The sequence below is a fragment of the Pieris brassicae genome, chromosome 5, assembly GCF_905147105.1.
Source record: "Pieris brassicae chromosome 5, ilPieBrab1.1, whole genome shotgun sequence".
Lineage (NCBI taxonomy): Eukaryota > Metazoa > Arthropoda > Insecta > Lepidoptera > Pieridae > Pieris > Pieris brassicae.
This window is the reverse complement of record NC_059669.1, coordinates 1,288,328-1,554,419: the sequence shown is the minus strand read 5'-3', so window position 1 is coordinate 1,554,419 and position 266,092 is coordinate 1,288,328. Positions and strand designations below refer to the sequence as shown.

General features: G+C 34.6%; 5 protein-coding genes across 8 annotated transcripts; 3 read left to right on the top strand and 2 right to left on the bottom strand.

Moving 5' to 3' along the window:
• Positions 1-53,728: 53,728 nt before the first annotated feature.
• On the top strand, positions 53,729-65,947 carry LOC123709914 (myc proto-oncogene protein). Of its 2 annotated transcripts, none has more exons than XM_045661520.1 (3): positions 53,729-53,999; positions 55,322-55,961; positions 62,695-65,947. In XM_045661520.1, the coding sequence occupies exons 2-3, from the start codon at positions 55,433-55,435 to the stop codon at positions 63,228-63,230; spliced, it is 1,065 nt and encodes a 354-aa protein (XP_045517476.1). In that variant the 5' UTR covers positions 53,729-53,999; positions 55,322-55,432; the 3' UTR covers positions 63,231-65,947. The 2 variants fall into 2 exon arrangements, with proteins under 2 accessions (XP_045517476.1, XP_045517477.1); XM_045661521.1 differs by lacking the exon at positions 53,729-53,999 and adding an exon at positions 55,138-55,237.
• A 1,952-nt stretch (positions 65,948-67,899) lies between these two features.
• LOC123710373 (tRNA dimethylallyltransferase) lies at positions 67,900-241,461 on the top strand. Of its 2 annotated transcripts, none has more exons than XM_045662213.1 (7): positions 67,900-68,057; positions 138,705-138,842; positions 139,976-140,358; positions 211,761-211,884; positions 237,109-237,224; positions 240,460-240,634; positions 241,027-241,461. In XM_045662213.1, exons 1-7 carry the CDS (start codon positions 67,920-67,922, stop codon positions 241,333-241,335), a joined length of 1,383 nt encoding a protein of 460 aa, XP_045518169.1. In that variant the 5' UTR covers positions 67,900-67,919; the 3' UTR covers positions 241,336-241,461. The 2 variants fall into 2 exon arrangements, with proteins under 2 accessions (XP_045518169.1, XP_045518168.1); XM_045662212.1 differs by having other exon boundaries at positions 240,460-240,670.
• Positions 241,462-241,502: 41 nt separating this feature from the next.
• LOC123710314 (dimethyladenosine transferase 1, mitochondrial) lies at positions 241,503-242,584 on the bottom strand. Its single transcript, XM_045662131.1, has one exon. It carries the CDS (start codon positions 242,582-242,584, stop codon positions 241,553-241,555), a length of 1,032 nt encoding a protein of 343 aa, XP_045518087.1. The 3' UTR covers positions 241,503-241,552.
• On the bottom strand, positions 242,584-242,938 carry LOC123710315 (cytochrome c oxidase assembly factor 3, mitochondrial). The gene has a single exon (XM_045662132.1). It carries the CDS (start codon positions 242,845-242,847, stop codon positions 242,584-242,586), a length of 264 nt encoding a protein of 87 aa, XP_045518088.1. The 5' UTR covers positions 242,848-242,938.
• A 521-nt stretch (positions 242,939-243,459) lies between these two features.
• Positions 243,460-264,104, top strand: LOC123710170 (F-box only protein 32). Of its 2 annotated transcripts, XM_045661919.1 has the most exons (9): positions 243,460-243,676; positions 243,840-243,890; positions 257,787-257,874; positions 258,210-258,399; positions 259,198-259,379; positions 260,012-260,104; positions 261,031-261,188; positions 261,396-261,504; positions 261,746-264,104. In XM_045661919.1, the coding sequence occupies exons 1-9, from the start codon at positions 243,576-243,578 to the stop codon at positions 261,839-261,841; spliced, it is 1,068 nt and encodes a 355-aa protein (XP_045517875.1). In that variant the 5' UTR covers positions 243,460-243,575; the 3' UTR covers positions 261,842-264,104. The 2 variants fall into 2 exon arrangements, with proteins under 2 accessions (XP_045517875.1, XP_045517876.1); XM_045661920.1 differs by lacking the exon at positions 243,840-243,890.
• The last annotated feature ends 1,988 nt before the right edge of the window (positions 264,105-266,092 follow it).

The window sequence follows — 266,092 nt, the reverse complement described above, 5'->3', positions numbered from 1 at the left end:
GGCAATGCTTTTCTGCATACTCCCGTTGAGTGTTTTCTCTCCTAGTCCAATTCACACGCAACTGGTCACAGGTCACGCAATCTATCATTAGTCCGAATCGTTGTTTTTGTTTTTTTTGTCCTACAAAGAAATTAGAGCCACTCATGGCCATGTGTTATACCTTTTCAGAATGCCTATTAAATGCTCCAGTATTTTTTTTCACAGTGGAGTCCGATGTAAACAAAAAGTTATGATTTGAGAAATTTTTACATCGTATAACTTAATATTAACTTCAATACACCCAATAAACAACCATAAATAGTATGTCTAACGCAAAGATACAGGTGTAGATTTTTTCCAATATTAATAAGAATTATAAAAAAAGTCAATTTTCTTATGAAAACACAAAATAAATTATAACTCTGCAGGGGTTGAGCTGAAGGACCTCCCGTAGAACAATTTTTGCAGCTGATAACCCTATCTAACCCCTAGTTGAGTTTGATCCATGACTTTTTGACCACCCCGTATAGTAAAAAGTATTTATATAAAGCACAATAGCCATTTCTAGTAACAATTTAAGTACTTGATAAATAAACGCAGACAGGTGGAAAAGTAGCGTGTGGGGGAGCCCTAACATCATGCAGCATGCTGGGGTTAATAGCGGGAAGGCTGGATTGCCCTTACATGGATTATTTGCAATGCCGTTTTTAATTGTATGAATTATATTATACTTTAAACCTATTTACGAAAATACTGTAACTTTAATAATAACTTAATACTGTCGTTGAGTAAATAAATAATTATTATGATTATTATCTTTGGGATTTATTTGTTTCAGTTTCTTGTCAGTTCTTGTTGTCTGCTCTAAAGCCCGTCCCATCTTTTCAATAATATAGACATAAACTTCATGAATAACCTTTAAAAGTATTGTTGTAATCGCACAACAATTATAATTAAAAATGGCATATGTAATTAGTTAGTACTCGTTAAGAAATACTTTTGATTGCGCAATAAATCATTCAACTTAAACCTTCTTAGGGACCCACATATAAATATCAAAAACCTGACAAAGATATATATATATATCTTTCTATTCTCTATAGTTTGGTCACAGTTTTGCGCAAAGTGGTGCGCAGTAAAACTGTGCAACTTCATTTTTCCATAATTATTATATAGCAATAAGATATATGCTTTTAATTATTAATTACATGTGGTGTATTGTGGTGTCCTTTTGAGAAACTAAGTGAAACAGACACATTTTTGCATCTGTTCATTATTTATTGGCAAATTTAGTTTTTTCACGTTATTATCCTTCATTATATGACCAAGTTCAAACGCGTTGACAATCAGATGTTCTACCAGCAGTGTTAAAAGCTTACAAAACTTTCCTACACACTTAGGCTTCACAAAGCGTCCTCACTGCTCCGACATGGGCCATTTTCTTTATCACTAGTCTTGTCAAAACAAACACTTTTATGTGTAACAAAATCGTATTGTATCAGAGTACCGAACCCTATATACGTATATGAAACAATCACACTTTACTACACGTTTTTATTTAAGCATCGCCAACAGAGCATAGTGGTATAATTCTCTCTTCTATATGTCCTTAGATCATTTAATTAATGCACTTTATTTCGTGAAACGGTGTAGAAATCGTGAGCTTCCAAAAACTGATGAAAACAATTCTGTTCTAAAAAGTTTAATTCTACATTTTATCATGATGTTAATCAATGCAAAAGTGCAGTTTTATTTATATTAGGACTTTATATTCATTTGCCTTTAGATTAGACTAAATAGTGGGTTGGGAAAAAGTTTCTTCGCATTTTTAAGAAAATTCACAACATTTTTTAATATAGTTTATTTACTTTTAACTAAAGCATGTAGGTACCATTTTGTTCGATAACTTTTTACCGTTTTGTAGGGGACATAATCCCATTGCTATAGAAATTTTTTGGGCTTCTGATCAAAATATGGCGAGAATTGGTTTTGGCAGTCCTCTCGTGATGTTAACCTGACACTGCTGAAATGCTGACATCGTTAAAAGTTCACGGCCACAGGGACAAAACTTTTAAAATTTGTTCTAGTTTTACTTCTATTATCTATTAAATAAAGAAAATTGTAATTTTTTTATATTTGATTGTTATGACTACTGAAATACATATATTTTTGTTCGCAAATATCACACATACAAAGAGGACAATCAGATACTTACGAATACATGTTATAGAAAAATTAAAATAGTTGTATGCCAAAAACAATGGACCATGTCTACAGTTATCTCTTTAATCGGCAGTTCATGTCTGAGCGTCGTGGTTTCAGTCCAGCGCCTCTCTTATGTGGGCCTTTGAGGATGATGAGTCAAGTGAAAGATTGTTCCATCTGGTGGGTGAACGGCCACTTGCCTTCTGTGTCACCAACCACGATCAGTTTCTCATCACCTCATCGCCTCATTATATGGCCAAAATAAGATAGGATTCGCTGTAGGCATATGGTAGACAGGGGAGTCCGTATGCGGAGTTGGGTCAGGATCTAAAACATGAATAAAATAACATTAAAATACATCTTAAGGTCTTTAGGTACAACACCTATTAGAAAAAGCAGTCTGTCAACTGAAAAAACGGTCCTAATATGGCCTGTATATGATGACACACACAACCAGCACAAATCAGTGACATCGCGAGATTTTAAGCTAACTAAGATCGGCCCGGCGCTTCAGAACTTCTGGAAGGATTTAGGTTAATAGCTGGTCTAGAATAGACACGCGTAAAATTATAATATAATTTAAAAAATGTCGTAACACAGAATTGTATTTTTCCAAATAAAATGCAACGTCGTTGACCCAGGCTAGTGACGGGTCTTATCATTGACAAGAAAATGGATTTTCCTTAATGAGTCTCGGGTGTACAATTTTTGATAAGATTAGTCTTGACATTTAGGGCATCTTACCGATAAATAAACATCAATTAAACAGTCAAATCTAAGGTTTTCGTTTGCAGCTGCATGTATACTTCTTATAAAAGCTAGACAAACTTCTGGAACACAACTCTCCAGGTACCCTTTACATTACAAGGAAAAAACATAAAGATTAGTTACCTCCAAGAAATTAGACACTCCAAGAGACGCAGAGAGAGTTGTATAAAAAATATTCATTAGCCGGGGAATAATTGAAACTGCATTATACATTCCATCTCTATATTACTGTATTGTAAATATATATAACTGTATTATAAATGTTCTACAAAACATAACTACAGTACGTTTAATGGAACTTTTATTCTAATAGATAAGTGATTTAAATATATACAATATCCCATAAAACTTCTTATTGACGGAAGGAAATCTATATTTGTTTATGGTAAATAAGCGCGTGCGTCTAGAACGCAACAAAAACGCGTTACTTTTTTCCACCTCGCTTGGTTTGATTTAAATAACTTCTCAATTAAGAAAACACTTTTTAAACGGATTGAAGCTATGTATTATTATTATAAACTTATAATTATTTTACGTAATTTTAAATTTAAATTTTTCCGACGTTTCGCGTGCTTCAACTTCTCAATTTTTAATCTACAAAACTGCTTTTATCATAAACCTAACTTAGGGAGCATTCATATTACATAACGAATTTCGGGAGGAGGTCCTCTTGTAAAACGTTTAAACCACTTTCCAGTACTTTACACCACATAATGGTAAGTTTTAGGTATAAAGAGTCACTGGGGGTGGTCACGAAACGTTTTACTATTGGATACAGAAAACGGCGGCGTTTCACGGGGGGGGGGGGGGGGGGGTCAATAATCTCCAAAAACTTATTGCGATACTTGAACGATCCCTTATGTACAAATGTGTTTTTATTACTTCCTTTCACTCTAATCAAGAGACTACCAACAGGGTTTTATAATATCAATAAGTAATATCAAATTGTTTTGAACAAGTTGACTGATTTTTTTTTAATCAGCAATTGGAATGTTGGATACATTTCGTATCTATATTTTTATCATGTAGCAGGTACATAGCAGCGAGTGTCATAATGCAGACAGGCAAGGCAGGATTGGAGGAGGCCTTTGCCTAAGGAGGACCTTAACATAATTAGTTAGAAATATAAACGTGTAAAAGAAATGTTGGCTTAGTCGCTACGGCGTGTTACTGTCATCGCTAAGGTCGTAGGTGCTATCCCCGACTGTGCATCAATGGACTTTCACTCGAATGGAAGAAGGAAAATTATCGTGAGGAACCGGCTTGCCTTTGCCTGCCGGACACAAAAAGACGGTGTATGTCAGGCACAGGAGGCTGATCAGGAGAAATCTAAGGCCCAGACCTAAAAAGGTTGTAGCCCAACTGATGTATTTAAGTGTAAAAGTATCTGAAATATAAATATAATATCTATTATTATTATATTATAAATAAACAATATTTTTACATAATTGCTATCTGAACGTAACAGTGCTAAAAGTGGTAGCTTGCTCGTATAATTGTGAAAACTTAGTGTCCGCAGTTAGACGGCCATTTGGTCTGTTGTGCTAACTCCTCGTGTTAATCCAGCTTGATCGTTAGATCAGTTTTTATTTATTTACATTACACATACATACATCAATATTAAGAGTGGTCAATCACTGACCGATGTCTATTCAAATACGTACAATTTATCATTACCTAGAACTGAGGCAAAAAATGTTAACCACCTTTCAGTGTGGGTGTAGTTCTTTGAACTTATCATATTCGCGATTTTTGTGATTAACTAATTTGTACTCTATGTCCGTGACATACGGTAGCTACTTGAACAGTTTATATGCTACGCAACTGTGAGAAGTTTGGCTTCCAAATTTTATATTTTCTACTGGCCGGTGGCCGATCTTATCGTTAATGATTTAGAGTAAAACAAACGAACTTTAAATAACAGGTGAACTTGCAAATAAAATCAAAACTATAATAAACTTGATTCAAAGACCGATAATTTTTTTTCTTGTGTAAGGATGACAAAATACTTGATGTTTAGTAACTTACTAGATACTACAACTCTTTTTACAACAAAGTCCTCAGATCTATTTGTTTCATAATCTAAAAAAAATCGACAAGATCACCAACATCCTGTGCATGACACACGCCATCGACATTTTGGATCTAAGGCAAGACGGTTTCCTCACGATGTTTTCCTCCACCGTTCGAGTGAATGTTAAATGCATAGACAGAAATTCCATTAAAGTCGCACGCCGATGGCAACACTTTTCATTGATTCACTGTTAGTGACTTAAGCTAAAAAAGTCCATTGACACTGAAAAAACTGTAAATAAATATTTAATTGTATAATTATTTTAGTTTAATCTAACCAGTCAACGTGTCATATTGTGAAGGTTCGGATCAGCTTCATGATTCTTTGTCTGAAACTATTTCTCCTAATCATAGACTTGATCCTAAAAACTTAATCGTAATAGTATTATGAAATGGGCAGGCCATACCGCTCGCTTGAATAATGGCAGATGGACAAAGAGGGTATCAAGGTTGAAAGGGCCACCAGGGAATAGAAATTCAGGTCGCCCTCTTACACGGTGAAAATACTAAATGTATCTAATTATTTCTGTATGAAATGTCAAGTGTATGTATATTTTGTAAGAGTGGATGAATGTTTCAAGGAATAAATGAAGTTCAATTATTATTTAAATGAAACTTTTTTTCGGCGTTAAAAAAAAATACCGTTAAATTTTTCGGTTACGCGCCATCTTTTTCTTGTCCTAACCTTGATTCGAAGATATCCGAAGCCATTAATAATGAAAATATATATATATATATAATAATGATAGTAATAATTCTATTACAATAAATAAAATTCTGTAATAATCTTAGTAGTAATAAGGTAAAATGAAATAATTGTATTATTGTATTCATGTCTATGATAATAATAGCCCTTTGTTAAACATTATCTAATTTAACTTTATTTAACCAATTTCAGTAAAGTTGCATATAGTTAGATCACATTTGTTTATTATTCTCAAATATATAAGAGTTAGCATTTCTTAAAATAAATTATAAGTTTGAAACCTTAACCAGTAACCAGAATGCACAAGACGCTTTTGTATGTCACAATGGCCCTTAAAACCAAGGATTATAATAATGGTACATTCCATACTCATATATGTATTTACAGCTAATTACAAAAATCGCTTTTAGTCGGAAAACAGAAATTATTCAAATTTCAAATTATAGTATTTTATAGCGTTCACGAAAAGAAGGTACTTAGTTATATGTTTTTTTAGATTACCCACTTTTAAAATAAATTCTTATAAAATTTTAAAATGCTTGTAGGGTTTTTCGTACCATTCAAATTGGTTTCATATTAATAACTAATACACGCTAATACAGTGGCACAGGTAAGTCGATATTTTCTATAGACCATACATAAGAGCTTATAGATTAGTACTTCCTAGATTGAAGACAAATCCAAACACAATCACGAGTAGCCCAAACTTTTAAAGACCTTAACGACGACTAATGTTTGTTACCATGGTAACCATATTTACAAGGATATAAAGTGTAATGGCTATATTTAGTTTTCGAATTATAGGCCGCTTGTGTGTGTTATGTTCTCGAAGGAAAAAATATCATACCCAGTACTTAAGAGTAATACTCGAGGTGCTGTTGAATAATTCCGTGTATTATAAAAACTGGGAAACATTTTTAATTATCACTCCAGTGACTTTTCACATTAATTATTAGTTAATAAGCTTCACGAAGAATGAAGACCGAATTGTATCGAGCCTCATTAAAATTTGCGGAGTACCTTTTAGGGTAAATGAAAATCTCGTCCATTCTTGGTACTGCCACTGAGACCGTTTCGCATTCAACCAATATCAGTGCAGCTTTTGTTACTTTAATTGCCCGTTTAAAAAGGGTTAGTAACATATATATACCCAGTCCTTATGCTGTTATAATACATTAAAACTTGGTACGATACAAAAACTAATATTATTATAGTTGCGGAAGAAAAACAAAAGAGAAGACAGTCTTCCTGTTTTTATTTTCGGGACGCTCAGCGCGCACAGGCTGCCCTTTGTATTCTGGGGGGTTAAACTATGCGCTATATTACTACCAACTTTGAATATCAGTCAGTTATGTATCGACTTAGGATCAAGAAACCCGTACAAATTCTTAAAAGTACACAAACTTGTGTGCCCAAAATTGTGAGTGGTGGTATCACTTATCATCAGATGGGCCTCCTGCCCGTCCACCCATGGAAAGTCATAATAGCAGAGGGCTCGCAACCGGAGAATTAAGTCCGCTCTTTTATTGACCTTAAGACGTTTCGTGATTCACAATAATTGAAACGTTGAGTTATGTAAATGTGTTTCGCGTTTGTATTCGTTTTATTGTGTAGCACTGTTCCTAAGCGAACGTATCGTATGACACCTACATAAGAGTTGCCGAAAAATGCGGCCCGGTTATCGACCCCAGAAACTTGTTCCCGATCACCAACGTGATTGATCTCAAAGTTTTTGCCAAACACCGCGCCAATGGGAAACTCATGCAAATTAATGCACTGCGTTTTTTTGTCTTATTTGTTTAACAGGTAATAAAGTTTACCGATTTTTGGAAAATTCCACCCATCTTTATCAGCTTAGGTATTTATAAACCGTAATTGGTGGACAGAACCTCCAAACCGTTCCACCGCAATCTGCCATCTATCAAAAATTATACATTGGCAAAACTCACTTCAACTAGCTCTCTTCCTCATGTCCTTATCATATTCTTATCAGTCGACAAATTGTTGCGCTGGATGAACTGGACTCAAGTTTCCTAGATACTTTTAGTTCTAATACTAAAAAAGCGGCCATCGCCTCGGTCAGAAAAATAACAAAAGATTGGTAGAGCATTTGGACGGTTATATAAGTCATGAAGAATAAGAGAACGATGATAATAAAAAGAAAATAAATAAACTTAGTGAAAATGGTAAACACAATAAAATTTTAAAAAAATCTGTGAAAATAAACACATGGATAGAGAAACATAAATATGGAACAATACACAAAATAGAAAGAAGATTAGAAGGTTAGACCCGATTAAGGATACAGCATGAGTTACATGGCAGAGAGTAGCGCAGTGTCAAAATGGCAGGATTTGGAGCACACCTAGGAATGATTGAGGTTAGACAAATATAAATGTATTTAAACGTAGAGTATCTGAAATAAAAGGCTTTTATTATAATTATCCGTGATTCACTAGTAACCGTAAATAGTTAAATGACACGTTCTCTTTAAATACAAATTTGTAACTGAAAATACTTTTTTAATCACGTGAATGACGAGAGAAACTATAAAGTTTTTAGTGTAGTTTCTGCCAGAAGGCCACCCACGAACGGGTGAAGGAACTCTGTGATTATTTCTGGTTTGACTGAAACTAGAAAAAGGAAATTTATCAATGGAACAATTGCATGAAACACAATTTGCGTTCAATGCGATCCCATACATGTTTCGTGTCTCGAATATTTTTCTATTCTCTATAACTTTTAATCGGGAACTATTCTACTTTACCAAAATTAAAAAAAAACAGACCTACTAAGTATTCTTTAGATTCTAAGGCATTGATAATTTTTAGAAGTATATAATCACACACTACACTAAAGAATTTTTCCGGGATTTGAAGACATTATACAACCTAGCTACTACTGTCTATATTGAAAATACCAAGCAATATTCTAGGTCAAGCTAAGAATTATTATACCACGAGTAGTAAATAAAATAAAACAAATAATTGTAGAGTGAGAAGCGCGTATATATTATAATTTAAAATATGTAGGACGAATTATATTTCCATTCGATTTGCGTAAATCAATTTGCGGTTGCTATGTAACATTTAATAACAAGACGTTTTGTTCGTATATGTTAAATTTTAAATACTATTTAAATAAATATTTATTTTTTATTTACAACATTGGCCTCCCTCTGGATTGAGTACCTGGACCTGTTGGGAAGGCGTTAGACGCAAAGCGCGGGGGAAAGGCCTAGAACTTTGGGGGAGAGGCCTACGTCCAGCAGTGGATGTCAACAGGCTGAAATGATGTTGTACTAGTGAAACAATAATTGATTCAGGAAGTATAATATTGACACAGCACGACAGTTGTCCCATTCCCTATTACATTATATTATATAAAAACAAATAAATCAGCGGCGCTACAACCCTTTTAGGTCTGGTCCTCAGATTTCTGTATCTGCTTCATGATCATTTGTCTATCTAATAGTAGGTGACCAGCCTTCTGTGCCTCACACCGTCGACTTTTTGGGTCTGACGCAAGTCTGTTTCCTAACGAAGTTTTCCTTCACCGATCGAGCGTTTATTAAATGCGCACATAGAAGTTGGTGCACAGCCGGAGATCGCACTTACGACCTCAGGGATGAGAGTACCATGCTGAAGCCACTAGGCCAACTCTGCTCACACAACACAGCACACATTGCAGCATTATATTATGTACTATGAAATTTATTATGAACGATATGTTTATAAAACGTATATGTTTTTCAGAATCGCTACACAGAATCGAAAAAAATAAATGAATTTAAACCTTCCAAAACATTTCATTCATAAAATTGTTTGTTTTATACAATTAACCTGCATTCCGAACAAAAATTATGCAACAGTTCACTGTTCGACAATTTGCTTGAAATAATATTATATATATATTTTACACGGCATAAGTGTGTATTAATTAAACACTTCAAATATTTTTATTCGTATTAGACCCACTAATTACATGAAAAACAACCTTATCTTGTATTCCCGCCAAATATGATGGATGAGGTTCAAATATTTAATCTCTCTCACTCTAACGCGCAGAGACGGAAAGAGACAAATTCAAGTCCGTGGGGTCTTTGAATCCTAAATAAGTACAGGTGAAATGCATTCAAGTATGTCGTTTGAGGTATTACCGCACTGATGCGTGAGAATTATAGTTTTATTTTGGGGATAAATATCTGTGTATAAAGCATGTTTTGTTGTTTGGAAAAGGATTGCATTTAAGGTTTTAACCGCACTATTACTGTGACTAATAATATTTATAAAGAACAGTGTGTGTAGTGGTTGATTGTGAGCCTTTCATTGCTGAGGTCGTAGGTTTGATTTCCGGCTGTGCAGCAATGGACTTTAACACTCGCTCGTACGGTGAAGGAAAACATCGTGAAACACTGATTTATATATTTTAATAATTGTTATTATAACTATTTAAGAAAATACTATCCGGGTTTAAATCATAAACTGTAGACTATTAAGTAAACTTTCTATCCTATTTTCAAAATTCGCCGAAATTGGAAGTGGTGACTGGTCGGACTTGAATTCGTGTATGCGGTGATGTTAGTTATTTTTGACTATGTATTTGCCTGCTGTTCCCACGAGAATGTGTGAAGAGCATGCTCCTTCATCATGCCTCCTGCTGATGTCATGTGGAACATGGTGTGATGGTTGCAGCTCCTTACAAACGTTGTGTAATACAAAAAAAAACATGGCGATTATTAAAAGTGGCGGAGAGTTTATTGCCAGTTTTTCTCTTCTACCCTACGCCCTTGATTTGAGAACTGGCAGTAAATGTAAAATTATAAGCATGTAATATGTACTTCTCTTATGACGTACATTAGTGTACATTGTGTTACCTATATAATTAAATGATTTTTGCCTCTGACTTTGAGTGGGATACATACGCTCAAGAAGGATTCAAATGACAATGCCAAGTAAACGCTTGACTGTAATCCACAAGCAACGCGGCTGGCCAAAATAGACCTAGCATCATCAGAGTAAGCCTCAATGCAGAAGGAAGGAAGCTTGAATGACGTGAAGTGATATTAAGTGCTGCCCAAGACCGATCAGGTTGGTTTTCTAAGACGAAGTAAATCAATTATCAATGATTTTTTAACATTCTTACAGGCATGCCTAACATCTGTGTGATGATGTGTGTGATATTGAGCAAGCAGTGCGCAAACACCTGAGATGTTATCAGCACTTGGGCCAATTATTTGTACTGAAGCAGTTGCCATGGCAACCGTTGTAACGAGTAATTGGCGGGTTTCGGACTCCTTATTAAGGGCCACGACATGTGACATGCTCTGTTTTAGTTTTTTTTTTAAATTAAATGTAATAACAGTTGACGGCGATTGCTTTCTTTTTGCGCTTATGCCTTAACTCCGCTTTAATTCCAAAAAGTCGACTCAAGCGCGGTTGTTTGTGTGCGTTTGACAGTTCTTTGTATTAATTTTGTTTTAACTTTTATAAAACAAGAGTTCAAAAGAGTTTCTATTGTACAAGACTGGCAAGATTTAGTGTACGCTCGCCTAATATAATATAATAAGAGCAGTGAGCAATATAAATATTGTTTATATATAAACTAAAGTTTATGTGTTAATAAATATCTGTCTTTCAGCGGTAATCTAATAGGTGTTGCTATCAACGTCTTCAACCTCGTAATTGCTTATACGTAAGGAAACTTAAGATCCTATTCAGAAGCGAGACTCTTGGTTGACGGTTGAAAATCATGCACCGACGTCGCGGCATGCAAATCCATACTCTTCATCTCCACGACTTACGTTCCACTCTTACAGATATACATAATCATGCATCAATGACAAGTGTGCACAACATTTAATGGGAAACATTTCAATGTTAAAAGAGTTTCGGGTTAAATAATCAGCCTAGTGTAAAAAACGCACATTAACCGGGGAAGGCCTGGATCTTTACTTCGTACTGCGCTCATTCTAGTGAACTCGTCTTGCCCTTCAGGGGATTAATGACCACGACGGCCCATACCCAGGTCCGACTCTAGTAGGAGACGCCCTTGCACTAGCCGCGGGAATACGCCCCGCCCCAGCCACGCCAACACCGTGCTAAGCTGTAAATTAAAAAAAGTATTCTTAGTTTTAAAGTATTTTAAGCAATGACTCGCCATTAATATGAAACATATTGATGTTAGTTTTAAAGTATCGTGCGTGTCCCGTTTAATAACTTTTCACTGACAAATTTCCGTGAGGACCTGATTCACAACTCTCTATATTAAATTGTGCAAACTACATTTTATCAATTGATCGTGTACGTTACGTCATACATTCATTTGTTTGTAGGAAATGAAGAATGCTTCATTTGTTTTTCAATAAAATTGGCCCTAGACTAATGTTATTAGGCACGCGTCGGACCAATAGAATTTCTAAATGGTCACGTGACATGCGAGAGGTTCGCGATCTCCGGCAGAATTTGTATCTTCCGAACAATTTTGCTTTTAGCTTTTTAGGTTTTCAATGCAAGATCTAATCTCTATACAATTCAACAAGCTATTAAGTTTTCTATGAGATTCTAAGAAGTTCAATTCATCGCAGCGAATCGTTTAACAATTTATCCTCAAATGTAATTGACATAACCGTTATGTACTTAATGTTATAGTCAAATGGACTTTCCTTTGAAAATTCGTAGCAAAATTCAAGTATAGATTTCTAAAGCTGTTTCCTTATCATTATTTCATTCGCAATGGATTTTTTGGTATGACCGTTTCCTGTGTTTGTTTTGCTAGCATTGACAAGATTGATCACATAGAAAATCCATTGATGCACAGCCCTGATTCGAAATCATCACCACAGCGTTGAGAGTCATTCGTATTTCGTTGTAAGATTGTAATTACCAAAAGTGCTATTTTACAATTAACCCAACAACTTCTGAAAAATAGCCAACGAGTTTTTGCTTTTAAAAATAATAAGCTTAAAATTCTTCGAGGTACTTTTCCTTATCAATGATAAACAGACTTCTGACGATCTTCTTAAGCAAGATACATGAAAATTTCTAAATAATAGTTATTAATATTAAAGGTGACTGGAGAGGTTCCACAGTCGGCTTCACTAGGCATTTCCTTCTACGAAATAACGAGTTGTGGAATCGGCTACCAGAAAAAGTTTCCCATGGAGATACTATACGCTTTGAAAAGACGAGCGTAGTCCTCACTCAAAAGCCAGCTTCTCAACAACTAGTATGGGTGGGTGTCTATTATAATAATGTCTCATTTATTAACCGGAGTCATATGCTTGTCCCAAGTTCAAGAACCTCCCAAGTGTATCAAAACATATCCTGCTTGTAGAGCCTACCGATTAACGGTGTAACTATATATACCTTATCAAAAATAATGGCTATTATAATCTGAACCCCGTTTATTAATCAAAAACTCCCAATCGGAGTTCATTCTAAAATGGTTCATTATTTCGAGCCGCGATATCTTTCATATAAAAATAGGATTTGAGTTCTGGTTCATAAGGCTTTAAGTAGATTGACAAATAAAACGTCTATGAATCAGAAGTAAGATAATCTGTCAACGTCACATGTACTGTTGACATTTGGCAAAAAAATTATGACATCAAAGAGATACAATGATGTCAATCTAGATTAAGGTTTGGTACTGGTTTTGCGTTTTCTATGACACACCTAGTGAGTCAATTAATCCCATACCATAGAATAAAATCTTGGAAAGTCTGTCGTACATATCAATAAAGTTGCCTTAGTAACTTTCATAAGCCCTAAGTGTATTTAAATAAAACGTTTGAAACAGATATAAACATATTCTGACAACTTTCTGACAACCTGCTCGTGTAAAGGCAAACTGTCTAAAGTGTTTAACCTCGATAATTCTTTATTACTTGGAGTATAAACTTTTACGAGGTTTTTATAACGAATTTTATACGAAATTCTACCATTATCACCTAGACATTCGATGTTTCACAACCACTATGTGGACCTGCTGCCCACTGAAGTATTTCCGAACCAATTTGTCTTAGGGTTCTTGAAGAACAGAGAGTACCAATTCCTAAAAGCCCGACAATGCACTCGAGAGTGTCCATAAGCGGTATCACTTAACATCAAGTGAGCCTCTTGTCCGTTTGCCTTTTGTAACATTAAAAAATGTAAATATAGTAAAAGTATGTTGATTTATGTAACTATGAAATGAGACTAATATGCTGATGTCCCCGATAAAAGGAATGTGTTATAACAATAATATTTAAAAATATTTGCTGAATACCTATTACTAGAAATATAGACTACTGTATAGAATTTCGTTTACTTTATTACTCTTGGAACAAAGTTCATGTTTACTTTAATTTGGTTTCAAATATACAAACGCAAACATATTATATTATATTATTATCCGACAATTGCGTGAAAACTATTACTACATATCTCAAATATAATTAACTTTTATGAAGAATTTTCAAATTGCGTCGTGAAAGAATTCTTATAAACAAATTCATACATTTTATGCAGTTTCTAAGCTCACTCAGGTCGTGGGTGAATATGTGTATTTTTTTATAAATATAATAAGATATTTAACATCATGACCAACCTGATTTAAATTGCATTCACTACATCACGTACATAATACACCAAACTGTTTAATGTAATAATATGGTAACATAATGAGCGTGCTCCGAAAATAGCGATAAAATCGATCCAAGACGAAGCTACTCATTATGAAGACAACGTAAACTGTACGAAACTTGGCAAAACGCAACTCAATTAAATAGTATAATGCGTCAGATTTTGAGAGAAAATATCTGGATATGACCTTTAATATAGACGAATATTATATATTAAAAACTAATAATTACAAAACAAACTTTAGATTTTATACATTATTTTTTTTGATATTCTATATCCTAGCAACCTTCAGTACCGGAACCAATTCACAGGTAAGCTCCTCCAGCTTTTTTCAACTGACTTTGTCCATGGCTTTCTTTTTCCTAGCGCTTCCAGCTACCGCTCCTATTTCTTCCATCCATCTTTTGTCGGCCTGTCAGGGTTGCTTCCATTTGATATAGATATTTCTCTTTTTTATTATAAGTTTCGCATTCTTGCACTTATAAAACGCATTTCATTACTTTATTTGAGTTGTCTGGAAAAAATGTTTAATTGTTGCCCGATGCACTCTGCAATTCATTTTTATCTTCTTAACTGTATTATGTATTAATAAATAATTATGGTTGATTTCTCCGCAGTAGAACAATCAGCACGCCAGCTAAATAATTTGGATATCAGACCTCGTTGTAATAAGCCTCTAAAACATCTATTGTCTTATGTCTGTGTTCAAACGGTTATCGGACCTCCGCGATGGGCGAAAGCACTTAAAAAAATGACAGCGCTCCAGATCAAACGGCTCACCAATCAGATACAAGCGTGAATGCTCCAAAAATAATGAAGAATTTCTCGCAACCTCCTCGGGCCAAATTCGTGTTAGGGTTGGCAATTGTTATTGTTTTAGAGGAAGAGCTTTTTGGATAAAATATATTTAGTTTGTACGAGGTTCGAAACCTTTGTGATTAAAAATACGTCCTTCATACCAAGAACATAGTGATATGCTCATTGCTACTCCAAATCGAGTGGTCTAAACCCATGAATACCTTTGCTAGTTTCAACGATACTTTGGCAATAGTACAAGAACCTACAGGAATAGGTTGCCATAACGACGAGACGGTGTGAATCTGACGGTTATGTCAACCTGTCATTTGTGTTATACAAATCCACGATTATTTTCGTTTAAATATTTATTTCACTCAAAATCTAAGAGTTTGTATTGTGGCTTCAGCGTGCGACATCGTTGTGGTCGTAAGGTTCGATCCCCGGCTGTGCACCAATAGACTTTTTGTCTATTTAACATTCGCTCGAACAGTGAAGAAACCAGCCAGCCTTAGACCCTAAGTGTCGACGGCGTGTATCAGACACATGATTACATACTTGCCTATTAGATTAACTTGTGATCATGAAATGGTTTTTTTTTAATAACTAAAGTAAATAGAAAGTAAAAGAAGGGAATATTCGATATTGGTAGTAATAGATATTCCTTACTTATTCTAAAGAGATGGTCCAGGTCGTTGACAAATATGTGCGCCGTCAATTACACTTCACTCGGCGTATCAGAGAAATCTCTGCAAAATTACTCCCGCTCTTGCAAAGGGCTGTTTCTCCAAATATCTGGCGAACCTGTTCGTCGGTCGTCGACCCAGCGCCCGCGCAGGTATTTGCGCTGATTTCGGTACAAAAATCGCACTCCGTAACTTTGTTTTTATGCACCGCCATTATTATTATTAATTGGATCACTGAGTTGACCGAACGCGATCGTTAAAATGTTGCCAAGCACGATAGTGTATGATTCCTTGGTTCTGTATAGTTATTAGGATTTTGTAAGATTTCATTTAAAATACTATTACTTCTCATTACGACTCAAACACACAACTAAATGTCTACTATGCAAAAATGTGCACATCTTATAGTAGGTACTTTGATCTGTCAGATATATTTTAAACATCGTTCAACAGTTCAACTGAGTTTCTTGGTGTACAGGGCTCGTTCCCTACCAGTCTTTGTCAAAAGTGACGGTTATAGATGAAAGAATGATTTAAAATTGTACTTTGACCCCATCGGTTAATTAACCTGTGTTCACCGTTTGCAAAAATCCGCACCGTACACCAATATCGATTCTCATTTTATAACCCATATAAATCAGAAAGCTCTCACGATAAGAATTGGGCTGCATTTTGTGTGTCCAACTTGATTTAGTAGTGTAAACATGTCAATTTGTGCACTGCAGAGTTACGAGGTACGTCTTGGCGCAGTGCTAGTATACTTTATGAGGTGAATTCGATTTTGTCGGGTTATAAATTTCAAATCGACTCCACCTTTCCGCAAATGACACAGTCTATAGAAATCAGTCACGCTAAAATAATCAAATTTATCTCTATTTATGTTACTGCTCCAAATACGGGGGTAGATAACTTGATACCATGCATAGCTCAGCATAAATTCCTTTAATTTCTTGCTTTTATTTTAGTAATTTTTAGAAATTAAAATTTGTCATTTGGTTTCATAAAGTTATAGATTTTTCCTTGCCTTCAAAAATTTGTATTTCACAGCTGTAGTATATATTATTTGGTCTGTTTTAAGAATGTGGTTTTAAGTTTTAAAATATATGTAGGTGATACGAAATTAACCGGTCAAATTAAACAATCATTTAAGCAATCAATCAAAATCAAATGAAATAAATTTATAAAGAACATCCTACATAAATAAAACTTTCGCTTTTAGCGAAATTTCTTACTGCATTTGCTACTCTGCGCGCTTTCAATTCTCGGAAAGTCTTTGGCATTCGGCCGGCGTTCGTTTATATTAACTTAATGAGTGCAAGGGACTTCACAAAAAGAGCATTTTACCAAAAACTATACAAAATTGTATCATTGCTTTATATGGCCACGCTGGGCTTATAACGAGGTAATTGTTATTTGGCGATTAAGAAATATATAAATGAACTAAATAAAGAAATTTCTATCCTTTGGAATACGGTTAGTTAATGAGTGAAGTATTAAGTATATATATTTTTCCACAGCTTTTGGCTGTAAAAAAGACGTAAATATATCTAACGTTGGCTTTCTTTCTTCATTCGCTTCCTGCTAACGCCTCTACATCTTGTATCCACCTCTCTTCTCCTTTCCCTTGGTCCTTTCCATATAGCCGTCTTTAAAGTCCAACCAAAAGCTGTGAAAAAGACGTTCAGATAAAAGTTTCTATTTAGGTATGGTGTATACTATATAAAATAGGAAGAAAAGATTAAGTTAAGAGTGAAAAAATAAGACTAAAATCCAAATTTTTGATGCCTTACACTACGTCCTGATACAGAAGTGATCACAGATCAAGTACAGATAAAATGTGGGCTTTAAAGACAGCTACATAGAAAGAAGGAGAAGAGATGTGGATAGAAGATGTAGACACTTTAGCAGGAGGCGAATGAAGAAAAAAAGCCAACGTGGGAGATATTTAGATGTATAAAAGCTGAAGGAAGCTTTTACCCGACCGAATCTGAAGTTAGTTAGGTTATTGACAAAATATAGAAGACAATAAATAATATGACAAATATAATTCCTATATTTAACATTTGTATGGGTTGGAAATAAACGGGCTTTATTATTATTATATACACATTCGAGTTATCTTATTAAATCTATATAGACAGTTTTTGGTGTAAAATTCAAATATAATATATATATTAATTAAATATGGTCACGGTGAAACAATTATTGTTCCAGAAACATACATTGAAGGTTATCTCTGTCCTTTAAAAACACTATACATTTATTAAGAAATATTTAAGAATCTTGGCCACATCTCTGGACGTTAATCTATAAAAAAAATATCGCATCACATAAAGTATTTTATTGACCCATATTAATCGACGATTCTTCTTCATGGCGAGACATTTTGGTCCTTCCTCTCAACCTTCGGGTTCAGAGTCATGTCACTTGAAAACAAATATATTTTTAAAATTAACGCTGACCACAAGAAAACCGCTCCATCATTGATATTTGCAAATTAATTATCAATACTTGTTTCTTATGAAATGAGACTTACTGGAAAGTTTTTTATTAAATATTTATTTATAACGGCCACTGAGAAGTGGTTTTCATCGGCAAACTTGCCAAACTTCAGTTTTTATTTATATAAAATGCAGCTACACCCTTTTAGGAAGTCGTAGTTGGAGGTCGTATCTTCTAGGATGATTTCAACACACTTATAACCTGTCCCTTTATATGTTAATGAATTGGATAAAATAAAATATTTAGGTTTCCAAACCCCTGCACTAAATTCCGTGAGTATATGTAGATGATTCTTCTAGATCAGTGGTGTGTAAACTTTTTTACAGGCGGGCGACAAAGTTTAAAAAATTCTAGAGGAAGGCCACAATTATAAAAAAAAAATACATTTTTGTTAAAGCTTTTACTTATAATATTATAAAAACAATACAAATAGAATCTACATTTTATTCTCGACTGTCTAAACGGAATTAAAACGGGCCACGTACTATCGATGCTGATGGACCCTCTTCGGGCCGTACTTTGCCCATCACTGTTCTAGATGAATCTTTACAATAGTTTCTGATGCATGGGATACTTCTTTTTCATTCAACAGTACTGGTACATTTTGATATTTTAAATTACTTTTGTATGTCATTCATAGATTGTGAGAACGTAAGACAAATTAATTCACATATCTGTGATTGGATGAATTTTAGCCACACAGAAAAACGAAACATGGCTTTCACTTTTTGGGTTTAGTCTATGGTAAAATATTTTTTAATGTTTCAACTCTTGATTGAAAACTTGAAAATGAATCTCCCCGGGATTTACAATTTTGTAACAGCGCGGCATTAGAATTGTACATTGTGTTGCATTCGTATTTTTTGCCTACGATAAAAAAGTGTTGATATCGCGTGCGAGCTTTGGAAAATTTTAAATTTGAAATCGTTCTTGTGTGAATTTCGCGTTTCCTACAAATGTTAATATATTATTTACGTCTAAAAACTCCTGCCGATAGCATTACATGGGTGATCGGCGAATTACTGATACGGCAGTGGGCATGCCATACCACACAAATATCACTTTATCATGTCTAGGTATACAAAGAATGAGTATAAAGTTTTGTTTACGTTTACGGCTTTTATTAAAATTTAATTAGCATTTTTTCCCTTTTTCTGAATTTTTAGTATGTTTGGTTGGGTTTGGTTAGAATTGCGTTTTTACTTTGTTTTTGTTTTGTTTAATTCTATACAGGAAATGCCAAGGTATCAAAGTGCATTTAACAGCCGCTTGGCCTATTGAAATATACGTATATTATGTACATTTGCCATTAGTTGGAATTATTACTATCTATAATTTTGGATATTATGAAAAATGTATCATTTATTACAATTTTTAAATCACCAATGCGGTTAAAAACATCCAAGACTTCCATTTTTGGATTATTCCAATTAATTAAACCGTCAATTTATAAACATGAAATACTCTATAACATAATTTAATTAATTTAAAAAGCGTCTTGATCCTTGACATATTGTTCGGCGAAAGTTGTGGAATTTTGTGAAAGGACATTTTTTATAAGGTTGTCCAGTTGTCTGTTATTTATTGACAACTTAAATAACGTTCACTCAAATAATACCGTTTATCGTTTACAGGTTTCGTAGACTAAAAAACGACCTGGTTTTGTGAATTTACCATATAGAAACTTCGAAAAGATATAAAAGAAACCTTTTACTAATAATCTTCCTTCGTCAGTCGCACTCTTCATTTCTTAAGGTCGTGTTAGTGGCGCTGCACAACTTCCTCCACTCTTCCCTGTCTTCGGCAACCTCTGTGCCTCGGTGATGGTAGGACCCGTAATGGCTTTTACTTGATCGGTCCAGCGAGTGGGGACGGCTTTGATATCTGGTGCCCTCCACTCTGCAAGTCACGATGAGTCTCTCTGGATCTCTGGAACATGTGGTTTTTTTGACAAGATTTTGCTTGATTTATCTCTCCCCTATCGTTTGATTACACGTGCTATCGATCGTACGATCCTATTAGTATTTTATCTACAAGTGAAAATTATTAAAATAAAATAAAGTAACTTTATTGTAAACACAGCCTAACACAAACAGGACCGATAACTTTTCTATTGTACGGCGCTTATTACTTGAAAAAGGGTGCTTAATATGGAATTAATAAATATGGTAATCGTATGAAAAAGTGCATGCGCAGCGATCATTACTGGATTACAGTAATTATTCAACCAGAAATTTAAAACGGCAACGTGTTTAAATTGTTTTTTATACGTCTGGACGTCATCGAACAGGAAATGTATCGACGTAGCTTATAGGTTACGATAGCAATCGTTAATAAAGGCCGACAACGCACTCGCTGGCTTTGAGTATCCATGGTAAGTGGAGAGTGGTAAAAACATCAGGTGAGCCTCCTGCCCGTTTGCCCCCTGTTCTATAAAGAAAAAGATAATACAATTAACGGCATGCTATGTCTTACAATCTAAGCCGATAGATTAATTAATAAAATGTGGATTGAGAATTTCCATGGCGGTATCACTTAACATCATGTGGGCCTGTTTGTAACTGTTCTTGCCCTGTCTGAGTCAGTTGGAAAAAGCTGGAGGAGGGCTTTACCCCCGAAGGGGTTCCGATCGACGGTACTGACTTATAGTATAGGATAACAAGATGAATAAAATAATGTAAAAAAATCTAAGCTGTATATTATCATTTTTGTCATGATTGGATAATAAACGGGCTTTATTACTATTATTATTTGATTCTTAATTAACAAATAATTCATTTTTAAGTATTAGTGGTTTTGTAATTAGTAATTACTTCATAAATAAAAATTATGTTTCAATCGCATCCATATTTTATTTTACATCCCAACATAATGTTCATTGGGACATATATGCATGTGTCACTACAATTAATAAAGCAATATGTCATAGTTATGATGAACACAAGACCGAGTGAATGGCGAACGGCGATCGACGCGAACCATTCATTACTTGAAGACGTTCTTTATTTTGTGTGCTCAATGAGAAGCGAAATAACATCCTGCCCGAGTACAGTCAGAAAAATAAAATAATTTTTTAATAAATAGCTGGCTAAATAGTTTTGGGCTGAATAGAATGCCATTAACTTTGCCTGACGTTTAAATTTTGTAATCTAATTATTGTTTTTCTATCAAAATTGGTATTAACTAATGAGAAGCACGACATATAAAGAAAAAACTGGCAATTTTTTCTACATAAAAAAGGCAAACGGGCAAGACGCTCACCTGATGTTAAGTAATACCGCCACCCATGGACAATCTCAATACCAGAGGGCTTGCGAGAGTGGATGTTGCGTGCAGATGTTGAAATAGAAGATAGGGTGTTTGACTTTTTTCTTTGCAAGTAGTTAAATTCCTAGTTTAGAAGTAAATTTTTTACATCGAAGTTTTCATTGTTGTTCAACAATGAAAACTTCGAAACGTTGTGAAAATGCAGAATTCAGTAACCTGAATTCTGCATTTTCAGTTTTTTGTCATTCGATATAAATTTATCTAATATGATAAATTCGTTGCTGACGCTTCCCATTGCTTGTGGGAAACTGCGCGGGCGTCACCGCTAATTTAGTGCAAACATGCATGTGCAAATGCTTTTTTTATTACAAGTGCAGGCCATATTTGATGGATTTTGTTTTCCTGCAACTTCCGAATATAGGCAAAATCATTTTGTTTTTATCGACTGCGTAGGATTGTAATATGAATCACGTCTGCCACAATCCATCCCATCCCACATCCATCACACCACAAAGTTTAAACGATGGAACCCAAGCCTAGAGACTCCTAGTAAAAAGTTGCTATTGAACTTTTTAAAATGAAAATAAAAAAGGAAGCCACCGAGAAGATGGACGGAACGCAGTACTAGCTAAGGCGTTTTGTTGATGGCCAAGATTCGTGTTTAAAATACGATTACTGTTTTCTCTTGCTTTTTTTATTCATTCATTCTTCATTACTGGAGGTTGACCGTCAATCTCGTAAAGCTTGTCCTGTGCCAGATGCAGCAACACTTCTGCAGTCTGCGAGTCTACTCCCTAAACTTAGGAAAGCATGTATTTTCCATCTACCAACACGCTATTTATCCTGTATTTTACCCATTATTAGTTTAGGTACGCATCCTTGTTTGATTTTCTGCATACGTTTTTTCGTATATGTAAATATCAGTAAACATTCACGTGATATCCAAATGTAACGATAACATTCAACTTATTTTAGTTTATTGCCCATAATGTAATATAAACAGACACAGTGCATATGCAAGAACGTGTGATAAAGTACTGTCACAAACATTGGTGTTTAATATTATACCAAAAAATTTCATAATTCTTCACTAATACGGATAGAGCATACGAACAATCGTTCAGGCATTTGATTAGGATTCAAATTTTTCGATTTAAAATATAAAATTGATGGCCATATTTTTTTTGTTGATAACGTAGTTGGAATGCCCAATACCATCTGGCACGTATACATAGATAGGCAAGTTATCGTGTAGTGTTTTGGTTAGCTGACCGTAAGCGTAAAATCTCTAACTACAGAAGCTTAAGTAAATGGGCACTTAGACTACTGAGTGAGAAAAAAAATTAGTAATTAATTGAAAAACAAGATTAACTGGGTTGCAGGTAAAATATAGATAAAAATTAAGTGGAAATGAGTGTCGCACATGGCAAGAGGAACAGAAAAGTGGAACTAGAAAGTATTCAACTGGTGCCCAAGGTACAATAAACGTAACAGAGGAGAACGAAAACAATTTAGAAGATGATTAGTCCAGATTAAGGAAACATTAGATAGAGTGGCACACAGAGCGACAGGAATGGCGGGATTTGGAGGAGACCTTTCCTAAAAAAGGGTACACATATATTTAAAAAGAATACGATAGAAATATAGATGTATCTGAAGTAAAAAGATTTTATTATTCTTATTGATTATGGCCTTTCGTTAAACTTACATCGTTATACATATAATCTATCATTCATGATTATTCAAGAAAAGAGCATACCAATTCTTAAACGGCCAGCAACGCACTTGCAAGCCTTCTGGGAGTTTGAATGTCCAGTTATCATACCCCTATTACATTATAAAAAATTATCTTAACACAGGACACTACTTGCTGCCCGCCTGTAGTGACTGCATACAAATGTTTTATATTATTGACTGTATTAAATGTACTTTTGTCACTATATATCCAAATACTAATTCGATGGTGACTTAAAATGTCAAATGCAATAATAAACTAATAAATTCTAAGCTATAAACAATATATCGACGTGAAAAAATGTTATTCGTTCATTGTTTATAGTATAAAATTATTTATTGCCAAAATTTCCTTTAAGAGGTGATCGTTAAAGCAACATGGCGTGTCTGGACCACCCCGCGTTATAAATTACATTGGATAAAGGATATTTTTTATGAAAAATCCTGATTGATTATGTGCTATGACCATTATTATCTTATTCAAATTATTACGACTTCTCACAGGCAAGTGTGACTGAAAATTTAAACTTTAACTTAAACGTCTTTATATTGGTGAAGCCGCATTCAATTCCGTATTTTCCGTTTGAGTTTATCGCGGGTAGGACTTGTTTTTATTTATAATATAAGAGTAATTGTGTATTTTAAAAGTTAGACATATTATTAAAATGTTTATATGCAAACTAAAACTATTCTCTTGATCACAATGATATAACTCCAATCGTTAGGGCAACGTAAGAAACTTCAACTAACTGTTCAAATCCGACTAACAGGACTGTGCACTATAAAGCCTATGATAGTCATAATTATCGTGGGTAGTGTAAAAATTAAAATAGAATAGAAATCCGTTCAGTAGATCCAGAGATTAAACCCAGATTATTGTCCCCTGACAATGCTTTTACCAACATACCACACTTTAGTATAAATATACCTAGAGCAAGGGTAAAGTGGTAGAAGAAAGAAATCATAGCTGCTAAATGGACAGGAGCTGCTATGAACTGATCAGGACTAGCTGAGTCTAGGGCTTGACGAAAATTTACTTTATTTCCAGGTTATATTTACAATAAAATTGGAACTTGAAACTGTCTAAATTGTTAACCAAGTGGCTGGCAATAATTACTCTGGAATTCTATAGAAAAAACACCTTTTGTATGGCAGACAAGGACGATAATAATTTACCAAAAACAAAGATCTTTGAGTTAGAGATCGTCTTTTGGATCATTTGTATTAATGATCATTTGCGTGAAATATTATAATTAATATTAGTTTGATAACAGAAAAATATATTTTTAAAATGTTATATTTGATCACTACAAATAATATAAGAATTGACTTTAATGATATGCCTCATAATGTATGTATCTTCTAAGTAAAATTCTTTTTAAGACAAATAAATATGCACGTGTGTGCGTGTGGCAAATAAGCGAACTTTAGATTGTACCACCATAACATTTTTGGACTATATTCTTGCAAATAAATTATTATTATTTATAGTTACTACTAGTAGTAGCAAGTTAGTAGAAAGAGTAAAGTCTGTTTGTGTTTCTTAAAATATTTTTGGCTTTATAACATCCTTAACGACCAATATCATCTAATATATAAAATGCAACAGGCTCTGGTTGGGACATAAGCACCGAATGGCGGCCAACAGAACCCCAATGTCCTTACTGAACTCATGACAAGAGAAAACCCGGTAGACTGAGGCTGCGTTGGTGGGATGGAGTTGTCAACGATTTCGAAACAAAAGATGTACGAAGTTGGACGCATGAAGGTCTAAATAGATTGCGATGGGGAAAAATGCTTATGGAGGATTCAAGGCCCTGTATAGCCATTGATTGTGATGACGATAATTGGATTATGTTCTATACGTGTCTGATTTTAATGTTTTATTATTATTTATGTAAAAATAATAAGTAACTTCAGACAACCAGATGTTTTATAATATTTCTCGTGGTAAGCCACCAATATTTACACACTTCGGCGAAAGACCGAGGGGCTATTTTAACTATTTCAAATAACTCTATCGGTGAGTAACATGTGCAATTTATTACCAATCTAGTTGCGTCTTATGCAGCGGGACAAAATTTAGCACAGATGTTGATTTAATTTTTATTTTTATCACGCTTAATTTACACTTACAAAATAGTACATAAGAACAGAGTGTCCCCTAAATAGACATTGTAAGCAGTGGATCTTATGTTAAATATCCATTTTAGTAAATTAGGTTAGACTTAAATACTATTAGTCTAAAGCTACATCGTAACGTTAAACGTTACCGTCTATGTATGTGAATAAAGACAAAAAAAAAACATCTTAATTTAACTGAAATATGCAGCAACTTGAACTCTCAAAGTTGGTAGTCAATTTGGTCCAATAAATATAAATTACGAATAAAAAAATAAATTATTATAAATTGTTTATGACTATTAAAGTGATGCTCAAATAACACTTGTCAGGTATTTTAACATACTTTAAATACATTAAAACACAAGAAACACATGATTTAGTGTTCATTGGTAGATAACAATAGCTAAATTAAATATTCATTGAAGATTGGCGGATTTCCTTCGCTCCACGAACTTGGCTGATTCGTGATCGTTATTATAATATGTAATTGTATGTACTTGTGGCTGTATCTGTCTTCAGAGATTTATTCTACTAGTGATTTAGAAAATACTTTCTCCTCTCTCTTATAGGGAGGAGCAGTTTCACATGATGTTCAGTGATATCCTAAAGATACTTACACTACCAGAAGGCGTTGCGTTGCCGGCCTTTTAGGAGTTGGTAGTTACCTTGTAAAGTTATCTGTATATTAATAAGTATGAAAACCCAATATCCATTACGATGTACGACGAGGTGAGGCTTCTAGGTAATGTTATGGAAGTCGAATACTCCAAGAGTTGATCCTCTGAACCATGAACTCACTTGTGACATTTATTGAGTCGATAAATAAACCACAACTATAAGAATTTCCAACGCATCGATTTCTAAGTAAATACATTATAGTCGACCCTTATCAATTGCACTATTTATCGTTTAAAGATAACGTGTTAATATTTATTTCCTACTTTGTGTAATCGTATATTATATAACATTTACGTATTTATCAATTGTCGGAACCGCAAGCGGACCGCAAGCTTGAGGTGATACGTATAAAAAATCAATAATTGTATGGAAACGGTAACTCTCAAATATAATACCAGTATAGGAAGGGGCAAAGAGCGCAGCTGTTAGCTTTTCTTAACTAGCTTTTCTATAGGTCCTAGTTCCATCAAATATAATAATATAGTACAGTTATATCTAAAATAATATCAAAAACTACTAAATTACACAAATGCTTTTACAATTACAATGCTAAAATATCACTTCTTAACATTTATTTTGAAAATATCTTCTAGAATATGGGTATTCTTATGATAGGGTCACGCTTGTGATTAATTTTGTTTGTAAAAATATTTTAGAAATTTTCGGGGCAAAGCCATTGACATGTTTCTTACATATGTATATTAAACGTAAGCGCACTTTCTTGACGTTGATAATGCGGTATCAGTTAATCGAGGCGCCCGCGCAGGCGCCGCCCTGATAACAAAAGAATTCCTGTAATCTTTAATCTAAACACGCGATTTCTAATAATAACGTTACTATGTATCTTATCATATATTTGTAATTTTCTACGAAAGGGTTTAATAAACTTTATAAGTAATTAATTTAGAACTTATAAGTAATAAGCTAATAACTTGTAAGATGTACAGTATACGTACGTAATATAACCGACTCAAAAGAGTTAGAACGAGTTATTCGATGATCTTCAAATCTTCCAATTTAATAGGTTCCACTGAGTTTAACATCTGTAGGTCACGAGACAAGTATTTAACTTTCCTATTTACCTTCGTTATCTTCAAGGCTAAAATCTGGTAAGGTGTCTAAACAGATGCTGCCCACCCAAGACTGATAACTCTTATTAGCTTTGGTTCTCGACTTTGAGTGGAACAAAACAGGATTTAAATAATAAAATAAACCTATTAATTATTAAAAATCTTTAGAAAATGATTAAACCGTGTTTACGTATACAGTTACAAATCTCACCGGTTCATTAAATAGTAATAAAATTATATTTATAGAAATATATATAATATCCCTACAGAATTAAGCCAATGCGATAATGTTGAAATTAAGAATAAATATATAATATAAAAAAAATATAAATTATATAATAAATACATGACATACACAATATTGATAAATTTTATAGTTATGCTCTTTTTCTGTAAACAGGTAATGCTGAAGGGATCTGCAACACAAAAAAAACACCCAAATCTCATAAAAAAATACCTTCCAGATACAGGATGCTATAGATCCATTATATATGCGAGTCTTCTGAGACCCTGGAGGACTCCAAAAGCAACCGGAAATATTTTTCCAATGTGTTGGATGTATCCTAGGTGATTTAAGTGAACCAACGCTCTAAGTTTTAGTATTCTATTCAAAATATAATGTAGGTAACGTAATGTACCTGAACGTCACTAAAAAAGTAATGTAGTTCAAAACCAGTTCTCATATCAAGGGCGTACAGACGAGAGGAATAATCTTTCCTACACTTCTTTAAATATCGTATAGAATCCTTTATGATATAAAAAAGAAAACTATTAATAGCGAAATTACTCAAATGTCCTCGAGACTATGTATAATATTATAATCCTGTTTAAACAAACCTTCTGTGTACCTAAACGCCAATGACAATAATATAATTTCATATAATTGCGCAATCGGGGCCGATACAACAGGAAACATAGAAGAAAGTTGACACAGCACACAGTTTTGACTGATTCCAGCACAAATAAACATTTCAAAACAAATGTTTTATATACACACTTGAAAATGGGTTAATCACGCAGCGATAAGATAGCGATAACAAATAGTGTGCCACGCTCACTTGAGACATGGATATTGTATGGGAAAATACATAACTTTACCTATGATTATTACATAAACGTACCACTAAGACAATTGTTATACAGCCACAGCACACGTACTAAATGTCTATTGAGATTTGCTGTTGTTTCATCATCACCAAATAACTGTAATTACGGTTAAAAACGCTAATTGTTGCATAATAAAAATTAATTTTTTTTTGTAACTAATTCTCTTACAATTCCCTGTGTCATGTGCAGCTAGTTTCTTCCATATTAAGATACATTACAGATTTAAGATACATGACTTAATTCCACATAACACTTACAGTTGTATAATTGAATTACTGTTGCACAAGAATAATGCATTCCAATTCAGAATAGGACAGGCTAAGAAGATGGTGTTTAAGATTGTTAGTGAATGTTGAATTAAATAGATCAATACTGATTATTGCATAAGAGTGAACTGTTGGCAATGCACTCGCAAGCCTTTCTAGGGTGATGGGCAGACGTATCACTTTTAGCTAAGCATTATGTTCTATTACAATAAATAAAAAGTGTATTCGTTTTTATTGCTTCCTTCGATTTAGTTATTTTGTAGACCATAAGTAAACAGAACATATTTCAAGTTTTTAGCTCAAATGTGTCACATAATAAACGCAACTCCAAATTAAATTAAGAAACCAAAACTATGGTCAACCTACCATCGCGACATTCCGTCAGTGCATTGTGGAAAATGCGTTTCCCTGTAACTGCAGTGGACTGTACCTACTGTTATTAGTGAGATATGATAACCAGAGCTTCCACGATTATGTATCACGTGAGAATTGGATGTACTACACATATGATCAGAATGTCCTTTAGCTTATTTGATACAAGATTCAGCACCTACAGTAATATTAAAGAGTAAAGATGTCATTGTTTACATTGAAGAGCCTCCAAAACTACTGGACCGATTTGAAACCTTATTCAACCATAATCCTACATAATCTTTTATACGTTTATTGAAGAAGTCTATTAAGTATGAGGGTGTGCAATTATTTCGTCAATAACCGTCTAAAATTTGTAATATTAGCGCCTTTAACCAGTTCAAAAGGTCATTTAAGATACATAGTAGACTGAAGTTGTGACGGTTGACGTGTATCTCGTTCGTATATACTTATTCAGTTTCTCATCTAAATAAAATACTATTTTTGTAACGAGAAATAAAATTCTTTAAACATTATATATGCAAAATGTTAGGGATCCTTATAAAAGCGTATGGATAATCCAACCCAAAAAATATACCAATAAAATCCTCACATCGCGTACGCAACGGAAACTATTACACAATAGAGACATAGAGTTCTATAGAGGACACCAGAATGTACAAAAATGGTCCTGATATTATGTCTTATTTTCTGGGAAAAGGGAAACTTTTCTTTAATGAAATCCCAGAGGCTCTTTTATTTCCGTCTTTTAATATATTTAAGAAATGTATTAATGAGCTGTGTAAAAAGGCTTACTATAAAGTTAACGATTATCTAGTTGATAGAAGGGTCTGAAACTAATGCTAGACAGGCTAGGAAAAGAGTACCAAGAGCTATTAACGCTGACCTCTGACTCTCAGCTTACACCCTCAATCTTCTTTGCCGATGAGTAGGGATGTCTACCGATTCAAATTTAATGACGTGGAGTAATACCTGTATCTTAAATTCCATAATAAACATATTTTAACTACAACATAATCAAAAAAATACCCAACCCTGTAAACAGGAGAATTGTTTTAGCAATGACTAGGCCAATCAATTGTACACAATAGTTAGTAATAACACATCGATCATTACACGGAAGTTAAAGTAATCTTCATCAAGGTTATGTACGCGAAAATTAAATAAAGACCCATTTAATCAGCTTTATTTACTTTTATAGTAATTAATTTGCGCATACGTCATATGTCCTTAATCCGAGTTTTATTATCATAACGAATAATGATATCGTGGACTTTGAAATTTCACTGTAAATCTACGGTGTGACTAAGCAGAATCAAATTATATTTTATAATTTTCATATATACCCATTCTTTATTTGCATTTTACACATTAATATTTTATTATATATACATTTAACAAAAAACTATACAAAGCATATAACAAACGATGGATACATTACATACATTGATTAAATACGTAATTCGGCTGTGCTGTGTGATGTTGTGAAAGTGAGGTATGTACGTGATATGTGAATCTCATGATGCAGGTGATTTAGCGCTATGGATATTCTTAATACAACTAATAAATTTTTAAGCATATTCTGCAATAGCTTAAATCTAATAATGCAATTATCTTTTTTGTAATTAGTAAGTTCAATATTTATGGATACTTAGAACTCCATTGAACATAGATTTGACAGTCGATCAAATTGTGATTTTAGGCTCTTGTATGCAACAATGATGCAGTTAAATAGATAGCTAGTTATTTCACCTTGCGCGGTTTCCCACGGCTTTTATGTTATAGAAATGTATATGAAATTACAAATACTCTTTGTCGAGTCTATCATGTGTCAGATTTCTTGAGTTCACACCTGCGTCGATTGGTACAGTCGCTGAAAGAAGTGAAACTTACGTCAAATGTTATGTTGTCCGTGATTAATATTTCATTTTTAATAATTCTATTGTTATGACGTTTTTTTTAATATTTAGGCTAGTTTCAGTATATATGTCTACTGTACTTTTTCCTCGTTTGCTGTATTCATTTTTTTATTTTTCCATACTGGAAGAAATCGCTTGTTAGCGATTAGAAGGACCATCGCCTTATAACTTATGTAATACGTTTTTATATGTAAGTTAAGGTAGGGAAGTGTTGACAAATAAATAATCTAATAGTAATTAATCGTTTTTGACTCCGATTTTAGTAATTATTCGTTGCCGCACACATCCTCGATTTTTAGGTCTGAGATATACCGAGTTCCTCATGATGTTCTCGTCTCTGTACAAGGAAAAATCAAAGGTGCACGCTTTAAGCGTACACTAAACTAAAAGAAGGAATGAGACTATTTAAAACCATATGAAATATACAAATACCAATTGTCTTCCATAAATATTATATTATAGAGGAATGTTTTAACTTAATTTCCGTGTGAATGTACAAAAAGCTCATTCCACACAAGGTGTAATTGAACCCCAGTACCTGGTTACAAATAACAAAGGAGTTTAGCCGTTTCCGAAATTGATACTTGTATGAGTACATCAAATTATTTATTAAATAAGTATATTTCAGTAAATAAGTATATAACGAAATTGTAATATCGATTAGGACATAGGTCATAGACAATTTAGTTTTTCTTACTAATTTTATTTTTTCGTATTCGCTTACGACCTTCGCGGTATAGGTGAATACACTAAAATATTGAATTTTATTACAAGTAAAACATAGTTTCAAGTCGGCAAAATGGCAGTATGGCGTACATGGACACTCAAGCGAATATTAACAATTACTTCATTTGAATACTTGCCATCGTTGCCAGGGCCCTGTATTTTACACTTAACTGACCTATGACGCATGAGCAACCCCATATTTAGACCACACATAAGCACCCTTACATAAACCTAGGTCAGTACAAAGAGTACTAAGCCCCATTTATTTCAGTTCATAGTTTACTAATCCTTGTGTGAATGAGTTAACGCTCAGTTTTACAGTTTGCTTGCCTGTGATATATATAATTATTATGAGTTAATAAAAAAAATTACAAATGCTAAAACTTCACTTGCAATTGAGCTTAATAATTGTACCTTTCTTTTAGTTTGAATTAATTATAATTGTCGACATGCATACATTTAAAGTATAGTTCAGTTTTTGAGGGAAGGCTTTAGGCTCTTCATCATCACGCTACAATTGCAGTCCCCCGAAAAAACGCGTGTGTTTAGTGCACACACAGTGCACCTACAACTAGTGAAACAGGTAAAGTTATAAGTGAAAGGTTTCAAACTCAGCCGTCTAAGCCTTTCACGTCTTTGTCCGTCATGTGTTTGAAAATGTGTATAAAGCACACCAAGTGGTATCTACATGGATTTACAAAAATCAATGAAACAGAAGGAATAAGACCAAGGCCAGGTTGGAACGTCATTAAAGTTTGAGTTGGTTTATGGGACATGAAGTAAACGAGACAGGGGTCTGATCTATCCACCGCCCATGGACAGCTGCAATACCAGGCTTGTGAGTATGTTGGCGGCCTATAAGTCCTAACGGTTCACATACCAGGAATGGCAGCTGGTTTCACAAAGTGGTGGTACGCGGGAAGAAGTGTCTTATAAAGCACTAAAAATACATACACAAGAGCAGTGTTGGCCTACATGCTTTAGCGTGCGACTCTCATGTATGGGAGTCATTTCACATTCGCTCGAACGATGAAGAAAAACATCGCGAGGAAGCCGGCTTGCCTTATACCCAAAAAGTTGACGGCGTACTGGATGGTCACCAACTTGCCTATTAGATTGACAACTGATCATGAAACAAATACAGAAATCTGAGGTACAGACCTAACCTAACCTAAAAGGTTGTAGTGCCTCTGATTTTTTTTTACTTTAAAGGGAAAATACATATTGTAGATGTTGTCCAAGTTTCAATTCGAGGCTAAAAAAGGCGACAATTTCTAAATACTTTATACTTAGAAGTACACAGGGCACGTAGTGAGAACATTGTTACATTCGTTATATGAATTTCGTGATGAAACTTGTCAAATCCCTAACAGGAAGTATACTTGATCCTTTGCCCGCCCGTGACCTTGAGCCTATCGTGCGATTACGTCACCCGAACCCAACTGCGCAACTCATTTGTTATCTGTCATTTTTCCGCCCAAAATTGTGTCTTTGGTAAGCTTCCGGTGATATACTGGGTCGTATTTGTACTAAATTCGATTAAGGGTTAACCCTAAATAAAGATATTTATTGATTTATAATAATATGAGTTTATACTGAAGGTTCTTTTTACATATTCAAACAACAAGAATTAGGCCATTCAAAATAGATTCGGTCTGTGCCTCAGATTTATGTACTGTTTCATGATGAGTCGTCAATCTAATAGGCAAGTAGGTGATCGGCCACGAGACACACCGTCGACTTTTTAGGTCAAAGGTAAGTATGTTTCATGTTAAATTACATAGAAAGATAGTCCATTGGTGCCAGGACTCGAACCTACGACCTCAGTAATGATAGTCGCACTCTGAAGTCAATAGGCCTGAACACTTCTTAATTAGGATATTATTGAATAATTTTCTGAATGATTCCTGATGATGATGATGATCGTTTTCTGGGCTGTCGTAAACAGAATACATTTTTAAATATATTCAATTAAATTGCACGCTTCGAAGAGAAATGCCTTACGGTGAACGTATGTTTAGATTTAAACCGTACACGGAAATAATAAAAACACTGTTCTCTCTCTTCTTAGTGTATTACGATAGTTTTTTTTAATAAAACAGAACATAGAACGAGAAGGGGCTTCACCTGATGTTGAGTGATACATGGACATGCCCATAGACACTCTCAATTCCTGAGAGCGGCCCAATGTGATACTAGTCTTGAAATTTTCCAACCCATCGAATTCCGTTTGAAAAACATACATAAGAATAAACGAGGTTCAGCCGCTAAGTGATAACGTAGACACACTGTGAGAAGACTGACATAAAGCTATTCCCCAAGGCCCCTTTGGGGTATTAGGCTTTTCTGCTCTTAATACGGCGCAATACTCTTTTACAATACTTAGAGAGCGTAAAATCAAGCAATTACCGTCGCTGAAGTTAAGTAAACTGTAAAATGAAAACTTAATCGATTTTCGTTTTCATTTATAATCTGTAATCACAGAACTATTTTATTTTAAGTCCTCCAACGCGTTTTTCTTTTACTTTTTATTCGTTTACCAACCGGGGTTAGGTTCCGCGTGCCAGTAGCGCGTATAAGCTATTGCTAGTATAAGTATAAATCCTATAAAAATCTAAAAAATTTCATAAGAGATAAGTTATTTGAAGAGGCCGGAAATGGAAGGAGTGGTCTATTGATTCTTTTAGATTACTTGCGCAAACGCTACTTTATTGATAAGGAGTTCATTCATACGAAAGGACGGTTTTGTACCCAATTAAGATTGTTAGGTTAACAGAAATACAGACAATATCCTAATACCTCTAACTAAATAAAATTTGCTTATTTTAATCACAAATGTCTATGACTATTTGAAAATCTTTGCAGATACTGATTAATTTAAATAGTATTAATAAAGCCGAAGTTCTACATGACCAAGGAAAGCAGACAGGCTGCAAAGTGTCAAAGATGGCACTGCCAGTGACAAAGCGACTTCTAAGCCTCAACAGAACTAATCCCAAAATAATGATACAGACAATTACGGGCCACTGTTTTCCTTATAAACATCTCTTTATTCCAGGTGCAACAGACTGTCCCTTGTGCAGTGGCTGTTTCAGGGCAGCGGAATCAGTCACCCACGTAGTCCTGGAATGCGTGGCTGTGCCTTCCCAACGAAAGAAATCCTCAGAGCAGTGAGGTCGCTCTGTCAAGCCTGCGAAGTGCCCTGAGCTTCTGAAAAGAGCTAGGTTTTAAAAAAAACACTAGATTCTTTTTATATTTATAATGTTTTGTTATAAAACCAATAATAAACCAAATGTACAACGCATTTTTCATTTAATGATAAGTTGTCTAATCATTAATTATTTTATTTAGCGCGAACTTTATCATATCATTATCTATATATATATATTTGAAACTAAATTAACATTCTTTGACATATCAATCGTTGATTGATTACAAAGCTATGTCTATGAATGCATACGTTTTTTCTCAGAAATATATAATTAATTATTAATGTACGGTTTGGGTTACAGACACTTCTTGCTCAGCAATTTATGGAACCAGCTATTTTCAACCCGTTACGAGTAAGAGCCTTTAAGTGAGCCGCGAGAGGAGCCCTATCCCAGCACGAATTGCTGTGTCAGTCTCGGGGAGGACTGCAGTTTGCAGTGGAGAGCTGGAGCACAGAGGCGCGCCGGCCCGTAATAATAATTAGTTATGTAAAACATTAAATGAATGTAATTTTATCAATTTTTTTCTGAGTTGGATTACTTGGCTTGCGATAAAATATATCGTGTAAATTTCAAAATCATGTACTATATACATTTACGTTTTAAAATGAAGTGTTAAAAATTGGCTATGTTTGGATTTTTTTTCTGTCGATCGAAGTTATTTAAATCGTGTATCTTTCAAAATGAATACATAAACTACTCAACTCCACCTTATATTATTTCCATTCGCCCTACTTTAAGAAACGATGACAAAAAATTGAAAGAAACAATGTACTTTTTAAGTTTGGCGACCGGATAGGTCCTTAACGTAAGATCAGCGTACTTTAAAGGCCAGCAACGCATTTGCAAGCCCTAGCATTGCCATCATGTTAACCACTTAATTCATTTCTTTCAACCACTTCGTTTGCCTCCTTCATAAATGGTTTCAGTTATTTCTGTAAGAAGCTATTAATAATAATAATATATTTTACTAACTTGTTACTCCCTTTGTGACTCCCACGTGTAATGGGGACGGCACCGCAAGAGTCCCACAAGAAAGAGTATTTCAGAAGGCTGATAAAGCCTAGCCTCTGGCGTATTCCGTATCACTTTACCTTGTCAATAAACGTAGTCTTTTTAAGACAAACTTTATCATACAATTTGACTGTTAATTATTGATTAATTGATAATTATTTTGTTTATTAATCAGATTGTAATTTCTTTATTTATTTAAATATATTTCGACACTTTGGCTAACAATTATTTTATACAGCATCAGTGGGTTCTTATTGTATAATATATTAAAGTGAAATCATAGGCCACCTCGACATCCGTCGTTCAATTTGTCAAGAACTTGGTTGAAGAAAACACAAAAAGACACTAACTTAATGAAAAGAATTGTTGCACACGACGGCCTTTCAAAAAATGTAAGAATTTTTACTGACCCTTTTTTGTGTTTGTTTCTGAACTTTGAATTTGAATTGAATTGTAAAGAATATAAAGATTTTCGCTCCAAAACTCGCTCCGGAAACCTATATTACTTAGTTAAACGTGGCATGGGCATTAACAAGGTGATAGCAAGTGATAAGCTGGCGACAGGCGACAAATAATCTTCATATCTTTCGATTCCGATAGACTTAATTTATAGGTAATTGGGTTAATAAGGCGATGTTTTAAAACCTTAATCAATGGCCGCACCTGTTTTGCGATTGTAACGTATGCGTTGGCGCAGACAAAGAAGTATTATTTTTCGTACAAGAAATAATTTAATAATATATATTTCGATAGCATTGTCTTTGGTAGCAGCATAAAAAACCCGAATTTTACATTATAACATAGCTTTTTTGCCCTTGTAATTATGATTACTAAATGGTTATCGCTATATGTCAGAGTCGATAGTCGTTGTTGTTAGTAATATGATATGTTTATAAAAAGGTATTGGATGAATGACTAAAAATACAGCGGGCACCAACATCTTTTGGGCCAGTAAAGGAACTGGTCCTTATTGGTAAACATACCTGAAAAGGGGTGATCATACTAAAATAAATTATTAAAAAAAATATAACAAATTGTAACAGTTTATCTGGAATACACAAGAATTAAAATGGATTAAGCTGCCTCAAATTTTAAATTTGAGAATAACTCTCGTTCTCTCTTCAGTCGACGCCTCGTGTCTGGGCGTCGTGGTCAGCAAGTAAACATAGGGAGCGACTATCTGTCTGACTCTTATAAGAGTGTAAAATTTTGAAGACTATGAATCTTTCACTTCATCCGTTGGTTAGCGAACAGCCACGTGAACGTTTTCTTTTCTTGATAATTACAAGAAAAGTTTGTTCTTAATTATATAAGAATAAAATTAACTTCAATACAATTGAAGGAAGGAATTTCCATTTTATGTTACAAACTTTCGTTTATGAGTAAGATATTGGACAAGAATGTAACTGTTTTCATTCACAAATTGATTGATCGCGAAAAGATCAACGACCTCGATATTACGAGTCAGCACCGATAATTAGTCTTGTGCAGGAAATTTGGCATCCTTAACTCGAAATATATACAAGTTTTTATACCAATATGCTCAAAATATATTTTCTCACTTCCCTCTTCACTTCACTTTTCTTTCTTCTACATACATTCGATTTCCTACTAATAATTGTTTGGAGTTCGTGGGTTGAAGGGTGCTCTTTGTTCAACAGTGCTTACATAAAGAATACGTAAAAACCATATAGCCATTGTACCAGAAAAGCAATACATAGCATGAAAACATCAAAAATGTTAAACTATTATATATCGGAACGAGTTTCGTAAAAACGTCTCAATACTAAGCGTTATCAACAGTACAATCTCGCATCCTTACATTCTTCGGACACGTATCTTGGCGTGGTGATCAGTCGATAGAACGTCTTGTCGTCCAAGGGAAGGTGATGCACAGGACCCCGCCGAAAGTCACCCACACGTTGGACTGACCAGACCAAGTCTGTCCTAGAATGTTCACTCAATGCAGCAGGATGAACTCTAATAGAAGCGTATCACATCGCCTCTTCTATTAGAGAGTACCGGATATGAAGGAGAAGACGTAACGCTCCGGAGTAGTAGACCTTAACGTTACGAATGCAAGTAATTGCAAGCTATCAAAAGTGGATTTTTTGTAGTCACGAAAAGTACAAACTTATCGTATTACATGAAATTAAGTCGCAGTATTCCTCTGAACGAAAATACAAAATCTATGTAAAATCTATGCGCTTGTGTTTAAAATTAGAAGATTAACCCTGCGTGCGTTCGAATCACACTTGACACATGGACAGGGACATATGGTATTTTCTTTCTATATGCGAATTTTACTTTAAGGGGTGAAGAGGCCCAGTACCCGGCATCACTGCTAGTCCTCGCTAACGTAGCGTTCATGGAACCAGCGGGAAGGGGAAAGATATCAATCGATATAGAACGGATGGCTGATGGGTCAAAAGAGTTTTAAAAAATGCCTTTCACCGCATAAGCGCAGGTGACTGATACAGAAGGCTAATCACCTACTTGCCTATTATAAATTATCGCAAAAACTCGCCAATATCTCGCAAGGGTTGTAGTGGTTAAGTTGTCAGACTCACTATCACTTTAAAATGTAATTTATAAAAATGTATTTTAATAAAATAACCATTGTACATAATTTTTTAATAGAATCCCCTGACATTGAATTATTTAGCCGTAACAATACCGCAGACTTGCTTAAGGCGATTTGACGCTTACAAGTTGCAGATTATTTTGCTATCCAACTTATAATAACATCCTGAGTACGAGGGGACGAAATGAATAAACTTTCGTCCATTGTGGGAATGACTGTATTTTTTTACATGTCTTTATTCTTATTTTTTATGTTATAGGAAGCAAATGTCCAATGCCAGAAGGCTCGCAAGTACGTTGCCGGCCTTTTAATTGGTACACTCTTTTCATGAAGGTCCCTAAGTCAAATTGGTTCGGTAATACATCAGTGGGTAGATCGTTCAACACGGTGCGCGGCAAAAACTGCCCCAAGAAATGCTCAGTTGTGGAACGATCTTCGTGGAGGTGCTCCGGATGGTACTTTATTACATCCTCATTGTGTTTTTGTCTCAGTTAAAATGAAGCTGTACAAAGCGAATAGCTATTTACGGAATCACGAATTTAACTGTAGTAGATACCACCACTATATGCTGTACAAGTTTTAAAGTATTCGCGTGAATTTCCTATAGTTTGGCGAGATTATTTAGGAAACTCAACAAGTAAAATCGTTATATTTCAGTGAACTCGGTCAGTAAGTTTACTTTGCTGTCAGATGTTTTGAAATGTTGAACGCACCATAGACAGTTATGTATTTAAATTAATTAAAACTTTCATTAAATATAATATAGCAATGATTAACAACTAACATGAAACGAATTTCATAAATCGTTAGTCGGCTTCGTTATTTAAAACTATTTATAAAACAATTTATCTTAAGTGCTTCATCTAAAAACGGCTACTTAATTTTCCTAGCGACAGCATTTTCTTGGTTTCGTGTCGTAGGCGTGATCCCGTTGCCAACTAGGCCATAATGTCTGCGTTTCTATTAATAACATTCCTATACACCGCGTACATTACTGGTTGTCTTGGAAATATTATACTATTGTACATACAAAACAAGCGTTGTATACTGAGGCGTTGAGTTAAGAAAAATTTCTCTCGAACAGTTTCTAAATATGAAGGCATTGTTTTGACTGTCACTAATTGTGCAATGTTCAATATTTTCGAGTCCAGGAGCTGATGTAGTTTGGACCAAGATATTTTTATGTGTGTGTAGAAAAAAAGAGTAGTTGTTTAAGCGATTAACTATAGTCAGCATTGACCCAAAAGCTATTTAAAAGGCCATTTTAAAGCTATAGTTTTGACATAGAATATATTGTTATACTCATAATTTAACTGTTTTTAACATTTGCATGCTGATTTGACATATGTGTACTACTTTCATGGAACTGCAATTTATAATTATAAATGAAAACAGGTCTTTCCCTGCCCTATGTTTTCTGAAATATGCGGTTAACAAAATTGGTTAAATTCATAGTAACTAGGTTCTTTAAGATTTTTTTTTTATTTTTAATATATTATTATGACTACAAACTAAAACAGGTAACGATATAACTTTAATCTAATTAACAGTAATATTAAATTATACATATTTGTTTGTATTTAGGAAGCAAACAGCTTTTATAAAAATTACAAAACCAAATGTGTGTAATGACAATGATATGTCTGTGCATATGTATGTGTTTATGTGTGTGCATGTTTGTGAGATGTGTGACTATTTAGTTAATAAATATTTATTTTATAATACTGGACACAAATTATACATATGGGGGCGTTCCGAGAAAAGTTTTTACAGTTAATTTTCCATCTAGGCAGAACAAACATACTTTTCTTGGTATTCATAAAAATATTTGATTGTATTTTGTAAATGATGATATGTATTTTGTGTGTAAAAACTAGTTGATTCTCTTAGACTAATTGAAAATGGAGCAAGCCACTAATTATTTCCCGCGAATTCGAACATCTAACAGACGGTCTTTAGATCAACGTGTTTGGGTTATTACAAAACTTGTGGTTTAGTGGGCGTTAACTACGCTATTACCATCATGACTATAAGCCAAATTGCAAGATTTTTTATGTTTATTTGTCTCACACGAAAAATAAAAGACTGAAGCGACACCTTGTTTCACAACTGAGCGTTAAGGCAATTTTTGCCGCGCACAACTTTCGGAGCTATACCCACTGAAGTATTTCTGAAACAATCCAACTTAGGTATCCACCCTAGTGAGTTTAGATTTGATCATCATTTAGGCGCAGAATCATCATCGCCTTTGCCAAGCAAGCCCTCGAAGAATCAAGGCAAAAGGTAACATGGCCGCCCAAAACAATCCTGTCAACGAAATACTATTGCAGAGTCGCAGGAAGCTAGAATGATGTGAAGTGAAATTAAGATACCAGGACTGATTAGGCTGGATTTCTACGCTGGAAGCCGTCTGCCTCACTTGGGGGACATAGGTCAAGTCAATCCGACTTAGGTTCCTTCAAGAAAAGAGCGTACCAACTCTTGTAAGGCCAGCAACTCAAGTGAGTCCTGGTAATGAGAGATCCCATGGGCAGCGGCGGTATCACTTAACAACAGGTGAGCCTCATCAGCCCCTGTTCCACAAAAATACAAACCTGCCTGCGGCTACGGTCAGTGCGATGTCAAACCCTTAAACACGATCGACGTGTTTCCGGCCTCTGAGTATATGAGCCTTCAGGTGCCCTTCTGCAGTGCTAAGCTCGCAAAACAGGTGGATCTGAGTTGTCAAGGCCCTTTCAGCCTGACAATCGCTTTCAGAAATAAAGCCATTGAGTTTTCAGACTACTTGAGTATCTTACCTTTAGATTGGAATTCAGCATTGAAAAAGTTTCTTAAATAATAAATTGTGATCAACATTTTCCGACAGCTTACAATATTCGAATGTAAATAGTACATATATAATGGTACAGTAATACAGGTCTGGGCCTCAGATTTAAGTATCTGATTCATGATAATTTGTCAATCTAATCGACTTCTTGGGTCTAAGGCAAGTCGGTTTCCTCACGATGTTTGCCTTCACCGTTCGAGCGAATGTTAAATGCGCACATAGACCAAAATCCATTGGTGCACAGCCAGGGATCGTACCGATCGAACCCATGGGAATTGCACGCTGAAGCTACTAGCCTTTCACTGCTCAGTAAACAGTAATAAGTAAACTATGATATACTACAGTATTTTGTTACTGCTCGTATAATAAATATTTCAAACGTCGCACAAGAGCACAAAAAATGAATGCATTTAAACAGAAGTTATTATTTTGTTTGTTTCATAGTTAATCATTAAAGCTAATTATTTGCTTAAAGGAGACCGGCTATCCAAAGGTCACGTATATTACACTATCGCGTGCGCAGGCGCATCAGAAAAATCATACATCATTTCATAATGTTATTTTTAATTGTATAACGTAAACAACAGTAATTGCAGGAGATAGTTTTACGTTAATTTTTTTACCTTAAAAACAAGTTTTTAAGTGGAAGCTAGTATTTTTTATTTATTTACATTTTTGCTACATTAAAAACAAAACAAACTGTTAGGGATCCAACGGGTGGCCAGCTGTTAACCAACCAGCGATCTCAACCAGACAATCATAGTAAACTGAACGTCAACATAAAATATGTAAAATTGATTCTAAATTTACATTTACTACCAGTTTGCAAGGCAAGGGCGTAGACGGGCAAGAAGAATTGGCAATAAACTCTCCGCCACTCTTTTTAAACGCTAAATTTTGAGTCATAGAAATTGTTTGAACTGGAGCAAATTAATCCCAAGGATTAGGATCATTTAAATTATCGTCAAAAAGTGTAAAGTGCGTAATCAAATCAACAACAAAAAACAGCTAATATTGAAAAAAAAATTATGTGACAAGGCTAGTATTTATTTGCAAAGACGCGTGAGTGAAATGAAATTTTTTTTATGCAATAGCAGGCAAACGGGCAAGAGGCTCACCTGATGTGAAGCGATACCGCCGCCCAGGGACACTCACATTGTCAGAAGGCTCGCAAGTGCGTTGCCGGGCGTTTCAAGAATTGGTACGCTCTTTTATTGAAGGACCCTAAGTCGAATTGGTTCGGAAATACTTCAGTGGGCAGCTGGTTCCACATAGTGGTGGTGCGCGCCAAAAACTGCCTTAGAAAACGCTCAGTTGTGGAACGACGGACGTCGAGGTGATAGCTAATTTAAAAACTAATATTTCTTAACCAAATAATTTTTAGTTCAAGCGACGAAACTAATCAAATTCCGACCGGCATTTCCCACTTACCTATTCCGTGGACATAACAGACGGTAATCAAAATTCAATCCCTTAACATTAAATTCTTTAACTTCTTTGGGCTCGAAGCATGCGAGATGCATGACTAACGCAACGGTGGCATTTTTTTCAATACAACACATTTATACTCGGTCTTACAAAGGTGACACGAGCTCTGTGGAAGTACGGTCACACAGACTCAAAAATAACTTTATTCATATGGGTAACCAAGTACAATTATGAACGTCAGAAAAGATGTTAAATTGATTCTAAACTTACATTTACGATCAGTTCGCAAGGCAAGAACTGGCAAAAACTCTCCGCGACTTTTTATTTTACTTAAAAGACATAAACAGTCAATCCTTGCATATTTATGTATTAAAGTATACCAAAAAATATCATCATCATCAATATCTATACAGCCTCTTGTGGGTGTATAATTTTCTGCTTGCGTCCAACTTCTAACCCCTATTGTTTAGATACTTGACAACCTCAACCCACCAACGACGGCCTATCGGAGTTTCTCTTGGTTGTGAGTTCCGTAAGGACCTTGGGCTTCTGTTGTCCGCCATTCGGTGCTCATGTCCCAACTAGTCGAGCCTGTTGATTTTTATGAATTGGAAATATTAATATAATATACTAAAATAATTTTTTTTCCAATATAATAACACTACAATAAAAAATTTCAATAACAATTCGCAGTAGCAATACAAATAGGTGCTTAATAACGCTTTGAAATTGTAAATGACTACTATTTTATTTTTGCTCTCAAATATCAAAATTACAAGGACGACAATCAGATACTTATGAAAAAATGTTATAGGAAACGAGCGTGAAAATGACATGAGAACTTAAGAAGGCGCAGTGTTAAGCAGATCCATGGAACTTCCACACAATCGAGCAGCCGGTGGTATCGCAGCACAACTAAAGAGCAGACTCTTTGTATTAAGTCGCCAAGCAACCGCAAATATACGCTATAAATACATAATAATGTAGGAATAAATAAAATAATAGCAAATTTCCACAGCAAGGTCTCGAAAACGACGCGAAATGTCTCCATGGAGTTGCTGAATATGTGTATCGAATCATTTTTTATCACAGTTTTATTGTTAAGCCGACAGGACACTGTTAAATTTTGACACATTAAAATTAGTCTAAGATTAATTAATAGTGTTATTTTCGTCTAAATAACGGAAAAATTTCGCCACATTAAAGAATGTAGCATATTTTCCAAATATGACACTCTAAAGTTCTAATATTACGTTCAATAATTATTCCGTTCGTGGAATACAATTTGTATCAGCGCATTTTTTCCGTCGCCAAGTAAACATTTGTTAGCATTTATCGACCATTCACCCTTCATTCATTTACTTTGCTAATAATATACGTTGCGTAAGATTTAAAAAGACTAGTTACCTGATACGGCTGCATTGGTATCTTATATACCTCTTTATATGATTCTATACAACCTTGCGTATTTTTTTTATAGAACAGGGTGAGATCGGGTAGGAGGCTCTCATCTGATGTTAAATGATACTATGGACACTTTCAGAGAGGGCTCGCGAGTGCGTTGTCCTTCGAATTGGTTCGGGAATAATGCTGGTTCCACATGATTGTGATGCGCTTGCATTAAAAAACGCTCAGTTGTGGAACGAGGGACGTCTAAGTGATACGGATGGTGAAATGGTTGAGTCAATAAATTGTTAGGATTTTTTTTGCCGCGCAAGAAATGGCGCACTAAATGCATTAATACAGTCGGGAATTGAACCGAATACATCATGGGCGAGTGCTTAAATCACTAGACATACATCACATTACCCATAATAACTTGATATAGTAAAATTCATATGATTAACATGGTAATTAACTTTGATTTATAATTTCCATGCATCAACATGGAAAGAGTACATAATTAATTACCGTCAATTATTTTAGTATTATAAATGTACGGGTTACATACCATTAACTATTATACAGCCCTTTAAAGTAGATAATTAAAATGGTAGTCAATGGTAGGTAATGGCCCTTTTAAGCGCAACGAACCAAAAAAATCGTTTTTTAAACGAACCAAAGAAAAAACCCGTGACCGTAATAATTAAGATTAATGTATCATTAACATATTTCTTTATGTTTTATAGTTATGCTACACACATGTTTCATCTAGGTGATCTATCATCATCTATATGAAAATCAATTGTATCTTGCCTCAAAGATTGACCGGCTTGAATATTTTTTACAGAAGCACAAGAATTTACATAAAAAGGTTTTTAACTCGTATTTAAAAGTTAATTTAAGTGTTTACGTTTATAAGGGAAGTGAAATATTTTGATTATAAATTAATTTAACTAAATTATTATATAAAAAAAAATTGCAACGCGGTTATTCAGTCGCATTTATGTTTTACGTTTGAAAAGTATTGTTTTTCATTAAGAACTTCAATGTTAGTATTGATAATTTTATTTACAATAGCGGCAGATTGGTTCTATAAAACTTTATTTTATTTCGGTGTCAAAAAAAATGTTTTATTTAATGTATTTTATATACAATCGCTATACAACTGCGCTGTTTGAGGTAAACGCCAACTTGGTCCGATTAGGTCTATGATAAATAATTTATAAATCAATACAAATATTATAAAGTAAAGTGTTTATAGGAGGAAATCTCTGGATCTACTGAACTGATTTTAAAAATTATTTTACCAATAGATAGCCACGTTATTCGTGAGTGTCATAAATTGAATAGTAATGTTATGTTACTAATAAATTATTTATTTTTATGTTATTTATTTTCTCCCATATAACATTTACAACAATAAATAAGATTACAGTTGAGAAGGTATTTGGAGACTGGTTTCCAAACTAGGTATGAACCTGTGATGTGGATAACCAGGCATCCGTTCACATGAATTAAAATTTGTAGGAATATCTAGGATGATTTATTAGGAAGGTTTATAATTTTTCAAGAATCACGGGCACGGTTGCCAGTACGTAGCCGGGATATATCACTAGAATTTTAAATTTTAATACAATCTATATAATATATTTCATGTTATAAAACTCTAAACGCTATAAATTTTTGCCTAAATAAGAATTGAAAGTGTTCCGATGAAAAAATGCTTTATAAATCCGCCATTTTGAAACAAAAGAAGGCAAGCTGTGTTGTAGCATGCTTTTTAGGTCTGAACCTCAGATATCCGTGTTTCATGTTAGTATATAGACAGTCTTTTCTCTCATTTACTCACTTTGTTTTGTTCGAGTATATTAGTATTATAAATAAGATGTGTAGCCAGCCTTAAGTTGTTACTAATTGTGAATATCACTTTATCGAATACCATAACCAACTGTCCAAACTTTGTATGCAAACACGTAAATCATTTATACCTTTTGTAATACTTCTTCATAGACAGCCTTGAATGTCGGTTAAATAAATTTAAATTATTTACTTTAAGTATATAAAAAATCTTTACGCTAATATTTAAATAAAACTTGAATAATTTGAGCAGTGTAAAACTAGTGGCTTCAGCGTGCACTCTCATAGGTAACGTAGGTTAGATCCCCCACACCAATGGTCTTCTCATGATCACCCTCTCAATATGATCAATCGGTGAACGTGAGAAAACCGGCTTGCCTTAGTCCAAAAAGACGGTGTGGTAAAGCACAGGAGGCTGATATAAGATTGACAAATGATCACGACACAATTACAGATCTGAGGCCCAGCGTATACATGGATATACACGGTTTCTAACATTAATTTCCTTCACCGTACGTGCATGTATTGATATACAGAAAAGGAATTGGTGCAGCTAGGGTTCGAACCTATTACCTCAAGGATCAAGTCTTACGCTACTAGTCCAACACTGCTAACAAGTTCATGGGTAGAATCTAAAGAAACACGCAACGAAAACAACGAGTTTATTGTATTGTTTTGACTCGCACTATACTTGTAGTGGAATATATTTTGTTTTGTTGTACCTTCTACAGCCTGTTCACCAGGGATAATAGAGGATTATAATGGTGAACAAAATTTTCAAATTGGTCCAGTAGTTGTCGACATTTTTCAACACAAACAATCAGATCTTTATTTTTTATTATTATTACATTATGTTCTAACTTCTCAGAGGCAGCCTAACCTGACCAATTTAGCAAATTTAAAGTACATATTTGTGAATTTGGGCATGGTGGACCATTCAGATCATGCATCAAGTGCATAGAAGTACATTGCACCGCATTCCTCGAGTTTGTTGACATGGGACGGAAGGGCGGGATGCGAGTGGCATACAAGCTGCGCAGACGCCGGCCAGACGACGCTAGCGCCATTTTTATATTGAACACCTTCCTGTGTACTAGGGTTGACACAACAAAAGGCATATAATAGGTACATTTATTATAGCTACATTTGCTATATCTACTAACAGTTACTAATAATACTACCGAGTTCCAGTTTATAAATGACATGTGAAGACGATGTCAATAATTCTAAGTGTAATAAATCATTGTTTTACATATTTGACGTTGTTAACATGGCTTTTAGTTAGATTAGTTAGGTTAGGTTAGACACAGGTGTCACTAAAGACGATAAACGGACAATTTTTAAATGGAATGGAAAAAATATAATTTTTCTTCAAAACAGTCTAGTACAAATGCAACGTTTTTTTTACAGAACACGGGGCGGACGTGGCTTTCTATTGGAAAAATAATATGAATCCAGAGATTCCTACAAATTCATAAAGTTCACCTCTTCATAAAAATAGTAGATACTTACAAAGCCATCTTCTCCTGAATATAATTATTTAATGTATTATGAACTCCCGTAGTCCAGAGGGACTACTCTCTTTCAATAGAGACATATTTTTGTGTCTATTTAGTTTTTCTCTTAATCTTCATTGTACCAGTTAAATTGTGCTCATTAATGTTGTTTGCAGGCAGGTTTGGAGGCAAACATAACCTGATGTTATGTTTGCCTCCTATTACATTTAAAAATGCAAGTCTTTTTGACTTCAGCAAGTTGTGAGTTTCAGTGCAATTAAAATTTACTTTTGTATGTCTTTATCATAAGTAAAATATTAATTATTAAACTCTAAGTATATGTACTATGACTATTATTTATAAAAATGAAAATCTCCAAAAATTTACACCTGTTCTCTACTTCTAAATTACTAAATACTACTTACAACTAGACGTTTTATACTTAAATGAGATGTGTATATGTTTTGACTTTTAAATATTTCGTAATTCTATAGCTTGCAAAAATTATATACATATAACTAGCGGACCCGTTAGACGTTGACGATATTAAACAAAGTATGAATAACTTCAGCGCCATCTACCGGGCTGATTTGTGAACCTAAACCATCTAGTCACCCAAATGCATACAAAAAAAATCATTCAAATCGGTCCAGCCGTTTAAGTGGAGTTTAGAATAGGAGTAGAACTGTACTTTTTATGTAAAGAGAACAAACGATAACATTAAAAATATAAATAATTATGTATTCCATCTTTGGCTTTCTTCTTCAACTCCATCTTGGAATACATATTTATCTACAAAAAAGTTCAGACAATTTACAAAACGGAAAAAAAACAATAAAAATTATTCAATACTCTTAATTCGGCTGATCTATGTAATACCTAATTCGACTGTGTTGTGTGATGGTGTAAAAGCGAGGGTATGTACTTGAGGGTTTGTATGTGAGATGTGCTCATGATGATATGTCAAAAACATACGGGATTCGTTGTTCGCGGCAAGACTCGACTCGATCTTACCCGAAAATACAGGTATTAATAAACTCATGATAAGGACGTGAAACCAGCACATCGCAGACCTAAAAAATGTAACACTGGCTGGCTGGTTTTCACAGCCCTAACATCTCAATTGGTATCAATCGCCATTACATCATTGTCTCATCTTGCCGAAAGTTGCCAATGCAATGATTCTCGACACGTAACTTTTCGGTATTCTAATACGTAGTATTCCGTACGTATTGGCGGCCATTGTTTCAAGTGCGATAAATAGAATACTCTTTGAGCATTAATTTGGTATAGGCCTCAATAATTTTATGAATTATAACGGGCACTTACAAAATTTCTTTTGAATATTATGGTAGGAGTCTTCGCAATTACGTTTAGAGGCTAGAACTAGGCTTTGTAGGGTTTTTATTATTTTCAAAATAAATAGTGTAAGTCACTTAGTATATAATTTTGTATCTATCATTAATATAATAATAATAATTGATTTTTAATTCATATACCTTTTATTTATTTATAGTCACGTTTCTATTTCATTCTTCTAGGAGTGCCTTTTTTTGGCAAAATCATTTTTAGAATACTTTGTAAATGCGACCACCATGTTTCCTTTTTCAGATAAATATCTAATACACAAATGTCGTGGCTTTCTATTGAAAACAATCTTACCTACCTACCGACAAATTCATAAACTTCATAACAATTGTAGATACATATAAAAACAGCTTCTCCTGAATATAATTATCAGGTATTATAAACACACGTATTCCAGCACTACTCTACAACTCTCTTTCTAGAGAGACATAGTTCTGTGTCTATTTCATTGTTTTTACTTTTTTTGTACCAGTTAAATTGTGCACAATCATGCTCAGCTAATATGGCCCTTTGTTAATTGGTTTTCCCATATCAATGACAGTTTCCCAGGCAGTCTGAACGTTCAATAATAAAATGTTATGTTTTTCCTATTACCTACTCGCTATTTATCGGTTTCATAAACCCTTGTTTAAAATGAATAATTTATTTTTAAAATACTGATGAAGAGTTAAATTATTTATGAATAAATTATTTTATTCCCAACACACAAAGATACAGCATTTACAATATTCATACAATTAAAACAAATTTTTTTGTCCCTGTGGCAGTGTACCTTTAACGTTGGCAGCATTTCCTCCTTGTATTGCGATACTTATTCGTTGAGCGAGGAAAGCACCAGCTCTGGCGTCACCGGTATTATCTACCAGGTGTCAACTTAAATCTTTAATTAGCGCCTGTGCACGTCCACCGTCTCCAAAGGGAACGTATATACGTAACAGACCATTTATTTACCGAAAATTATTTATTGAAAATTAAATTTCTTATATACATATTTGAATTTTGAATAAAGACCCACAACTTCTTGAAGTCGTACAAAAATATCGCCAATGTTCCTGGTGTGAACATGTCGTTATTGGCAAAAACAATGCTTTTAGAATTCCCATAGATAGCCTCCCACGGCCTCTGACTAAAACGGTGACTCTCTTGGCCAATAGGTTAGGGTCAGAGTTGACAGTTGACACTTGTTGACGGCCACGATGGACAATTTGATCGCAATTATGTCACATTTTGGTGGGAGCGCTTTCATTTGTTCTTTAATAAAGACAAAGTTAAAAACACCAACTTATATCCACAATGTAGATGTAAGATACGTAATAATATCGTACAACGCAACAACAGTATATGTATCTATTGTATATCATTACATCATCATTTTAAAATCAGTCCTGTACTTGATACAAACATGCAAATCTATCCTTTTGATTAGTGAAAAGAAATTATTTACAACTATTGCACCGTATACATATATTATATTAAATTATTGGGAAAGTATTTCCATAAAGAGTTACATTCTTTCTTACAAATCTACGTCCTATACTTATAGTGTTCAAGATTTTGTATAGTGGAATTGGCGGGCATCAGGTAGTTTAACAACCTGACGTCGGCAAGGGCTAGTCAAATTGAACGCTAAACACATTTGTAAACATTACCAACCTCGCCTGTAGATGACCTCGGCCTGGCTACATCAAAAATATATTTATATCGAATGGTCACACATTAAAAACATTGGATAAAAAACGGACAACGCGCGCCCCGTCTAAATTAAAAAAGCTGACTTAAAATTCATTTCTTAGTACTTTCTAAAGCTCTCATGGCCCTTTTAAAGGGGTGTTTTGAAAGGAAAGATTAGATGCTTTACACATAATGACCCTAATCCAAACGTGTAAATTGCTGTCATACCCCATTATGTTTATGCATTTTTATATGTTAAAGTTGCGGATTATCACTTTCTTCCGGGTTAACAATACCAGTGGTTCGTCTAACTAGACTAGTCTTTAATAATTCGTTCTTTAGATAACACGGAGATTTAGCCGTATTCGGCGTATATGAAATTCATAGTGTGGCAGAGTATTTAGCACAGTGTTCCCAACGTGGCACCTATGCCACACATGGGAGCAATTTTATGGTAAATTCCTTAAAATTACTTGGAATTTGAGTTTCAGTTGTTCATAACATATTTTCAAAAAGCACAGAAAGCTTACAATGGGCCTAATCCTGTTTTTTTATAAACCTTTGTTAAGGTATCATTCAACGATCCCTTTGTAAAAGTTTTACAAATGAATATTGTCTTAAGGATTAAACAAACTTATTACAATAGAACAAATTGTACTTTTTTTTTCTTTCCCTTTCTTGGCCTGCACCAAATTGTACTTGGAATTCCACAAAATATTGTTAAATAACTAAAACTTTTATGGTTCGACATCTATCAAAGACAATAGATGAAGAACAATAAAAAGTTATTATATTCACGTAAGCCCACAGAGCCTACAATGGTTTTCTAATATCTAGCAATTCGTAGAAATGTCTTGCTCTGTCTTTGTCGGTAATAATGGTTACTGTCAGGTAAAAATTGGTACCTTTTCGAAGTACGAGAAATTAAATTTTGATTTTCGATAGCGTAAATTAATCCGCTCCTAATGATTCTAGTAGGTGTTTTAGACTAAATTACAAATATTTTACCATAACTTAATAATAATTATTATTTGATCATTTTGACATTTAAAAATTCAATTAGGTACTAACTCTACTTGCTAACTTGTGCTGAAGTAGGTACATTTACTTATTTGATAGTAACAACATTGAAATTATTAAGATATATATAATAGCTTTTTTACACAAAAAATAAACGCGTCATATGGTTGCCTAGCATCGGATTAACAAGAGAAAAAAGTTTTATAGTAACCCATTGCTAATTTGTATAGTTGTATACATATTATTTAATAATATATATTTTTTATTACTCGTGCAAAACAAAAATGGTTAATGCAAAGTTTTTTTTTTATATGATCCTTATAGTTAATTATTATTCATGAGTAATCTTGCCAAAGGAGGTTTTAATGACAATAAACACAGCTGAAAATACGCCCTAATGTTTTCTATATAAAAAACACGTCAAAACGCATCAAGAAGTCACATGTCAAAAAATTGACAAAATTATTTTTGTTAACTAGGCGGGAAACGATAGGATTATAACGGGTTTTTAATATTCCTTTTTAAACATCAGGACGATTGAAGAATCGTATTGTTTTCAATTTAAGGTATAAATTTGGTGAGTTATTTGCATTTCTTCCTGACACGTAGATTGTTTGACAACTTTAGCTAGTTACTCGGAAGTGGGTGCTTCCCGCGTATCTATTTTTTGTAGGGCAAAGGGTTGTATGAATGGGAAATTAATTGAAGGGTCCTTTCACTGAGTTTGGGGTGAGCTTGATCTAATTTTTCTACGGTTTGAAACGGCTGCGGCGCACAGGAAGCGATTTCACAATACCTACTTTAAATCTAAGATCATGTTACGCAATATTGTGCAGATTGCACAAAAATTGCAGTACTATTGTAAAACAATAGGCAACAAGGTGTAATAATGAAAATAATGTTTTTACTTACATAGCACATATTTACACAATGAACTTAAAATAATATGTATCATAACTTATTAATTATGATAGTTAAATAAAAAATATTACTTTTAAAGTAACTTGGTAAACCTGAATGAATATATATATTCTTAAACCATATTTCCAAACCTGAAATTTTATTTGCGGGGAAACAAGGCAAGGAATGCTGAGTCGTTGAACCATATGGCGGGAAAGATGGAAGTATGCATAGATAACTATAAATTTAATTTTGTTCTGTTGACATTTTTTTAAAGGTTAATAAACAATTATATACTTTATATAAATTATGTAGACGTTATTTTCAACACTTATTTTGTATGTATCATCGAATATATCTTGTATAAGCATTTTAAAACAGCTTAATACATATTTCATTACAGTAAAACTCTAGTATGATGTTTTCATTTATAAGAAACAATGTGTGTAATACAAACACTCTAGAATTAAAATTTAGATTGTATACCTATTATACATAATTTAATTAACTCACTTATATGGTATTTATAATGAAGCAAACTTATAATTTAAATTTTTTTACGCTCCTCTATCCGGCGACCTGATCATATAGTTGATTACTGTCTCCATTCTTATGATACAGACTGATATTGTGATTAGGCAATTGATAAGGCCCTAACAAAATATACTATTATACTATATAATATTAGTATTCTCATTAGTAATAATCGTATATAGTCAATGTACAGAGGTATTCACCGTGTACTCAAGTTAAAATACCCACGACCCAATGGCCAATAGGCATTAAAAGTTATGTCCTAATTGTTTTCGCAGACGTAAAGCAATAACGACTTGCAATTCGTCAGAATGGCTGAGGTATTTCTCGTTCGCCTCGTAGCCCATAAGTCGAACGTACCCGTACCTTAGGAATGTCGACGGACTAGGTTCAATATAGCCGACGGTAAAAAAGAAAAGCGACATACTCCTTCACCGAGAGCCGACGGCCAAGTGACGCTACCTAGCTCGATTTTCCACCCACAGAAACCGCCTCTGCCGACTTCGCACACATCTATATTCTATATGTCCGACGAAAGCCACTGCGCTGATTTCCTTCCTCAAGTATCCCCCCGCAGCGACAGACGCCGGATATTTTGTTAGATATCTTCGTTATATTCAGCGTTTTTGTCAAAATATTAGCTGCCCTGGCTAGGACGATGTTTGATAGTGTAGTTGTTAGTTGGTGAAGTTTTAGATGGCGCGTATTTTCAGTGAATTTCGTGAATGGCATCGAATTAGCCGGCGGCGCGGGGCCGGCACGGGTAGAGGGGAGGAGGGCGAGCGCCGCGCCGGCGGCCGGTACTCGGTCGGGTACGCTACTCGTTCCCGCTCGCAACTTCGCGTTCAGTTAGTCGTGTCTACGGCGTCACACGAAAAGCACGCGCGGCTCTCCTCAGAACCGGCATCCGAATAATGTTTCAGTGTTTGACAAACTCAATCGGAGGTCTCGGAAGAAGTACCGTCTTTAATTTACACTGTACCAATCGCATATTCTCAGTGAGTGTAACGCAGTGTGTACGAAAAAAACTTTGTCGAAGATTCTGAAGAATCTTGTGTAAAATTGTGTAATTTGCCGGTAGCAGCCGGATTGCACAAAAACTTTTTGGTGAGTGTCACTTACATACCTATTTTCATGTACTGTGAAAGTGATTATTAGGTCAATAAGTGGAATTTTATGCGCCAGAAGTACGTATTAATGGTCCATACAAGTACCTACCAGGGCGTTGTCGATATCAAGCCGAGGCTTGGTTCGGAATTTCTGCGAATTACTGGCGCACAAATTCCTTACAATGTTACGTATTTGGTACCTACCTAGTTAATAATAAGTTTCCTACCATATTTCGTTTGAATAAATTTAACTAAAATTACAAATTTTAGATTATATTTTTTTAATCAATGCAAAAGGTAGATATTAAGACTTAGTCACCTCCCTTAATACCAAAAAACTAAATAATCATTTTTATATTACAAATATTTTTATTAAAAAGTACATATTGGTTGCGGTACAAGCTCAATATAATTGTTGCATTTATATTGTGAAATTGTGAAGTCGGTGAATCGATACATATAATATGCATTATTGTAATAGTAATTATCATATAATATTATAGTCTATTAAAATACAATAATATTTATATAATAGAGAAAATATACAATATTAACAATTTAAAATCACTATAATCGTGTTTAAATTTGTTCTATATATGATCGCGGGAGTGTCGCATAAAAAAATAAATTTAATAAGCCTAACTGTGAAAAATTGGTTCGGAATTCTTGACTTCAAGTTAAGACGTCAATGTTAAGACGAACAGCGCAATAGCTATTTGTTGTAGGTTAATTGATATTTTACCAATAAATACCTATTCGACCAATTTTAGCAAAAACCTGTATTTTCCACCAATGGAAAATAACTGTATTATAATATTAAATGAAATATTACACAATTGCATGTACTACTTATTATTATGTGGAGTTATGAACAATATAGCGGGAAAATGAACGTTCGCCAGTATTGGTAAACAATAAGTTCGCGCCATTTGAGTTTGTAAACAGCCTCTTTCTAAAGCTTTTACCTGACGCTATCGCTTCGTGGTATCGTCAGGTAGAAATTAGAAAAAAAGATTTGCCAAATGCTGGTACAGTTATTATTATTAGAATTGCTGGGATGCTCAAGGACATGCACCCTTTAAAAACGTTTGTTTCCCCGTCCAGACTTCAGTCTTGTTAATGGCTTTGTTGTGGACACTTGTCAAAAAGCCTAAGTGTTTGTAAATATAAAGGCCAACAACCTAGGTTTTTAGTTTCAATTTCGAATACAACCGAATAGTTTCTTCAGTTAATAAAGTGCGTTACTTGTTAATTTAAATTAATTTAATGATTTTTAAAACAAGTGAAAGTGGACTAATTTTTTCTTTTGTTTTGTTCTAGGCGGTGTGCGTGGACTGATCGCGCGCATCGTCCCTGTGATAAGAGGGCCCTGTGATATCGACGAGTTCGTCTTAGCTTTAAAACTAGATAGTAATTAGATATACTTTGAAAATGTCGCCACCACTTGACATACTCCAGTTGGACGTTTGGGGGGAATTCGAACCCTTGGATGACATTACCTTATCAGCGACTTCAGAATTCTGGTCACAAGTGGAATACGAAACGGAGAGAATAGACACCGATTCCACGTTTAGCTTGATGCAAGAAAATGAAGCCGATTGGAGGGTAGCAGAGACACCTGAGGAACACAAAGACAATATTGTACATCACGATTGCATGTGGGCAGGCTACTGTATAGACACAGGGTTGCCGAACACCTTTGTCCCGACGGACTTAAGAGTGGCTGCTCCGGGAGAGAGCGTGCTGCGCCGAGATCGGGATATGTCACCTCCCCGACCAGACACTCCACCGACTTTGGACGGAGATGAGCACCCTCCGTTCCGTCATGTTGTGGATGTCACCAGCACAGCTTTGAGGCTGTTGAGGGATACCAGAGCCGTGGCAGCAGACCATTCGTACACGGCGCGTCAACACTTCGAGTGCCTTGGCGTTCAGACACCTTCTGACTCGGGAGAATCAGGTCAGTACAATTATTTAGTTCACGAGAACGTTGTCAAAATATTAATTGTTTTATCGCATGGCGTATCGTGCAAAAAATATAACGTAATTGAATTTTGAAATTTAAATTAATGTCACATTGAATGTCGAAGTAATATAACGTGTACATCGGTTGATTGGCTAAATATCTTGTTTTTATTTTCGATCTTTTTTTGTTTATGTATAGGTAGGTACTCAATGTACACCCTAATAAGATTCGTGAGCTAAAACAAAGCGCGTTTGCAAATTTCAAGTTAGAAACAGCTTCCTAAAAAGTTGCGAAGTGGATTAGTCTTTGGGGGTATTTTAATTAGAACTTGAAGAATTGTACAAGATGGGCCCAGGTCCGTACAACGCAGGCGTCACGGTAGCGCGGGAAACTGCGTATCGACCGGCACCCCCCTCCCCTCTGTCTAGACGCACCCGCTTCCGGAACCTTCTACTTCGACCTTGAACGTCCCAACCTTCCCTAATATCCCTGAAGTGATAGCGAATTACCAGATACCTGCTAAACGTTCTAAAGGATGGAAGGTCGCTGGTGCGACGACCGAATCCTGACATTGAATCCTCCCGAAGTCCAGGGTTAACAGCCGAACCGTCGCGACGCTCATTAAATAATAAATGTTCCCCAAAGTTCATACGCCATTTTATATTTCGTATTTGATTAGGAATTAGAAATCAAACTGATGTTCAATTAAGCATTGTTCGCTCCGCTTCATTCTTCGATGAAAGTTTTGATTTCAAACTGAAAACTAGCGCAGTCGATGCTCAAGCTGGTTTCTCTGCAATTAATTACTTTTCAAATTAGATTTGCACGGCATCTTATTTGAATGAATAATTGATATGTCTGCTTAGGTAACACAACGTTTTACAAGTCAATCCAAGGACTGACCAGGCGGAATCTATAGACGAATGTCGAATCAATGTCGTATAAATATTTCATTTTAAACACAAGTACTAACTTTGTGTGTTATCACGGCTAATAACGATCGTCGATAAGAGTTTGTAAGAAGGTCGCGATGGGCATGTGTTTATGTTGCTCTGTATTTGTTATAAATTGTTTGCGTAGGCAAGGTTAATAATATACTTAGCCGTGAGCCTGGATTGTCTAGTCCGTTATTCCCATAAGAATGCAACGGCATGAAATGGAATCTCATTGAAGTGGAGCTTGCTGCTCGTTCGACCGGTTTCAACCGAGTACCTAAAGCACGACAATTTGATATACCGTCTATCTATGTGTTTTTAACGTTTTCGATGTTTATTTATTGTTAAGGAACTAACTTACATAAACGCGGGAAGTTTTATGACGCATGCGCAGTTTTATCGCACCATGCACCACGCGAGCCGAGTACGGTCAGAGCTGTCACATTTTCGCGCCAATTTACTGTGTAACGTAACTATGTCATTGTAATATATTTTTACGGTTGTACTATGCCTTCGTGTAGCAACGTTTTGTATAATAAATCATGTTTACTATCAAACACAGTCTAGCGCTTCGCACATGTAATAACAATTTTATGTATTTTTTATTGGAATCTGTACGAGTCGCGATTTCGAAATTTCCCGCCTCGGTCTATTATAGGTTAACCTAATAAACTACTTTGATAAGCGGAGAGCTAGGTGCTTTTGACCTGCGTATTATCTTGACAGATTGCTCTGGCAAACATTGTTTATTGCATTTGGATTTTCGCGTCTTATGTAGGGTAACTTGGCGATGGTAACTCGCATTGTAGGTTCCTTTTCAGAGCAGATCCGGTTTTGTTTGTCGAAAAAATCGTATCAGTCTGACCGGTGCGCATTCCAGTCTCGCTGATATTGGTTTTAGGCGCGAAATATTAGCAAAAGTTATTATTAAAAGTTAATTTTGATTAGAGCGAGCGCAGATTGTACAAAATACGAACGTCTGGTATTTGGACGCGACGATCACTATAGCAACAATATTTATTCGTTTCCGCAACAAACCGGTACATCATTAAATCGGTTCTGGTTTTTTATATGAAACCTTCAAATTTTAAAGCTATTTCGTAAAGTGACCCAAATATAGGTAGGTTTTGCTGGCCAAAGCTAGACGTTACAAACCAGTCATATGTAGGTAATATGGTCTAGATTCTAGTTTTATTTATTCCTTCTTGACACACATGCCACACGCTAATACAACGTTTCGTAATGCCTATGAAATTAATTAATAATCACTCGCAAAGGTTACTCAAATGTCTAAACATACTTAAGAGGATATATGTTATCTAAAAACGTATAAAATATAAAATAAATTTTATAGGTCAAAGAATTTGTTATATAACATTACATTTTCATATTCAGAACCAAGCATTAAAATCAATTTAATTAAATATTAAAACTTTATTGCGTTCGCTGATAAGTTATTCACCACGCTGTATATTACTCGGAGATGTTGCGACCTTGTGGCTTATCGGAAATATTTTAAAACAATTGCGCTAAAAGATACGATTTATATGTTTTTGAGAATGTCGAATACTGGGTCAGTAGGTATGCGAGATAGTACACGAACATAAACCGTGTTCGTATTGAAGAATTCCGAATTTTTATTACCAATGCAGCAATTACTTGCGTCAATAAACAAATATTTATTCAATTTTTTACATATACAACAAGAACGTTAAATACTTATAAATTTTTAAGACCTTCAATACAATAGAAGTAGATTAAAATGCCTTATCATAGTACAGAATACAGAAGTCGATATTGCGGCTCGTCGGCCCCCGTGTGGCCTTCGGAACTATAATATCGATAAAAAATAAATACTTGTCACAGTAACATAAATTTGTATTGTCTTATCACGAAAAAGTCTTAACCGAATAGGTGTGATAACGCCACGCCACGGCAACAAGATAATTAAGTCACCTTGATCTCGGTGTATTATTTAAATAATCTAATAATTAAAGAAATTTAATTCGACCTAATAATAATATAAGTAACATTACACATATTACATATCACATTACATATGTACCATATATAGCTAAATGTTAGTCGACTGTGCATATGGATCCCTCTTGGGTGAAGAATTGGTCCCATTCCAAATGCCTCTATTAAGTCATCAGCCGTCTTTTACACTATTACAATAGACATTGGATATTATAAACGTTATTTTAAAATTCATTAATACAATGTCGTAAGTAAAATTCAATAGGCGTACGCAATGTTAATCAGGAATTGATTAATTAATTACATTAGTATTTTTCCTAAACGTCAAATTTGCGTAATAATTTATGGGCTTTGTACCAATCAAACTGAATATTTTAAATGACGGCCGTGTCCTTGATACGAAACGTTAAAACTCCAGACGTCGGTAAAGAAAATGCGCTTGTTCACACGGTGATAAGGCTGTGTTGAATATATTGACACCAGTTTATAAATCGACGGGTGTGGCGGTTAGATACAGAAAATTAGTGACGTAACGCAACCGGTTTCCCAAACAGCTCCGGAAACCCCTCATTGGTGCGGTCTCAGTGGTACTCTTGACCTCGTTGACATCTAGATAGGTCACTACTGTGTTTTGTATTCTAATTAATTGCATCCACATCCTAATTATCAGTAATTAAGAACATTCATTAAAGAGAGCTTAAAATCGTCTTAGAAACATTAATTTGTATTCGATGTAATTGCTACAGCCGATTATGCGAAACGAATTCTCCACTGGGCGTTATATGGGCATAACCAAAAATCTTTGCACGCGCGTGTACGTCCATGAACTTCCGCACAACTCGCCAAGGCCGAACGCTTGATCGATCCGCCATAACGCTGCCATAAATTACAACTGTCAAATTTAGAAGGCATCCAGCTATAAGTACTCACTACGGCTGATATGACCGACGTGTGTCGGTTGTGTAATATTCTAAAAATATTGGACGGTAGCATTTAAACGTATAGCGTCAAAGAATAATCAAATATATGAGCGACACATGACAAGTGATGGGAACGCCCCACCGTGTTTAGTAAAGTATGAAGTAAATTTAAGTAAAGCTGTTTTTATAACGTTTAATTAAGGTAAGCTGTTTCCGGTTGACGGTTGAGCAATAAGAAAGTGTACTATTAAAAATTATAAGCAACTTATAATAGAACGAGTACGCTATCGAAGCTAATTAGCATTTCTATACAACCTAAGACGAATTGTACAGGCTGTTACGAAAAGATTAAGATTTTAAATAATTGTTTATTACATTTGCCAATATATCAGTGAAACATTTTATTGGGATGCTGATACTGCAACAAAAAATTGTGTTTGATGTTTTCGATAACGCTAAGTCATTAAAGTCGTTCGCAGTGGACGTCCATTAAGGATGAAGCATCCGAGGCAATGATTGCTTTTTATGAGAATGAATGGATGGAGGCGGCTGTATCAAACAACCTGTATAGGATAGCGTGAGCCGCAAGCGCGTCATGATAATTTTTAATTATCACGCTCAAATGCCAGTGAACTTGGCCTCGGATTGTAGTCAGCGGAGCATGAGGCCCCAGACATAGCAGGTCACACCTGACGACATCGTTTTAACTATTGCATTCCTATTCAAACTTAAAATACAGTTGATCCACCAAAACTATTCCATTAATCGGTAATGATCTGAACGATATCAGAATTATTGAAATTCTTAAAACTGTTAAATACTTCCAACTCACGAAATCTCACAAGTGTTCATTTAAACGTTAATTAAAAACAGACAATCCCAGACAATTACTGAAGTCCCTTTCACCTAAGCTTTCAAAACGGTCTCCCCTCAAATGTAGGTGAATTTAAGTGTTATGCTTTTAAGCTCGAAATTATTTTAATAACGAATTAACGATCCTTCATAAGACCGCAAATTTTCAACAAGCTTTACTTTCTTATAATTGGGATAACAAACACTTGGGTGTTTCAACAAACACTTTGTGAACTGCGCCATGAATAAGGAAGTTGTGGCGGTGAAGCGGCCATATTGACTAAACCTGTTATTACACGTACAGTTTCGAACCGCGAATTCAATACGTCTAGACTTTAAGATTAACTGTGCAAGTCTATGAGTCATTGTGTTCTCACGTTAAGACCTAGTGCCTAGAAATTATGACTAATCTATAAAGTGGGAGATAGTATTACACAGGTCGGCAGATATGTAAATTTACTAACAACAATGCATTCAAAGAGGAAATCTAGATAAAAATTGCAACGTCTAAATATCCGTGTATCGCCTCTAATGCTGTCGATAGGTATAATAGATATTCACTCGAGCGGAGATCACCAGTCTACTGGCCACAATAAAGCCGTATCGCTTACACGTCGGCCTGTAACAATACTCTTGCGACCGTTAATCGCAATGGCGCCAGGGGAAAAGAGAAAATTATCACGTGAAAACCGAGCCTCTCACAATGAATCCTTCACGCCTACGTTTAGACGTCACGCGAGCTCTATTTGACGACAGGCGCCTGAAGGATAAAATTAGACCGATGAGATGCTGCGATAAGCGGCTACGTAACTATGCGGAAATCAAAGCTCGCGTTGGTGTGTTGTAAATTTATCGTCTGATTATGCGATTTTTTTACATGCGTAGTTTGCAAATTACATCGATGTCCCTGAAACTGGCTCCGTTCCGTAATGGAACAGCTGCCCACGTATCTATTTTGGTATCACGGGATGAGATCGAAAGTTTATTATATTAGGTAATGGTATAGACGTTGCGTCAAACCTTTGAACCGTCCTGACATAATTAGTTGCTGGTGTAACCGGATATTGTCGGCGTTTACGGTGATTTCTGCGAAATAGGCGACCATAGAGTTAGTACGTCTTCAAACACTGCGTTCATTCATTTAAATTCCATTGTAATCTAATTGCTGCTTTCGACGATATTTCCGTCAAATTGCAATCATTGCAGGAATTATCGGAATTCAGACCAAGTTTCCGCTCGACTCGAATTACATAGTTGAGACATTCTAGTACCCTCGGTCCTACCGTGCCGTACTTAATCCTGTTCATTTGGGAGGACTAGCCCCATGGCTTCTCTTCTAGAAAAGACAGGTACATTAAATATATTGGAGACGCCCGTGTTGAGGCTGTCACCTTTGAAGCCAACAACCCCGTACGTCTCCAACATAATTTTAATTTAAAATCGGACAAAGTGTCGCTAAAAATATGCAGATAAAAAGCTAGTCGGAGCGTTATGATTTAATTTGCGCGGTGTATGATCGCGAAAATTGAATTAGAGTTAACAAGTGATAGGTAGTTCCAAGCTAACATCGCCTCGCCGGAAAGCGTGCCCACCGGTTGATAACCAAGCGTCCATTGAGTGCGGCCGCTGCGGTAGAAATCGCGCATGCGCGCTCATTTTGGCGCGAATATCCATGACGTCAGGCGTCTGGATCGATGTCGACAGACGCTGCGGTAGTACGGCGGGGTCGACGTCCTCCCCCCTTCCCACACCTATACAGTATGCCCTCCCACCTGACTGCTGCAATCGCATCCCGGCACGACCACATCTAGACCGACACACATACCTATAGAGATGCTACGACAATCGCCCGCCTTTTATGGTGATGCCAACGTAGCGAACGGTCTATGAATGAAAGTATGCAAGGAATTATTCTCCTATACGGGTTTCTTTACGATAAAATGGCAAGGCTGTTCTATAATTAATGGTGCAACTTTTTATTCTTTAACCTGTCCACCTTGAAAGGAACTCGGTATTAACGGATGCTCTCTTTTGTTACAGAGGAAGAAATCGACGTTGTATCGCTCGGTACAACCAGTAACCAACCGTTGGCTTCAACATCTCGCGCGGACTACAGTGGAGGTTCGTCTGCTTCAGAACGGTATATACAAGCCCCCGTAGAAGTTAACGTGACACCGAGGCCGGTGGCTAGAAAGCGCTTAGTACCACCCACAGGCGTCACATCTGCCGTGCCTCGGCGGCGGAGAGGCCCCGGCAGACGTGGCCGCTCCAATACTGACACAGACTCTGAAGCCGAGTCTCCTGAAATTGAACGTCGTTCCATTCACAATGATATGGAACGTTTACGGCGCATAGGTCTCAAAAATCTCTTTGACGAACTCAAAAAGCAAATTCCAGCCACAAAAGATAAGGAACGTGCGCCGAAGGTCGTTATATTGCGTGAAGCGGCCGCCTTGTGTCGTAAACTTCGCGAAGATGAACTAGAGCGCGATTATCTTAAAAAACAGCAAAACAAGCTGATTACTAAACTGAAGAAACTTCGTACCATGCTCTCAGCACGCTATCGTCCCTATTGAGTAACTTAGACAAGTTGTTGGAAACTCAACAATGTGACGCCGAGGGCCGCGGTCTTCCGAGTGACGCGTACGGACGAGTGAATGAAAATTCAACTCGTCCAAATTTTGTACAATTTTGTAACATACGAAGATTGGTTAAACCTTATGTGTTATAGATTCCAGAATCTTCTGGTACACGAAACGTTTGTTAAATATTGTATTTAGTCAACTTTTACGGCTTACTCTGCTTCTGTGGACCGCGTGGTAGCATAGCTGAAGCATAAAGATTGTTTGCTCAAACGATGTACATAGCAGTGCCAAAGTGAGCCATAAAACCGTTGTTTATAAATCCTAAGTCTTCATTGAAATAAACTTAATAGTGACAGACTGCTTCGTAAACTAAGTAGACTGGTATTTACCTCTAAAATGATTTTTGATTCATAAATAATAGATTAGATCGATGACATACAATTTATCTCATTTGTTCAACAGGAATTTTGCAAAATGAATCGAAAGCAAACTTTTAGTTGAACCGGGCATGGCAGTCTGTTATAATGCTGTACATACACGGTTCTAACTTGATGAGATAGGCTGGCGCGAGAAGGTGTCGATGACTTTGGTGGTGAAGTCGCTGGCCGTTATATATGTTTTCGGGCCGATTCGTAGGACTTTTATTTTCCCAAAATCTCGCTTAATGGCGAGAACAGGGTAGTATGTCATTATTGTTTAACTTGATATTATTGTAAGTTTAAACTACCTAGATTAGCTTATTTTTTTAGTGTTTTTGTTATTCTGTAAATGTTAACAATTTTACGTGATTTTATGTATTTAGTCGCGCAATTAACCTCAACCAATTTTGAACCAGTGATTGATTTTATTGACAGTCTTCATTTATTTTAACTATTCACAAGATTAGTTTATCTACATTCAGTACTGCGCCATTATCAATATATATATATAAACATGAAAATTTGTATTTGATTCATGTTACAAAATATTATTTTTTTATAAAGTTTTCTTAATGACAATTTTTAAATTTGATTTACTGACGATACTTGGACCGTTGTAGTTAATACGTAGAAATATATTCTTTCATTGCATTTTCATATGTATGTGTATAACGTATATTCGGAAATAAGTTTATGTTAATATTTTTTTACGCCTTATGTATTCCAGTGATTATAAATACTAAAGTATAATCTCAGTGACTGCTGTCCGAAACAAAATAGACTGTGTATTTTGATAATAACATCAAAACCTACGTTTGCAGGTCACCCGAATAGGGTTTTAACATAAATACCCACGAAATAGTTCCTCATAGTACCTACTGATAGAAAATTTTGCATTTTCTTTTATTATAATATATTTTTATTCAGTAAGTTAGTGGTATATTTGCGATGTTAAGACTAAATCAACAAAGCCTGGTCGGAAATGTGATCGTTGGAATCATATAGAAAATTGTCGATAGCTTGTTACCATTTTGGGCCAGGCTACACAAAGGTGATGTTTTATCAAGCACATGTCAGCAGATATGTAAAGTTGAAGGCTTTAATTGTGTGCGGAATGTGCCTTGCTATGTACATAACATATTATATAATATTAGGTTTATACTCGAATTAGTTGCAAGAAATATTTTTTGTGAGAAATATTATCGTAGAGATAGCGTTGTTCTGTAAGTAGTAAGTACACCAAGAAGTTTAATAGTGATCGTGTTAAAGATTAACAGTTTATCTTCCAGTAGTCTTAAATGTAAATTATAGAGATTAGAGCGTAGGAGTGTTTCATCTTTTTTTTTTTTACTAACGAGTTTTTTTTTTGTAATAGTTTTTTTTTTCATAACTGGAGAGTTACGAATTCTCGAATGTTGTACCTGCATTTAATTTTGTTAATCTTGACATAAATAATAGATATTGTGAAAGGTTTAGTTATGTGAAAGTAACATTGGTTTTATGGTGATAAAACTTTTAATAATTTTCACGTAAGGAAAAGTCAGTAGGTAATGTTTTATTTTTAAGGAGTACCAGCTTTATAATCGGTAGTGACAAGACAGAACGAACGAAACTGCGTTAACAAGGCACATTTCCACCACTGCCAAACGAAATAGAGAAATAAAAACAGTTTGTATATGTTAAATTTAAGATTGATTAAGTCATGTTATAGTTTAATTTTTATTACATTTTTTCTTATAAAGTATCCTTACGTAAGAAAGACCTAACCGTCGCCTGGCTTAAGGGACCAATCGAAGGGTGTAAGTTTTTAATTGTGTCGATTGGTGTATTGTACAGTTTGACGGGTGGCTCGACCGGCCAATGATGTGTCTGTGCGCAGGCGACGGTTGCCCGCCGCCGCTACAGAGAATGCAAGGCGCAATACGAATTCCGCCTAATATAAACGTTGCACTTTGCAATCTTTGAAGCGGCGTCCTAGTTATCTATGACTTGAGTGTACTTACCACGTCCTGACTTTTGGATACTATTATTATGAGGAGAAAAGTTTTTTTTTTTTGGTTTTTGTTCCTTAATTATTTGTATCAAAAACATTAAGATAATCATTAAATATGATAATAAAATTATGGTTGAATGAAAGCAGAGCGCGGAAGCAGTTGGCTATTGATTGTGATTTTATATGATTTTGGTGTAGTTTGGATAAGGCTAAATTAGAGTTTAGAAACTGTGATTTTATGTACCTGTGTGGTACAATGGGAGATGTTTCCTACACTCTGCTTTTGCTCGCCTGAAAAAAAAATGCTGCGTTTTTATTTTTTCCAACCATCTTCACTATAATATAAATATACCCTAGTAACTAGTAGAAAATATCAAATTAGACACATTTTTTGACGTCACTATTCAGTCCATCGACTTTACTGTCACCACTTTCGTGTCTCGAAACTGCATACAAGCTAAAGGATTTAAATTGTTCATATTATTATTAATTTCTTTATTTCATAACATACACTGATACAGTAGTTTAGAAAATTGAAACTATACCAGTTTCTCTATGTCACTCTAGTCTTACCATGATCTAAATAAGAGATATATATACTTCAAGTATATTAAAAACAGTATTATTTTTAATACACTTTCCCGACTAATAAGTGTCGATTGTATTAATTCTGTAAAGTTGAATAATATGGTCAAAATCATATTTACGTACAAATGGAAATGGGTAAATACTACCTTCTATGAATGACATTCAAAGATGTCATGGAGAACGCAAGATTTCTATCACTCTATGTGAAAATGTTATAACTCAAATCCTACAGTTGAAATATTCCAGCCAAACATGAACTATGTAGTTAACTAAGTAAAAAAAATAATAAGTGTCTGAGATCAATGCTGACCGTAGATAACAAAGTGCAAAACACAGAACAGATAGAAATCAAAATCAAATAACAGAACATGAGGACAAATGTATGTGGACTGGACACATCGTTAAAGGTTGACAAGTGCAAGATACTTAGCTCGTAGAGATCGACAATAGTTAAATCTGGTGGAAATTTGTCGACACTAATGTAAACTTATTATCGAAGCCGAATGTAAATACAAATCAGAATAAAGTCTTACTATTTTCTTATTGAAATGTTCTTATTAACATCGTCCGTTGTTGATACCGATGTACTGACCGCAGAGTTACGCCAAGTGAATATTTTTTTATTTCTAGGGTATGATTTAAAATCGAGAGCTAGCGTTCAGTATGGCTCACGTGTGTCACAAATGTTGACAGACGAGATCACATTCGAGCTTCTTAGAGCGAGATCTATAGAGAGCGCTTAGACTTTACTCAGACCTAACTTTCGAGTTAAGTCACAGTCGGTATTTATAGAGCAAACTGAATCTCTCTGAGTGAGTGCTTAGCTTAATCTAAAGTTCACGAAATCGATGACTTACCAAAAACTTTGACTATAAGCTTAACAAAAATAATGGCGCAAAATTTACTTTACCATCATATTTTTTACTTGACTTTTTATTTTTGTCGTAATGTAAAATTAACGGTGATGCCATCTTATTGGGAAAAATAGGATTTAAATTCAAAGAGAAAAATTTATCATTTAAATGATATTGATAAATACCTATGAAATACACGAAATAAAATAATACCCATTATTATGGTATTTATTATTTATATAAGTGTTCAATATTTTTGAGTGATCTTAAAATGAACTGGTGTGATATCGTATATGTCACCTGGCAACACTGGCAAAATGTCTATAAATACTAAATCATAGTTTATGCTAAGTGTACACTAAGCAAAGTTTTTCGTAAGTAAAGTTTGAGCTAAGTCTAAGTGCGCTCTATAGATCTAGTCAGTCTTGACTCTGACTCAGAAGTCGGAATAAGATTCTTAACTCTAGTAAGAAATCTCTATAAAGGTCGTAGCAAGAAATGTGTTTACGATTTTATCAACGCATTGACGAATATGCCTATAATGTGTTATGATAAAATCAAAGATATTCCGTATACTTCTGTTAAAAAATTACGAGATAAACTTTTAGAGACTAAGTGATTTAAAATATTTTAGTAATTATCTGTCTCAATATGATTAAATTAACAATCTTCACTTCCTATCTTTAGCAATCACAAGTTAATAAAATAATTAAGTCTTCAATTTCTGCGTCTAACGAAACGTTTTGGTCATCGTTACGTTAAAATAGGTATGAAAATAGAAGTGAAGTTAGTTGCGAGATGGTTAACATAAGTCTATTCGCGCGCGATGGCTTTTCGAACTGTTATTTCGTGTAAAATACCAATGGTGGTGATTTTAGGTGCTACGGGAACCGGTAAAACTAAGTTAAGCCTAGAGCTAGCCCAGAGATTTGGAACCGAAATTATCAGTGCCGACTCAATGCAAGTAAGTAACACCTAACCTCAAAGTTTGTTTACATTTTTTTACAGTGGTTTCTTATTAGATTCTATTTTGTTGTCAAAAACTGTGTATTTTAATAAAGTAACCTAAATATAGCTGAAATATAAAATAAATAAAAAATGTTTCAGTATAATAATGTGTCAATAAATGTCCAAAACCTTTTGATATTTTGTGATTGGCCATTCAAGGAATAGAACAAAAATGTTTAGAAACTGATAGATTATCTAAATGATGTAAGACCTAGTTCTAATATTTAATTGTAACAACATTTCTCAGAACATTTTATTATGCAAAAGCAATTATTGTTTAGATATCCTTCACAGCATTTCCAATATCAAAAGTACATTAAGTATATTTTCCTTTTTGTATATTTAATTATTAATTTATAATTAAATTATAAAACATTCATATAAAGGCATATTATATCCTTAGGATATGTCATATAGTTATATATGATTAATGTTTATTTAGCCCAAATTCTGTGTTCACCAATATAAGGAATGTGGCTTTCGCTAATATATCAAAATTTTCCACGTACAGGAAAGAGCTCTCACTTATGGTTAGCCTTTGAGAAGGATAAGTACACACCATAGTTTTATACCATAATATATTGTATGTTGCTAGATTGGCAGTAGTCGAGTGTTCTTATTCACACAGAAGAAATATGCAGATATATGTATCTCAGAATATTTCAATTGTTTAGAAGATTATTTTACCATCTTATACGCTTGCTTCTAGCTTGTTGATTTGGTTACCTATGTTTTATTAACATCTTAATCATACTGTATTCACATGTTGTTGCCATTTCTTAGTAGTGAAAAAATTACATAGAGCAATATCCATAAGGCGTGTCACTCCATTGATTTGTTGTTGTATTTGTTTGACATTTGTTTTTGTAAAATAATTTAATATGTTAAAAAGTATTGTTTTATAATATTTTAATAAGCTTTTAAATTTATTTTCTAGGGATGTAGTAAAACCATAGCCCTCCTAATTCATATCTCAAGTTACAGCCAGTCAACAAAAACACAAATCACAATAGTGGGTCACAAAACCATTAGGTTTTACAGATCTTGTAAGAAAATTTAAGTTGGATTGTATTTCTTCTGAATACCTTTATTATAGGTATTCATATGATTAATTGTGCAGTGTTTCAAAACGATTATAAACCGAAGGCACTCACTCGTGTTGGTTTCAGTTTGAACTTTTAAATCATTTTCAGCCAATTCTAATATCCTGATTTTACTTTTTTTTTTAACAAAAAAAGACAGTTTGCCTCCGCCCATTTAAATATTTTGACGTACAAATGTAAATTTAAAAAAAAGAGTAAACAATTAAATATTATATTTTTTTTACTATTATGTAATTCCTGGATATCTCAATCTGAATAAATATATTCAGAGATAGATTATATTGTTTTAATTCGAACAAATTTACTGTGGCTGTACCTTGTCTTAAAAAAAAAAGTAATCCTTTGTATTACTTTGTAAGGGAGTACTCATAATGTCGTTAATAAATTGGCGGTAAAGGTGACAGTTCCGCCATCATTGTTGGTATAGTCTTATGCGGTGATTAAAACTCAGTTTTATGACTCAGCGGCAGACCTATTCACGTAAATCAGTTTTAAATAATTTTGGAAGGTTTCTTTTTTTTATTACCAGCGGCCTTGTATTTTATAGTCAGGCGTTCGCAGGTAATATACAGGATTACCATCTTAGGTCACGTCTGCCTAATAACGCTCAGTATAACGAGTTTATCGAGTGCCATATCTATTTGTAACAAAAGAATACAAAAAAGTTTCTTTGTCTAAACATTAACACCTCTCGCTCTTCGACTTTGGCGACAATTGCCTCGCATTGGATTTTTTTTTGTGTCCGTTTAAACAGAATTTCAAAAGCAACAATCGTATTTCGTGATTTTGTGCCAGTTGCTACCATGAGTGCAGTGCGTGAGGGTGTTTTTTAATTATATCTGCTCTTCTAAGACAACAATTAATTAAATTCAAACGGAAAGAAGATGTTGGGTTAAAAAATGGATATCTAGGAGAAACAATTTTGGAGCATCTAACACATTGTGCCTTTAATTGCAACTTATTATTTACTACTACGTAGATATTTCTGAAAATATCGGAATATTCTGGGGCTGACCCCAGATCCAATCTCCAAAGATGATTTTATTTCTTTCTTTTAATTTTTACACTACTTTCTTAGGGACCAAATCCCTCAACACACAATTCTCTCGTAAATGCATTAAGAGCTGCATTTCTCGCAAATGTTATGTCATTTTAAAGAAACCTTAACCCTAGTGATGAAAAACGTTTCAAACCGATTCGTACGATAATCGTATGAATATAAAAATGTCATACGAGATCGTGTTTATACTAGTCGAGATTCTCGAATGTAAGAATCTTCTTACTGTAATTTCGATGTGTAAACACACGCAGGAATTTCTGGGCTAGAGATAAATCACTGGCGAGTTTCCTATGACATAATCGTTGGTGTGAATTTAGTTCTTGCCCTTGTAAGTTTTGATACGATAATTCTGGGACGATTATTGCTGGTTATCGTATGCGTCGCGTACGATTTCACCACGTGTGCCCGTATATAAGTTTTGATGCGATAATTCTGGGACGATTATTGATGGTTATCGTATGCGTCGCGTACGATTTCACCACGTGCGAGAAACTCTCCATCTAAATGGGTAAGGACCGCAGTTTTAAGTAATGCTTCGCTGTTACTTATCTTATAAGTCGGCGTTTTAAGTAGGGCTTGCAATATTTTTTAAGCTGCGTCGACGATAATCCAGCTTAATTTATGTGTGTACTGATTATTTTTTAAATTGAATTCCGGAAGTAAATGAATGTAATTAAAGGATTATACATTTTATGGCGCAGTATTTTCTTTCTAAGTAAGTTTCATAGAAAGAAAATACTGCGAAAAAACTGGATAGATGCAATTTTTTAAATTGTAAATTCTGGATTTTTTTATTGGAGGCATACGGGCAGGAGGCTTACGGTTAAGTTACAGCCGCCCATACACTCACATTGCCGGAGGGTTCGCAAGTGCGTTGCCGGTTTTTTTTAAGTATTAGTACGCTATTTTGAGCGATAGCGACGGAAATACATCGATGGACAGCTGAATACGAAAGTATTAAATATAGTACTTTTTTAATTTATTTAGCATTACTGATAGTTACTTAAGTAAGCTACCCAAAAATCTTAGCTTAACTTAGCCTTCCTAATAAACAGCTGTTTATTAAGAAACCTTTTTTAGATGTTTTGAAAAATGCAAAAATGAGATACATTATATAAAATTACTTCAAGTTTAACCAAGGTTTATGTTAAAACTAAAATATCTGTTTTTTTATGTAAAAGCTTGTATGCAAGTTGTGAAGAAGTAAGATCGTCCCATATACATTGATATTTTTTTTATATTTAGTGTTAATTTTGCTATATTAATAAGATAGTTATAAAATACATTATATTTAATCTACAGACGTACGTGATTACGATTTGAGTCATAGTCTAGCTCAGTGTTTCACAACATGGGGCACGCCCACAGGGGGGCTATTCTAAAATTTATTAAAATTTGGAATTATAATTTAAGATTTATACATTATATGTTAGGGTTGGGTTTTACTTACTGTGTATCGTTAACAATTTCTTCCTAACGGAAAAATATGATATGTATAATTTTTGTTTCTTTAATTTAACGATTTTTTTAATTAAAAGTTGTATATGTATGTTGAATAGGGGCTTGGCACAAAAAGCTAGTCTTTGAAGCCTACCTCAAGCTGGTTAGGTTAGCTTTTCCTACACTAGTAAGCTAGGCTAGCGATGTTTTTCTTCTAAAACCAGTACATTAACTCCAATGAAGATGGACCGGGCACATAAATCGTTCTACAGATGTAAGCTGGTCTAACCGACTGGACTGGTCTAAAACACCAAAAGAACGAAGATACTAACGGTGATAGATAACAAACGAGCATCACATTTCGGAATGCCAAACTAAAATACATATAGATAAATAAAGGTTTATAATTGTTACTGTACTCTTTGAAATGAGTTTAACTTTGAGCTATTCTGTGGTACCATCATTATAGATCTAGTAATGCGTCACGTTTGGGGCGTATTTATTAGTGCTTTGGGGCGGATATTTAATTGGTCTAGTAATTAAATACTATTTATTATCTGTATTACTGTTGAATCATCAAATCAAAAATATACATACAATTGAAATAATTGGATGAACATTAGTGCAACTGGCGGCCCTATCGCTTTCGAGCGATCTCTTCTAGGCGACCACTGAGGAAAAAATAGATAAGTTATTTAGACAAAACAATCCATTAGTTATTAGCCAAACAAGGCAATTAAAACATATGTAAACAGTGTACAGCACAATATACAATAGTCAAAAGATTAAATTTTCTGTTCCTATATTCTGTGTTGTAATTTCTACGAAGCTCAGTTAAAGAAGGTAGAAGGAGAAGACGGATGACGGAGTTTATTAAACCTGTTTCTGCTACTGGTAAATGAGGTCAGGGTTCGATTTCCATTGAGATATATATTGAAATATTCATATAGATATTGCTGCGGCGCGAAACGAAATTGTAGGGAAAAAGGCGAAAATCAGCAACAATTTTTTTTTCTGTATAACAGTGAAAATAACCAAAAACTATTATACAAAACAGCTAATTGTAAAAGTGTAGATTTTATTATGTTACATTTGTGTTATTTTAAAATAGTTATAACATCGAGTTTGTATATGACAACTTTCGATCAAAAATGTAAACAATTTTATAATTGCATGGGAACTTTGCGCACTGTCCGAGTTTGTCTGCTCAAAATTATGTAACGAAGCGTTGTTAGCCTTCAATGCGGTCGCTGTCGTTATAGTATACCGTGCGTTAAGAGATAAAACTATATTTATTTATATATTAATTTTTTATGAAAAATTCTGAACTAATGTTACATACTTAATATGTATCCCTTAGCACTTATGCTTTCAGTACAATTCTCTGAACTAATTCGGCAATCCTCACATTTTGTTTATATGCCTCACTGCACCAGTACTAGTACCTTCAGCTCGACTGACAGGAACGAAGAGCGATTCGAATCGTCGACGACCAGTCACCTTCCGAGCGGCTTGATCCCTTGGCGTTGCATAGAGATGTGGTATCTCTCTGATCTCTCGCATTGACCATGGAGAGTGATCAGAGAGTTGTTGACTACTACCTGCAACTGAGTTTCATCATCGGACGTCAGAGCAGAGTAAAAAATACCATCCGTATCACCTTGACGTGCCTCGTTCCACTACTAAACGTTTCTTAAGGCAATTTCTGCAGGAGCATACCAATTCATAAAAGACCGTGCTCTTGCGAGACTTCTGGAAGTGAGTATCGCTAGTGGCGGAGGCACCTTTTGCCAAGCTTCACCTCTTTATGGAACCGGCTTCTCAACTATTTCCTACCGATTTGGCAACCGATTCTTATAAGACCGTGCCCTTGCGAGCTGTCTGGCCGTGTGAGTGGTCACGGCGGAATGACATCAGGTGAGGCTCCTGCCCGTTTGCCCACTAAAGGGAAGACAAAAGTTTTTAACTTGGTTAACTGCTTAGTTACTTATTTTGATTGTCATTTGTTCTATATCTTCTTTATATATATGTAATTCTACTTAACGTTTCTATGTCAATGAGCGGTTGGGTCGATTTAAATGAACTTTTGGTATGCATTTGGGTGGCGCCCTGGATGATTTAGATTCACAAATCAGCCCGGCAGGTGACCAACGTATTTCGAGTCCGCTAGTTTCTTATATATTTTAAATATTCATTATTTATATTAGGGAGCGTTCATGTATTACTTCACGCAATTTTTGGAGCACCTTAACGTTTTCTGTATAAAATAGTAAAACGTTTCGTGACCACCCCCAGTGACTCTTTACTTACCATTATGTGGTGTAAAGTAGAAAATAATATTAACAATACCGCGTAATTCAATCCCCGCCCCGCATCGTAACGTTTTACAAGATGAAAAAATTCGTTACGTAATACTTGAATACCGTAGTAATAATAAAAGCCTGAAAATGATATTAACAAATTAACAATAGTTACGTTAATAAAAACTGGTCTCTTAGGAATTAGGGCAATGAAACTTTTACTGTACATTAAAATTTACAATCATACTCGGAGTAAAACGTTGTAATTAACACCTATCTGTTAATTTTATTTATTGTTTTAAGTGAGACTAGTTTTAACATACAATAAATGGATTCCTATGTTGTTAAATGTAAAGTAAATGAATGCATTTATTGATTTAAGCTTTATACAATCAATATTTTGATTACAACATGAGAATGTGGAATCGAGTCCCGGTGGGACTGCGAGATATGACCTTCAATTGTTTAAATAAAGAAATCTTCCTCCCCACCAATGCACCCACTAAAAATGGGTGCCCATGGGTTGCGAAGACTGCCCTCCTTGGACGTCCCGTAGGCCCCTGTACTATAAAGCAGGGATTAAGGAACGAAAGAGCTTAACAAAATTTTACAATACAATCCAATACTTTGTTTGAATGTATCTGTGCGTGGATGTGTGCTAAATATGACGTATTTTTTTATAATTAATAGTAATAACGTCGGCTAGTTTTGGTCAATATCTTGTTTTTTCACATATTTGTGTTTTATTGAAATGTATGCATGGAGCTAGATATCAGAAGGACATCGGCTTGAATAAATTCAGACGAGGTCGCGGTAGCAGTAGACGTTTTAGGAAATATACTTTTTGTGTATTTGCCATAGCATGTGCTGCAAAAATGCCAATACATTGTCATAAAATTAAATACAATTCTGATGAAATAATCTCTGCAAATTGAATCATGGTATGTATTTATAGAAAATATTTAAATGATTTATTATGTTTAAAACATTTTGATTCCATCTTCAAACTACTATACTCTACAATATTCTTTTAACCAACCTATATGCTATTGTCCCGTTTATACAGCACCCGTTGATATTTTTAATTCATAGACACGAAAAATACGTTAAAAACACATATAAATATATGTGTTTTTACCGTGATTCTACGACCCAAAAAGAGTCTTGGCTTCTGGAATGAACGTACAGTTCTCTCTGTCCTCTGCTGGCTGCCAATTGTTAACTTACAGCTGCAGTACTACTCCTGGACTCTTGATCGGTACCAACGAAACAATCCGTCAAATAGCTGTCGTAAATAACAACTACTGTATATGGGAAAGCGCTTTAAGGAACAAAAGAGCAGCGTATATATAGAATTATACAATCAACGAAACTTTCGTAAATTTTGAACTAAGACAGTATCGTTGCCGTTTTGCAGCTAATAGATGGCGCTGTATCCTTTACAATTTTACGCTTTATTGTATGCGTACTGAACGGATGGTGAATTAGTGACCTCACGCACGCTGTAAAACCTTGAAAAAAGCTGTAGACAGTGAAACAATAAATATCAAGGTAGTCTGGCTACGTGTTTTATCTAAATTTTAATAGATTTGCTATTTAATTACAATTTATTGCGTATTATGTGCAATTTAGTATATACTTGCTAAATTAGGGAAATTATTAAGGAGGAATACTTTATATTAATTATTTTATGTTTTTCTTTAGAAATCTTATATGTAAGGAGTGCTCTCTGAACTTTCATGAGCCATAAACCATATATTTTGTGTTTTGCCTTTAAAAAAACGTAATTTTCTATGGACACTATTATGTTTTATATATAACAATCTAATATACAGTATATACAGTTTTCATAACCTACATAGTAATAATAATTTAAAACTCATAAAAAGGAAATTAAAACAATATTTAAAAGTATGGTCCCTGTGGCAGTGTGCGTTTGAATTGTACACAAAGGACAGAATTGTTTTTATGTAACTATTATGAAAGTTCAAAAGTTTTCAGTAATTCAGCCCGAACATCTGATACCCTAACATTACAGGAACATAATATCGCATTACTAACCTTGGCAAAGCCAGACGGGCGAAACAAGTTGGGCGAGTGTTTTATCTGCGAATTTGGCATATATTTGCGTCGATGATTTTGGACGGTCTGTTAGCATTCCGTAGAGTTCGACGTATCTTTCAAGGTTTCCCCACCCCGCGGCGCCTCCTGCGCTGACTAGCCAAGGTTGAGTGTCAGTTTCTAAGACTAAGCAAAGATGTCGATTATGTAATATGTGAAGACGTAACATTCATGATATCAGCAGTGTTTTTGATGGTGAGCAGTCTTGGCTTCAGCGTGTAGCTGATTGAGGTCTTAGGTTCGTTAGAGAGATCGCTTAGTAGATTTTTCTAACATTCTACTTACAAAGGTAAACATCGTGAGGATACCGGCATGTCTTACATCCTAAAAGTGTTACGTCTGTCAGGCACAGATAAAATCTGAGGCCTACACCTAGAATCCCTAAATCTTTCAAACATTTCAGGTTCCCGTTGCCTTCATTTACGCCTTCAACTGAGCTGGGGTTTAATACCTTTACCTCACTATTGCTTACATGGAACTATTATACTTTAGCTAGCTACAATGTCTATCTATAGCCAGGAGATTAGTCAGTTATAACTAGATTGTAGCTTCTTAAGTAACTTAGAAGTTATTAGTTATATGTATATGAGTTTTTAGAATAAAGTTTCAAATATTCATTGAAAATAATTTAAATGGTTACATAAAATTCGAAGGTTGCGGGTACTTACGGTTTTACCGTTTTAAGTACCCGCTGTAAACTTAAAGATAACGCGCAGCGATAACTTGATTACATATGTATTAAACTTTATATGTTTTCAAGTAAAGATTATTATTATTATACTGGATCTAGTACCCGCTTTTCGCATTTAACAGTCAAGAATGCCGCAAAGACGTTTGGCAGTAAAGGCGATCGTTAATTCGCTACCTACGTCAGTTGCAATAAACGTTGTCTTGTCATAAATCGCACCGTCATTACTCCAGAAATATACGATTGTCTAACGATTCTCCGAAATTCATTTTTCCACACAAGACACTTGCCATTCAAGTTCATGTTTAAGTCCTAAACATGACACATCGCCATGAGATCACTTGATACTCAAACATGGAAGTGCTTTATACCGCGCTATTCATTTACGTGGAAGAGGATTAAAAAACATATTAAAGATTCAGCTAGAATTCGGCAGCTCGCGAGATTGTTACCAACCGCATGTTTTGGAGAGGTTCTAGTACATAATTGCTGTATCAGTCTATAAGTAAACATTATTTCTATTCAATGGTTTTAATTAAAGATATTGAACAAAATACCATTCACTATTATGGGTTATCACCAGAATTACAAATTTTAAGTTCTCTGATATCACAATTAAGGATTGTGCTTCCTCAAACGTCGACGAATGATGAAGGCGTTGAACTGTGGCTGTGTATACATAGATAAAATTTACCTTAAATTTGTTATCTATGTCATGAGAAGCATGCAGTCAATTTACGTGTGATAAAGTGTGAATCATTTGGGTGCAAGGAACGAATGCGACGTGCGAATTTTATGCAAATCGATAAATCATTCATCATTATCGAACATTTGCAACGTGCTGATGTTTTTGGTAACATCATTATCGACTCATATTAATTCGTTACATTGATGTAATGGTTTTGAGGATGTTTTATTATACTTGTTATATCTTCAACAGCATATATAATCGCAGAGTGATCTAGATTTGGGTGGATTGGCAATCGATTCGTGCAGTCTATTTTTTTTTTGTTTAATTTCCATTGAAACAATCTTTTCGGATCCAAAAGCATAGACTTGCTTTTCTCCTTCCACCACGGGTTTTAATATGAATTTATACTAAAGTAATTAAAGACTACATGATGGATAAAATGACTTTAGCAATATAAAATGTAATCAAATTTGATATCCATAAGCAAGCAATTGCTTTCAATCCTTTGTCGTATAGTTCTAGTTGTACAGAATTCGAGTGTCCTTCACAATATGTGTTCGTACTACGTATTAGGAATATTTATTACAGCTAGCAACAAATCATAGGGCCGAATTAAATTTAAATTCCATAACAATATTAAAGGGCGGAAGACCAATTAAAATTAACATACATTATACATTAGTTGTTTAAATATGTTTTATATTCTGGCTCCAACCCGCACGTGTCATCAGGTACAATGTAGCTACATCTTTTATGGCCAACAATTTCTTCATAAGTCTGAAGCACAGATTTGTGAATGGAGTATTTAGAAATAGATAGGCTCCTTGCTAATTTATATGCAGAAGATATCTATATATAAGGTATCTTAGATCTCCATAGCAATGCACAACACTGTCGTTTGTGCCAAAGCCACAGTAGTGGTGAGAATATTTTGATTTAGATGGAGCGACTGGACTACGATGCGTGGGATTCCCCGATCGTAGCGCAAATTAAATTGGGTGGGTTGTATTGTCAATTATCTCACACAGCTACAAAATTTCAACAGCAGTTATAATATACCGTTGATGAAGGCAATATCGCACAACCCTCATCATCTCCTGTTTTCACCAAATGAGCAAATGCTGATTGTGCACCATCCGATAACAGCCACTAGGCCGATGGCGTTCTTGACAATTGTGTTTGTCCTAAATTTGTCAATCGTTAAGTTCTGTATTTACATATTAATGGAGCTAATTAACTAATTTTAACCTATGGGTCAAATGAGCTGCTCTTGAATAAATGACATTCGAATAATTTGCGTCTGTTTAATGTATTCTGTGTGATTTATAACCTACTTAACGAAAGAACCAGTATTTTTATCATTATTTCATAAAATTATACTAATTAGATTTTGGGTACTAATACTGCTCCCTGAATGATACCTACATAGAATTTACTGGTTAATAGTTACTTCAGTAGGCCTATAATAAGCCAAATTGTTTTATTACTAAAATATATGTCGGAGGGGATTACGTGACTTAAAGAAGCAATAAAATTCGTTCATATATTATTATGTGTTTAAATTATATTTTAGTTAAAGCCTCTTACAATGTCCCGCATATTATTTTATTTAATACCAAAGCTTTTGTCAAAGTAACCGCAGACTGTTAGGTGCTAATGAAACTCTAACGCTCGTCTAGAAAACTTATAATGACACAAACTACAACATTCACTAACGGAATATGAATATGGGTCAAAATTGTTTATAACACGAATGTGGGCGAATAATATGATTTTTCAACCGATCCCGGGTCTGTAAACGAAAAGAGGTTCTGTAAACTTTTTGGTGTCTAATTATTTTTTATGTAATAGGAGGCAAACGGTCAGGAGGCTAAGCAATACCGCCGCCCTTATACACTCACATTGCCAGAAGGCTCGCTAGTGCGTTGCCAGCCTTTTAAGAATTGGTACGCTCATTCCTTGAAGGGCCCTAAGTCGAATTGGGTCGGAAATACTTTAGTTATAAGTTTTTATTAATTATTCGGCAATGCACATTATAAAAAAAACACATATTTATTGAATATTAGCATAATTCTTAATAAAAATGCGTAATTTAAAGTTTTTTATTGACTACTAAAATCAGTAATATAGCGTAGTTTTGCGTTTCTTGTTTATTGGGGATTACGCCTTTTCGTCTGATGACGTATACGTGATCATATTTATATAGATTTTATGTTTATGGATGTGTGCAAAGTGGTTTTGACTTAATTATTCTCGTGTACTTAAGACCTTTGTGTAAATAATTACGTGTTATCGTAGTCTGAATATGTTTGATATAATTTTTTAAAGAACGGTAACCATAGTAACCTACCCTTTTTTGTATCGTATCGATCTTTCGAGTCGCTTTAAAAAGGAATGTTTTTCAATATTTGTAGACTATCAATTGTTAATATTATGCCTACAACTACATACATTTGTAATCTTAGTAATGTTAGCTTTTGTGTGCCAGACAAAGGTCTACAGACTTTGTGGCTGGCAATAAGAAAAAAATAACTCATTGTGGGTCTATCTGTTCAATCTATTCGTAAGACATATGGACATGTTGATAGCGAAAGCGATAACAAATCTAGTTGATATCAATGAAAAATCCAAAACTGTTGTTTGATTTATTTATTATTTTGTTCGGACCTCCCTGTATATTCTATTAATATAATGATAAAGTTCTTTGGTCATTTTTTGTTATGTTTACTATAAATATAATTAATACATTAACATTAGAATAATTGCCGTCCACACCTATATTATTACCAGTAGCTCTACAATCTTTTTTGATCTGGGTAGATTTTTGTATCTGTTTCGTGATCATTTATCAAAATATTAGGGAGGCAGGAGAACAGCCTTATGTGCCACGCTGTGGGTCTCAGGCAAGCCTAACGATGTTTTCCTTCACCGTTCGAGTACGACTGCTAAGTGCGTATATAGAAAGAAGTACATTGGTTCACAGCCGGCCATCTAACTTACGACCTCAGTTTGAGGGTCGCATGCTGAAGCCTCTAGGCCAACACTGTTGCACCTCTGTTATTAGTTCAAGCTTATGCAATTTGTTTCTAATTAAGTTCACTTCTGTTTTATGAATCAGTAATTATTAACTTGCGTACTGAAATACTTTTTATCTAAATTATTTAGGGTAATTATTTTTGACGCTTTTTGTAACACACAACGAAACGAATCCTTTTATACACAATCATCTCAATAACTCGCAAGTTGTAATTTAGAATTTTTAGTCGTAAGTCGTAAATAATCTGTTAGGGTTGACCGGTCTAATTTGTTAATTATTTTAAGTAAACGCACTATATAAGGTCCTACTATATAGTTGGCCCCGCTTTCTAGTACAACGTAGTCACCACCTAAAACGCCACAGCTCTTGCGATTTGCGACGCTTTGTTCGGGATTAATGGGAATATTGTGCCGTAATTATAATGCAAGTTTGCTTTTAGATATTTTAATTATCAAACAACTGTTTCTGTATTAGATTTTTTCAATTCTTTTTCGATACTAAAAATATAACAGTCGAGTTGTGGGTCTTCATTTTTCGTATATACGTTAATGTTATTATAATTAATTACATGTAAAGATTTAGAAGCTGAATTCACTCTTGCATATGTTAAAAGTGTATTATGGTTGATTTTAGTTCATACATATCGCTCATGAGTTGTTGTGTAAGTGTAAGATTTTTACCATAAAATTAAAAAAATAATAATAATAATTTAGTCATATAAGTAACACAATGTACACTTATGAACGTCAAAAACATATGTGTATAAAGTGCTTCCAATTTGAGATTTAGTGCCAGTTCTCAAATCAAGGGCGTAGAACGGAAGAGAACTGGCAATAAACTCTCCGCCACTCTTTTTGTATTACACAACGTTTGTAAGGAGTTGCAACCATTACACCATGTTCCACATGACATCTTACGTAATTAATATTAATAATAAAATAAATTAAAAACAGAGATTTGTCTAAGAGTGAGGTAGGTAGGCTTACGGGAATGCCATGGCGACGTCGCTGGCTAAGGTTCCAGAAAGGAAAAGAAGAAGAAGGTTTCAGAAAGGTCTTTAGACTTTGGTCCTGGTTGCGTTTCCATTGGCGAAGATGCCAATCCGTTGATAAGCGTGTTAACTGCCATACATTTCAATTCAAATTATTTGGATACGTAGCCAGCGACGTTGCCATGGCAACCCGGTGAGTTAGAGTCCTTAGACCGTGTGAATTGTAGTTTCAGAAGCCTATACCACGAAAACTATAAATGTGACGTAGCGTATTCCAGCTTCATTTGTTTTGGAATGCGCGTTAGTTCAGCAATGCCGGCTGATTTGTCCCAATTGAAAGAAAAAACAAAAACACAGATCGAGTTCTTATGCTAACATCGAAAAAACGTAAGAGATCAATGACAGGGAAGCGAGTGGCAAATTTAACGTTCTAATCTAATAGCGACCTCGCTAGGTCGCTGCCATATGACATCACGGAGGCAAAAATTCCGCCCAACAACCGGGCTGGTACTGTTCTCGATAATTATTATTTACTTTGTTATTTTTGGACAGGAGTGCCGTGTGACCATCAACGCTTTGTTTACCAATGGGACCCAGGAATTAATCATGTCTGTCAGGTGACTTGGCTATATTCGAAGAAAATTCATAGTAGCACTAGACGCGATTTGGAAGCACCATCTATGTATTGATTTAATTTTAATTTATGAAGGATGGCTTGATACAGTAATAACAAAGAAAATTACGAAAGGCTACGGACAAAAATGTTGTTTCGTATTTGGTTTTCCGAAATCTTCTTGGAAGTTTATTTTATTCAGAACTTATTTTGACATTTATAGACTCGTTTCCCTAAAAGGTATAAAATTAAACGAATTAACATACGCAGAGATTTCCATGTATTTTCCGTTCGATTTTCAAATACCGCGTATGAATTAATTAGTAGTTCATATAGTAGGTAACAGGTGTGGTATATTATCATAATTGCGGTCCAAATTTGTAGTAATCGATACGTGACTCGGCTTATAATTTTTAAACGATTTAACATGTTTTTTTTATCAATTAAATATCTTGAATTAGTCATGACCATCACGTTTATTGAAATATTTTATTTTATTAAATTTACGAAAATTGTATGGGTTACTCAAGATGTAAGAGGAAAACAAAAATTTTATTGGTCCACGCTAATGTTGACTGTTAGTATACGTCAGACCTGGAGATTCTGAGTTCGACAACAATCAGTTTTTTTTTATTGGAGACGAGCCTACGGGACGCCCAAAAAAGGCAGTCACTGCAGGACAACCATTTTAGTGGGTGCGTTAAATTCAAAATAACTTTATTCATAAGGTAAACTAGTTACGAATGTCAGAAAATAAGTTAAATTAATTCTAAATTTACATTTACTACCAGTTCGTAAGTCAAGGGCGTAGCGCGGGCAAAAAGAACTGCCAAGAAACTCTCCGCCACTCTTTTTAATTGCTAAATTTTGAGTCATACAAATTGTTTGAACTGGAGCAAATCAATCCTAAGGATTGGGATCATGTAATCGTTCGTTCGTTGTTGCGGGCTAGTTCGCAAATGAAAGTGGCTTGTGAAGTGAACCGTTCAAGACTTCCAGCCATCAATATGATGCTAATGAAATTTTGGAATAATATGACTCGTAGGGTGTTGAAACGAAGCAGGAAGGATTGACCCAAACACCAAGTAAGAATAGTATTTTCTTTTGTTAACATAGCTTTTACACATTTAAAGAAAACACTTTTTTACCGGATTGAAGCTATGTATAAACTTATAATTATTTTACATAATTTTAAAATTTTCCGACGTTTCGCGTGCTTTACAGCGTGCGTGCTTGACTGAAGACAAAAGGTGTTGAATGTCAAAATTATCACAGCTGTAGAGAAAGTTGTATTATTATCTGTATTTATTTTCCCGGAGTTGTTATCGACTATAAAAATACGTAGCTTCAATCCGGTTAAAAAGTGTTTTCTTTAAACAAATAAGAACTCAAAATTAAGTTTCATTCACGGTTTACATTGTTTAAAATTAAATCAAATTTGTCAAAATCCAATATATTTTTGACGTTTTTTGATAAAATATTTAAAAAGTTCAAGTACATGTTTTACGCCTGCGCACTGTAGATGTCCTAACGGTGTCGTCTAAACTTAGTGAGTGGTTCTTGTTAGTCGGCTTATTATATATTTAGACACATAGTAGCCAGTATGTTTACCGTAGTGTGTATATGTGTCAATAGTACCTAGAGTGTTCTGTGAGATAGGAAAATAAGGAATAAATTGTGTAAAGAAAATTGAAGAATTCTCCAAAGATACACTCAAAAGATGGAAGGGAAGAAATCGTCACCTATTTCTTTACAGTTTAACCACAACGCGAGCGAGATATAAAAAAGCCAATACCAAGTTTACGATCCCATGCCGGCGACCCACCAAGGCCACAGTGTCAACTCGCACAATGGCGGGTCAGCAGAGTCAAACATTTTCACTTTCAACCATACAAACAGCCTGCGTCGTACCATGGCGTTGCGGTATTTTTTTCGGTGCGCAAGAGTTGTGTCTACCTACTTTCCATTTTTTTATGTAAGCCGGCAGTGTTTATGTATAAATACATTATGTTGTATTATATAATACATCGTTTATTATATTTAGAGTAAATATTGGTTTTTTTCTTTCGTTTTAATTGAGATTTTTTTTGAGTTCGTTTATGTAAGTTAAGTTTACTATTATTCAACTATTCCGACGCCCTGTAGCTGTAGCATAGACAAGTCAATAAAATAATATGACTTTATTATAAGAAAATAATTATTTTATATCGGATGGAGGCAAATGGGCTCACCTGATGTTAAGCAATAGTCGCCCTTATACACTCTCAATGCCAGAGGGCTTGTAAGTCAGTTGCCTTCATTTTAAGGATTGGCACGCTCTTTTTTTGAAGGACCTTATGTCGAATTGGGATATACTTCAGTGGGCAGCTGGTTCCGATCATAGTGGTGGTGCCTGGCAGAAACTGCCTTAAAAACGCTCGAGGTTTATTATAATTTTAAAAAAGATATTGTCAGGTCTTATACGGTTTTTGTACTAACATTGTACCGCCCATTGTCCTGAAATCAAGAGACTTTTGTTGAAGTTTCTCATCATGATGCAAATCCAGATGGGCGTGTAGACAGTATTTCAATGATTTAATGGTTTTACATTAATCGCCCACACTAGTTAGTGTTGAAACCTACACAGTTTCCCGTTTCTAGGAAACATCAACTATTTAAAAATTTCAAAGATAACAAAGAACTGTCAAACATACCTATATATAAGCGCTATACAGTTAATTTCGTTTTACGCAATTAACACATGATTGGTGAAGGATATTAAAAAAATACGTCAGCTTTAATTTTTAAAAGTTTATATCGTGTTGTAAATCTTTGGTGAGTCTGTGCATCTCACCTACTTACTTATAAAATACTTTTTCCCAAAAGTATATAGACTGGAATATCACGCAGAGATTTCGTGTATGTTAAGATTTATTCACCTTCAATTTAGATACATTTAAGCTAAACCTTCCCGAATCACAAATCCGCTAGTTTTAATCGCATTTATACATCGCTATGTTTTATATACGAAGAAGAAACTACTAAACTGGTGTCCAAGATTCAATAAACAAAAAGGGAAAAGCATCTTATAAGTAGGGTAGACCAAAAATTTTGTTTTTAATGAATTCTCGCTGTTGCTCTTAAGGGCCTTTACAGCTCAGCAATTAAGGACTACTAAACTAGTGTCCAAGATTCAATAAACAAAAAGGGAAAAGCATCTTATAAGTAGGGTAGACCAAAATTTTTTTTTATGGAATCTCGCTGTTGGTCTTAAGGGCCTTTACAGCTCAGCAATTAAGGAATCAGCGGGATTTAGCGGAGGCCTTTGCCAAAGGCCTTTACCTCGAAGGAGATAGAAATATTAATGTTTTTAAATGTAAACGTATCTCAGATAAAAAGCTATTTACATTCATTAAATATTTTATATAAATAGTAGATTTTTTAAATCAATACAAAACGTTTAAATGCAGTTAACATGGATTTAATTAGCATTCTGATTTACACCTAATCCCTAAAGAGGCCGCTTGTGTACTGATAAGACGCAATTTGCCATATCCTTGACCTGTCCGTGAGTTCAGACATATTTTAGCATTTAGCTAAGATTTGATAATAGTTTGTCGTGTTACATCATTTATATTTGTGTAGATTTGTTAGCGTATACTCTAAAGATTGGGCGCTCGAACCGGCTGCAATAACTTCTGTATACGCAATTAATAGACAGTGAAATTGTCATGAAAAAGACCAATGTTGGTTTCAGCATCCGACTTAAACCCCTCATGTAGGTTCGATCCCACACCAATTGTCTTTTAGTCTATGTGCGCATTTAATACTCGCTTGTACCAAGAAAATATCGTGAGGAAATCGGCATGCTTTAGACATAAAAAAGTGGACGTCGTGTGTCAGTCTCAGAAAGACTATAAATGACCACTAAATTAGAACCAGACCAAGAAGTTTGTTACGCTAGTCGTTTTTTTTTTATTTATTCTTTTTTGCTTTGTGCATAATTCATATGTTTTGTAAATTGAAATTTTCCACAAATAGATTGGCAATAGTTGCAGCCGAGAAGCCGTTTTTGGGTATTCTAACAAAAAAGACATGTGCGCAGTTAAATACGCAAATTCTTGCCAAGTTACGAGACTTATAAATATATAATAGCAACACAATGAAATACATAGAAATAGTTACCACCGCGAATATTTTTCAAGGAAATTGTTATACAAGCCTTATTGTTTTTTTTTTTAATAATGTAATTAGCCTTTCCTAGTTGTAGGATGTAGTACTTTATCACGGTCGATATATTTTGGCATTAATTAATAAGTAAAAAACCTAGTATAATAAGGAGGTATAAATAACGACCATAAATCAAAAGTAATTTATTAGCTTACGTTCTTATACAAATTGCTTAGTGGTCGAATAAAAATTAGCAATGTGTGTCTACTTATCATAAGGTCAGTCTCGTGCTATTTTCCACCGTTTTACATCAACAATGGGTTTTTGGAAATAACGGAAAAAGCACTACTAATCCTAAGCTTGATATATTCGTTAGTGGGCTGTGATCAATAGAAAAAAGCATTGTTAAACGCCTATCTGGTAACTTATCCGCATTGTTCAGCAAAAATACCAATTGGTGTAATATTAAAAAAAAAATTGTCGTGTACTTTAGAATAAATGTCGTATAACATATACTGAAGATATAGCATTATATATAATGTGGTCTACTTCAATAAAGTACTATTGAAATAGGTTTAACGTGGTTACGTATACGTTTTGTTTCTATGTAAACCTTCTACACGTAATGTTTAAATTGGCATATTTACCCAAAATTGTTGAATGTAATATTCGCTAATACTATTCAAGACGTCTAGTCTGCGTGACGTATACCGACAACGACCCGACAAGGCCAAAATGTCCGTTTACGATGCCATTACACGTTTTACGAAGTTTCCGTCTTTTAGGGTTGATACTCATAAATAATAACATGTTGAATAAGAGTTATTTTTTTAAAATCTTTAATATTTTATAAGCCATACATCTAATAATAACAATTCTGTTTAAACTTTATATGTTACTTTAACGGTTGGGATAACTACTTAATGAGTATTTTTATAATATTCAGATCTAAGGTTCTATGGTGAGTCTATGATTAAACTTACAAATCACATATACGCAACCGTTTTATTACAAAACATACTATATATATATAGTAATGAGCTTGTTTCGATGGTTACACCTTATTGTTGGATGGTTATACCTTGGAAACAGCGATCTCAGTTTTTATACTTATAAATTACTTACATTAAATTAGGTCTAAAGATGTATATAAAAAACATCGTTACCCTGGCAACAAGCAAGGTAGTATCATTACATAACATTTAAGCATATCAGCAACAAAAACTTTATAGTTTATACATCTACTAACAATCTTAAGCAACATCTTAGCCTGTCCTATGCTGAAACGGAATGTATTTAACCAATTCGACTTTGGGTCCTTTATGAAAAGAGTGCGAAATTCTTCAAAGGCCGGCAACGCACTTGCGAGCCTTCTGTCAATGTGAGCCTCATGCCCGTTTGCATAAAAAGAATCTTCTCGTGCAACAGTAGATTAATTATACAATTGTAAGTGTTATTTAGAAGTTGTTAAGTCATGTGGTATCTGAATTCATTAATGTCAAATGGAAGAGACTAGCTGACCACGATGCAGGGGATCCTCGTGTGGGGGCGCACTTTTAACTACACATCCCTTTTTAATATGTTATATATATATATATATATATATATATATATATATATATGTTTGATTTCTTTTATTTTGCTCTCCTTATTATGTTTGTTATAAAACGTATATATGTGTACGTTACGTTTATGGTTACTTATAACGCTACCTGAAACCCTAATTTCAAGAGATGTCAACACAATTTGAAAATAATCTTATAATTCGAATCAATGATCACAGATGTAACACGTTACCTGGACAATAGATAGACATGAAAGACAATGGAAGGGAAAAGAAGACTGGGAAGGCCAAAAAGAAGATGGGCTGATGACTGATAAATAGTAGGACAAGACTGGCAGAATATTGGCAAAGACATAGTTATCTCGAGAGAAATACTTACAACGTTTAAAATGGAATTTAAGGATATAAAAAAAGGCTATATTAATTACACATGACTTACTTGATTTAAGAACTGGCAATAAATGTAAAATTAGAAGTATTTAATGTATATTTCTTTTTTATCAGCGTTCATAAGTGTATATTGTGTTACTTATATGTATAAATGATTTTTGACTTTGACATAATAATAAAACAAACCATTCCGTTCATATTGGTGGGTACTTTTTTAATATTATTCCGACTTGCTTAGCTTATTAAATTTTCTCTCCTTATCACTATTGTTTAATTGACAATAAATATACGTGACAAAAAATCCTTTAATTAAGGGCTACGATTAGATTCATAACGACACAATTATTGTTTGATATGTATTTGAATGATTTTAGTATTGAAGCAACCCTATTTCACTCTTGAAGCTTTCCAGATATTCGAATTTTTAATATCTTTTTTTAGTCTAGATTATTTAGCCATGGAAATCTACCTAATGTATTATGTATAAATGTACAGACACATTTAAATATTATCTCAAATTACCAGGAACAGGGACCAAACTTTTTAAATTTGTTTGAATTTTCTATTTATACATTTTGAATGATTATAATTACTATGTAGAATATTGTAAATACAGTATATTTACAGTAAAAAACTCAGGCTTTATTTTTAACCATCTTTATAAATCTCGTAAAATACCGCACGGAGACAGCTAATATTGTGTGTATAAAAGTAAGCTTCACCATATACCAGGACTTACGGTCCTTCAAGAAAACATCAACATATTAAGTGTCCATGGGCGGCGGTGTCACTTAACATCTTGCTCTTCTATGACAAAAAAAAATAAAACTATATAACTGTGTCTATAGTTTACTAAGTACTTTATATAGATCAACATCGTTTAAGAAAGTTTAATAGGTCAGAAACGCACCCACGAGCTATTTATGAAGGTGTGTATAAACTAAGCATCTCACTAAAGTCGATAACAGAGGTATAGCGTGGGCAGCACCTAGTACTGATTTGTCCCGCGTCTCCTTCGATGATAGATCCATCTAATTGGTAAACGACCACGTGATCTTTTACAACCAACGGCTGCTTCATGTTCTCGTCACCTGTTTGGCTAAAATAGGAGATGCGTAAAAAAATCAGTGGTGCTATCAGCTGCTGCTAAGACAGTAACATGTCTTGTTGTAATGTAGATTTCTGGATGTTTTCCTTGAGTATTATTATGTTACCTGCCTGGAACATACCGTCGAATTTTAGGTCTAAGGTATATCGGTTTGCTAAGGATGTTGTACTTCACCGAACGAGTGCTTATTGCGGATATAAAAGTAATAAAATTAAAAAAAAAACTCATGTGGTCGGGCCACACAGGTCGGATGAATAATGGTAGATGGAGAAACAGAGTAAAAAGGGCTTTCAGGGAAAGGAGAGATAGGTAAGCCTGTTGCACGATGGGTCGACGGACTTCAAGAAGTTGGTAGGGAAGATTGGAAGAAAAATGCTTAAGATAAAGAGACCCAGTTGGAGTAGGTCCTTTCATAATATACTTTGTGTAAAAAATTTAAGCGTGTGTATCCATTATAGATATGGATGAAGGTTTATGAAATAAATGAGACTTAATTGTTACAGCCGTGATTGGAACGACTTCATTTGGTTCTCGCTTTGTATATCTATCTACCTTCAAAAACGCTTCTTTCACGTACATACCCTCACTTTTACACTATCACACCACACTACCAAATTAGGTATTACTTAGTTATGAATAATTTTTATTTGTAAATGTTTGAATCTTTTTGTAAATATGTATTCCATCTTATTATTAGCTGTAGGATTTCGATACTACACTTTGTCTAAGCATATGAAAAATATCTAAACGGGTATTAATTAGAAGAACAGTTGTGACCCACCTTCGTGTCTGAATACTTGATGCGATTAAAAATTCCAGTTCACAATAATCAAATAGTATAGCTTGTAGTAATCAAGTAACGGCCTATTGATGGAATTCTAAGGCTTCTGCTAGTAAGAGGATTTGAGCTCAAATCCCAGAAGGCTGATGCCGCGATGGCTTACTTGAAGAGTGGTGGGACTTGGAGGTGTGCTAATTCGCCTTCAGTATAACCCAATTATGTTACAATGTTATGCTTTTAAATAAATAATTTTGTAAAATCCATAAGCCTTAATTAAAAAAAATAATCTTATATGATATTTTTGGTAAAAAAGTGTAACCTTCTGTGCTGGAGGCTCACCTGATGTTAAGTGATACCACCACCCATATACACTAAATGGCAGCTGGTTGCACATATGTAAAAGAAATTACTCTATTTATATTTTTTTTAAAAGGTATAGGAAAAACTTTTTAACTGTGATCTAATTTATTTTCTTTGCATAACTATATACTATGCACTTGTATATGGGCTTTGGATCTTAATTAACTTGAGTTTTCGTCATTATATATATCTTTTTATTTTTATATTTATTTATTTTACAGACTAATATAATTAAATGATATGTTACATAAGAAAACTACAGTGGTTACAGTCATGTTATGGAGCGCGTCAAATTTAAAATATATCTTTATAAAGTACAACTTTGTAGTCTTATAATTAAAGATAATTTGAATTTGTATTCAGCGATTTCTTAGACTGATAAGGATCAAAGACCACCACCACTATCATTCTTCTCTTTGTGTTTTGATTTTTCATTATATCCCCTGCACTAGCGGAAAATTGCTCCCAGATAACTGGTTAAAGTCTCTTCACTTGCTCTTACGTCAAGTGAAGTACCTCTGACGACCCCATACGAATGATAATACTCAACAACCCCATTATTTTTCTCTGTAAAATAAAAAGTAATGGTTCGTCGTCACCTTTAACGAATTTAGAACCTTATCCCCTTGAATTAAGGGTTGGTTGAATAGGATACGCCTGTAAAGGTATTGCGTATTGCTTTTTAACATTTCCAATAATGCGTTTAATGGTGGTATATGTATTAGGTCGAATGGGTTGAACGGCTGGAATTAAATTGATAAGAAATGTAAATGTGTTTAAAATGGAAAATTGCTTGCAACTGGCATTATTTGTCGATGTTATTTTGGGTGGAGGCGATTATTTCTCTTAAGTGGCAATAGGTTATGTTAATAATATACATTTTTATTCTCCGGTTACCTGACCCAAAGTTAAGTTTTTTCTTATAGTACAGGGGAAAAATTGACAGGAGACCTGATGTTAAGTTATATCGACTCTCAATGCCAAAGATTTGATACGAATTGTACACTCTTGTCTTGAAGCACCCTAAGTCGAATTGTTTCGTAACTATTTCGGAGGGGAACTGGATCCACATTGTGGTTGTGTGCGGTAAACCTATGAGTCGAATTGGTTCGTAACTTCAGTGGGGAACTGGGTCCACATAGTGGTGGTACACGGTAAACCTCTAAGTGGCATTGGTTCGGAACCACTTCGGTGGGGAACTGGGTCCACATACTAAACCTATGAGTCGAATTGGTTCGGAAATACTTCGGAGTCGTCTGTGAAAACCTTCTGTACGAATTAATCCAAAGAGTAGTTATTATAAAATACTTTTAACGCTTAAAAAGACGTCGCCCCAAAATTAAAAACCTTATATTAGATATTTCACTCGTGTATATTATTAATAGGGAATAAACTTGTGTCTTAATGAGATCAGATAAATAATCTAAACTTTTATAATAGGCCTCAGGGCCCCGATAATTGCGTAGCGACGTAAATTAATGAACTCATTACACATTTTCAAGCACAGGTGCCAATGTGGGTCGCGATATTGACCGTTCAATATATTTACATACAATTCCTTACGTTCCAGAGGCCTCTCGCGAAGGTTCCGGTCAAGAGTGACTCGCTAAATATATTAACGATTATGTGCAAGTTTAGATAAGTATACATACTCAATACAAAAACCCTTTAATCAAAAGTGGGCTCTATAATGCCAGCAATACTCATTTTCATCATAAATAAAATGCAAAAATATGCCAATTATCAACTAAAATATTATATTTGTTTATATAAAATTAACATAAAACCTTTTGCTATTCATTAATCTTTTCTGAGTACATTTTTAAATCATGCTGTATTACCCCCATACGCTTCACAATTAGGTCGCTCTCCAGCTTAGAGACTTGTACCACTAAGGGTGTACATGGGTGCTTGATGAGCCACACCACACTTACTTAAAACTTAAGAAAATAAAAACAAAATTTAATTATCACAATTGTTTCATATCCTGCTCGGCGGAGGAGGACTACTTAGGAGTAGTTTTAAATGACAGCGTTCATGTCTTTAATATTATTTGTAGTTAAAAACGGTCGACTGGCATTTATAAAAAAGACGAAAAATGTCAAATTTCAAAAGATAAAACTTTTCGTCTGAATGATTCAGATACCGGCAAACATTTTGAACAAATTTCCTTGCCTGCGAAGAATCGATTTTTACGTATCACTGCGAGGGGGGCGGCGGGGGAGTGACGTGTCGATCGAGTGATTCGTAAATCAGTTGACGTTTGTGTCCTGCGCTGTGTACGATGCGCAAAGTTTCCCCCACTCTTGTTTAATGCTCAAGAAGTTTGCCGGTATCTCTACGGATGGTATTTTATATTCTGCCTTGACGTCCGATGGTGAAACTCAGCTGCAGGTATTAGTCCGCACAACTCTGAACACTCCATTTTGAATGCGGTAGAAGATGCTTAACTTTCAAAATATCTTAAATATTTCGTTAGGTTGGTTGCAATTAAAAATGTAGGTTAACAAAATCAATTATGTGTAGCGAAAAACATGTATTAGCACGTGAATGATTTGCGTAGTTATGGTAATATCCTGTTTATTCTCTGAATATTAAAAGTCATTTTACATTGAAACAGTTGTAACAAAGTTGCATAACCCGCGATAGAGGGCAAGTATGCACAGATTTGCACTTGAAACGGTATTGTTAGCTTATTTACGTTCTATTGATTGGAATAAATAATAAACAGAATATTGCGTCCATCTTACGTTATTCCAGAAATTACTATATTCTCTTGTAAACAATATATGTCTAATTCAAGTTTGAATTATATATGACGTTTATATTTTAGTAATCACAAAATAAAAAACAGCGTTTGCACTGTTTTAATTAAAGTACATTACTTTTAATGATAGTGACTTATAATTTGACTTATTATTTACATTTAACAAAAGTTAAATGTAAATAAATAGTACTATAAGGATTACATTAAGTTTATGTTATTATATTCACTATTAGTACACGGATCTCTGACGCAGTGAACTCCTAATTCTCCCATTTGTCTCTCATCTTCGCTACTATTTATTTATAAGTAATCTTACAGGTAACATACATATTATTAAACAAAACACTTACACAATATACATAGCCAAATGAGATTATAAAGACAAACAATGTATATGCAACGGAAAACATAAGTAAGTACATTAATAAACTAAAATGAAACTGAAATTTAACATTAAACAAACGACAATTAATACATAATATTTCAAAGAAACAACTAGATTGTTACTTCTAATCAAAGTCAAAGTTTTCCCGCCTCCTCAAATATTACCTCACATCCTCTTTGGTGAGCTGGAAAATTTCAACATCCTCGTAATTACTGTCTACGAAACCCAGAGAAAACTGATGTTCAATCTTCCTTCCTCCTCCTCTTCAATCCTCGCTATCTCTTTTATTTCATCTTCCCAGGTTTCTGTCAGGCGTTCCCTCTTTTCTCTTTTCCACGGGCAATTCCATGTAAGTATTTTAGACCGGGCAATGTGTCCGGTCCATCTAGATAAATGCAATTAGTAGTGATAAAACGAAAACACTTGATACAACGTAGATACCTAGCAGAGTTCTTATATTAGATCTTTGTTGATCTTTACAAGGAAAATGTATGAAAAACTCAGCTATTATGTAAGTATTAATCATTCGATTGGAATTTTGTCAACTTTAGTTAACAGAACAAGATTATTGAAGATAATTCAATTATCGTTTCATAACTATTAAGAAACTTAATATTTTAAGTTATACAAATATATAATAAAATATGGTTTACTGGTTTAATTAAAAAAATATAGTTCACATCACACAGTATCACATCGACGTCCCTCGTTCCACAACTGAGCGTTATTTAGGGCAGTTTTTGCTGCGCACCACCATTTATGAAACAATTCGAATTAGGGTCCTTCAAGAAAATACCATACCAGAGTGAGCCCTCCGAAAAGTGAGTGTATATAGGTGGTATCACCTAACATCAGGTGAGCCTGCTGTCCGTTCGTTGAAAATCTCATTTCACTTTTAGCAGACAAGCAGCCCTGGTCATATCTGCTACAGTGCCTGGGTTGAGTTGAGTGTCAAAGCTGCAAGCCGAGACGATGTCAAATGAATGCTAGAAGTTTTGAAATCTGGGTACAAAAAATTTACCTCACTCATTACTCTTGTTGAAGCGTCTCTCTGACTATCATGTCACATTTGCAAACATTTCATGGACTGCTTCCATTGATCCCACGCTCTTTACAAAAATTCAATTCAATGTGTATGATTGTCAAGTGATTGTCTGCCAATATATCCTACAGAAAAAGAAGAGAATCTTTATTTTCATTAGTACTTGTTGGATTCAGTTGTTTTTTAAAGGAATTTTACTTATGTACTGTAATAATAAATTGGCCCTATATAGGGCATTGAAACGGCTATTTCAGCGCAGAGAAATCAGTCACCCCGTAGTCCTAGAATCCGTGGCTCGGAGCAGTGAAGTCGCTCCGTGAAGCCTGCGAAGCGCCCAGGAAACTTCTGAGCATCTGAAAGGAGCAAGGCTGACAAACGGGCGGGTGGTTCACCTTATGTTAAGTGATACCACCATGCCACCCATGAACTGAATGCCAGAGGGCTCGCGAGTGCATTGCCGGCGTTTTAAGAATTTGTATGTTCTTTTCTAAAAGAGTCCAATTGGTTCGGAAATGCTTTGGTGGGCAGCTGGCTCAAGATACTGGTGGGGTGCGGCAAAATCTGCCTTAAACGCTCAGTATTGGCGCTTAACGTAATAACGAAATGGCGTAAAACATTTTCTCAGAAAGGCAATCACGTACCCGTGTCGACGTTTCAATAAGTCGAATTCCTACTCACCATTCTGCATTCAAATGATGTAAGTCGTGAGTATTCCTAATGAATACATACACTGACAATAATCTACGGTTATGAACCTAACTTATCTTAGGTAGGTTTCTTTAATTCAAATATCATTAAAATTTTAAGCATTGCTATTGCGGTAGTACTTGTTGGCTCTTCTCCACAATTAACACTCGCTGATTGGAATTGGAAGTTTACGGAATCAGCAAGGATTTAGAGATAAATACATCGGAACAACGTTTGCATCTGTAAAGTTACAGAGTAAAGGTGCAGATTCCAAATCAAGGATGTGGAGTGGGCGGGAAAAACTGGCAAGGAACTCTCCACTATTCTTTTAAATCATCATGTTTTTGGTTTACACGAAAATAGTTAATAATTACACCATGTTTATCGTTGAAAAAGTGAAATAATATGTTTAAAATTGTTTTACTATGTCAATATACAGAGTATAATTAGAATAGGATCAAGTCTTATTTTGTGAAGGGAAAAGGGAAATCAATGGCTCTACAACCTTTTTTAGGTCTGGGCCTCAGATGTCTGTGTCTGTTTCATTATCATTTGTTAATCGAAAAGGCAAGTAGGTGATCAGCTTCTGTGCTTGACGCACACCGTCGACTTTCTGGGTCTAAGGCAAGCCGGTTTCGTCACGATGTTTTCCATCACCGTTCAAGCTAATGCTAAATGCGTCATATCATACATAGAACGAAAATCCATTAGTGCATAGCATGGGATTGAACTTACGACCTCAATGATGAGAGTCGCACGTTGAGGCCACTAGACCAACACTGCTCAACACCACCCTCGTTTATGAAGCGAAAGTGACTTAAAAAGTGAGCAAAAAACAAATGCTTGGGTTTTGAAAGGGTTCACTAAGCAAAGAAGAAATATTTTTATGTTTGTACTGTATGGATGATACATTTTTTTACCGAGCTAATTACCTAATATTGATTTAAAATATTAGGACAAGCAAGTAGCCTAATGTGTCAATGTGTAGTGGCCTGATGTGTCAGCATAACTAACCCATTCCATAGTCGGTATGTCGTTGATATTGCCGGATTGATTTCCATACGAAACCATGGCAACATCTAATTTAAATAACTTTACTCACAACCAACTATTAACTAAATTTCACGTTTGAACCCTTATTAAAAGTTTTGCAAGACCTTAGATCTAAAAGGAAAACTAGAAAATCTAATTTAACTTGGTCCAATCAGTTCCTATTGAGGAACTTATTAAATCCTTTATTTATTCTAGCTTTAACCTGCAACATTGCCGGAGATAATGGTAATGTATCTTGGGGAGTTGTACTTATTTTTTTCATACCAATGGTTGGAAATCTGCTGTGGTTTGTATTAATGTAAACATGTCTTGTTTAGGAGCTTGATAAATGCATATAAAAATAGTTCTTCAACTTACTTTTGTCTTGTTATCCAATACCGGGTAGTCCATTTATTAGACGCGGTAGCAAATTCTTCAACGTTCTCTCGTCATTGTTTGCTCTCGAAGTACAGAGCTGAACGTGCGTTACAGCTCGGGTTTATAAATCATGAATTAGTTTTTTTGTCATCTCGAAAAAAGAGTTATTTTATATAGAAATAAAACTGATTAAATTGATGTTTTATACTAAAGTTATATGAAGACTTGATGACGGCATAGCGGTCCTTTGGAATTTAAAATTACGAATATACTCGTACATGACGCTCGCTTTTAAATTGTATTCATATGGATATCTAAATGGCGGTAGGCAAGTCGTAATGTCTGGTCCTGAGTTCTGTGTACCCTGTCAAATAATTACGAATGTTTTTATTTTACAACAACGAAACAAACGATATCGAATGAGACATTTTCTTGTGTGTGATATTCAAATAATATATTTCAGATCCTTGCGCGAGAATATCTTGACCCCTTAATAAGGCTGGCTGAATTAGAATTCGAGCAAAGCGACCACTTTTAATGGAACCGTCTACGTGGTGATCGCGACGCATACTAAACAGATTCAAATTCATTGACTAATAATATGAGGAAGACGCCACCTGTGAATGAAATTTTAGATAGACATATTTGATAGAAAATTGATTTTTAAGTGCTTTCAAAGTCGGTAATCTAAAATTGACTGGAGTAGATAAGATTTGGTAACTGAAATAAAGAAATTAATCGTGAAAACGCAATGTAATAATGACATTATATTAATACAGTTAAAACCGTTTACGACGACATCGTTTAGAACAACATACCGGTTATATTGACAGAAAACAAAAGTCCCGGCTGAATTCTATTGTATTAGGTACTTAATAATAACATCATCGATTGTTATGACTATCGGTTTTTACGACCAAATATGAGTAGTTCCTTCCGATGTCATTAGAACAGATTTTGACTGTATTAGCGCGAACTTATGACTCCTGTAAGTAAAATCCAGTATGTTTTTGAATTACGTGGCCATTATGTGTCGACTCCGAATCTTACCCTAAATACCTAAGTAAACACTTATACTATAATTAAGTAAATATTATTATTTTTATTTAAAATATGATTTGTTTAGTTTTTTATTTAATTTTTATTATCAGTGTCTTTTTTATCTATTAATGTACTTTATTGACTTATGTTTTCTGTTTCGTACATTTTATTTAACAATGTAATTAAGGCTTTTAATATTGTCTAAGTGTTTTCTTTTGTAATATGGATATGTGTATCTGTAAGATTACATAAAAACAAAAATAAAATTTGCAAACGATGTCAAAAATAACATGGTGTTCCACGAATGCTCCGCTGCATATTGCTTCTTCATTGATTGATTAAATTCATCTTCTGTGCCGAACATATAATCTATGTTAAGGTATACGACATGCTGGTTTACGAGCTTCACATGAACCACATATAATAATAATATTTTTTTTATATAATACGCAAATGGACAGGAGGCTCTCCTGATGTTAAGTGATACCGCCGCCCATGGACATTGCCAGAGAGCTCGAGTGCGTTGTCGGCCGTTTAAAAATTGGTACGCTCTTTTTTTTGAAGGACCCTAAGTCGAATTGGTTCGGAAATACTTCAGTACCTTAAGAGACGCTCAGTTAGTATTGTCTTTTGTTAAAATAGCTTTTACACGTTAAGAAAAAACACTTTTTGAACGGATTAAAGCTATGTATTATTATTAAAAACTTATAATAATTTACATAATTCTAAATTTTTAATTTTCTTCCGACGTTTCGCGTGCAATTGCAAAAACCCGTCATATCTTAGTCGATATCAACTTCGAGGCAATAAATACAGATAACACCACTTTCTCTGCAGCTGTGATACTTTTGACATTTAACACCTTTTGTCATCAGTCACCGTGACCACGCACGCTGAAAAGCACGCGAAACGTCGGAAAAAATTTAAAATTTAGAATTATGTAAATAATTATAAGTTTTTAATAATAATACATAGCTTTAATCCGTTCAAAAAGTGTTTTTTCTTAAGATGCTCAGTTATCAAACGACGGACTTCGAGGTGAAACTCAACTAGCGTGCTTACTTTTATGGCACTCAGTGAAAATCACCCCACGTCGTGAGGTCCAATTAGCCTGCACACTATCAAATTAGTATAGTTGTGTTTTATTTGTATCCTACTGTTTTGATATATAATTGTTTATATGCTATTGAATGTATAGACACAAGCGTTGCTTTGGATATACATAGCTAGAAATATGATGTATAGATATATATATAGACCTTACAAATTGGAGACTTAGTTATACCGAATTAAAAATTTCGAATGTAAAGTGGTCGAGAACGTGCACCGTATTATTAAGAACCGGCCAAAGCAGGTACATATACACCTAGGTAATACGTATATACACCAGGTGAATGGTCTAGTTGAGTTGAAGGCCATATATTTGGTCAGTTTTTATTTATTAAACTCAACTCGTTATATACGGGCTATCGACCTGATAAAAAAAACTAAGTTAAGATCTGTTTATTGAGTAGTTAAAATTGCGCATAAAAAACTGATGCGCAAGATACACTCCCAGGTTGCTAAGGCAAAACGACGTCGTATAAAGGTGGTAATACTAACGTCAGGGAGCTAGAAGTTAAATGCGTCTTTCTTTTGAAACCCTTGCATCCTTTCACAGTTTCTCTGCATATTCTACTGCGTTTACCATGGAGTGTTCAGAGGAGGTGTTTGAACTAATACCTGGTGCTGAGTTTGACAACTGAGCGTTTTCTAAGGAAGTTTTTGCAGCGCACTACCACCATGTGGAACCAGCTGCCCACTAAAGTATTTCCGAACCAATTCGACTTAATGGTCCTTCAGGTAAGGAAGGTTCCAATTCCTTAAATTTGCGAGCCTTCTATATCTACGTATCTCTTAACGTCAGGTGAGGCTCCTGCTCGTTTGCACCCTGTTACATAGAATAATTAATAATAGAAAGAAGAAAGAGAAAGAAAGAGAAAGAAAAAGAAAGAAAGAGTAGAAAGAGCGTACAAATTCTTAAAAGGCCGGCAACGCACTCGCGAGCCCTCTGGCATTGAGAGTGTCCATGGGCGGCGGTATCACTTAACATCAGGTGAGCCTCCTGCCCGTTTGCCCCCTATTTTATAAAAAAAAAAAAAAAGAAAACAATCACGGACAACATAACGGATCGTATTAACTACGATTGGAAACACTTGAACGTTAATATGAGCAAGTACTCAGGATAACTAGTTGAGTGATCGTGATGATTGAAAGGATTTCTTGGAATCGCGAATAGCAGCAATTGAATGTAAGTTTTTACAGTCGATTTGTGTTTTGATAGTAATTTAATGGATAATCTCCACATTAGTGTCAGTCGTACTGAGAGTTGAAAGAGAGTTAACGGTTACTTGAACCGCAAATCAAAAGCAAGAAGGCGTTTTACCTATGATTCCTAGAATTGTAATTAAAAATATCTCGGAAGATATCCTTGAACCCCTTACAAAGATCGTATTGCAATTCAAAATAATATAGATTTTTTATCCTACTGTCAAAACACCTATTCCGCTGTATGTTATAGATGCTTGAAATTATTTTTTTGTAACGAATACTGTTGGAATATTGATTAGTCTTCAAGTTGAATAAATTGAGGTACTATGGTTATTAATAGATTTTGAGAATTTCTTTCGTAATATTTATTAAATCATCGAGCGATCTCTTTTTTGATATCTGAAAATGCGTTTATGCAGCCGCCGAAAGTTGCAGGTCCCACATACACCTGCCACACCAGTTTCTGCCATTCAGAGACTGGGTGAGTAATGGCAGAATAACCAGCGCTTTGGAACACGTCTGCTCCACAGCATAGGGCCAGGGCCAGTTGCAGCTCACACACACACACAGATTACACATTTAAAATGTACCTTATTCTTTTTTTCTTTCCATATTTTTTTGTTATTTTTCTTTTTGATTTATTATTTTGTGTGTTCTGTGTGTGTGTTTCGGTAGTAATAAATGTTATGACTTATGTCTATCAATTACCGTTCTTCTTATTTTTTTTAATTGTCAATATTTTCATTCCGTGTCTAATTTAAGCTTGAGTAGCTAGCAGGAAATGTCTTATGTCTTACCAACAAGTTCGTAGATATAGAATTACGTGAATTATTTCTCGACGCTCAAAGGTACCATTTTAGGTCCAGTTTTTTTTGTAGGTTTCATTGTATAAAGCAATCCGATCACGATGGTGTGAATCAGTCTTGATTGCCTTTTAGCAGGCAAACTGGTGATTATGTGCGCGTTTAGGCGAACGCCTTTTTTAGATGTGATTCTATTGACAATTTAATGGTTTATCTATTTAAAATTATCCTCATATGTCGTGCGTCGTGTTTAAGAATTTTTTTGTTCTTAATTTGTGCGATCGTTGTAAAAGAAATTTGAAAAATTTATTTTTATCTCAAGTAGACATGTTTTTTGTATGGTCTGAATCAATATTAAGCGTAAATATAGTAATTTTTTTTCTTCAACTTCAAAATGCAATAAAATGTAATTGATAAAGTACATAATAGTATTTATTTTCTTTGTCGATTGGTCCTGCATCTGCCTCTTAGTCTAAATGCCTTAAACGGTTCTTTATTACACTTTTGGGACACTTATGAACGTCAGAAAAGATGTTAAATTGATTCCCAATTTACATTTATTACCAGTTCGCAAGTCAAGGGCGTAGACCGGGCCAGAAACTCTCCGCCACTCTTCTTAATCGCCAAGTTTTTAGTCATACAAATTGTTTGAACTGGAGCAAATCAATCCCAAAGATTAGTATCATTTAAATAATCGACAAATTCATAAAACGCTTTATTGATTTACGTTTAACGAGATATATGAATTTATTCAGTGACAATTGTCTAATTTCGCTTTATTATTTGTAAAAACGAATACAATTTCAATATAAGGTTTTATCTTCTTCTTTATTATGGTTTATCTTCTGGAGACTGGTTGGTCGTATGCTTAAATTAGTTCTTTTTCGCGTATTATACTCGTATAAACAGCTAAGCGGTGAAAAAGTGTTAATGAACATACAAAAAGCCTAAATATTGGTAGTTAAAACAATACTTACCTACTTAAAAGACTTAGCATAATAGCAAATCGCGCGGGCGATAGCTGGTTCTATAAAAGGAATTAGGCCTCTCGCTATAACTGGACGCTAACACTTTACAATTCTTAGGTGACTTATTTCATATACTGCGTAGTTCTAATATTAGAAGATCGTATACGGATGTCTGCGTTTAAATGTCAACTAAAATAAACATTTGTATTCAAATTAATTGACCGGCCATACAGACTGAAATCGGTATTATTATTAAAGTGGCAAACCTTGATATTATTTAATAGCTTCAGTATTTTAATTTAGTTTTCTTTATAATTTTCATAGATTATTTAATTCTAAATTTGCTGGTAATATTTTTTTTGTGTTTAACAAAAAAATTTAGTGTATTTAAAAAAAAATATTACATTTATGTTTACCTACCTGTATGACAATCATACATTATAAAGTTTGTAACATATATCGTAGGTTTAGCATATGTCTCATGTGGTAAATTTTAATAAATACATAAATCTAATATATAATAATTTCGTGTCTCCTAAACTCTTCAGCAATGGCTTCACTGATTTTCATGATATTTTGTGTGCACATCGGTTAGGTCTGCAATTCGGACAACATGATAGATGTTGTCCGTGTTTCATCTTCCTATTTTTTTAAAATTCTTTTCTTGTTTTTATTCTTTTATGATACAGCATAGAAAAATACATACAACCCTGTATTTTCACTGCTACTCCTATTTTTATTTGTTATTAAAAACTTATAACTTGAACTCTGAGGCTTATATAGAGAATAATTCAAAGAAAAACGTAAAAAGTTTTCATTCCGGAAAGCGGAATAGTCTCTGGAGTAGCGTATCAAAATGGTTCATGTTGGGATGTACTAAAAATGTAGGCTAACTAAAATCACAGTAAGGAGAAACGAAGTTGACGGGGGTAGCTAGTTCTTTTTATAAATAGTTTACTGTTTAATCATTTTACATTAACATGAGCATACATTTTCTATATCATTTATCTTTTCTAATTTCTACTTAGGTCTAAGACGTACTTATTTAGCAATGTCGTAGGAGAAATCTTGCTAATCTATTACATAATATGAGATGGGAAGGGGCAACAAGCTTGTTGGATCCATTGATAGTGAGTGGCTACAGAAGCCTACATGTTAAAGATGTTTACATATGAGTAAAGAAATTACATGACTTCATGGACCATGGAATCTTTCTTCCTATTTGGTGGTACAGCGTATAATTTAACTAAATACCAATTCATATCAATCATTAACTTCTAAGCTATGCACGTTAACATAAATAAAGATGTCGTTTTGATAACTTGTTTCCCCAGGAAGGCACAGGTATCATCTAAAATAATAAAATCCGTGTGAAAACGTGTGAAACCGGAACCTAAAGCAATTCTATTAGCATAACACGTAGTCAGTAGGCTTACTGAAATCAAAAGTGGTTTTCAGATACGTGTTTGCATAGCTTTTGTTTGTTTTCGAGTCTGTTTTGGTTTCTATCTTTGTTTTTGGTTCATGTAATATGCACATGGTTAAACGTGCGTTTCTGAATAATAAGATTCTGGAACGTGACAGTGCGAAGTACAAGTCCAGAAATAGAGGGATTTAGCTTAGATCAAAGGCTGGTAAGGGAGCGATCAAGTATTACGTAACGAATTTGGGGGGGGGGTCCTCTTGTAAAACGTTACGATGCGGGGTGGGTATTGAATTACGCGTTATTATTAATATTATTATCCATTCTCCAGTACTTTACACCACATAATGGTAAGTTTTAGGTATAAAGAGTCACTGGGGGTGGTCACGAAACGTTTTACTATTGGATACAGAAAACGGCGGCGTTTCACGGGGGGGGGGGGGGTCAATAATCTCCAAAAATTGCGTGACGTAATACTTGCCGTTCCGTAATGCACCGACTCAAATGGGTGTCTATGGGCTGCGATGATTGCCTCTTTTGGGCGTCCAGTTTGCCCACCCATCTATAATAAATTTTTATATTTTTGTATGTTATAAGGTTTTGGTAAACAATCACACGACCTTAATGTTTAATTGACGCATACATTTTAATATCATAAAACTGTTCTTTGGATGTCGAGTCCGCAACAGAGCATTAATAATTGTTTAATCGTTTACTCTGTTCGAATCAGGCTTCTCTAATAAAATGCTCGAAATATTTAAACGGTCGCTCAAGTCGATGCGAAACAGGAATACCTAAATATTTGAACAATAATCATGACATTTTATAACATTGTATTGAAGCGACATTTTTTTTGGAATAGACCCTAATTGAAAGAAAACAATTTTTTAACCGGATTAAAGCTATTTGTATTATTATTTTACATAATTTTAAATTTAAATTTTTCCGACGTTTCGCGTGCTTTACAGCGTGCGTGGTCACGGTGTCCTATTGTTTTCTTTAAATGTGTAAAAGCTATGTTAACCAAAAACAAAGACCCTTATGTTTAATGAAATTCTTGCCAGGAATTGGATTTGTTCTACATATATACTAATTTGTAAATTGTTGGTTTGCTTTCCCTTTGGTTACGGGATGATGGCATGGATTATGTCTGGGAAAATGGAAGGAACGAGACCAATGGGACGCCACTCCTATCATGGCCAAGTTCTAGCTGGTAGTTTCTTACATTTCTATAAAGTGTTGTGTATTTATAATATTATTTCGGATTAAAAATGTGCTCTAACAAACAAAGCGAAAATTATAAAGTCAATCAAAGAATCGATGCCCCTACAACATTGTATCTCGATATTTGCGCGTGCGCTGGTTGTTTGTAACAGATACCTCAGGGCTTCACTGCTGTATATTTTAGCACTCATTCAAGTTTTGTTTCCAATTTTTATCTTATATAGCCAAGGGCAAAGGACCCTACGGGACGCCCAAAAAGGTCTGACCGTAGCCCATGGACATGTTTAGTGGGTCTAACACTGTAAAAAAGTAAAATTCTATAGTTTTAGATTAAGATGAAATACGTTATTGTAGGTCTATAATATCCAAAATACAATTGAATTATTAAATACTATTTATTTACCTTTTATAAAATGGACTAACTCCCTAAAGCGTAGAAATCAATTGGCTTTGGTTGGTTTAGTTTGTCTTCCATACAATGAAAAAAACAAAACACGCGAAGTCCACAAATATTTAGGAATTACAACTGTCGAAGTAGACATTAAAATATCAACCGAAACACGTCAATGCCCTAGCTTCGGGCCTCATTATTAACTTATTCAAATCTTTAAATAATTGTATGGGGAGGTTTCTCACGGCTGGCATTTTTGAATATTTCAAAAGAAAACAATGTGATAATAACCGGTTTTTTTATGGGAAACCGGCAGTAGGCTCACCTCATGTCAAGTGATACCGCCGCCCATGGACACTTACATTACTAGAAGGCTCGCGAGTGCATTGCCGGCCTTTGAAAAATTGATATGCTCTTTTCTTGAAGGACCCTAAGTCGCTTTAATACTTCAGTGGATAGTTGGTTCCACATAGTGGTGGTGCGCGTCAAAAACTGCCTTAGAAAACGCTCACTTGTGGAACTACGGACGTCAAGGTGATTTGGATGGTATTTTGTATTCTGCCTTGACGTCCGATGATGAACCTCAGATGCATTAGTTCGAACAACTCCTCTGAACACAATCAATGTTGCATTGGTGATGGAATTTTGCTTTTTGTAATATTGTTTAAAAAAAACCACTGACGCTACAAGTCTTGAAGTCTAAGTCTCAGTTTTCTATATGTATTTTCGCGACGCCGTAGAATTTAGAAGACATGCCCGGTTTCCTCGAGATATTTTCCTTCATCTAGCGAATGTTTATATTGCGCACATAGAAAGGTCCTTCGTGTACAGCCGGGGACCAAACCTACCTTAGGCATGAGAGTAGCACGCAAAAGCCACTAGGCCAATACTGTTTTTCTCCCATCTTAATTGCTTTGCATTATATATATATATATATCCTCACCTGATATTAAGTGATACCACTGCCCATGGATACCCTGAATGCTAGTGGACAAGCGCCACTTACTACTAGAATTCGTAAGCTCGAAAGACGCTAAGTCAAATTGGTTCGGAATCACTTCAGTTGATTCCATATGTTGCGTGGCAAAAACTGTCTTAAAAACCCCAAGTTGTGAAACGATGGACGTCAAGGTGATACAGATGGAGTTTTGTATTCTGTCTCGATAAAATAAGTTAGATTAAACAATTTTGACACCCCTGAAAATGTTTAGCACATTCGATAATAATTTATCCCTCAATTGAATTAAATTGTTCGTAAAATGGCATCCTTTCGGATTACATTACGCTAAATGGTATCAGAATTATATGATAAGTAATTTTGAACTCTTAGGAATTACCTGACATACCGAACCTTTAATATGAAATACCTGACGATTTATAACGAGTTTTTTCAAATGCTTTTTCAATCGAGAAAATTAAATTATACCAATTTTTGTCAAAATTGTGACATTCCTCTTAGCCTTTCTAAAATGCATATCCATGTAACATACATATTTTTTTTATACTAAACAATTTAATTGTTCACTTAAGAAACTTAAATTGTAGGATTTGGGAAAAAATTACTGGGAAATTGTTAGCACAGTAAGTAATGAAAAAAAGAATTTGAAATTCCAAATAATTTTAGTAGATTTTCGAAAATCGCCTAACAATCATAATTGACCCCTGTGGGGTAAAAAAAATTCAATAAACTTAATCAATGAAGAAAAAGTGACATAGTTGTTAATCCTTGTAAATAAGATCTGTCTAATGTATATTAGAAATAGATAATATATACTTATACCTTAACAAAAACAACATTGAACAATTTAAAAGTGAGGAGTAGTCGCTCAAGCTTGCGCTCTCAACCCTGAGGGTGTGTGTTTTTGTGTCCAATTAACACTTGTAGGCAAACATCGTGAAGAAACCGGCATGTCTTAAAGCCAAAAATTTATGGGATATGTCACACACGAAGGTCCCTATAAAAATTATCAAAGTTACGGGATACAATCTAAGGCAGAAAAAATAAAACATTGTACTGAATTATTAATTGAGTTACAGTCACGAATAAATTACTTTTTTGACAGGAGTTTAGTATCTGTAGAAATACAAGACGCAAGCGACGCACTGGCAACTGGAACTTGTTTTTCATCGACAGAAATGTTACCTCCGCCCATGGATACTTAATGACAGAGGGCTCGCGAATGCGTTGCCGGTCTTTTAAAAATTGGCACGCTCTTTTCCTGAAGGACCCAATGCCGAATTGGTTCGAAAATACTTCAGTGGGCAACTTGTTCCACATAGAAGTGGTGCGCGGCAAAAACTTAAAGTTTTGAAGTTGAAGTTTAACCAGAGATGGCCACCGCAATCTTAGTGATTTCCTCTTCCATCATACGATTACCAGCCGTTCTGGTAAAGATCTTCACCCAAACACCTGTAAAGAAAATGTTCATATTTACAAACATAAAGTATTGACACAGACTAATAATTTATTCGTGATTGATCATCGGCAACTTAAATGTTTCAACAAAAACTGTAGCGAAAGGACCCATTCACGTAATTTAAAACGAGTTTGTAATTACACAATTAAGTTTTCCGACATGAAAATCAAACACAAATAAAAACACATGGGAAACGAAACACGTTTGATATCGTCAAGGAATGGGCGTAACAGGCAAACGTTATGAAAGATGCTAAATAGAATTAGAAGCAACTCTCATTGTTTCTAATTAAAAAAAAGAAGGAAGCTTCTCTAGTTTCGGAGGCCAAAGCTTACTTTGATCGCAGTGCCAATGGTACTCCGTTATAAACGTCAGGATTTGATAATACAATGCACTTAGTCCACACACATGATGTTATTTATTGGAAATTGTTACCTCCATCTCATCTCTCGGATATTAAGTTACCGCCGCCAATGGACACTCACACTCACATTGCCAGTACGCTCGTCAGTAAATTGCCGGCCTATTAATTGTTTATACTAAAACATTTCTTTTATAACAATTACAAAAGCTTTATTAAAGTCTTAAGAACTTCGAAATATATCATTCAAAACCAAATATGTATACAGGTGCATGCATCCCGGATTCACATTGTACTCCATGAGTCCATATTTGTATGTAAATGTTGTTCCTCTCGGACATTGTAAGGTGAAGGGCGCGAGAGACGAGCGCAGAATAGCAAGGAAGCTTCCTGTAGCCAATTTTGTCACATCCGTCGATGACATCAATCAATATATAGTGCGTAAACATATATTAGTCATAAGCCATTAAATAATACTGTGACATAATTGCGCAGTTTCATGTACCGTATTATTTATATCTCTTCAGACATGTAGTATACGTTTGAGATAAACATACATAAATACAGACTCAGCATTTTTTAAGGCTTTAGGCCAGCTGCCCACTGAAGTATTTCCGAATCAATTCAACTTAGGGTCCTTCAAGAGCCTACTAATTCTTAAAAAGTCGCGGACGTTCGTCATGAAACAGACACATAATTAAGAGGCCCAGACCTAAAAAACTTGAGGATATTAAGATATATTTACTGTCAACAGCTGCGCGCGAACTTCGTTTCGCCATGTTTTTTTTACTAAACCTACCTTTGGAGATATATACCAACATATCGCATATTATGTTTTACTTCTCCAAAGAGAATTTTCGCTTTTCCCGAATAAAACAGTATTGAATTACACTATATTTTTCAATTTTTTCTCTACATCAAAGCCTTAAAAAGTTCAAGGAATGAATAAAAATCTCGACTTCGTTCAGCCGTCTCAGAGTTTTGCGCTTAACAAAATATTTTGCGATTCATTTTTACTTATTGGTGATATATATTTTTTGTGGTATGAACAATTGTTTTGGGTTTACAAAACTCACCTTAGTAGATCAAAGAAATATACCCAACTCATTAAGGGCCTTCAAATTAATTATCAAAGTTTTAACAGCTTAACAGAAAGCTCACTCCAAATTCGGAATACAAATTAAATATACAGAGATAATGATCTATGTAAAACAGATTCGATCATGCGTGGCATACCTCAGTTTCGGGTGTACACTGTACACACATACAGGTACGCATAATTGCATAACAAATGAACGTCCACGATAAACGCCTGCTGGCTTGGCAGTGAGTGATTAAGACGGATTAACGCAAGGGTGACCATACATTCCAATCCAATAAATATGAACTATAACATTAATCTTTAAGATAAAAATAGCACTGCTAATATAATATAGTGTAACAAAGAACAATAACTAACCTTAAAATATAATAACTGACATTTTATATTATTAAAAGTCCCTTTAGGCAAGCTTCCGAAGATACTAGCAGCGTTACTTTGACTGATTTTTTGTCGGAGGAGCTAGCTCTTCGTTCTCCTGTGATGTTGACCAACCTTTTTGCTATTTCAAAAGTCAAACTTCTAATGTTGTGTGTTTTATACGGTGCTTGGCTAATATATTTTTGCTTACTTCGCTATCCCAAAGCCCTCTTACGCGCTTTTTTGAACGAAAAAAGCTTTTATAACATTCTTCTTTTAAGCTTGATTAGCTTTTCGTTGTTTTAATAAATAAAACATTTATTGTTCTCTGACATACGTCATTATAAAAAAAAACCTTCGCTTTCGAAGCAAGATAATGCCACCTTTGACAAGCTCGTGCACCTTTTTTTCCATAGTAAAAGGCTTCTGTCTGTCTTCTTCTGACATTCTTTTTTTAAGCTTCTTTAGCTTTCCGCTATTTAAATAAAGCATTATTCGGTGACGCAAATCCCTTCTTAAAATTATATTAACTGCTTGTTCAGTTAGATTAGTTTGTCTACCATCATACGTCTAAAGCTGTATCTGTAAAACCAATCCCGTGGCATCTTTAATTAACCAATTTTGGTACAGCATGCCCAAAGCGTGACTATCGCGAGCAGTCACGTTCTGTCAACAGTCAGTTGTCGCCGCCGTGTCACGAGGTGTCCACAATTATCGGTGCCGCGTGGGGTCACTAATTAGCCGAGATGCGCCGGTCAACGATCCCAGCCTTGGCATTGCTTTGGCCAGTTACGTCATCGCAACCTGTCAATAGAACCGCCTTATGCGAGAGTGACTAGGTCACATAATCTGTGCTATGGAAGTAGTTTGAATTGTCCATTTATTACGTTAAATAATTTAGTCTATGTGACGTTGGAACTGCCTGAATAAAGACGTAATTAAATAAATAAAAAATAGCCTTTATTCGGCCTCCTCCAAATTCTTCAACTGTCTCTCATCCTCGCCACCATTTTCCAATCCTTCCCCGCTTTCCCTTTTATTCCATATTTTTTAGTGGGTATCTTCTTTTTTTTCTTTCCACTTCCCACATACTTCACTAACCAAAATACTAACAGGTTTCTTACATGAGGTTGATTTATTTATTAAAACTTCGTTACATTATATACTACCCAACTTCGTGCCTTATCACTAACAAGCAACTCTAGTGAGGAAAAAAAGGAGTACCAAACAGATGCGTATTGAAAACCGATCCGAGGTGGTTCCATTCCTGCCAATCTTACAGCTAACATAAATTATGTATAACAAAAAACAATTATACTAAACATGGAATACATAATTTATACAAAAAGGTTCCAACATTTACGAAAGGAAAAATCAATAAAAATGATTGTATACCTAATTCGGCTGTGTTATGTGATGGTGTGAAAGTGAGTGTATGTACGTGAGGTATGCTCATGAAGCAGGTGATTTAGCACTATGTATATTCTTAATACTCTTTTTGAGCACATCCCACGATAGCTTATCTTTATCTTCGTTAAACTCTGCTGCTGCTTCGTTAAAATTGCTAATAAAAACCAATAAAAAAGACGAAAAATACACTCGCAATGAATTGCATTGAATAAAAAGATATCTCTGTGCGAAAGTCTACCGTTAATTTTTCAATTTGTAGGTAGTGCATAACGCGATCCAAATTGAGAAATAATTGTATGGGATATGTTATTAAATTCGTCATCTGTATAGCCGTGGGAGTGCTTTAGAGGTGTTTGTTTTAGCCGGCAGGTGATAAAAACTATTTTTCACGCTGTTAGCTTAGGCTTTTTATACACTAATCGCTTTAATAACAGTCGTATTAACCAATTTTGCTAATATATAATTTCGTATTTACTTAGCCTGTAAGGATTGTGTTAAAAAAAACGACTATACAATAATTTAAAACAAATAGTTTCTCTGCTACCATATCTTTGATATCATTTTCCATTTTGGATTATTACTAGTTAATATTACGAGTCCGGAATGATTAATAATGTCGTTTTGGAGCATTGTTTGTGTAGTACGGCTTCTTAACTCTGGGGTCGTGTGTTTGACTAATAACTGTGCACGAATAGGCTTATCTATGTGCATTGCAGAAAACTTGAAGAAACCGGCATGGCACAGAACATTAGTGTCTTCATCACCTACACCTAAATAATTTTTTTATCATGAAACTGATACTGAATTCTTAGAGGATGTAATACCCCTGGTTAGTAAACGTTTTTAAATCAAATTATTTAACAGTTTTCCATTCTACGCTGGCACGTTAATGGGAGTATATATATAACTATATCGAATTAATCTTTTCTACCACCCATGAAGTGTTAATGTTTATAGGCGTAAATAATTTCCTGACAGTTGTATTTGTACCGGAAATAACGTTTTTATTTGAACCTCGGTAAATCGAGTTCATCTGTAAAAACTAATGGAAATTCGGTATTGGTAAAGCTGTCCCTGAAAGCACTCGAAACGTGGATGTAAATAATGTTTACGCTTTTTTTAGTTACAGAATTTTAAAAATATAAACTAAAGGTATTTTAATTGAAACAAAAGGCTGATGACTTGAAAACAGGCATTTATGGTACACTTGGGTTGAATTGCCGTAAACCCCGAAGGCTAAGAGCGTTTGGTTGAGCTTTTTTAGTGGGAAGGGTCTCGCTACGCCTCTGAATAGCTCTCCGTTGCTGGGTGCGTCCATAGTGCGGCCCTGCGCACGCGCATTTTCAAAGAAAGAGATTTAGACCCGAGGCTTACGCTGTCTGACGTCAAAAATTAAGCATACCTCAGTATATACACCAGTAATATTTTGCGCTAAGTCTCGTCTCTAAATCTCATGCTTTCTGCGTTAACTAAAGTCAACGTGTTAGTTGTCATAGTTGCATTTTTTAAATACGTTCTATAATAAGTCTTTATATATAGTCACAATATTATAAGCACCGCGCTGGACGTGTTGAGAAAACTGTACTGTATAACGCGATGAGATTTCCAGTACGAGTAGCCCAAAAGTAAATGTTGCCAACCGGATCCACTCTCTAGATATAAAATGCAGCTTAGTAGCATACAGAGATCCCGGACAATCATTTTCGTGTTCACAAATTTTATTTGCAACTTTTATCTGAACTATTTCATGTAACTTATGAAAGGTCTTACTAAAGGATCAAGTCTTAGGCCAGTATTGCTTAGCAGCTATAGGTGTGAGAACTTAAATGCTAATGTACATTGTGAACTTAAGTGTATTGAACAGTACCTTAAAGACAGTAGTGGACTTTTGATAAAGACAGATTAGACTCTAACAGGTTAGGTTAAAGAAAAAATAAAACCTGTAAAAAATCTGTGTGGATAGCAACTGTATGAAGTCGCGTACATCTTAGCAGTCTAAGCTTGGGGAGTCTTAGCACATGTCTATAACCTCACTATGTTTTCTTTCACCGCTGTGCTTGCTCGCATTAAACTACTATACAAGTTACTCTGTGGAATTATACTCTATGTTAAATTCAAGTTGTGAGACGATTGTATCGGCTTGTAGCGGTGTAGACTATAGAAAAGCCACAATGTTATCAGCGAAGCTATCATTTCGCCGAAATTGACTGGTCACTACTCAGCAATAATTACTTTGCATGTTTAAATCTTATTAATGGAGGGCGGTGACTGAGATCATTTTATTGGGATCTAGAATTTTAATAGACCTAAAAGTACTTCAGTATTTTAATTAAATTCTAATCTTAATCATAAAACAGTGTAATACAACAGACATATATACAGTATTCACAATATTCTTAATGTATAGTAATAATAAGAATCATTAGAAAATGATAAAAAAAATGTGTTACCTTAACACTGGCAGCATTTCCACCTTGTACAGCGGTACTTATTCGTTGAGTGAGGAAAGCACCAGCTCTGGTATCACCAGCACTATCTAATCAGTCAAATTGTGTTTGTCAATGAAAATACTTCGTCCCATTCTGTGTAATTGTATTTAGCCTGTGACGAAAAGAGACAGATTTAGTTAAAACGGTTAAAACTCTTTAACGGACTAACAGCATGCCTTATATAATTATTAAATTTATAGTAACGGGATACATATTTTCTTTTTATAAATTTCTTAATATCTCCGACTCTTGTTGTCATGTATATGTATTTGTATGTGTATATGTATTTCTTTCTTCATAATTTATATGTATTTCTATTTATTCATAGGCGGGATGCCCGTCATCTCGCCCCTAACAGGATTCTTAAAATTTATAAATATATGTTGTAATAAAGCGGGAAATATAAATGATTACATATTGATTTTTTTGTGATAGCTCTGCAACAGGAGACTTTTATATTATTAAAGGCATATTTTGTTAATTTCGCCGATCAAGTCTCTTCTACTATCTTAATAACCTGAATTATTAATTTTTATATAACCTAGTCAACGGTATAATAGAAATAAAAAGAAATGAATAACTCAGGACGTTATAACCTTTTTTCTGACAAACGCTGTCTAAGGCGTCGTCGATATTTTCTTTCACCGTTCCTTCGTTAAATGCGCCCATAGAAATTCCATTTGTGCACAGCCGGGGATCGAGCCTACGACCTCAGGGGTGAGAGTCGCACGCTGAAGCCACTACGCCAGCACTACAATTGGTATAAGAAAATAATTAATTTTCTTTGACATTGGACATAATCTGTTGATAAGGCTTTCAAGGTAAGCTTAGTTTGCAGGATGCGCAAACGCAAGTGCTAATAACTGGTGCTAAATCCTAGAACGAATGCCAATAACCTCAACACGTGTATCATAGGACAGCTTTATACAGAGCTTACAAAAATTAAAGTCCTTTATTATAATTTTTTGTAGTTTTCATTAGCTTCTCAACCTTTGAGATCGTGCGATTGTAGTTCGGCCTTGTACCTATGGATTTTTCATCAATAAATATGTGTACGGCCTAAATATCGACGTGAAAAATACGTGTATTTAAAGTGGCATTTTCGCCCTTATCTGAGGCCAAAGAGATGTGCAATAAGGTTAAATAGAGATCTGAACATCCATTCTTTTAATGCAAACAATTTAATATTGTAAGATTTATGGAATACAGAGATGGAAGAGAAATTTAATGCACTGCAAACTGATACCTGCTATCAGCTGGAGTTTCATCTTAGGACGGCAAGGCAGAATACGAAATTACACAGTGGGGTCGTTGGTCCACTACTATGTGGTGGTTACATAGTAGTGGACCCACGACCCCACTGAAGAAATTCCGAACCAATTCGACTTTGGGTCCTTCAAGAAAATAGCGTACAAATTCTTAAAAAAGGCAGCAACAGCAACGCACTCGCCTTCTGGCATTTTTTATTTATTTATTTACACTTCGTTACAGTACAATATAAAAATGAACATAATTAAATCAAAAGGAGGGCAACTGGCGGCCTGATCTTTTCCAGGCAACCACTGTGAGTAAAGAAAATATAAAAATGTATTAAATTACATAAGATAGGCAAGTAGTGCAAAAATACATGTTATACACAGTTCTTAAGACAAAAACTAAACAGGATTAACAAAAAAAAAGAACAAACTGAACTAAAAAGATGATACATTAAAAATAGAAAATAAAAAGACACATAATCATGATAATTTAAGATAAGTCTCACGTCAGTTAGTAGTTAGTTACGATGTGGACAGGTAATGTTTGTACAGAAGAAATTTAAAGGATGATAGAGAAGGAGCTAAGCGAATAGGGACGGGAAGTGAATTCCATAGCCTAACTGCAGAGACCTTAAAGGAATCGCCAAGAAATGAGGAGTTATGAGATTGATAGTGTCCATGTGTATGACTTAACATCAGGTGAGCCTTCAGCCCAAAGTATTTCCGAACCAATTCGACTGACGGTTCAAGAAAAGAGCGTGCCAATTCTTGAAGAGTCGCATTAGCGAGCCCTTATAGTAAAGGACACTGGTTCCAGTACAAAATTTGATCAAATCTTACTACGCCTAAGTACGAAAATAGCTGAACAATTGTTAATTCCTATAGGGAATGATAGATCATTGGTCAAATCATTACTGGGCATGGTCGGAATTGCAAATGTCAAATATTTGCATAAACACAATATTCCGCGAATCGTAGACGGCTTGGGTTTTCCCTAGTGTAGCGATTGTTCCGTTAATATTTGAACATTTTTATTACGAATTAAATGTCTATAAGCGATTTCTTATCGCGTTCGTTTATTTTGGTACTTATAAACAATAATAAGACTCGGTAGTAGGCGTTCTTTAAGATATTCCACCCTATTTTTTATTAAACAAACAAATATAGTTTCATTGATTTGTATAATTTTTGTATTATTACAAATTATAGTAGTTTCAAAATGTAATACTTCATGATATAGATTTTATTAGTCTGTAAAATGAATTACTTAAAAGGTACCAAGTTCTTTACTTGTACCTCAGAAGAGTACATCCAGGACTCGATTTAGGGAAAGGCAACTGGGGTACAGCCCAAGGGTCACCACAAAATGGGGACCCCCACAATTAAACAGAACTTTAGAAAAACATGTTTTGAATTCCGACTAGTAAACCACTTTTTTTTTTATAAAATTTTATGTTTGTTAAATACTAAAAGAATCTACATGGTTTCACAATAAATTATTGATTGAATTTTCGTTTTATTAAGACAAAAATTTGGGGCCAGAGGGCTTCCGCTCCTTTGTTGCCCCGAGGCCTCCAGCGTCTAAATCCGGCTCTAAGTACACCCGCAACACAGGAATGTCCTAGTTTGGGGACTAGGAGTAAAATAATGACCAATTAGAATAACATTTAATTACCAAAGTCTTATTTATATCGGCGTCTTTTGAAAATATTTTTTTATTGTATTTCTAAAAGGCGACACACGTCTTAGTTTTTTTAATTTTAATATTACTTGTAAAGAACATACTTATTTGTATAAAAAGTTTGTTAAATGAACTGTTTGTATAAATTATGATTAGTAATAAATAATTGTAAAACTGTCGTAATCAAATGCATTGAATTCCTTTCTGACATGAAGGTACCTAGTCAATAGACAGTAGAGACCAATCCAGTATAGGTTGACAGCATCTCTAGTCCAATGACAGACAGGCAACCATACTTCCGTCTTACCTCATACGATTGCTTGAACTCTGCTGAGATTAGTGATGCTCCCGATGTGGAAGAATATTGCACTGCTGCTTCCATCTCTGACAATCTTGGTGAATGGCGTCAGGATTTGTGATACCTGGTCGATCCATTGAGTTTGGCTGCGACCTTATCTCTTTTCTTCCATTTAGCCGTTAAGTTCTTCCAGGTGGTCGTGAGGTTTAAGTGGCCGAAACTAATAAACATGGCATTTCACTAAAATAGAATAATTGCAGTTTTGATATTCAGTTGTCTTTGGAAGTATTACATGGTTACAATGAATCACCGTGGAAACCATGCACACTCAGCTACACCCACAGCCACCTAAATGTAAATTTAGATCAAACTAGCTATCGGACCCGGTTTCACGCCAAAAACAAGTTTACATGTTTAAAATGGGTTTAAGACTTGTTTATTTATAGTTCAAGGAAGTTCTTTGGACAATAAGAGAAAAACGTATTCGCCAAAGCTTGCGAATTCGTCATCCGTCGGAGAATCCGGAAGTCTGTCGCATATTTATACGCCAATAATAGCTCAGTATATACATAGGCCACCTCCGTATCTAATTGTTCTAAGTTAAGTGTATTGTATTATTTGGAAGAAACGAAATATCGTTGGAAATATGCTGGTAAACACACACAAGTATTGGTGGAGCCATAGGGCAATCAAGAAATAAAATCAAGTGGTTGCTAATCTAGTCGTATAGGTTTATTTTGACATTTATTTTTCTGTTTTGAAAAAGTTGAAACTTAAACGTCACTCACACACTGTTTATAAAACGAATAACGTAAAATCTTTAGTTGCAATATTTGTGAATATGTGAGCACTATGTATCTTCGTAATAATTTAGTTAGCTGCTGCATTGTTTTTTTTTCTGCTGCCTATTTTATTTTAGTTTAGTAGTTTTTTTTTGTTTTAGGTACATGGTGTTCATATATAATGATCAAATCTGTATACAAAGTATTGTAATACCTATTTTAAAAGAGTAAGTATTTAGTTTCTTGCCAGTTCTTCTTCATATGAAACTACCTTTTGGTTGTATTCAGTACGTATTTTTTTTAATATTTTAAACTTGTAATTTTTAACTTTCAAAAGTTTCGTTTAAAAGGCCTTACTGAAATAAATGATTTGATTTTAACTTTGTCGCTCGAATAAGCATCTAAGTTAAAATCACTTATAAAAATATATTTTTTTTATAAATCGGCACAGACACAACTAAACATTACTCTATCTAGCATAATAAAATCATTACACACTTAATCAGACTAATTGTCAAAAGCACCCTTTGTCGCTACTCCTCTCTTCAGAGATACTCTCCACAGCCAGCATCCGAATACTGGGCGTTGACTTGGAAGGCTTTGTAAGCCTCTAAGAAGCTTGGTGTACTAAGCAAAGCGAGATGGTGCTTCATGCCGAGCCACCGCTCGCAACTCTATAAAAAGCAATTTCGGGCCTCATGGAGTACAGTTCTGACCTCTGGACGGGAGTGTTTTAATACCAGCTCCTACCAATTATCTGAATTGAAATAGAGCGAATCGAATCGTCGATGTTCAGTCACTTTCCGAGGAACTTGATCTCTTGGCGTTACGTAGAGATGTGGAGTCTTTCTTCATTCACCATGGTTGGTTTGTAGATTTGATATTGTTAGAGCAAACTTATATATTAGGTCCTTACATATGAAATTGGCGGTTTGTTGTACTGGCCACTTTGACCTCAAATATCTCTTCTTTGGTTTGGAATTCCAAATATCAAAAAATTTAAGAAATATAATACACATATATATTTCTCCCCCAAAAATTGAGATTGAAATTGTGTCCCTAAAATCACATTCCTCCAACTTCATCAAAATTAGAATAGCGGTTTAAGTGGTACATTAAAAAATCTAAATCCAGATCAGAATGTTTGTAAGTTTTCCTTTTGCTCTGTATGATATCAAAATAAAGGTCAGCACAAAAACACATCAAATTTGCGTATAGACTACCTGATTTTCGATTGTCATATTGCGGTCAAAAGGCGGGGAAATAAAGCTTGTAACACAATGAACACTGGTTAAAATAAAATATATTAATTTTCATTTCCTTTTAAAGAAGAAAAAGGTTTTTAGTCATCAGACATCAACCGGCCGGCTGGCAACGCACTTGCGAGCTTTCTGGCAATGTGAGTGTCCATGGGCAGCGGTATCACTTAACATCAGGTGTGCCTCTTGCCCGTTTGCCTGTTATTACATTAAAAAAACGATAATAACTTGATAAAAGTCACAATTGTCAGAACATGGATTAAATTGTTCACGTTCTAATATATAAAAAACGACTTTGTGAATACCGTACATGCACTTGAAGGTCCAGTGTTTAATCCACCGCGAAATGTTTTCTCATGAAATATAATGTTAAGTGATATAGCCGTCCATAGAGACTGACATTGACATTGACAGAGGGCTCGCAAGTGCATTGTCGGCCTTCAAAGAACTGATACGCCCTTTTTTTCTTGAATGGACCTATGTTGAATTAATTCGAAAATACTTCAGTGGGCACCCAGTTCCACATAGAGGTGGTGCGCGGCAAAAGCTGCCTTAACAGTTGTGGAACGACGGACGTCGAGGTGGGGTGGAATTTTGTATAAAAAATATAAATGTGTCACTACAAAAATCCATGAACTCATTATGCCCCAAAGTTAATCTAAACCGCATTCTCATCGCCCTAATATTAACCAAAATGCCGGCTTACATTGTGGATTATACGAGTGGCAAATCTGCTTCGACGATTCCTTCCAAATTATTAAGATACTTTATGTCGGATTAAAAACATTTGCCGATACATTTCGGATTACATTTGCATTAAGATGCAAAGGAATTGACGGTTGCGTCAATTTAAAAGGTGTAATTGGGGACACTTTTATCTTATTTTTCCAAGTGCTTAAAAATGGCGATCTATTTTCCCGCCAGTAATGTGTTTGTTGGCTCGAGGGCTGCAAATTGAGTTAGAAACATTTCTGCATTTTGTTGATTTTTTACGTTGGTAAAAATCGTAATCGTCGCCGGGAATGCAGCCCAGATCTTCCAGGTCTAATACATGCTACGCCACAAAGATGGAGCAATACTTGTGTGCGTTTACATTACTATTCTAGTTAGTGTTTTCAAAATGGCTTTAAGATTTTGAAGACGAGTTTGATCAATAACTCTTGTTCCTCCTTAATAGGACAGATTCTATGAAATTTATCAGGAATATTATCTCTATGTATTGTTGCAATATTTGTAAATATGGGAGCACCATGTACATAATAATTTAGTTAGCTGCTGCATTGTTTATTTGTCTTCATATAACTATGAAATCAATGTATACTATAATATTGTAGTAACGATGTTAAAAGTATGGAGTATCTTCATATGAAACTAGCTTTGAAGATCCAACTAGTCTTTTTTTAATATTTTTAACTCTCAGAAGTGCCTTTTAGAAGGCTTTGTAATGAATGATTTGACTCTGAACCTTATAGAGATCAAATTCTTATCAGTTAAAATAAGCGCATACCAATGACACTTTCTTGATATAACGTAAAAATAATTAAAAAATAAGCAATATCGGTAAAGCTTCTAACACAATAACGAATTCTTTGACCTGACTCAGAAGTTATTGGAAGACCAAAAAAGCAATGACATTAAAGTCGAATTCAATGAAATAACCAGCCATACTGATATCGTTACTGGTTTTTTGACCACGAAAGTATTCCGGGCATGTTGGCCCTAAACGGATTTCAAACGATTTAAAAACACTATCACGCAGCGGCGAATACACGATAGTGGTTGACTCACCGACGTCAAATGCAATAAGTTTTCCCGCGTAAAACACACACAACTCTTCAAGCTTAATTCAAATCTTAACAGCATAAGTTAAAGTTGAAAGTTGACGCGCGTTTGCCAGCTGTATAAATAGTGCAACAGCGAGTTCCGCGAACCGGCCGCGTTCGTTTTCCTCTTCAAAGGTATGCGACTTGACGTCATCTATAAACCTACCAGTTGAAGGATACGAGCCTTTTAACTGTTGCCTTTAAAGATTCGGTGTAGGTTCACAAGTCCGGCTAATCATTCCATGAATAACCCATCGAATTGAAAAGTAATGGCGGTTCTTAAATTTTATGAGGCCTGTGCACGCATTCACAATTGCCGGATTTCTTTCTGTGGCTAACGGTACGAATGAACGTTGATAGGGAATGCTATTTGCATTCTATTTGTGGACAATGATGCATTTTATCGTATGCCAGGAATTTACTCAAGGTGTACTATTGAGGCCGTGCTGAGTATGACACTTACGTAATATTTGAAGTGGTTTACTATGCAAATTTACGTAGGCTCGTCTCGTTATGAACTGGTTGATATCTTGAATTTGTGAAGGACTCGATGTACTAAAGTCAAGTTTATATCCGGTTATGTAAGACAACGTCACCGTGTTACTATCAACGCGATCGAGTATAAGTTAACATTGATATAATTAATGTGTATGTTTTAGACAATAATAACAGAAGCTTGATATTAGGGAAGTCCCTAACAATATCAAAGGGTTTTGCAAAAATTTAATAAGACTAGTTGTGCGAGAGATGCCTGATAGTATTTACGTACACGCAATGTCTTATTTTAGGTAAATGCAAAGAGTAGAATTATTATAAATTTGATAGATATATACTTGTTGTATTAGAAAGGGTAACTAGAAAAGCGTACAGTAGTAACAATGGTGAGCTTGACAGCCAGACAATACATCACACGTCTAAACGAGCAATGTCAATAACAGCTGTAATTGATGACGCGCTTCTTGTATGGACCATAGATCATTGGCTCATTTAAGAGGAATGACTTTAAACTCAATCTCTACATTGTGATGAAATAATTGTTTAGATTTGAGCTGTTTTGTTTCACCATACTTAGGCGCGTATAATAATCCAAAATACCATAGACTATAGATAGAACGATATTGACTGTCTACAGACCGTTTTAATATTTTGTGCATCGATAAAGTGCAAAGCTTCTCAATGTGGAGTCACTATGCATCTTTTACCGCATTTACCATGGAGAGTGTTCAGAGGAGTTGTTGGCATTTTTTGCCGCACACCATCACTATGTGGAACCAGCTGCCTACTTAAGTATTTCCGAACCAATTTGACTTAGAGTCCTTCAAGAAAAGAGCGTACCAACTCTCAAAAGGCCGGCAACGGTCTCGCGAGCCTTCTGGCATTGATATTGTCCATGGGTGGCCGTTTCACTTAACATCAGATGAGCCTCCTGCCCCTGTTCTATAAAAAACAAAAACTGTATCCCGAAGGTCATTTGACCAACCAAAACTGAAGGTAAAAGGTGTTTACACCATGTTTCCAGGATCATTAGTCTCGTAAGTATAGCTTTCTACACGTCGTGCGTTCTTCTTTTCTATCTTATAAACCTAGCACGGCTCACCACAAAATGGGTGCTTCAATAAACACCAAAAAAACCTATTACAGATTTTGTTTTTGTAATAATAGTACTTGGATGTACGTAAAGATAGTTGTCAAAACAATGAGTGCATGCGCATAATCATAACAACTCGTAATGCGGGTTGTTGACCCCGTTGAGTAATATTTAGGTACGTGGGCAAATGCTATATGGGCGGATTTTTTTACGTTGAGTAAAAAATTTGATCGATGTTCCGTACCTGACATTCCTTTTAAATAGTTTAGCCTTTTGTGATAATAAAAGAGTATTAACCTGGCGTGTAATTCTCACTATGAGTTCCCTTTGAACCCCACCTGACTAATGGACTTTCTGCTCTGCCTGAGATAGGCAGGCCCTAATAAGAAGTATGTGATTAGTGTGATATAGAAACGATTTGATGAGAAGTGAATCATCAATGTATACAGGTATATAAAAATGTACTTGGATGTTAAACGAAACGCGAAAAGACTGTGCGTTACCCGTGTTTAGCGTTTATGTTTGATTTACACGAATCCTGTGCAGATTGAATCCAATCGTGTAAGACGTCTATCTAGAGTTTACCAGCCAGTGTGCTGTGAAATGTGTATTAAAATTGATATGTAAAGGAGTACATGGAACTAAATACACGAGAGGGTGGTACCTAGGAACCCTACGGATCCCCAAGCCCTATAGATGTACCCTAAGATGATGCACGAAGATTCCTAAGGTACCAGACAGGTAGACTAAAGGTAATTAAGGACTTGAAAGACGCTGGAACACTTTAAGAGGAAGCGGGAGATGAATAATTAAACAGCCACTGGTTTTCTTACTTTTCTTTTATTAATGCGTAATTCAGTTCAACTTTTCTGACATTCCCAGAGATCTAATATGTAGTTACATATAACACTCATGCACTCACGCATGTTGCAAGCGATGTAATTAAAAAAATATTATATGCAAGAGCCTCGACACAGGTATTTTTTTAATTAAAACGGTTCCCAAATCTTACATTATAATAAATTGTTGTCAAATGAATAAACACATATTTATTTTAATCTCATATCATTACATAACAGAAATATCTTTTACGTAATTAAGGTGCTATGTAATATCTTAAAATAACTTATTTCGTTTTTGATATTTAATAGGATATAAAGACATAAAATGATATTGCTAATGAACCAAAAACATAATTTATCGATTGTGGTTTTAACTGTTTTAGTTAAGGAAAATCGAATTATAAATTCTTAAATAAGTTTCAGTTAATAAGTCGTAGTTTTTATTCATTTTCTGGTTTTTAGAAATAAATACGTACATTATGTTTGCTTTTAATTGCAATTCAATGTATTTTTAGTAAACGTAATACTCAAAAAGAACTGATTTGTTAATGATTTTTTTAATAATACAAACGCTAATAACAGGTGGGCTGAAAAGTTCAAAAGTAGAAAATCTTTTTTTAATAGAAATTGATTTGATTATTCCAAATCCCTTTGAGAGCCATGCAACGATTATAGCGGTGATAAAATCGTTCGATACCTTTTTTATAGTACGATTTGTCTATAGCCAGGCTACAGTTTCGGTGATTACCTTTTGGATTAAAGAAGTTATATTTCGATATGTACTTGCGCAACATATACAATTGTCATAAATTATGACTCATTATGTATGACCCAACTACTGCGTATCAAATAAGTCACCTTAAAAAGTTAATTAATTATTTTACGTGTAATTTACTTTATTTTATCGCAAACGCTGGATTTATAAGACAGTAACTCGGACGTTGTGACGTGATTTCTTGAGCTATAATCAAAACAATTGCGAGCGTACGTGCAAAAATACGGCGTATACAGCTTTATTGTTAACATTACAACAAAAAAGCAATTTATGCGATGTGTTTTAAGTGTCAATCCGGCATTGTAACACTACGCTTAGGTATTCAGATCATATTTCTGAAATTCTGTTATAACCAAGTTTTCGAAAAAGTTTGTCTTTCAGTTGGGATTATAAGTGAGTTACGTATTTTTATTTTGTTGTTGTATAAAGTAAGTAGATGATAATATCAATAGATCATACATACTCCAGCCGTGCTGATAGGTATGTGCGCAATTTTTAATTCCAAGAAAAACACCATATCTAAGACCGAGGAATCGATATGATAAACGATGTGACTGTAAGGAAGGCTGAAACTTGTCTCTCAAGATTATAATATAAGAAAAGATACATGAAGATAGATTTATAGTTGTGCTTTTATGTAATCGATTCGGATTAATACCAGCTACTGAGTTCCATCATCAGACGTCGAGGGAGAACACGGAATTCTATCCCTCGACGTCCGTCGTTCCTCGAGTGAGCAGTTTTAAGGCAGTTTCTGCCGCGCAGCACTATGTAGCTGCCCACCGGAATATTTCCAAAACAATTTGACTCCTTAAGAAAAGAGCATATCAATTCTTAAAAGGCCGCCAACGCAGTTGTGAGCCTGTGAAGAAGAGTGTCCATGGGCGGCGGTATCACTTAACATCGGATGAGCTTCCTGTTTGCCCCCAGTTCTATACAAAATTACACACTAATTGTATCCTACTAAAAGAGCAGTGTTAGTATAGAAGCTTCACCGTGCAACACTCTTCCATGAGGTCGTAAGTTCGATGCCCGGCTGTGCACCAATGGATTTTCTTTCTATCTGCGCATTTTAACATTCGCTCGGTGAAGGAAAATATCGTGAGAAAACTGACTTGTCTTAGACACAAAAAGTGGATGGCGTATGTCAGGCACTGGAGACTGATCACCTACTTGCCTATAGATTAAAAAATGATAATGAAAAAGAAATCAGAAATCTAAGGTCCAGACCTAAAGAGGTTGTAGCGCCACTGATTTATATTTATGTCATAGGAGGCAAACATACAGGAGGCTCTCCCAATGTTAAGCGATACCGCAGCCAACGGACACTCACATTGTTAGAATGCTCGCAAGTGCGTTGCCGGCCTTTCAAGAATTGCTATGCTCTTTTCTTGAATAATACATTTTTAAATGTATCCTTATAGTAATGCGATGTACAAATTATATGACGTAATTCCAAACCATAACCTACATTCGTAGCCTTCGAAGTAAAGGGTACGAAAATTCAAATTACAAAAACATTTTAATTATAGTCTAAGCTAGAACAAACCTTGAAAGTATTGGGCAGACAACCTTTTGAAATTCTCAGAATATTGGCTAATTATATGAAAATCCTTTGTTTGAGTCTGTATTGTTTTGCGATCGGGGATTAATCAAATAAAACGATACGATTTGCCGACTCTGGGAATTTTATATACAAGAAACATTCCATTCTTAATAGGCAACAACCAAATGAATATGACTAAGGTAAATACTATAATATTTGTAATTTTCCCCTCCAATTGCAACTATGTACTGCTTATTAACTTAAGCGATACTTATTGACATTTGTACCTATTAAGAGCTAAGATTCAGAGCAGAGACAGGTCTAAGCAAGACTCACGTATGACCTATACGTATTTGACAGTCATACTTAGCGCTCAAACTTAGCCTAGGAATATGAAAAGCAGACATCAATTTCATAGTGAATTTTTCTATGAGTCAATATAATAATTAAAGGGGCTTGAAAAGTCTTAAAAATGTTGGTAATCATGATTTTTGTTGCTCGACAATCGACATTATTACCAATAAAACATTAATATGGATAAATATTGAGCATGCGAACTGCGCTACGGTGTCTGGAGGTCACATAACTGGTTCCTCCTTTGTTCAGGGACCCTGACCTACCTTTGTGATTTATGGGGTCCATCTGAGGATTCTGGGCTGGAGATAAATTGTTTATGTTCAAGTACTTATCGCTCGACTGCACAGGAAGAGATTTGTACATTAGTTTGTTTATGTGATGGTATACCCATGAAGTGTCGTGCAAAATTGATTCAAGTAATTAAATTGATGAAATATAAATAATAATATTACATACATTTTTATGAATGTTTTTATTTGAGTTGTACCTGTATGTTTGTACCTCAAGTTGACTTGACAATTGACATAAACAAATGCTTTGGAATTATGCAATTTTCGATCACCTACTTGATAATTACTATATATCACTAATCTACATAGCATGGTACCGCACTGTACATAACCTATCTCAAAAATTTATATATTTAAACAGAGTCCATCTTCTTTTTTTGAGACTTGAACCATCGCGGGATGGTCAATCGCTTGAAAGGCAGGATGGAAGCTCACTGGAGTGAGTGAAGTAGGTTCACGTCTTCCCCGATAACAGCGGTTTGTTACCCTGATCTATTTTACCCTAATCTGTGTGTTTTTATTTTCATTATTATTGGCCGCGCGAGCGGCTTTTAATTTATCGTTTGCTACGGTAATTGGATCATCCGGATCCGTTAGTATGTGTCGGGGCCTCCCCTACGAGCCCTTTTTGTCGGGAAGGGGTAATAGTTGATGCTATTACGCACCAGCGGATTGGGATGGTGTTTAGCCTTGTCAAAGTGGCGTGCGGACGCCAACTTCATCCATTGGGCTATGGTAGGGAGCTCCAGGTCGTGGTGGAGATCGACGTTTCTCACATAGAAGGGCGCACCGGTCGCGATTCTCATGAATCGCGACTGAAGCACCTGTAGCCGGTGAATATAGGAGGGGGCACAATGCGCAAAGACTACGCTAGCGTATCATGCACGGTCGGATGAGTGGATTTGTTAATCGTAGTTATTGTTACACCCTCCCTCGCGAGGGGGGTGTTTTGTCTTGTTCGGGGCGTATGCCCCCTTCAAGTGGTGTTTTTGTTCGCGCCCTGCTGATACAGGGCGGTACGGGGGCGGGCATATAGCCCTTTGTGGGGGCTGCAGGCGCGCGGGGAGACTCAGTCTCTACCCGCTGCGCGCAGCCTGTGGGGTCATTTCCGGGATGTCAAATCCGGTGGTAATGAGGGGGCCAAGGAGTAGTCTCGACTTGGCCCTGGTGTCATGATAGGTGGTATCGGGCAGCTAGCGCGGCTCGCGGTCAAGCTCCGCCGGGTGAGACCCCCGGTGGCCCCGGGGGAGGCCCAGCGGTCGAAGCCGCAGCTGCTGCCCTGGTGTCGTCGGGACCCGCGGAGAAGAGCTCACGCGGGTACTTGTATCGGTCGGGCGGCCTGGAGTGCCACGGCGCGATGTTTTGGAGGTGAGGATGTTGAGAGGCGTCCGCTCGATCAAACATCCTCATCGCGTTTTGCACGATGCGCAGTCTTCGGCGGTTGCCAGGATAGGAGAACCACGCCGGTGCCGCGTACGTGAGGTGAGGGCGCACATACAATTTATGTAGCGCGAGCTTGGTGCGGAGAGGTAGGTTGCCTGTGATCAGTGGGCGAAGCGTGTGCGTCGCCCACTTGGCGCTCCTTACAGCCCTGGAGATGTGGTGCTTCATGGTAAGACTCCGGTCTATGGTGACCCCTAGATAGGTGACCGGCGACTTCCACGGCACGTCTCGATCCAGGAAGCGTAAGGGTGGTGGCAACCTACCCCGGCCGGGGATTTGTTAAACCTATATCAGAACTTATACGTAGACTACGGTTTGAAGTAATGACGCGTTTTCGAAGACTTGCAACGCCATCTATTGCAAAAAGGACGCGGTAATATGATCTTGATTAATAAAATCATAATATTGTATAATAATAGTTTATCTCTCTCAGTTAAAGCTGGTAAATGAATGAATATAGTATATAGGTATAAGTGTTTTTCATATAGGTCATATTTATCTTAACCCCATTACCCATCAGTAGCATGTAAATGTATAATTTACACGTAAAACTGTATTGGAAGTGTCTTCAAAGCTATTTATTAAACCTTTAATGGTATTTTTTAATGTTACAAAGCATATAAAGGTGACCTTGTGACCTTACGTTTTTGCACTTTTTACTGTTGTACTTCTACGACATAAATTAATATTATCTAATTTTGATTGAAATTAAAATCTCTTTTACAATAATAAGAATTAATTTATTTTAATTATTTGACAACAATTCATTATAAAGTGTAAGATTTGGGAACGCTTTTAAGTAAGCAAATACCTGTGTCAAGTTTCCTAGCACTTCAATAACAAATTTAAAAGTAAATTTCATTAAAAATATATGTTTATTTTTTAAACGCTCGTTACTAATTCGCTTTGTGAAAATACATACACGTTTTCTTCAGGCTTCAGAATTATGTTATGTCATTAAAAAAAAAATATTTAATAGGAACAACAATTAAATCGTGTTTAATTAATTTTCTACTTGCCTTTAGTTGATAAGCAACACACGAAATACAATTCAGCTCCCGTGAAATGTCAAAAAGGACCGTTTGTCAATTAACTTTTTAGCCTGATAGCACCAACTAATTAACGATACATTAGCTAATCAGCAATATATTACTTGGACGGAAACCGCAGTCGTCCGCCGTCAGTTATCAAACATGGGAATTGTCAATATAATGAGGATACGATAGGCATGCGGGGACGTACAATTTTTTGTTTAGTGAATTTCCGTGTTCCTTGCTTCGCTGGAGCTGTGTTCGACAAGGCGTTACGCGACTACGCAGAGCTCTTAAGAATCTAGGACAATTTTTTTCAATGCAAATAACACTTGCTACGGTGAACATTGTACGAGTAATGTCCCAAAGTGTGATATAAAAGACTGGTCACGTCCACGTCTAATGTCAATGTAGGACATATATGTCCCATACAGAGGGCTGCGTTGGAGTTCTCTCAACTTCTGTAGCGCTGATGCCGTATCGAAAAAACTCATTATTGTGATCGGCATTGCAAGGGTCCAGTTGTCAGTAGGGTTATAATCCGCTGCCGACCCAAGATAGGTCTTGGCCTCCAAAACCTGAAAATTTTAATTAACTTTTAAAATACCGCGCTTCCAGTTCAGTTTTAATAAAAACCGTTTTGTCTCCCATACGTTGAATACCACAAGAGGATTTGACGCCAACGCCAAATGTTAGTACATTTATATTACTCATAATCAACATGATAGCCCCTATTGAGTGAAAGCACTTCACCCACAATAGCTCCCACACGTTTCGCCCTACATATGTACCGCTTCCGTGGCATAGCCCTAGTCGTACCTACTATTTAAAAGCTTACTTAAGCTTTGTTGCATCAAACAGCGTGACCTAATGACGACATAAACACTAGGCGAAAAGATCAGTTAAAAGTTTGTATTTAACGCAAACTATAAATAATATATTTATTCCTTTCTTCTTTTTCTTCTGCGACGAATCTGTTCTGTGGTGCTTTCATGTGGAGTGGCTTCCCATTGGAGACATCTCCTTATCTGCTGACTAGAACTACTGCCGGTCTTCTAGAATATGGTGACGTTCTAGTCGTCTCATATACTGTTCTACTGTGTGTTGGCGAGCAAGTTCTTTCGGGTGACAGATTAAGCGCTCTTTGTAATAAATAATATAGACAAATAAACTATGTATTGAGCTTTTTTTTTAAATTATGAGAGTATTACAAAACCAATAATGTTTGAGGACACCCACAACACTGCCTAGTTTGGGGAGAGACAGGTGAAGTCTGTCACTAAATTCTAAAAGTTTATTACCAGCTATGTTAAAGCCTGTTATAGATCTAAAATAGTAGTACGTAGGTGCGTGGGCGTAGTTCATTCATATCTGGGGTGACGTCAGCGCCCACTTGGTGTCACTCGCTCACTATCTCCAGAGATCTACATTTGGCGCAGTATGTAGATGATGTAATAGCTATAGGAACTAGAATTAAGCCAGAACTAATCTTCCCTAGTGATGAGATATTCAGTGGGATATATAAATGGGTCTACTTCGTGATCTGCCTTCTCTGGCACGTGTCTTCCATTGATGATGTTTGCCTGCCTCGTGCTAATTACGTATATAGAAAGGAAATTCCATTGGTGCACTGAGGCATCAGGAGCCTAGGGGATTGGGGTGGAACGTGGCCACAGCACTATCCTTTGTTGAAGGATCCTAAGTCGAATTGTTAAAAATACTTCATATGCTGGTGATACGGTGATCTTTACCTCGTCTTTATTAATGGATCTTCTTTTAATGAACCCATACTAACCCAAAATAAAAATTAATGAAAATTTTTAATCATTACACGTTATACTTCATACGTTGGTAACTAAGTTTGGTGACTATCTTTGTGTATTTGAACGGTAAGTTTGGTGACTATCTTTGTGTTTATATGAATAAATAATTTCGGGATAAAAATTGCAAACTAACCTAACTCTATCCACCTAAGTCTGCTTTATGTGTGTTTAATTTTTTTAAAGATTTCGTTGTATATAAAATTACATAACCATTAAAATTTAAATGTCACCCAGTTATTAATTCCGAGAGTCGTATAATACTGTCAATGACGATATTTGGATATCGAACAGTCAATTAAATTAACCTGTTTGACATTATTTCAACGTGATAACGACTGATTTGCGATATTAGCTCTTATTACAAAGCATTACGGTGCGCGCGATTCGTGATGTATGTGCGTATTATGTGCTAGTAGTACAATCGTGTAGATAAGGGGATGGCCTTGGCTGATTTGCCTTATCTTGCGAATTTTACGCCGTATGGTTCTAGTGACAGCGGAGAGGAAATTATGTGTTAAGTAGGCGATTATGTCAATCTATTAAATGAACTGTACGAACATCAAATTTGATAATTTCGACATATCGTGACTACTACTTTTATGTGCGATTTGTATTTAAATATTACCAAACAGCTCGTCGTTTACTTAGCTAGACTACAAACTGCAAGTATCATCTATTTAATAATACCACGCACTTTTGAGCCTTCTGGCAATGTTAGTGTCAATGGAGTGACCTTCCTGTCCCTGTTACACATATAAAAATCTCTTTTGATATCACAACCTTTTTAGAACCAAATAATAATTAATTTCTTACTTATCTGTGAAAGTAGTATAAAAGAAATTGCGTTACATGACAGTTGCGTATAATATAAACATACATTCCCAATTAACTGTTACTTAAAATAAATACTCATAAAAACCTTTAACTGTAAAATTCGAATGGGTTTACGAGAGTTATAAAAATTTATAATTTAATTTTGTTCTTAAATGCTGAATATAAAAATAATTTGGGACTTTGTACTCGTTTTTCTTTAAATAGATTGATTAGCCGTTATCAGTAGCAAATTATTGTTTATCTTAATAACAATACTCAAGGTAACTGCTGTCGCTAAGCTCATTCATTATCGTGTCCTACGACCTATCATGCTCTTTGACTCAAACATTCCTTGCAAAAAACCATCTCGATGAAACCAGCATATACATCAATGAATGTTATTGTATGTGTCGGAGAAAAATCGTCATTCCATCGATATTAACATCGTTATTAGCGGGTTGTGTACACGAATAATTACCGCACAATATTTAATTTAGATACAAATAGGTTAAATTATAAAGAGCAGCGGGTTCAGGGCACCCATCTCACTTTTAATTAACTCCTAGAAGTCCTAATTACTAGACCCAACTTCGTCCAACTTTTCAACACCACAATGCTCCACTGAATACTCAATACAGTCCCGCGTTCGCAATGTCTAAGATGGCGCTTCGACCCCTCTCGAGGCATTTGTAAGTAATGACATATTAATTGCAAATAACGAAATAAATCTAATCAAAATTATCTATAATTCTTAAAAGTAATAGAATAAATCTCAATGATTTACAAACCAAAGCAAATATAAAAATCAACGGTCAATTGACTCGATGATAACATTTCCTGATAATCCGAGCTTTCCGTGACATACCTATATGTTAAATGACATTTCTCCTTAGCTTACATCTATATTCTACACCTTACATTATACATATTTAATTGTATCTACCAATTTTGCTCTTCTATTAGATGTAACAATTCGCGATTTTGTAAAACTCCGTATGATAAAACCGCTGTATGCCGCACTCGACATTGCTGCCATAGCAACAGATTTGACAACGTGGTACATTGCTGTATAATATAAAATTAATAAAAGCCATGTGACAGGCACCACGGTTCAAATGGGAGGTTATCCACAGTTAGTGCAAGGGTTATCGACTTATACGCGGCACAGATTTGGCAATTACATTGTTGCTATTGGATTATTTGTGCAAGATATCGTAGCTCTCTAGATTTTGCATTAAAAAACAAAATCATAAAACCTCTTTGGTCTCTTTCATTCATTAAATCATTCTTAAATTAAAATTACTACACGTAAAGAGTTTTACATTATGCACTTGCGCGTCGTGCGAGAAAGCGACTTCTGCGCATCTCATGACAGGCCAACTTATTGAAGATGGACAGATATGTTTACACGTGGTTGTATGTAGTGTACCCATTTTACCCGGATGTCTTGGGTATTGTAGGATACAACATATATACATACACACAGGATACACAGTATATTTTTTAAGATCATTAAAAGTAGGGTATCTAATGCGGAAATTGCTGAAATTTCTGTTTATTTTCTGTGGGAAGAGGAAGTTGGAGCAGCTGCGACTTTTGTGGTGATAGTGGCTGAGTTGTTAAATGGCTTATAAATTATAGATCCAGAATTTTTTAAAACGGGATCTAGTCTGTTTGGAAGAGAAAAGTCAACAGCGGCATGGGGGGATAGGTCACACTATATTTTTTAAAGTTCTTTGAGGTAGATAATGCGGAAATGTTGGCGAGACTGGAGCCCGAGTATAATTTACGCGCGTCTCGCCAACCCAAAATGTTGCTGTACCTGTAAGCAAAGAAAAATACTAAAAACAACAATTGAACGTTCCAATAAAAGCTGTTCCTAGCAGGGAAATGTTTGATGCCTTTTTAGAAATAAAAAAATTGTCACTTATATATGCCTTGTGTAGTATGAATTCCGATCTTGAAATTGTATATAGCTTGGACAGAAATATATGTAGGTGATACGAAGACCGGATGATATTTGTTTAAGTAATAGGATGCAAACGGGCAGGAGGCTCATCTGATGTTAAGAGCTACCGCCGGGCAATCACATTGCCAAAAGGCTCGCAAGTGCGTTGCCGGCCTTAAGAATCGCTAAACTCTTATCATACTGTAATGGTCATAGTTAAAATTTTGTATTAATAAGTTATATATTGTATTAGTATTAAGTAATACAATAGATAACTGTAATGATATAAATAAATAAATTTAAAACAAAAGTTTCGCCATCGCATAGTTGCATTCATAATTTTTATATAAAGATCGATGATCGTGCAAATAAATGTGCAAGTGAAGGCAGAAATTTCGCGAGTTCCTTTGGATTCCTGTGATTAGTGGAATATTATTTATTTACGTAATCATTTATAGACTTTATTATTACACGATAAGAACATTTGGTTAAGTCTAATTGATTTTTCGACTGCAGTGGAAATGGAGTTTACATGGACCTAAACAGATCATACCAAATATTTTTTTAAGTCGATTTAAGCCTAAATAACCCAACTTATAATACGCGGTCCAATACAGTTCTATCAGTGTGTGATAAAATGCCTTATAAAAACAGCCGGCCAGATAAAGCTGACCCATCGCGCTGTAGATACATTTTCTATTCAATACGAGGAGGCGAGATCATTTTTGTCTGGGCACAGACTCCGTCCTACCGCAATAGGTCATATGATACGCGCTCAAGGTGAACAGAGGTGAATATTTGCGCAATATTTTATTTGGAACATAATACATTTGTCTGTTTTAAATTAAACGAGGCAAAACATGACTTAGCGGATTAACTTGAAATATTTTCAACTAATTCCCTTATTATTTTGAAATAAATAATTGGCGTATTCTGCTTCTCGATCTATGACGACCTATCTTCGGCTGAGCAGTTATCTCAGTACCATTTAAATTTTTGTATATTTCAGTCACTATGCATAACCAGCTGCCCACTGAAGTAATTCCTAACCAATTTGACTTTAAGAAAGCGTACCTATTCTTAAAAGGCCCGCAACGCACTGGCGAGCTTCTTGGTAATGGGAGTGTCCTTTGGCGGCGGTATCACTTAACATAAGGTGAGCCCCCTTCCTCTTTTTCTCCTGTTACACAAAAACAATACTGTCTTTGAGCGTTTCGCTTAATGTTAACTATCATCAATAACATTTATCGTTGTTAGATCAAAAACTACCCTCCAAAGTTGTTTGTCTGACTCTGTTAGGGCATTCTAAAATAAATTTCAAGTACTATTTTATATACCGCGTATAAGGTACATACCATACAATATTTCTTAGAATTCCGTCAGTTGTAATATCATCTTTATTGTTCTGGTTTAAAGCGTATTTTACGGTGTATTATTTTAAAGACTTGCTTTGTCGGTCATGTTAGATACTTCCTCGAATAAGAATATCATCTAAGTGTCTTCATCAATGTTTATTAACGTCATAGTAACAAAAACGGTTATCAAAACTAAGACTTAATTTAACAGGAATTCGTAATATCATATTTATTATACATTAAGATACATATACCATATTGGCGTATGTATTATAACGTTATATAACTGATAAAAATTATGTTCAATGTCAGAACATCGAACGAAATTTAATTTATCAGGCACTGTGAAGAATTTTGTTCGTATCGAGGACAACATATAACTTATGCTATAACATATTTATATTACATCTGATACACATAGACTGATTAGCGTTTCTATTCAATATATAATCCAGTGGCGTATATATTTTAAAATTTGGGCCTCCGATTTCTGTATATTACGTAATCATTTCTTTTTTTTTATAGTAGACAAGTCGATCAGCCTTCTGCGCCTAAAGCCGTAAATTTTGTAAGGGACCTACGCGAGGAAACTACTCACGATGTTTTCACTGTATGAGCGAGTCTTAAATGCGCACATCGACATCAGGGATGAAGGTCACAAGCTGAAACTACTAAACGATTCACTGAACACGTAGTTCTAATCTTTCAGTAAAGTATATAAAAGAAAAAAGAACATAATTATGTAATTATTAAAGTGTTATTTAACTTTAACTAAAGGAATCATGACATATACATACGATTACAATAAAGGCCGCTATGTTTCAGTCAATTTCCATAAAATCAAAATTAGTAATCACACTATATATTGGTGAAAACCAAAATTCGTTCGGAAGTTTTTGAGTTTACCGCGTTCATACACTCGGCAAAGCGATTCATTTTAATCTAAATAATGATTTAAATCTTTACTGTACAAGCAATACCTGTCCACATCGTATCCCTAACTGTCGTACTAACGCTTCTTGTTTTATTATAGTTTTGATCATATTTTAATTGTTTTGTTTGGTTCCATTAGTTTTGTCTTTATATTTGTTCTTGCGCTTAAATAAATAAAAATTAATCAATGGCTCTACAACCTTTTTAGGTCTCGGCCTTTAATTCATTTTATAATAATAGGTAAGTAGGTGATCAGCCTTCTGTGCCTGACGCACGCCGTCGACATTTTGGGTCTTAGGCAAGTCGGTGTCCTCACGGTGTTTTCCTTCACCGTTCGAGTTCGAGCCGTTAGCACAAGGCACCTATCTAATTCAATATTTTTCCCACAGTGGTTGTCTGGAAGACATCGTTTGAAAGCGACAAGGCCGCCAGTTGCCCTCTTTTCATTTAATTATGTCAATTGTATATTTCTGTATACAAGTGTTAATAAATAAATAAAATAAATATTCATACAAACAGCTCACGTGCTCAACTGAAAATCGTGATAAACAAAGGATACTATAACGAGATATAGTAAATACTATAAGATATGGGGATAAGGAAGAAGATAGCATTTTAGTAGGACTTAATTTTGTGAAGGCTATGTAGATAACATATATCTGTTGTATCAACGCGTGGTCGATATTATCAATGTCTTCTGATTATACAATTGAAAATTTTGGAAAGAAATGAATCATATTACAAATTTTAAAACTATAATCGCTTTAACACAATTTTGATACATAACACTTGGTTTCTCTCTCTATATAAACCGCAGCTCATGTCTGAACGCCGTGGTCAGCAAGGAAACATCTGGAACGGACAATCTATTTTCACCGGTTTCTGTCCAGCGTACTTTTATAACAGTGTGTAGCTTGGGACAACCAACACTTGGTACCAACTCCTTTAGTAAAATACTTGTACCAGGGTTCGAACTGTTACGCCCACGACATGAACCTAATATTGCACACCTGCATCCTATTCCTACCTGGTCAGCATTTCTCCACTCGGACCTATGTCCCATTCTCACATCTTAGTCAGTCTCTATTCAATTCTAAAAGTCGACGGTCGCTCCTTAAGAATAAAATTGTTTTTTTTAAATCCTAAACTCTGTAAAGTGTAGTAACAGAACCATGCTATAAAAAATTAAAAACTACAATTTATTTATTTATTAAAGCTTACCACATCATACACTGTACTTAATCAACTGCATATTTAACAAAATATTTCATCTAAAATGTATGACAATTGAAGTAAACATAAGTGTTTCAAAAAAGAATTAAAAAATACAATTAAAACATAATAAAATACATCAGCAAAACAGCGTTAGCGTTTTAGGTTCGAAAAGGGCATCTAACAATTTTTTCTCTAAAACAGATCAGCCCACTACCCCAAATAAATGAACCTGTCACACAAGCCACAAAATATTTACTTGAAGATAAATATATATATATAATTTCATTAATGGCTGATCAATATAACAGTACCCAACTTTAAAATATTTAATAGAAAAGCACAATTTTAATCGTTAACGCTTTGTTAACATTATTTAAATTTTCGTGTTGTCACGTGTTTAATCACGAGACCGTAACACGTCAACTTATTAGGCGCCATACATTTATCTACGGCCTCTAAAACTTTAGTTTACTGGATATACTATATCTCAAACTATATACTATTTCTTACATTTCTAATATATATATTTTAGAGGAAAAACAGTTGGTCAAACTTTTTACAAGCTACAATCGAATATCACACTTATACAAACGCTGTGTACTATTGGTCCAGTCTCTGATCAAGCATTAGTCTTGTAATGCGTAAAAAATCATTGACCTATATCTACCCAAAGAGAGTTAGAATTATCGAGTGCGCGCGCATTTGGAAAATTTTGATAAAAAATCTTTCGTAAAAAGTCTTGTTATCTATTAGTGATAATTTTTGACAGAAGATAGAATTATTACTATGGGGAGCTTTTATTGCTACATTGTCTTTATTATACTATATTGTCTTTAGACCTCAAACCTCAGTGGGTCGAATAAAATATTATTTTTTCAGCTGGAAAAGCTCATGCTGTATGTTACTAGAATTAAAATATAACTCATCATCATCACCAGTCTGTTTATTTGGGCCATGGTTGTATCATTTTCCTCCAGTACGCCCTGCACTGGTCTCTCTGTATCCACTGGGAGCCAACTTCAACAAGTAAAGTTGTTCTGTTTCTAATAAAATTGTGTTTTAATTAGATATGTCGGAGCAATGGTCACATAGACAATGGTCGATAATAGTAATGACTGAAGTTATTATTACTATCAAAGAGTCTGTTAATTTGTAGTTCTATTAATATTAGCAAATCAAATAAACCATATATCGATTTTGAAGTAATTTGACTTTGATGATATTAAATTATGATTACAATGGCACAATACCAGCGCCATTCCTCCGACAGGTATATCTACAATAACATTCCTTTAACATTTCTAATAGAATTAATCTTAATTTATGTATAACAATTACAGCTTTAAGTATATTAATATTGGTATCTTATGCATTGAACAAGGTGACTTTTTTGATCTTGGATGACGGAAGGGTCCGCATTGCTCCAATCGGCGACCTGCGACCCCAGATAATAGAATTTTTAAAATATCATTCGGTTGTCTGCGTAAATAAGATAATGCGTGACTTTTAAATGATACAGGCGTTGTATCTAATAAGCCAAAATCTAAATTATGTTGCACTCATCATGTAAAGCGGTATTAAACAAACACTTTACTACAATTATGAATCCTAGACGTTTCAGGTGATGCTGGGTCTTCAAGATCTTTTGATTTAAACCTAGATTATATATTATTTATAAATTTTGTTTTGAATCTAAGCTGTGGTTCGCCCATTCGTCGTTATTTTTCCTTAGAAGACTTTTTGAATGGAGAAAATAATTGAAGATACAGAATTATGAGGTTAAGAGACACAAAATATAGCACCTGGTTGATGCGTGACTAATAAAGCGATACAGAGAAAATCGTTGGCGTTACACGGGTGTGACAAATTGGAAATAAATCAGTCCTTTAGTCCTAAAATAAATATTTCCACTTAATCTCCCATTTATTGTATAGCGAAATGAATATTCATATACGCCACTAGCATTATTCAGAAGCCTCTCATCCGCCCCTGTTACATACATTTCATACATTTTACCTATATTTGCATAATCGACACATTGACTTATTTAACTGGCTTTGTGAGGAATGGGCCACGCTTTGTCTTTTGATATATTTTTTAGCTTATTACCGCTCACGCGCTTTTGTGATGTGGATATTTGTATTCCCTGGATTTCTGGCTTTATTGAATTTTTTCTTTTGGTTTCATAATCTGTTCATATATCATGCAAATGTATATACATGTTATATCTAAATTGTCAGGCCGTTCAGGTCAGTGAGATTATTGTTCCCTATAGGAAAGACATATGATATGCACTCTTTACTTTCATGTCAGTTTGATAAAATTACAATATATCACATAGTAGTCTGTGCTTTATGTAATTTAGATTATATATTAATTTTGCGACTCAAAGGCTTGATAAGTTGATCAATTATATAGTTATGGTTTTAAGAATTGAATTCAGATTCCACTTTACCTATCTACAAAATCTGATATTTGGAAGAGATAACTGACACCACACAATTATTAGTAACGTTTTTTCTTTGCCCTTTGTTTAAATGTAACATATGGTTATTGTTTCAGATATACAAAGGACTGGATATTGTTACAGCAAAAGCAACCCTCCAGGAACGGCAGCTGGTTCCGCACCATCTTTTGGATATTCTAGAACCACACCAGAACTTCACTGTTGTGGATTTCAGAAATAGAGCATTGAAAATTGTATCCTTACTAATCTAAACCAACATTTAAGAAAAAAATAACCAAGTATACGTACTGGGTTTTGTTTCTTAATAATGAATAGGAAATGTTATGATTGTCGTGAAACATAGAATTTATTTTCCTTTAATATGGAATTTTTGTTTATAGGCGATTTTTGTTTATAGGCGATTTTTTTCAAATCACAGAAACTCTACACTTCCTACTATCCCATTAAAGAGATACTTGGATCTTTCACAACTCAGATAATTGTCGCATTTGTACAAATTGACAAAATCAAATATTGTCATTAATTGAGAACAATACGTCGTTAATTCTATTAGTGGGACATACCAGGGCTGCTTCACTGCTGTACAAATACGCTTGTGTACACCCAAATGAAACGCTTAGTAACATGTAGTAATTTTTTGTTCCTCAAATACTAGATTTTATACATTTGTCAATAGATGGCTTTTTCTTCTACTATTTTTGTTTTAATATATAGTTTGTACCTATAAGGTATCATTAGCCCGTGTTAAACTATGAGATCAATCCACTAAATTACCGCCGATACAATCTGGAAGTACACATGATAATCCTCTAGCAACTAATTGGCAACACAATTTTTATTAGGTTTGACAGCTCCGGCCTCCAAGTCATTAATTACTGCGGGCCATTCACCACTTAATCCGATTAAGCTTTTATGAGTAGCAGGTACCTTACACCTTAACTGTCTTTGGATTATTGATAGCTGGTATACTGTAATACTCACTCACTCACTTACACATTTGCACTCACACACTCACTTATGCACTCCAGTGTGTTGATAACAGTTAATCAATCAATAACAAAAAAAGAAAAAAAGTTAATAGAAGATGTAACTAAATTATATATAAATTAAATATTTTAAGGGATGTATAACTAAGTTTGTTATGAAAGAGCTGGAAACCCTGACACAGGTATATTTTTTTACTTAAAAGGGTTCCCAAATCTTACACATTGTAATGAAATTGAACTTAAAATGAATAAACATATTTTATTTATTTTTTATTTTTATTTATACTAGATTCCTATTAGGAAAATTATTAATATTTTCTATTTCGTACTTTAGATTAAGATTATCTATTACTACAAATATATTCTTAACTTTTATTCAGATCGATGAATTAACTAAGGAAAATAAAGTACCAATAATAGTGGGTGGTACAAACTATTATATAGAATCTATAATTTACAAAATCCTAGTGGAGGATATGAATGATACCAATGCGTTGCTATGGGATCAAAGTAAAAGGAAAAGGGATTTCGCAGATGAAGAGATAGAAACTAATAAAAAACAAGCTATAGAATCTGAAGCTTCAAACAGCACTCCAGAATCTAAGGATATAAAAAAAGATTTTGATGTGAACAGAGATAAAATAAAAGAAGATGTTGATAACGAAGCGAAATTGTCAAATGAGGAGATCCATGCAAGATTAAAAGCAATAGATCCGAAGATGGCAGCTCGTCTACATCCGAACAACAGGCGGAAAGTGTTAAGGTAAGTGACAAAATGTACTAAACAAGAGTTGGTTTTAATTAAACTCCTAATATAATGTGATCCCATGGATATTCCTACTCACGTGTGTGACAAATGAGGAAAGACTGAAACTTTGGGTTCTAGTTCATAATAAGGTTACATATTTTTAATGTGGTTATGTCTTTGTATATTAAACAAAATAATTTGTTTAGTATTCTTGTTCCCAATATTACAAAAACTGGTATTGAATAATTAACTGAACATTTGTCTATATAAATTTAAAATTTGATCAATTCCTCATACATTACCTCAAACACTCCTAAATGAAACCCGGTTTCCAATAAACAAACATTCGACAAACATGTCCTAATCATTAAACGATTTACATAAAAACAATTCATTCAATCACTTTTATGAATGGACATATCATTTGAAAATAATAACTCTTATTGCCTTGTAATAAGGGCTGCTTCAACAGCTTATCTCATGCCGTAGTAACCCTTAACATTTCCTGTGCGTTCGAGATATACTAAATATTCTTGAAATTGGAGTTTCTGTTTTCTAACGGCTATCACAGGAAACATTAAATCAAGCTGACTTTTAATCGTTTGATTTTAAATATTGGTAGCTGTTATGTAATCGATATATCGATATATCTTGACAAAAATAATATTTTAGTCTTAAATCTCAGTTAACCGGTAACCTAGTCTAGCCGTGTAACACTGACCCATCGAACGTTGTCAAATGCTATGTGAGGCTGTCCTTACTGTAAGAGGACACGGAGAAGGTTCGGGAGTGTGACCCAGATTCGGCAACTTAACACCGGTGTTCCTCTGTAACCTTAACGGATTAGGCGAGGAAGTGTATCTGCCCCGATCGTGGGCATCTTTGTCAATTGATACTTGTTCGTACGGTGAGGGAAAGATCGCGACATTCTCAGACCCGAAGAGAAAGATAACCAAAAATCAAATAGATGATGGCGAAGTCCAAGCGCTGGCAGTATTATTATTAAGAAATCATGTTTATATGTTAGCTATCGTCATAATGAATAGTACTTATGATAATTCGTGAGTGGCAACAGTGCTCACTACATGCGAATATCAAATTGTCAGCATGATTGGAACAAAATTAATTCCCTTGGCTTTAGTTCGAAGAACGCGTTTTTGAATAATCGTGTAGTCGGAAAATTTATGTTTTATATCGTTATTTACAAGATTTTTTATGTATTCACTAAAAAGTAACAACTAATTCAGCAGCTTTTTTGTCTTTGGCTGTCGCTGCGTTGACATTTCACATGTGCATTATGTACGAAAGGAAACAGTTTAGAGATAAAGAAAAATGAATCACAAAATATGTTGCTAAGTTCAAAATTCGAGGACGGCTGAACAAATTCCAATATTTTTAATTCTGAGGAAGGTTTTATGGAGAGAAAAATTGTGCCTTTTAGTTTTTATTCCGAAAAGAGAATAGTCTCTGTGGCATAGAACCATGTTGGAATGTAGCTGCTAAAAAGGTATCCTAAGTAAAATCATTTCATGTCAAAACGAAGTTCGCGAGAGCAGTTTTAAATATAATTCTTCATTGTTAAAACTTTAGAACAAATATGTTAAAGTTAATATTTCGACAGATGTCCCATCTGTTTAAGGTCAGTAAGTATTTTATGATTAATAAATATTTGTCACTATAAGATTAATTTACATTTTTCAATCTAATATGCAAGAAGTTGATCAACCTCCTCGCCTGACACACGTCATCGACTTTTTGGGACTAAGATATGTCAGTTTCATCACGATGTTTTTCTTCACCGTTCGAGCGAATTTTAAATACGCACATAGAAAGAAAAAGCATTGGTGCACAGACGCGGATCGAACCTACAACTTCAGGGATGAGAGTCCACGCTAAAGCCACTAGACCAACACTCTCTAATACTATATTTGTAGGTAAATAAGCATTACTGGCCTTGGTCCCAGATTTCAATTGGTTCCTTGATTTTACTTTATAGTCAAGGTAAACAGCCTTCAGAGCCTGACTGACTGTTATTGGGTCTTAATTCCTGGCTTCCATACAATACTTTACCGTATTCGCAACTATTAATTATGAACAGAATATTATTTATGGGTTTCGGAATCAACTGAATATGATATGGACAATAGTAGATAGAAAATGGCTGACATTTAATTTAAATTTGAATACTTAGGCATTAGATTTTGTTCTTTATTAGATGATATCGATGATGGGCAGTATAACAATATGTTCTTGCGTTCTAAACAACGGAATTTTTCTAAAGTTCGTAAGGTGAAGGAAGACAAATTTATATCCAACGATGTGCCAGCCAAAGAAGTCTTTAAAGATGATCAGACGTAAAAAAATCTGCTTATCTCAACTTAATATTAGTTTTAAAGACTTCTAAATGTACGTAATGACTTTCTAGAGGCGTACGTTTGGAAAAGCGATTCATAAAACGTACGAAAATGTCAAAATAGTGCCCTACGACATACCGACACGACCAGCGATACCAGGTATTCTTTAAACATGACATTCTTGTTTATGTTTCAATTCGATAGTTTTATATGAAGCGATGGCGGGTCTCAATTAAGTATTTTTAAACATATTTTACCCGGCAATAAAGTACAAAGCAGTATTAGCATATCTTATAGAATGGTACCACGTGATTTACATAAACATCAAAATTGAAGGCCAGCTGACATGATGACATAAAACCGCGACCAGTCAGCAAGAGCCATAGCTCAATTGGGCGTATTGCGAAAATGGCTTTTTAGGGGAATATGTACGGGTGTTCGTGGGTCAGAATTAGCTGGCCGATTCGACTTCCGCGGGTCTCTGACCGACGTCAAGGATTTCATAGTTTGTCAGTGTGCGTAAAGTTTGACCTTGGCTTTACTATCCGACGCGATCGTAGGTTGTCTACACGTTAAGCGGTTTATACGTACTAGAACTAGTACACACGATTTATTAAAGATTAATAGATATGGCCTAAGTTTCTAGTGAACTAAACATAACTAAACCTAGATTAATATTTATTTTATAATTCAAGCAGACATTGAATAAAGTGATAACCGCCGCCAATAGACACCTGCAGGGGCTAGCGGGTGTGTTGCTGACCCTTGCCACCTACGCAACTCTGCGCTAATAACTACCAACATAAACATCAGTCAGGTACTAACTCTTAGACTGGCAATGCACTTGGGAGCCCTCTGGCATTGAGAGTGTGTATGAAAGAGTGTGACGGTATCACTTTACAAAACTGTGATTAAAATAGACTCAGTAGACATTTTCAGCAACTCCATGGAGTCGCCGAGTCGTTTTAGAAACCAGGCTGTGATAATTATTTTATTTATTCCTATATTATTATGGATTTTCATTGTACATTACAGTTACATTGCTCTCGTGAGTTGTGCTGCGATATTGCTGGCTACTCGATTGTGAGGAAGTTCCATGGATGAAGATGGATGGTTAGCTCTGCTCCTTCTTAAGTTCTCATCTCATTTTCCTTTCTATAACATATTTTCCTAAGTATCTGATTGTCCTGATAGTGTGTGATGTTTAGAGCAAAAATAAAATATTAAAAATTTAAGAATCTTATAAGTTAATGATATTTTTATCTATCTTCACAATGATTTATGGTCACCATAATGATATCAAGAACGTGGCCCCTTTGATAAACCCCGAATTATTTATCGTACGATTATAATACAGACGTGAGTGTGTCTGTGTGTGTGCCGTGTCGTGAATAAATGGTCACATTACAATTTGTGAATAATTTTTGGTAACACGTTTTTCCCTTACTTGGCTTGGCCTCTTGGCAATGGAATTTTCTTTGTTTTTTTTTTATATAGACTCGCACAACGATAAAATTCAACCGGAAACGTTACTGAGAATCTTACAGTATTTTGTCGTATGACATAACGGTCTGAAATTCGATTCCCAAAGTAACATTAATTGTATTGTGTTGCTAATAATAAACAGGGATTTTTACTAGAATGTCGCTGTTGGGCTGACAGTTCGTTCGAGCTGTTTTAGCGAGCGTAGATGATGTTTGGTTTGGATGGTTTGAGCATGACTTGCGAATTAGGAAATGATATCTTTATGTTAATAATTAATTGACATTTATTATTAAAACTCAAAACAAAACAATGATGTTACAACCTTTTATGGTCCGGGCCTCAGATTGCTGTATCTTGTCCGTGATGAAGAGTCCAAAGTTTCCGTTAATTCCACATCATAGGATACAATTTACACAATCTTCCACAGGGACTGTCTAAGAAAACCATAGAAAAATAAATCAAATTTTTGACTTTGTCTTTATATAATAATAATAGGCTTTATATTCGAAAAAACTGTAATCTGTGATCTTCAATATATAGTATTGTCTTTGGTTAACATAGCTTTTACACATTGAAAGGAAAAATTTTTTTAACCGGATTAAAGTTATTTTTATTATAAACTTATAATTATTTTACATAATTTTAAATTTTCCGACGTTTCACGTGCTTTACAGTGTGTCTCTTGCCAAAGGCTTCCTTTAACCCTTTCCAATGTTCACAGTTGTAGGCAACTGTTAATTTCAGTTCATCAAAGATGGGATCTTTTGCGTCGTCGGCCTCTTCTTCGTCTTCGGTCTCTAGGGTACCATGCCATCAATATTTTGCTCTATTTTTCATGGGGGCTCCGTAGCATATGTCCTGTCCATCTTCATTTCATTTGGTCTCCATTTCATCTTAGTGAGAATGTCAGTCACTTCTGTTCTAGCTCTTATGACTGTGTTTCATTGGTTGTCTAATTGTCTTTTGCTCAGCATGCTTTTTTCCATTGCTTTGTGAGCTTTTTATTAGCTACATACAAACAACTCTGTCTCCATAAAAAACCTTTGTCGGAGTTCAAGGAATACGATTACTCGGTCCAGCCGTCTTCTAGTTTTGCGCTTAGCGATATTTTGCGATTCATTGTTATTCGGATTTTCTGTCATTGTTCAGAAGTTATTTTATGAAGAAAATTTGCATTGAAGTTGTCAGAAGAAATAACAAATATTATAATTTTTCCCTTATTATGAACATAAACTAGGGAGTACTCCGGATATAGGCGGAATGTTCCCATAACTAGGGCTGGCATAATTTTAAGCAGTACAAAAATATTCAATTTCAACAAAATGTTTTGTGTAGCTGTCACTCGATAATATTATTTATTTTCACTTCAATTACAGTAATTCAGTACAATTATAATGATTAAATTTAAAAAAGGGGGGAGAGGGAAACTGGCCATCACTGTGAAAAATAGATAAAGTGAGCAAGAAACTCTAAACTACATAAGACATACAATTACTTAGACTAATGGCACAAAGCACAGCAATTCAAACATACTTAAACAGTGAAATGGACATTTTTCATACATCTGTGCTTTTATTAAATAAATGTACGTACTGGACAACTTTACATAAAAAAAATATAAATGTTCGCTACGATTTTTTTTTAACAAATACTAGGAAAAACAGTTAAAGTTATTTTTTACAGTACACAAACATACATACCTGAATAAAAAAATGAATGTTAAATATTAATATTCAGTAAATGTATTTAAACTATCATATGAAACACAATAAAACATTTATCGATGGACAGATTCACAAACACTTATAAAACCGAAAATAATTTGAAAATTTACAATTTATTTGTAAACTAGAACTGTATTGAATATCGTAATCTTTAGTCAATCTACATATATTAAAACTTTCTAAAAGACCGGTTAATTTAAATCAAAAATTAAACTGACAACCCTAGGGGAGGCTCGCCTTGATCCACTTAGCAACATAGCAACTGACGGAAATAAGAAACTGGTGGGTTTATTATACAACTAAAATGGCTATGGACATCGCAATACAGTTGAAGAGAATTTGATATATTTTGCAAAGTATGGAAATGTTAATAAATGCAATTCCTAATATTATGACGAGATTAGAAATAATCAGGTACTCATTCATATTCTGCGCTATTATCATCTTTTGTCTCTTTCTGTCTCATAATGTTTCCGTTGTGATGAAAAGAGACAGATGTGTTAGGTTAAAAAGTTAATATAAAAGTCATATAACATCTGTACATTAATCTCCTAATTCATACACTGCACTTGGGTAATCTTTCGTCTCATTCTCTCATATTGTGTGTACGCTGAGATAAAAAGAGACGGATAATATTAAAACGGTGTAATTCGACTAAAATTTTTAAACGGCCTATTTTTCTGTTGCCGTACACAATTTTGTTCGCAATGACAGCTGATAGCAGTGCTGGTAGGAGGCTCACCTGAAGTGATACCACCGCCCATAGACACTTACTGCCAGAGAGCTCGCGAGTGCGTTGCGGGCCTTTTAAGAATTGGTAGGCTTTCTTGAAGGACCCTAAGCCGAATTATTTCGGTAATACTTCAGTGGGCAGCTTTACTTACATAATGGGTTTGACCTACTTCATCTATGATTCGTAATCAAATTACGAATGAAATATCGTCATGAATTCATTATTGCTTATAAGGGATTTTATTGTATGCCCAAATTGGTATTACAGTAGTCGCCCTAGAATCCGGACCGCGTTATAGTTAATCGCGTTGTAGGAGTATTCTCGTAATTTTTTTTAACAATTCAAAAATTAGGTACAGGATCGTTTTTGTCGCGCACCATCACTATGTGGAACCAGCTGCCCACTGAAGTATTTCCAATTCGAATTCCTTTAAAAACGTATAAATTCTTAAAAGGCCGGCAACGCACTCTCGAATCCAACCAATTTGTTGATTGTCTGGGATTGAAATATAACGTAGTTCTGGTAGACTTGTATGGTCCAGGACTTGGTCAAGTCACCATTATTATAAAAAGTTACATATACAAATAAATCAGTGGCGCTACAACCTTTTTAGGTCTGGGCCTCAGATTTCTGTAGATGTTTCGTAATCAGTTGTCAGTCTAATAGGCAAGTAGGTGATCAGCCGGAGTCTGACGTACGCCGTCGACTTTTTGGGTCTAAGGCAAGCCGGTTTCCTCACGATGTTTTGCTTCACCGTTCGAGCGAATGTTAAATGCGCACATTGGTGCACAGCCGGTAATCGAACCTACGAACTCAGGGATGAGAGTCGCACGCTGAAGCCACTAGGTCCAAAACTGCTGTCCATTACATATACATATGATTAACCTAAATATTAACAACACCGTTCTCACCCCATCCAACACGTGACCGTGCGAACATGTGTTTGCCCTTAGCCCATAACATCGCACGACATATGACCTCACCAATAAGGAAACGCGAACAATTGTGCGATCTCTGGCCGACTCCGAATTATATTACTAATTATACAGGATGTTACAAATCTTGTTAGTATCTTGATAGCAAATTTGGCGGACATTGACAATTGACAATTTGATATTTAGAATTCTAAATTGGCCGCTGAGAGCAATAGTTACCCATTTTCTCATAGCTTATATATATATAGAACAGGAAACAAACGGGCAGGAGATTCACCTGATGCCACAAGGCAAGCGAGTGTGTACGCTCTGGGAAGATCCTTAGTTATCCTATAATTCCTATAATTCAAAGAGTAATTTTTTTTAAAAATCCGACATGGTCCAGACGTTTTCGAGTTATAAGCTTAGCATCATATTTTGCGATCTCTTTTTAGATATACATATATATTAACTCGTAAATCGACTATTAAAGTATGGGACATGTTTCATAAAAAGCTATGAAAGACATTGAAAGAAAACCTTTTTTTTAACCGGATTAAAGCACATTAAACAGTGAATAAACATTTTACACAGTTTATATTTATTTTTTATGAAATACATATCTATGTTGAATGAGTAAACAAACAAAAAAATATATATTTAACATACATGAGGATATCGCACAATGGCGCCTTGTTGGCCAATATTTGTTCGTCAGACATCTTCTGAAAAATGCTTTGTAAATTGACTTGAACACGTTTAGGTAAATTTTAATTATAAAAGTATTTACATACGTCGTCATCATATTACGAAAAGTCTTGAGAACCAAATTTTTTAAGGTAATATTATTAATTACCTTTAGAGGGGAGGCTCTTTGGCCGTTGGTTTCAGTTGCACAGGAGCTAATTGAAGATTTAAGTTGGTGCCTGGTGACCACAGATCTGGTGCTTCCCTCGCTCAATGAATAAGTATCGCAATACAACAAGAAAATGCTGCCAGCGTTAAAGAGACTGCCACAGGGTCTAAACTTATTCAATTTGTTTTATTTTTAATTTTAAATGATTATTATTACTATGTATGTCTTAATATTGTAAATGTATATTTGTAATTTAATTTATTTGTTCATACAGCTAACATAAATTATATATAACAAAATACTAAAGTTATAGCCAAAGATGAAGTACATCTTATAAATATAAATGAGATGCTGTTCGTTCGTCTCGCTGAAACATGGCTGCACCGATTTGGCTAATTATGAACTTAAAATATTTGTGGAAGTTCAGGGAAGTAATAAAACATAAATAATAAGTTAAGAAATATTCTAAAGCCGACAATTGAATTTTCCAATAAAACTGTTCCTAGGATGTATTGGGTATCTTTTGTCTTTTAGAAAGAAAAAATTGACACTTATTTGTCATAGATGCAAGAAGGAATTTGTGTTTCATAGCTGTCGTCGCGTCATCTAGTAATATATACAAAAAGTTTCAGTTAATACGCTTAAATCTAATTAAGCATATTCCGCGGTAGCTTAAACAAGTCGTCTTTAATTAATGTTACTAGTATACTACGAGCATTCCTGAGCGTAGTAGTTGTGCCGTTGAGGCCACTGTAGAATGCAAGAGCAACCCCAGAGCGTCTGTAACGCGGCGTAGGAACAACCCGAGGTGGTCTCTGAATAGCTGAGACTCTGGTGTAGCTTGAGGCCCACACACCCCTGCTGCCCACGCGTAACTTTCGGAGGCAGAGGGCCAATCATTATTCATCATCAAATTCAACGTAGGTCAAACAAAAAGGTTTCATGTTCTGCAATAAAAACCAGTGACACTTTTATTAAAAGAAATCAGAAGTCTTATTTACTTCTCTTTCTTTCTTCTACTTTCTCTACTTAATTCATGGAGTGTTAACGGTTACTTATTTCAAGATAGAAAAATAATATAATTTGATTGCACTCATCGATATAACTTTTAATGTATCATTAGAGATAATAGGTAACTGTGAGTACGGCTGGTATCTGAACAATTCTAAGTCGTATCGCAGTTTCCTTCTATAATAAGGAGCTGTAATGGCCTACACTAATGGTCTAATAATTTAGACAATTATTTGAAGCATTCCAACTGGACCACAATCGGTACTGGAATGTGGCCATTGTGTGATTTATCTCCATCTGTTGAGGACTTGGAGAAAGTAATCAAGATCTATGCTGTATTTATTCAAGAATAATGTCATTATTAAGATATAACATCGGTGTTGGCCTAGTGGCTTCAGCGTGCGACTCTCATCCCTGAGGTCATAGGTTCGATCCTCGGCTGTGCACCTATGTTTTTTTTCTATGTGCGCATTTAACATTCGCTTGAACTTTGAAGAAAATCGGCGTGTGTGACGGGAGGCTGATCAGATATTTGCCTATTAGATTGATAAATGGTAATTAAAAGGTTGGAGCGCCACTGATTTACTATTTATTTAAATATATATATACAGTCAAAACCTGTTATAACGACATCGAAGGCACTACTCATATTTGGCCGTAAAAAACGATAGCCATTTAGCCAGGATATTTGATTTTGGTCAATACCGGTATGTTGTTCTAAACGATATGGTCGTAAACGGTTTTGACTGTATATATATTATATACATAGAATTAGGTAAAACTTACTAAAATATATAAAATATTATTTTGTTTTCTTCCATTAATATACAATACAAAAGCAATACAAAAAGTACGAGTTTACAGCTGCCTCTAAAGATAACATAGACGATTTTGTCTAAGCTTTGGCAAATAGCATTTAAAAATAATAATGTCAAAAACAAATGGTTCCTATTACAAAACAAATATTATTTAATAACAAACAGCCATACGTTTCAATAACAAAACCTAAGATCAGCTTGTCGTTAAGACTTAATATGACGTTAACGATTTATATGAATCGCCGTTGGCGCCATTTGTCAGCCATCTTGACTCGTCATTCATTCACAATCTCCATTCATAAAATGTCGGAGATTTTATACCTACTCGTAATCAGTGAATATTTAGGCTGTGAAGTAAGCAGTATGACGAGATGATTTTGTTAAAAAAAATCGATTTATAGTAAAGAAAAACAAATTATTTTCTTTTTTAAACGATACAATGGCTGTCGTTTCTTATCTTAAATATATTCTCGTTAATTAATATGATTTTGTGTTAAAACTTTATAAAATCACATTGTAATAGAAGCATTATTTGCCGATGTGCGTATGCCGTTCAAGTATTACGTAAGTAGTGGGGGGGTTAGGGGGAGTCTTTGATTTTCTTATTTGATTACGCCAACAGTAATTATTATTATTAGTAACATTATGTGTTAACTAAATAATATTTAACATTACATGACCGAACAATAAATTGACAACACAAGATGTCGAATGAATTTATTTTAAAGTATCTGTGAAGATGGCAATAAAAATTCTTAAAACATGTTGTCAAGCCAAATTTGACGAGAACAGATTACGTAGAAACTTAATATATTCTGTATAACTATTGGTATTTTGACAGTAATTCACTCAACATTGACCTTCCCACCAATGATATTTCGCGTCATCTCGATAACCCGCGCTTTTGTGGGTCACAGATAATGTAATTTGTTAACGCGTTAACTTGTTAATAATATTTGAAACTACATATAAATTATGATAAAGATGTCGATTTCTAAAATATCTTATCACGAAAACCTATTTATAATCATAAAACTTGCGTGATTGCAAAATTCGGCATTGAAAAATGATAAAATTTCTAAATCCCCTTGTGCGTTAATAGGGCTTTCAAACATATTTAATTTTATTGACAAATGACATAATTAATATTGGTTATAATTCGACTTTCAAAATTTTAATGTCATAGACTGTGATACTGCAATGTTATCTATAATATTTGGCTTCCTACTTGATTCTGTAGTTAATAACATACTTGTTCCATGTGGAATTGGGGCAAATAGGACCCTTGTGATACTTTGATGAAACCGACTTGAAACTTACATATAATGGATAACTATTGATAAGTTAAGGCAACTTTATATTAGGATCGTGATGGCAAAGGGACGCTACGAAAGTGGATAAGAAATTACATGTTTTTATCGGATTATACTTGATAAAAACTGATACAATAAGACTGTTTTCACTAAAAAAATAATGAATTAGTAATAATAATAATAAAAGCCCGTTTAAATTTGTTAAACCAAGCTTAGTTTTGTTATCATAATATCCTAGTTTCCTTCAGTGTCGTTGATCGGAACCCCATATCATTTTTTCTCCGATCGATTAGTATTTATGATTAAATACAATGTGCCTGCGGTGATATGGGAAAATGTATTAGTATATTTAAAAATCCGTTAATGATTTAAAACTATACAATCACAGACAAAAAAACTTGTCGATGATACATACAAAGAACTTTAAAAGCAATACGCTGTATATCCTCAATAAGTTGCAACATTGTGTGTGGTCGAACAACAATTTTGCGATAATGCCAACGATTTGTTATGTTCATATGAACTTAAAACACGTATTTCAATGTTAATACGATTTATTTTAATTACACAGGCTTTTAAATATTGTCTTTATTTGTTTAAAGTTGTTAAAATTATCTATTTATTTAAGAAGATTGGACTGCTAACTGTCCGAATATTTTCCGCGTTTGCTGTGATAAGACTTAAAGAAGTTTATATATTCAAGTCAACTCTCTCTAGACCCACAGTCTATCAGAGTGTTTCCCAACCTTTTCTCTGCATAGCCTTTCATACATTCTTATGCCCTATGTAATGTGTAATTAAAATACATAATGTTTAATAATAAAAATTGAGATAATTAGTTTTCAGAGAAAAAATACTATTTTAATAGTAATAGTAATTACTATTTTAATAGTAATAGTAATTACTATTTAACACAGCTTATGTAGAGCTTGATCAGAGAGCAGTGACGGCCTAGTGGGTTCAGCGAGCGACTCCCATCCCTGAGATTCGATCCCCGGCTGTGCACCAATAGACTTTCTTTCTATGTGCGCATTTAACATTCGCTCGAACGGTGAAGGAAAACATCGTGAGGAAACCGACATGTCTTACAACCAAAAAGTCGACCGCGTGTGTCAGGCACGGAAGCCTGATCACCTACTTGCCTATTAGATTAAGACATTATCATGAAATAGATACAGAAGTCTGAAGCCCAGACCTAAAAAGGTTGTAGCGTCACTGATTTATTTTTAATTTTATCCAGCTCATGATATATTCGATAGTGGGCTGATGAATTTTATAAAGCGTTGTTAGGTTTATACCTAATTCGCTATTTTGATAGTAATTTTTGGCTTTACAATTGCAAAGCAAAAAATTACTAGAAAAATCTTACATTGTAATAAATTTTTTGTAACCATAATTGTGTGTTAATAAAGATAGATTGTAACATATAATAAAATAAAAAGCACACTTCTTACAGCTTATAAAACAAGAAGTTAGATTAAACCAGTTTACTTACATACAATTATTAGTTTTTATCCTGAATTTACTTGTGTTAGATTTTCCTTAACTATAATTCTTCATTCAGTAAGAACTCTGTAGGTGAAGGCCTTCTCCAAAGACACATAACATATACTGTAGATAACACATGATGTGGTTAATGAATTAATCATACGCAGGATTATATAAGGATGTTAGTAACCAGTGACTGGACAACGTTCACCGCGAAATATGTTTTTATGGTTCCTCAAAGGGCGAAGTCGTAAAACTTAACCGGGCATAGCAACTCATAATGTTTCGCATGAAGTCTGAGCACTTCTTATCAAATTAATTTGGTAATTATGAATAAACTGAGGATAGGTTGATTGTATAATGGCTTAATGTGCTCATTTAAAAGTTATGCAACGATAATCCCAAGCAGGTGCCGTAACTTGTTTCATTAAGTCAAATATTTTCATTGTTAAACAGCCGTAATCAAAAGGTTTTTAAATGTAAATGGTGTTTTTGTTGGCAATAGATTAAACTTTATACAATGTAAATGTTTAAACTAATTTCATAACTTTTTACTAAGCTTTTGTACTAGTGACACATAATATTTGATTTAACTCCCGGCCTTGGGAGTTACAACCACCAATTGTTTAAAGAAATACTACGAATATACAATGTAGCCTAGATACGTTCAGGGTGAAATTTACTAATGCAGCTTAGAGCTTAAATCTTACCCAACTAACCTAACCTAACCTTTTTGTGTATAAATGAAATAAAATTACATTTTTTTTATCAACGATGTCAATACACATGGTCCCTTAATATTGGTATGATTCCTTAAAATACCTTATTTGCTACTACTACTACTAGCTACAGTATTCTCTTTTCATTGTTGCGCTAACGCAATTTGACAAAAAGAGACAAAACATAGAACAGTTCTTGGTGAGCGTATACTTCATGAGACTATACTCTCATATTTAATAGACTTTTAAAACTACTGGGTTTAAAGTTGGGAACCTAAGAACTTAACACTTTTAACTAAATAGTTAAGCGTAACTTGTTTAACTGATTTTAAAGGCGTTATATACTTTACAGAATACTTTTAGATTATTGAGTCCACAGATATTAATGATACTTAAAATTCTGCCTGACTGCGCATTCATGACCTCTGGCTTCAGCGTGCTCTCGTGACTCTCATCTCTGAGGTTGTAAGTTAGATCTCCGGCTGTGCACAGACTTCCAGTCTTTTAACAATGGCGCGAACGATGAAGGAAAACATCGTGAAGAAACCGGCATGCCTTAGACTCAAAAAGTCGACGGCCTATCAACCACAGGAGGCTGATCGTTTGCGTATTAGATTGACAAATGATCACTAAACAGAAAACTGAGGCCCAGACCTAACAGTTACTCGCCACGCCATCTGTTGTCATATTTTTACTATGTCTGTTAGTCCTCCTAAATATGTATTACTTGTGTTAAGACAATATTAACATATTACCTCGTCTGAATTCCAAGTGTATTTCGCAGCGCCGCCCTTGAAGTGAACAATACCTAATGCGTATTAGTTTTTTTTTTATTTCCGTTTAAGTTCGTGACTATTGTACAAGTGTTTCAGGTCAATGACTTAACTAATGAGTTAATGACAATTTGGTACTTCATTTTTTTGGCATATGACGGCCTAAGTACTCGTACGCACTGACGACTATTTTTCGTCGCCTTTGTCCATTGCTGGATATAGACGTATCCCCTAAACTTCCAGTACGACCGGTTCCTCGCGCTTTGCATTGCACTCCTTTCACCCTCACCAGGTCATTCACCTAGTTCCCAGTAGACCAACGTCCCGGTTGTCCAGGACTTTTTTGCCCTATCAGCCATCCGTTCTTCGGGCACTGTGGGTCCTACAAGAAAAGAGCGTACCTTAAAAGGCAAGCCTTTAAGAAATACCGACCATAGTTCTTTCCATAGCTCGTGGAGTGACGCGAAGCCTGAGAGGCTGAGAGGAGAGACAATTCTTGAAAGGCCGGCAACGCACTTGCGAGCCTTCTGGCAATGTGAGTGTCCATGGGCGACGGTATCGCTTCACATCAGGTGAGCCTCTTGCCCGTTTGCCTGCTATTACATAAAAAAAGGCTTGAAGCGACTGACTATTTGTACATATGTATATATATCCGCATATATGCATATAGTCCGCTCTAGATGTTTTCTTGATTACCACGACGCTGAGACATGAACTGGCGATTAAAGAGAGGGAAAGATATTATAACCCAATTAAACAGACCGTTACAAAACCTTAAGGTTTTGTTACATTAATGTAATTTTTGTTTAGGCTTCAATCTTTCGGTAAAAGTGTTATTATGAAATACTTCGAAATATAATTATCTTTTTGATAATTTAATAAAAGTTTTTAAAGTGTTTATTCTGGCCTATAATCGCAGTAGTATATTCGACTCGTGTATAGAGACCCTTAATCAAAAGGGCTCGTTAGCATGTGATTAACTATGTTAAACGATTCCGGTCGCTAGGCCGAAAAAACTTATCAATGTTCCAGCTAATTAATATTGCTTAAACATTTCAATATTAGACTTCCGCCATATTTAATTTGAAATACGGTTCTAGCGAAAAGATAACAAAGTTTTTATATGTCAAAAGGGCCGCCTGACGTAAAACTACAGACTCCTTTCACACGTAACCATCAACTGAAATATCCAAAATAATTATTATTATATCTCTCTTTGAAAGTGGACATTCCACGACTGAATGTTTTTGAGGCAGTTTTTGCCGCGCACCACCCTGTGGAACCAGCTGTCCACACATGAACCAATTTGACTGAAGGAGCTTTAATGATCTTACCAATTCTTAAATACAATGAGCCCTGGCATTAAGAGTGTTCATCCGGTATCACTTAACATTAGGCGAGCAACATATGAACGAAAAAGGTATTAAAATTAGTTCTATGTTAGGGAAGCCTGAGCCGTTTTTTTTTTTGGATTAGGGGCCTAGCTAGCTTATGGAACGTCCAAAAAGGGCAGTCACCACACACACAGCAATAGTTGCCGCCATTTGAGGCAGGAGTATACTTTTTCCTTAAAAAATTTAAGGTTGTATGTCTCAGGGAGGTGTCACTATATGGATTATGTGGAGCCGCTTCCGCAGTTTGTAAATTCACAAAAGAAAGTAAAATTCTAAAATTCTTGCCTTGCCTTAGTCTGTGACTGTAACTATTTTGAATCTGTGTCAGCCCTATTTTTGGTTAAACAGATAAACGAAGGCGCCAGAGAATTTTTATACAATATACAAAAAAGATAACGCGAGATAAATCGTTATCAAACACGTGATGCGACCCATGTGCCAATTATTCGTGACGACTATTCGCAAGGTCACAGAGTATTATAAGCAGTTGGTTTAGGAAACGCTCGTGGCCTTAACAAATCCTTTGACCTTTTGACGTAAATTTGAATTTACATAAATTATCGTTGTACTCCTGATAGTTTTGCGTAGTTAATTACCATACAGCAATGGAAAATTAATTAAAACATTATCGACCTAATTTTCGAATAATAAATTAATAGATTTCTTATTGTCCTTTCAATGTTACGTTAGTTAGTGTTTTTTATTCGTGAAAATCAAAATAGTGTTCCCTTAAAGCATTTATTTGTCCTATCATGTCAAATAATTTGGCATTGATATTTTTTTATAAACAGGGCGAAAACGGACATGAGGTTCACCTGAGTAAGTGACAAGGACATGGACACTCGCATTGCCAGATGGGTCTCAAGTGCCAATTGAATTTATTGAATTTTTGCAACTTTTGAGACTTCTTTAACGCCCATGGATACTGACATTTTCGGCACTGACAGGTTTGCAAGTGCGTTGCCTATTGAATTTATTGAATTTCTGCAACTTTTGAGACTTTTTTAAATCTCATGAACACTGACATTTTCAGCACTGACAGGTTCGCAAGTGCTTTCCCTGTTGAATTTATAGAATTTTTGCTACTTTTGAGACTTCTTTAACGCCCATGAACACTGACATTTCCGGCACTGACAGGTTCGCAAGTGCGTTGCGTATTGAATTTATTGAATTTCTGCAACTTTTGAGACTTTTTTAAAGCTCATGAACACAGACATTTTCGGCACTGACAGGTTCGCAAGTGCTTTGCCTGTTGAATTTATTGAATTTCTGCAACTTTTCAGACTTCTTTAACCCCCTATGAATACTTACACTACCAGAAGGCTCGTAAGTGTATTACCTGTCTTTTATTTTATTCTATGTAATACTGATCGAGTTTATATGAACGAGCGCTACTGATTATCTTATTCTGTAGTTTATGCGGATGTTCTGTTGCTAGGCGTGAGTAACAATTGTGGTATTTATACGTGGTTGTAAACTAGTAACAAATGATACCAGGATTTTAATATGATAGCAGCTTCCTCTGTAATTTAAAGCTTATGACACTACATAGCGTTTAGAACGAGTTCAATTCTCGGTCAATTCTTTAACCAAGATAAAAATTTATCATAAAAGAAAACTCATCTCCTTAACAAGGCCGCATTTTCCCGTATCACGTCGACGTCGTTCCACCACTGAGGTTTTTTGCCAGGCGCCACCATGTTGAACCAGCCCACTGAAATATTTCCGAATCAATTCGACTAGGGATCCTTCAAAGAGCGTACCAATTCTGAAATGCACTCTAGAGCCCTCTGGCATTAAGTTTCCATAGGTATCGCTTAGCATCAGGTCAGCCTCTTGCCGGTTTTCCGCCTGTTATATAAAAACAAATGACAGCTCCTTGATCATCCTCAATTCAATGTTCTTAATGCTACGTACTTAAGCATTTTAATTCGGCTTTTTTTAATTATCACCTTGGACCTATAAGCCAAATGTCCATTCGTGGGAACAATTCCAGATGCTCGCTTTACTTGAGAAAATGATTTTATTGATTCATAAAATAATTACATAGGTAATTATTTTATAGTTCAATAAATCACTCGATCAGCCTTTCCCACGTGATGTGTCTGTATTCTCTTTGTAGCGTCAGCACAAATTGCTGACCACGAAAATTTTCACACTAAAGTATATTTACCCACCCTTAATCTAGAACGTTATTTGTATCTAGTGTCAGCATCTCTTTTTTTTTATACAACTGGGGGCAAACTGGCACGAGGCTCACCTGATGTTAAGCGGTACCCATGGACACTCAAACTGCCAGAAGGCTCGCAACTCTTTAGGGTAGCATAGCAAAATGTTCCATATCTTGATATGTATCTGTCGCAGTAAAGTAGTAAAATCACGAGAGTTAATTGAATCCCTAGACAGTTAATTAAATGCCGGTATTCAATCAAGTCGCTAGGATTTCGATTTAAATAATCAGCGTCGAAAACGTTTAACTATCTGTCTGACCGAAAGCCAGCGTGTTGATTAACAATGTAGAACAAGATGGTAAAAAAGACTCCGCCATGATTATTTCATTTATTATTGTTATTTCGGTGTGATCGTGAAGAACTGAGAGCTTGGAAATTCCGTGTTTCCGCCTAGGAACGTTTAGGAAACTCGTTAAACGTTTCATTCACTCACTTGTCTGGCGGAACTTGGCGACTTGATTGAATATCGATTTTTAATTAACTGTCTAGAGATTCAATTAACTATCTGATTTAACTACTTTACTGCGACATATGTACTAAAAAGGGTAGGCTAAAATTAACAGTAAAGCGAAACGAAGTTAGCCCAAATAAATAGCTAACTTGCTGACGGTACTCAAAGGTAACGTACGATATCGTTAACAATCAGTCATTCATACGTACATTTTATTATATATTTACTCTAAACGATAAACGTCATAAGCCACTTCCGCTTCATCACAAATTACGAAGTTATGTTCGACAAGCGATTATATTTCGTTGTACAGTGCCATACTTTTCTTGGGCGGGGACTGAAATTGGTACTACCGTCGCCATTTTGGTGCGTATAATAAATAATTTTACTACCTACCAAATCTAATAAAAATCAAATCAAAATGTATTGAATTTTATTCCTGGTATTATGAATTACAATGGCAAAGTTTTAATTATGGAATGGTTCTGATTGCCGGGTATTTCGATTAGTTATTTTGTTTCCCATTTTTTTAAAGAACTTTTTTCATTTATTTATTTTATCATAACCTCGTATCAGTGACTTGTTCATAGCAATTAATTTCCCATACGTATATCATGCATTTAAATTTCGTTTAAAATATGTAATTTTACGCATATTAATTGTGACCAACCCTCCGATGATGTAAAGATAATATGGTATCTGGTCCATAAATTTTATTTATTTTAATTCTGGGTCAAAGTCATTGTAACCTGTAAGCTCCCTTGTCATAATTACGCGACCACTTAGCAGATCACTATTTATTAGTTTATCATATGTATACGTACACAGACGCTACGCTCCCCTATGATCGTAGGCTGTATTTAAAAAGATATAGGGATGTTGTCGGCATATTACATCTATAATAAATGAAATGGGCTGCTTGATACCTTCCTGATTGATTGATGCGACCTTCGGCTCCCTGTCGACAACCTAAAAAACATTTAAAGGACTGGCACCGCGTGCGGCTTGATCCCTTGGCGTTGCTTAGAGATGTTGGGTCTTTCTGCATCTTCTACCGCATTTACCATGGGGAGTGTTCAGAAGAGTTGTTCGGTCTAATACCCGCAGCTGAGTTTCATTATCGGACGTCAAGGTAAAATAAAAAATACCATCCGTATCACCTCGACGTCCGTCGTGCCACAACTGAGCGTTTTCTAAGACAGTTTTTGCCGCGCACCACCACTATGTGGAACCAGCTGCCCACTGAAGTATTTCCGAACCAATTCGACTTAGGGTCCTTCAAGATAAGAGCGTACCAATTCTTAAAAGGCCGGCAACGCACTTGCGAGCCTTCTGGCAATGTGAGTGTCCATGGGCGGCGGTATCGCTTAACATCAGGTGAGCCTCTTGCCCGTTTGCCTCATATTACATAAAAAAAACCTTGCGCGGAGTTCGAGATGCAAAAAATACATATATAGGGTATATATGGGACAAGGGAATTTTTTGCTTAAATGGCTTCCCAAATATTGCAAATTATAATAAATTGCTTTTTATAAGAGAAAAAAAATCAGATTATACACAACATGTTATTATTAAAAAAAACAAATGACATAATCAAAAACGCGGCAAAACGCTTCTCAAGATGGCGTCGCACCAGTCCCTACGGCGGGATGTCCCATTGCTTTAAGTTAACACATAAACAAACCAGCTTTTCTTAATGAGCAATATACATATATTATGTTTCGTTCAAAATTAGTCTCCGACGACGTTACCCTCAAACTGTATTAGGATTAGTGGACTTCAAGCATTTATTTATTTACAAAAATAAATACACTTACAGTATAACGTAAAAAAAAACACAACGTCATCATGGACTGATAGATATTAATATTTTTAATTATGGATATTTTGATTGACTAATATTGATATTTAAGTTACTTCATAAAGCTATGTTTAATACGGATTATTATTTTTAATCAATTTTGAATCTTGAAATATTTATGAGATGTTTGTTCTCTTTCAAAAGAGCGTACCAAAGTACTGTATATGTATCTGTCTCATTTCATCACAGATTACTATTTGTCAAAAACAGGGACAGAGTAATTTAGTTTTCAAGAAAATATTATATATTTTTAAATAATTACTTTAGTTACGTAGCTCAAAGAAGAATGGTATTAGGCCAAACAGTTAGGTAAGAGATTTAGTTTTAACAATTGCTTATATTTGTCGTAACGGGTGTTTGTGAAATCGTAAATGGCTCGTCCCGAAACATGTACCGTTTATCTAAGAAGAATTATAAGTCAAACGAAAGTTATGTTACGATCAATAGATAACAAATTTTAGTAATTATTAATAATATTCTCTTGGTATTATCGAGATCAAAACATGCAACTCCCGTGACGATGGTCGATGCTTAATTATTTAAATTAGGGAACAAAGATGACGCGATAAGGGAACGAGGCCCTGGCTTCATATAGATGATTTCCAGAGCTTCATTATTGGAATGGACCTGCTAATCTGTGAATAGTCATGCTTATAATATTGATATAGTTCTTTCGATATCGCTTCAACTTTTAGAATCAGTTTTAAAAAAACTTTATTTAGTGCCTAATCTGTCAATTTGCCAGTAAAATCAAAAATTGAAAATGTTATATTTTTATATTTAACATATACGTTTACCATAACTGTCTTGTATTTTGGAAAAGATAGCTGGTCACATATGCTGTACATTCTTTATGATGTGGTGAACTTTAATAAATAAATAAACTTTGTAAGAATTTATATTATTATTGGAGAAATTATTATGAATTTCTACGTTCTGGTATATCAACGCTGCCGAAATTTCGCTACTTAATTGTACAGTTTGTATTGGACTTCTGTTAAATCTTCAATTAAGCGTTGTCCTAAACATGACGCTGATCAAGGAAAGCATTTTGTGAGTTTCGCAACTTCAACTGGAGAAGTTTGCTGTCGTATAGCGCAACGTCAGCAATGTCACAATCTCCTTTTGATCAGCTTAATTTCCTCTCCCCCTGAGATCTATTTCTAGGAGTTATACTGTGCTTAGTATTTAGAGAATGTAATAGTTATAATAGGAGGTTCAGAAATATTACTTATAATAACATCTTATAAACTTCTGTCCCCTTCAATCTTACCTCAGGAACACTCTTTCACATCAACTGATCTAAAATTATCGTGATTCATGTGTACTTTTTCTTTATCATCTGTCCTTTTATTGTCCCTTTCACTGCTTACATGTTTGATTTGTATTGCTTTGTTCCATTAGTGTTGTCATAGTAATTTTGTCTTATGTAGTTTATACTTCTTGCGATCGCTTTATCTATTTTGTTCTCTCTCGGTGGTTGTCTCGAGGAGATCGAGGCGATCAGGGCGCCAGTTGCCCTTCTATTTATTTAATTATTATAATTGTACTGTATTTCTGTATTACTCAAGTAAGTGTAAATAAATAAATGTTGCTTCTTCGAGCAGCTGCTAAAGGTATCTCCTGTAAGATCACGCTGGATTGTGCCCAAACATCTGTACACTTTTGTATTAAAAAGTATTACTGAATATTTGTTGAAAATGTTATACAGATTACAGAAGTGTCAATCTGTTATTTATGAATTGTTGAAACGTTAAAGATAATTAAATCAAAAATAAACGTTTTCTTACGCATGAAGGCTTGAAATTTAACAGCCGACATTTATAGCCCAATTAAAGGAAGGAAATCTTAATTAGCTTGACGTATTTGACAAAATATCGACAGCCTATACTTTTAATGAATAAAAGGTTGTGTTAATAGATAATGAAGTGTTTAGTTTCGACTTAAAAATAATAAATTATTGCGGGTAGACATAATTCCTATCTATTGAACATCGTTTACGATAAACGTTTTTTTCGTGTACCCTCCAGTTACCTTTGTTTAAAAAGGGGGTCGCATAAATAAATAGATACGTAGGTGATCTTTTTCTGCCTATACCCATATAGTATATATACAAGTCTTTTCACGGATAGACGTGAAAATTAGAATCCAAATTGTCGTTATATTTGACAGACATGACATGACAGTCAGAGACAATAGACTAGCTAAAACAGAGTAAAACTTAAACATTATACAGCCAATAATATTAGTTTGTTTTTAAAAAGATGGGCAGGAGCCACCTGGTGTTAAGTGATACCGCCGCCCATGGACGCTCATATTGACGTAAGCTCGCAAGAGCATTGCCTAGGAATTGGTACGCTCATGAACGAACTTAAGTGGAATCGGTTCGGAAATACTCAGCAGTATTACAGTATTTACTCGGCAGTTGGTTCCAAATAGTGGTGGTGCGTGGCGAAAACTGCCTTTAAAACACTCATTTGTGATACGGGTGAATTTTCGGATTCTGCCTCCAGGTCCAATAGTTTCTTATAATTCAAGATTCAATTTATTTTGTAAGTAATGTGTTTCAAACAAAGAGAATTATACCCGGTAAAAATGTATTTGTTTTGACGTAACTGACCTACATACAGACATGTTTAGTTTAGTTCTCTTTCATCACATGTTTAAACATCGAGGTAACGTTGAATCGTAGGCCTTGAAGATTTATTGTTCGGATAACCCAGCATGGGGCATGGGGCGGACATTGCGCCACAGATTATTTAACAGTTATTATGTAACAGGTGAAGCATGGCTTTTAAATTATTGAAGGGCCGATGACAGGTTACGGAATTTATAAAAACAAAAACAAAACAGAAATTGTGAACACAAATTTATTAAATATAATTTTCCTTTATGGCTTCTAACCTCTGGCGTAAACTTCTTTTATTTGACAAATAATTATTAAAAATAATTAAAGAACATTTATTATCTGACGTAGTTTCTATACTGCAATTGTGTGAAGTGAATCCTGCTAATTTATTAATAAACTCTTGTTGAATTCTTTAAAACCGATCTACACGGTCAAAGAATAAAAAGTTACAGATGTAAAAACCTAATAATGAGTGTGACCCCTTGCCACAACCACAGTTTAAATCTTTCGTGGCTATCCACGATATTTTTTCCCACTCTTAGCAAGCAATAACTCTTCTTAGCTCTCTTAATTTTGTAGAGCAGGTTGCACCGATCTTCCTCATCCTTAGCACATCCCAGACATGCTCAATTGGATTAAGGTCAGTACTTCGAGCTGGCCAATCTAACGGACGGATCTTTCCTGCTGTTCCTTGAGCCTGAGCCTTCCTGTTCGTCGCCAGATCGGTGCGGTATCCATAAAAATGGTGTCTAAATTTAAACGCGGATATTAGTTTTCTCAAAAAAATCATGTAACATGTATTTAAATCGGTGATCAGGCGACGCGAAAGATACGCGTGATTAAATTAATTCGCACACAATTTGGCACACTATCTAGGTCGACATTCAGAGATCCGTAGACGTTATACCACGGTCGCTGACGCCGTCGTGTATAATCTTAATAATAATAATAATTTATTATGTATAATCCTTAATTTTTTTATAAATTAATGTTGTTAGTAGTATTGTTAGTCATTTATTATTATTAATTTATCCATACAAGTGGTTAGTTTATATTCCTTAATTAGTATTAGTTTTGAAAATTTTAAGTTGATTTTTTATGGGTCTAGTTATTAAGTTGACTTTTTATGGGTCTAGTACGATGCGGGGCGGGGATTGAATTACGCGTTATTGATAATATTAGGTATAAAGATTCACTGGGGGTGGTAACGAAACGTTTTACTATTGGATACAGAAAGCGTTACGATGCGTTTCATGGGGGGGGGGGGTCAAGAGTCTATATATCTATATATATCTAAGGGTAAAAGCGTTTTCCATATTTTTCCTTTGTATTGAGCAACATTGATCCAGTTTTTCCCCGCTAGTTCTATAATGTCACCTGGCCATCTTTTCTTTTGTCGTCCTATACATCTCTTTCCAGTAGGTCCAGTCCATTTTGTTATTTTTAGTGTACAAATGCATCTGTAAGTTTTGGGTTTTTTGGCCTTGACGCGGTGTCTACACTCAATTTCATATTAATTTACCAAAAACATTAAGTTCCCACTAGAGCTTTTAAACATCGGCTTAATGTCCTATTTTTGGAAAAAAAATATTATTCTATTGATTAAAATTATTTGCGTGAAACATTTTAATTAATATTAATTCGAAACGGTAATAATAAATTTTAATAACGTGATATTTCAGTACTACAAATAATATTAGAATTGACTTATCGATATAACTCGTTGATATGATACCTTTTGAGATAAATTTGCACACCATTGTGTGGCAGAATATGCGAACTTTCGATCGTACCACCATAACATTTTCGTACCATATTCTTCTAAATAAATTATTATTATCATTAATATAAACCCTCCGCTATTCAGAGGGGTAGCGAGACTCTACCCACTAAAAACACCTCATCCCTCCTCAAGATAAAAGCCTTCTTAAACCCCTTCTAGATGGCTCTATCTTTACCAAATGTCTTCCAGTAGGTCAGTCCACCATCTTTTTAGGCTGCCCACTCTTCTTTTTCCATGTAGACTCTTCCATTGTGTCGTAATGTCCATCTATTGTCCAGGTGTCGTGTTACATCACCAGCTCATTTCCATTTTAATTCCAAAGCTTGTGATGGACCATCGGTTGCTTTGTTTTGTGTCTATTATTCTTCTTTATATTTAGTATACTTCTTTCCATACCGGCAACGCACTCGCGAGCCCTCTGGCATTGAACGGGTCCATACGGGGCGGCTGTATCACAAAACATCAGGTGATCCTCCTGTCCGTTTGCTGATGATATCTATATAAATACATAAATAAAGCCGGTTTATATCCAATCTTTATATATGTACAGTTTAGATTAGTTATATTTATATTTTTTCTTGTTATCCTAATATCCTTAATTCCTTCAGTACTATTGATCGGAACCCATTCACGGGTACAGGCCTTCTCCAGCTTTTTCTAATTATCAATGGATTTCTTTCTCCAATAGCTTCCTTGATTATGCCTATATAAGGATTTTACGCTGGATTCACGCCACAGATAAAGCAAAAGCTATATTGCGATGTTGCTGTTATAATCATTGTTTGTGTATGGCGATTACCTGAAGATGATCATACCTGCATCATATATTTCTGTATGACACGATACACATAAATTTTACAAAACAAAAATCTGTTTACCTGATATGTATTGGCTACAGATAGGCGCTGAACAACGTTTTTTATTCAACGATAGTGTCTTTACGCCCATATGATGAAAAATAAATTGCTGCTGTGATAAAAACTTATGTAAGTATTTAAAATTTACAATTTTTCCGTATGTCCGGAACCCGAGCGTTAAAACCCAACACGCCTTGTCTCTATCAACCCACTTCCACGTTGCGTCTAGTCACTAGTTCAAGGGCAAATGGAATTTGTGATATTGCGTTTTATATTGAGTTTATTACAGGCCGCACCTTTCGTTCGTTGCCAACGGGCGATACGATCTTTTTCGGATATAAATACTAACTGGCATTTGGATTACGATATATTTAGGTATCAATAAGCTGTTTTGGAACATTCAATTGTTAATCTTTTTTATAAGATTAAGAAGAGTAGATATCAAAAACAGTTTAAATCTTCTAGAACATTCTTCGGCCCGACATGGAGTTCAGTTCTCACCTCCGTACCAGCTCCTTCCGCTTGACCGTATTTAATCAAGAACGAATGGAATCGTCAACGACCAGTCAACCAGTAACTTTCGGAATCTTCTGCATCTTCTACTGCGTTTACCATGGAGACTGTTAAGAGGAGTTTTTCAGAATAATAATTGCAGCTCAGTTTTATCATAGGACGTTAAAGCAGAATTCAAAATACCTTCTGTATCACCTCGACGTCCGTCGTTCCACAACTGAGCGTTTCTTAAAGAAATCTTTGCCGCGCATTACTTCTATTTGCAACCAGCTACCCACTGAAATATTTCCGACCAATTCGACTAAGGCTCCTTCAAAAAAGAGCGTACCAATTCTTAAATGGGTGGCGGTATCACATCAGATTAGCCTCCTGCCCGTTTGCCTCCTGTAACAAAAAAACTTAAAGATTTGTGTGGCAAATGAAAGACAAATGTCTGGTTGATAAAATCGTCTAAACGTCTACTAATTCCAACCACTTACTAACTGACTAAAGATTTCATAAAGGGTACCCCAGAGTAGAGAAAGAGGCTGTCGAACAAAGAGATAGGAACACGATCTGCCATCACATACGCGGGCGGTAAGACCGGCCCATTTCCATTTTTTGAGTGCCTGTTATTTTCGTATGGCTTCCTATTACACTGTTTTTCACTAAGCCTTTGGGCGGTAGCTAGTTGAATAAGACGGTCAGTGTACCGCAAAGCCATATTAGTGGATAAATTATTACGTAATCGGAGACGGTTTCCACCCACAGTGCGTTATCAGCGGATTTGGTGCGACCCTGAGATACAGCCTTGAACCGCTCGATTAGGGCTATGCTTATTTACGCCTTCTCAACGAATACTTGTATGTTTCAAGTATGAAATACTAAGAAAAGCCCTCGGTGGCACTACAACCCATCTTGATGTATAGAAATTTTGACTTTTATCATTTCATGTAATTGGAATCCTTTTTTTACTGAGTTAAGCGGAAAACAATGAAAGAAAAAGCATATTAATAAAGGATGTATAGTCTGTTCCATTTGAAATATTATTAATTTTTGGTTTGACATAATAATTTCTACATAACACTTACAATTTCATAATTAAACCACTGCTGTACAAGAAGAATACTTTCCGTTACAGCACTGGACTGGTTGAGATTTTGCTTAAGGTTGATAGTGAATGTATAAAGATTTGAATCGATAGTGAAACTATATAGTCATATTGCTAATCTGGTCTAATTCTATAGTCCAAACTAATTTCAAGAAATAAATAAACAGGCATGAGTATTTGTAAGCCACATAATATACCCACACTACACGTCCCGTATATAATTGTGGTTTATGTAGAAATTATATGCTCATAGTATTGGCTTTGGTTAACATAGCTTTTACAAATTAAAAGAAAACAATTTTTTTAACCGTATTAAAGCTATTTGTATTATTATAAACCTATAATAATCGACTAATTAGTCGATACCAACTCCGGGGAAATAAATACAGATAACACAACTTTCTCTACAGCTGTGATACTTTTGACATTCAACACCTTTTGTCTTCAGTCACCGTGACTACGCACGCTGTAAAGCACGCGAAACGTCGGAAAATCTTAAATTTTATATATATAAATTTATATAATAAATGTAAAATAAATATAACTTATATGCTGTAACCCATTTTGGCGTAACTTTTAAATTCATAAGAAATGTATCGTTATGAAAATGTTTTGCTAGCAAAGCAGACGGCGTCCACACACCATTAAAAGGTGTATTATGAATATACACAGCGCAAAATCACCTATATCATGAGCACGGTGTAAAACCATCACACATACTTAGTTAATAATAATTTTTATTGTTTTTTTTTTTCTTTTTGTATATTTTTGATCCTTTTTGTAATTACCTCTGGAGATATTTTTGTAAGCGGTAGGATTACGAAATAAATAAGAGGCCGGCAACGCACTTGCTAGGCTCCTGGCAACGTCCATGGGCGGCGGTATCCTGCCCGATTGCCTCCTGTTACAATAAAACAACTAGTAACATTTAACATCCTAAATTATACAGGCATTATAAAACGAAATCGAGAACCAATATTTTATAGCGAATATTCATATTTTATGAATGGAATAAAAATCAAACATAAAAACGATTAACCCGATTAAAATAGCGTTTATCGCGTAGCAACAACTTGTGGTATTCTCGTAACTGCCAAGTTTGAGTCGGACTCATGTATCGGGTTTCGATATAGGAATTCTATTCGTTATTTTTTACGTTCGATAAGTTATTATGTTGAATTCGTTTCTTTGTAATAGCATTTATGGAGCTAGTCTTTATTAATCTGGTCACATTTGGCTGCTCATAATCGAACATCGTATATTCAAATGCTTACCAACGTTCGGCACTCTCATTGGTACATACAGAGAAATTATTTCAAAGTTACATAGGGAAGCGAGTTTTACATGGCATAGTGCTGATAGCATTGGCAGTGTTTGGAGATGGCCTTTGCCAAAAGGCAAACAGATACCTAGAAATATATGTCAAGTGTAAAAGTATCTGAAATTAAAGGATATTATTATTTTTTCAAAGTGTGAGGGAAGCGACTTTGGAGCTAGATCTAAACTTACTGCTTAATGATGCTCAATCTGGATTTGGATTTGTGCGAAAAAAAGTTCTGAAAGGACAACTGGGATGATGCCTAAAAAAAAGTAATTGCACCGAGCGAATTTATTTCTTAGCCTTGGGGAGAATGATTCTTTTTAATTCATTAAAAGCGTTTTGCTCCGACAGTAATTCTTCCTATAACACGGTAGATTGGTTCCGCGTTATTGTAGTATTATCGCATAACGCGCTTGTATGACCCCATATAACGCGTTCTGACATTCTCTCTCTGATCTGATTCATGTTTAATTCGAATATTAAGAATAAACTGTGCTATGAACAAAATAAGTGCGTTAATCATTATAAATGTCACAGTACAGAAATTTTAACGTATACCCTGCGTTTAAGGAAATGTGTTATAGAACTGAATGATATGAATATGCCTTATCTCGTAAGAGTACCGTATTATAAGGGGTTTGATTTATTTGATTAGTGGAACCCAACATGTTTGATTAAAAGGAACATTAAATATGAAGTTCGTTATATCTCACACATCGCTCGACTTCAAGAATAGGTCTGTGGACGAACTCCTAATTTTAGCTCGAACTATTTAGAGTAACGAAGGGCGAATGTCCTATAACATTATTCGCTTTCCATCATGATAATTGTATCATAGCGTGGGAAATATTGTACACAATTATTGTACGTATAAGAAATGTATTCATTTTTCAATTGGGTTACAGTTAATAACTTTTTGGTTAACATAGCTTTTACACATTTAAGAAAACAACTTTTTAACCGGATTAAAGCTATTTGTATTATTATAAACTTATAATTATTTAATTCAATTCAATTATTTTCTTTCAACTTTTTTTGATGTCGTCTCTCCAAATAAAGGACATGTTTAAGCACACAAACAGTACCAGTCAAGTCAAAACGTCATCGGCATCACCTTGATGGTAGTCTAGTAGTCTTCCACAGTCCGCATCAAAAGACATTCTTTGTGACCTAGAAAACTGTGGTATCGACTCCCGGTAGAGGATTCTATATCACCTAGGAGATACGACTCCAATTGTATAAAAAGGAGCATACTTTTCTCTCAAAGGCCTGCAACGCACCGACTAAAATTGGCATTTTAGTTTCGCCCTTTGTGCTCGGTTGCCTTCCCTATCATATAAACAAAATTTTAACGCTCGTAAGTGTTATACAAAAATATTTTAAATTAAATTTACTCGCTTGCTATATTCTGTGAATTCTTTGTATGGGTCATACATTTAAAAACGACTCCTTTGCTTCCTTCGACTAGGCTTTGCACGATTTCTTAAATATTTTGTAAACAAATAGCCTATCTTACTCAAGCATGACGTACCATACTAATGGTGAAAGAATTTTTCAAATAGATTTTGTTGTCTTTGAGTTCATTCCTTAATAACTGCTTGCCTCCTTCAATCTTTAATATGGGTTAATTTAAGCGGCATTTAAATAGGCATAGGTGACCAAACGTATGTCCAGTTAGTATAAGGTGTTCTATCGTACAAATTTATCGTCTTTATTATATTAATAAGGCATTAGAAAATTATGCTTCAATATAAAAAATTGTGTCATGAATAATGCCTAATATATAATGTGTATAATATATAGCCTTCTATCGTACATTGACACGTCCTTATAAACGCCATTTGCAAACGACTGCTGAATATATTATAATTTATCTGTTTTATAGGCCTACCTGGATTTACCATGGTCAGTCGATAGAATACAGGATGTTCACAAAATTATACATTTGCTTGGGCTTATATTAAGTGATACCGCTCGCTGGCCATGGACAATGCAATACGATTAGCGAGTGTGTTGCTGCCTTCTATTTATACGCTGTTATCTTGAAGGAACCTAAGTTTATATATTGTGGTGGTGTACGAAAAAAGTGCCTTAAGAAACATACAAGCTTTACAACTTTTACAACTTTTTAATGGTTACTTTTGAACACAAAAAGATAATGAAGAGAGAGCTTTGCTTATAACAGTCCGCTTAGTACATTAGGCAACTAAGTCTAAGTCCTAAAAACTAAGTATGTACATAAGACGGTAATAAAAGTAGACTGCTATCTTGGTTTTAATAATTAATTAATCTTAAAAAATTTGTGGCGCTACAACCTTTTTAGGTCTGGGCCTCAGATTTATGTATCTGTTTCATGATCATTTGTTAATCTGATAGGCAAGTAGATGATCAACCTCCTGTGGCTAACACGCGATCGACTTTTTGGGTCTAAGGCAAGCCGGTTTCCTCTCGATGTTTACCTTCATCGTTCGACTAATATTAAATGCGCACATAGAAAGAAACTCCATCAATGCGTGGCCGGGGTTCGAACCTACGACCTCCGGGTGGGACGCTGGAGCCACTAACCCAACATTGGTCTTATTTGTATTAGTAAGATTGATTTTTTATGTATATGATTTATAAATCTACGCATATGAACGTTCCTTTCTTCCTTCATACATTTTCAAGGTATTTTTAACGTGTCCCTTCTGTAGTACCTCTTGAATTTAGTCCCGGTATGTACGAAAATACCTATTTGATCATCCATCGTTGGCTTTTTTACTTGTAACCCGCTTCTTATTCATCCGTTCTACATGGCTAATTCACCTAAGCATTCCTTTATGTATCCTTGTCACTACGTCTACTTTTAACCCACACTACTCACGTATTACATATAAGCACAATGAAATAATAATTATTTATTTTGAAACGTCTGAAGAGGCAAGATAACTATAAAAATACACGCTGTATATAGATGTACTCTGAAATCTATAACACTGTCACTCTGACATCAAGTAGACCAAACAATATATGCAATGAAACATCCTGTAAGTCTCCTTAATTTTCTATGAATGAGGCACTATTCATATTTAGGATTCGCAATAAAGATTATTATCTGGCCACGTACGCGTTAACAATCTTAGGTTTCAAGACAAAATGGCTGCTCGAAGTGCACCTCAAATTGCATATAATTATTTTTGGCTTCCCATAACCAAAATGTAATATAGAAACTCCGTACCGATGAGCAGAGAGAACGGCTGCACCAAACTAACAAAACTTTTGAAGTGTTGGCCTAGTGGCTTCAGCGTATGACTCTCATCCCTGAGGTCGCAGCTTCAACCCCGGCTGTGCACCAATGAACTTTCTTTCTATGTGCGCATTTAACATTTACTCGAACGGTGAAGGAAAACGTGAGGAAACCGGCTTGCCGTAGACCCAAAAAGTCGACGGATTGTGCCAGGCACAGAAGGCTGATCACCTACTTGCCTCTTCGATTAACAAATGATCATGTAACAGATACAGAAATTTGAGGTCTAGACCTAATAAGGTTGTAGCGCCATTGATTCATTATAAGATGGGATTTACTGAAAATACAATTACTATTAACTTACTGAGTCAGTTTTTAGTAACTAGATATAATGAGGATATTTCCGAAATTGTTACCCAGGCCCCGCGGGGACGGCACGCCCACCAGTCTTTCCAAAGCTTCGAACGTTGCGTTGAACGATTACGGGATATATACAGAAACAAGTCAGTCATTCTACACAGCTTTTATCAAAAGCAGCGTTGGACTATTGGGTTCAGTTTCTGATCCCTCATATCGTAGGTTAGATCCATGGCTATGCCAGCTCGTACAGTGAAGAAAAGAATTGCGTAGTAACTGGCGTGCCTTAGACCCATAATTCGAAGGTGTGTGTCAGGCACAGAAGGCCTATAGAAGAAAACCAAATAATCAAGAAACAGTTACAGAAATCTGAGGCCCATACTTTAAGGTTGTAGTGCCGTTTTGTTATTAATGACGAGCGATATAATACACAAACCTCCTCAAATAGCATCTACGCCTCGTAGCAACTACGACAGGTATATATAATGTAAAACAGTTAAGGCACCTGTCCCGTTAAAACGCCATTGCCAAATTTAAATAGGTCAAAGTTTTAAAATTCGCCGGACAAAGCCTACATTTAGTGAATACAAAAATTAACAATACAAAATTTGTTGTATGGTAATTCTACGCCCTACGCGGCAAGAATGGTATATTCTACAGGAAGCCGAGGCAAGGCCAATGGGACTATGAATTTTTTAATGTGGCAACAATTCGGTTTCGCAAGTGGCCTAGCAACGGGTCACGTGGTTAGGGTACAGTTGTATACATAAATGCTTTCAAGATACCTGTTTTTTTAAAGTTTAAATTTCGACATTTCTGTGTTTCTGATAGCGCTGTTGAAAAATAGTTTTGTGTCTTAAATATAAGTTTTAACAGGAAGCCAAAAAAAATTGAATGAAATCTGTCAATTTTATTTATAAATGCAGACTGTCAATAGTATTTTTACAAAATTATCACTAACATTTCAAAAATCACATACATTTACTAAAAATCTCAAACAATATCTTGTTAACCTGTCCTATGCTGATTCAGAAAATATTTTTATTTTGCAAAAATAGCTTAAATATCAATGTGTTATGTAGACGCCATTAAGTGAAATACTGTTTACATGTCAAAAGGAAGAGACTGGCTGCCCACAACACAGGAAACCCTAGTGCTAGTGCGCTTTACTTTATCGAATCCTGTATATTGTATTTAATAAAGATTTATTTCTTTCTGGAACAGGAAAATGGGATAAACACAATATAACAAACAACTTTCGTAATATAGTCCCAACAAGAAAAAGTCTAAAACAACGATACATGAAAAAGGAGAAAACAACAACAACATGTCTTGCTGCAAAAGTTAGTTCATTAGATTTAATATAAACATGACAAAGAAATGAACTCTAATACTGAACAAAACCCATGCAACCATATAACACTTTCGAACGTGATTGTACATAGAAATCTGCCTTTGTTGGTTTTGGATTCGTCGAAGGCCGATGCGTGATCAAAATTTCATGTAACCTTTTCAGTGTGCTACTTACATACAGAAGGATGTTACATTGCCAAATCGTTATCTATGTCATAGAAAGCTTAATAGCTTTATCACAATTCTTAATTCTGGTCTTGTATGCGAAAGTTGTTGTATAATATTTTATAATTTATTTATATATACCAGAAAACCAGTTAAAGATTTCACAGGGTCATCGTTTTGAACGTACAAGTACTTTCCCCACATTTATTAAGCCAAAAAATCCACAGTACTGAAGTAATGTTTAGTTTATTTAAAATTGCTAAAACAGCTAACATGATATATAGAAACAATTCTACTAAAGATGGAATACAAATATGGGGTTACAAAAGATTCAAACATTTACAAAATTAAAAAAACACAATAAAAATTATTCAATACATTTAATTAAGACCTAATTCGACTGTGTTGGGTGGTGTGTAAGAGATTTTTGATTTTGATTTTGAAGCATTTTCTGCATGTCAGGGCTGATCGATACAAAACTATATTTGTCCTATAACTTGGCCCTATGATTTTACCAAATCAGCAGTAAAATATTTTACACAGTTATCTAACAGAAGAAAGGGAGAAAAATGTTTGTTAGTAAATGTTATTTTAGTTCGGAGAACGTTTAAGTGATTAATGCAATAATAACTATGGCCTTTGTCCAGTAATCAAAGATAACTCAAATCGCTAAATTACTCAAAGCTAGGCAATACAGCATAATGTATGCCGAAGCAAAAGTTTTTGGTTTGGCTAAAACATACTTAGTTTTTATGAGTAAAGAAATAAAAAGACATGATTGATATCCCATAGCCTTCGGTGGAGCATGGGACAAGCACTGTAGTAGAGCAGTTAATTGCGGGGAAAATCTTCAAAACAAGGTTCGTAACGCAAAATATTGGTGGACTCGCAAGCGTTACCATATCACATAACTAAAATCTATCTTTGATTACAAAGTTTAATGTCTCAAGTCTTATGTGACTTAATGTCCTAAAACCCTTAGATGAGGCAGAGGGCGTCCACGGTGTCTCCAACGCGTTCATTCTTGAGCCTCATATTACACCTCGCTCGAAGTCTTTCCGGTTGTATTTGCCTCATCTGCTGCACGACGCCAGGTTTGCTTGGGCGCCCTGGTTTCCTTGCGGGTTTCAATCAAGCGCCTGCTTGGAAAAATAACTGGATAAATCTCTGGCCTATCTATATTCAATCATGGTTTTCTCGGCAGCGCTCCCAAAGCTGCCCGTTCTATAGAAAATATCTACAGTACCAACTGGGTTTCTTTATAGAACAGGGGACAGTTCTTGGGAGTTACGAGACGTTGTTTAGACGATTTTCAATTGATATACAGTTGTAATTCATTTTCTTATGTACACTTATGAACGTCAATATTTAAATTCGTCAAACGTTATTCTCGATCTTATCCTAATACGCGTAATAATAAAAGTTTCCGAAATTTAAAAAAACGAGTTTCAAACACGTTTCCGTGTCTCGAAAATAGTGAACCAGGAAACAATAAAACCTATTTAATTTATGAATATTATTAGTTGTTGTCATAAATTTGAAAACCTTGGCGATTCGCAATTAACATCTAAATTGAATCGTCTGCTATGTGACACTGTGACGTCAACGGTATATGTGACGATTTAGATATGTGTATTTAATACGGTTAAACATACCCTTATAAAACAAAACCTTTTCATAACCAGATAGTTCTCACTTTATTTTATTTTGAATAGGCTATCGAATACATATACAGAGAACACACGACATACAAAAACACAATACATGTGTATCAACGACAAGTGTGCTCAACATTTAATGGGAAACATTACAATGATAATAGAGAAAATAAATAATATTAAATATGATTTTGCCTGTATGGAGCGTATAGTGAAATAATCCACTATTTATTATATGTTTGATATAGATATGTATATTTATATATAGATATGTTTAATATTTTTTTGTTTGTCTATACGTGCTTGTAACATTCTTGTATTCTATTTGAATGTATTAGTGTGCCAAGCTTTGGCTTATGTAAATAAATACTATATAACTAGCGGTATAGAGGATTTGGGACTCGTGGCCAGCCTTTTAAGAATTGGTACGGTATACTTAAAGGACCCTAGATAGGAATTAAATTGTAGTATAAAAATATTCAAAGTATTCCGGAATTTCTTTACAGCACTATTTTAAAAGACAAAATTCACAATCCAAAATAGATGTTACCTATAACGATTCTCGATGGCGACGATCAATTTATAGAGATTCCAACTACGTGATACTCGTATATTCTGTGTATTTTAAACCCCGATGGAACCTTGAAGAATTTTCCTACATTAATATATCTCGATTTTACCACTATTCATTGTGGACCGCATTATTTACGGCCATTTGTGGATATGTTAATATAATTAAAATAATCAAAAAATACTAATCTGAATTAATATTATAAACCTATCGATCATGGTATAACATATTAATTATTAGGAAATACAAAATGATTGGGGGAAAATTATTACCAATATTGCTACTAGATGGCGTAAGCGTCACTTACAACGCGGTATTATTGTGTTGGCAATATTATGTTTAAGCTCTTGTACGATTCGAATTTCTAGCGACCGAAAGGTCCTGGGTTCGAATTCTAGGAATTTTTGAGTGTGATAACGTACTTTGTTGTACATGTCACTTATTTGTATTTAAAATATATATGATTTAATTAATTTATTATTTAGATCTTTATGTAAGCAGCAGTAGGCTTTTAAGTACAGGCTGTACGCAGTTGTGCTGTCAAAACTCAAAACAATTCGATACATATATAAACAAAAGCTTATTTTATAGAATAGGGTGGGCTGAAAAGTTCATACTTAGGCTAACATACAAATGTTTTTTATAGACGTTGATTTGATTATTAGAGCGATACAATTTTTCAATACCTTTTTTGTAGTACTATTTGTCTTAAAAGGGTATTGTAATAGGTTTTATTTCGACAATTACCTCTTCATCAGTGCAAAATTTCTGTTCTGTGAGCATTCTCTTGAGGTCTGAGAACAGGAATAAGTCGGTGGTTGGCCCCCACCGACTCTGGAGAATACCGAAAGCTCCTAGAATTTTGTCGTTTTCATCGATAGTCTTGATGAATGTTATATCGATCAACTGACACGCTGCTCTTAATTATTATAATACGATTTTATCCTGATTTGACTTTTCTTTGGTACATTAATAATAATAAAGCCCGTTTAATTTCCAATCAGGACAAAAAAAATATACAGCTTAGATTTTTTACATTTTATACATTACTTTATTTGTTATCCTATATCTTAGCTAAATCCAGTACCGTCTATCGGAAACCCTTCACGGGTTCAAAGGCCTTCAAAGGCCTCCTCCAAATTTTTCCAACTGAATCTGTTCATGGCTTTCTTTCTCCATTCTCCTGTTACCGCTTCTATTTCTTCTATTCACGGTTTTTTTGGGGCGCCCTCTTCACCTTCTTCCCCTTGGTCTTTTCCATACAGTTGTCTTTAAAGTCCACCTTTTATCTGTGTATCTTGCTATATTCTACCATTATTACAAGTAAATAATTCTAGTACAAAAACTTGATAACATCTTAATATATCACTATGTTTGTAAACAAATAGAAAATTTTCCAATCAAAACGTGTAAGTCAGTTAATATTTAAAAGATTTCTTATTTATTTTTTTTATGTAACAAACGGGCCGGAGGCCGCCGCCCATAGACACTCACATTGCCTGAGGGCTCGCAAATGCGTTGCCGGCTTTTTAAGAAAGCAAAAGCTTCCATAAAACGCTCAGTTCTGGAACGACGGACATCGATATGATTTGAATTCACATGGCAATATTTGTTAAACTTACGTTGTGTCAGTGGCTGCTTTTACCATTTAAGCCTTAATTCTTATGCTATAAGGTCCAATATTGCTTGCGTCAAGGTTTTCAACATACAGCTAACACCAGATGTATGTGAAAATTGTCTAAAACCAATAAAATCCACTGAATGGTTTCAGCATGGTGTTACTAACATCGTGACGCGATAATCTGCTCGGACGGTCCGCCGCCGATAAATTCTTCGCCTTCCGCAATTACCAACTCTTTTGTCACTGCGCGGGAGTCGAACAGGTCACTGGGTCTTCTATTCTCGTATCGAGCATCTGTGGCAATATTCCGCTGACTGGTATTTAAATTGCTTCTTGATGGAGACTTATTTTTAGTCTTTCACACGATTTGTGCATTTTTTGTATTGGAGCATATTCCTAGACATCATTACTGATGATAGAGGACATGTTTAGACCAGGATAAACTATGATTAACGATATATACTACACGACCATACTTCCGCGGTTAAACATAGACACACCCCCCACCCCCCTCTATAGTGCTTACGTAATACCGGCGCCTATGCTATAAAAAAGTTCTAAAATAAAATATTATTATTGGAAAGATCTCTTGCAGGGATATAATATGTCGAAATCGAATAAGAATAATAATAATAGCCTTTTAATTCAGATACTTTTACATTTAAACACGTTTCTATTTCAATCTTTTAGGTATCTGTCTGCCTTTTTTTGACAAAGGCCACCTCCAAATTCCACCAGTCCTGCCCTGTGCCACTCTCTGCCATGTACCGCTTGCTGGTTCTTTAATTTGGTCTATCTACCTTATAAGTGTCTTCCTCAATTCGTTAGTTTATCTGTTCCAAAGTCTACTAAAACTTATTAAAATCTTTGGTTTTAAGTAAGACGTCGCAAGGTTAAATAATATCCATAAATTCTAAAAATCAATAACTTTAAAAATTAAAAATTAAAAATAAAAAAATATATAATTTTTGTTTAGTGTTATTAGTCAATAATTTATATTTTCTTTAAAACGATATTATTTGAATATATCAATTTTTATTTATGATTTTAACATTGAATTAGTTACCTTGGCCAAATAATTATTAATAGCTTGTGAACTGACCACCGCACTAATACCGTAAATCCTAGACCAGAAAGAATGCCAAAATCACTGTGGCCTTGCTGTATGTTAATTTATTTTGTGTCACAAAAATTTAAATCAAGACATAATTAGTCTAGACGCATTAACATACCTGCGGAGTTAACTGCATTTTGAATATTTTTTTTCTGCTCTCAAACATCACACATACGAGTACAAACAGATTTTAAGGAAACATTTATATCCTTATCTGTAATAAGGATATACATGTGTGAAAATTACATGAGAACTTAAGAAGGCGCAGCGCTAACCAGATTCATGCAACTTCCTTGCAATCGAGTAGATACAACATACAACTTAAACGAGTGGACTCTTAATATTGAAGAAGTCGCGAATATACCTAGTGAGTACATAATTAGGAAAAAAGAAAATAATAATAATAGCAAATCATTAACAGCGTGGATTTCGAAACGACTCCATTTCACATCTCAGTTTTATTGTAAATCCAACACAATTTGTTAACAGAACCAACGACGAGCACAAATTACAACTTACAGACTGTATAAGCGTAAATTTAATTAATAAAATATTCAATATAACCGCGAATTTATTACATTATTGACATAACTAGTTTCGAGTGCGTTTCAATGGCGGGAGACTGCCACGTCAAGTTGACAGTTGTCAACTTTATATTATGATTAGTCTATTGAAATGTTGCCATATTAAGTAGAATTTTATTAATATTTATAGTATTATAACTATGGATTTTCTGATTTCTTTTTAAAGTCCAGTAGGTAATTATAGAAACTAGCGGAATATAGGTTGTTTCTATGTTACCACCGGTAAATGCTAATATAGCATAACTTTAAATGGACACGTGAAGAGTGAATCATCCTTGAGTCAACCGTTGCCTGGCTTTGCAGAATTGTTATTTATGTGTAGTTAATCTAAAAAACTTAAGTGGAAATGGGTGGCACAAGAGGAACAGAAGAGCAAAAAAGTATTAAGCCTGTGACCTAGGTGCAATCGCAAAAGAGGAAAACAAGTAGTGGATAGACTAGATTTAGGAAGCAACTGGTAGTACATGGCAGAGTGGCATAGACAGTAATGGCGGGATGGGGAGGAGGACTTTGCCTAAAAAGGCACACAAATATGTTATGTATTTGAAAGTAAAGGATTTTATTATTTGTTATTGAATGTAAAGAAAAGTATTCTAAACAATTCTACGCAGTGACAATATCTATGGGATTTCAATATTGAGACTACTGCGGGTTCCCAAAGTGGCGACATCAGACCTTTAGCTCCTACGTATATTGAAACTATAATTCCAATACGAAAATGCCGGGATGGCAACCACTTTACTTACGCATATCAAGCACAGAATACCTAAGAACCCTCCAATGTACCCTCAGAACAGAGGGTTGGCCAATATATATAATAATAATAAAAACTTTATTCATGACAGATATGTGGTTCTAAATAATTGATCTATCGCTAGTCCCCACACTGGGGAGCCCCTGTGTTGTCGGTAACTAGATTACAATTATTCCTTGGTATGGTGCAGGTTTACAACTTGTTTTAAAGACCGTAAGTATGCGTATAATACGTTGTTATAGGCGTGCCTGTGTTAGTAATTGGCACCTCAGAGTGATGCTAAAGTACAATATTGAGCATATTACAACATATATAGTACAACTGTGTAACCGTCCAGATAAATAAGGCTATGTGGGAAGGAGGCTGCGGACGTCAGTGCGTGAAATAGATTGGTGAATCAGTAAATATTGCGATGGCCAGTTTAATCCGTCTGCGCCTACGCGCACGTTGCGTTTGATCTACGAACTATATGGGTAATTTAATGATCTATAAAAATAATAACACATTTTTTACTTTATATATGACAGTTGGAAGCAGGGTTCTTTTATTAGCTTGATTTAGCAATTTCTTATTCCGTTAATTTTATCGCATGTGATTCGTATTTATAAGATAACTTTTCCGAAAATAAATGTAAACGTAACACCCACAACTTACGAGAAACCGTAGCTCATAAAATAACGAAATATACAGATTTTAAAAGTAAATTTAAAAGGCTTAAGTAATTCCAAAACAGCTACACGAATCTATCAAATTTTTGGTCCTTCCGAAATCCTTCAAAAAGCAGTTATATCAAATGAGGCAAGAATAACCCCTAAATTTCTACAAGATAAAAAAAACTGTGTTCACTTGCCGTAGGACCGATGAGTATAACAGGAACAATCCCCCTGAAAAACAATCTAATTTTCTATAATATCGTGCAAATTTGTCTTACATAATTAAAAGGTAGAATTTTATATGAGTGTTAAAAAAACCAAGGGCATCTTGCTGGCATTCCTCTCGCATGTTTACACTCGTTTGTTTTCCCATTTAAAAACATTTTTAGATAGGTTTATTGGGACCAAATGTGTTTCGACTTTGTCATAGAAGAGACTTCTTTAGTTTTCTTATCAGTGCTCGAGGTAGAAGTGCTTAGGTGCACAAAGACAAAGTGGTATACAGTACAGAGTCTGCTGCCAAAACTCTGAAACTTTGAATGGTTGCTGCTTTGCTGGATACCTTTTGAAGCCCTCGGAGTTATATCGTGACAAGAGAAGGGTCTGGTCTTGCTTCTTACCGTCTCCAAGACCCCCTCCTGATTTCAATAAGTGTACTGGACTTTCTAGACGAAACCTTCACACAAATCATCATCGCTCCTCAAGTTAGGGAAGTCCATTGCAGTTTTAAATTCATCTCGCAGGAACGCAATATCCTTGGGGCCCTAATCCACCTTGCGTGATGACATTCGCGGAAGCCATTAAATCGGCTTTACGTCGTATTAATATTATTTAGGGCCAAGTGGCGTTCTAGCAATGGTGAAATTAAGTCAAAGACATGATATGAATGTGCTCCCACGGCTATATCTTTAGCAAATTAACTTTTATTTTAGACACAAATATACGGTATCTACAATATTCTTAATATGTAGGTTTTTAATAATTGATGAATGGAAAATTAAAACAAATTTAAAATGTAGTATTGTCTTTTGTTAACATAGCTTTTACACATTTAAAGAAAACACTTTTTTACCAGATTGAAGCTATGAATTATTATTAACTTATAATTATTTAGTCGATATCAACTCCGGGGAAATAAATACAGATAATACAACTTTCTCTACAGCTGTGATACTTTTTGACATTCAACACCTTTTGTCACCAGTCACCGTGACCACGCACGCTGTAAAGCACGCGAAACGTCGGAAAATTTAAAATTATGTAAAATAATTATAATTTTATAATAATACATAGCTTCAATCCTGTAAAAAAGTTTTTCTTTAAATTTAAAACGTTTTGTCCCTGTGGCAGTGTACTTTTAACGCTGGCAGCATTTCCTCGCTCTATTGCGATACTTATTCATTGAGCTTGGAAAGCACCAGCTCTGGGATCACTGGTACTATCTACCAAGAATCCAATTAAAACTTTAATTAGCGCCTTTTAATTTTGATTATGACTATGTAGGTTAATACTGTAAATACTAAATTTTGTGTGTTGGAATAAAATTTATTCTCTTATATTTATTTCTGCTATTTTTTATTAATATATGTATTTGAAATAAATTTATTTTAATAATAACAAATCGAAGTACACGTCTGCGTCGAACGTATATAAACAATGTTTTGATTCTGTGAAAGCATAATTTGCTTTTAATCGAAAATAATAGTACATACACGACACGAGCGTGCTTTCTTAAATTGTATTCGTTATCTATGGAACGCAAGGTACATAATAAGGTGGACGTTCGAAACCATCCTGGAGGGGTTGGAGGGGAAATGGAAATAAAGGTGGGAAGACCACAGAAGCGATGGGCCTACGACATAGTTATGATTTCTGGGAAGAAATTAATGGAGGAAGCTAACAACAGTTCCGAATGGAAAGTTCAGAAGGACCACACTGTAGAACACAAGGTAACGGAAATAACAATAACTAACGTCGACTAAGAGTTTAATAACAAAACTAACACCCATTTGATATGGAATTTTAACGGTATGAAAGTATAGTGGCTTTATTATTATTATTATTATCTATAATACGTTCCGCGCGTCTTGAGGACACACTCAAAGGAATGTATACGATAAATCGGCCCTCGGCGACGCGACGCGAATAATAAAAACGATTATTGCGGATCACGACGGAGATGGAAAAATTATCACGTTGACTGTTTCCGGGGGACATATAATCTGTCTCACGAACAGTAAAACATTAAAGGTAAACTACCATTACCTTAACCTTAACTTGCACCAGCGCTATGTGGATCTCACTGAAGTCTTGCCGAACCAATTCGACTTTGGGTCCTTCAAGAGAAGAACGTACCAATTCTTAAAGCATTGGTTCATTTCTTTTGAAGAAGAAGGCGTTGACAATGTCTATGGCGGTACCACTAAACATCAGGTGAGCCTCTTGCCCGTTTGCCTCGTTTTCTGTGGGTGAGTCTGTAAATTTAACGGATTTCTACAACTCGCTTCAGCTCGGCTCTTGCGATAATTCCTGGGTGGCTATGAAAGTAAAACCCATTTTCAAAATTATATCTTCAATCATGAGATTTATAATAGCTAATTAACTATAGGGTAAAAAACCGTCTCAAATCAACCTTCTCAGGTCTGGGCCTCAGATTTTTGTATGTGTTTCATGATTGGTTTTCAATCTAATAGGCAAGTAGGGTAGTAGTGGTATCAGCCTCACACACCGCGGCCGTCGACTTTTTGGGTCTAAGACAAGCCGGTTTCCTCACGATGTTTTCCTTCACCGTTAGTGAGATTGTTAAATGCGTATGTGCACAGTGCGTCTATGTAGACAGAAAGTCCATTGGTGCACAGCCGGCGATCCAACCTACGACCTCGGGGATGAGAGTCGCACACTGAAGCCACTATGCCAAGGACAAGACAAATGTCATAAATATTTCCCCTTTGCACGTAACGTACTAACATTATATGAAGAAGTCCTGAAAAATTACGACAATAATAAACTATTAGATCAAAATAGTACATCATAGGTCATTTGGATCTTGTTTCCCTTTGAAAAATGAGTGAAGCAGATTGTAGGGATAAATTCAGAAAATCTCGCCAGTTGCTTTAAAGTCTATTACTACGTACTATTGAAACTCGAATCATTTTAATGAAATTATTACACAGCGAATTACGTACAATGATGGTAATAGATGCTCGCTTAAGTTAATTTAATTATTTATTTTGTAATCCTACAACTAACATAAATTATATATTATAACATAAAACAATAATACTAAAGTTGGAATACATAATATATACAAAAAGGTTCAAATATGTAATACCTGATGTATGATGGTGTAAAAGTGAGGGTGTGTATGTGGGGTGTGCTCATGATGCAGGTGATTTAGTGCTATGAAAATTCTTATTACAAGGAGTATAAAGAATTAAGGATATTCCGCGATAACTTGAATTGAATTGATTTTTGTATTAAGATGTTTCTGTGATATATGTACCGACTTTGTAGATTTTGCTTTTCCAAGTTCCCGAACATGTCAACATATTACTGCACATCTTTATGGAATTATGATGGACTTCAACTACACAAGTGGAAAATACATAGATATTTACTGTTCCTACTCACAAAGTCTACAATTATCTATTTATTAAGTTACAGCTTATGTATGGCCAAATTTAAACTAAAAATATTATAAAACTATTGTACATTGAGTATTTTTTACAACATTAACAGAAAACCTTTGCTTAATCTGTTTGAAGTACATTTTTTGATCATAGTATATGACACCTAAACGCGTCACAATTAAGTCGCTCTCCAAAGAGGCAAGAAGAGCTACGAAAGCAAGTAGGGAATGGGAGCTTGTTAACGCTGGACTGAGCGAGTCGAATACACAGCAACAATATTGTTTCCGGCAACGGTCCCAAACGTACAGCAAGATTGCTCTTTTCGTTTCATTTTGCATTAAATAAATTTATGGATTTTGAGTACAATCTCGCTCTGCATCTTCTACCGCATTTACCGTAGAGTGTTCAGAGAAGCTGTTCGGATTTGACTCAGCTGCAGATTTGGATCGGACCTGCAGATGAGTTATATCATCGGATGTCACGGGAGAAGACGAAATACCTTGACGTCTGTCGTTCCACAACTGAACCTTGCAACGCACCACTGCCATTTGGAACCAGGTGGCCACTGTAATATTTCCGAACCAATTCGACTTGATCCGACTTGACTTTAAGCAAATGAGGTAGCAATTCTTAAAAGGCTCGCAAGTGCGTTGCGGCAATGTGAGTGTTTATGGCGTCGGTAAAACTTGCATTAGGTGAGCCGCCTGCCCGTTTGCCTCGTCTTACCTAAAAAAACGACGGTAAAAGCCGCAACAATTTTTCAAAATTATAATTGGGTTACCAATCGAGTTTCGTACGAGAAAAGATAGTAAAACTGGACATATTCATAGCCCAGACAACAAAGGGCCTAGTACAGTCTAGTTGTTTCAAAATTATTTGCGTATTTTGAAACCGGAGTACATTGACCCTGTAACTGGATGTCTTTTTTTTTGTCAAAACATGTGTTATTCACACCACTGAACTGTATATTTGATTACAATACATACGACTCCTCTTATTTAATCACTTAATAAATTGCAGTAGTGTTACAAATGCTGACTTTATTTAAAATCCGCCAAGTGTCTGGAGTTTGACCACGCAAACGGGCACTAACCGGACGTCCCAAGGTAAGGGCGGCCGTGGTGAATAATGCTGGCATGAGCTGTAATGTATGTTTCTTGTAGGGTGCCGAAAGATGCTTTAATCTTGGGTAACGTTCCAGGTGTCCGATGTATTCTAGAATGTCAATAAAACTTGAATCAATTTTGAAGAGCTGTCATACCATATTTTCTTTCTGAAGTGTGACTTATGTGAATTAAGGTACGATAAGATGGGAAATGGATCTAAATTTTTATGGGTTGGAGGCAAACGAGCAAACTGGTCACTTTAAATAAAGTGATATCAACCGCCGATGGCTACCTGCAACGCTGCAACGCGATCGTTCAGGGAATAAAATAAATTTAAAAACAAATCAATGACGCTACAACCTTTTTCGGTCTGGCTATCAGATTTTTGCATATGTTTCATGATCATTTGTCAATCTAATACGCAACTAGGTGATTAGCTTCCTGGGCCTGACACACGCCTCTGACTTTTTACGTCTAAAGCAGGCTGGTTTCCTCACGATGTTTTTCTTTCGCCGTCGAGCGAATGCTAAATGCGCACATAGACTAATGTCTAGTCTAGTCCTTTAGCGTTAAATCTTATTATTTTTGTATGTATGCTTATCTAATATATAATCCAGTGGTACTCTATATGGGTCTTGGTCTCAGATTACATTCGTTACTTTCGGATACAAGTCGATGATCAGCAGCTGACATATGGATTTGAGACCTGCCGGTTTCCTCACGATGTTTTCCTTGCACAGCTGGGAATCGAATCAACGCTGAAGCCACTGCTAAAAAATCTCTGGCTATGTATAAAATGTACTCACAGTTTAGCAGTATTTTAATTAAAAGATATGTCAATGCATGTTAAGTATTGCTATGTAGCGATTAACATTCCGTCAGCAAATTAGATACGTTGATAAGAACGAAGTACCACATACCTTGCCTTAGACGTTTTAAACCCAATTAAATTGCGTTATTGCATTACAAACATTGTGAAAGTGAATTATTTGAACTGACTCGAACCGATTGCTTAAATGACCATTGTTCCGGATTGGAGGGCTCGGAAGTCTCATCAGCTTTAAATCAGTAAGATCAGCGAGCGGTTCGAATTGTCGAAGACCAGTCACTTTCTGAGCGGCCATCCCTTGGTGTTGCTCAGAGATGTGGGGTCTCTCATCGTCTGGTAGAAGAATGATATTTACCATGGAGTGTTCATAGGAGTTGTTTTTGCCGAAACCACGATATGCAACCAGCTGCCCACTGAAGTATTTCTGAACCAATTCGACTTAGGGTCCTTCAAGAAGAGAGCGTGCTTCTTTTAAAACTTCTTCGTAATTATTTTATAACTATAACTAAATGGGCAGGATTCTCTGTTATTGCCGCCCATGACCACACATTACTCACGTTATCGGCCTTTACGAATTGGTATGCTTTTAAAGGACCCTTGGTCTGATTGGGTCGGAAATACCTCAGTAGGTAGCTGTTACCACTTAGTGGTGGTGCGCAGCTAAAACTGCCTTAAAACGCTCAGTTGTTTACTTCATTTGAGATCTTTTACGTTGTATTGTCTTTTGTTAAAATAGCTTTTACACATTAAGAAAACACTTTTTGAACGAATTATTTTTATTTTTTATAATACATAGCTTTAATCCGTTCAAAAAGTGTTTTCTTAATCTTTTACGTTATTTACTAGATCTAGCCCCTTCGCTTTGCCCTTTAAAACTACACAAATATAAATCTAGTGCCTTAAGGATTTCACAATAACATCAAGCTCCAAAATCGAAATATTAAAGTACATTACGCTCTTAGTTCCGTTATAAGGATGAGGTCACAGGAGCGAGTGGTTGTGATCCAAGCTGTTCCCACACCGGCACGTACTCGATTCAATTTATTGTTCCTCTTAATATCATATGTCCATTTGCAGTTAGGGTGTGTCTACATTAGCAGGTAGATTGGGAACCTTATATGTCGTGTATTGTGTTACTGTTGACAAAATTGTTGGAATTTTTTGTTTAAATTTATTAGTTTATTTACACTTCGTTGCCATAAACAAAAACATACATATAAAAAAGCAGCTTACGTAAGTTATTAGGCAATAGGCGGCCTTATCGCTAACAAGCGATTTATTCCAGGCAATCCTAACTTGGAACATCAAAAAAAAATACCTACAGCTAAAAGATATTTAAAAATACGAAATAACACAGAAAGCTAAATATAACAAAATATTTTGTATAAAACTAAAAATTTGCTTAAAATAAATAAAACTAAATTCGCATGTGTGTTATAAGCGTTGAAAGTTCCACCCCTTTATTAAATACTCATTCTCATGTGTTCCTTAGAATATAATTGAATGTACTGCCCCAAGGAGTTTACGACCATAAAGTATTTATTGTTTATATAGACATTAATTCATGCGTATGTTAATAATGTCGTAAAATTTTGTTTTATAGTCTATGGGCTATTCGAATGAGATTGTTTAAATGGAATTATTTTAATTATGTTGACTTTATAATCTGTGGAACACGGTAAAATAATAAGATTAAACTGTTATGAATTTTTCTATAGTCTGTTTTTAATAGTCGACGTCCGGTTTCTTCGTGTTTGTATGGAGTTGAAGTATCCTTGTTATTTCATTTGAATGTGTTGTATTGCGTTGCATAGTAAAATACTTTTGAAAATCGGCTATATCACATCTATGGGCTTTATCACTTAACATTTGTTGTTATATCAAAAAAAACGATGTCTTGAAGCTATAAGTTAAAAAATAAAATTTATTTTTATAATGTAATTAACGAAAGTAATAGTTTATCGTATATTTTTTTTATTTATTTAGTGCATCATAGGGTAAATAACAGTGTTGGAGACAGAATCCCAAAATTGTAAATAATTTAAGTTCTAGAAAAATAATTCTATTATATAGCTTGATCAAGTTTTAACTTATTCATTCACTAACTCCGATAGATGTGGTACCCAAAAAGAGTCCTGGCTTCTAAAACGAGAAACTTACAGCGCTCCCCTATTTTGTGTCGCCAATTGCTGGTGTTCCGCTGCAGTAGATCCTCCCTCACTATGTCAATCCAGCGGTACCTAGGCCAGCTCCTTCATCGCCCGACTCAACGGCCAGCCAACGAATTACCTAACAACCCTTCCAATTTTTAGGCTCTCCATAGTTATTTCATCCAAGTTTTGGGTATAAATTACAACAGTTGCTATGGTTACCAGATAAGTTCCGTAGCATAATCGTAGCACACCCGTAGCGTCGTCATTGACCCTGACTTGACTTTAGTCCTATGTCACACAAGTGGGACAGAGGGCATCCAGTATAGTAAACCAGCCTTATCAGTCTTCCCTCTACGTCATTCAACCATCCTTCGCCTCTGCCATGATATTGCCAGGTCTCTTTTGGGCGGCCTCGTTTCTTTGCCTTGGGGATTCCAGTTGAGGGCTTGCTTGGTAATGTTATTTGCCTCCTGTCCAACTACTTGTCTAAAGCTGAGCTGAGTCAAGTCTTAAAATTAGCAACATATCTAGTTCATGTTATGCTATGATATCACATAATAACTTATCTTAAATTATCGTGATTTATGTGTCTTTTAACATTTTATTTATAATGTATCATCCGTTTAGTTTTTTTTTTTCTTGTTTCCAGTTTAGTTTTGTCTTAATAACTGTGTATAACATGTATTTTTGCACTTCTTGCCTATCTTATGTAATTAAATACATTTTTTTCTCTTTACTCACAGTGGTTGCCTGGAAGAGATCGCTCGATAAGGCTGCCAGTTGCCCTCCTTTTCATTTAATTATGTTCAATTTTTTTTATATTGTAATGTAACGAAGTGTTAATAAATAAATAAAATAAAAAACCGTATAGAGAACCAATTCGACTAAGAGTCCTTCATGAAAAGAGTGGACCAATGCATAAAAGGCCGGAAACGAACTTGCGAGTCTTCTGTGCAATGTGAATGTATGGGCGGCCGGTATCACTAAATATCAGATGAGCCTCTTGCCGTTATTTTATTTTATTTGTTATATAAAAAAGGTCTGTTTGTCGAAACGCACGGGTTTTTCAGTGATTTTCACACCCGTTGACTTTAGATTTATGAAAAGAAAACAATCTTTCTTTCGCTTTTGTATTTTCAAATTCTTGCGGGATAACTCTCTCATTATTTTCGTCTCTTAAGAATAAAGAATCTGTGAAAGGACATTGGTGAATGTCAATGAAAACATTTGCGTACACGACGGCGGTACACAGTAGGCGGGGCTGGGCCCTAAGGACGAGGCAAAGAATAATAAATCAGATATGTGTAGTGCCAGGTATAGACAAAAGACGTACCAGTATACGTAGGAATAAGGTTAAAAAAGGCTTTTATTATCATAGACATGAATACAAAAAATGTGTGCGTGTACTATGAAACTTCTTTATGACCTTATTTTTCGAATTTGCAACATTACAGAAATTGGTTAAATAAAGTTAACTTATAAGTTATAATTGAAATATTACTATCATTGTTATCGTTATTATTGACCAGAAATAGATGGCGCGTAACGGAAAAATGTGACGGTAATTTTTTTCCAACGCCGATAAAGACGTTTCACTTTAAAAATAAAACTTTTTTATAAAAAAAAATAAGTTGTATTATGTCTATGAAAATAATTTAATTTCAAAAATTTATTCCTGTATTTAAACTTCAAAATACGCTAAAAATAATTAACAGTGTTTTTTATTTCTATTGATTGGCTTTGTTACCAAGAATATTTAATTTATAAAATAATTTATTTATTTATATACGACGTATTATTATTACGATAACGATTTGAACATTTTGTATCTTTTTAACGCTTTAGATTTATTTCTGTTTAATTAATTACTTTATTAAATTTAGAATATAGAATGAAATTAGAACCACCCATGGCCATGTCTACCAATACCTACTAATAGCTTTTAAATGCACCAAAACTTGTAATATAGGGTCACTTTTCGGTAAAGTATTTTTGAGTGTGCAATAAACCACCATAAATAGTATGTCTAACGCAAGGACTCGTCAGTACAAATCTAGTGGATATGAAATTATGAAAACATACAAGCTGTAGATTTTTTCAAATCTTAATAAGAATTAGTAAAAAAAAAAAATTTTCTTAATAAGACCCAAAATGATTCTACAGGGGTCGAGTTTAAGGACCTCCTGTAGAAATTTTTTTTGCAGCTGATGACCCCATATAACCCCTTTGAGCGTTTGATCCACAACTTTTTGGCCAGCTTGTATATCTATTTTATCTCCGTCAACCGGAAATGCTTTAGTGACGTAGCTTTCAGTACATTAATGTCTAACCAGAAAATCTGTGAAATCTGATATTGTAATCGGCGATTAAAGTGCCACATACTTTTTTTGGTCGGCGACTAAAATTGGTACTACCGTCGCCATTTTGAAATGTCAGACTGACATTGTTGTGCGGACAGTAAATAATTTTACTATCTCTACAAACATCTATTTAAAATCGAACTAAAATGTATTAAATTTCTTGCATTATTAATTACAATGGCAAAGTTTTAATTATCGAACGGTTCTTATTAGTAACAAAACCTGTCATATTAGTTGTTCCTTTTGTCACATTTATTAAAGCCTAGAACTGTGTTTTCTAGATACTAGTATATATTGTTACATAAAGACATTTCAATAAATTATTAAGTTGATGAAAGTTGATGCCTGCATGACTTCAAATTATTCTCCTAGTAATGGTTTTTTTTTACTGGCAATACTAATCCATGCCAGTGACGCTCTTACCCGTCCAGAAAAGTATGTGGCACTGTATGATAATTTAATTTTGAAATAGATATGTCGCTTGATCAATTAAATTATTTATAAGGAAGTTAATATGAAATTTTAGGTTCTAATTGGTTTTACTGTCTAGATTGTTAAATGTGTCTGAGTCTTGATTTATTAAATCTATTAATTTTATATTTACTTCCTAATTCTTATACTAGGTAATTTGATTCAAATTTATTTAAATAATATTTGCTTTAGTTTATTAAAAAAATATACAAAAAAAAAGAAAATACAATTTTAAATATAAATAACCTAATTTCAGGTTAGTGTCTAAACGTGTTGGGTTCGATTTTCAAAACAATAGTTTAGTCGAAAGATGTCGGAAAGATTTTTTAGTAAGTCAAACTTTCTTTATGGAAGATAAATCACCTTAGAGAAAGACACGCGCTGTGTGTATAATTAAAAAGAGGGAGAATTCTTTCGGCCACATAACCCATTCCTGACTTACTTTGAACCTATCTGCTTGTCCTTGTAATCTTTGACGAAGGGCGCTTTATGAACTTGAAGCGGGCAGACTTCTACGTCGTAGGGAATAGGGATCGACCCTTAATTCATTCAATGTTCCTGTCTGACGACTGTTTGAGGAACCTCCAGGGCACTGGGAGATTCGTGAAGGTCATAGGTTATATTTTTTACCAGGTTTTGCGACGTTATTTCTTGTTTTATGTTAATTTACAGAGATGATGTCTATGTACATAGCGTAAACAGAATTTGTCTCTCACAAAGGACATAATGAAATCAGTGGCTCTACAGAATAAACACAACATATCCAGACATTGATATATGAATATTGGGCTGATAAATAAATAAAAATAATTGTTAAATATCTATCTGACAGCTTATCTGCTACTTTGCTATTAATATTTTGCTAAACAATAAAAAATATTAATAAAATTATAAATTAGAACAGTACTTTTAGTATATTTTTTTTGCAAAATATATGTTTACCATAATCGTCATGTATTTTAGAATAAGATAGCTTGTATATATAGATATATGTACTGTATATAGCATTATATATGATGTGGGGAACTTTATTATATAAGTGTCCAGGTCTTAGATTCTATATGTATGACTATATGAACTTTGACATATGGAAGAAACTCGACTTTATTTTTTACATTAAGGGTATAAACCTAACCAAAATATATTTTTATTTATTCGGGCTACATAACCATGTAAATGAGGCAATCTAACTTCTAGACACAACAGGTATAAGACGTTTTATGAGAACTAAACATTTGTTTGTCATTAGTTAATAAACATAGTGTAGTGAATATATATGCAAGTGAGGTATATCGAACACACGAACATAGTGTCAAAACGTTATAGAACACTAAGACTTACTTAACATTACCTTAGTTTTGTAAAAATCAACATTACTTCTATCATTATTGTGCTAGATTGTAATTCATGTGCAGTCGCACTCTCGAAAACTTTAGAAAAAAGAAATTATTGTGTACCAAAACATTATACCTGATTTAAAATTTTTTTTAGAAAATTAATATTAATAAGAACGTCAACCGTTGCGTGCTCTGTTTGTATATCATAAACCAATCGTAATCACAACGCGACGTACTCAACAGCTAACATTCTATAGAAAATTGACCAGGCGTAAGTAATACGGATTTTGGAAATAAACATGGGAGCTTTTATGGAAGCTTAAAATTGTGTAACGACTCTTAGCGAACTGCGGTTTTTATTGAAACATTTGTTAACACTTACCTATCTTTTATATACTGAAACAAACTGGCAGGAGGCTCACCTGATGTTAAGTAATACCGCTGCCTAAGGACACTAAATGAGGCCTCGCGAGTGCGTTACCGGCCTTTTAAGAATTGGAAAGCTCTTTTCTTGAAGGACGCGAATCGAATCGGTTCGGAAACACTTCGTATACGTAGAATTTCGTATCCTCGACGTCTGATGAACCCACAGACCATACACAATTTTCATTCTTCATTTCTTAACACCTACCGTTAAACCGGCATTTGGGTCGAATGTCTTTTGTTTCTGCCGCAGTAAAATTCAAAATGATGTAGTTTTAGGGAGAGATAAAATCTGTCATAACATTCTTTGTTTGTTTTTGAAAGATTTATGAGCGTGGAATTAGCTCGCTTTACGTAAACTCGTGGTGACTAATGCACCAGTATTTAAAACAGTTAATACTTAGCTGAGCAGTCTTGGCCTGTTAGCGTCTGTGGGCGACTCCCATTCCTGAAGTTGTAGGCTCGATCCTCGACTGCACTTTCATGTGGGAATTTAACAGTCGCACGATCGGTGAAGGAAAACATCGTGAGGAAACCGGCTTACCTTAGACCCAAAAAGTCGTGTGTCAAGCACAGGAGGCGCTCTTACCTTACCTATTAGATTGAGAAATGACCACGAAACAGATTCAGAATGAGATGACCAGAACTGAGAAGGTTGTAGCGCTGTGATTATTTATTTTTAATACTCAGAAATAATTGTAAGCTTACCTTATATTTTTTATTGAAGTGTATCATACATAATGCTACATCTACAGTATTTGATACAACCTATCTTCTCTAAAATATAGGGCACTTTGATAAACATAAATGTTACAAAAATGTGTATAAAATAAAATCAAGTTTTGAGTTCGAACGGTTATGAAACGAGGCAGGAGGGAAGGGGTATGCACAGTAACGAAACCAACATAACCCTGCAGCACAATGGAATCGCGCAGCTGACGTGCCTGGTAGCATCTAAATATATAGATTAAAAACATATATATTTGGACCATCCATGCCTCTCGGTACCCCGTCGTGTTTACTATTTATGAAATATAATTGAGCACTGTACTACTACAAAGCCCAATAGATTTGCCGAGATCGCATCGGACTGAAACAATGTTATATAACAATATTACCATTATTTTTAAATAAAATAGATTAAACCAAATTAGAAATATAATTTACAATCTTAACCTTTAAGATTATACCTTAAATGCTGGCAGCATTTTGTCGCTGTATTTATACTTATTCCTTGAGCGAGTAAAGCCCCAGGTCTGGGGTCACCGATAGTATCTACCAGGCTTGGTAATCGCCAGTTTTCGCTTCAAAGAGAACGAATATTTAGGATGGGTTTTGTATTTTTACCGTTTATTTCCGCCTGCTCTGTGCAGGCTTTTGTGTTTGTTCGAGGTTTGATGATTCATTTGATTACATTCATTTTTGCTTATATTTAAATATTCTATAATACAAAATACTAAATCATCAATATCACTAATTACACATAATTCATCTAGCGCTACAATGTTCCCGCGTTCAGATAGTCAGCCTTCCTCAATTTGGACTATACAACAAAAAAATATTACACAGTACTTCCTGAGATTATCGCGTTGAACTAACCACAGATAAAAAATATAATATATGATGACGTATATGTGATATATCTTATCTTCATAATTGGCTTCACAATATACAAAAACTGTTAAAATATAATTCATCATATTCGCTTGTAGGTCATCGTCCGATGACGCTACTCCACTTATATGCATCGCCGTAAACGATGAGATTTCTATCTAAACAAGTTCTAACTTAGCAATTAAAGGGATTGTATCATTCATAAATATTTTTATGTAACTCGCCGCGAAATCATAACCGTGACAGACATGGTTTAGGGTTGGATCTTTACCAAGTATATTATTTATTAAAGTTCACCACATCATATATAATGCTATATCTACAGTATATGTTACAAACTATCTTTTCTAAAATACATGACAATTATGGTAAACATAAATGTGACAAAAATTTTTATAATAAAAATATTACACTTTTAGATCGTAAACTAGTTATTAATAACGAAAAAAAAACGAAAAGGTGCTCTAACCTCACCTAACCTGACCTTTTTAGGTATCGGCCTCACAGCTTTCTGTATCTGTTGTGTTCATTTGTTTTTACTCTATTAGTAAAAACAAATGAACAATTCTTCAATGAACAAAACATTTATTGGGTTTATAGCATTCCTACCTTACGAGGAATTGTTAGGTCTGGGCCTCAGACTGTATCAGTTTCATGGTCAATTGTCAATCTAATAGGTAAGTAGGTAAGCAGCCACCTGTGCTTGACACACGCCGTCAAATTTTTTGGCTTTAAGGCAAGCCGGTTTTCTCACGATGTTTTCCTTCACCGTTCGAGCGAATGCTGAATGGCGCACATGGAAAGAAAGTCCATTAATACACGGCTGGTGTGCGAACCTACGACCTTTCGGATGAGAGTTGCACGCATCTAATATGTTATAACATAAAAACGAGTCCATACGAAATTATAGTTTTAAAACAAGAAGAGTTGTTCCGAGAGGTAAGAATGTTTTGATGACAGTTTCGTTTGAAGTTCACCAATTATATATAACGCCATATCTACAGTCTATGTTAGAAGTTATCTTCTCTAAAATACTAAATATATTACAATTTTAGATTTTACTAATAATCTTTTGCTTATTGGTAAGCAAGAATACAAGTATAACAGCGGACGCATATCAGATAGGCAATAAACAATGCCTTTATCAGTCTATTAGTGCTAATGTATAGTTAATTCTCAAATCATATTCCAACAGTTCCAAAACAATGTGCTCAGGGAATAGTCAATGCTCCCAGGACGTCACCACAATAATCAAAAAGATTGTTGGAGCCCACGAACAAAGGCTCCATCAACCCGTGAATGTCGAGGCTATTCCACTTCTTGACACCACGAGCCTAGTGAGAAGATTGAAAAGGACAAAATCATTCGAATTAGTGATTTAGTGTACAGTGGTATGTGAATGCATAGAACACAATAACAGAGTGTCTTCCACTTTATAGAGACTGTAAAGTATTGGTAGTTATTGGTGCTTATGTTAAAAATTCTCTTTGGTAAATTCGGTAATTACTTATATTACTTATTAGTCTTAAGTTAGGCTAGATCGTAATGTTAAATTGTGTCTTTGTGCAGAGACAATTCGTAAATATATATATATATATCATTACGATTACAACAGTCTCTATAAAGTGTGAGACACTCCGTTCTTGTGTTCTATGCATTAACTTATACATGATACCCATGGACACACTAAATGTCAGAGGGCTCGCGAGTGTCTTGCCGGCCTTTTAAGAATTGGTATTTTCTAAAAGGACCCAAAGTTGGTTTTTGGATTGCTAATAATATTGGATACATACGGAATCACTTATAATTAAACCCGTTACGTTCCTGAACGAGTAAAAATATTCAAGATTATATTTTTATTTACTTATGTACGCAAGTGTGAACCTTATGGATAACAATATATCCCTTTGATGATTATTATTTGATTATTGTGACGTTTGTCTAGTCAAGAAATTTCCGGTTATATATAATATTTTTTTATTTACACTTTCCACGTGTTCTTAGCAAAACGTAATCTCTAATAAATGTAAGAATGAGAGACTCTTGCAAAATACGTTTTTGAAATTCGGGGGTCATATTTAAAACTGGAGCATTTATATCGGTATTAGGCTTCTGTGCCTCGTAAAAGACTTCGTCAAAGAAACAAATTTTTTCAAAGTTATTATTATATATAACATAACTTCGTGTTATAAAATCTACATATTTTTAGGCTAAATGGACCTTATATGAATCAGTTAATTTATTTATTTATATACAGCTACGCTTAAATTTTATACTAAAGATATCGCCAAAGAATACATAATACATAATAAAAGGTTCATTTACGAAACTTAGAAAGTATTTTTTTATACATAACTATGTATTGTCTATTTCGGCTGTATTGTGAAGGTTAGTAATTGAAACAAAATAGAGAATCTATAAAATATGTCAGGATTTTGATGATATACTTCCAATAATTTCTTAAACTGACACCGACCTGTGGTCCCAGCCATCTGTCAAACGACATATGCCATACTTTTTACGAGCCCACGATTTGTTTATATCGCTGACTCTTTCGGCTGTACACAGAAAGTGTCTCCGTCTCACTCTCACCCTGTTTTCCTTCAAGGTACAAGGTAATTGAAACTACATGCATGCGGGTTAAGTGAAAGGACTCCACTTGTCATAGATTAAGAGTTTTTACATCATTTTTTGTAGCTTATTATTAAACATTGATCCCTTGGAGGATGGGACGGGCTTTGGTATGGGGCGCTGCTTGTGTGGACATGTTAGCCACGTCTCATCTCCCTCGGGCAAGCACAAAAGCTGGCGCGGTGAAAGCAGAAACACGAATTATCGCTATAAAATAATATTAAAATAGCCTGGGAGACAACTATACAGTATTTACAATATTCTTAACCTACATCGCCATAATAATAAAACATTAATAAATTGAAAATTAAATCTAATCTATAAATCCCCTTGTCAGGATTACAGGTACAGGGATCAGGGACCAGGCCCTGATCCCTGTACCTCTAATTCTGGCAGCATCTACCACGCTTAAATATTTAATTAGCGCTTCACCAGAACACCATCTTCATGACCATCATCACCATCTTCTTTATGAATCTTTTATATTATAAAATAATTACGGTTTAAGATATTTATTTCTCGATAAGTACATTAAATTATTATTTTTTAAAACATGTGTCTTTACTCAGACATCGAGCATAACTTAAGACTAATAAGTAATTTAACTAACATAATTTACTAAAAAGGATATTTAACTTGGGAAAGCTTAGTCATTGTTCGAATGTTCTATGTCTGTACTTACATGAGAAAATATACTGATATAATATTAGGCTTATTAATTAATTTTATATTTACAATAGCAAAGTCCGATGGAAAGAAAAAGATGACTTTGATAAAAATACAGCAATTACAATTTTTTTACACAACAAAAAAATAGAAAATCTTCAGTAGTAACTACAAATAACACAAATTTTCACAGTGAAAATATTTTTATAAAGATAAAACATTACGAATTACTCTAAGAGGTGTAGAGTACTTTGGCATAACATAAAAGTTATATATGTCGTAGGGCGTTCACCTGTCTAGTCCTTGTATTATGGGCGAATGATTATTCGTATAATAAATTTTAATTGATGCAAAACTTTTAACTGTGGCTATAATTAATTCTAGGCTCGATCTTCCATTGACAACGTCCTTGGTTGTTACATATGGCGTATATTAAATATATATATTCCTAGGGTCCATTGGCGAAATAATTGTTGATTAGTTTTCTCTGTAATTATACCAGAAACAATAGAAGCCAGACGTAACGAATTTTGACAAGAACAATCTTTACGAATACAATTACTTAAACCGCAATTCGGCTGCAACTTGTTCGGATTAATAACTGGAGCTGAGAAATGATGAACATCAGATGTTGAGAATACAAAATTCTGTATTACTTAACATCAGGTGAGGTATATATAAACCATAAAATGTAAGGCAATTAAGATGGGAGAAAAGCAGTATTGGCCTAGGGGCTTCAGCGTGTAACTCTCATCCCTAAGGTCGCAGGTTCGATCCCTGGCTGTGCACCAATGAACTTTCTGTGCGCATTTGACATTCGCTCGAAAGGTGAAGGAAAACATCGTGAGAAAACCGGCTTGCCTTAGGACCTTGTCAAGCACAGGAGGGTGATAACCTGCCTATTAGATTGACAATTGACCATGAAACAGATACATAATTCTGAGGCCCAGACCTAACAATCGCTCGTAGAGTAAACATAACAGTTAAATAGCCAGAGTTGTTTTTATAAAGCCATTTATAATTAATTATAAATTTAATCTAGGTTACGTTCGAATATAAGCTATCGGACCAACAGAACTAATTATTAATAATCATAGACAATACTTATGTACGCCACCTGTGGCATTATCACATGCTGCGAACACATGTGACGAGTTTCCGTTTATCTGCACTGTTTCCATTACTTCAAAACGCTGTAATCTATTTCTTTAGCAACACAGAATGTTTTTATAATGAAAAGTGTAGCAGATGAGAGACAAATGAAAGACTTTAGAGGGGGGTCATTACTACTACAGTGATTGTGGACTAATACTAAATATAATAACAATAATAAAAAGAAAAACAATAATAACCTTTAATGTCAGATATAACGTAAGCATTAAAAGATCTTAAAAAGTCGTAATTTAATTCATGATTAATAGAAAATAATATACGTTAGAATTTGTATTGACGTGAATATGTATTATTACTATAAAACTATCAGTTGAGTAATCAAATAAATTAATTTATACACTATACAATTCTTAAACTTACACACACGTAAAAGAGTTTTTATATACATTTGCAACGCAAAATTTTCGTAATCATACAGCTAACATAAATTATACAACAAAAAACAATTATAAAAAATTATATAATAAAAATATACCTAAAGTTGGATATAATATATACATGAAGGTTCATTAACGCAAGCAAAAATTATGTCCTTAATGTAGTTTACGAATCAACAATTAGTTTAGTTATCACAGTTCGTTTTGTCTATTCTCGTGGTATAATGGAAACGTTTAATTATTTCGGTGACAAATCTTTAAAATAATAATGAAGCCCCACGGATCGCCTCAATTCTTAATTAATTTACAAATTTCTTTGAATTGGTCTATCATTAACATCATCCATCTTGTGTCATTCGTAATTAGATATAAATGAAATTAACGGTTTTTAGATACATATTTATAATTACAAGTAGTGTTATCGTGCACCTCTGAGCACTGAGGTCGTGAACTTTGCACCAATGGACTCTTTGGATGTGGGATTAAACACTCGTACTCATACTGAAGGAAAACACGACAAACGGCTCAAACGGCACCAAAGACCCAAAAATCAACATTGCACAAAAAGTTGATCAGCTACTTGCCTATAAAGTAACGACAAACGGCTCAAACGGCACCAAAGACCCAAAAATCAACATTGCACAGAAAGTTGATCAGCTACTTGCCTATAAAGTAACGACAAACGGCTCAAACGGCACCAAAGACCCAAAAATCAACATTGCACAGAAAGTTGATCAGCTACTTGCCTATAAAGTAACGACAAACGGCTCAAACGGCACCAAAGACCCAAAAATCAACATTGCACAGAAAGTTGATCAGCTACTTGCCTATAAAGTAACGACAAACGGCTCAAACGGCACCAAAGACCCAAAAATCAACATTGCACAGAAAGTTGATCAGCTACTTGCCTATAAAGTAACGACAAACGGCTCAAACGGCACCAAAGACCCAAAAATCAACATTGCACAAAAAGTTGATCAGCTACTTGCCTATAAAGTAACGACAAACGGCTCAAACGGCACCAAAGACCCAAAAATCAACATTGCACAGAAAGTTGATCAGCTACTTGCCTATAAAGTAACGACAAACGGCTCAAACGGCACCAAAGACCCAAAAATCAACATTGCACAGAAAGTTGATCAGCTACTTGCCTATAAAGTAACGACAAACGGCTCAAACGGCACCAAAGACCCAAAAATCAACATTGCACAGAAAGTTGATCAGCTACTTGCCTATAAAGTAACGACAAACGGCTCAAACGGCACCAAAGACCCAAAAATCAACATTGCACAGAAAGTTGATCAGCTACTTGCCTATAAAGTAACGACAAACGGCTTAAACGGCACCAAAGACCCAAAAATCAACATTGCACAGAAAGTTGATCAGCTACTTGCCTATAAAGTAACGACAAACGGCTCAAACGGCACCAAAGACCCAAAAATCAACATTGCACAGAAAGTTGATCAGCTACTTGCCTATAAAGTAACGACAAACGGCTCAAACGGCACCAAAGACCCAAAAATCAACATTGCACAGAAAGTTGATCAGCTACTTGCCTATAAAGTAACGACAAACGGCTCAAACGGCACCAAAGACCCAAAAATCAACATTGCACAGAAACTTACTTGCCTATAAAGTACCCACCATGAACTGTAGGTTGTAGCATTTGATTGTACTATATGTAATGTAATTACATGTAAGATCAAGAGTTTAAAATTGAAGCTACTTAGATGTTCTGTTCAATTATTAGTAGCAATTACAACAGTTTTTGACCAAAAAAACTCGATATATTTTCGAAAATTTGTTGTTTTATCTGATAATTATCAGACCTACCCACGTTAAGTTGTTTGTTATCGTTTTACGCTGATCTTTCAGTATGTATTCACCACAATCATAACAAAATTTATCAGGATCATTAACACATCTGGGTGTACTAGTCATAATTAATTAGTAACAAAAACTTTATCAATGTTATTATAATAATAATTATTTACGAACAAATTTAAAAAAAAAATTAAAATGAGGGTAGTAGATAAACTAGTGTAATACATGTGATAAAACAGGTAATGTACACTATACTGAATATTGTGATCGATAGATATTCAAGTATTGTGCAATAAGTCGTATGAATATTTATGAATCATTAAAAATGCATATAATTTAGACTACCAATTTTTAATGTAATGTTAGTACTGTAACAAATTTTAAACCGCAATGGACCCATCGATGATGAATTCCACGTGAAGCCTTTAATTATGGCTTTTTCGTCTAGGATACTATCACCTTGCAAGCAAGCTAAGAGATTTGTACATTTTTTTCACCAGAACGAAGTAAGAATCTGAATATATATTTCGTTTATTGAACTAACAAATTAAATTTAGACAAAACAAGCATCAGACCATACTGTATGTAAATCTTTTTTGTTGATATTCAGTAGATTTAATAAATATTTATTATAAATGTGAATGACCTGTATATGGTTGTTTATTTTAGATAGCAATTAAAATTAATTACTTATTTAAATATTAAATAATAATCCCATACATATTTAAAAGACAAGTAGATGATAAGCGTTCTGTCTAACATTTCGTCGATTTTTTGATGGACAGTCGGGGATCGAATCTACGACCTCCGTGAAGTAGGTCGCGCGCTAAAGCCACTCGGCCAATACTAGGTAACAACGTAAAATAGGATGATAATATCATGATGATACAGCAGCATGTCAGAGAGTGGCATAGTCCAGACATAAATGGCAGGATTTGGAGGAGGGTGTTGCCAAAAGATTGCAGACAGATACCTAGGAATTAATAGATGGTAGAAATATAAATGTATCTCAAATAAAAGGCTTTTATTATTATAATAATAAAAGTCTTATCTGCAAGTCATATTTACGTTTAATTTTATGTTATTTTTTCTAACCAATTCGAAGGGTCCTACAAGATAAGAGCTTACCAATTTTTAAAGGGCCGGCAGCGCACTCGCGAGCCCTCTGGCTGTTCTATAAAAAAATGTCGTAAAAACTTTTTTATTGAAGTTTCGTATTTCAAGTCGCAGACAAATGGACGAATTTGGAGAAAGCCTTCATAAATATAAGCTATTTTTATTTGTTATTTAGTCGCAATGTTTTAAACAAATGATTTCACTATACGTAGTACTAACGTGATTTCGAATTAACATTCTGTATAAATTTTTCTTTATTCACGGTTTTTGTCGTTGAATCTTTTCCGAAGCTTAAACCACCTTCACTTTTAAAACACAAATGACTCGACAAAACAGCTCAATTGAGGCCCAAAACTCTGATAAATTGAGCTTGATTGTATCAAGCTATTTTAAGCCGTATGGTCCCGTTATAACAGTGACATTTTAATGCGCATTTGCTTGCATTCCAATGCATCGCCGGATGCACTTTTGTATATTTGAAATTAATTCGCTTTTAAGTATAAGATTATTGTGTTTTCGCTTTTTATTTCGCTGGATTCCTTCATTTTGTTTATGAAGATTTCATGAGATTACTAACAAATATCCTAAGGCGACGTGCAATTCCCGTAATAGTATCACAAAAAATAACATTTTCTTGATGATAATAAAGTTTTTAAACCTTATTTGGAGTGTTGGCCTAGTGGCTTTAGCGTGCGACTCTGAGGTTGTAGGTTCGATCGCCGGCTGTGCACCAATGGATTTGCTTTATATCCGCGCATTTAACATTAGCTCGAAAGGTGAAGGAAAACATCGTAAGGAAACCGGCTTGCCTTAGACCCAAAAAAGTCGACGGCGTGTGTCTGGCACAGAAGGCTGATCACCCACTTGCCTATTCGATTTACAAATGATCATGAAACAGATACAGAAACCTGAGGCCCAGACCTAAAAAGGCTGTAGCGTCATTGATTTATTTGAACATTATTTGGTACTTACGAATAACTTACACAAACCCCTGACAAAGAGAAAATTATGTCATTAAAAAGAGATCTTCTCGTTGCCTTGCCTGGCAAACGGGCAGGAGGCTTATCTGATGTTAAGTAATGGGGCTCGAGTGTTGCCGGCCTTTTAAGAATTGAAGCACCCAAAGTCGAATTGGATCGCATTCAGTGGGCAGCTGGTTACACATAGTGGAGGTGCGCGGCAGGAACTGCCTTAAAAGGTCGGGGTGATAATGGTTGTAGTTCGTATTCTGGCTCAACGTCCGATGATAAAATTCAGCTGCGGATATAAAAATACTTTACGAATGGCCTACCCTATTTGTTTAAAGAAAAATCCTTCTCAACCACATCATAACTCGTGCCATGGTTACCTTTTAACATGGTCCACGTTTTTCAATAACGTCGTAGGTATATGTATCTAGTCCCAGCTATAAATTCTGTTACAAATGAAAATGCATTTTTTATTGTGCAATCTCAGCAAAAAATAAATAAACTATAATATTTATTTATTAACACTTACATTACAATATATAAATAATTGAACATAATTAAATCAAAAGGAAGGCAACTGGCGGTATTATCGCTTTCGAGCGGTATTTTCCAGGCAACCATTGTGAGTAAAGAGAAAAGAATGTATTAAATTACATAAGATAGGCAAGAAGTGCAAAAATACATGTTATACACAGTTATTAAGACAAAACTAAACAGGAAACAAAAAAACAAACTAAAATAAATATTGTACTCGAAATGCCACCTTTGGCTTTTATACAGGTCTTTAATCTGTTTGGCCACGAATTTTTAAGATACTCAATGTCGCCGTATCGTTTAGTGCAGGCCATGTCCTCTAAAACTGACCATAATTTGAAGTCTAAACGATTGAGGTCTGGGCTAGATGAGGGCTTCTAGTCTTCAGCTATTATAAAGTTCGAAACTTTGGTTTCAAGCCAGGCTTGGGAAGTTCATGCCTTGAGACCAGGTGCAGAATCCTGCTGGAAAGTCCATATGAAATTGGCGTTTTGTATGGGAGGAACAAAAAGTCGAATATTTTTAAATATAACATATTTAATTAATCAAAGTATGAATTGTTTGAAGGCCATTGTTTTCTATGCACTTTTGCCATCTCATAGGTAGTTCAATGATCCCTTTACTAAAAAAAACAGTCGGACGGGAATCAATAAAATCTGTGAAGGCGATTTGGACTGCCCCATCAGAGTTAAATTTTTTCCCTTGCAAGAAGTTGTCAAAAATTCGAAAAAAATAGTAATCTGTTGGAGCAAGGTCCGGGGAGTACGGAGGATGTCTTAGACATTCCCATTGAAGCTCTTCCAATTTGGTAGCCGTCTGTTGTGCAGTGTGTGGTCTAGCGTTGTCGTGAAGTAGCAGTGGCGTGGAGCGATTGACCAGCCTAGCTTGTTTAGCCGCTAGCTTTTCCATCATGGTTTGCAATTGCTGACAATATACATCAGCCGTAATAGTCTGGCCAGATTTGAGAAAACTGCAATGAACAATATCGGCACCATGATTCAAGACTATATCTGACACACTTTGGCTGAAGTTTTCACTCCTTTTTCAGATAAATGTAGTTTTGTGACTGCTTGTTAAGACACGCCCTACCAAACCATCACTTACGCGGGATAATGACGACGTTGTACCTTTAGATCCCCTTGAGCAGCTTCGTTAGAACTGTGAGCCATTCACTTTATTATTATGCTTATTGTAGTATCTTCAATCATGCAAATTATTTCATAGGTAAAAAGGATATTTCTGTTCTTTAAACATGCGTATCCTGACTTAAGAGATTGGTTTAGGGCATGTCCTGTATTTCGACGAGAAGCACCGAGCAGGCGTTCAGGTCTTGTTTTATATACGCAACAGTCCATGCGGGAATCTACATTTCTCGCGATAAGATTTTTTGCTTCCTAATGGGGTTTCGACGAATTCTGGCTATAGCAGCATTAACAGGCTTTGTAGTTCCAGCAGCACGCGGCTGCCCCGATCTTTTTTGGTTTTCGACAGACGAAATGTTGTTGGTTGTATCCACGGCCCCATACTCACTTTGTGCAAGGCAATCTCTGCAATCCTATTTTCTTTAACACCATATTGTAATTTGATAATGAACATGAATAAATATGTTAAACGGTTTAAAGTTTAAAGTGTTAAAAGTTTTTAAAATAATATATGTCCGTGTTCCAAATTCAAAATAATTGAAATTTTAAAATCAAGGTTTTTATGTAACAGTATTTATGGCCAGACTTATAGTTATATATAAAAATAATTGCTACAAAACTTATCTCTAAATAGCTGGCGAGCCAAAAAGATAAAATACCTTTTAAAACAGAAATAAGTATTTCACACTTAATATTTAATTTTTAAATTCCTTAGCGACTTTTTGCGATTCGGACCGGTCAACGATTGAGACCGGAAACAGTTCATTAGACGTAAAATGAATGACTTCATGTCACCACAGATTAAGTACTTACTTTGAATGTAGAACGAAATTTCAAGCCCACTCTAGTCTGTGGATAAATTTGAATTTTTCGAAAAATGTTGCAATAAAAAGTATTTAATGTCTTTTGTTTATGCTTAATTTTGTTATTTAAAGACTCGGTTTAAATACCATGTAATGATTTTCACGTACGGTTTCAACTTATGTATTGTCTAACCTAAACTTGCTTCTTTGTACCTCAGTGAGTTCCTGTTTTGTGTATATATTAAACACAGCTAATTGAAATATAACCCTTAGGACAGTTTAATTGTGAATGGTATTCGAATTAAAACATGTTTAATACAGTTAATATTCATTTACTATACCTAATTGTTCAGATTAAGTTCCTGCCGCGTACCACCACTGCGGGGAACCAGCTGCCTAATGAAGTATTTCCGAACCTATTTGACTTAGGGGTCCTGTTGGAAAAGAGCGTCCCAATTCCTAAAAGGCCGACACCGCACGCGCAAGGCCTTTATTATTGAGAGTGCCCATGTGCGGCACTTTACTTATATAACAATAAAAGGCGCAGACATTATCTGTTACTTTGGTAATTACGTCGCGAACCTGGACAAGCTGGTTGTTATCGGCAAGAAAGGCTTATCTAGTCACGATTCTCACGGGTCATAACAGCTGCGGCTGTAAGCTATAGACCGAACCAAGTGGTGATACATCACTAGCAGGGCAGCAGGCAGCTTACAGTGATCGTTCGATCTTTAGCAATTAAGAAGTCCTTAAGATTTAAGTAGTTCAATAAAAGCGAGTACCAATTCTTAAAAGGCTCGCAACGCACTCGCGAGTGTAGCATTATGATTGTCCATGGGCGGTTACTTAACATTAGATGAGCCTCCTGCCCAGCTTCCAAACTCAAATGTCAGTCATCTGTTGAGGCCATAGAGTCTAAATAATCTCAATCTGATTTCAAAATAATGAACAAAAAAGGTCAACAAAAACCGAAGTGTTATTACGAAAGGAAATAGCTAGTCGTGCGATTGTAAATTGGTTACGAGCGATTTGATACTGAGGTGATGTATAAAATCTTTCTTAAGTAAGATAAACAATATTCCATAAAACATTTTTAAAAAAAAATTTTGTCTGTTACTGGAGGATATTGTTTACTATTAAAATAGTATCTTTGAGAAAAGGTCGTAATAGCTGTACAGTATAATATGGGTTCATTTAAGCGGCCGTTAAATAGAAATCTCTTGGACAGGCGTGCGGGCCTTCCATAAGGCCACATCTCAATTAATACTATGTGGAATTGTGGTTGAAATTACGTCCGTGTACATAACAAAAAAAAATAGTTACTTATTGTAAACTTAAAATAAAAATAACTGATAAACATCTATGTGACTGTCAATGTCCAATGTGCCTTCTACAAAACTAAGAGAATTTACGAATAGGAACTGTGCATAATAATTTAAGAAACTCAGAAAAGCCAATGCGAACTTGAAGCCATACTAGAATATAGAGCCATAGATAATAGAGCCATAATAGAATACTAGAATACATATAGAAGCTACACGCCAGAAACAGCGATAATTATGCGATTGTAAGTAAATAACAGTAATAAGCCAATGTCTACAACTAGACAAGGCAACAGGTGCGGGCCAATGAACTCGTGGAAAAAATCGCAATAAACATTCAGTTTTCTATTTCCTTATTAAGTTTTTACATTGTGTTTAAATCGTTATTAACTTGAATCCTGTTTTTTTTACGAAACGGCCATCACACCTCACTAAGTAATATGCCCATGGACACTCAGATGCCAAATGCTCGTGGCTCGAGGTCTTTTAAGAATTGGTACGTTCTTTTGTTAATGGTTTTGTAATCTTATATTAAATTGTAATAAAAAATTGTCTATTGCCGTCAGTTTCATGTGCCTGTTTTTATTTGTTCTGCCGGGGTTTGTGTATAAGACGAACAGACGTAACAAACAGTGTTGTATAACTAATAATAATGTATTTTGGCAAGACTCTAAGGTTCCAAAAACTAACACAGAGACACAGACAGCTCACGCACACTTAAGGTCTTATACGCATCGGACGTTGAGGAAGAATAAGAAATACGATCCGTATCACCTCAACGTACCTCGTTCCACAACTGAGCGTTTATTAAGACAATAATGCCAGAGAGTACACAAGTGCGTTGCCGTCCTTTTAATAATTGGTACCCTCTTTTCTTGAAGGACCCTAAGTCGAATTGGTTCGGAATACATCGGGTGGAATATTTTATGGTCAATTCAAGTTGGCCCATCTAGAAAAAAACGAACCAGTTCTTAAAAGGCCGGCAACGCACGCGAGCCTTTTGACAAAACATCTTACTTATCACTATATAATAATTATAATCCAATATAAAAATAATACTGTACTACCTTGGTTACGATGTTGCCACACAAAAAGTATTGTAACCATAGCAACGAAGTATTGGTGCACAGAGTGCGTGATTCCTTCAAAAATAGCTAATCCGATACGCACGAATATTTATGTAATATATACAATTGGTTTTTCAATTAAAGACTTTTTGTTTGTAGCCCATTTTATGCGTCACAGATAATAAAATGTTTACCATTTTTATTTCATTTTTTTGACACAGCTTAGCGCTTCGCGGCTTACGCCTTCTCTGTGATGCTCTATAGCGTACAATTTTGGACGCTGATAGAGTCAATGTCCAAAAAAAATGAGTGCGTGATACTTCTTTATTATATTATTCCTATATTATATTATTCCTTATTTTTCAAAAAAATGATCTATTATATGCTACTTTAAAGAAATTGGTTAAATAAAGATAAATTAGATAAATTTAAACAAACTTTTATTATCATAAACATGAATACAAATAATAGAATCATTACTATAATTGTTATCGTTATTGTATATTTTTGTTATTAATGGCTTCGAATCTCTTCAAATCCACCGTGGGAGTGACATGAAAAATTTAGCGCGTAACATAAAAAATAGTACCGCGTAACGGAATAATGTGACGCGTAACCGGAAAATGTGACGGTATTTTTTTTTACAACGCCGATATAGATATGTTTCACTTCAAGCCTTTCAGATCTAGATGTAGGCTTTAAATACCTTGGACAGACCGATTACGAAAGACAAGGCAACGTGGCTGGTGGAACTAACCTGGCCGCAGAACCACGTCTTGGTTTAAAAACCTATGCCAATGGTTTGGTAAAAGCACCATTGTTTAAAAGCGCGGCATCCAAAATAAAACTATCCATGATAATCGACAACCTTCGAAAGGAGATGGTACTATAAGAAGAAGAATACAGAGACTAATAAGTAATTCAGGTCAAAACCTGATTTACTAAAAAAGATATTAAGCATAAGAAAGTGTCCAATGCTTAGTTTTTATTAAGGGGAAGACACTCTGTTTTTGTGAACAAATTTATCCACTTACAACTGTTCAGCACTTAAGACTAACGCCTAGTGAGAAGATTGAAAAAGAACTATTCGAATTATTGAATTCATTTACATAGTAATAATTAAATTAAAAATTTATATAGAACATGTTTTAAATGTAATAATAACAGTCAAAGATGCCTACAAAGTACGAGATGGCATTCGGTGTACCATTGAGCACTTAAAACATCGTAAAACTCACTTGTTCTACGAGATGCTTATCAGAGAACGGGTATTTGTTTTTATAAACGCTTTAAAGGCTCTTTTAGCCGCTCAATTGCTATGCAACCTCAATTCTCATAGTGGTACAATTTAGAGCCCTTTTTTATCCACATGTCCGAGCCAGCGTAATGATTTTGCTGAGAACAAAACGAAGGTCTCTGATATTTCAAGAAGCGACATAACTCAGCGAAAGTTTCGTAATGATTTTTGTGTTAACTAAAGTATATATAGTCAGTGTCCTTTATTAATTTTAAATTAAATTAATTAAGTTAAAATTAGACAGAGATATTCTAATTTTCAAATTTCGAACTCCTCGATTTGTTTGGCTTCTGTGGATGATTAAGCAGAAGCATCTTCATACAAATGGACTGTAAGGATTCATTACCTTATTTGCTTGTCCAAAATACAAATTTATCAGGCAACTGTATTGTAGAATGAATCGCTCAGGTATCCAATTCATAGTAGGTTCTGTGGCCTACAAGGAACCCAGTGTATACCAAGAATTTGCGCTTACCATCTGATAAATGGAAAGGAAAACAATCTGGCAGCAATCCAGTGTGCAGGACTCAGAGTGCTTGATGGTTCCGTTAGGAGACATAGCTACTTTCATAGCGTTATGTCCTACGGTATTCTACTGTACGTAGGTTGCTGCTGCGTTTCAATCCACATTTGTGCTGCACCGCTGCAGCGGTGTATAAATGATTTTAAAACAAATTGTGACTTTCACCAGTATAATACCCGAAACATAACTAATCTAACAACCAGGTTCCAGAAGATAAACTACTCAAACCTTACAAGAAAATTGTATTCGTTTTTACAACAAACTCCCAAGAGAATTATGACTAAATAAATTCAAAGCCTTAAGCGTAAATTAATCAATAAAGCTTTTATCAATTTGACGAATATTTAAATGATCCTAATCCTTGGGATTGATTTGCTCCAGGTCAAATAATTTGTATGTAAAAACTTAGCGATTAAGAAGAGTGGCGGAGAGTTTCTTGCGAGTTTTTCTTGCCCGCTCTATGAACTGGTAGTAAATGTAAATTTAGAATCAATATTACATATTTTCTGTTGACGTTCTTGTTTACCTATATGAATAAAGTTATTTTGATTATGAGTGTGACGACGTCGGCCTCCGCTAAAATTCGTACCCTCAGCGAACACACATGACTACTTAGATTAATAGACGTTTTTAATTGTCCGTTGAGTGAACTGACAAAAGGTTTGCTTCATGTCAGTTAGTATACGGTAAAAAATAGTTAGTCTTTTTGTGTTTTTTTTTTTCTGTGTATGTATTGTTTTGTCTGTACATTTTCGTGTAAATAGTTACCGCATAGCAGTAATCTGTAATGGTAATTCATTTTGTTTAATAAATAAAAAAGGTGACGGGATCTCTTATTATCACCTCGTCAAGCGCACTTCATCACAGCTGGACCCCTGTGACATCACTAATATTCCTAAACAGAAGAACGTCCATTCACAAATACCATGACCAAAATAACTGTCCACTTCTGGAATTTCCTAACAAAAACATAATCTGATTGCGGCCACTCAACTCTCAGCTTTTGCTGTATTTAAATTAATTTGGGACGTGGTTACATAAGGACCTCGTAGCCTAGCAGTCTTGTTAGGCGTCTGTTAGGTGCAGGTTCGCTTCCCAGTCTGAGCGCTTATTTTTATAAATTTAAATGTTTTCTCTGCTTTTGGGAGGGTTGTGCGAGACGAGTGCTTAAATATGGTGGGCACGGTCGAATGGTCAAGCCTTAGAAAGGAGAGTGTGAGACTTGGGACGTATGTAATAGTATATCCTAAACCGAGGATGGTAGTTGCAAGTGGTTTGCAATTCAATATTCCTTTTCGGCGCTATCTGTAAATTTCAAAACAATAAAAGTTAAATAAATAATATAATGATGGATGATGGTCTTTTCTAATCCGTACAAAATAAAGGTTTTGAAAGGTTGAAGTTAGTTAAGGATCGAATTGGAGCTTCTGAACAGTTAAACTGATTTTGTGAAAACTATAAAATGGTCTCATTTATTAGCATGTTGAAGATGTTTCTGTGTGCGGACATGATACTTGCTCGTACGGTAAAGGAAAACGTCGAAAGGAAAAAAGGCTTAGACCAGAAAAGTAGAATCGCTGAAGCTAAATCTTTTTGCTGGAAAATAATCTAGAAAGTTAATCATAACTTGGTCAAAATATATAGTGATCACATAACTTACAAGATTTCGTTTTTGAAGGTCAATCGAGGTCTGGCTTAAGTCAGGGAGGCTTCACAGCGACATTCTGGAGGAGCAGAAACTGAGTGAAGGCCAGTTGAGAAGACCAGGGTCTACTGTTATACTGTGGCTCAAGTGCGAACAGGTAAGGCTTTATTCCACAAAACGCATTCCTGCCATGGCAAAAAGCTTGTGAAGAAGTTGAAACTTCTCAATATTATGTATATTCGACTGTTTCGAAAACATGATTGCCAATTTGATGCTGGCCAGTTAATATATGGTTATATAGAAAGCTTTTTACTTTATTAACATATATTTTATGATGCACTAACTTTTACTGTAATTTTTACTGGGGTGTGTGAACCTGGGTCTTCGGTAGCTATATCCAGGATGTCCCCTTCCCTCGGTAAACAAATACTATGCGCAGGTTCGCTTGTCGCGGCTCAGTATAATTAAAAAAAGAAATCCAAGAATCGATCGGTGATGTGTAAGGACACAATGGATGGCAAGGGCCAATCACTGAATCCTTTAATGGTAAATTCGATGTACGGTACAATGTTAGTGCGCACGCGACAGTGGTTAATTTCTCCTCAGTTAAACTCCTTTTCTTGCGCTATTACGTCGGAACAACTACAATTTCCGGTTCGTGTGTTAAAGTCAAAATCGACAACTGTCATCTTTCTTCGATTTACCTGTAAAATATCATGTAATTTACATAAATCTTATCCTCTCAAGCTAAAGCATTTAACTGCTGTCTAACGGATATCTTGTCCTTTAATTTGGCTTCATTAGACCCGTTGTTTTTAACCTTAAGATATGTTTTCACGTTTTTATATCCCAATTAACTGCTATCTATGACGGTTGGTATCAGTGAAGTCACACCTTTCGGTAGCTTAAGTACTGCGTTGGTATCAAGTAATTAAATAATTTATAAATTAACTATTTCGGCCTAAATAAGAATTCTTGTATAAAATGTCTTTATTGATTTCGTAATCGTAAATCTAACATTAATTATATATAACAAATACATTTATACTAAACTTATAGCGAATGATGGAATACATTATATGTATATACTATGTACATTTACGACAGGAAAAAATCTATAAAAATTCTTCAATACATTTAACTAAATAATACCTAATTCGGCTGTGTTGTATGATGGTTTGTAAGAGTATGTGGGGTGGGCTAATGGTGCAGGTGATTTTTGATTTTGATTTTAATTTTAAAGAATATTCCGCGATAGCTTTAACAAGTCAAGGCGTCAATAGTGGTCTTTGTACATGTCCGTCTTGCGCGATACAAACGTTCGTTTTTTGCATAGTTGGTGTTGATAAGGAACGTGAAACAAATGTCTCATAAATTTAATTTCTGAGTAGAGATGGTGAGAGCTTGGAGAAACTGTTCGTGGTTGGTAACACAGATCAATCAAGATCGGATCAAGTTAAAGACTCATCGTCCTCAAAACTGTTATAAGAAGCGCTGGACAGATACCGGTGGAATCAGATTGTCGGCTCCAGATGTTTCCGGCGACGTTCAGACGTGAGCTACCGACTGAAGAGGGAGTGATGAAAGGAGACAGATGAGTTTAGTTTTAAAAGTAGAATTGGAATATACAATAAACAACATGGAAGACTACAAATAAAATCCAAACTGTTGACATACAGGAGGAGCTAAAGCTGGAAACTGTATCTCATCCTAGGAGCGTCTGTTTCTTTTCGTCACAGCGTTAACACTCTGTGAAAGAAAGAGAAGAAATAACAGTTTAATATGGAATTAGATATTTATTTTTTATCCACAATGTGATATTCGTAATAATTTTTTAAACCATGGACAGGTGGTGTTAATATAAATGTCGATAAACGTTTCATTTCTTATCTAAATGTGTTTGAGAATTGTTGTAATTCTGTTAAATAACTATAATCTTTATTTTAAGTTAATAGATCGATTAATTAACTTCCTTATAAGTAAGGGTTTGATGTATAAGGGATGGATTAGGGTTGCCACACCGTGGGACCAAAAATATCCGGGGCTTTATATGGTTTATAAGAAATCACACTTAATTAATATTTTCACTTAAAAGCAATATGATTTGTGTAAACTTCTGTATTGCCATAAGTCGGACACAGATTAGGCTTTCAATAAAATAACTTCAAAACGAAATGATTAATTTTCCGCCAGGGCCAACCTTCCATTGAAGCATGCCCGGAGCAGGCATTGAATGGACTATGATACAAATACGGTTATTATAGATGTTTTATAACTTAGTTAATTTTCATACATATCACCCGATGGACGGGGCAAGTTCACCAGGACCTTTGTCCTTTATTTCGTATTTCGCTCACTCAAGTGAGCTTCCGTGCTGGCTTTCAGGCTATTGACCACCCCGCGACGGCAGTAGCCGAGGTCCGATTCACGCAGGAAACACCCTTGTGCTTGACGCGGAAAAAGCTCATTCCCGCTGAGCTACGCTCTCCAAAACAGCCCCAACTGATCTGTCAAGGACCTTTAGGCGAACTGCTAGATTCCATTAAAGAATTCAATGGGCTTTGGTGAGCTATCGAGGATATTTTGAAATAGTAATAATTAAGTGTAATTTGAAACAGTTATTAAATATGTGGAAACCCTATTCAAGCGAGGTATAAAAAATGTAAACATCACATCACCTGCTCGTGCCGAGATTGGCAGGTGCATAGAAACGCATCTGCATGAAATTAACAATGTAAAATGAACTTTAACATAAAGAGGGTAAAGTATAAAACATAATAAATAAGCCTAGAAGGGTTTACGGTTCACCTGTGCACAAAGTATCTATACAATGGATAAACTTTTTTTTGTTTTGATTTAGCAAAAACCGTTCGAGTGACAATCAACAACCACTTAGCTTAAGAGATAATGTTGAATAGTAATTTAAAATAGAATATTACCTAAAGGGCTTTTTTATAATAATAATTGGAACATTGTGAGCCGGGAATCAAACCTAGTGGGAATAAAATAAAATCCTTCAGGAATGATCTATTGAGACAAATGTATAAATCAAATCGAAGCTAGGGCCGGGCCGTCTTAATGAATAAAAAAATAAATTAATCAACGTTTTTATGTCTGGGCCTCAAATTTGTGTATCAGTTTCATGATCAGTCAATCTTATAGGCAAGTACCGTACCTTTTGTGCCTGACACACGTCAGCTTTTTGGATCTTAGACAAGCCGGTTTCCTCACGATGTTTTCCTACACCGTTCAAGCGAATGTTATGTGCACAAAGAAACATTGGTGCACAGTTAAGGATCGACGACCTCAGGGATGAGAGTAACACGCTGAAGCCACTAGGCTGACACTGCTGCTGCTGGTTCTTAATGCATCCTCAGTTTAATAAAAAATAAAAGCCAGTTATTTCAGTTACTTTAAATTTAAATACATTTTGATTTTTATAATCTGGTCTATCCTTCATCTTCCTGTTTGCGTTTGTACCTGGGCTATTTTAGTACTTAGTTTTTCCACTTTTCTGTTTCTCTTGCCATCTGCCCCGCCTATTTCAATTTAAGTTCATTTATTTTCATTGTGACATCGGCCAGATTATTATTCTCAATGATTATATATTATTATTTTTTCTATTTCTCTCTTTCCAATGATACATCGTTCTTTCGATCATACACCTGTTGTTTGTATGCTGCGATTTAGTGGACACCCCCCTTTGAGATCCATATGGTATTACAGGTAGTGCATAGTATTGAATATATAGTATACATAGTAATACATAGTATTTGATGACCTTAGGTTTCTGTGTTATGCATCTTTAATCACGTTCTTTATTGCTGAATGTTGTGTGGAGTGTTAGTGTTGAAGGGATGGTGATCCATCTCTTCAAGTACTGGACCTTATCTCCCCTAGCTATATCTACAAAAGGAATGGCCCGGTCTGTGATTGATACTTGCTAAGTCAAGTAGTATCTATACAAACTTACAATAATCGTGGAGACGCGGACGCAACTGTCGTAGCTCATGTGGAAAAGCGGATAAAATTCTGGTGGTGCCTTGGGGTTTTAGTTGGTGTGTTAGTGTATAGCATCCTCCCCGGTTTTCATTTACGGCCTATAATGTTGCATTGATTTGGTCGGTCCGGCGATAGGAGATAGAATTCTGGAAGTCGTGCCTTCCACTTTACCGATCACTACAAGCTACTCCACGTTTCGACCACTGCGTGCTATATGTCCAAATAAGTTTAGGATCCTTTGGTAACACTAAAGAACGATGCTATGTCCATTGTACTCTTTTCTTGAAGGACCCTAAGTTGAATTGGTTTGGAAATACTTCAGTGGGCAGCTGGTTCCACATAGTGATGGTGCGCGGCTGCCTTAAGAAACGCTCAGTTGTTTAAAAGTCAAAGTAAACTTTGCTTCGGGCGGTCAAACAAAGCACCTGTAGCTATTAACTAGGTGTGGTCCAATAAAATATTATCGAATCGCGTGTTGCCAGATCAAAATGAATGCCCGCGTTAACCTTTACAATATTTCGCATGGCAACAATTTAACTCGCACCTGGTTTCATTTATTTAATCAGATTGCCTAGTGCAATAAATACGCATGTGTACAAACCACACAAAGACAATAATACAAACTCTTTGAGTGTAAAACTTTTTATAATTTATCGAAACAAGTTATTGTTATATACTTATTCTATGTTTTAACTTTAAAAAAGGATTATTTAATTCGTATTATAGTAAAACTAGACATAATATAATGAGACCTGATATCTCCAAGCCAAGAGAGACCAATCGTTGGCGTAGTGGCATCAACGTGACACTCCTACGACCCCCAGATCGTAGATTCGATCCCCAAATGTACTTTCTGTCTATGTGTGCATTCAACAATGGCGAACACTGAAAGCAAAAATCGGGAGTACACTAGCTTGCCTTAAAATAATAATTTTAAAAATGCCTCATATACCTAGGTAACACTTAAAATGTTTAGAAAAAGAAAAACGGCTTAATGTAGAATGTTGCCCATACTTGAATGATTTTTCGAAGTAATCTCCATTCCTCTCTACACATCGTCGCATTCGATGGAACCACTGAGAAAAGCAGTGGGCCCATTCTTCCTTAGGCGTCTCTTCTATGACATTTTCGTACGCTTTCACCGCATCTACAGGGCTCGTAAAGCGAATACCTCGAATTTTATCTTTAGTTCTTGGATATAAATGAAAGTAACAGGGCGCCAGGTCTGGACTGTATTGCGTATAAGTCATTATCTCGACATCTGCCATAGTCAAATATTCAGTCCATGCGAAGGTGTTTCTGGTCGTCGGTTAAAGTATGGAGAATCCATCTGGTACAAAGCTTCCTGACGCCTAAATGTTCGTGTAATATTTTTTGAACTTGACTCATACTAATGCCTAGGCTTGGCCGTATCTGCTGATAGGTCACTTTCTTATCTTCCTCTATCATGCGTCGCACAGCACTGATGTTATCTTCAGTAGTCGCTGTTAAAGGACGTCTCTCACGCGGATTATCATTGAGATAGCTACGTCCACGCTTAAACCAATTGTAAATAGTTGCATGAGATGGGGCTTTGTTGTTAAGTAAGCCCACAACGAAACTCATAATAAATCATTGGCGGAAAATTTTCTCGCGTTTCGTTCATTTTTACAAGAGTTTAAGATTTGCCGCCAATTCATAAAAACAAATGACAAATCAATGCAAAAATAAGTTTTCAATAGCAATGTTTCTAACTGGCCCGTTCGAAACATTTTCAGTGTTACTTGAAACATTTATCCATATTTACAAAAGTTACACTGAATTTTTTTTTTTCTTAAACAGTATAGGCCTCCTCTAAGTGGCTCCGTCTCTCTCTTTATCTCGACCATTTTTCTCTTTCCCCATTATTTAAACTCTTATAGATATTTAAAATCTATAAACATGAATGTCTTTAAAATAAAGATGTCGCGACTTCACCTAGCCGAATACGCTGTGTCAAAGCTCGGGTCGCTTTCAACTACAAAATTCTTGAACCATAATTAAGAACACTTTTTTTATTTACAAAAGCTTGCAAACGCTCGGCACACTGATATAATGGTATAATTAAAATAAAATACAAGCGTTAATGTGACAAGCACTTATAGGCAAACGTAACCTACACGAAGAGATAATAAAAACACCAAAAAATTTAACTATAACAACTAAATGAAAATAGATGTCAAAGTGGGAAGGGAACTATGGACTTCCTAGCTCGTTTATCAGAATGCTCAATCTGGATCACCGATATTCAGGAGTTTTGACCAAAACGCCTTCTTCTGAAGGAAATGGGAAGGTGGGATGCCTGGGGTAAGAACTTTGACTCGATGATTATCTGCAGTAGAAAATCCAGATATTATAGAAACTTGTTAAATTGGTGCTACGATGATTGATGAAGGAAACGAAAGGAAGGAAGTGTTTAAAAAAGCTGGTAAAACACTCGCAAGCCTTCTGCCATTGTAAGTGTCCATAGGCACTTAACATCAGGTTGCTCTTGTGCTTCTTCGGAAAAAGAAACTGCGTGGAAAAATTAACAATCATAATAATAATAGCCTTTAATTTCAGATATATGTACACTTAAACATATTTATGTTTCTATATCATTATTTTTAGGTATCTGTGTGCTCTTTTTTGACGAAGGTCTCCTCCAAGTCCATCCATTCCCTCTGCATTGTGCCACTCTCCGTCATGTACCACCTGTTGTTTCTTTAATTTGATCTATCCACCTTCTAAGTTGTTTTCATCCTTTTTTATTTACTGGAAATAATTACTTGTATCGAATTCCTTGGTTTTTTTCCTAAGTGTTGCCTAGAAACCTCTACAATTTACCATAGAATCTAAAAATATCGTACGGACATCCTTAGATAGGTTTTAAGCACCTGCAAATACCTATATGGCCTTTGCAGCTGTATGGCAAATAGTATTCCTTGCTTTTTACACGTAAAAGTAATTTTACAACGAAGCGTGAACATTTATTTGAAAAACATTGTTTATTTTATAATATTATTGACAATTGTTTAATGAATTTGTTCAGAAGCTACTGGAAATAAGTGTCTCATTTACTAACCGTTGTGTATACATATATATTTTTTTTGTAGACAGGAATACTTGTTTAAAAATTTCGAGAGAAAAGTTCTTTAGATAATAATAAGTCCTATTTGTTTTGTGAACAGAGAAGCGGTAGAACGAAATGTAGTGCACGGATGTAATATTCAGATTTTAGACTTAGCGCTCAGTACGCATTTACGTACGTACGTGTACGTTGACATATGGGAATCCTTCTTAACCATATCAGCGAGAAGCACGATGTACGTAATGTTACGCCCCTAGCGTCGCTTGATACTCTCTACCTTGGGATACTAGGGGCGAAGAGGAGGAACAAAGAGAAATATTCGCCACTAATAAATACATCCTGTAACAGTATGTTTTTCAAGAACATACATATATCGTGGTTGTTATAGATCTACCTACCCACGAAGGTTGGACTCTAAGGAGTTCACGAGCCTTTAAAAACAATAAAGTGTTCATTTAAACATATGAAAAAACTAAAAAATAACAAAGCGTTCGTTCACCCTTTCCATAAATGAAATAGTGAATATATTTTTACAATTTGCAAGCCGTTTGCGGTGTAAGCAGGTGCCATGCCAGACCTCATCCATATGCTCTGTAATCTGTGGATTGCGATTATCATCTTTAGTTATACATATAATTTATTGATTCCTATTTTTATTTCGGTGTATTAATATTTATTATTGGCTGCCTTCGTACTAGCGTTTTAGCGAGGCTCCTTTTCTAGATGAAGAATTATTATTTGTTGGTTACTTAATAATAAAATCATTTTTGATTCTTCAGTAGACACACTTTTAAAATAGAAAATTTTGAATAAATTATCATTTTGAAGCTTGTAAACAAATCAAAGAAAGCAATAAGGAAAAATTTCGCCTATATTTTCAATTACAGTAGTCAATAATGGCCAATACTTTGGCACGCGAGTGACGTGTGTTTCAACCACCTGTTGAACCCTCATTATATACAGGTTGATGTTTTTATTCCATTTTTCTATTGTCACCTAGCTCCGTGCTGTTGTTGAATTTGGTGATTGAAGCTTTACGTGGTATTTTGTTTTAAATAACTATGGTATGGTATGGTTTGCGGACTCTCAATATGTCCGTTGTGCGTAAAGTCCTGGCAAAAACGCACAGAAGCCTCCTGTGTACTTGACGGAGCGACCTATTCCGAGGATTTCTGCACGTTGTTTAGCTACAGCCTCGCATTCCAGGACTACGTGGGTGACTGATTCCTCTGTGCTGAAACTCCTCTGCACAGGGGGCTGTCTGTTGTTTTTGAGTTGGTTTTGTTTAAGTTTAGAAGTTGCTTTTTAAGTTGCGGGTTGACTGCTGGCAGAGCCATTTTGGACTGTCTGCAGTCCGCACCTCACGACCATCGTTGATGTTGGAGTTCCGCAGATCTACAGAGAGAGGGTCAAGGTAAGGAGCGGATACGGGCCAGCAAGGATCATTTCCGAACCTCTCCTCGCAAGCTCGTCGGCAGCATCACTCCCAAAAGATCCACTGTGTCCCTAAATCCACTGCAAGGTAACTCTGTTTGTCAGGGTGCGGTGTGACATTCCAGTATCAATTTACTGTTTGTCTTTTTGCTTTGTGCTGCCTGCTGTATGTTGGCGTTGTTTTCATGCAACCGCTAGCAGCGGACAAGCCTTTGGAATGTTAAATGCGCACATAGAAAGTCTATTGTTGCACAGTCGGGGATCGAAGATCAGGAGAGTCGATAAAGTCTAGGTCGACATTCGTCACTTTATTTACATAATGTATTTTTCAGTAAATCGCAAATGATCACGATATAGAAATCCTTTTATATTTGAATGATATATGAAAATTAAATCAGATTAATCTGAATAAACATCTTATTGAAATGAGAATTCTAAAATATTTGTTTTAACCACTCATTCAATAGGTGGACCTCGAGGCTCTCTTGAAGAAATGATACTGTTATACAATTATTAAGAGAATAACATGTAAAAAGCCTAATTAGACACATTGGTGGACGAAAATATATTAATTGTTATAAACAACAGTCTAGTATATCTATATTAATCAAGTTTACCACATCATTAGTAGGATATTTACAGTATCACAGGGATCTTTTCTACCTGGACTATACTTTAACATTCGTTCCATCGGTGAAGAAAAACATTGTTAGGAAACCAGCTTGCCTTAGACCCAAATAGTTGACGGCGTGTGTCCGGCACAGAAGGCTCACCTACTTGTTTATAGATTGTAGCGCCACTGATTTTTTTTTTCATACTCAGAAATAATTGTTAGATGACCTTTTATTTATTTATTGAAGTTTACCACATCATATGATAACTACATTTCTACAGTATATGTTACAAGCTACCTTTTCAAAAATATTTGACTATTTTGGTAAACAAAAAGTTACAAAAAAACAAATCGTCATTTTTGGTTATTGTTTAACAAAATAAAATACCAGAAAAACAGCGGATTAGAGCGGATAACATAGGCACCTGAATATATCCAGCTCCCGATAGGTACTAATTAATCCGTTCCTTATAATAAAATAAAAACGCCTTTAATCCTATTTAGCTTACACGCCTAATATATGGACAATGCCTAATGTATTCATTTACTGCTTGTCCTTCGACAAAAGCCTCCTCTAAGTTTCTCTAGGCGTTCTCAAGCGAACCCGCGTTGGACCTTATATATTATGTATACCAATGGTAATAAATTATATGTATGTCGCAGCCAACTAGCTTAATTACCCGTTCAACAGCCCAGTCTCTTTACTAAACAGCGTTCAACTAGAATGATATTCCTTAATGGGATGTGATGGAATTCCTTCTGTTTATAGAAGGCCTGACACGAGGCGATTTTTGTACACCAGACACGAGTTGATGTTGTGGTTGTAACTGGCCCTGGCTCAGCATTATGCTGTGCATAGACGTGATCCAAAACTCTGGTCATGCAGAGACCACGACAGTTAGTTAGTTTGCGACTAAAAATAATTGAATAATATTAATAGTAAAATAAAGATTTGTGTGTAAAATGATATTAAAAACTAGATTTCGTAGTTTGACCGAATCTGCAAGTCGGATCAACTCGTTATATCTTTTAATAACTATTATGACTAACGATTAAAAAAATAGAAATCACCTAGCCGTGTACTGTCAAATTCGATTTATAGTTTCAATTATTATTTAATTGCTCAAGAACCCTCAATACAAGACACCTGCCTTTGCAATTTTCCCTCCGAAACCATTACGTATGTATAGGACGTTACACTCTTTGTTATTGACGGTTAGGTTTGTTTCTTAATAAAAGGAGAAATATCAAATAAATACAGCGAAAGTTTAATGACTAGTATACTAAAGTATTGAATCGGAACATAAAATATGTTTACGTTATGGGTTTTACGTATGAATTCAAAATGTTTTATTATGTACCAGGAAAAGTAATAAAAATATTGCTAACTAATTAACATTACATTTATTCCCCGTTTAAATATTTGTACTTAACATTTTAACATATCTTTATATACATATATAATTCTACTGTACGTGTGTATGTCACTGAACCCCGCTCTAACGGCTGGATAGATTTGAATGAATTTTTTATATTCGTTTGCGGGCTTATTTGTGAATCAGCCAGGCAGGTGGCACTGCAGTCGGTACTTTCTTACTTTGTTTAATATCCTAATAATTGGAATATCATGCAGGACCACGTAACCTTATACACACATGTATATAAACTAATCTTTTAGAATTCATTTTTCCAAAATATCTATTCGTCTCTTTCTTAGAGAATCTGTTTTAGCTGTAATGAAAAGAGACGGTTGAATTTTAAAGATAATTCCTAATACATTTAAATTTTATTCTTTGAGCCGGGTTAGAGCCTCAAATTATGAACAATTCAAGATAATGGAGATGTTATCACACCTATTTATCGGCCTCTTACGATAAGTACTAAAAAACAATGACTTCACTATAATTAGATTTTCGTCGCGTCATATTTTATTTTAAACAAATTCCCTTAAAACCGACTTCGAAATTCTTCAAAAAGTATTCATCTACAGTGTCTTATTTGAGAGTCCCAGTTTTCATAACCTAGAGTAGAGATCTAGCAAAAAGCCATCACACATTTTAAATTGAGAAAATGAGAACTTAAGAAGGGGCAGAGCTAACCATGCTTCTCCATCTTCTCTTTGTATTGGAGAAGTCGCTTGGGGCCAAGCAAACGCGATACATTGTAAATACATAATTATGTAGACAGAAAGAATATATATATTGATGAAACTTTGTAAATTTAAAGACGAGCGAAGCTTCCCTGTCACAGGTCTCTGACATACTAGGAAGGCCTCAATCTGAATTCTATTGTACATATATCTGAACAAATAAAGAATTTTGAATCTATCATAATCATAGCAAATAAACTAACACAACAAACAAAAACAATTTACGTTTCTTGTTATATGCTGAATCGTGATAAAACATTATATAAACGTTTAGCCTTTATCACCAATAGGCAAATAGGCGCGCGCACTTTCATTATAGTGAAGAAGCCCAAAGACCTCAATGGTCCTTTTTTTTTTGGAAATCGTCTTCTATGTCAGTGGTCAAATATAGTCGGATCTTTTCGTGTGTCTATGTTTTCTCTAGAGCAGTGTTTAGCAACGTAGGGGTCAATTTGATTGTTAAGGAGATTGTTCCAAAATTTATTAAAATAATATTATTTTTTTACTTACTGTGTATCGTTACCAATTTCCTTGTAATTTCTTCCTAAACAAAAGTATGATAGATTCAAAATTCTTTATTTGTTCAGATATATGTACAATAGAATTCAGATTGAGGCCTTCCTAGTATGTCAGAGACCTGTGACAGGGAAGCTTCGCTCGTCTTTAAATTTACAAAGTTTCATCAACCAACACAATTGGTTTAAAAAAAATTAAAATAAACAAATATATGAACATATTATTTGACTGATGACTATGTAATGTGTTTGTGAAAGACGAAAGATAGATATGATTTACGTTGCTTTAATTTACCGATTTTTTTTAATACAAGTTATGTTTGTTAAATAGGGGTGAAAAATTTAAATTTTAATAAGGCTAAAGTGAGGTGTGAGGACACAACACAGAGTAAACAACGCTCAAAAAATATCGATAATATTTGTGCAGCTATCAGTTAGATGTTTATTATACCTGTAAATTTCTTACATTAATAAGGATTACTTTAAAATATATTTATAACATTTATATTGAAAACTAATTATTCTTGAATTGCCCAATTAATCAGTTCGAATATACAAATGTTATAAATATTACCGAAACCAAATTTCAAGGCGCAGTCATTTTTATTTTTTCTTCTCGAATAGATTCATCACAGAAGGCGGCGGTCTGACACGACAAAAACTGTTTGAAAAACACTTTTTTAAAATGTAAAGTGTCTGGAGTTCTTTTAAGTTGTTTAAGTTAAAGGCGATTTGGTTGAATATTTAATAATAAATAAAGTCAAAGGTCAAACTCGTATATTTTATTGCAATTAGGCCTAGTTAAAAAGCACATTTGAAAGTCAAAGTTGCAAATAAAAAAAACACTAGTTGCCCCTTCCAAAAGGTAATTTCGTAATCATTTGATTTATTTATTTTTTTAACAGATTGAACAGAACTGGATATATTCGGTAGTGGGGCTGTGGGGTAGAGATTTTTATATGTTTTAATTGTATTTTTTAATTTTTTATTTCTTTTTTGAAACATTTATGTTTACTTCAATTGTCACACATTTATTTACACATACATAGATGGAAGATTTCATAAAGTATGCCGTAGAATTATTACTCTGTATAATGTGGTACACTAATAAATAAATAACGTATGGAGTTTCTTGCCCATGCTTCTTCACATTAATCTATAATGTGGAGCTTTTGGAGCTAGTCATTTTTAATAATTGAAATGACATGACCTGACTTGAATAAATTTTCATGTCATGTATTTAACATTAGTACACGACCTCCGACGAAGTGAAAGCTTCCTCCAAATTCTTCCACTAGTCCCTCATCCTCGCCACCATTTTTAAAGCCACCCTATTAAATTGTATTAATGAAAGCTTAGATTATTTAATTTACATACAAATATTGGACGAGACCTGTATAAACTTCTGAAAATGATGATTTTTCATATAGATGAGCTGGATGTGGATTGCGACAATTTTTTAAGGCACAAATGAATGAACTAAGCCTACGAATTGTACCATACATCCAAAAGTATGGGCACCTCGATTTCGGGTGTACGTTTGTTCGCCACCGAGCACTATCCAAATTGAATGACATTCCATTTGCATAACCATTAAGAATTGTTTGTTTACGTCTTGACCTAAGGGCACTGGGCTTTCGGTACATTGAATATTGATTTTTAACAGGTATTTACGGATTAAAATTCCACGTTATTTTACAAACGGAATCTTCATTTACATAACTTAAAGTTTCATGTACAATGTTTATACAAGGAAATAGTTCATCAAAAATGCATTTAATGAGAGATTATCCAACGGGTGAGATTCTGAAACGAGACCTTAGATCCATATTATATTAAATAAAATAAATAAATCTGGGGCGCTAGCGTTTTAGGTCTGTTCATTTATTGATGATGAATGATTTAAGCATTTGTTTCATGATCAATTGTTAATGTAATAGGCAAGTAGGTGATCAGCCTTCTGTGCCTGACACACGCCGTCGACTTTTGGGTCTAAGGCAAGCCGGCTTCCCAACGATATTTTCCTTCACCGTTCGAGCGAATGTTAGATGCGCGTATAGACTGAAAGTCTATTGGTGCACAGTCGGGGTTCGAACCTAGAACCTCAAGCAAAAAAACAATATGTCTCACATATTATAAAAATGTATTACAATGTTTTGTGAAACCTTTTAAGAAAAAAATACCTTGAATTTCTTTTAAAAACCGGCTTATTAGCAAAAGGGAGAACTGTATGCTTTTAAAATTATATTTAAGACATACCTGACGGTAAGTAATTGGCTGAGATGGTAAAGCTCTTACGATGAATGTATGGCCGATAGCCTTATACGTAATAATTTCGTCTTAGCGCTGTCAAATACGTCAAACTTCATACAGGAAAAATGGTTTGACAGCTCTTAAACTTGAATTAAGCTTGATTGACGTGCTCGTGTCAACTATAACTCTCGAATGTCAAAATCCAACACTTCATATTTGTATTCATAGACACTCGAAGTCGAACTTTGACTTAGTCTGTGCCAAGTTTATGCAAAGTAATGCGACTACGAATAGTAACAAAATATAAAAGTGATTTTCTAAAAATGTGTACTAGATAAACAATTCTCAAATTAAAATTTATCTTTTATTAGTTAAAGCAACTACTTTTGATATTAATTTTATTTTATCCTTGCAATTGTTGATTCTTCAATTGCTTCTTGTAGTTTATATATGCTATGGAAACTTTATTACATTTATCTAGCTTCACAGATTATATAAAGTTTTCTCTGTAGTGTTTTTGTCTACTATTCGAACCAATTCGAATTAGGGTTCTCAAAGAAGAGATTACCAATTCTAAGAATGCAGGAAACTCACTTGCGAGTCCTCTGGCAATGTGATTGTCTATGAGCGGCGGTATCAGTTAACATCAGATTCTGGCCGTGTGTTATAATTAATAAAAACAAAAATAAAATAATAACCATTTTGCATTGAAGAATTCTACGTTCCCGTGAGAGTGAGCTGATGAAAAATTACCGAAAAACATGCCACCATAAATCAGATATAATTCCGAAATTAAAATGTATCCTAACAAATCGATAACTACGAAGGGATTAACAATAGTTGATAGTTATTAATTTAGATATGGAGTGTTAATATAAGCCATTTACAAAACCAGATTAAGGCGATGAGGTCACAGCCGAATGAAGACCTCTATTTTATCAAGTATAGCAGTTTGATAAATTTAACGAAACGCAGCACGGCCATGTGTAATTAGATTATTATTATTATATATTAATCGATTTCATAACAATGCGTTTTGGACTAACCATAAAATATGGTTGAATTTATACATTAAGCAGAGGAGGTAATAAAAATGTTTTTGAAGTGAAAGTTCTTTAGGCGCATGAGCGTAAAATTATTACGGAAACTTTACGAAGATGTGCAGCGTTTTTGTCGAAGAAAAGAGAGAGAGAGCGATTGAGACCGATTGAGAGAGAGTGAGAAAGGGCAAATGTAGCAAAATACACGCTATTGGCTGATGTACACGATTAGTAGTTACATATTAGAAGTTTAGATGGCAATTCTGTCGCGTAACGTCTTGTGCGGTAAACGGAGATTTTTGATTTATTTATCATTAGCATGTATACAGAGTGTAAACAGTGTGAATACTTATATGGTATGGTATATGATCATCTATTGGGGCTTCTACCTTAGTAATAATTTATTTACAAAGAAGTGTCTTTTTTATGTGACACAAGGCAAACGGGCTGGTGGATCACCTGATGTTAGTGATACCATGCATGGACACCCACATTGCCACAGCTCGCGAGTACGTTCCGCTGTTAAGAATTGGTACTCTCTTTTCTTGAAGAACCCTGAGTCGAATTGGTTCGGTAATACTTCAGTGGGCAGCTGGTTTGACATAGTGGTGGTGCGAGGCAAATTTGTCTTAAAACTACTTCTTTTGTCAGCGCGTTTATACTTAGAATCATTTTTCTTCTGCCTCGTAATTAGCTACTACTTGTATATTAATTGTTACTCAATTAACCTTTGGATTAACTTTTACATTGTTGTCTATACATATTATTATTTATATTTTTTCTTTAGTTATACCTAACATGTTATTTTTTTTTTTTTTTTTGTTAATTAATTATGCACTTTTTGTACTTTACCCTCTGTAGGTGTTTGTTTTTCTTTATTGCTCCATATTAGGGTTGCCTGGAAGAAATCGCTTGTTAGCGATAAGGCCGCCTGTTGCCTAATGACTTATGTAACCTTTGTTTGTTTTTTCATTTGTTTATTGTTGTATATTATGGTAACGAAGTGTAAACTTTAGCAGTAATATTATTTATTTTAGTAATATCAAAATTGCAGCTGGAGACGCCTTTTGACGATGTCCTTTTTATTAATGCCCTTGTAAGCGATATATGGTTAAATGGTTACCATGGTAACAATATTATAGTGAGTCTTGGTTTCTGCCTGCTATTTATTTATAATAATGAACAGCATATAGCAATTATTAAACAGCAGCGATCGCGCAGATTTGGCGCGAATCGTGACTTGTATATACTTTTTAATAACGATTGTTAGCCATCAATGATAGCTGTTAATGGTACAATAAAAACTATACGTGAGAATTGTGTAGATAATTAGGGTTGCCAGTTTTTCTGGACCTCACCTCACCTATGAATACCACCACCGTAATCTTCAGATTTACCCCCAGCTACTTCTCCTTCTGTTCTCAGACCTCAAGATGGTCGCTGGAAAATTGATGATGACCAGGTAATCGCTTAAATTTAAGCCTACTGACAAATCGTACTATAAAAAGTTAAAAATATATTTATTGTTTGTGCCATGTGGATTCATAGACATCAGCAGGTAACAGATGCCTTCGATCATAGACGATGATATAGAGTAAAGTGCGAGCGTATGCGTTGTGACATTTTAGTTAAAAATTATATTTATATATGAATAGTGGTATCTATTTTCATTTAACGTTTAGAAATGAAAATTGTCCTAGACTTGTTATTTTTAATTTAATTATCTTTTGTAATTCAGAAGGTTATCGTATGACGTATTACTTCCGCATGACTCTAGTCTTGTCTATGACCTCGTACGCGCTCGTAAAACTATTATTCGCAAGTTAACATTGGGACAGATGTCTGACCGCCCTTGACTTCATAACACAAGTTACCTTATCTTTATTTTTTATTAATAAAACGAGGATGAATAAATAGTACGTATGAGGTATGAGGAAGAGAACGAGAGGGAGTGATTAAATTGTATTGCGAATACCAAATTTGCGGTAATAGATGGCGTTGATACCAACATATAAGCTTATTTGTCATATGTCAAATAGTCGTCTGTCAAGATTGACAGTCTTGCTGACTACGACTGCTTTAGAACACATTTCTATTCTCTTTGCAAATAACCTAAAATTATGCTTTGCTAACAATGTTATATCCCAGAAAAACACATATTTTTATACATGGTACAGTATAAACTGCTGTCTTTATAATAAGTATGTAATTTTAAGTAACTGTCATCATCAGAAAATCATCGACCATTATTTTGTAAAATGCTCCAAGGAAAATATAAAAAAAGCTCGGTTAGAATTGTATAATCGTATTACTGGCGTATATTAATGTGATGTAGCGTTTTGACAACCGTTTAAAAATAGAACGCCCCGACTCATTAAGCCCTCATGAAGCAGAAATGGCTTCTGGCACTTCACACAAAGTTTTAAAGACCTGAAGCTCAAACGATCTACCATATTTAACTACCAATAAATAAAAGCAAATTGTTATCAAAAGAGTGAGGAATCATATTAGTAAAGACTTCATAAACCTACTATAAGTAATAATTACTTAAATAATTGTTGCCTGGAAGAGATCGTTTGAAAGCGATAAGTCCGCCAGTTGCGCTTCTCTTCATTTAATTATGTAAATTGTATTACATTTCTGCAACGAAGTGTTTATAAATTAATTACTTAAAACATGTTTCCTTGTTTCATACTGACACAGATAATGAAAGAATATACGACAGCTATTTGCGACGTTACGTACTTATAACTATCATTGGAAAACTCCAAAAAGTTAAATTAGGACGTTAAGTATATGTATAACTGGAAGCAAATATTCAATGTTAAAATTTCATTTGGTGATCTGAAAGCTATACATTAAAAAACCTTGTTCAAATAATATTGATTCCGTCTGAAGCACCCGCTCAAGTATAAAAAGAAGAAATGGAGCCAAACGATCGTGTCCGCGTCCCATCGCCACACCGTTCTATATTTGAATTTGACAAGTCAATCCAATTTTGTCTCTGGTTTTTTTAGCCGCCATGTTTGTATTCTTGCATTATGTAACGGAAATATTTTAAGCATATCAAGACAAGCTTTTAGTTAATTGTTACTATGTGACAGATTTACGGGTTCTGTCAAATAGCCCGTTACGTAAAATTGATAGAGGACTTAATTATATAAGTAAGAGTATTTTGACATTTCTTACATATTATTAACCCGAGTGATTTCTGGGCGCGTCAGCCTTCTGTGTTTACTAATCTGTAACGATCGTTATTTTAAATCGACGAACCAGAAGCTATCTAACGTTGTATATGTTGCATTTTAAACACAATGTTAGAAAAAAATCTCGCCTTTTTCCAAATAATCTTTTGAAATATAAGAACTTGGATTAATATTTCAAATGAATATAAAAGTTAAAAGTCCATGATAAGCGGACATAACATGAATGGCTTGAAGAATTTACGACACGTACTAAAAACGATTTATAAAGCGTAACAGAGATCCGTGAACGAAAAAATTAAATACGTCTGGGCAGTATATTATATGAATGAAATAGTTACATACTTACAATTCTAATTGTTGTTTTTTTTACTCGTAATACATGCGCATATCAGTTTTAACGCTCTTTACCTAGATTGCTTCGCTGGGAATCAAACCCATGACTTGAATAATCTATATAACGAACATTATTATTATTTTATTGACAAGGTTAAGTATGGAAATGGTTTGTCTAAAGCTTCTTGGAGAAGTCCCTCCAGTGCTTATTCGAACAAGACTTTTAAAGCTCTCAAAATACGTCAAAAATGTTCTACAAGCTTCCTGAGGAGTTTAAATCAATAGGAGCATGATGTATGTAGAGATATAGCTGAGGTATATACATATGTATATATATGAGCCGTGTTAAAGTAGTGGCTTCGGCGTGCGACTCTCATCCCTGAGATCGTAGGTTCGATCCCCGGCTGAGCACCATTGTACTTTCTAAGTGCGTATTTAACATTCTTTCGAACGGTAAACGGTACACATCGTGCCAGCTAATCAGCTCCTTGCCTTAGATTGACAAATAATCATGAAACATATACAAAAATCTGAGGCCCAGACATAAAAAAGGTTGTAGCGTCACTGACGTATATACCCGAGAATAGCGCTTGATTTTTATTCATAATATATTTAAGATATACATCTGTTCTAATTAACTAAAAGTAACATTCTAACAAATTATGATAATAGATTACGTAGATAAAAATAATATAGTACACTTTAGGCTAGACAACCTAGGGTTCAACTAACTTATAATTATCTAATTAAAGTCATTTGTAAGCGCGATACAAGGTTATATGTTATATCGCTTTGTAAAAACATTATTATTTCAGACAAAGTTTTTAATTGTTTCTTTATGACGTGCATATGTTAGTGTAAATGTAAAACGATTTTTATGTTATTACTAGGTGCTCGCTAACGTCGCCTTAATATGATTTTACTTATGCTACGTTTTTATTAGCGACATACTAACATATAGAACATTTTTATATGCCATCCCTTTTTCCTAAATAAAAACTAGTATATATGGTTGTTACTGCAATTTTTCTTCTCATTCCTTAGAGTATTAAAACTCAAACTAACTTTAATCATTTAAGAACTGAAGAAGTTTCTTTTTCCTTCCTACAGCCTAGCCTAGAAACATTCATTGTATGGTGCTCGCCTCACGAAATAAGTACACTTATGAACGTCAACAGAAAAGATGTTAAAATAATTCTAAATTTACATTTACTACCAGTTCGCAAGTCGTGTAGAGCGGGAAAGAACTGGAAAGAAACTCTCCACTCTTTTTAATCGCCAAGTTTTGTTTATACTAATTGTTTCAACTAGAGCAAATCAATCACAAGGATTAGGATCAGTATTTCCGAACACATACGATTTAAGGTCTTTCAAGAAAAGAGCGTGTCAGAGATCAGGTGGGCCTGCCTATTTGTCCCCTGTTATATAAAAAAAAATGTATTGAAACTCGCCATTTACGGAGACTCTAATAGATCGCAGCGACATACCGACTATGATTATAAGAATAATAATTTGATGCAAGAATATGGTACAAAATATGTTAGGTAACTTCGCATATTCTGCCACACAATGGCTCGTAAATTTGTCTTTGAAGAAGTTTTACATATCATATCAGATCTATACATATTTATATTTCCGTAATAAGTCTTCGTCGGCTTCGAAGGTTGCGCTTAGCAACATATTTTGCTTTTCTACTAACCAGATTTAACTAAATAATAATAAAATTAACTGTCAAAGGTCTTGTTAATTTGTCTTGTTGCTCCGCTTAGTTTAATGCGGGAACAGAGGGAGCTATATTAGTTTATTAGTAGTGTAGTGTACACTTCGATTCACTTTGGTGATTTATAGTTTTCCCTCTAAACCGAATTTAATGATTTTAAGACATAGATATGTACGTTCACCTTATTATAATAATGAACTTCGATGTTGTTCCCTTTGGAGTAGAGACTCTTGGGCCGTAGCGTTCAAGTGGACAGGCGCTGATAAAAGATTTAAGTTGGCGCCTGGTACTATCTACCTACTGGTGACCCCAGAGCTGGTGCTTTCCTCGCTCAACGAATAAGTATCGCAATACAAAGAGGAAATGCTGCCAACGTTAAAGGTACACTGCCACAGGGACAAAACTTTTAATTGTTTTAATTTTCTTTTTAATTATTTTTAAGATTACTATTTAGCAAATTGTTGAAACTTTATATTTCATTGTTGGTTTAGGTTAGGTTAGCTTGGAAATGAAACAAAACTAATTATACCAGACTACAATTTTAAACAATTGAATATCACTTGTATCACGTAAAAAAATAAAATCAAAACTAAGACAAACATGCTCTATACCGTTGTATGCTTACTTAATCCGCTGGCTCTGCGTCCAGGAATGTGTTGGCCTCTGATATAAGAATCTTCAAGCACTCGCTGACCTACCCCCCGCAAATTGCTGGCTTTCAGCTGCAGGAGGTGTAAAAGCTATGTTAACCAAAGACAACACTAGGATTCCCAAATCTTACACATTATAATGCATTGTTTATAATGAATAAACACATTTTTATTTATTTATCATACATTTAAATAATGTTGAATGATATGGCGACGCTTTGTAAACATCTTATTACGATATCATTCATTTATAGATATAGAACTTATTTTTTTTTGTCATATATTTTATTTAAAATATATTATTATATATGTATATACTATATTCTGCACGAACAAAGTTGCTGTTTGTTTTATAACATTCGGATTCTTACTAACTCATGAATTATAATATTACTAGCAACGGCTCATTACAATATTCTAATAATTTATCATAAATTCAATTTCCTTGTAAAATATAGGTATTATGTACAGTCAAGGGAACGAGCTAATTATATGTGGCGCCTAGTAATTGACGCAGGCCTGTCATTGCAACCATGAGACACTTATGTTTGTGTATTGATTATTTTAGGTAAATAAATGAATTGCGTTCGTCTATTACCTCTTAACTTGAATGGGCATGGCTAAAGATGCCATAAAACGTTTAGGCAACATCTGGAAGAAAATTAAAATTGGTATCAAAACCAGGATTAGACTGATATGGGCTCCAGTATTTCCTATCTTCCTGTATGGAGTAGGAACGTGGATCGATGCCTTTGAGTGGTGATGTGGTGCTGGCGGCGAATGCTCAGACATCAGCTGCCGATTAAAAAGAGATTACCTCTCAATTAGAGCTGTTCGGATTAATACCTGCAACTGGTTTTCATCATCAGACGTTGAGGCAGAATACGAAATTCCCTATCATCACGACGTCCGTCTTTCCACATCCGAGTGTATTGTAATGGAAACAACTGCCCACTGAAGATTTTGCGAACCAATTCGATTGGTTCTTTCATGAAAAGGCAGTACCAAAGACCGCCAACGCACTCGCGAGCCCTCTAGCATTGAGAGTATCCATGGCGGTATCAATCACACATGGGGTGAACCTCCTGTTCTATAAAAAAACTGTTTTGCCGTGTACAACGGCGACATTGTAGTGAGGATCATTCGTTCGATTCGACAGTATCCAAGAGCTTTAGGTATTGGAGTTATAAAATTATTCGAATCGCCTTTCAGTTTTAGGATTTGAAATTGAGAATAATCTCAAGTCAAATTTATTTAGATGACCCAGTGAACTTTGTATTACCAACGTATATTTGTGTCAGAACTGAATACAAAATTTGCAAAACACCACACATATCGGACTTCATACTACATATTTGACACATATATTTCTAAAGGCATCTATAAATATATGAAAAGTGGGTATAAGACATCAAGTATTTCCCAGTTAGGAGCAGTTTTTATTGAAAATTTCGTAGTTTTTAGTATTTATCGTTACGTAATATTTGTTTGAACAATGTTGGCCTAGTGGCTCCGGCGTGCGACTCTCATCCCTGAGTGAAGTAAAACATCGTGAGGAAACCGGCTCGCCTTAGACGGCGTGCGTCAGGCACAGAAGGCTGATCACCTACTTGCCTATTCTATTAACAAATGATCATGAAACAGATATAGAAATGTGAGGCCCAGACCTAAAAAGGTTGTAGCGCCATTGATTATTATTATTTGTTTACCGTTTAAACCTTTCCTGAACCTCCACAAATATTTCAAGATCATAATTAGGCAAATCGGTCCAGCTATTCTCGAGTATTAGCGAGACAAAGGAATAGCAATTAATGTTTTTTTTATATATAAACTATCGTTGTATGACCTGTCTTAGCTCGCTGGGACAGCACAAAAGTGAAAAATAATAATGAGCATCTATCCTTGTTTTGTCTTGACTCTTGGGCCGTGGGTTGTTAATCAAAGATTTAATTTAAAGCCTAAGCAAGTACTAGCGGTATTGTCTACCCCAGAGCTTTCCTGGCTAAGCTATAAGTGTCGAGCATGAAAACGCGCTCTCTCATTCTTATATGGACCCTTTGAAACTTATTTTAGTCAAAGTCAAAAATCATTTATTCATATAGGTAACAAAATGTACACTTATGAACGTCAAAAAATATACATTAAATGCTTCTAATTTTACATTTAGTGCCAGTTATCAAATCATGGGCGTAGAACGGAAGAGAAGAACTGGCAATAAACTCCGCCACTGTTTTTAGTAGGCAAGTTTCTTTTTGTATTACACGTTTGTAAGGCGCTGCAACCATTACACCATGTTCCACATGACATCAGCAGGAGGCATGGTGAAATAGGAGCACGCACTTACATTCTCGTGGGAACAGCATAGTCGAAATAACTAACATCACCGCATACACGAATTCAATTACGACCAGTCACCACAAGTAGCACCCGTTCACGAGTATAGCGCATGGCCAGCCATGGCCAGAAAACCCGTCGCATGGACGCCGTTATGATAGTGTTTTATATCAGTACTATTTTTATCTACAACTTATAAATTATAGTATATTTCACGACGGCGAAGGCCAAGGTTATTTGCAATACCAAGGGTTAGAGCCAGTCTGATGCACGGATCCCCACCATCAAAGACGTTGCGACATTATCGACATTACATGTTCGTATAGTGAATTCACATTAGCTGTAGTATATTATGTGTTTAATATCAATTTTCTTGTCATTATCGTATTGGCACAGTCTGTAAGGATAATTGCGTATGTGTTTCTGTAAATAAATTATAAATAAAAATCTATCAGACGTTTTTTGTCCCATTATTATAACGGATTCAAATGATTAATACGTTTCCACTAAATCCTGTTTACTAAATTGTATTGTTTCCAGTGATGGAGATTGCAATCAAAATAATAAATAATACTTGTCATGGTAATAATATGCCTGATCGTGACCAGATTTACACTTACGTACACCAGGGCCGTATTAAGTTATAATTACAAATAAAACGATCGAATACCTTTGATAAAATTTTGTAGTATATGGGAGAGAACTTACATGGATTACGTGTGTTGCAGGCCTTTTTTGTTGAATTTATTTGGCAAATTTAGATGCGTCTTAGCGCATGCTTATGAATGTCAAAAACGTTTACAAGGTTCGCAGATGATAGATGGATATTTCATCTACGGCACTAACTAGTAATATACAGTGCGACAACATGGTGTAAAAGGAAGCATCATTTCATACTGATTTATTTATTAAGCAAAGCTACAAGCTCATATAAATTATGTATATATAACAAAAAACGATTATACGTAAGATATAGCCAAAGATGGAATATATAATCGATACAAAAAGGTACATTTACGAAAGAAAAAATCTTTAAAAATTATTAAATACATTTAACTAAGTAATACCTAATATGGCTATGTTATATAAGTAAGGGTGTGTATGTAGATGCTCATTCTTAATACTCCTAAGAACATTCCACGTTAGCGTAAACAAGTGAAGGCTAAATAGTGGTCGTTGTATGTCCGGCCTGCGCGATACAGAACTGAGTTTTTGCATTTTGGTGGTGAGGATCGTGAAACAAAGCGCGTTTACGATAATTACTGGTAATTAAGATTATTGTTTCAATAAACACTCACATGTGAGGCTACCTATGATGAGTACAGTTTATTTCCAAAAATTATAAATATTTTATTGAAAATCGTTAAGTTAAGCGGTTGTTGTATCGATATGTTAAATGAAACAATTTGTTTAAAGCTGGGTAACAACTAGCTTTAATTTTTATAACTAAGATATTAGGAATAGTTGCGTTGTGACGCTGGATTAACAAAAAACGAAATTGAATTATTGAAGAAGTTTTTTTTATATAATAGGGGGCAAACGAGCCTGCGGGACGCCCAAAAGGGCAGTCATCGCTGACCATACATAAGCATTTTTAGTGGGTGCCAGCCATTACGTAAATCTAACTGACCTGACACTTATGTTATTGGACATTATCGGAAAAGATAATGTTAAATTACATTTTATGAGTGTGGTAAAAACTAAAGGGCTCATATTGGCTTCAAGCGTTCATGTTTACATATTGTTTACGCTTTCAATTATTAACATAATAAATTAAAAACAATAAAGATATGTATATATTATATATATATATATATATATATATATATATATATAAATAACTTAACTAATGGATTACATAACCAGCTAAAGATTGTTTTTATATGTTTGGAATGGATTTCCTTTAGAAATGTAATCTTAAACCATGCAAATAAAATCCTGAAATTCTAAAAGTACCTTTATTAACAAACCGACACGAATTACGAAATCCCCAATTATAATGTATGTTAAGAGCATATACTAATATTTTTTTCGATGGTTCCAGAAAGTACATGACGAGCGACTAGACGCCAGGGTGGATTCAATGCTGGAAGAAGGCTTGGTCCAGGAGCTTTTGAACTTTCACGAGTATCACAACAAACAAAGAATGAAAGATGGACAGTAAGTATATAATTATATATCATTAACAAAAAATCACTGAAATAATGAAATAATAATCGGTTAGGCAATATTTTTAATAACTTATATAGTTTTAATTTAACACGTTTATGTTACTAACAATTGAATTTGTTCAATATTGGTAAAATTCGGATTGAGGCGGCCGGCTTCTGTCAAAATATCGAATATCTAATAGCACTTAAAATGTAAACAAAGATGGCGACCGGGCAACGTCCTCAGAAGTGTATCTGTGGTTTCATCCACGCTCGTATGTCATACGTCTATTTTTATAGAGAATCGTTTTGGTACTTTTTGAAATCTATAACAATATCCAGTTTGCTTTATTTAATATATATTTAATTACGAACACTGAAAACTGATGAATATATTTTAAAATAAATAATTTAACGTCCATATGGAAGACAGAGACAAAGCATAGAATGCTTATTGCAGGTCGGCATTTTGATAAGGTTAGACAATTATTTTTACTATTTAGTTTACACTTAGTGGGTAGGCAAACAAGTCTTTAATCAGCCGGTTAACACCCACGGAATCTATGGAACAGAGAGTAGGTTTCTGGCATTAAGGAAAGACTATTTAAGATCACGGTAGCCCCTGGACAACAACTTTCGAATAAAGTAAATACCAATTAAAACGCATTATAGTGAATTATGTTAATCCCATAAGAAACACATAATAGATAAAAAAATATTAATTTACAAATACGTCTCGAAACCAATATATAGAAGTACGTTTTAATAATAATGATGCAGCGGTAAAAGTAACGTTGTAATTATTCAAAGCCTCCAAAATAAGGTTCTCCGGTACTAAACGCTCTTTGGTACGCTTACTATGTCGATATACATAGATAGCTTCAAAAAAGAACTTTAATAATTTCTCCAACAGACGTGTAGTTGAGGCCGCCCATCTCCTCGACACGACGGGACTAATGCGAAATTCTTAAAGCATTTTGAGTCAGTTAAGTAATTGAAAGTGTTAGCCTTAACACTATATAAATGCTAGGTTTATAAGACATCACGTTAAAAACTTTAAATTATGCACAGTCATAAATATTTTAAATCGTAATATAAACGTAAAAAATAAAAAAAAGTTTAATTAAAGTATCAAAATTAACAAATTAAACAATCTTTACCCCTTCATAAAATACTAGTAGTAACCGCAAAATCTTTCCCGTCACGCGGTTGCGCCCTCTTCTTAGGTAACATTCAATATTTACTTAAAATAAAATCAACTCTAAACAATTCTTCAAACAATAAACAAAACGTTCTTATTATAATTTGTTTGTATTACAAATTATAAATATTACAAATTTTATTAAGAAAAAATTACATGTGTAGATATTATGTTTCGTAATCATTTTGATCTCAATAGACACGGCTCAAAATAACTTATTAAAGAAACCGAAAAAGAAAAATATATGTTTGTCCATAATCTCTATAATTATTTATTAAGATGGGTCCTGTCAGATCTATCGCAATGGCTAATTAATTTGCGATCTCTGTATAACATATATTGCAAAGCTTAATGGAAGGCTGGTCACCAGGCTGATGACCTGTCACCACAGGACTTCTATAGTTTCATTATAGGCACTAGCTTATCTCAAAGATTGTCAATACCCGCAGCATGTAAACCCGTGCAATATTGTGACGAGGCAGATAAACTTTATTACAATGGGGACTAATCTTATGAATTTTCTTCCTCATTAACCATCTTTCTCTAAGCAAGTAGGAAGCAGGTCTATGTCATACGATGTTTCCATTAACTTACGACCAAGGGTAAGGGTATTTCGTAAGCTAAAAACAATATTTATAATATTTATAAACGAACAATTCCACCACAATGAAATGCATAATATTTACGAAAGGGAAAATCAATTAAAATTATTCAATACATTGAACCGAGTAATACCTAATTTGGCTGTGATGTGTGGTGGTGTAAAAGTGAGGGTATGTTCGTGAAGGTGTGTGTTATGCTCATGATTTTGCACTATGGATATTCTTAGTACTCATTTTAAGCATATATTGCGATATCTTAAACAAGTCAAGCCTTAAATATTGGTCGTTGTATGTCCAGGCTGCGCGATACTAAACTGAGTTTTATGCATAGTTAGTTAGTATTGATGTGAGGACCATAAAACGAATGTTAACGACCTATATTTTATAGAATTTCATTGAAAATTTTATTGAAAAATATTGAATGATTTGAAACAATTCTGTGTAAATCGTATAACTCTATTTTGATTTATCACAAAAAGTAAAAACGAATATGTCTAGCGTCTAACAATGTTCAAAAAACTCAAAAGTCATTCATCAACACAAAAAACGGGTCGTCGACGAAGCGAGTGTGAGACAAAATGTGTTTTTGCCGTTCATTCAGACTAAATTTTACCGTAGTTATTTAATATCAGTCACGTATACAAATAAACGACTTTTCCTCAAAATTGAGTTTAAGCTTTTTAAGATTAGATTACATTCTGACTTGAGAAACGAAATGAAAAAGATCCTATTAGCGTATATATTATATATACAGAAACTCCATATTATACTGTAAGTGCGAATTCATTTCGAATTAATAATAATAGTCTAAATACATTTTCTCGCCGTCATGTGCTTTCGTATAACTTAAAGGATTTTCTTATCAAGTCTTTAAGATTTCCAAAATTACAATATATTGTATATTTCCGGTCCTAATTGGAATGCCATTCAATAACTCATAGTTTATGTCAATAAATTATTAAATAATCAACATGTCATTAATATCGATCAAAAATCGATATATTCCAATCTCAGAATGTCAAGTACAATATTAAAGTTCAATGAACTCTTATGTAATTTTAACTCGGTAATTGCGTATTAAAATCACGGTTGCGTAGTTTTATCTTGTCGGATTTTTTGTCGACTTAATATATTTAGGTGGGCCTCTGACTCGACGAGTTTATAGTAGATGGTTGAAGCGTGTATATTTCAATGAAATTTTAAATAAATCATTACGTTATTATTGATAGCTCGTTAGCCATTTTTTTCTCTATGTCTGTTGGATTTTTATTATAAAATAATTATGTGTGTTTGACCTTTTTTATAACAACAGTGATAGAACAGTGGTGGTCATACATAGTCAATATGAAATAATTATTTTAACAAATATGTATAAATTCGTTTCTTCTTTCAATAAACTGAAGGATATTTCATAATTAACAGCCAAATTTTATATGTTCCAGCCCCCCAGACTACACGAAAGGCGTTTATCAAACATTGGGTTTTAAAGAATTTCATGAATACTTAATACTTCCGGAAGAGGGCAAAAATAGCGATGAAGGAAGGAAACTACTGCAGCATAGTATAGAAAATATGAAAATTGCTACGAGGAGATATGCTAGACGCCAGAATAAAATGGTTCGGGGTAGATTTTTAGAAATACCTCGAAGAGAGGTAATTGTTATATTTAAATACCGCCCTCAAGTATCGAGTAGCTGAACTAATGTTATAGAATATATTTTCGTATACTACTTGGGCGAGCTTTAAAATGCAGCAATAGATGGCGTTGATTAAAAAAATTGTATTCTTTTATATATGTAAAATCAATTACAAATATCGAATAGAAAAAAGGTTACTTAAGTCATAACTAAAAAATTGAGGTTCAAAAATTTTAGTCTCATTAATTTACTAATAAATTATATGCATATGGAAAGTGTCACCTCCAAATGGATAGATTTTTTAACTTTATTTTAATAATTTCAATTTTGAAGACTACTCTTTTTTAATCGTTTTCTCTAAATTTATTCCAGGTCCCACCCATTTATGAACTGGACACAACTGATCTGAGCAAATGGAACGAAGATGTAAAGAACAAAGCTATTAATATAATAGAAAGCTATTTAAATGAATCCGACTGTAATGTTGAACCATTGAAACCACAACAGCATGATGAGAAAGTAAAAATTGATGGACATTCTTGTAATTATTGTGAGGTGTGTCAAAGATTAATTATTGGTGATAAGGAGTATTCCATACATTTAGCTTCCAATAGGCATAAGAAAGTACTCAAGAAAAAAATACAACTAGCTGAAAAGAAATTAGATGAAAATTCTCAATAATAATTAATATTTTACTCAGGAAACAATTGGTGTTTATATGTGTAAAAAATATTTCTTTATTTAGCATTCAAGTGCTAATTTTAGGTGCAAAATGGAAGCTATGCTGTTATTATTTTTAATTGTCTGAAATATGGTCTAAAAGATTTTTTGTTAATAAAGAAATACAATTGTAGTTAATTTTTTTATTTACAATCAAAACTAAATAACTATTTCAATTCTACTCTACTAAAATTATTTCTTCATTTGAAGCCGGGATTTTTGGTTTCTTAGGTGCCCTGTAGTCATAGTTTTCAAATTCTGGATATTTCTTAATTATTTCACTGTAAGCATCACAAATTCTTGAAAATTCCCCATTGGCAATTTGAAATGGCCGAGTCACTGGGTCCAGCTCGGCCATTTTGTACATTCTCCTAACCATTTCTTCTCTTGCTTCTTCAGGAAACAGTGTTTCAGCTCCACGTAAAGAATACTTTTGCCTCATGGAGAAAATTTGGCGGACAACCTTTTCAACTAGTTTAAAAGGTTGATTCATTATTGGGTGTTTCAATGGTGTAAGAGTAACAACGCCAACATCAACATCTGGTTTGGGGAGAAAAGCATCTCCGGAGATATCAAATTTGTAATTAACAGTACACCAACTTTGACACATAACAGATAATCTACATCTTTGCTTATCTAGTATCCGGGCAGCCATCCTCTCGGCAACTTCCTTTTGAAATGTCAATGTCATTCTAGTTCGACCAAGTTCCCATGGTCCTTCTTGTCTGGATATCATCTCCAGCCACCTAATCATCAAAATTGTTGATACACTAAATGGTAAATTACCTATTAGATGGACCGGTGGAGGAGGATCATTCCAGCCTGTTTTTATATCTTTTGGAATGAAATGTGCAATGTTTGTTTTGAGTATGTCTCCTGTCACTATATCTACATCTATATTATCTTTACAAGCATCAGCAAGAAGTTCTAACGACGGTAGGAAACGTGGATCCTTCTCGATTAAAATAATTTTTCGAGGAGCCTGTTTAATGATTGATCTTGTAATACCTCCTGGGCCAGGGCCTACTTCACACACTACGTGATTATTAATGTTTCCAGCGGCGCGAACTATTTTATCAATTAATCTTGGCTCCATAAGAAAATTTTGAGATAACTCACGTAAGGCTCGCAATTTGTATAACCTAATGATGTCTTTAATACTTGGTAGCGGCGGAAGCCTTATTTGCGCGATTGGTTTTGCTGCTGCCATTATTGTTGAACTTTTGCTGGCTCCTCAAAATCGTCCAAGAAAGTTTCTTGCTTTACAGCGAAGATGGAGTACAAATAAATACCTAAAACTCCCGCTCCAATCGAAAAGCCCGTCATTCGGTTACGTCTTCCCAATTGTTGCAGTTTTTGAACTCTTTCGCGATTCTTCTGCTCTATAATCTTCATGTAGTCTAATTCAGCCTTTTTTAATACTGGGTTTTGTTCGCCAGTATCAACTTTTGTCTTATAATTAGAATCTCCCATTACGATTTCTTTACACCTAACCTATTTGGTTTCACAAATCACAATTTTAGAAGAGTAGGAACTGTCAAGTCTCGAAAATAACAAACAAGCAAAGCAGATAGCAAACCACAGACTTCACTTATCAATAAACTATAAAGTACTTTGTCAAACGAAAAAACCTTCTGTAATATGAAAAGAATTGCCAACATCAGGTAAGGAAAAAATAAATAGAACGTGCGATAAAATATCATTTATGAAATCACTATCTTGTCAGAATAATTTTAGGGTTATTAATAATATGCAAGGACTTAGGTATCTTAGAAAACATATCCGAAGAATAACGAAAATATCATCAATCCATAAAAACTAGAGAAATGAACGAACGATTGAGTCTTTAAAATCATTTACAATTAGTTAGCTTTATAAACCTATTAAAGATTTTTGAATGACTGCTAAAAATATATATTTTTCAATTTTATATTTAATATATTTTTTTAAAATAATAATTGACTTTTATACCATCTTTTGGCACATTCGGAAATACCATTGCAGAAAAAACAGCTGTTTGTGACGTTTGCATCTCGGAATAGCCATGCGCACATCTATCTCTTTCTAAACAAATTGTACCGTTCGCACATGTGTATTTTCTCCATGGAACTGCAATACCAATAATTCTCGTCTCGCTTTGAGGAAGTTTGCTCGCGTGTTTCGTTACGTTCACGAAACTTTGTGTACAATTATTAAATAAAATGCCTTTTATATCAAAAGACTGGCGTTCGCCTGGTGAAGTGTGGGTGAAAACTCAAGAAGGCTGGGAGAAGAAAAAGGTTCTCGAATGCACAGCACAAAGGTAAGTGCGTGTTGCAAAACAAACTATCCTTTGTTCGGATATTAGCGACGCAACTAAGAGCACGGAGCATTTCCTCGAGTATTACTTAACTAATTTAATTGTTGCTTTTAATGCTTGTCATGTGTAGAAAACCATTTAACCTACCAGCTTTTTTGTATTGCAGATATGCCGCTATAACTAACTATAATAACCCAGATGATAAAGAACAAAAATGGTAAGTACACAATAGTCGAGTTTGGTAATTTCCTGTAAACATTCATCAGCTGTTTCGCTTATGTTATTGATTTTACAATTCGTTAGTCCTACACAACAGCTGTGTGTACATCCTCTTACGTATATTTTTACGCATTTTTACTCAAAATTATTTTAATAAAAATAAGTACGAATATGTTTACAATTACAATACTCACCACAACATTGTAATTGGAGTGTGTTAATTTTCTACTTACTGCTCTACCAATTTTGAATTTTTTTTTGATAATTTAAGAAAATCTAGACTATAAACTATATTCTCATTCCAAGTAAACGACGTTGCGGGCCATAGTCCACACCCTGAATCCATAATGAAATAAAAAGAATGAATAGAAAGGTAATAATACTATGTTACGCTTTGATGCTCAAACGGCAAATTATATAATATTTACGTCTGGTTTTATATTTATTATGCTTAATTTACAAGTTGCAGTTCCAGTCAATTACAAATCGTACTTATTGCGAGAGAGTGATTTTTAGTTCTTCATACGATTTAGATGAATTAACCAAATAAAATAAAATTCTCTATGGTATTTATTTTAGAGAACATAATTTAGTAAAAATAAAAGTACTCCATCAAGTACTCAATAGATTGCAGATGAAATTGCGATCTAGATGTAGGCTTGGTAAAGATGAATGTAGGTCAGGCCAGATGAACCAACCCAGATCGGTAGATTGTTAGGAAATCAATTTGTTACTAAACCGCAAGACCGAAGTTATTACACAGCGTTGAGCAAAATTTTACACCGCTCTTCCATTTCGTTTTTAAATAGACAATTTGCAATATTAGGTACAATTAAAAAAACATATTCTGTCCACTTTGCTTGACGACATTTTACTCTTAAGTGACTTTATCAATCACTATCTAGTTTAGAATAGATAGGTTTTTTCTTATTTTTTATAATTTAATTTATATTTAAATAGAACCTCTGCCGGGTCAGCTACTAGTATATATATAATCCCAATAATCCCATAAATATAAATCCCAATACTAGTAGCTTATATATTGGGATTTTTATTCGTAAAAGAATTCTGTCGGGTCCGTATTTAGAGGTCTGAAGGCCTTGGGACCACAAAAGAGTTGAAGCCCTCTGGCCCCAAATTATTTTCCAAATAAAATGAAGAAGAAAAAAAAGTTTATTTGGAACATTTTTTTAGTTATCAAACAAAAATATGTATGTCAAAAGTCAAGTTGTTTACTAGTCGAAATTTAAAATTTCCGTAATCTATTGTGGAGGGCTGTAGTCCCGGTTGCCTATCCATAAATCCGGCCCTAGGTTCTGTGGTTCCAAAGAATTCCATAAACTTATCTCAAGTAGTCAGTAGTGTAAAGATTGAAATAATATGTAGTTTAAAATGAAGAATAATTCCTAATGTCTTCTGACCAGGATTACCAGATGTATCCAGTATTATAAGATGTCTTTCGTCGGCTATTGTGTCCCTCGGTTTTTGTAGATGTCAATGTCATGCTCAATGCTGTCAAATTCTCATAAAAATAAAATTATTACAGGTTATAAATATAATATTTGAAACTAATATTCTATATTTTCGTCCTTATGTCAGGAGGTTCTTCAACGATTACTAATTAGTAACAATTAATTGTATACTTAAAATTGACTAACACAAAAACGTATTTTTAACGGGGTCGTTACCATCATTCTTTCGAAATCAAGAAGCGAGTGACTCAAATATGAAACGAAGGTTTAATTTTAACTTTGAGACATAAACTTAAAAGCTATTTACGGGTCTAGTTACTAATTAATTGTTGATTGTTAAATATATATGAAATAACTCGCTGATTGCACAAAAAAATAACTTTGGATTAAATTTACATATGATATAGGACACATCAAAAAACTCGGACATTAGTAAATTTTGTAAAAACACCTATCGGCAACTACGTTGTTAATAATAGCAAACTTTTATAGTTGTGTCTCACTCAAATAATACCGATGTATTGTATACTGTGTTTACTTTGACCAATTTTTGCCGCGCACCACCGCTATGTGGAACCAGCTGCCCACTGAAGTATTTCCGAACCAATTCGACTTAGGGTCCTTCAAGAAAAGAGCGTACAAATTCTTAAAAGGCCGGCAACGCACTCGCGAGCCCTCTGGCATTGAGAGTGTCCATGGGCGGCGGTATCACTTAACATCAGGTGAGCCCCCTGCCCGTTTGCCCCCTATTTTATTAAAAAAAAAAATCCTCTGAAACATAAATAGACGAAATGCGTGACGGAAGTACTTAATTACCGTACAGAACTTCCGCAGCGGTTAAAAGAACACTCAATTGTAAGAATTGTTTTATAATTTACATTCGTGATAATTGTAGACGAACGAGTATGTACTTGATGTTGAAGAGAGTCTGAAAAACTGTCAAATAGGAGGATTTAGAGTCCATAATTAAAAATTATAGTCGAAAATCCATTTTTGATACTCGGGAGTAATTATCGCGCTCTGAATCTTACAAGACTTGTGTCTTGTTGATGTTTACCTTCACCACAGTAAATCTACAATAAGTTAAATAGGCTACTAAACATCTACCCGATCACCATTCAAAATTTAAAAAAAATCATTTATTAGGACTGGCTTCGGAACACACCTTACGCAGAGTTGGGGAAGCTACTGAAACTATATATCTACATATATTTAGGAGAAGAATTTGTTGTAAACAGTTAAAAAAGTATATTAATTCTGTTGAAAACTGACACATGTATGTTACTTAAAAGCATTTCCAAATCTTACACATTGTAATGCATACCTAATTATAATGAATTAAATAAAATAATTAATTCAGTGGCGCTTTTTAGGTCTGGACCTACGATTTCTGTAACTGGTTCATGATCATTTGTCAATCTAATCGCCAAGTAGGTGATCAGCCTGTGACTCACGCCGCCGACTTTTTGGGTCTAAGTTAAGCCGGTTTCCACACGATGTTTTCCTTTACAGGCGAGCATGTTAAATGCGCATATAAAAAGAAAGTCCATTGGTGCACAGCCAGGGAATCGAACCCAGACCTCAAGGATGAGAGTTGCACGCTAAAGCCACAAGGCCAACACTGCTCATACACACATATAATGAATAAACATTACATTTTAATTTTCATACAAATTGCGTACAGAAAAATTCCTTTTGGTCACGGGTTTTGAACTCTTGGTCGATTTGCACCCTTAACTGGGTTAAAACTTCATAACTCGATATTACTATTACGTTGCTCGTTATAAGTCCCTGAATTCTCGTTGCAGTAGGATTAAGGTCAAAGAAGCAAGGTTAAAACCTCATTGAGCGCTTACACCGCGATTTGTAGAGTTCAAAAATGAAAACGGGATTTCTGAACAATGCATTAGCGACATTGCAGTAATAACTGCTGTAAAAAATACAGTTTTTAAACACAAATAAAGTTCTCAAATGCATAATTCTATCAAAAGCAGCTACCTAAACACCAACACATGAGAAAGCCGCCATTTTTATATACAATTTTTGATTTGTCCATCACCTTAATACATATAAAAAAAGTTACTTAAATTATTGGGCAACGGCCTTATTGCTAACAAGCGATTTCTTCCGTGCAACCCTAGTATAGTAGTAAAAATAAAAAAGGCTTACTGATGGTAAAGTTCAATAATTTCATAAATATAAAAAAAACATAACTCTAGAAATATCTCAACTAAAACTGACCTAAACTAAATTCAAAAATAATATTTAAAACATTCAAAATTAAATATTAATTTATAACTAACTTAAAGTTAGTTATAAATTCATCTACAAGTCGCACTAAATTCCTTCGTAAGTCAAAACTCAATTCTATGATTTATTTTTTGGTTTTAAGTTCATTAATAACATAACGTTTTTTTATTATTTGACATAGTTTTGAGATTTGATCTCTTGTTTCTCTGCGTTGCCAATTTGTCTAAATTCTTATAATTAAATTTCTTAGTAAACTATATGCTTTCATAACGTTATGTAGTATCAATTAAATTTCTTCAATTACAGGAAAATGACACTCGCAACATCCATTACACACTTTCTAAACACTGATCTTAAATAGGAGCAAAGAAATTTTTGATAACATGCTTACTTAGGGTTTAAATTTTATATTAAACTGGTGAATACAAAACTAGTATTGTACTGTGTACACATACGCTTAAACTAGGATAACAAAGATATTGTACTACGATACAAAGAGTTGTCGTTAAATGGAAAAATGAAAATTAAAAATTATCTGTATTAGAAAAGGAAAAAGTTAATTTCAGACTAGTGTTAGTAATTATGTGTTTTTTTTTTTCTCACTTTTTTTGTCGTATTAAAGCCCGTGAAAGCAATTCCAATTTGTACACAAAAGAACAGATTTATAAAAAAAGTTCGGTTATGTATGACGCCTACAGTCGAGTTTATCATGGGTTAGGACAATAAAGTGACAAAAGGACGTACATAGCTCTGCAGTTTTAACTATTACGGTGAATTGCTGTCGTCATTGATAAGGGGTAATACACCCTAGCATTTGCTAAGTATTGTCGTTAAATCTAGGGACGTTACATGGAGTACTGTCTACTTAAAACTGTTAGAGGTAGTTCTTCGCTATTTTTGGTTTGACAACTGACGTATCAATGACACAGAGAAAATATTGCATGTATTGGTCATGAAGTAAATTAAATTTAGAATAATTTCTCTAATAAAACAAATTCAAATTCAGAACTTAGCACAATTGATCACGAATATATAAAACTAACATCATTCACCCGAACACACCCTAAACCATAAAGGTTAAAGTTATTTTAGATACACCCAGTAAAGGGTGTGTTCCCTGCTAAATCAGGATGTTTATTTATAAATAATTGATTACTGTTTATGGTAAAAATTATATTTACATGGTACATTTGTTTTCTCCTGTTTAGTTTGAAAATCCACAATTTACGTATATCAAAGAAAAATCATTGACTTTAAAAATACAAGTTTAGCGATAACAAATGTCTCTTATCGCATTTTTTAAAATATATTGGTGATCAAACTCGAACGATAAAATTAAAAAATATATACTAGACGTAGAACTAGGGTTTATTACAATCAATTCATAATAAATTAATTGTTGATTGATAACTGAAGGCAATAAACCTTGTTTTAGTGATTATCGTAAAATTTTATTTCGTTTTGTTTACATAACATCAGTGGCACTGGCATGTATTTAACATTATAAATTTGCTCGACATCCTGGTGGGCAGACTAAAACAGATAGATATCTTTATCTATAAAAAGTCCCCAAAGGCGAAGCCCCATTACTGCGTTGCGTCTTGCGGTGCGGTTAAATAGTTTACCATTTTATTTTTTATACATGTCCCATTACACCATTGCGTCGTCACGCTCGACGTTTCAACGGATCGACGGACAAGAGACGAAGCAGGGGGGGGGAGAATAATTAAAGCTGGCCGCACTCATTCTCAAAAAATTTAAAAATTTCTTTTCATCTAACAACAATTCCCTATATTCCTACATAAATAACTGACCATCACTATTTTTTAATGCTATCAGAGGAGATGTCCAGAATATTCTATGGTTTCTAAGTTTAATTCGGCGGTGGCGTAATAAAAGCAACATAAGAAGACGGTTGTGTCTGTCGATTGCGAAGGCTGAGACGCAGATGCAACGGTATGTATATGTAGTAGCAACGTAAATGTAGCATACAATGCGACGACGCACTAGTGGGGCCTCGCCCTTATAGTAAATACTATAACTACATAAAAAAGTAAATCAGTAGAGCTACAACCTTTTTAGGTCTAGGCCTTAGATTTCTGTATGTGTTTCATGATCATTTGTTAATCTAATAGGCAAGTTATGTGCCTGATGCACACCGTCGACTTTTTGGGTCTAAGGCAAGACGGTTTCCTCACGATGTTTTCCTTCACCGTTGTTAAATTCCGGAGATCGAACCTACGACCTCAGAGATGCAAGTTGCACGCTCAAGCCACTAGGCCAACACTGCTCTGAAATTCTATAACTCCTTTTTTTAATTATGTATAAACAGATTTTTAAAACAATTTTTACGTAACATTTTTGTGAGCCCATGAAATACATAAAATTCATTAAATGAATGGGTACTATCATTTTTCGAGGTTCATATCTGAATTGATAAAAAATTGGGTGTTTCAAAATAAAGTGGACCACAAGAAGTGTGTCAGGGTTGGATAGTGGGCCAGTTGAACGGGAAACTGAGTTTTAATTTGCGAATCGTACGGATGTTATTTTAATAATTGCTATGAAGATTCACCTTCGCTCCACAGATTAAAATCGAATAGAATTTATACCTTATTTATTTAAACAAGATAAGCTACCGTTGGAGATTACTCCAATGTGCGAATTATATTAACTGACGTGAAGCCAACCTTTTGACAGTTCACTTAACAGTCTGTTAATCTATGTAATTCAGAAATAATTTAATAAATTGTGTCATTGTGTGGCCTTTTCGAGAGGTTAGTTTTCGCTGAGGGTATGAAGAGTAAAGAGTAGTGGATGTCGCCTCATAAAGTAACCATCAAGCACCCTGAGGTCTAGGCACTGGAGGACTGCCGCATTGCTTTCCTTTCCACGTTATATACGTAGTTAGAGCATTGTATAAAAATGATGTCAAATTGTAATTGTCTATAGTTTTGGATCTTTACAATATCTATACAATTTAAGATACTGTTGTGTTATACTTTAGTGTAGTACCCTTAACTTCAAAGTCTATACTTATCGCTAAGTGTGACATAAAGCCATGTACTGCATTTGACATTATATATTTAATGAATTATATATTCATATATTTATACACTTTTCTGAAAGAAATATCTGGCTCAGAAAGCCCTACAGCTTATAAAAAGCAAGAAAAACCTGCTATCTTAGAAAGAAATGAAATACGGACTGAAAACAAAGTTAAAATGAAAGTAAAAGTTTGCTTCGCGTTTAATAGTGAAAGTGTTGCAACTCCAATGATTACGAGACTTACTCATCTACAGCTTATCTACCTATAGATGCTATATATATTTATTTGTATAGCTGTATTTACGGTACAACGATCCTATTTATATGGAGGCCCGTAGATTGAAGAAAATTCGTTAGGTAAGTAATGTAAGTCTAAGTAACGATGCAGATTTAAACTAGATCTCAATAGACAAATTCTGTACACAATGGTATATAACACATATAGTCAAATTCGAAGCTTTTTCATTATGTAAAAAATGTACTAATAATTTTATATATTTATATCATTAGTCACCATACAACTATAATACAACACAAAGCCTTAAAACCCATTTAAAACTAAAACCACAATGAAACAGCAATTTGGCATAATTAAAAGGAAAACACAACATAAATTTTCTACAATAGATCTTTAAAATTGCATTGACTGGAATTTGCAGGTCAAATATGTTATCTGTGACGAAAAATCGCTTGACATAGTTTTAAATTTCGAATTAGGACATAATTTGTTGAATAGCCTGCCCATACATTGGCCGACTGCCAACGTTCCGCCATCCTTGGTTTGGGTGCAGTCATGACCGTTTTAGAACTAAAGCACCGTTAAAGATGCATTTCGTGTCTTTGGCATGTTCAAATGTCACGCTTAAGATTTCCGATTAATCACAATTTTTATCGTTTCATCTGAGAATACAAAAAATCTTGGCTTCTATGTAATATCGATCTACAAACATTCCAATATTTTTTCGAAAATGTGTTAATATGGCGTTATTATAATAATATGTATTATTAAAACAATGTTTGAGGCGCCCCTTTCTTTGAATGTGACTTCTATAGTTTGTTATGGAGTGTGTGCTGTTAAAAAAATAAACATTAAAACAGTTCATATCTAGTCCTTAACTCTTATGGTGTGTGGGGACGGTTGCTCTTTCTCCGACATAAGTCACACTTCCGCTTTCCTTACGGGTTCCAATTTTATTCAGAGTTCGCAGTAATTGTGTTGGTGTCGCTAAGGGTGTATTATTAGGTCCTTTTTTATTGAAAATTATTCCTTTAATCAAATAACGTTGGCGTTCTTTTGTATAAAACTTTTGTAATAAGATTACTTAAATCGCAGCTGTAACGTTTTAATTAGGGGCATTTCGCTAGAATTCGCGCTCCATAAACAATGAGTTATTTCATTAACCGCTTGTTGGTCTTAAAATTTCCGACTTCAAAGAACTATACTTATAACTTAAACGTCTAATTCGACACATTTATGTAGCATGCCTTCGTTAACGGATAACGAAAAATATGTCTTTTTAACTAAGTCAACCTTTTTGGGTCGCAGCGGAGAGAGTGACTGAATATTTACTCAATCAATGAACTTTATAAGAAGACAGACACAACACACTAATATGTTGGTATTAATTATCAAGTTACTTACTTACTACTGCCGCTACTTCGTAAATCCCAAAAATCCCGACTTAACTACTATAGAATATACTATATATGTAACATGGTGTATATTTGTTACATCAGTGATACGGATTTTAAATGAATAATCGAAACTGGCTACAAATCAGTCACTTTTCTTCACAACTTAAATTTAATTTAATGGAAACAGTAACTAGTAACACAGAGCACACACTGATAACTTAATTAAAAGTTTATATAAGGAGGTTTCATACATGTCCGCAGTATAAAAATACGATCCCCTGCGTTACATGTGAATATGTTGTGTTATGCAACTGATTGCAATGTCCTTAGAGATAATGTATCCATGACATTGACTCCACAAACGGATAGCTCTTTTATTGAAACGACCTTGTTCTGAAGTAGTGTAATAAAGTAGCCTCAAAGGAAAGTGAGCTATCTGACTAGGCTGAGCATTTCGTCAATATTTTAAAAACACATAGCCCGTGAATGCAGCAATGTAATGGCGAATTTTTAAAGTCGGTCCAATCGTTATAAAAATACATATTCTTACAAATTTCTTTATATGACTCTATATCAATGTTAAATGTTTTTCTTGTTGAAAAACAAACAACAATATCTTAGTACCAAAAACATTAATTATATAATAATATCAATTTTAAAAATGAATAAAAAAATAATGTTAAAAAGATAAGTTCCTGTGGCAGTGTTGTTACTTTAAACGCTGGCAGCATTTCCTCGCTGTATTGCGATACTTATTCGTTGAACGAGGAAAGCACCAGCTCTGGTACCTGTCTGGTACTGGTCTACCAGGAGCCACCTTAAATCTGTAATTAGCAGTTAAGAGTCTTCCTAAGAGTCTTCAGCAAAAGGAACAAAATCGAAGTTGGAGGAAAGACTCTTAATAAATTAGCCTCTAATTTCAAATTAGTTTTGAGGTTCTAAAAATATTTAAAGTGGTAAACATGAGAGATATACATTTAATTCAAATTAACCAATATAACATGACCTCTAGCCTTGACGAAATTCCACATATGAAAAGTATCAAGCAAATATGGTACTTATTCCTTAGGGATTAAGGTCAAAGTTGCAAAATTTTATAAATCACTGCGCTGTTGCGTACAGGAATTGGTAGAATGAGTTGCATGCGGAAGGCAATGAGAAATGTGTTATGTGTCTATATATGAGTCTTATTTATTTTATATAATTTACGTGGTTTTATAAATTTTAAGGATTTTTTTACAAATACCTTGAATTCACGCGGTATGTTGACGATTGATGTAAGATTTTTTTTACTCGAAATATCTGAGATCCAACTTAAAGTTACTTTAAGTTTAAAATTCAAAACGCTAAGTCTGACTTGTGTTTGTTAAAAAATGTATTGGTTTTTGGAAGCCATAGCTCGCTCTCGTCTCGTTTATGATCACTGAGTGTAAATTATCAATATGTGAGCCTTTATTTATTCCACTAATAGCTACCCTTATACATAATATATATCCCGAAATAGCGGCATTTAACAATATTCTGTTATTTTAGTGTTTAATTGTGCAGCCTCTTACAAATAGAAAAAGTACAATAGGCAATAATTAAATCCGAAAGCAAATTTATGGTTATTATTGTTACTGTAATTTGGTGTTCAAACAATTGCTACGCCATGCCAATAACTATATAATCATCCAGATACAGTTATAGATCTCTACCGTGCTTTCGAGGGGGAAATCTTTTTTGAGGCACTTTTCACTGCGAAGCAGTTATTAGTTAATATAATTGGCATACCAGTTTGTATATTTTTTTTAATATCCTCACAATGAGCCATATTTAAATAGGCATGCAAATGTCATATACATTTTAACAATGTCTTATGAAGAATATAAAATAATGTCAAAGTTAAATTATTTACAATCGGTGTCAAATCTCTAGTCCAAATACTCGCCAGCGCTATAAAGCCTTTACAATTTTTATCACCTTCCCCTTGAAAGAATTACATCGCAGTGATCTATACCTTCTAGGAAGGTGATTAGTTTTATAACAATTGTTTGTATACATTGTGGTGGAGCCACAGCCGTGTTAATCCCTCGGTATATAAAGGCAAGTTTCTTTGAATGTTTTGAACAATTTTGGATGTTTTTTTACAGTCATAACTGCTTCAAGAATGTATAAACTTAACTGTCATAATACCAAGTTCGTATAAAAATGGTCTACAGCTTACAAGGGGTCTAACGCCATCCATCTTCCGGTTGTGAATTGTATAAATATTATATTTCGACCATTTTCGTTGCTTAGCTGGTCTGTTGGTAAACCAAGATCGTTTATTCAAAACCACAAACAAAATATGTCTGGCCACTTGCTATTCACTCGCGTTCGGTTCTATCTTAATGTATCCTAAATGGTCACGAACACGAAAACTTTTGACTGCAGAATTAGTTTCTTAGATTAACTTTCTCCATCAAACAAACTGTTCAGCTTTATCGTGTTTGAAGTGTCTGAAGTTGACACTTTTGAAATGATGGGAGACTTGAAGCCAGAGATTGGCTTTTAAGACGTGGTACGCTCTTGAAACTAAACTGACAGTTGTCACAGCTAACTTTCGTTTCGTTAATGATTGCTTGGTATTTCATAATAACAGCTATTCTTAACATTTTTAACAAACCGTTGGTTCTAAGAGAGGAGAAATCGTGAACCGATAATGTAATTAGTGTAATCTATGCATGTTTTATAACTATGAGGAAGCAGGAAGCAGGCAGGCAGGTGCGTTTTCATAAAATAATTCTAGTCACACAGGATGTTTTATTACAATAATTTTTACAGTGTATATGTAAATTAAATGAAAATAAAGAATTTACTAATAAATAAGACGCCTAAAGAGAACTAAACGTTTTGAGTTAATGAATGTAGTGTCGTGAATATAAGTGCAAGTGAGGTATATCGAACACACGAACATAGTGTCAAAACATTATAGAACAACTAGTATTAGAAAATTAAGTCAATGTAATATTACTTATTTGTCTAATTATTGTAGGAAAAAATATATACTATAAATATCAATGGCGCAACAACAACAACCTTTTTAGGTCTGGGCCTCAGATTCTGTATGTTTCATGATCATTTGTTAATCAAATAGGCAAGTAGGTGATCAGCCTTCTGTGCTAACACACTTCCGTCGACTTTTTGGGTCTAATGCAGGCCGGTTTCCTTACGATGTTTTCCTTCACCGTTCGAGCGAATGTTAAATGCGCACATAGAAAGGATCGAACCTACGACCTCAAGGATGAGAGTCGCACGCTGAAGCCACTAGGCCAACACTGCTTCACATAGGAAAAAATAGTTAGTATAAAAAAAGAGCGTACCATTTCTTAAAAGGCCCGCAACGCACTCGCGAACCCTCTGGAATTAAGAATGTCCATGAACGGTGGTAGCACTTAAGATCAGATGAGCCCCTCCCCCCATTCTCTATATAAAAAAGATGTAGGGTAATACACATAACGCTGGGTATGACTTCAGTATGATGTGACATACCGGAGTAAATATCAATAATATATATAAACATTTTGATACTTTAGACTAGTAGTACATAATACTAGTGGATTAAAAACCACAGTAGTTGGGTAAGCTCCAAGCGTCTATTGCACATTTTATTTTGACAGTTGTTCTAATATTTTATTGTCTATCTGTAGGCTTAAGGTCATTCGTCTAAGCTATGCATCATAGTATGAGCCACTTCAGACTACCAATAATGATTATTCAAGATACAGTAATGCTTGCGTGTCTTCATCTGTAAACATTGCGTAATATTTGTTGCAATTAATGCCCATACCATAATTCTATATTTAGCGTAATAATTATCTAAATGTTTGGGTTTTTTAAATAGCAACTTTATGCTGTCAACTGTCATTTGCAATCTGCAACAGTTGTAAACATATCCATTTTTATATTATCCTCGCTATTGACACAAACGTTTTACTAACGGGCTACAAATGTTCTACTGTATGATAGAATACACATTTATTTTGTACGAAAAATAAATTGTCTTAATTTTTTATAAGAACCTTCTCCTGACGATAACAAACACAGAAAGAATTAGCGAAATCGGTCCAGCCGTTGACGCGTGATGCCGTGACCAAGGGAAATTGGGATTAATTTTTATACATATATATATATATATATATATATAGATAAAACTTAATATATCTGCCCCATATTCCATTATTGGCTAAGGGACTTTGTGTAAATAATATATAGTTTAAATAACTAAAGAGAAAAAAAATGAGAATTTTTATACTTGCAACATCCAGAGCTGTTTTAATGCGGATTATCTCCAATTAGGATAGAATGAGTCAGACGTCAATGACCTCCAGTTACTGACCAGCATAACATGACCCATGCTTTTCTGTATGCAAAGCTGCAGTTACTACTCGTAAACAAAGTTAAATAATATTTTACGACGCGATTTAAAACTGTGGAACAATTACTTTGAATTGCCAGCTTGAAATGTTTTATTTTTTTTAATATGTATACAACTTTTGTGTTTCCTGTTTCGCAAACAATAATTCCGATTGTAGAGGGCTGTAGGGTAAATCTTTCATTGTGCATGGATATGTTTGAACTGTTTTAATTATTAACCAGTCCCCACTGTGGCAAACTACCACAAATTACAATGCAAAGTTTTTTCACTAATCCTACTTATTACAGTTCCCTATTCTCATCTGCATATTCTAATAGACCCGAGCAGGGGTTAGTCGGCCATTACTCTTGTGACAATGAATTAAATATGAGGTCTACTGACACGGTGGACTCATTATCATCTTTACAATATGAAGCATATTTAGTCCCTTTGCGGTAAAAATATAACCAACTCGCTGCAATTATCAAAAGTAATCTTAAGATTTAACAGTTTCCTCAGCTATGCTTTCAACTCTGACCCACTTCTGACATTACTAATAATGAATTATTCAAGATATATTTATTCTTGCGTGTCTTCATCTATAAATATTGCGTAATATTTGTTGTAATTAATGCCCATACTAATTTTATATTTAGCGTCATAATTACCTAAATGTTTGGGTGATTTTTAAATAGCAACTTTATGCTGTCAACAGTCATTTGCAGTCTACAACAGTTGTAAACAAATACATTTTTATATTACTATTTCGTTTGACAAAAACGTTTTGCTAACGAGTTATAGAGGTTCTACTGTTTGTAAGGATACACATTTATTTTATACAAAAAATAAAGCAATTATGTTTTAAACAAGTTGTGCGAAAAATTTTAAAAAAATATTTGCAGCCGCAATTGTATCAAAAATAATCGTAAGATTGAACGGTCACCAATAGATAGTTAGATTCCTTAGAATGGTTTATGTCCTTTTGCTTTTATGTGCCTATATATTAACGTAAATATTACTATTCGGTCGCAAAAAGGAAAATTTCGATATGCGTGCGAAACTATGTTGCGTTGGTAATTTCGAAAAGTTGATGTTTTTTCATCTATTCCAGGAGTGACGAAGATGGCGACAAAAGTTCAGAGGATGAGGTTGCGAGGGTACCACCTCACTGCCATATTACAATCAAATGCACAAGAGAGGTAAGTGTTGTTAATTTATCTAGGCTTAGAATCATTACATAGTTTGGATTAGAGCGGCGAAAACTCGGACATATATAAACTACGTTAAATATGAAACACTGTTGTATCACAAAGTACTATTTATCTGATTTTTAATCCTAATGTCTGTTACGATGGACCAAACGTTTCTCAGTTGCATGTAGTTTTTGTAGTAAGTTAAGTTTGTTGTCAAATGCATGACAACCTTGCAAGGAGGGATAGAAAATAAAAACAACTATTCTTACTGTTTTCTGGTCTAAATTTTATCTTATTAGATACGTTAAATTGAAATAAAAAAGGTTACGATTTGTTTTCAGATCGCAGGATTTAATGGCCTATCAGAAGCGGTGCGTCGGTTGGACTTCTCATCAGCTGTCCGCGATGTCAGGCGATTCAATTACATCTGCGCATTGTTAGAGCTACTTCTGTGTGGCCAGAGATTAACCCATCTGCCTGGAGCCGCGCAGAAATTGCTCCTGTCTATGCTTGAACAGCTTGCGGATCAAGGTATTTCGCTTCCAAAATCTAACGGCGTGTCACTTATGACTAAACTTTGTGCTGTTATAATACATATTAAATATTTAAAAAAATGATAAATGACGCTGAATTCTTTATGCCCCATACTCTATACTCGAAAAGGAGGTTTTAATATCTCTTAGTAGTCAATTGTTGGTATTGTATTTGATTTTCAATAGCAGTCCTGCTTTTACTCGAAACATAACTAATCTTAGCGTACAACCAACCCGGCTCAAGATGATAAACCACTCTTTATATGGAAATTGTATTTATTTTTACTAACTACTAAATGACATTCGAGAATTATCCCTGATTAAGTTCAAAACTCTCATTAAACTTAAATTAATCAATAAAGCTTTATATAAATTTGACGATAATTTTGAGAGATCCTAATCCTTGGGATTGGTTTACTCCAGTTCGAACAATTTATATGACTCAAATGTTGGCGATTAAAGACTATGGCATAGAGTTTCTTACCAGTTCTTCTTGCCTGCCTGCCCTGTTTCAGACGTTCATAAGTGTACCTTGTTACCTTTATGAATAATATTATTTTAGTTTGATTTCTGTTTATGACTACATAACATTTACTGTCGAATTTTTGATTATACGAACTCCACAATATTATTTTCCACCAATATATCTATTGGTTTTTTCAATACCTTAACCTTTTGATATCGAAAAGAAATATAATTTTACAAAGAATATTCGTTCTATTGAGTTGATTTTGATATAAAATTCGTTAGGTAAATACTAATTATTGTATATACTAAAGTAAAGATTACGTGTCAGTTGCAACATCGAAGCAGAACTTAAACGCCCTACGAGCGTTAGTGGTGGGTGTGACGGCTCTTCGTGAGGCCGAACGCCGCTCGTGCTGGGGCCGCCCTTTGGGCTCACGCGCTTTATGGGGTCACCACGACCATGCGATTGCACGTATTCATAGAATTGTTAACAGTATTCGGATACAGGAGGTGAGTGCCAAAGGCTACACATTTATCGAAATATCTGGAAATTATAGGTATGTTCTCGAACACGGTTTTGTGGTGGTCGATATGGCTGGTATGAGTCCGGTGTTTTAAACGTAATTACTTAAAACTAGATTGTTTATTCTAGTAATCAAAATATTTTTTCACCACGAAGTTATATATTTTGAAAGAAAAAGAGATAATAATAAACAGTCTGTTCTAAATTATTTCAATAAAACAAACCGTCAAACTATACACAGAACAAGTGCTGTGATATATGTTGAAATGAGACTTAGATTAGGGGTTGACAGCCGTATTTTACTTCGCATGATGTAATTATTTTAGTCGTAAATATTTTTTCACAAAGTTTTTACTACAGTTTTCGTTATATAATAAAATATATATTTTTAAATATAATAATAAAAAAATTACTTTACTTTGATACTATGTACTCTTTTCTTGTGTATATATTATACCAATTAACTTTAATTGGTAAAAGAGGTGGCAACCCTAATTCTGATACACGATTAAGCGCTTAATCAAGAATACCTTAACCAAGTTTGATTTGTTACCTATTCAGAGGTATTGGAGGCTCGATCACCAATTTAATTAAGAGAGTAATTGTAAAACTCTTTCAGCCTGGTCCGGAAGTAGTCCCTAAGCTTCATGACTTGCCTGAGGAATGCATCAGGGAGATTCTACTGAGAATATCGGATCACAGGGACTTGGATGTGAGTATGAAATTTCATCATATAAAAAGTTTAAATAGCTTCAGCCTCCAGTTTAGCAAATAATGTAATAAATTCGCTTTATAAATTATAATGTATTTTAAAATTTGCGTTATCTATCTGTGTATGTAATGTTTTTTTTATTAACTATACAAAATGAATGGTTAACATAAAATAATTTAATTACTTAGTATGTTATTATTATTTATTGTCTAATATGTATGTAAGAGAAATGCGAAAGAAAACTTAACTTAAAGTACAGTCACACTTAATACGTTTTCTCGCACAATACGCCACTTTACGCCAGTCACTGCAACTTGAGACATTTCTTAACGCTTAATACGATTCGTCATCCCGTTTAATACGCCCGAGCCCGAGCCCAGAGGTCTAATCGAGCGCTCTAACGCGAGCCCCCAGAAAGGCCCCCCGCCCGCACATGAAGAACCCGAGATACTGCAAGGTCTTCCCGGTTATACTTCCATTGATGACAATGTAGCACCGTAGATCTTATTGAGAAAGTGAATAACACACAAAACGAGGCCCAAAGTGATAACGATGAAGACGAAGATGAGTCAACTCCGGTTTTGTCAAACGCCCAGGCATTACAGCTTTTAATGATTTAAGACGCTATGTAGCTTCTTTGGATCAAAGCGATTTTCAACATAATTCAACTGTTCTTCAACTAATGTTGAAAATCTTTTAATTGCTAATGCAACAAAATCTTTCTGTCACACCAGAATAAGTGATTATTTTAAATAATGTAGTTATAATTACAATACGTATTTAATGTAATTTATAAATACCAATATATACTAAAATTAGAACATAATAGTATGTAGTACGTTTTATTTTTCGCTCAAGACGCGTTTTTGGTAGGGTCCTTGAGAAATCGTCTTAAGCGGGATTTACTGTATATAAATATTGAATAGGCAGCGTCGTCAGCCTGGTCAGTGATGGCGTCACTATGTTCGGAGCATCGTGTTTGGCGGGAATTGGTAAATTTCCACTTCACGTCGCAGCAGATCGACTCTGTGCAGAAGACTGATGCAGATACTGATTGGAAGAAGCTCTTCCATCAGCTCAGGAGGTCAGAATTTAGTTATTCTAAATGTTTTCATTCATAATTTTTAGGATCATAAATATTCTGTGAAACCAGGTAATAGGCAAAATAATAATGTTAGTTTTATTGAACATAAAATGTACTTGAAAAAAAATTTGAAACATATATAATGATAATGAGAATATATTTTATATTGTAATGTTAAATTAGTAGAACTATTTTTTAATTTCAAAGGTTGTACGGACTTCGTGAAGATGCGCAATACGCTGAGACATTGTCTCTTTGTAGACATTGCAAATGTCTATTTTGGCGTTCGCTGGGACACCCTTGTATAGCAGATCAGGTATTTAGGATTTTTATTAACCCAAAATTTATAAATCCACTTACATTTTTTAACATCAAAAATCAGCAAATACGAATCCGTCGAATTTTATATATATTTTATTAAAGTTGTCTTTGAGTATCTCTTATTTGACAGGTCACTATTGTTTACGGCCGTAGACAAAGAATGGCCTTTTTTTTAGGACACAGTAGGAGACAGTATAATTGCTTCGACAGGAATTAACTTGTAAATAATCTTTTAGTGTCCTGAGTATCGAGAGCGCCTGAAAGAAGCCGGTGGGCCTCTGCCCCCTCACCCAGTTCCGCCCGCAGCTTTCCTAAAGTTTTTCTCGCTTTAAAATATTAAACTTTAGCAAACAGTAACTCAAAATATAATTGTTTCTGAATTAATAATGTGTTAGAAAATACTATGATTTTATAACTTAACTACACAAAATCCATATAATAGGTTCAAATGCAAAAATTTCCTACAAATGAATTATAAACATTAAAAAAAGGTATATGGAAATTTAAACCTTATAAATGTATTTAAACAGCAAAATCAAACAAAAATTTGGAGTTGAAATTGGCCATCTGTTTTTAGAGTTAAATACAACTTGTTATTATTATTATTCACATATCCCCTAAATTTATCTGAGTCAAAGGTTTTGAGTTACTGTTTGTGGTTTATAAGTAAATGTTACCTAAAACATGTGATAAACTTGATTCATGATGGTTTACTTTCACTGGGGATGTTATATTTGAAGAATGTGTTACTTTTATTCTAATATACTAAAAGTTATAAAATTTATCAATTGATTTCGATTAAACGGCATATTGTAATTTAATTAATGAGTGAATTATTTGTAGAAATATATTTCTTCTGTTTTATTGTTTTGGTTAAGGTTTTGGAAAATATTGTGCAATATTATGATTAGGCGTTGTTGGCATTGGAGGTCCTATTAAAAGTGGTGTGCAAAAAAATCCTAAGCAATATCAATTATTTTAGTTTTATTTATGTGGTTTATTGCTAAATGGTTTATATTTTGCTATTACGTCCTAAATTACCACTATTTAAGAACTAGGCAGCTTACTATGTTAAAATCGCTGAAAATGTGTTCATTTTGTCTAATTTGATACTATTATACTGTCTTGAGTCTAAACACTAATTAAGCATCACATAAGAATTTATTAAAATATAATCATAACTAATATTATAAATGTAAATGTAGGATTCTACACATTAATGAATCTTCAAAATGTTGTGGAACTATAAGTTTAACCCCTACAGTAATTTTAAATTAATCAGCCAGATTTTTGCACCTGTCTCATTTAATGTTTTAATTTATAGCCAAGAGTGTTAATCACCCCTACTGTGTCGGACTCATAAAGTTGTCACATAATTTCATGTAATCACTTAGAATTATAAAGTAGATCTTACTACTACTTTACTAAAATGTTAAATTACTAAAATTGTGCATATTTTATACAAACCGCACCAGTATTCTTAAATTATTCACAACTTGAATTTAATATCCTCCCAACAAAAATTTTATAATTATGAATTCTAGTAGATTAATGTAACTTGTTTGTATCTTTTTTTATTTAATATAGACCATTACGATAAATTGTCCTGTGATACACCATGACAATTTTTTAAAATTATCATACTATTATGGGATGAAACAAATGTGCTGAAAGGTGCAAAGTAATACAAGCATGTAATATACCTTGTTGGTGTTGGTCTAAAGAATACAGCTTATTGCTGAATATTGTGTTTAAATATTATGAAATGATTGAAATTGACAGTATCTGACTTAATTTGTGATTTATTTAGTAAAGGATTTGTGTATTTTAATGCCATTGGGCTTACTAATATAATGCATATAAGAAATATGCAATCTAGTTAAAAAACTGAATAAAAATTATGATCTCTGAATACATATTTTGACTATTCAATGCAATAAATACAAGTAGTAGAATTAAATAAGTAAGATATTTTTATATTACTTATTAACATAACACTTCCAAACAATGGTTTGGCACATTATTAATCAAGTACATAAGCCATAACTATTGACAACTTACCTAAGCATAGGTTGTAATATGTAGATAGCTTTCTACATTTATAAGTTTGCTTCGTAACTGATACTATATTTGATAAATAATAAAATAAACTCACATTTAGTTTTCAAACTGATACTATGTAAGAGAACATCTGGCCTAAAACTAAATGATGTATTGTCCAATGGTTTAATAGAATGCCACTATTCTGGTGTAAGTTTAAAGATTTACTTACTATTCTGTCTTATCAAAATTTATACAATAAATATGCTTGAATCTTTCAAAACAGTTTTGTAAAAGTTCATTGAATATTTACAAACCTAGAGTTAACAGCAGTGATTAGAAGAAGAATAGTAAGTAAAACATTGTTAGAATATGTCTAAGTCTGATTAAAATTGTTCATTGTAGAATCATAGAGTAGCTGTTAATATTGTGATATTTTAAGATAATCTTACGGAAATGGATTTGTGTTTTATTGTATGTTTAGAAATGTAGTACTTTTTGTCCTTGTATTTACTTTTTGTTTGGTCTGTGATTGTGATTTTATTGAATTTTTTTCACCCATTTAAAATAAAGTTATTTTAGATATATTTTTGTTTACCTTACTTGAAATCCTTAAATAAAATATTAAAGAAATTCTTATCTGTGCAGATAAAATAAAATTCAACATCAAAATAAATTATCATCAGAAAACCGTCTGCATAAAGAATTGATCTTATTAGTAACATCCTTTATCCAGTTAAATTTGGAATAAAATACATCATTTATTTACGCGACTATTTAATTAAAGCTTCAAATATGCTGGTTATAAAAATACAATAATATATCCATTACAAAATGTGTCAATATACAAGGAACTTGTATTTGGAATGATCATTTGAGTATTCGTCACATGTCTTCAAGAAAATTCTGTTTTCACCTTTTCACAGTGTCTTACCAGGTCTTTCAACTTATAAACCAAATCTTGTAATTGCTGAGTACCACACGTAAATCTAACATTGTCTCCTTCAGTTTTTAACACAATTGTATACAGTAAATTGTCTGAACCAATGCCGGGCGTATTCGTCAATACTTCCAGCTTCCACTCCACATCTATTATTTTAGGTAAAGACTTGAAATTAGGTATATTTGTGTCCATGATTTAGAACTTAAACATCACCGTTTAAGTGCAATATAACCATTTATTAAATAGGTCGAAATAAATGCAGTACATAACTAATTAGATTGTAAATATGTTGTGGAAAATTAATCCAATTAATTTATGCATTTATAAATATTTCAAGTAATATATAAATTATTATTGTTTCTTTGACAGATTTGACTTTTTATTAGCAATGACAATGACAACTGACAATACGAAAAAGAAACGTAGTCGTTTAGATATGAGTATTTTTCATGTTGGCCTTGGATTCTCCTTACTTAGTCCAACTTAAATTTATGATTTCTTGTCATATTTATCACTATTATTGAAATTAGTATCGTTATGCGTGACCCCAAATATTTTTTTTATTTGTATTGTCGCACCTCTTGCTCTTTGTCATATTATATCGTCTTATTTAATATTATTACCTGAAAATTACTATTCTAATATACTTATCATTAAATAAGTACATACTACTAAAGTTTTTAATTAAAAAATTCCACTGCCATTAAAGATTCATAAGACAACTCTAACATTATCTAAGGATCTTTTCATCTATATACCAAATAAATTCCGTTGTTTATGCATGGAAAAGGTTAATCGTCTCGTCACATTCATAATTTCAGCTATTTCAGGACAACTCTGCTTTAGGCTCGCGTAAAAATATTATCTCTTCCTTTTTGTCTATCATGCTGAATGATACCGCCTCTACCCAATGAGTTCCCGAGCTTTAATTAATTCTTAAAGGAATTAAGTTATATTTAATTAATTGATTCCCAAAAGTTGTGCATGGAATTAGAAGGAGTTTGTGGAGAATCGGTAGGCAATACTTATGGGATTTCGATTTGTAACGTAACTGTGTTCTATAATACGTTATCCTAACTGTGGATGGGAATTACTTGTGGATACGCAGAATAATAAAAGGACTTCGGTACTCAATACTGTAGTTTATATTTTCCCCAATACTAATCCACGTCCACACGCGATCGCAGTGCGCAGTAACTACTGATCGCTAGTTCATACTTCTCTATCATACATCAAAACGCTTACTCGACACATTCATGCTTACACGTGTCCCTACACTACACCCCCCAAATTTTTCATAAAACAAAACTTATTCAAATCACTATAAACTATACCTAACACACCTCCACACATTGCGATAAGCACAGAGGGTTAAATTACGCGTAGCTTGCAGTAGGCGTCGTCACTGGCTGGGAGCGCATAACAACGGTTTGCTGCGTTGCCATTCTTGATAATTTTCACTGTAACATAGTTAAATGTGCTTACCACAACGTTACCTCGTAACTAGGTGCTTGTTTGCTAAAATAACTAGGCTAATATTTAAACTAATTGAAACTCAATTTTACATTTCGCAATTCATATACCTATCACTATGCATTTA

What these genes read in the sequence shown, in the direction of transcription:
- LOC123709914 (XM_045661520.1), top strand. Translation starts at nt 55,433, where the DNA reads ATGTCGCCACCACTTGACATACTCCAGTTGGACGTTTGGGGGGAATTC. An exon ending in TTCTGACTCGGGAGAATCAG is followed by an intron (nt 55,962 to 62,694) that starts GTCAGTACAATT and finishes CTTTTGTTACAG; the next exon opens with AGGAAGAAATCGACGTTGTA.
- LOC123710373 (XM_045662212.1), top strand. Translation starts at nt 67,920, where the DNA reads ATGGCTTTTCGAACTGTTATTTCGTGTAAAATACCAATGGTGGTGATT. An exon ending in GAAATAGAGCATTGAAAATT is followed by an intron (nt 138,843 to 139,975) that starts GTATCCTTACTA and finishes ACTTTTATTCAG; the next exon opens with ATCGATGAATTAACTAAGGA. An exon ending in TGTGGCTCAAGTGCGAACAG is followed by an intron (nt 211,885 to 237,108) that starts GTAAGGCTTTAT and finishes CGATGGTTCCAG; the next exon opens with AAAGTACATGACGAGCGACT.
- LOC123710314 (XM_045662131.1), bottom strand. Translation starts at nt 242,584, where the DNA reads ATGGCAGCAGCAAAACCAATCGCGCAAATAAGGCTTCCGCCGCTACCA.
- LOC123710315 (XM_045662132.1), bottom strand. Translation starts at nt 242,847, where the DNA reads ATGGGAGATTCTAATTATAAGACAAAAGTTGATACTGGCGAACAAAAC.
- LOC123710170 (XM_045661919.1), top strand. Translation starts at nt 243,576, where the DNA reads ATGCCTTTTATATCAAAAGACTGGCGTTCGCCTGGTGAAGTGTGGGTG. An exon ending in CTCGAATGCACAGCACAAAG is followed by an intron (nt 243,677 to 243,839) that starts GTAAGTGCGTGT and finishes TTTGTATTGCAG; the next exon opens with ATATGCCGCTATAACTAACT. An exon ending in TGAACAGCTTGCGGATCAAG is followed by an intron (nt 258,400 to 259,197) that starts GTATTTCGCTTC and finishes ATTACGTGTCAG; the next exon opens with TTGCAACATCGAAGCAGAAC.